This window comes from Antechinus flavipes, chromosome 3, assembly GCF_016432865.1.
Source record: "Antechinus flavipes isolate AdamAnt ecotype Samford, QLD, Australia chromosome 3, AdamAnt_v2, whole genome shotgun sequence".
Classification (NCBI taxonomy): Eukaryota; Metazoa; Chordata; class Mammalia; order Dasyuromorphia; family Dasyuridae; genus Antechinus; species Antechinus flavipes.
Window position 1 is genome coordinate 505,395,125 of NC_067400.1, and position 288,358 is coordinate 505,683,482.

General features: G+C 33.9%; 3 protein-coding genes across 4 annotated transcripts; 2 read left to right on the plus strand and 1 right to left on the minus strand.

The window, feature by feature from the left end:
* Positions 1 to 13,895: 13,895 nt before the first annotated feature.
* ZC3H12C (zinc finger CCCH-type containing 12C) lies at positions 13,896 to 34,654 on the plus strand. Its single transcript, XM_051990700.1, has 6 exons — positions 13,896 to 13,934; positions 14,890 to 15,653; positions 23,368 to 23,507; positions 25,210 to 25,444; positions 26,683 to 26,789; positions 27,431 to 34,654. The coding sequence occupies exons 1-6, from the start codon at positions 13,896 to 13,898 to the stop codon at positions 28,825 to 28,827; spliced, it is 2,682 nt and encodes an 893-aa protein (XP_051846660.1). The 3' UTR covers positions 28,828 to 34,654.
* A 19,631-nt stretch (positions 34,655 to 54,285) lies between these two features.
* Positions 54,286 to 175,680, minus strand: RDX (radixin). 2 transcript variants are annotated; one of them, XM_051986947.1, is made up of 16 exons: positions 175,582 to 175,680; positions 137,954 to 138,018; positions 132,879 to 132,962; positions 130,460 to 130,555; positions 127,536 to 127,810; positions 116,683 to 116,766; positions 116,322 to 116,468; positions 111,196 to 111,292; positions 109,054 to 109,217; positions 104,805 to 104,935; positions 95,827 to 95,987; positions 94,667 to 94,759; positions 94,095 to 94,337; positions 92,921 to 93,081; positions 89,593 to 89,639; positions 54,286 to 54,876 (listed from the first exon to the last, which is right to left on the minus strand). In XM_051986947.1, the coding sequence occupies exons 2-15, from the start codon at positions 137,963 to 137,965 to the stop codon at positions 89,621 to 89,623; spliced, it is 1,767 nt and encodes a 588-aa protein (XP_051842907.1). In that variant the 5' UTR covers positions 137,966 to 138,018; positions 175,582 to 175,680; the 3' UTR covers positions 54,286 to 54,876; positions 89,593 to 89,620. The 2 variants fall into 2 exon arrangements, with proteins under 2 accessions (XP_051842907.1, XP_051842906.1); XM_051986946.1 differs by lacking the exon at positions 89,593 to 89,639.
* On the plus strand, positions 175,496 to 230,599 carry LOC127557353 (uncharacterized). The gene is made up of 2 exons (XM_051990701.1): positions 175,496 to 176,585; positions 230,498 to 230,599. The coding sequence occupies exon 1, from the start codon at positions 175,496 to 175,498 to the stop codon at positions 176,363 to 176,365; it is 870 nt and encodes a 289-aa protein (XP_051846661.1). The 3' UTR covers positions 176,366 to 176,585; positions 230,498 to 230,599.
* Positions 230,600 to 288,358: the final 57,759 nt, after the last annotated feature.

Genomic DNA, 288,358 nt, shown 5'->3' on the forward strand with positions numbered 1-288,358 from the left:
TCCATTCTAGGAGGGGAAGATTTCTGTGGAAAGCTAGGGGTAAAGAATTAAAAATTCTTTCCAAATCTCAGGCCTTGACTCCTGATTACAAAACGCAGTCGGAGCTTCCATTCTTTTGGGCGAGGTAACCTCCATTTGACCCCCCCTGTGGGTTTCAGTTTAATTTGTTTCATTTCTCCAGTTTAATTTTTATGCTGTAGAAACCAAATAAATCAATTTCTCACATCTGATATTACTTATTCTCAAATGAATAAATTTTTATAAAACTTGTATTTTTACAAAAATATAAGGTCATCATATGTCTTAGATTGACTTTATTTTAATGCAATTTTTAAAAAATGGAACTAAACCGACCAAAAAAAAAAAGTTTCTCCATGGTACTTCTTTGAATATGATTGATATTAACCAGTTGTACCTATGGAAATGAGGCATTTTGACCTATAGAATGAAATTTAATATTCCATTTTTTTGCAGCCACTTTTTATTTGCCTTGGAATCCTAGAAGAGGGTAATTCCTGTTTCTATAATGACATCAAATCAAAAACATTGCCTTAATCAGGTGCTCTTAAAGCTTGGGACTCAGTAACTCCATAGCTTTCATTCAAATATGAATTTTATCCTTTAGTTTCCATTTTAATCATTTGATATTTGGTATGTTCACAAAGTGCTTGTTTGATCCCTAAACATTCCATCTATGTGCATGTTTATTCAGATCTATAGACATGAAATAGTCCATCTTGCAGAAAGCTAGAGAAAATATTTGAAGGATAAGGACCTATCTGATGAATATTGTCATGGCTGTGAAATAGAGTAAAGATCTTTCTGTAACTAATGCTTATTTAGGAGGAAAGAAGATATTTTAAATAAAAAATAGAAAGTGTGATTATCTGAGAAAGCAAGTTTTCTTTACAATTTGCCCAACTTTTTTATTTATTCTTTGCTTGACTATTTTGAATTATTTTCTTTCTAAACTATTCTGATTTCTTGATACTAATTCTATATCATTCTAATATATTTATCGTTGTGTCCTATTGAAAATCCTTTTTTTTTTTTTTAAATCTTTTTCTTAGTCTTGTAACGTCTTAGCTCTGTACTTATTAAATTTGAAAGCCAAAAATGATACAGGAAATTTAATAAACAATAAGGCAAAATTTCAAAATCCTCTTAGGGAGAGCAAGAAATGACTTTCTCATGTGTTTCATTTCTCTTCTACATATTTTTATAATCAATATTTTATATCAATATTTTGATTTTTGATATTTGATAAAAATATTTTATTTCTCTTTATATAATTTAGAAACCATTTCCTATATTATAATTATTGTGTTGACTTTTCTGTCTTTTCATTTCAGTATTATATATTATAAGAGAGAGCTGTGCTAGCCATCTTGTTGGATGAAGGTTTTCTAGCAAAAGTTTCTAGAGCTTTGTTCCTGTGCACTACATAATCTGTTCATGCTATTATGGCCTTTCACAAATGTGACAAGGGATCCACATTGTTTCTGACTAAGGTTTTTGTTGCTCTTCTTGTTCCCAATAGGAAATCTAGGGTACTTGTTTACACTTTAATGTGAATACATTTCTCCCCATGTGATCATGATTTAATAAAATGTTAATGACTCGTTTAAAAAAAAAAAAAAACCTCAAGTTCTTAAAGAAGATGTAAGCAAAGTTATTATTAACATAATAGCCATTAAACCCAACTACCATTAATTTATTTACAACAAAGATAACACAGATTTCATTTCTAGTATTTTTGTTCTGAAGGTGATATCTATTTAGGATGGACTTTATGCTGTTGAATCTTCATATCCTCTTAGGCCTTATATATCCACCATAATTGGAAGATGAAAGTACATTGAATGGGGGAGGAGCAAAATAGGCAACGTGTGAATTAAAGGCTAGTACTTTCCTTATGGTGTTTGTCAATTCTGTTTAGTTGGTGAAAGTTCAGGGAAAGACTATTCCCACTCCCTCACCCTCCCCCCCCCACCTCCTCACCCTCCACCTTCTCACCCCCTTCCTCCAAAAATAGTTCCTCCCCTATCCCCTTAGAGCATATCTTATTTATGTGATCTTTTCCTTCTAAGGAAAATCTGATGAACCTTGTATCCTTACCATTGAAAGTAGTTTAAAAGTCTGATAAAATTTTAAAGTAACTTATATCAAGGAGCAGCAGCCACTTATGATAGTTATTTTGATAACCACCTTGTCTTGTTATTAATAATATAGACAGAGATTAGGGATATCACCTTTTGCCTATTGCATTTATATGGTTCCTTGTATAATATATGAATTTTTATTATTGAGCATTAGTTTCGTTGACTTTTCTCTATTCTTCTCCTTCCCATCAAATATACAGATTCTAAATATGTAAACTTTGGGAAGTTTTCTACTTATAAAAATAATGAAAATTTTAATTGTTTACTTAAATCTTTAAAAAATAAGAAGCTTGTGTTATATCTGCAGTTCCTTGGAATGTTGATAAAATTGGATTTCATTCTGACTACATATTATAATATTCTAAAATATATACATCTTTATTATTTCATTTAAAAAGATTGGATCTGTAACAAGGTGATGCTGCTTGCAGTTATCATTCATGTTGCATTGAGGAAAGGTCAAGGACTGTATGACTCAGTAGGACTCAGAAAGAGGGACTGCTGCCCTCTTCCTCCTCCAGATACTTTAATATGCTTAACGTTATCCAATACTAGCAACTGAGGTAGTCTAAATACCACAGCAGGATCTGATTAGCTTTTTCAGATCACTGCCTTTATTTGCTCTTTGCAAAGAAGCTTAATCCACTGCTGAAGATCAGGCTTCCTGCTGGGCTCTTGGGTAGTTTTCTCTCATTCTTTGTATTCACAGTGGCAGGAATTAGTGAGAAGATGCCTCCTCCTTCTGAATTAAAAGTTTTAAAGTAGTAACTATAGTAGCTGCACAAAAAAAGTGAAAAGAAAGCTGAATGAGAAAGTAGAGACAACTAAGAAGTTTCTGTTTTGTGTTTTAAATGAAGCACATATACGCACAAGCACATACATTATCAAATAAATGTATTAATGTAATCAATGTAAAATATTATTTATAACTTGTTTTGTGTTAAAAATAGATGTCATTAAACCAACTACTGTAAATAGATTTATAGTGTTTTCTTCATTTTTAATTCTTTAAATTCTAATTGATATATAAGGATTAGTTCAGCAAATTGAACATCTGCCATATATGTAGTGTGCTATTGTGCCAAACTTCCTTAGACAATAAAATGTTTACATTAGACATAGTCTCTCTCCTCATGGAGCTTACATTTTAGTTTAATTAATTTTGTTAGACCTAAAAATTGTACCTCATTGTTCCTAATCTTTACATTGGAAATGCTAATTATTTTCTTGATTTAAAAAAAAAAAAAAAAAAAACCACCAAAAAGCAAAAAACTAATGTCTTTTTCCTTAACTTCTTTTTTCTTCATAGGCATATGCAAGATATGAAATTGAAAAACTATATTAGCTAAATTGAAAATTAAATAAAATTTAAGAAGCATCCCATGTAAACTTTATGAAGCTTAAATTTCTGTCAAAGTAGACTTGACATTAATTTGATAGTTCCATGACTGTCTCCATTTACAATTGTTCTCATCACCTTTGTTGCTGCTGTTTCAACTTCTTAAAGACTTCTCTATATGAGTTGGAGCAGAAACCTCATATGTGTTGTCTTCATGAGAATGTGCAGAGGTATTTGATTTTACTATCTGTGTACCTAGATCTTAACACAGTGTTCAGTTTTTCAGTCTTGTCCAACTCTTCAAGACCCCATTTGAGGTTTTCTTGGAGTCTGAAGTAGCTTGATATTTTCTTCTCCAGCTCAGTTTCATATAGATGAAGAAACTGAGGCAGAGTTAAGTCACTTGTCCTTGCCCAGGATCACTCAGCTAGTAAATGTCTAAGGCCAGATTCCAACACAGAAAAGATGAGTTGCTGACTCCAGGAAGCCCAGCACTCTTTATCCACTTCACCACCTACCACAGTACAGTGCTTTGCAATTAATGCTTTTTAATTCATTGAATGTTTTGTTGTTTATAGAAATTAGTCAAGGGAGCTTTTATAACTACTTAAAGAGCAATAAAACATTTTTAAAGACTTTTTGGACATTTTAAAACTATGTGTTTGTCACATACTCTTGATGTAGAAGGGATTTGCTCCATGAGTAATTGAGCTATTATATTACATGCTTAAATCTAACTCAGAATGATTTGCTTTTCTCTTTGGAAATAATGATTGGTGTCAGGTATAGTTTAGGAAATGTGAAAAGTCATGAATATATTATTTAGGATCAGATATCTGAAAACTTCGAAACAGTGCAGAAGTTTCTTTTATGAAAGAAGGAAAATTCATTTCATTTATTTCTCTCCTACAACAAAAACACAGTGATGGTTCCCAAACTGGTCGGTGTGGGTTTTTTGGGGGGTATTAGGAAAATCAATTCACTCCTAGGTTCATTTATACTTTTTCAATGAGAGCAATCTTTTTATAAAATTGTTTCTTCAATTTGTAGTGCATTACACATAAAATCTTTAAGATCAGAATGTATAAAATCTTGAACCAGCCCTTGTCAGGAAAATGTTTAAGGACTTCTTGGCCTTCCTGTCTTTAATTCCCATCAGAATAAATAGGGATTGCTTTTTTTCTTTACATTCTTTTTAATTTTGGTATTGGTTCAGTTCCTTCCAAGAAGCATGTTAGGCATGTACTATATGCAAGACGCTGATCTGTATGCTGGGGATACAAAAACAGAAACAAAAAGTAGCACCTGCCTTCAAGGAGCATCCATTCTGCTGACACAGAAGCAAGAGGAATGCGGGATTTTTTTTTCCCTTTAGAGAAAACCTTTTAAGAGAATTTTGTTTTAATGTTTGAATTCTTACTGCATTTTTTTTTTCAAGTACTGTTGCTGATAACTAAAACACTTTTCCTGGAGGAATTAATTTTAGTCAGAATTAGTAGAGATTAGAACTGTTATTAATTTCAGAACATTAAAACAACTTTTTAATGACTTCTTCTTTTGGCACTTCATGGTATTTAAATAACAATTGTTTTTTTACCTTTGATAAAGACAACTTGTGTTTACTGAGTGAAATTCCATTGAATCTGCTTTATGTATCATTAAGGCAATGTGAAAACATTTGCAGACAACACTAATGTAAAACTGTGTTGTGATGCCTCTTAATTCCTTTTTAAAAGCTTATAAATTTTATTACCATAATTTTATGTTGCCATTTGAGATAGAAAAACTATTGGGTAATGCTTATTTTAATTAAACTTTTAACTAGTTTTGTTTTTAACTATTTTTGAAAGGAGATGTTCCAAATTTTAATACTGTTTAAAGAGTTTTCAAAATGTTAAAGGCTTTACTTTAGTTGAGTTTCTAGTTGGCTGGCTAGTTGCATTTTTCCCCCTGAAACTTCCTTTATTTTTTCTTATTTTGTATATTAAATTTATTTAATGTGGTGTTAGATATGAAGCAAGAAAAGATGTTTTAGGTTTCTTAGCATTTTTATTGTGATATGCATCTTTTTATGGTAGCAACCTGTTTTATTGTATCAGTGATTTATTTATCTTTAAAGCACTGAGTGCATCTAATTGTTTTTGTGATACATAATTTTTTGCAATAAATATGAACATTTTTAGTAACAATAAAGCCTAAACTTTTTTTTTGAAACCAGCAACTTTTACTATTATAAAAAATAATTCCTTTTCTTTGTTTCATGAATTAGAAACAATGAGGGAAAGCTGAAGTCTGCCCAAGCCAGGTGTTTCTTGTTGGCAGCCTGCTCCCTAATGACTCTGGCTCTCATACAGCAGCTGCCTGCTAGTCCTCTTTGTATGGCCTATTGTTACTACACACCCCTCGTTAATACACATGCTGCCCGGGGCAGACCCTGAGAATGACATCAACTTGCTTATCTTAGAAACCTACCAACCTGACGCAGGGTGCTGAGGTTGCCTTGCATCTGCCTAGCCAACTAATTGTGAGCTTTCTGGCTTGCGATTGGCTGCTCTTCCACTCAGTAATAGGTTAAGCAAAGACATTGCCATTCCATCTGTTCAACCATTCATTGTTCTTCTTGCCTGCCTGGAAGTCTGCAGCTAAAATTGGGTTAAGGAGTTACTGTTGAAGCTGATACAGAAACCAATGTCTTTGTGTTTTCCTGCTAACGTGAGTATTTGGACTACTGACTGTTTTTTACATTAAACTTAACTAACTCTTCAGAATATTCATTTCGAAGTGTGGAGAGAATGTTAATAATTACTAATGAATCTAAAAAAAAATTTTCATACCACTTTTTCTGTTCTTAGACTGCATGTTATATATGTGTATACAAATGTTGTACATATGTATATACACACACATGCATACATATACACACATATAAATATACATACATATCTCAAAACTGCCCCAAACTGCATGCCTTTAAAATATCAAGTGTCTTATCTTTTGGATTATGTTTTCTAGAGTACTACTACACTTTATGATGATATTTTGCAATGCTTTAGAAATGGTAGATGATCAATAGAAATGAACCAAATTAGAAAACTTTTTAAAAGCTTTGAATTTTTAAATATGATTATCTTGCACAGATTGATAACTTTTAATTATTATATATCATTTCTGGGCGTCATAGAAATTCTGATAAGATTTCTCAGATTATTTTCATAATCTCATAGTTTAGAAGAGCCCAGGCTAGGAACCTGGATTGATTTAGACAAGACTGGCAATTGGTGGTGGTGGTGGTGGTAGTTCAGTGAATGGACTTTAAATAAAGTGGTAATAAACTATCTTCTAGCACTTCATGGTGACTTTAAAAACTACTTCATATTAGTCATTCTAGTGTGTATTCATATGTAATTTTTTTTCTTCAGTAGTATAACTATTAGGTTGAAGAATTTCCAAAATAATTCTCCAAGAACTAGTATCTTCAAGGGACCTTCTCAAGGATGGAGGAGAAAAACTCAAAAGACTTTCATATATCAATTGGGAGGGAGAGGACATAAAGGGTTAAAAGGAGGTTTCCATTTCTACCACATGCCCTATTGTGTGAACATATGCATAAGTCTATTGAAAGTTTTCCGAAGATGGGCAGGCCACCAGTTGCTGGTCTCCTGCAGTTCCAGTAGACATCTGTTGCCCCAGAGCATTAACCAATCTGTTCAATGGGACATCCTCCCTTTGTTAGCTAGAGGGATGCAGACAACAGCACTCAGTGAAATACAATGGTAATTAAATACATAGAAACTACAGCAGTGGGTATTTATTACATATTCATTATTTTTTTTTTGTATTGTCCTCTTACCATTGCCATTTGGGTCACTAACCAGTGCCTACATTCATGGCATAGCTTTATGTTAAAATGTATGGTTTTAATAAGCCTATAGCATTGATTCATTTTTTTGTTTAAAATATAAGAAAAATGTAAAAAAAAAATGACTGTAGTTTTATTTGACATTTTACAGGTTATAGTTTAACGAGCACTTTCTAGAAAATGTGGCTTATTCATTGATAAAGAATTTTAGAACCATAAAAGAAATTTTTGTTAATTTATTGAATGTCAAAAACACTCAGTTTTCAATAGTTTCTTATAAAAGATCAGTTTATAAGGATAAATTTTCTTCCTTTAACTTAACCATTTAGCTAATAATAACAAAAATAACAATAGCTAGCATTTATTTAGCACTTTAATGTTGGCAAACTATTTTACACATATTACTCCATTTGAACTTCATAATAATCTTGGAAGATAGGTACCATTATTAACCCTATTTAGCAGATGAGGAAACTGAGGCAGATAGCAGTTAAATGACCTATCTAGAATTATGCAACTAGTAAATGTCTGCACTACACTCCAAAGAAGGGTGATTTCTAACACTACTTTAGACCAAATCTGAGGAAACTTGATATAATAGAAAAGTAGTATAATATACTGGTACTTACATTTAGGTACCTTATATCCAATTTGATGCTAAGGAATTTGTTTCTTAGAAAATAGTATATCAAAGCAAAAATAAGCCCTAGAAATTAAGATTTTTTAATATTTCTTTTGAGAAGAGTGTATGTATGCATATTGTGTATTCTACATACATTAAAGTGTTTAAGCACAGACGTGTTTTTATATTTGAGAAATGAAAAATGAGTACTTCTTAAAGAAATAGTGATATCTCTACATAACCAAATAGGAGTGACTAAAGGTAGCTAATATTTGCATAGGAATAATTTTGTGTTTGTCTAAAAATATAATCTTTATAGAATTATCTTCAGGTTCAAGATTTTAAGCTTTATCTCCTTCCTACTTCAAGCACTGAAAATCTTTTTTTTTTTCCTTAGTCAGCTTTTTTCATTCTAAATTGATTACTTATTTTCAATTGTTTTAAGTATGAATTATTGTCATACAAACATTTTAAAGTCTCTAATGATTAGTTATTTTTAGAACTACGTTGCTAGTATTAGCAACAGGTTCTTTATGATTATAAAAATATACTTTATTGGTAATCTTAAATGCCTAACAGTTTCTTTTTTTTTTTAACTGAATAATTTTAAAAATGTATTTGCCTCAAAAGCATGTAATTTTTGGAGTAATCTGGCATGGTTTCATTATCTATTACATCTGTAAGCTTTATGGAGTGCTAGAAATGAAAGTTTTAAGACACCAAAAATAGAAGACCCTGGCCATTTATCTTAAGAAGTACTGTGTCCTAAAAAATAGATTAAAATTTTTTTAAGTTTATGTAAAACATACATGTAATGCATTTTCCTGATAATTTGACCTAGTTTCCCATGATGATCTGTTGGTTATAACAAGTCTAAAAACTCATGAGAATTACAAGGTTAGGTTTAATAAATTATGATGCTCTCTTTGTCTTGAGACACCATAAAGCTTAAATAATATAGAAAGGAAAGAAGTGAACAATCCAAATTATAGATTGTTAGCTAAATTTAATTTTTTTGTTACAAAGTTCTGTACATATAATAAAATCATCTATAAAAAGTCAAGAATTGTATTAGAAAAGAGATGTTCATATGAAATTGTTTTTCATTAATAGATTTTGATAAACAACATTGTTAACATTAAAATCCCAAGTCATGTGCAGTATTATACACCATATTACCATATATTGCTACAAATCACCCATTACCATAGTTTTAATTGTATAGTAAATTCTATATTAGAAATATGTTTCACCTAGTTTGAGAGGAAAAAAGAATTTCAAGTTTCTTCATATTTTTAGGATGGAGAAATTAGTCATAGGATCAGATTTTGTTAATTTCATTATCAATATATTTTCCTCAAGAGTTTTGTTTTTAAGATTACTTGTTAATATGGTATTTTATATGTTTGAGCAATTGTGATTAAATGTGCAAATTTAATATGATATCAATTATCTTGCTAAATAATATATTCTCTACAATAGTCTTCTTGGTACTTTTTTCATACTCTGATATAGTTTCTAAGAAAAACACTCCAATATAATATAAGAATGGCATTTCACAGTATAACACATGGATTGGGGCTGTGATCCTTTATCTTGAAGTGTCCTGCTATAGTAGTGCTTGCATCAACCCAAACTTTTCTGGGGAGATCAAAAATGTTGCCTATTAAATATACTTCCTCTAGTCGGAGCAGATTGTGGGGTTTACAGAACAATGATGTCGGAGCTTCCAGATTGGTTTGGCAGCTGCATTGTTCTCAGAGGGTAAACCAGACGCACTTAAGTCCCAGTCTCTTTCATAGGCTTTTGTTCATACCAAATTATACTTTCACTGTGCTAGCATTCATGATGGCATGTTAAAGGAGTGCATCCTAGCAACAAGAGACTGGTTGCTAGGCAGCCTAGCTTCCAATAGATTTTTCTTGTTTAAGATACTTTTGGTGGGAGCTCTGTGAAGGCCACAGGGCAGGTTTTCCTTTTTAACTGTAACCCTTTATGAGGATGCTGTTGTGAATTGTTACTGGCACTATGCTGTCAGTATATTACAGTAGTTAATAAATCACTGAGTATAAAGATTTGCCTTTTGAATTTCTTTGCATTAAATCTAAATTATTTCACCTATGTTCCCATACAAAATTAAGAAAATTAAATGGGTGAATGGTGATAGTGCGGTATATGCATTATATACATATGTGAATATATATGTGTGTATGTATGAATACACACAACACTATAATTTATTTTAGACTTAGAACAAGTGTCAGGAACAGTTTGCAGTATTTCTTTTGAATTGAAGAATGGCAAGTTATCAAATAAAAAAATATTCCACTCCAAAACTATAAAAGCATAGAAAAATTTTTGCTTAAAATTTTTTAATTGGTTTTTTAAAATTAAATTAAGAATTGCATTTTTTCATCTGTACTTGTGTTAGTGTGAACCATTTCATTTATAAAGAAATGCTTACTCATTGAGGAGGCTCACAAAGATAGAGATAATTGGCTTTAAAAAAATTTAACCACTTATGAAGATAATATATAACTTATTTAAACAAGAAATGTTAAAACAAATTTTACATTGTGCTTTTCTTTGAGAGAATATTTGAGTTACTATCCTATGACTAACTCAACTGAAGCATATTTCATTGATTTTTTTTTTTAATCTAAAGTCACTGCCTCACTCATTTAGTAATTCCCTTAATAGCTGAACTAGAACACCTTGCTACAGTGAGATACATGAGAAGGAACTTAAATGTTTGAAAGCAAAAAAAAAAAAAAATCCTTTGGGGAAAAAGTAAGAAAAACAATGAATCCTGACTATTGCACTGCTTAATTTTCTCCAGTGTAATATAGCAGTAATATTTTTCTGCTATAGAATTCATTTATATAAAATACATGCTATTTATCTTGCTCATAGGCTCATTCAGAGAATCATAAGTTCAGAATTAGATGGGACCTCAGAGAACATCTAATCTTAGCAGAGCAGTCTTATTTTATGGTTGAGAACACTGAAGTATAGATGAGGTAAAAGTTATTTGCCCAAGATTTCACAAATAATGAGCTGGGTTTAAATCCAGGCTCTGAACTCCAAAGCCACCCCTCTTTTCTCAGTGTATCAGTGATTTTTCTCCAAAGTGCAGGTCTGACCATGTCATTCCCCTCATCAATAAAGGTTCGTGACCTCCAAGATTATATGTAAAATCCTCTATTTAACATTTAAAGCTCTACACAACCTGGCCCCTTCCCACCTTTCCAGTCTTGAGTTCTTTTCATATACTCTTCAATCTAACTACATAGTCCTACTTGTTCTTTCTCACACGTGAAACTAGTCTTTGCATTGACCTCTTTCTCATTTCCACCCTCCCCTCATAATTCTTACAAAGAAGAAATCACTTATCAAGCATTTGCTTTTCTCCCTATTTCCTGAAAGATACCCCTGTGTTACATAAACACAGCCAAATAAAACAAATTACAATATCAGTCATGTCCAAAACTGTATTTTTTTTCTGCAAATAGTCCATCATCTTTCTTTTATGATTTGGGGATTGTTCTCAGTCCTCTGCAATCAGAGTTGATCATTTAAGTAAAAGGGTTTTTAAATATTTTTATTTTTTTTTCTTTTTCATTATACTAATCTTATTATATAAATTGTTCTGGTTCAATTCACTCTATATCAATTCTAAGAAGTCTTTCCACAGCTCTTTAAAACCATCTTTTCCCTCATATAGCATAATAGTATTCCTTTATATGCCACAGCTGTTCAACAATTCTTCAGTTAAAGGGTATCTCCTTAATTTCTAGGGTTTTTTTAAACCACTACAAATAGCGATTTCTTCTCTTGAAACTATGAATTAGCAAATGTCTCTTATTTTTATAAATTTGTTTCTTCTGTATCTTAGAAATGAGACTTTTATCCAATAAATTTGCTGGATAAAAATTTCCTCATTTAATTTTTTCCTTTCCAGTCTTAGCTATATTGGTTTGCTTGTGCAGAAACTTGTGAATTTTATGTAACTAAATTGTCCCTTTTATCTCCTATGACCCCTTCTGGCACTTTTTTGGTCATAAATTCTTCCCTTATCCATAGAGCCATAAGCATCACCTGCATTTCTGTATTATGTCAGTTCAAAAAAAAAAAAAAAAGCAGGAAGAGAGAATTTAAAATTCCATTTAAAATAATTATGAATTTATAAAATATTTGGAAACCTACTAAAATCCCATACAAGGATTACATAAATTCTCTTCCGGAATACTTTCTATTTTTTAAAATTTTATTAAAGCTTTTTATTTACAAAACATATGCATGGGTAATTTTTCAACATTCACCCTTACAAAACTTTCTGTTCCATATTTTTCCTTTCTCCCCCCACCCACCCACCCACTCCCCTAGATGGCATACATATTAAATATGTTAAAATATATGTTAAATCCAATATACATATACATATTTATACAGTTATCTTACTGCACACACACACACAAAAAATGGATAAAGAAGGGAAAAAAAAAACCTGAGAAAGAAAACAAAATGCAAGCAAACATCAACAGAAAGAGTGAGAATGCTAAGTTGTGGTCTACACTCAGTTCCCACAGGCCTTTCTCTGGGTGCAGATAGCTTTCATCAATACTGAACTGGCCTGAATCATCTCATTGTTGAAGAGAGCCATGTCCATCAGAATCAATCATCGTATAGTCTTGTTGTTGTCATGTACAATGATCTCCTGTTTCTGCTCATTTCACTCAGCATCAGTTCATGTCAGTCTCTCTAGGCCTTTCTGAAATCATCCTGCTGATTGTTTCTTATAGAACCATATTCCATAATATTCATTTACTATAACTTATTCAGCCATTCTGTGACTGATGGGCATCCATTCAGTTTCCAGTTTCAAAGAGGGCTGCCACAAACATTTTTGCACATGTGGGTCCCTTTCCCTTCTTTAGTATCTCTTTTGGGGTATAAGCCCAGTAGAAACACTGCTGGGTCAAAGGGTATGCACAGCTTGATAATCTTTTGAGCATAGTTCCAAATTGCTCTCCAGAATGGCTGGATCCGTTCACAACTCCACCAACAATGTATCAGTGTCCCAGTTTTCCCACATCCCCTTCCACATTTGTTATCTTTTCCTGTCATCTTAGTCAATCTGAGAGATGTATAGTGGTATCTCAGAGTTGTCTTAATTTTCATTTCTCCTTACAGAACACAGATTAGAGGAATGTTTGTAGTCTGTGAATAGACTAAAACCACATAATAAAAATTACAATAATATATGTGTGTATATACAATGTATGTGTGTATATATATGCATTTACTTTTTCAGTGGCAAACAACTGTATTACTTTATAGAATTAGAAAAAAAATCATAAAATTCAAGGTCAGGAATGTTAGGGAAAGTTATAGAAAAAAACAAGTAGAAAGGGGGCCTAGTAGTGCTAAATCTCAACTATACTACAAAGTAATATTTCTCAAAACAATTTGATAACTGATTTTAAAAATTGATCAGTTAGTGACATAGAATTAACATACAGCATAAAAATGCATATAAATAGTACCTACAATTCAGTAAACAAATATTTAGCTACTAGTTAAATGTCATTGCAAAGACTGGACAGTAATGTGGCAGAAATTAGACTAATACCTTATAGTTTATACCAAGATTATTTTCAAAAGCTCTTCTTTCAAGACTTGTCTCAAATCCTGTTTTCTTTAGGAAGTCTTTCCACATCTTCCTGTTTATGGCTTTCCCACCTTGCTATACTGATTAAATATTGCTAATTATATTATGTTGTTTATAGTTGAAAAGTTTTTATAGTTTTGTGTTGTCATAGTCTCTTCATTAAGCCCTATTCTCTTAACCTATCTTGAGGTTCATGGCTTCACTGTGTTTGCCAGTTTTGCCAGGTGCTTAAAAACTTCAATATGTCTTCCAAGCAAAATTTGGAGAGTGTTGGACACAAGGTAATTCTTTATTAAAGTCAAAAGAAACTTAATACCTCTAAGATAAAATATAACCCCACTGGCTTTTAAAACATTTCACAGACTGGGTACAGCTTACCTTTCCAATGTTATTGTATATTATTCTTCTTCATTCACTATACAGTTCAACTAAATGGACTTTTTTGCCATTTCTCTCTCACAGTATTCCCATCTTTGTGTAAATTGTGTGACATACCTGGAATAAGCTCCTCCTTTGTCCCTGCTTCTAAGAACCTAAAGATTCCTTCAATTCTCAGCTGAAATTCTACTTTCTTCATCAAATCTTTCCTGGGTCACCCAAGTGCTGGTGCCACTTCTTCCTCAATTAAAAATTTTACTTTGGTTTTACTTGAATAAGCTCCTCCTTTGCCCCTGCTTCTAAGAACCTAAAGATTCCTTCAATTCTCAGCTGAAATTCTACTTTCTTCATCAAATCTTTCCTGGGTCACCCAAGTGCTGGTGCCACTTCTTCCTCAATTAAAAATTTTACTTTGGTTTTACTTGTATGTTATATATGTTGTTGTCTCTTTATGGAATGTAATCTCTTTGAGAAGGAACTGCATCATTTTTCTCTGATTTCCTAGCATCTTAAGTTCTTAAATATTTCCCCAATTGATAAAGGAATAAAAGTAGTTTATTGGTTGGTTGTTGGTTATCCAGTAATTGAAGCTTTCATGAATTATATTAGAAAAATGGGAGGCATTTTTCACTACTTTGATCCCAAAGTGCAGCTAACATGAAGCTTAAGACTTTTTTCATTGTGGATGAATAACCTGAATGTCACTCCTAAACAGAAGTTTTATTATGTATGTGAATGACCATATATCTCTGAGTTGAACCAGAAGATTTTAAGCTGCATTTTTATGTGAACTTTCAAGTATGTGAAGGTAGTTGCATAATATCTCAATTTGTTTTTGTTTCTTTGTTTTTCTTCTAGGAATACAGGGCAGGTTATTTCCAGGAACACAGAAAAAACAGCAAAGTGGAGTCAAGTACATGCAGCAGCTTCATGGGCTTGAAGGATCACTTGGGGCATGACCTAGGCCACCTTTACGTGGAAAGCACTGACACACACATAAGTGCTATTGTACCTTGGTCGATGGTGGAGAAACCAACAATGGATAAAGTTAACTCAAGGAAGGAAGATCCAGAAAAGGTGATCTCTGAATCTACTGGAAGCTCTAGTTGTGACTCAGAAGAAAGCACAAATTCTGATAATGATTCAGAACACGTGGGTGGCGTTGCAGTAGAGCCATGCTTATTAACCAAGACTCATAGACAACTACATAGGTCCCCCTGTTTAGAGTCTCACATATTCAAATGCAATGAAATCTTGCAAGACCTAAAGATGGAGGAGACACAGACAACACCTAAGGAAGTGAAGAAGCCCCCTGATGTGGTGAAAGAATACCAGGCCAAACTGGAGTTTGCACTTAAGTTAGGTTATTCTGAAGAACAAGTTCAGCTTGTTCTAAATAAACTTGGTACTGATGCTTTAATCAATGATATCTTAGGAGAACTTGTCAAACTTGGAAATAAAAGTGAAACTGATTCAACTGTTAATACAATTAACAGTAGCATAATTAGAGAAACATCTTCCCTAGAATCTCAGAGGTCTGACTCCCCACTTCAGGAGATTGTGACAGACGATGGTGAGAATCTGAGACCAATAGTTATTGATGGCAGCAATGTGGCAATGAGGTACGTAGGAAATCTTACTTGATTAATTATTCCCGAAGTGTTTTTTTTTTTTTTTTTGGTGACTATTTATATAATCATACCAAAATGACTTAAATTCTGTCTCCATTCGTCTTGATTCAGAACAAGATCAGTTATTACTTGTTTGAAAAACTCTTTTTCCTTTCTTTGCTTCTAACATTAGATAACATCCTCAGATTAAGCATTTATTTTTTTCTTATTTTCCTACACTGATACACATACTTTAAAGATACCAGTTTAAATCATCACTGCTATGCTAGAAATGAAAATTTTGTGAGACTGCAACAATATATGGACTCAACTACCTGTTTTTATATGAGAACTATATAACCATTGGGGAAACCCTGTTTCTTGGAAAATAAATTAGATATTTTTTCCTTATGTGAGAAAAAGTTGTAACTATTTTTTGGTTTCCTAATCCATCTTTAAAAACTACAGTTAAGGAACATCATCTTTGGGAACTTGAAAAACTGAATAATTGCTAGGAAAATTAACTGCAAACCACTGGTGAAAATATATATTAATATTTTGATGGTGTAACGTTTATAAATTATTTTTGAATTGTTAATTTTAGATGAGTTTGCTTTGAACAGTGAAGTTATTCAATTGTTCCTAGTTAAATTGAGAGATGTCATGCGAAAGTGAGTGTTTTGTCATTTTGTGTGTATTTTTTGATTTAGATGGCTAAAAAATTTTCTTGACTTAAATGAATAGAAGCTTAGTGACTACCAAGTAGCAATTTGGGGAACTCTGAATTAGTCGATAGAAATGCATTTTCAGATTCAGCTATCATTTAGATACTACTGGCCACCTCAATTCTAAATTAAATTGGTAGTTACTTGAATTATTGAAAATTCACATTAAACTATAGGCTGTGCCTATAACCTTGTAAATGCAAAATGTACAGCAATTTTCTTCTATAGTAACAGATTTGGATAGTTTCACTTAAAAAAATTAGATGCACAATAATAGACATTGAGTGCAATAGCATTTTCTCAAATAACTGCGAAAGAAGAAAGTTTTCTTCATCAGCTAATTGAGGAAACTAGCCTAATTTTTAACATCCAAAGAAAATGGAAAATATGATTTATTGTTCTCTACCACCAGAAAAATACTTTAAAGCTTTAATATCTCAAAATAACTCTGGGTATTGTAGGAACATGGGTATTTCTTTCACTGGCATAGATTTCAATCCTGATGGAGGAGTATATTCCGATCATTATGCAGTTCTGAGATGATCTCTCATCCATTGAAGCCTCAACCAATATGTACGAGGCTTGCCTTACATTTTTTTAGGAAGAGAATTGCATCTGTTTTCCCATGTTCTTGCCACATGACTGGACCACCTCTATATCCAAACATACAATTTTTTTAAAGATGTCTTTTATATTACGTCTTCTGAAAATGTGTCAAAATTTACCTTCACTCACAATGTGTTAGTCATAGCATTGCCTTTTGGTCATTTGCCTTTTGGTTCATTGGAGAAATAGTATTCCAGTATCCAAAACCATGCATTCATTGCCAGAAGGAGATTTGCATTAAAAAAAACAAAAAACAGTTTTGTGCTGGGGAGCAGCTTGAGATTGTTGAATATACTGTGCAGTTTGCTTAATGCAATCTAATCCACTCCTTCCCATTCAGTTCTGGGCCCAACTCATTTATTTATCTGCAGTACTTGTCCCAAATGTATTAAATCAATTGACTGGCCATTGAACCACATTTTTTTTTTTTTGGATAACAATTGTCGTCCATTTTTTCCCCTCTGGATTTTTTGAGGATCTTTTGATTAATCATATATCTTTCTTTTTTTTCCCAATTTTTTTTTATTTACAAAACATATGCATGGATAATTTTTCAACATTGACCCTTGCAAAACTTTCTGTTCCAAATTTTTCCCTCTTTCCCCCTACCCTCTCCCCTAGATGTGGGTCGTACAATACATGTTAAATATGTTAAAATATGTAATTTATCTTTCAAAATAAAGTCTAGTGAGGTTATATGACTTTACATCAACACAATGTAATCCATTAACACATGTATTATGAGGACTTCACCTTACATAAGAAATTTGTCTTCCATTTTTATCTTGTACTTGACATCACTGACAAAAATATCTTAGCAAAAAATATATATCTTAAGGCATTTTAAGGATACTTAATAAATTCTTGAGAGATTGCTTTAAGGTTATATTCTACAGAATTCATCTTTTTTCTGATGGCAGTAGAAACAGGTATCTTGAGTGTCCTTTATCATTCAATTAGTTGTGCACTTAGTTTCAAAGAATCATGGGTGAGTCTGCCTGTTCCCCTATATATTCATTAGAGTACACTCATCTATGTATAAGTAATGCTTATTAAAGATGAGGAAGTAAATAAATGCATCTGTACTTACTAATGACAACTTCCATTGTCTTTTTGTGCAGAGTATTATGTGAGATATTTTCCCAAAATTTTTTGATATTTTGCTTCTCCCTGAGATATTTTGTAAAGATTCCCAAGTGTTTATATTGTTGGTAGTGGGTTTCCTTGCTATGTGCTTGATCTGGTACCAGCAGTCTTCCTTGACTTAATTTTTCACACTGGAGCTAAGGTGTTAGAATCACCTGTACTTTTTGATAAAAAATATACCATTGTGGAGACATGCTCTATTTTCAATTTCTTTTGTGAATGTCATTGGGATGATGTAACCCAACATCAGGATTTCTGCAGATTTGTTTCTGTGTCTACTGATTATTGTTGTTTTGTGTGGCAAAATTGCTTACAATCTTTTACCAGCCTTCTGCATGGAGTTTTGTAAATGAGTTTGTATTGTGAACCAGTATTGTTCTTGGGTGTCTCTTATGTGTGTGTGGGGTGTGTGTGTGTGTGTGTGTGTGTGTGTGTATACACACACACACACACACACACACACACACATTCTCATTAACATATGTCCTTTTAAAATATTTTTGTCTGAGTTTATTGAACTGCTTTTCAGTCAGCTATCTTTTACTACTATAAGAAAATGAATAGGTGATAATTTTGAAATAGAACACCTATAACATTGCATGCCATTTTTTTCTTAGAAGTAGTCAGTGGGAATATGGCTGCTTCAATGTGAAATCAAATGGTCTTGTTATTCTTTTTTTTTTAAATGGTATTGAAACATTAGTTCTCTCTTTGTGTACTGTAAGGTCTAATAGTAAATAAATAAACTAAACAATTTTTATTGTAAAAATAGTTTTATTTTCCATGTGCTAATGCATCTCAGGACATATAGATAGCATCTTAGCATATAGTATAAATTTCTCCTACAATTATCAGAACTGTTATCAAAATTGACTCTCAAAAGTTACTAATAAAACCTAAGTTTAGATTTCATATACAGCTAACATTTCTAACTACAGAGTAGTTATCTTAACTCAGTTTAGATAATTTTATTTACTTAAGTCAAAGTAAATTTTTAGCATAATATAAAGGTGTTGAAAAAGTAGAACTGTATTCATTAGGCTTGATAAGAATGTATTGAATTTTATAATAAAGTTCATTGTGTAAATACTGCAAGTTTCATTACTGTTTCACAGTTGAAGAGACTGAATCTCAAGGTAATTCATTTAAAATTAATGATAATAACAATGATAAAATATCTAAGGAGAATCAGAGGTGGGATTTGAATCCATATCTTTGCTGATTTGAAGTATAATAATATACTTTTTCTTTTTAATTATATGAGGTCAGTCTCTCTACTCTTTCTCCCCTTCCCTTCCCCCCCCCCCAAAATGAGCCAAGTAAGGAATAAAAAACATATTCATAAACATAAGCCTTCATTTTCTAGATGAAATTGTGGCCCAGAAAGCTACACTAACCCATCTGTGTGATGACTCTGGCCATTGGTAGTGAGTAGCAGGGCTGAGAGTCAAATCCCAGTTTCCCCATCTCCTCATAGAATTTGACCTGGGGTTTAGAGCTTTCAGTTTCAGATCACACCATTTGTGGTACTAGTTTGCTTAAATTTTGGTCAAGGACTATGGGTCACTGCTTCCATAAATTATTTCAGATCCCTTCTTGTGACTTGACTGTCACTAGCACCCTTCTCTCCCTTTTCAGTCCATGTAAAAGGAGGACTTTTATTTGCAGTTTACTGAATAATTACATGCTCACCAAATGATGATTTTTATTACTGTCCTGATGACAAAGTAGAATAGAGGAGAAAGTAGTGGTGGGGTAGACAGTAGCAAAATCCATTCATTCATTTACTCCTTGGCAAACAGACAAGGTCTGAAGTTGCCATGGTGTCCAGGAAAGCCTCATTTTAAATTTCTCAACATGCTTAACCTTGGGTATTTTAAAGAAAAGCCTTTGTGGAATGGAGATTTTGATTGGAGAGGGTAGCACCAGGGCATTCGGTATCTGAAAAGATCAGCAAAGTGACCTCATGGAGATGGGGGGGACTTCTGACCCAGTTTCTGCTTTGCAGAAAGGTGTGTGAGGGGCAGTGGATGAGCAATCATCAGGAGTTTAGCTTGAAGCTGACTATGTGACCCTCAGCATTCTAAAGCCATTTATTCATTTTTAAAAGGAAGATTACAAAACCTTTCCTGCTAAAATATTCTTGTTACAGTATATGTGAAAGTACACTAAAGGTGCTAGTGGCATTATTATTAATAATATTTTAAAGAGATTCTTCATGTTGGTAAGACTACACATTCTCCTTGCTTGAAAAGGGCTTTCTTTACAACAACCTATGAGTGTGCTGCAGGGCAGCAAACAGACTCCCAGAAGTCATGACTTGCTTGGTGGCACCCATTTGTGCAGGGGCGGGACAGCAAGGGTTCTCCGAACAGTGTGGTGAGTCAGCATGCCGGGTGGGCTCCCCCTCCAGGGGGTCTCTTGCACTTGAAGTGCTTGGTCATTCTTACTTTGACAGAAGAACAGTAACAAATGGGCCGATGTGGTTCATGGAGAGCCCTGAGCTCCAAGGAGTTCCGTTTTCCCACTAAGTGGCCTTGTTACCTTGGACAGATCACAGAGTTTACTCTGTTTTTCAGTCATGGAGTGATAGTGAACCGTCATGGAGGGTGGCGCTGATGTGACCCTTCAGAGTCATCTGGTCTAAGCCTCCCTGTAAGTTCCAGGCTAGCTCCCTGGAGGCCTCAGAATCAGCCAGTCAGAATAAGCAAAAGTCCTTGGTCTTTAGGGGGAGAAGAGAAGGGGATGGACTAAACTGCCAAAACTCTCCACAACCTCCCTTCTTGTCGTCCTTCTCCAAAGTGACTCTGGCTCGTCTCACTCCTCTAATCCTTCCTACAATTATCTGTATATACCAAAAGATCGAGCCAGCACAGAATAGTGAGAAGGGCCATCTTTCCAAGCTAATATGCTAATAGAGTTATTGTTCAATAGGTAATTAGTCTTAAGTGCTCACTTGTCTGATTCTACTGCACCTTTTCAGAGTTTCAGCCCTTTACATCTCCCCTCCCATTTTGCCAGTGTAGGTATGAGGTGCCAGGATGAGTCATTTATCCAAGGCCACAAGTGGTAAGTGACAGAGCCAGGATTCAGACCTAGTGCCCTCCTCTAGCTGGAGCCCTGTCCACTGCACTATTTGCCTGCTCACCTCCAGCCTCAATGACCTGCTTCTACTGAAGTTTTCTTGAGGATTCTATCAAAACTACCTCTTGCTCTGGATCTTTAGAATGATTCTGGGAAACTTTCAACTCTGTCTTTATACCTATAATCACTGAAAACTCAAGTGATCCCACTTAGCCTGTTAGCTAGAGCCTTTAGTAGATTTGGTTGCCTTTTCACTAGAAAGTTCTAGTGTTTGCTCTTTGAGTACAATTGCAGTTAGAATCTTACTGGAATGATTTCCATAATAGTAATTTGAACTATTAAGATAGTGACTGAATTATTATACACAGAAATGCTTATATGAATGCTTTATCACATTGGCTAGTTGGCCCTATGAGATAAAGATTGAGACAATGATTTAGAAAAAAAGTTGCAAAGTAATTTAGACAATGCAAAGAGAAACTTCCTAATGATTAGTACTATTTTCAAAAGAAGTATGGGCACCTTTGAGAGGTGGGTTTTCTCTGAATAATCATTCTTATTAGAAAGGATTTTTCTTTAAGTACAGGTTGGACTGCATGATCTTTTTGAGGGTGCTTCTGGCTCTGAAATTCTGTAATTTGTGCTGATCATTCTTTGATGGAAACATTTTCTTTTTTGTTATCTAGAAGGTTGATAAAATTCAGGATACTTTGTTAATGATAATCTTTACCCATTGGTGTAATTACATTGCTGAAGAGAAATCAAGTGTATTCATTAAGGGACCGCCAAAAGTGTGTTTCTCTTAAGTAATTTAACTACACAGGAGAAGGAATCTATCTCTTAGTGATTCTATGTAGTTATATTTCCACACTTGTTAATATTCATCATAAATTCAAAATGATGACTTTAAAGTACCTTAAGATTAAAATAAAAATTCTTGGAAATTAAAAATACCACAGCTTTGTATTCTATTCCTTTTTTTTTTTTAACCAAGGGGAAAATCTTATTTAAAGCAAACACAAATACTTTATGTTATAATTTTTAACCTTGTTTTTTTGTGATTACATCTTGAGTGATGATGGATAAGAATTTATTTTCTTTCTTTGGAGATCATCCTTCCTAAAGTTGAAAAACTCTTTTATTAAATTTATCTTTCCATTTTTGTGTACAGTGGACTGTGTAAAAAGTGTTTATTATATTTCCAGCCTTATTTTAGTTTATTATGCTAATTTTAAAATTATTTTTAATTATTGTGCTATTTTAACTTATTATGAAGGTACACTATGTGCCAAGAACTATTTGCTCAGTACTGGGAATACAATATAAGCAAAAAGAAAGCTAGTTCCTAACCTCAAGAAGATAATATTTTAATAGAAGAGAGTAGTATAGGAAGAACAGAATTATAAAGGAGATTGGGGGCTGGGATACATTCACAGAGGAAAAGTTTGGAGATTCTAGAGCAGAGTTGGGAGAGAAGTGAACATGACTTGCTGGATTCCTTCTGTAAATGGCAGTCCTGGCAAAAGCTCACCATTCCAAGAAGCCAGAGAAAGGGGCAGAGCCACCTCCAGGGTGAGAAAGCTATTGGGACAGAGTTAGACAAGGAATGGGAGAGAAGAGAGTCAGGGAGGAGCCAACAAGAAGTCACTTTCCTTCCTGAGCCCCACCTTCTCTCTAATTCGGGCCATTGGCCATTCTAACATACTTTCCTCCTCTGGGCATTTAATACTCTTTGGTGTCAACCCTATCACCACTAATTGAAATTCAGTTCAGCAAGCATTTGTGAAGCACTTTTGTGTGCCAGGTGTTTTATTGGATGGTAGAGATGCCAATGGAAAAAGAGAAAAATAGTTTCCTCTCCTTAAAGAGCTTGTGTTCTTCTGAAAATCATGTTTTTTCCTTGAAGACTAGTCAAATGCTACCTCTTTCCTTGATCTAGAAGTAATCCCTTCTTATGGTGGGTTCCTATAATTTACTTATATACTTTTAATGTATTTTATATTTGTGCATTTATTATCCTTGTCTGTTAAATTCTTGAAGGCAAGGGGCTATTTTATTTATCTCTTTATAGTCCTCATAGCTTGGCAAAGGGACTTAAATTTAGTAGGGACTTCAAATATGTGTGAACTTTAATGTTTCAAGTGTTCTGAAATAATATCTTTCAGCCATGGGAACAAAGAAGTATTTTCCTGTCGTGGAATAAAATTGGCAGTTGATTGGTTTTTGGAAAGAGGCCACAAAGATATTACAGTGTTTGTTCCTGCTTGGAGAAAAGAGCAGTCAAGACCTGATGCTCTCATCACAGGTAAGCTTTGCTACAGGGTGGAATTATTGATCTTATAATGTCATCTGGGTAGGAAACTCCTTCTATTGATGTAGATGCACCATTTGATCCCCTTAGCCACTTGAGCCTGAAAGGTTGAATAATTTGGTGTGATTCGTCAAACACAGCCCACCAAGTGCATTGGCCAGATCAGTAACTCACCAGTTCATGAGGAGGGAAAGATTCATCCTCCTACTCTACTAGAATTTCAGTGAAAATGATGAAATAAAAACTGAAAGAGTCAACAGGGCATAATGTCTAAAAGGTCTGTTTTGGAGATGGGAAGACCTTGGTTCAGGCCTTCCTTCTGTGTTAACTAGAGAAGTAAATATTGCTTCATTGTAGACTAATTCTGTAATATTCCCTTTCAGCCTTTAACCCGTGGGAGGTGGCTAATACATTATGCTAACACCTGAAATCTAGCCCCAGAGTCAGAAAACCTGGCACTTATCCTACCAAGGGATTCGTGGGGTGATCCCAGAGTCCCAGCTGACCATTGTACTTGAGAATATACCCCAACAAACAGCCTGTGAATCATTATGGATTACAGTCCATGTGCATTTATTAAGTGTTAAGCAGTGCACTGAGTGCTGAGGTACAAAAATGGAAAAGGGCAGTTCTTACCCTCCAGGTGCTCACATACTAATGAGGGAGACGAGACACAAATTACTGTGATACAGTAACAGCAGTAATATAATGTGCACCATAAAAATGGAGGGTGGTCTGAGGAGGGAGGGCCCGAGTACTGGTGCAGACCAAGAAAGGCCTTCTGCAGAGAGGGATCTGACCTGGGAAGCTGGGAGGTAGAAGAGAGGGAAGGGAATGCTCCATGTATGCAGGCCAACCGGTGGATGTGATCTTGGGGGGAGTGGAGGACAACAAGAACCCTGCAGAGGTTGGTGGGGCATCAAGGCCAAAACGAGTGATCCAGGGGTCTGGCATTCTCAGGAGCAATGGGCTACAGATAGCATAGGAGTAAGGAGTGTCCTTGTAAGTGCTTCTCGTCCTCTCTCTTTTTTTCTGCCCTTCCCACTCAGTTTTACTTGTTATGATTGTCTCTTGTCCTGCTTTCATTCAGACATTAAAACAAAGCTGAAGATTCTTTAAGGATTAACAAGCCCATTTACTTGAGAACTTGCAACTCTGTTTCTGCCTCTCTCCTTGGGAAACATACTGCTAAGACATGAGGAAGCCCATCGTCTATTGTTTTTTGAGATATTTCTTTCCTGCCACTTTTTTCATTGATTCCCCATTAGTTAGAAAATGGTCATATTCATACAAGAAAAATAATCCTGACTCCTTGTTCTCGTAGGAGGTAGCAGTAGTTTTTCCAAAGAAGTAAGAGTTTTTCTCTTTCAACTTGTAGTTTGTCAGGTCATGTTGTCAAATATCACTTATTTATTCCTAAGTAGTAGTAAAAATGCAAGATTGTTTTTATTTCATTTTACATGCAATTCAAATTACATAACCTCGCAGAAAATAATTTTAAGTATAGCTTGACAACTATTTGTCAATCAGAAAGTATTGTTTAAAAAAGATCCTACTGCTAAAATGTTTATACACATGTGTACATAAATATGTGCGTATATGTGTATGTGTTTGTATACTATGTATACATGTTTGTGTGCATATGTATATTTTCCTGCCTTTTGTTACTGAAATTTTGCTTTCCTTTTGCTTCTAGATCAAGAAATATTGCGTAAGTTGGAAAAGGAAAAAATTCTGGTGTTCACTCCATCCCGACGTGTTCAGGGAAGAAGAGTAGTATGTTATGATGACAGATTCATTGTAAAATTGGCTTTTGAGTCTGATGGTATCATTGTGTCCAATGATAACTACAGGGATCTGGCTAATGAAAAGCCAGAATGGAAGAAGTTTATAGATGAACGATTGTTGATGTATTCCTTTGTGAATGACAAGTAAGTAATTGGATTTTTAATCTTATGAACAAAAAACAAAAAATCACACTAGGATATTATTAGAGATCTGAATTGGTTTTTGAAGTCTTAAAATTAAACTACAAAAAACAAAAAACGTAGTTAAATTCAGAGTCTTAATTTGTCCCGCCTTAGCTCAAGATCTGGGCCAACTTTAAGGATGTCAAATCTCTCTTTAAAAATGTTTCAATTAACATTGTATTTACAAAGTTTTATACTGATTAAATTAAATAAATAAATAAATTTAAAAAACAGTGAGATCTGTTCTTAACAGATTTCCCCAATTTAGAGCTGAGGAAGTTGAGACATTGTTAAATCGTTTACCTTGTTCTAATGTCAAACAGTGACAAAGCCAGAATTAGAATTGAGTCTAATATTCATTTGGTTATGCAGGTTAAAGAGTCACACTACATCTTTCCTGACCCCTTTTTTTAGCTAAGGGAGACATTACAGCATTTTTTCCCTATCTTAGCTTGTTCTTGATAGCAGGGGTATAGGAGCAAGTGAACAAAAACAATCTAATTTTGGGCCCAAGTTTTAGCTATTTCTTGATCAATTTTGACCAAATATTTTGGTATATTCAATCTTTTTTTGATTTTTATACTCAGTTCTCCCAATATTTCCAGGAATTTACTCAAATAAATTCTTCTCCATTCTCTAGTACTAGTACTTAACTGTGATTTAGTAATCCTAAAATATTCTTATGGGTCAGCAACTCATTGTGTTGATCTCTCCATCTTGGTTTTTTTTTTTTTTTTTTTGCTACAAAAAGGGACTTAAACTTGCTAGTTATGTTTCATAATTTTAATATTTGATTTTTTAAAAATGCATGTGATAGTCTTCTGAAGATAGATGGAAGTATAAGTTCACTCACATAGGACTAGAAAACACATTATTCTGAGCCAAGATATTCTTCAGTTGTATGCTTATAAAAAATCAGAGGAGGGAATGAGTAATTGGAAGATCGGATCTCAAATATTATTTGGAGCAAAACAAACTTAACTACATCTTAGTGATTTAAGTTTGTTGTACATATGAAAACTGGGCTTCAGTTACTAAATATTTGCTTTGCAAAATTTTAAGCAAAATCCGTCACATTAAATATTTAATTAAAATACAATGGAATGACTGAGTTATATGAAATAGCTATGTTGGAATTAATATATCCATTTCATTGTTAATTTGAAATTAATTTGAAATCTTCATCCTGTATGTTTTAGGTTTATGCCTCCTGATGATCCTCTTGGCAGGCATGGTCCAAGCTTGGACAACTTTCTAAGGAAAAAGCCTATTGTTCCAGAACATAAGAAACAGCCATGTCCCTATGGTAACTTGCATTATGTAGACTAACTATTGATCATTATTTTTTTATTTTAAAATTATGCAGTGTAATTTAGAATGGTAATTGTGATGAAAATTCAAAATTTTTTGGTATCTTGGTTTCATTGAGTTAATTTCTGGCAGAGAAAGAGATTTATATTTACCAACTATCTATTTATTAACATGGTTAGTTCAGTCATGAATAAATTTGCATGAATTTAAATATGGTTCCAAAAGTCAAGATGTGTTCCACATGAGATTAGTCTTCACCTTTCTTTTTCCCTCTTGTAAAAATTGGCTTTTATGTTTTTTGTCAAAGTACAACTCAAGTAAACATTATCACATTACAAAGTGGTAGTTTCGACCTGATGTAAAACCTTACAGGAAGAAAAACAATTTGGTGTGAGACAGGAGTGTAGTTTCATAGCCAATCCTGTAGAAGTATTTAAATCATCTACTCAAACCAGCCTTCATTACAGAAAAGGATAATGTGTGAATTCAAAGGTAATTTTTCTTCAGAGGAAAGAGGGTATTTCCTAATATGTAACACATTTCCTTTTTCTCTCTCATATTAAAATTGTGAATGTTCATTTGGATTTTAAAGATCCTTTTTATGCTTTCTAGTTCACTTTGTTTTGCTTTTCCTAGGAAAGAAATGTACCTATGGACACAAGTGCAAATACTATCATCCTGAGAGGGGAAGTCAGCCACAGAGATCAGTAGCTGATGAACTTCGTGCTATGTCTAGAAATACAGCAGCCAAAACTGCAAATGAAGGAGGTTTAGTGAAAAGCAACAGTGTTCCTTGTAGCACTAAAACTGACAGTACTTCTGATGTCAAACGTGCTGCTCCAAAGAGGCAATCAGATCCTAGCATAAGAACTCAAGTCTATCAAGACTTAGAGGAAAAGCTTCCCACCAAAAACAAATTGGAAACCAGGTCTGTTCCCTCCTTAGTTAGTATACCATCTTCCTCTGCTGCAAAACCCCAAAGTACCACACCTTTAAGCAATGGCCTTCCGTCTGGAGTTCATTTCCCACCTCAGGATCAAAGACCCCAGGGTCAGTATCCTCCAATGATGATGGCAACCAAAAATCATGGAACGCCAATGCCTTATGAACAGTATCCAAAATGTGATTCACCTGTTGACATTGGGTATTACTCCATGTTGAATGCATATTCAAATCTCAGTGTCTCTGGCCCCAGGAGTCCTGAAAGGCGTTTCTCATTAGACACGGATTACAGAATTAGTTCTGTAGCCTCTGACTGCAGTAGTGAAGGGAGCATGAGTTGTGGGAGCAGTGACTCCTATGTGGGATACAATGACAGGTCATATGTTAGTTCTCCTGACCCACAGCTAGAGGAAAATTTAAAGTGTCAACATATGCACCCACACAGCCGCCTTAATTCCCAGCCCTTCCTACAAAGTTTCCATGATCCCTTAACCAGAGTGCAAAGTTACAGTCACGAAGAACCAAAGCATCATCATAAGCCTCCAGTTCCATACATGGCTGTGCATTTGCAGCATCCAGCTGTGGGAGCTCGGTCCAGTTGCCCTGGCGATTATCCTTCTCCTCAGAATTCGGCACACTCTAAGACCCTACATCTAGGGAGATCTTTAGTGTCCACCAGGATAGACAGCATTTCAGATTCTAGGCTCTATGACAATTCTCCTTCTAGACAAAGAAAACCTTATTCCCGCCAGGAGGGTCTTGGAAGCTGGGAGAGACAGAATTATGGCCTTGATGCGTATGGCTATCGTCAGACTTACTCACTGCCTGATAACGCCACCCAGCCATGCTATGAGCCATTCACTTTCCAGAGCTTACCCGAGCAGCAGGACCCAGCGTGGCGGGTCCCCTTCTGCGGCCTGCCACAAGATGCTTCAAGGTACCAGGACAGCCGAGAAAAGGTGTACATCAACCTCTGCAACATTTTCCCATCTGACCTTGTGAGAGTTGTCATGAAAAGAAACCCCCACATGACCGATGCTCAGCAACTTGCTGCAGCTATTTTAGTGGAGAAATCGCAGCTGGGTTATTGAGCAACGACGCATCTTTGTGGTGTTGGGTCTTTTTTTCAGCTCAGATGCTGAGGGAGGTTTGCTACAGTAGCATTTGTGATCTCCTTCTCAGCAAGGAGGTTCTCTAGTAATCCCTTTATGTGAAATCCTGTATCATGGTATCTGTATGTATAGCCCCATGCGTTGGAAGTATCACGGGATTCTTTTACCTTCAAACTTGACTTTTTTTTTTTAATGTTTCCTTTTTTTAAAACTATAATCACAACTGGAAATTTTTCCAGGTTGGTTTGATAGATGTATCTGTGATCTTTGATAATAATTTTTGGTGCATCAGGGGTTTATATGCAGCACTTTTTAATCCTTGTTTGGTGTTTTATTACCTAGGTATTTGGCTATCATTTGCAAGAAATTACAATACCTTCAGAAAGTTGAGAGCATTTGATTAGATTAGCAAATTTTTGTCAAGCCAAGCTTAATTTGAGTCTTCTACAGCTTTTTAAAATTATTTTTATTTGGGGGGTGGGGATGGGGAGTGGGCATTTTTGTGCTAGAATCATTATTTATAGAAAACAAAGATATAATACAGCACTGACTTTATCTTTTTAAACAAATGTAAGTTACCAGTTTTTATTGAAATGGGTAACAGTATATTAGAGTGATTTACAAATATGGCACTTTTATTGTTTTGTTTTTGTTTTTTATTAGTTAAATAGTTGATTTAATATGATCGATTTAAAGGACAGCAGATGCAATCAATGGAAAATAAATTAGTTTCCATTCCTTATGGATGAGGCCAAAAGCCTGAAAATTTTTGGTTTAGATCTGTGTAATTATCCAGCTCTTTTGTGCTTCTAGACAATAGAAATGGAATTGAAATACTAGATTTCCATTAAGCTGTTTTATGTGTGTCTGTTTCTTTGTACTGACACACAGGAATACTGGATAAAATACCCTTTTACACTATTTACCTATTTTTAAGTGAATCTAATTCTCAGTGCAACTTTTATATTTAATATACTGTTCAGTTTTCTTGCTATTTATCAAGGCTGGCCTGAGATGGTTTTATGCATTGAGGATATGCAACATTTATTGATACTGCACTATAGGGATGGTGGTGGAGGAAATGTAAATGGTAACTTAAGTTTTGTTTGTTTTTTGTAAGATACTGTATATTTTCTTGAAGGTAGTTTTTTGGCCTGTTGTATAACTAGGGCCTAATTCTTGCCACAATAGAATAGTTTTAGAAACAGGCTAAAGTCTGTTCTAGTTATTAGTAAGGGATATTTCTGGTTTCAAAGTCATGGGTTTTGCTACTCCATTTTAATGGGTTAAAAAATAGATTTTGTATTTGGCAGTAGACAGGTGATTGACATGACTTGGACAATTGCCTAGAGTTGTAGAATTCTTCCTAATGTAATGAGATTATTCAAGTTAGTAGACTTGGAGACAGTGCCATAGTTTGTGATTCACTATTGATTATTCTTGCTGCAGTGTGGAGTAAAACCCTGAAAAACCAGAAAGTACCTTTTACTGTTGATACAAATTGTATCTTTTTAACTATAAGAACCATTTTTATTTGTAGATGTAGTTAAAACACAAATGCGTAACTATGATTAGACTTTTGGGCAACATTTTATCCCTTATTTAATTTTTTTTTTAAAGAAAAGTAGAATTGAGATCTAGAATAGGGTAGAAAAATAAAAGTAACAATTTGTTTAGGTAATTTAAAATGTATGTCTCAATTTTATATAATATATAAGAATCTATTAAAATCACTCTTATTGGCATTTTTCTTTCTTCTAAAACTTATCTAGTGTGAACGTAATGAAAAATAAAGGTAAAATGCTGCCTGAAAATAATGCCCAAGCCCCTTTGACTAGGATGACATTTTCCCTACTTATGTGACACTGTGTGTTGCATAGAGTAGGATTTGGGTATACTGTAAATGCTTCTCCAAGGCATTGTGCTTATTGACATAGCCAATAATCTGAACCGTGTTCAGCAAACCTAATTCAGGAACGTGTTCTTCTATACAGCTTTTACTGTTGTTTTTGAAGGTGGGATCTGCATTCATCTGTATTCAATAATAACATAGGTGATGCTACATGAACTCTCCTGAGTGGTGTCTGGGAGACACCTTCTGCACTCATGGAAATATTTATCCTTGAATTTGTCAGTCACTATCTGTAGAACATGTTTTAATGTAGAGGCTGATTCAGTGCCAGTGATAGGGTTATGTATGTAAATGGCTTTTATCTTAATTGTATGTTTGTTTTTTTTAAACGAAACCACACTTTTTAAGTATTACACTTTAGTGTAGGCATGGCTTTAATGTAGCAGTGATTTTATTTTATTTTTCTGTTTTCATTATTCTTTAATTATTAGTCTGTCAGCCAAACTTTCCCAGATTATTTTGAATATCTTATGAAGTGAAAGATATAGATATATATCAATCACATTTTCATTATGGTTTCCTGATATTTTAACAGATTGGTTGCATATTAATAGCTAATTTAGTTTGGCTGAAACTATAAGAAAGCAATAGTATAGCCTACAACAATGTCCTGAAAGGAACAGATCTGGACTACCCATGCTGAATTCTTCAATAATAATTAATTGTGAATAAGTTGCAGTATTCTCCTATCAAATGGAGCATTCCTTTTGTATTGAAGCATCAGAGTTACTTTGCAGGGTGTAAAAAAAAAAGGGTTATTTGACAATATTTAATTATTGTCAGTTCTTAATTATCTAAAATGGAGGGGGGTAGGTAATTCACAAATAAATAAAATTCACACCTAACTTAGATTCCCCTCATCAGATTTTCAAGTGATCTAATTAATTTATAAGTGAGATATTTCATGTTTTCTCACTTTCCCTGTCATAACCCTCTATTGGGTATCCCAGAAGTCTTTGTGCCGTTTCAAGCTTTAATAACTAGGAATTCTGGAACACCCTGCAGTGAGGTGCTAACATGAGTAGTGAAATAGCCCAGAGTGTTCACCATGTGGGAAAAGGAGAAGTCTACACTGGTCAGTCATCCCCTGAATAATTGAGAATTGACTGTAATGTGCAATGATGTGCTAGTTCATAGTTTTTATTTTAGTATGTAGGAAGTGTCCAGACCATATAGATTGGCCCTGAGCATTTCCTCATTTTTAGTGTATGCTGTGTGCAGTATCATTTTTATGATCTTGAAATCCTGATGGAGTTCATTGTAGATCTCAAACATTTGAAGAAGAGACGCACCTGTACAAAATGTTCAGTACTTGTAGAATCTTGAGCTGTGTGTTTTTATGTAAATTCATTAATGAAAAATTATAATATAACTAAAAGAAGTGTGAGTATAGATAATATATATGTGCATATATATATATATAATAAAGAGAGAGATATATTCTAAAATTAAAGGAGAGAAAAATTTACTATTGATTGCCAAAATTTGCTCTCATTGAGCTATGTGGCTTTAAGTAACCAAGTTTGATGAGATTTATGGCCACTGTTGAAAGAAAAACACTTCTGATTTTGTTCCCAGTATTTTTAGAGAATTATTTTGATAATTTTAGCAAAAACTGTAATTTTAAAACAAAGAATGCTTAAAATTTTATCAGTTATAAAATAACTATTTAACATGGTTTGTGAGTATGTATCTATATGTACATATACAGTAATATATAAATATATATATATATAGCTCCAAACTAACAAACACACCTCAGAGTTTTATGATTCTTACTGGTTGTTTTTGTTTTGTTTTGTTTTGTTTTTTTTTAAGACCTCTGACAGTTTTCCTGAATGGAGGAAAACATTACAAGGCTATTTTGTGAAGTTTTTTCTAACACACATTTGACTTTCATCATTTTATATGCTTAATCTTAATTTCATAACTTCTGATCAATTTCCCTGTCCAAGATAAAGATGTTAAATACAAGTAAATTTGTATTTTTCTAGTCATTTCATTCTGTTGCCTTGAGGTCTGATCCTATGGAAATTTCTGAATGAAATGAGCCACAATAGAGTATTCATATTCCAGACAAAGCCAAAATGTCATTTTAAATGAATTGTTCAAGGTAAGTGCCAATAAATAAATTGAAAGAAACAATACATAGAAGGAAGGAAGATATTGGTGAAAATAGAAAACTTTACACCAAGGCTTTTAGATTGGCACCTGTCTCCAATAAGGAAAAAGAAATAATAAGTAAATTGGGCATATAGGACTCTGGATATGCTATTAATAAGAAAGAATTATATTTCCAGTGCCACTAAAAAGTACCCAGACCTGTTGTAATTTATGACTTTAGTTTCAACAAGAAGATTTTAATGCAGTTGAAATCATCTCAATTGATTTACTTTCCTCAGCTGGTCATACTGAGTTATCCAATATATTTCAAGTTTGTTTTAGTGTATTTGTTTTTAACTAGCAGAAGTTTCATCACTAAAAGTGCTCTGTGTAGAGATTTCCTAAAAAATACTAAAAATATTTTGGATATTTAAGACATCTTTATAAGCATGCTAGCTTTAATAATGATGAATAGGAGTAGTTTTTCTTTCTCCTTTGATTTTTAATAGGCCATATGGATCCAACATCCAGCTTTTTTTTTTATCTGTTCAGTTTGTTTTATTATTATAGGAACTATGTTAATAAATCACACTCATGTCCTGTTTTGTGCTTTGCATAAACAGCAGATCTTTATAAAACATTTTTGAGGAAAACAATTCCATTGTTGAAATTGCACATACTCTAGATCTTTAAGATGTGAAAATTGTGACTAGTGTAACTGTAGCTATATTATGAGGTTACATGTGTATTTTTTTCTAAGAAACAAAAGTATAACTAGACTTGTCCCTGTCTAGATCTTTAATATAGACTGTGCTTGTGGTCCTTGGTGAGTGGTGCTCCAATATGGTCATGAGTCATTTTGAGTGCATTAGCACTAAACACATATTAGAAAATGTTCTCATTCACAGTGCTTTATAAATTGTACTATGCTGTATGACATTATTTTCATACAAATATTAAAGTTGCCTATCTATTTAAGTAATAGTTACAAGTGTGTACTGATATAGAACTTTAGCTTTTAAACAGTGCTATTGATTATTTATATAATGACATTTAATTATTTTTCCTCTAATATTGTCTGTTATCCTCAATGTTTGCTACTTGTTAAAAACTAATGTTCTTGCTTGTTTAAAGTGTAAAAGACTTTTTTTCTCCCTAAGCTCTTCATTGTTTGGGATTAGAGAATCTATATATTTTAGTTTAAGTAAACACAATTTTTAAAGTTTTTACTTCTTTCAGACAGTGTACTAAATTTTCCCATAATCTGTCCGGGTATTTCAAATGAATAACCAAATGTTGTTCAGTAAAACCTGTGCCACTTTTCATAAAGCAGAATGTATTTCTTGGGAGAAAGTGGTCTTTGTTTTTACAGTGTCTGTGTTGGATTTAACCCAACTTTGTTAAATGTGCAAATATATGTCAACCACCAAATGTAAAACATTGTGAACAAACACCTACAGAAGGTATAAAATGAAACCTGTTTTGAGTTTGTTGATTTCATTTTATTCCTTCTTCCCCCCTACCCCAGATATAATTGTGTGTTTAAGATAGAATTGGTTTTTCTCATTCAGATTTCTTTTGATGGTAAAATGAGTCAAAGGTATTGAGATGAACTGCCTGATAAGCTGGTGTTGTTAATTATATTGTTTTATTTAAGATGTTCTATACTCTTTCTGTGATGGGATATCTCCAAAAAGCAGTATTTAGATTTAATGAAAATCTTTACCAAACATGTATGTGATTCTGGCATTGACCAAAAAAAAAAAAAAATTAAAAAGGAAAAAACACATACATTTTCTTTATGGTTGATTTGTTTTTGTTTCTTAAAAAGGTTGCCCTTTCCCATAAACGTATTTAATGAAATTATTCTTTATAAAATCAGCATAGTGTGTTTGTATTTAATGTAATTTATGATGTTAAAAAGTTCCTTTTAAAGGATTGTATTCACTTACTGGGCTGTTTCTTGAGATCATCACTACTGCCAGTGAAACATGCTGAGAAGAACCAATGGTATCAGAAGATAGGACAAAATTGTTTCCTTTCTAGTCTATTGTACGTTTTCTCCAATATGTTTTGAGCCTCATCATATTTGATGAACTTCAGCATGAGGCCTCATCCAGGCAGGCTTATATGTGATGACCTAGACATTATTCCTATGTTAACACGTTAAGAGGTGTTGGGCTAGGTTATAGTCCATACTGAGATTTATCTTGGGATAATAGCAGTAAATGTCATTATTTGAAAGAAGTACCCCGCTCAAATTAAACATGGAAAATTATCTGAGCAGACCTTCAGCAACAGAAATAGAAAGCAGCGTTTAACTCGATGATATTTGGGACTGGTTTCAGTTAGAGTTTCCAGCTTCTGAAAGCGACCAGCCACCATAGTAGAGCTAATCTGCAGGTAGCTCTCAGTCCAATCCTGGTCATCTGGTCTCTATTTCTTCTACCCCCTTCTACTCATTTGGGCCATTATCTCTTAGCATGTCCCTCAAATAAGCAACCTTGGATTGTGAATCTCTTCCATTAGAATTTCAAAGTAAAAGGCAATAATTGCCTTTATATCCCTATCTATAATGGAGAAAGGCACCAACTTGATTTTATTAAGGTAGAAATACTCTCCACGTGTGTTTTAGGAAAAGAAGTAGAAGTGAGTAAGTAAAAGAAGAGCCACAAATAAATTTTTATCATGGGATGTAAATGCTGTAGCTACTGTCATTCTCAAGTAAAACAGGAAATTTTATCTTTCTAGCTGCTTTTCCTTGGACTATTTCCCTTGTCTTCTATCTCCATTATTCCTAAGAGTTCTTTTCTGATATTTGATCTAAACACTTTGTCTTTATACTGGTAACCACTAAGTTCTTCCTTATTTCCCACTACTGCATGACCAATACTTTGTTTTTTATTGGAACATGAAAATACAATGGTCAGTTTTCCTAGAGCCTTAGTTTAAAAAAAAAATTATGCCTCTTGAATCTAGCAAACATTGTGACACATTCTCTTACTCCCTCTTTATGATTTTAGAGATTTTAAAATTGTGTGTACATTATAAGATTCATAATAGTTGAGATGTAAGTTGTAAGGTTACTTAACCTTAATTATATTTTGAGATGCCATGTTAATTTAGATTTAGAAGTGTTGTCAGCATTCTACAGAAATATGAGATAGTATGCCTTTACATTCCCAATAAAATTAAGAGTAGGTTAATCTTTAACTCATTCACAAAAAAAATTGCAGATTTTTTTTTAGATAGTCTAGTGTCATTACCAACTGTATATTCTACACAATCATCTCCTTCTGACTGGTACTTCAATTTCCAGTTGCAAGGAGGGAGGGGGAAAAAAAAACACCATAGAAAACATTTATTTTTAACAAACAAATCTCCAATTGTATATGATTACTTTGCCTCCTGTACAATAAAACTTAAAACTTCCAAGAAAAGAAGTTTTAGAATATAATTATAATACAAATTAACTAAATTCTTGGAGACTCATTCAGTCAAATTCTTAGTCATGTACACTTTTTCTCCCTTTGTTTTAGTCACTAGATGAAGTTTTCCAGTTTTCATGTCTTTAAATTTTGAAATTGATTCTCGTAAATATGCTTTATATTTTCACTTGTTTTTGATCTAAACAGTTTTTGTTTTCATTTAAGGATCATTTCATCAATTTTGGGGTAGCATTGTTGACACTACATACTGTCAACAATATAAAATGAAGATTGGATATGGAGTCTTGCTAATAATGGGCATACAGCATATAGGAAACACAAATTGTGATCAGTTACCAAGTAATCACATAACTATTATTCTTTGTAGTTTTTTGTCTTTTTTTTTTTTAATGCTATATTGAGGACGAACTTAACATAGCTATGTAAATTCATATGTTGTATAAGAAAAGCTGAAAGAATATACAATGAAAACTAACCCATTATGACATTTTGTTACAGTTTGAAATAAGCATATAAGTGATTTTTTTTAAACAAAACTTATTTTAAGTATTTAACTAGATTTTGAGGTTCAAGATTGTAGGGGGAAAAAAGTAATTAAGTTTTTCTTAATAGAACCTCCATACCTGATAATAATGGATATTCAGTAGTGGTGTTCTTTTTCTTAGATAGAAATACAATCTCTAGCCCTGGGTGTGTCTTTAAACTGCAATTCCATACTCCAAAGTAGCTGACTTAGATATTGCAATGTAGATCCCTCAAAATTAACTGTCCAAAAAGGAACTCATCTTTTCCCCATAAACACATGCCTTTTCCAGCTTTTCTATCCTGTACTCACTGTCTCACATGTCCAGGATGTTCTCCTTTCCCAATTCTACCTTTTAGAATCCCTGACTTTCCTCAAGAATCAATTTAATTCTGTCTTTCAAAGGAGACTTTTCTTAGTCTGTTCTCACGCCAACTCCTCCCCAGTTGCTAGTGCATTCCTCTCTAAGGTTTCCTGTTATATACTCTGAGTAAATCATATATTTGTATAACTTAGATATATGTCTAATATATAATAATTCAAATGGTCCTATTAGAATGTAAGATTCTTGAGAAAAGGGAATGTTAATCCGTTTTCCTTTGTACTCTCATTGCTTAGCTTTCAGTGCTTAGTAGTAGTAGTAAGAACACTTAATAAGTTAATGTTTCATCCTATTTAAGTTAAAAAAAAAATACAGCCTATGTAGCTCTGCTCCATGATGGAAACTGATTGTTTTTTAGAAATGTTACTCATCCTAACCTAGAAGTTAAACTCTTTAATCATCTCCAGTTTCTTCCTAAATATACTTTTCCTTGGTTATCTGCTTATTACTGGGTTTTGTTTTCCTTGAAGGATGATGATAATTTTTTAAGATAAAATTTTGATACCATTTTCATTTCAGCCAAATTTCCTATTATATAGCTCATCCCAACTTTTCCCAATAGAATATCTCTAATAATAAAAGAAAGAAAAAAATTGCTTAATTACCAATTTATTGACAAAATCTTGACATTACGTGCAATATTCCACCTCTTGCTTTTCAAAAAAAGGGGGGGGAGGGGGATTTATGTTCTCATATCCTTTCTTTAGGCCAGGCCTTGACCTTATAATTGTACAACATTCTATTACAGATGTTTTGTTCTTTCCATTCACATTGTTGTAACCATTGTATATATTATTTTTCTACTTCAGCTTATTTACCTTTGTATCAGTATGTTTAGATCTTGCCATGCCTCCATGAATTTATCATGTTCATCATTTTGCATCTCATTATCTTCAGTTTGTTTTGATGCTCTTTCCTTTTCCCCTCTGTGCCCATTTTCCCACCTATACATTAAAAACAGTAGAAATGTGTTATTTAGAATACCTGTTATATAGATAGATCAGATGTCCTGTGCTTGGCTTTTTACTCCCCTTCTCCATGGCTTCGGAAGTATGGTAGCCTGAAGGGCAGGCATGTGAAAGGGGAGAGACTTGAGTTCTTCTCTAAGAGCAGTTTTGGGGAGGTACAAGTAGCAGGTTTGGATTTATTACAACCAACATAATGCTAATTACAGCAATGGAAAGAATGCTAAACTCTGGAAGCAGAAAACCTGGCTGTTACTTAGGATCCTAGGATCTAAAGCAGAAAATGTTAGAAATTATCTTGTTTAGCTCCTTACCATCTCCTGGCCTTCAGCTTCCATCCTTGTTTTAAATGAAACATGAGTCCTAGAGAGACGTAATAGACTTAGTGTTGCCTATATGATACTGAAGTGAGTAGCAGAATAGAGAGCCCAGGCCAAGTTGGGGGCTTTTTTTTTTTAACTTGTTTTTGTGACTTTAGGCCATCCACTTGAATTTCTCTGGGACTCCATTTTCACATCTTAAAGTGAGCATACTTGCACTAATTTTGCAGAGTCTCTGCAAATATGGGCTGCCATTATTTCATAAAGTAAAGAAGTGGTGACTGAAATTATTCAAAAAAGCCAAAATATGGGTGGTAGATCTGGTTCACTCTGGGCTGAATTAGAATTTAGCTTCAGAATCTAGGAACCCTGGGAACGATACTTTGTTAAGGATGTTGTAAAAGTCTTTTTGGGGGGTGGGGGAAACTTGGATGAAAATTTTTTTGTCCAAACTAGGCTATTTAGTTGGATTAACAGATACTACTCAAGGACAGTGAGCTGCATATAGAATTGACAAGAACAAAATTTATTTGATTATTTTTGAGAAATGCATCATTCTTAATAAATCCTGTCATGTACCCCATCATAAAAACTCACCTTTTAGGACCAATGTTCTGAGATGCCATGAAATTGCAATTTGAGACACTTCATAAACTTTGAAGTTGTAGATGACTAAAAACGCAATAGAGAGACTTATGATACATTAAGGAGACAGACATATCTTCATTAATAAACACTGTGCAAGAAGTAGCCTTAAAACAAAATGGACAGTTTGATAAAGAAGGGAAAATAGATGGACAGACCAAGTACTATACTCATAGTGTAACTGTAACAAGACCTAAAGGAGGACTTACAGCTTCTTGGGTAAATCATCTTTGGGAATTCTTTTGGAGAACACCAATGACACATAAGATGAGAAAGCATAGATAGGATAAAATCACTAATGAACGGAATACACACGAGTTCATGAATTCCATTGATGTATAAATCACAAAGGGAAAATCTTGTATAGTAAGATGGTCTTTATGATCCCTTACAGCTTTGAGATTCTATGATTCAATACCCATTGCAAAGTTAAGATCAATAAAAGCTGACTAAGGAGGAAAAAATAGCCTAGAGTAATAGATTTTTGGTGAATAGTCTTGCCCAGAAATATTTTTATCACTTGAAAGTAGAGCAGTATCAGTGGTATGAGCACACAATCTTTTATCAGAAGCACAGTGCTTGATTATTTTCTCTGATGTTGAATTGACAGTGACTTCCTATATGAGATCTAATTTCCCTTTCCCCTATAAATTAATTTGAATTTACTTTGTATAATATGTACATGATGTTTTCCCCTGATAGTGTATCACAAGGTTATTATTTTTACTTTTTTTTTTCTTGTATCCCCAATGTTGTCAATTAGTGGGTACTTAGCATATGCTTCTGAATTAATTGACTTAACTTTGATTCAGCATATATCCTTAACTTCATTAGAGCTTTTTTCTTAAAGCTCTTTTTTATGTAGGAGATAATATGCATTTCCTTTTTTAAAATAGTATTTTGTTTTTCCAAATACATGCAAAGATAGTTTTCAACATTTATCCTTGTAAAACTTTGATAATATGCCTCTCCAAAAGGCCATGCCATCAAATCACAAGCATTAGCAAAATCTTATGAAGCTATAAGAAGTTTGAGTAGCAACCTAACAGCATCCCTCTTCCAGAACTAACCAACCAACTAGTTGGGCCAGCGGGAAGCTTGGTCTCTGAGGTGATGGAAATCAACCTAACAACCTCTCCTAAGGGATGTGGAGGGTGTTTAAAGGGAAATCCTCAGTGCTTTATGAAGACAACACCATAAATGGACCCTGAAGATGTAAAGACCCTACTATGTTAGTATAAATATTGACCTTTATGGTTCATCTCCTGCCCAAGAGTGAGCAGCTTTTTGTTAGTCTCTAAGCTTCCACAGTAATACATTCAATTCAGTCAACAAGTATTTAAGACTCACTAAAAGCTGGGGACAAATCAAGGCAAAAAACTAGGTCCTTTCCCTAAAGAACATCCCAACAATCATGAACATAAAAGATCAATAGAGAATAGTTTCAGAAGGAGGACACTAGCAGCTGAAGGGCTGCAAGTTCTGGGTATAAGGAACAACCAGTAGAAAATGTGCAGAGATATGGGGTGATAGGTAGAAGGATCAATTCGTAGGTCAGTGTAACTATCAAAGATTGCATGCAGGATAGTGAGGTAGAAGAATACTGGAAAAGTGGGAAGGCCTCAAGTGATGAGCTTTAAATGCCAGAAGATTTTCTGTTTGAGCCTAGAGGTAAGAAATCAGTAGTTTTCAGTGAATTTGTATATAGGCAAGTAGGTGAGGCAATGGGTAGAGCAGTGGACCTAGAGTCAGGAAGACTAATTTTTCTCAGTTCAAATCCAGCCTCAGCTACTAGCTGGGGAAGTCCCTTGTTTGCTTCAGTTTTCTGATCTGTGAAATGACCTGGAGAAGGAAATGGGAAACATCTTCAGCATCTCTGCCAAGAAAATTCCAAATAGTATCAAGAGGAGTTGGGTGTGAGTGAACAATATTGGGGGAGTGGGGAGAGAAGAAAGATGGAGTGTATGGTGTGGCCATATTTGAGTTTCAGGAAAATCACATAGTTGTGTGAAAGATGGATTGGAAATAAGGGAAACTAGGCAAGGGTCCCAACCAGAAGAGGCTATTAAAATATTCTAGGTATGAAGTGATGGTGATAGTTGCAGGAATGGAAAGAAAACCTGTATAAGATTTTGTGAAGGTAGAAACAAGACTGAATATGTGAAAACGAATGACTAAATGGAAGATAACAGATATTTTGAGCTTGGGTTTTTCAGCAGATGATCAGGCCTGGAGAGGGGTGAGAGGGGGTTTCCTGAGAAAATGAGTTATGGTTTGAATATGTTGCAAGGTATTACCTATTTCCTCTTCTACCAGGTTCTGTTCCTATCACACTTGGCTCTCAACTCTGACAAAAAGAAATATTTCAGAATTCTATTTGACTCCCAAGGAATGAAAGGCAAAGGACAATTTTCAGCAATGTATAATCATATATCTTTCTCTGGGGCTGATTTTTTTTTTAATTTTGAAGTTTTTGTTTTGTTTTGTTTTTTGGTATGTTTTTTTTAAGCTCTTCCTAACACCATCTTCCTGGTGTAACTCTGCTGTTTTGAAACCCACTGTATTCACAATGCTTCCTTATTTGCACATACTCAACCTGAGAATAAAAATGGAAAAGTTTAATTAGATCATCAAATATATGCTCAACTCAGTTTTCAGGAAGTTGTATAAGATACATGATAGTGTAATATAATAAGATAGTGCCACCAGAAGTGTGAAAGAATAGGAAATATTCAAAAGTTCCCATTCACTGATTGTTCATTAGCTCTCTACCTTCCCTAAAATGAGTGAATGTTAAATGGAATATGTCACCCAATTTGCCCCCAAGACCATCATACCACCCAAGCTATTGCCTTGGGGTCAGTTCTGTAGGACAAAGGAGTTATAAACAGATGGTGATTTCATCTGGTTTCAGAATCTGAGACTTTCTAAACCTGCGCTCTCCATGAAGTACTGGGATTCATTCATTTGTATATAGTTTCAAATAGATATTTGAAAAGTTTGGGGCAGAAAAAGGGGGTAAGGAATAAACATTTATTCTGTGGGACCTACTATTTGACAAACACTTGTAAGTGCTAATTTTTTTTACAACAGTTATCTCAATTTGATCCTCACAATAACCCTGGAAGGTAGGTCATGTTATCTTCATTTTACAGTTGAGGAACCTGAGGCAGACAGCAGTAAAGTGAGTTGCCCAGTTTGGCCCAGCTAACAAGTGTCTGATACCAGATCTTTCTGACTTCAGGCCCAGCACTTTTTCCAGTGTTCCACCAGCTGGAGGGCAAGAGAGATTGGAACAAGCAATTTAGTAGCTTAACAGTTATTATATAAACTCAGATTCTTGGACTTGTTCTGTTAATCAAATAACTTATTTAATAAGGCAAGGACAAACCAGTATTGTACCTGAGAGCAAAATCATATTACAACAAACAGTACAACTTCTTCGCGTGTTGCTCATTTAGTGAAGATGCCATAAAGGCAGGGGTTGCCTTGCATGTGGACCAAAGGAGATAATTGGGGAAGGTGGGTAAGAGACAGAATGGCCACAGACTCTTGCCACACTCCAGGAAATGCTAACTCTTGTCTCATGCCTTCATCATCAATCCCAATATCATTTCCTGATTTTCAAGAAGTGCAAGGATTCCCTGGGGTTCTCTTACTATTGGCCCATTCATTTCCAGACTGGGACTTCCCAGTCTGTCTGTATTGCGATCATATAATAAATTGGAGCATGTTCCAAGAATGAACCAAAGGAACCTTAGGATTTTTATGGTTTTATTCAATTCACTTTGCAATATTGTGCCTAATAAAGCCCTCCTTAATAGCAGGAAGTGATATTTGGTATATTATGAATTTATTGTCACAGTAGTGATGGAATGAAGTGGTATGGGAAATACATGTACCCACAAGCGTTGATTGTTTCCGAGAAAAATAGTTTACATATATTGGGCAATGCCCTCATTTAAGGGCTCAGGGGAGTGAACAGGAAGAGCAAGGAAAGAGCCAAGGCCTGGCTTTGGCTCTTGAGACTTCTAAAAGAGAAGTGGAGGTGGCCTGATGTACTTTGTAATGTGTTGACTTATATCCTTTGAATTTTTTCCTGGTACATTTGTTAATATAATCAATCTGGAAGATAAACAGTTAGACTAGTTTTCTTGCTTATGAACCTTCTGTAGCTTAAGAAATTTCTTCAGCCTCCTTAATATGGTGCCTCTCTCTCCTTAGCCTATGGTCAGTAATTATATTTTTATTTTATCCCATCCAGAAACCTTTGCCTCTCAGGAGCCCCTAGCAGTCTGCATTTAGCTAGATAAAACTAGAGCAATTTTAGGAGGGGCATTAAATCTTTCTGGCCATAAAACTATCAGATAGGAGCCTAGTCATTGTAAAGCAATAAAAGATGCTTCAAGGGTTAGTACCTTTAGAAAGTGACCTCTTACATCCCAGATGCTCTGTGAGTGGTAATCTATCAGACCACACACCACTGTATTCCCCCAGCTCATTCCAATTGCTGATTTGTGGGGTTTTAAGTAATGGTGATGTTCAGTGTCGGTTTGTTTTAGTTAAATGCTGATGAAGCTATGTATGGAGCAAAGGCTGGAGGAAAAAAAGTCCTTTCAAAAATCAAAATCAAGCAAGAGGCTAGAACACTGAGAGGAATAAAGTTGAGGGAAATATTCTTCTCATAGGGGAGAGTCTCCCCATTCTCATCCTCATTGCAAATATGGGTATATAGCCTAGATAAACTGGATTAAAGGAAAGACTGGGGCAACAGTTTGGAGTTCTCTTCCTGGACCAGAGCCATACAGGGAAAGTCTCATGACTGATTGCTGTGCTTCCATTTTGAAAACCCACAGTCTAAGCCTGGAGGACATTAGCAGCAAAAAAAAAAAAAGAAAAAGAATCAATTGAAGACAGATTCTCATAGGATGAGAAACCTGCTAAGGAGCTATCGACCATAGAGATAAGGGATAATGCCCTGAAGCATTCATTTATGAACGTGTCTAGTGGCCTGAAAGGAGTTCATCAATTTCTTCAAAGTACCTAACTTTCTCTTAATTCTCAAGGAAAGATCTTGCTCAAACTTTATCCAACTTGAGCACCCACTAATTAGTCCTGTTATAGAAGGAGATAAGGAAAAGACACTATAAGCTCTTTGAGGACAGAAACAATCTGATGATCATGACAGGAGAAAAGTGAAAAATACAGGAGAAACACGTTTTGCCAATTTTAGACGGCTCTCAAAGTATATTTTCCTTTTCAGCCTATCCTAAAATCCTGAAGTTGTCTGACTCATTCTTGCAACCACCTGGCCATTAAATCCTATAGCCTTTACATAAACTCCTTTAGGGCAGGGGCTGTCATTTCTTTTGGTTGAATTTGTATTTCTAGCACTTAGCTTTGTGCCTGGTACACAGTAAGTACTTAATAAGTGCTCTATTTATTTCTATACTATCTCTGGGTCACTATCATATATAAATGAATATGAATTTTTTTAAAAAGTAAGCATGAAACCTTTCACCTAAATTGTTTTTTTTAAATATCATTGTAGGCTATACTTTAAATCTGGGGATGAATACAACAGGACACTGAGTGCCAATTTATGTAAGATACATTTTCCGTCTCCCTTTTGGAGAGGGGGAAAAAGAAGCATTACCTAAATCTCATTGTCTAATGTGACATGTCATATAAAGAAATGCAGTCTGGGCTTGATGTTCTTTGTATATTGCTTTATTTTAAAATACATTTCCAATTACATGAAGAAACAATTTGTAGCATTTAAAAAAATTTTTTTGAGTTCCAAATTCTTTCTCCCTCTTGCCGCATTCCCTCATTGAAAAGGCAAGCAATTTGATATGTAATATGCAATCATGCAAAACATTTCCATATTAGTCATGATGTAAAACACAGATTACTCTTCCCAAAAAATATAGTTTAAAAAAAAAAAAAAACCTTTGCTTCAATCAGCATTCAGATTCCATCAGTCCTTTCTCGGGAGATGGATCACATTTTCCATCATAAGTATTTCAGGATTGTCTTGGATCATTGTATTGCTGAAAATAATAAATCATATAGATTTGGTCATCCTACAATATTGCTGATGCTGTGTATGCTATTCTAGTTCTGTTCATTTCACTTTGCATTAGTTCACGTTAGTCTTCCCAGGTTTTTCTGAAATCACCCTGCTCATCATTTTTTATAGCACATTAGTATTGCATTCATAATTTCAATTTGTTTATTTCCCAATTGATGTACAGTCCCTCAATTTCTAATTCTTTGTCACCATAAAAAGAGCTGTTACATTTTTGTAGGTCCTTTTCTTTTTAAAAATATCATTGAGATATAGACTTAGTAGTATTACTGAGTCAAGGGTAAGTAGTTTTATAGTCCTTTAAGGTAATTTCAAATTGGCCTCCCAAATTGTTGGACCAATTCACAATTCCAACGACAATGCTTTAGTATCTCAGTTTTCTCACATCCCCTCCAACATTTGTCATTTTCCTTTTTTGTCACATTGGCAAATCTGAGGTGATTTCCCAGATTTGTTTTAATTTGTATTTTTCTAATCAATAGTGATTTAGAGCATTTTATCATATGATTATATATAGCTTTGATTTCTTCATATGAAAGTTGTCTGTTTCTATCCTTTGAACATTTATCAAATGTTTTGCTTCTGACTACCACGTCCCTCAATCCACCCTCCCTTCAGTGTTCTCTCTCCCCCATCCCCTTCTTTTTCTACTTCCTTTTAGTGTAAGAAAGACTTCCATATCCCAGTGAGTGTATTTGTTACTCTTTGAGCCAATGGAGAGCAAATTTGTGAGCAAACATTGCCTACAAACTCCCCCACCTCATCCTCCTCTCAACTGGCTCTTTCATGCCTTTTTTTTTTTTTTTAAAGTGAAACAATTTATCCTATTTTCTTTTCCCTTTCCTTTTCCCCTTTTCTCAAGTCATTCTTTCTCACTCTTTGATTTTATTTTTTATATATCATCCCATTATAATCAGTGTACACCCATGCTCTCTGTCTATGTATATTCCGAAGTGCCCTAATAATGATGAAGTTAGGGGTTACAAGTATCTTCTGATGTAGATCTTACTGAATCATTTATTTCTCTTTCCTGTTTATCTTTTCATGCTTCTCTTGAGTCTTGAATTCAAAAGTTAAATGTTCTTATCTCTGGTCTTTTCATCAGCAATGTTTAAAAGTCCTATATTTCAAATATACACTTTTGCTCCTGAAGGATTAGAATCAGTTTTGCTGGGTTGGAAATTCTTCATTAAAATCTGAGCTCCTTTGCTTTCTGGAATTTAATTTTCTATACCCTCCAGTTATTTAATGTAGTAGCTAGTAAATCTTATGTTACCTTGATTGGCTCCAGGAAACTATTTCTTTCTAGCTGCTTGCAGTAGTTTCTCCTTGACCTGGAAATTCTGGGATTTGGCTATAATATTACTGGGGGTTTTCATTTTGGTATCTGTTTTAGGAAGTGATGACCATGGATTCTTTTAATTTCTATTTTACTCTGTTTCTAGGATATCAGGACAGTTTTTCTTAATAATTTCTTGAAAAATGATGTCTGGGTCCTTTTTTTGATCATGCCTTTCCAATAATCCAAAATTTTTAAATTACCTCTTTTTCATCTATTTCGCAGGTTTGTGATTTTTCCAATAAGATATTTCACCTTTTCTTCTATTTTTTTCACTTTTTGTTTTATTATTACTTGATGCCTTTCATTATCTTCCACTTTCCCGATTCCAGTTTTTAAGGAATGATTTTCTTCTGAGTTTTTGCACCTCCTTTTCCATTTGCCCAATTCTGTTTTTTAAGTAGTTCTTTTCTTCAAAGAACATTTACACCTCTTTTTTTCTATTTGACCAATTCTGTATGTGTGTATGGTTTTTTTGTTTGTTTGTTTTTAAGAGTTCTCTTCAGTGGATTTTTGTGCCCCTTTTGGTACTTGGCCTATTTCATTTTTAAGGTGTTACATTCATCAGTATTTTTTGTGTCTCCTTTATTGTTAACTCTTTCTTTAAAAAAAAAATTCTTTTCTTATATCATTCTCATTTTCCATTTTTTTCTTTACCACTCATTTTATTTTTAAAACTATTTTTTGAACTCTTCCTGGAATTCTTTTTGGGCCTTTTGAGGCTTTGCATCTAGCATTTTGATATAGTTGTCTTCTGAGTTTGTTTTTGTTTTGACTTTCTCTGTCACCATATTAACTTACTATGGTTAGATTCTTTTTTGTTTGCTTGCTTACTTGCTTGTTTTCCCAACCTATTAATTAGCTTTAACTTTATATAAAAGTTGGGCTCTATTCCCAGGATGCCAGGAAACTATTCCAAGCTTTAGGTATTTTATTCTACTGTTTTCAAAGTGAATTTTGGGAGAAGTGGGAAGAAGGAGGGTCTATAAGTTTTCAATTCTTCAGACAGTGGTATGATCTAAGAAGAGATGTAGTTACTGCTCCCTTGGCCTGTGCTCTAGTCTGTGAAATGCCACAAGAATTATTTTCTGTCCTGAAACTGGGAGCAGGCTCCCCCTGCCTCCATGTGCTTTAGTGTGCTAGTGCTCTTTCTCACTCTGGGACTACAGCCGAAAACTTCCTATGGACAGTGTAACAGAGACTCCTACACCCATTGCCACTTAGAGCTCTCAGAGCCACCACTGCCAATTCAGTCTTGCCCAAGGCTGTCGATCACCTGTTGGGAAACATCTGATGTGGCCTGTGCTGTGCTGTGCACTTCCCTCTCACTATAGTGAGTAGTTGTATTGGGCTGAAAAATTGTTTCATCCTTCCTTTTGTTGGTTCTGCCACTTCAGAATTAATTTTGAGGCATTGTTTTAAAAAATTGGGAGAGCTCAAATAATTCTCTGCTTTTATTCTGCTATTTTAGCTCTACCTTGGATTACACTTTAATCAGTCTTGGAGGAGCTCTCCAAATTTATGACTTTTGACATTAAAAAACCCAAAGTTTTTTGTTGTTGTTGGCTTGTTTTATTTTTAAAAGCATAATCCTAGTCTTGAAGGGAACATATTTGAAAAAAAACTACAAACTCACATACAATCTGTGCCTAATGTATGAGCTATGGAGCTGTAACCATCTGTATCTGGGGGGAAAGAAGGGACTCTGTCACTATTACAAAGAGGATTCTTTTTTATGTATCTACTAGTATGTCTATATCCATCATCTATCATCCCTTATCTCATCTTCCTTTTGTGCCTACTAATTTTGTGCTTACTAAATTCCTTGAGAAGGCCTTCTATGGTGGACATATTAACTTCTTTGCTTCTCACTTTGTTCTGAATGCTCTGCAGTATGGCTTCTGACCATTCAACTGAAACTGCTCCCTTTAAAGTTACCAGATGACTCCTCAGACCTAAAGATCTTTGGTCATCCTCATCCTTCTCGACCTCCCCAGCTTTTTAGACTATCACCTTCTTCTCCATGACATTCTTTTCCTTCCAGGATTTTGTGACGGTTCTTCTAACCATTCCTCTCACCTTTGTTGGACCTTGCTAATTCTAGGTATCCCCACAGACCTTTTCCTCTTTTTTCTTTTCTTCCTTTATATTCTTTTATTGGTGAGCTAATATGCCCCCATGGATTTACCATCTCAGTGATGATTCTGAAATTTGTCCAACTCTAACCTCTCTAATCTCATTGATTTGAATAACCTCTGAATGTCTTAAAGTCTAAGTGTCTAAAACTGAACTCATTATTTTTCCTCCCAAACTTTTCCTTCTTCTTCACTGTGGAGTGATATTACTGTGGAGAATACCACCATCCTCCCAGTCACCCAGGTTCACAATTTAGCTGTCATTTTTGACTACTTACTATGTCATTCCTCATATCTAATGAGTTGCCAAATTTTGTTTTCTTATGTGGGGTTAACTTTTCAAGTTAATAATAAAATTTTATTTATGTATATATATGCACACATATATATGTAAAACCAAAGGTTTTTGTTTACTATTAACGATAATAGGAAATAGGCACCATTATCAAACCCATTATGAGGAAATCCAGGCAGACCAAGGTCAAGTGATTTTCACATAGCTAATAAGGTCTGAAACTGGATTAAACCCTTGTTTTCTGACTCCAGGACCAGAGCCATCCACTGAGTCACTTAGATGCCCCCATCCAAACTGTAGCTACTAATCAAATCAGATTATTCCAATCAGCCCTCCTCTTCCCCACTCCACTCCTAACAAAATTTCAAAGCCCAATCCACAATGCCTTTTGAAATTTGTCCTCCTCCTCCTCCTCCTCCTCATTTCATCTCATTGTTGAAGATGCCACTTCCATCAGAATTAATCATCATATAGTTTTTACTTAACCTGTTTCTTTTGAATAAAATATATTATTCATCTGGAGCCATCCTCCAATTGTTATGAGTAGCATCCCAACAAGTGTCCATGAAATGAGGTCAAATTTGACCATTTGTGTTGGTATCTCTAATTCTTCATTTTTGTCTAAACTTTGGGCATTTGGGGCCATGAATTTTACTACCAGTTCCTCTCTTGGATTTTATCTCCTGGGTATCTCCACTGATAATCTTCTTTCTTAAGGCTACTCTATAGCATCTAACCTGGAGAGTATATAAAGATGCAGAATGATGGGGAAAGTATACTGGACCTGGAAGTCAAAAAGCACTTGGGTTCATATTCTAAGTTTTTAGTATTGCCTAGTTATGTGGCTACAGGTCTCCACTGAAATCTTTTTCCAATGCCTCTTCAGTGAAAAATGGCCCTGGGTCCTTGAGCGCTTTGCAAAGCAGAGTGTAAACTCCTCCTACAAAGTAGAAAAGCCTCGGGTGTAAGTGATAGTGTGGATTGTCTGAGGACCAGTCTAGCAAAGTTCTGAAAGGTTCATAACCTGGTGAAGACATTTTTCAGCCTCAGAAGTTCACTCACAAACACAAATGGATTGAACTAGTGTTGGGAACATTCACGATGACAAAATTGAAAAATATCACAAATCTTTAAAATACTGAAGTGATGTGAGTCATAACTTCCCCCAAAATCAGTTTCCTCATCCATAAAATTGGAATAAAATTTCTTGCAGTTTTCCCTTATGAGAAGTTTTGTGGCATGATAAACAGATTAGTAGTGGAGTTGGAGAATTCACAGTTCAAGACTTATCTCTAAAACTTATTAGGTATGTGGCTATGGGCAAGTCCAGGATACTCTGAGATTACAAATAATAGATGACTTGCTGATTTGCATCAGTTCCTAGGTCTGAACCAAAACAAACCTAAATTATAGGGGTTGTTATGAGATTGAATAATCTAATATTGCTTAACTGATTTTTTAAGAACTATAAATAATTATATAGCCTTGCCTATCATATTGCAAACAATGGTGGGCAGACTATTCTTTGCTTCATTTTAGGTACTTAAAACAGAAACAAGACTGGTAAGTATTATTAATTTAGGCCAAAATACACTTTTTTGCCACCAAAGCTGAAGTGGCAGCTCCTTTGGAGTAAAAGTATTTATCTGCCTTAGTCAAACCTCCATCTCCCAGGGAAATCCATGAATAGTCCCACTACTTGCAGACACAGGTGGTTTGCTCAGAGTGAAATTTTGATTTGACATAACAGCTTTCCTTGTTTCAAAGTTGATAATAATATGGCTCTTTGCTCTAAGCTAATGAAAGCCTCAGGAGAAATCCAGCAGCTGTGAAATGAGATGATAGGCCGCATTTGTAATAAAGGAGGGCAGAAATTAGAAGCTAGTGACAATGAGAGACAAAGGCAGGAATAAGAACAGCAATGACAAATATATAAGAGTTGAAAGGTCAGAAAGTGACAAACATCATCTGACTTCTGGCATTTTCATTGTCTGCCCTCATACCTTGAATGCTCTCCCTTCTGACTGGCTTCCTTCACATCCCATGTAAATCCTACTTTCTACAAGAAGCCTTTCTTCATCTCCCTTGATGTTAGGGTTTTCACTCTGTTGATTATCTCCAATTTATCCAATAAACACTTTGTACATAGCTATTTGTCTGTCTCCTTTCTTTAGGCTGCGAGCTCTTTATGGGCAGGGACTATCCTTTGCCTTTCTTTGTTTCGTGTCACTAGTGCTTAGCATAGTGCCTGGCATATAGAAGATACCTAATAAATGCACAATTAACTTTTTAACCAATAAATAATCAAGAAAGTTTTGTTACTACCATGCTTAATTTAATATACTAAAAACTGTGGGAAAATTCAGTTATTATGTGTATATGACAATGTTCATGTTTGTCTAATTCAAAATAAAATAATATTTCTGTCATTTGTTTTCATTCAAAATAAAGTAGATCTATTAAGGGATTTGATTTTGTTGGCTTTGAATCACCTGGGGTTTATCATTGCTCCCATGTAGGATGCAAACCTGGAAAGGAGCTTAAATGCTTTCTAGCATAACTCCATTTAGTTTACAGTTTCAGGAACCATTTCTCATTTTGTATTTATAACCCCAGCACCCAACCTAGCACTGCGACTCATGTACTGATAAATGATGTTATTGGCTTGACTAAGACAAAGGACCAATAAAGTGCAATGCTTTGCCTAAGGTAGGCACCAAATCAGAGCCCTAGAAGTGATCTAGCTAATGAATGATCTTCTTCCTTTCTCCTCCATCCCATCCCCCAAATATTTCTAATGAAGGAATAAAGTAGCTGTGGTCTAAGAGTTTTGCTTAGAGATTTACTTAGACACTTCCATCTGTTTGACCTTAAGGAAATTAAGGAAGCTCTCTGGGTCTTAGTATCCTTACTTTCAAGAAAAGGAGAGGTCAGACTAGATTATCCTTAAAACACTTTTTGCTCTAAATCCATCATCCCAATGTATACATTATAAATTCTTCTCGAACACACCATCTCTGTATCTTTAAAGAGCATGAGGTAAAAGATCAAATCAATATTAGAGGTGACATCCCCAAGAACAGACTAAATGATCATCTTTCCTGAATAGTTTGAAGATTTATTTTCTGGATATTAGAAGGGATGGCCCAACAGCTTTCTAAATAACCTAACTGCTCATTCTGATTATTTTAATATTTAAGAAATATTTCAAGTATTCTAAGTCCAGCCAATGTAGTATAGTTCAAAAGCAGGGAGAGGGGCATTGGATGTGGAATCAGAAGAACTGGGTTCAAATCTCATGACTATAACCTCTTTGGACTTCAGTTTCCTCATGGGGGAAAAATGTCAGTGGTGCTATTTATACTATCCACATAATAATCCTGTTATTATGAAATACCTTTATAAAACCTTAAAGTGCCACGGCACTATGAGTTTCAATAGTTAACCTTTTAAAGTTCCCAGTGTACTTTACAAAAATTATCTCATTTAATCCTCGCAATAACTTCTGGGAGATAGGTGCAACTATTATCCCTATTTTATAGATGGGTTAACTGAAGCATACAGTAAATGACTGTCCAGGGTCCCACATCTAGTAAGTTTCCGAGTCCAGATATAAACTCAGATCCTCTTGATTTCAGATCCAATACTCTAGCCACTAAGCTGCTATTATTTATTTATTTATTTATTTTAATTTAAAAAAATTTTTTTTTTGCTTTTCATATTTTATTTTATTTTATAATAACTTTATATTGACAGAATCCATGCCAGGGTAATTTTTTTTTACATTATCCCTTGCACTAGCTTCTGTTTCGATTTTTCCCCTCCCTCCTTCCACCCCCTCCCTTAGATGGCAAGCAGTTCTATATATGTTAGATATGTTGAAGTATACCTAGATACAATATATGTTTGTAGAACCGAACAGTTCTCTTGTTGCACAGGGAGAATTGGATTCAGAAGGTAAAAATAACCCGGGAAGAAAAACAAAAATGCAGATAGTTCACATTCGTTTCCCAGTATTCTTTCTTTGGGTGTAGCTGCTTCTGTCCATCATTTATCAATTGAAACTCAGTTAGGTCTCTGTCAAAGAAATACACTTCTATCAGAATACATCCTCATACAATATCGTTGTCGAAGTGTATAATGATCTCCTGGTTCTGCTCATTTCACTTAGCATCAGTTCATGTCTCCAAGCCTCTCTGTATTCATCCTGCTGGTCATTTCTTACAGAACAATAATATTCCATAACATTCATATACCACAATTTATTCAGCCATTCTCCAATTGATGGGCATCCATTCAATTTCCAGTTTCTAACCCCTACAAACAGGGCTGCCACAAACATTTTGGCACATACAGGTCCCTTTCTCTTCTTTAGTATCTCTTTGGGATGAAAGCCCAGAAGTAACACTGCTGGATTAAAGGTTATGCACAGTTTTATAACTTTTTGGGCATAATTCCAGATTGCTCTCCAGAATGGTTGGATTCATTCACAACCCCACCAACAATGCATCAGTGTCCCAGCTTGCTGCTATTATTTATGCAACATGATGCTTCATCATCTTTATGCTGATATTGCCCTCCTTTTAACCATGAATTTCTCATTTTGTATGAATACCTTGTGCAAAAAAGCACAGTATTGATGTTAGAAACTTGAGAAAAGCTTAAATACAAAGCTAGAGCAAGTTACTAAATAACTTTTAAAATGATGAACACAATCCGCTCCTTTATAACAGCATTTTAAAAAATGCTTGATAAAATAAAGACTTCCAAATAATTGATAAGAAAACAAGTTGAGGAACAATTGTTAACTGACATAATCAGCATTATCCTTACCACATGAAAAGACTAATGGCTAATGTCCTCTCTGTAAAAAGAAAGTTATCTTCCTGAAGCTGTTCTTTCCATGTGAAAGGAAGAACGAGCCCCTGAATCTCAGAGTAGCTCATTGAGAGAAAGGAAATACAATGTCCTAGAAGTTGTGGATCTTCTTATTCATGGCAAGTCCTCAAATAGCTTACCTATTACTTGATGTATTTAGCTTCCACCCCAGGTAATTTAAACCAAGTTGGATAAAAGCAACATCTTCATCATCACCTCCTTAATCTATGGATTGCACAAACTACCCAGGAACTACAATGACTGTTTTCTTGACATCAGAAAAAAATGACAACCTTGAGTGGAGCAAGCAAACCCTCTTTCCAGTAAACAGGACAGTTACATCTGCATTTGAGTCACATCTGATAATAAGATGAAGTCAAATAAAAATAATGCTCGGATATAATGTCAGAATATATTTATTGTCTTATTTATTTACACATATACAAACAGCCTGCAGAAAAGAGAATGTTAAGGAGAGCACAGATGTACATACAGAGCCATACACAATTGACTCCTTCTGATTCAGAACTAAATACAAACTATGTACATTTTCTTCAAAACCTGAAAGATCTTTGGAAATCTTATTATATTTTCTTCCCACAAGTTGTTCATGCAGAACTTGGAGGATTGACAATAGTTAACTGACCTCATGCTTGAAAAAGGGAGGCAGTCACTTATCAACTAAGGAATGCTAAAAATTGAGTCTGCAGGATGCCATGCAGGGTTCAGAAGTCACAGCTCACCTTCCTAAAGTTTATCCAGGACAACACAATCAAAGATGACCAAAAGGAAGCAGGGTAGACCAAGAAAGGAAAAATCAGCAGTCAAGAAAGTGCAGAGAGAGCATCAGTGAGAACCTCGGTTGAAAGCCTCGACTCTTCCACAATGCTTTAGCAGTAACTGGTTCCGCTTACGGAAACCATATATTCAAAATATTTGATCATTAGAAAGTGTCTATCCTAAGGCTCGCCAGAGATCAGATTCCAGTGACCTGTGCAAAGACAGAAATTGAGCAGCAACGTTAGGAAATAAGGGGAAAAAAAAAAAACAACAATGACAGCAAAGAAAATTTCAACATTTTCATGGTAGCAAGCAAAACCCAACACTGGAAATCTCTAACCATGCAGATATTTCTTAATATTGATATTAACATGCCTCACAGATACCTGAGACCGAGTTAAGTTCCTAAGGACACACTAAGGGAAATGGAATTGCTAAAGACAAATGATATTGGCAGTTAATGCCATTCTGGGAAACGGAGTTGTAACAGAGAGACTAGACAAAGCTTTTGCTTATTGTACATTCTCTCCAACAGAACTCTAGTGAGAGCCTACTTACCACAATGTCCTATGATTCCATCTTGCCCCAAGCAAGAATAGAATTATAATGATGCCAAAACCATGTGTAAGGGTATCATTTCACATTATCATCCTTAACCAGATGGAAAATGAGGTGGGCTGGCCAAGGGGTAAGGAGGAGGAAAAACAGATGAACAGCCTGAGCAATGAACAAGAGATAATAAAATAACAAGAGGAGGCCTGAAGAATGTTGCGTAAAATCTGTGGTTCCAATAGGGAAATAGGGATCAAGGTTGAGATATTTGTTATTTGCATAGGTGGAGGGAATATTCACAGTGATGAAAGCACAGCTCTTTCAAAGTATCAACACAGGAAATCAGATGAATTAAGAAACATACACATCAGGAACAAGGGAGATAACAGAAGGCCTCAAACCAATGGTTCAATTATTCTCATCATCCCAGTCTAACTACTGAGACCCTGTAGGACTCAAATAGCTCTCAGAAAACAAGACTGAGAGCTCTAGTCACCCTAACATCATCCCTGTATTTTAAGCCAAGAAAACTTAAAAAACCAATGTTGTAAAGTCCAGAATATTACTGATATTAACGACTGAACCTTCACCCCATCACCACTTATTTTCTCCTTCACCATTAGGTCTAACTCGGGCCATTTCTTTATTCAGAGAGCTGAAATTCTATAATATTAAGGCAAGTTGGAAAAGCAGATAACATAAAAGTCCAGGTCATGCCTGACCCAGCTACAATCGGCAGAAAGAAAAGAGGAGAACAAGGGCCTATGGATGATCAAGAAGCCTAAAGCAAGAAGTAAGGAATGATCAGTGGCACAGGAATGCTATTAGTTAGCTCTGCTAGTTATATGGAGAAGATAAAGCCAAGATCATTGGTTGTTCAGTCCCACAGATTCAGTCATGACACTATGCTGTGAGTCATGGCTACATACTACACTCCTCTACTTGGCTAGTCCTTTCTCTAGCTGGTACCCTTAATCACCAAGAGCAGAATACTATATATTCTAGATCAAGGCAAAGTCATCCCTACAGTCCCAATGACAAAGCGAATTCTCTACTGATTCTGGGTGAGAAACATCATACATTACAAAGACCTGCAACTTCTCTGTGGCTGTCACCTGTGACATTTCAAGTTGATAGATGTGCCGATTCTCTTAGTCCCTTAATAGATTCATTCTCAGGTAATTCAATATTTCTTCCTGCCAGTAGAGCTTGACTTTAATAGTGAATCCTGTTATATATTTCTTTCTCTTACTTTGAACAATAAAAGCAATCAACTGAATTATCCACATTTTTCCCTCTAAAGAAAACTTTAAATGAAATTTAATTAAAAATTGAATGAAAATTGAAATTTGGAGAGAGTTTGAGGCAAACAGCAATTACAAAGGATCCAGAAAACTTAAAATTTTACTTTTGGGAGAACCATGTAATGGGATGTATATTGCTGAAATCACCACCATATACTTTAAACTGCAAAGTCAGATGATGTTCTAAAGATATTGGTTTGAGAAAAGGTTCTGAAAAAAAATCTATAAAAAATTACTCAATTTATTATTTGTGACAATATTTGCCATATTGTGTAAGCAGTATACTGAGGAGAAAAGAACAGTAGACTTGGAGCTGAAAGATTTGAATTTGAATCTATTTCATGTACTTAATGAGATTTTGGGCTTATCTCTTCCCTAAATATTTTCATTGGCTACTTCAGAGGGTGGTTTTAAAGAAACTTTATAACTTCCTCATATTCCATATTAAATTTTAAACAAATGGTCATAAAGGTACAAGTCTGTGTCTTTGTCTTTCTCTCTCTCTCATATATATACACACACATATATGTGTGTGTATACACACACACACACACAAGTAATAGGAGAAGTGCACATTTTAGATATGCTTCCCTGTTCTCACGTAGCTTAGAGTTTTGCCCAGCAGATTAATCTAAATTGTATAATAGCTTTCTATAGGTTTTTTTCTGTAGAGTAAGAAAAACTCATGTACTCATTTAGAATTTTAAAAGCTTCTTGGGTACTAATAAGCAAGTAGAAGGAACCAAAGTATGCATCCAGACTATAAAATAAATTTCCCCCAGAAATGGAACTCACAAAATGAAACCAGTTTATAGTCAGCATTGCACCAAGATATTGGACTGAAACACAATGAAGCAAGAACTGTTTGAATTTGTCATTGATCTATAATCCTTAAAAACAGAGTTAACTTAGCAATCAATGCTGACAGTACTTCAATCACTTCTGATAGTCTTGTTTTCTTAGCAAAGATACTGGAGTGGTTTGGCATTTTCTTCTCCAGATCATTTTAAACACAAGAAATTGAGGCAAACAGGATTAAATGACGTATTCAAGTCATACAGCTAGTGTCTTTGGACAGATTTGAACTTGGAAAGATGAGTCTTCCTGATTCTAGTTCTAGCACTTTATCCATTGTGTTAATTTAGTAGCCCATAGAAAAGAGCAAACTGTCTCCTCTTGAAGAAAGACAAAGTTGTCAAAGAAATCTTGAATAACAGGAAATGTTTGCACCTGACTTGTGTCATGTGTGTTTAGTAGACAGGGTTGATGACATTTTCAAATCAATCTCTTCCTAAAGTTTAATTTCCATAATTTTTATCTTTTGACTAGTCTTTAAGATTCCATTAGATGCTGGCTAGAATTAGGAATGACTTTAAATTAGGCTTGCAGATAGACTCAAACCCTTACTAGTTCACCAAAATTATTTGCTAGTTTCTAGCATTTTCAAGAACTCTGCTGGTCACAATTATAATATGCCTGATAGCAATGTGCATCAGTAACTTAGTGTTCAATGTTAATTTATTTTACTAATTGTATAATCCTGAATAAGTCACTGAACTGCTGTTTGCTTTGGTTTCCTCAACTATAAGATGAGGATAATAATAGCTTCTACTACCCAGAATTGTGATGAGAATCAAATGAGATAGTAATTATTAAATGCTTAACACAGTGCTTCACATATAGTAAGTGCTATATAAATTTAAGTCCTTACCATTATTGTCTGTATTCTTCATTTTATTTTTCTTCAAATGCTAGTCATATAAGCCTCATAGTAACTTGCATAATTTCTATATTATTCACTGGTTTTGGGGTTTAGATAGGTTTGGTAAACTGCCATGTTTTGCAAACAAATTCTTTTACCAGGAAGTCAAGCATATATTGAATGTATCCCTACGATACATGCACATAGCACAGTTATTAAGCATAATCATTCTACCTGGTAATGTTAAAAAATAAATACTGTTTAATTTCTCCAGGGAAATGAAAGCTCTTTAAGTGAAAAAAGAGGAAAAAATTGTCCAGAAATTCTATTTCTCCAGGAGAGTTTGAAAATGTTGATGTTGGAGTTAGGTATCTGTGTTCTACCAAGTATAACAGGGCATACAAATTTTTCTGTTCTATAAAGGCCATTCTAACGCTGAAGGCCAAGGAACAAACTGAGGAGAATGAATGAAAAGCTTCTTTAGAAAATGTTTTCCCTGTGGCCATGCTGGCATTAGATGGGGTTAAGTCTCTATTTTAGTGTGGCTTCTTTCAATCTTCCTTTTCCTGCCTCCCCCTCACCAATTATCTACAGTAGGGTCACCAACCCTACTCCCACTTTGCTTCAAAGCTTTAATAGAAATGCTGGAAATTCATGATTATCACTAACATTGTGTGGGAAAAAAAAAAAAAACAGCAAAGCCAAGCCTGTGTTTATATCTAGTGCAAATGAAGTCTATCATAGTTTATAACCAAGAGAAAGATGGATGAATTTATTACTGAGCAATTAGAAACATAGGTTTTTATATACAGACATTATTGCAAAAATTCATTTGCAAGTTGATATTTTTAAATGTAGGAATATATTTTTAGAAAGACAATTTTATACAGGGTAGCTAGGTTCTACAACAATCCATGTAAGTCTTTATGAAATATAGCTGAAATATTATGAATTTAAACTAAAAAGCAGAAAACTTTTTTATACTATTTTAATACTATTTAAAGCTCTCAAACTGAATAAAAACCCATGCTTAAAATTTTTCATAAACACTTATTCTTTGGAATCAGGCAGACATAAGGAAGGATAAAATAATAAATGGAGGGTTTTGAGGAAACTGACAAGGCAATTTCTTGAATTTGTAAGGCCTTTAAAAGTTGATGGTTAAGAGACGTATTGTGTTTAATTTCATTTCAAAATTTAGTTTTCCTTTTCCTTCACAATATATTCCTAGCATTTAAAAATGACAACAATGAGAATTACATAATGCTTTGAGATTCCCAAAACTCTTTACACACTTTCATTTTATCCTACAGAAACCCGGAGTGGCAGCTGAGGAAAGTGAGGCTGAAAGAGTTCAAGATCACACAATTAATAATTATCTAAGACTGGATCCTAACTTCAAGTTCTTGTTGAATTCAGATCTGATACTTTATCCATTTTTTTAAAACCTTTATAAGCCAAGATTGGGGTAAAACTATTTCTGGCTAAATGGAACAAAGAAAAGGAGAAAGAAGGAAGAAACTATTATAAGGAAATAGAACCAGAGTTGGAAGAGAGATGGAAGAAGAGGGTGAAAGAAGAGATATTTAAAATGTGATAAGGGGAATACTTGATGTGGAAGTAAATGAGATGTGACTAATGTCAAACAAGCAAACAAATAAATGGAAAAGGACACATTCATGATTCTTCCTAGAAAGGATGGATGTTGTGGATAATTTAGGTGGGATAGTTGCCCACAGAAGCCACCAGGTGGTGCCATGAGTAACAATTTCAGTGTCTGGAATGAATTTGTAGTTCTCAGAATAGCGGTATATGTGGTGTGAGTTTGAGTGTGAGGGTGAGAGTGTGTGTGTGTAGGTAGGTGTATTTGCAAAGTGCACAACCACCCACTCAAGTATGTAGGATATATACATCTCAGTTGTTCCTATATTTGTCAAACTGTAGGTTAGTAAATAGAGGCTAAAAGTAAATTTGCATTCATAAGTCCCTGAAAAACAATTTTTTGGAGGGAATTTTCCCATTAGAAATGCTATAAAAGGTGTATCTACTGTAAGAGTTATTCTTGGACTATGGATATAAAAGATTTTTAGAGAAAACTTTATTGTGGAAAAATCAATGGCTACAATTTAAAAAAATAGATGAAAGCAAAATACAACTATGTAATATTCCCACACTACTTAACACTAGTGTTCTTTTTAGTCTGCAGGGGAAGGGAAAGGGAAGAGTAAAGAAGCATTTATTAAATACCTTCTATGTATTAGCCTTGTGCTAAGTATTTTATGATTACTAACTCGTTTAATATTATGTACAAATATTATGACTGAAAAGGCACAAAAGTGAGACATAGAACTATAAGTAGGCCAGTATGGCTATAGAATGTGTACAGGGATTTGAACATAAAAGATTAGAAAGGAAGGAAGAGGTCAAGTTACAAAAATTTGAAAAAGAACATTCAATTGAATCATGTAAGTCTTTAAAAAGCCAAAGGAAGGAAGTAGGATGAAAAGGAAGGTGACATAGTCAGATCTATGCCATAAAGTGATTTAGGAAAACCACCATAGCATCTATGTGGAAGATAAGAAGAAACTACAGAAAGACCAATTAGAAATCTATTGCAATACTCCAGATGAGAACTGATGAGGGCCTGACTTAGGGTGATGACTAAGAAATGTACACAAGAGATAATGTAGAGAGACATTATAAAATTTAGCAATTTACTGGATATGTATGTTGAATAAAAGAGAAGTCTGAGTAAGACTGGAAAATATGATGTTGTACCTCTACCTGTAATAAGATTCAAAAGAGTGGGAGGATTTGGGAGAAAAGCATGAGTTTTATTTGGGGCATGTTGAGTTTGAGATCATTATGAGACATTCAGCTCAAAATAGCTTACAAACAACTGGTAATAGGAGACTGGAAGACAGAAAAGAAAACAAACTGGACAAATAGATTTGAGAATCATGTACATAGAAATAACTGAAATCATGAAAGCTGAAAGGATTATTCAGCATAAGATAATATAGGAAGAGAAGAATATAGGAAAAGAATATAGAAAGAAAAAAGGTCCTAAAATTCTGTTAGGGAACTCCCAGTTAGTGGGTGTGACAAATTAAATAGAAAAACTCAAGGCAAACAATCCAAAAAAAAAAAAAATCACCCCAGAAAGAAAAGACTATACAGCAAGAGAAGGTGGTAAATTGTGTCAAATGCTGCAGAGAGGTCATAAGTAATGAGAATAGAAAAAAGGCCACTAGATTTGGCAAGTAAGAGATCATTGGTAACTCTGGGGAAAGCAATGCCATTAGGTTCGTTTTCCTTTTTTTTTTTTCTAATCCTCTTAAAGAATGAGAAAACTAGTAAAATTTAATGAAATACTTAGTTATCTTATCTAATTTTTGAAAGTCAGTTTAATATTCTCTTTGTAGATGCATTTTCTCTATTGGCTAATTATATATTCATATTTCAAGCTTTAGTTCCCAGATCTTAAATGCGAGAATAATACCTAGGGGTAATAGGGGCTAAAATATACAATCTTTAAATTCTCTTCTAGCTCTCAGATTCTCTAACTCCATGACTTCATTCTTGGGATAACATATTAAAGGACACTGAATTCTTCCAAATCAAGAGAAATATAATTCATGCTATCAAAATAGTTGTTTGAGGTAGAAGATTTATTCAACCAAACCCAATCACTACATGATTATATATGTAAACATTGCCATTTGACAAATGACAAGTTTAAATGCCATTGTAAGACATTTATCTTTTGAACCCTGGATGGGTTTTTCCCTTTTAATCTGCTCTTTAAGTTAGATATTTGCTTATTACACAGGATAGAGGTAATGTAAAATATGTCTCTTTTAATATATGATTTAGCATATAGCTTTTAAACAACTCTTCCTTTCCTAAAAAAAAAAAATAGTTGATTGTAGATAAATTAGATGAGCAATTTGTTTTTAATAATAAACACTAGCTTAGGATAGTATTTTTGCTATCAATTTTTAAAAAATAATCTTTATGATCTATTAGATACTTTGTATGCAGACCATGCAAAATTAGACAACAAGGTAAATATGGTGACATTAAGTATATATGTATATAATTTTGTTTCACTTGGTGGAGGGGAAAAGATATAAATCAAAGGAGGATGCTACACAGTCATGTATATTTACTATGGAAAGATACACTTCTTAGGAGTACTTGTAAAGTCCCTGGTAGTATTCAAAATATTGTCAGTCTCTTATGAGGCTAGTTTCTTTGGGATCTTAAATTATCTTCCAGTGTTCATAGTGAGTAACTGAGGGATAGTATTATCTCACTCCAGTTCTTTGATAGCAAGATTTTCAGATATTCAAGAATTCTCCACAGTGAAGAGAAGCTTCATATGTACTTTTGTACCAGTTTGTACCAGTTTTGTACCAGTTGGGCATAAATTGCCTTTCTGTACGCCTACATGGAGTTTTGGACATTTGCTTTCCTATCTTCTCTGGATATTATCTTGTTAGAGAAAGGGGCATAATTAGCCCTAAAAAGATAGGGGTGAGAAACTGCACCTAAGAAACTGGAAAGCCTGATTGAATCTCTATGAAAACATAGTTAAATAGCCCATATAATCTTAGCATGTAATGGAAAAGATGAAGTTCTAATTTCAAAGCCATTTAAACCTCATAATGTCATTCATAATGGAGATGAGTATGTATCCAGAAAGTTAAGGAAAGGCATTTAGTTCAAATACAATTGCTTTGGGTGAGAAACAGCAAAGGTAATGAAAAGGGAGGGGATCATTAATTTCTAAAGACTTTTTTTTCTATTTGATTTTACAATCATACTTGTACCTGCTTGGTTAATTCCTTGACATTAAGGAATTAATGATGCCCATTAAAACAAATGGTATTAAGCAAAAAGGGGTTTGAAATGCTTTTTTTACTGAATTTTTTCCTCTTAGTCTGCATAATACAGATGAATAAAACCTTTCTATATAACCACATTCAGGGAAGTTATGATTTATACAATAAGAGAGATAGGAGGTAGACAATGTAAAGTATTTTTGAAATATATTCCTCAAGATCTTTCCCCTCTTTTCTTTTTTCTAAGGTTGACACTCCCATGGGGAGTTGGTAGGAAGAGTAGAATTTCTCGATTGACAACACCAAACCTGTACTTTTTCATTCAGAAAGCAAGGACCCAAACTACCATTTCTTTCATGGGAACTTGTCTCAGAAAACCTCATTATACTCCGATGATAAGAACCCAGAATGTCAGCATGGCCAATATTGAATCATTAAGCATCATCAGTCAGATCCCAGGAAACAAACTATGAGAGCCTTCTGGGTTTTTCCTATAGTGATTAGCATTCAAGCATTTGTAATCCTTAAAATAAGTGATTAGTAAATGTACCAAAAAAGAAGAAAAATCTTTTTCAAAGAAGGGACAATGATACCCCCCCCCAAACATCACCAGCTGGGATCACTGAGGGGCTATGACCTGATTTGCTTCAATTTATTGGCTCCAAGTTTAAAGGAACAGAAATTTTATTGAATCAAAGAGTTTAGAGGCTTCTAACACTATCTTTGTGATAAACTAGCTGTGGAAAATGGCCCCCAAAAATCACTTTCTATGCCTCAGTTTCATCTCCATAAGCAATTGAGTAGGAAAATGCCACTCATTGTGTCACCTTGAACAAATCCTCTCTCTTTTACCAGCCCATTTCCTCATCTGTAAACTAGGGTTTGGGACCAATCATTCCCTAGATGCAAAATTCTATAGTACTGATAAACATCAGATGGGAATGAAAATACTTCATAAATGTTTGTTGAATTGAAATGAATCAATGCTGGATCTTATTTAAGAAATTATGTCATTTGGGGCAATTCTAGATTCAGTTTCAAGAATTAAAGGTGATTAGATTTGATATGGCTGCTTGGTATAGTATTAAAAAAATTAATACTTCTAGAGTAATAAGATCTGGATTCAAATTCTGCCTCTGATGCTTACTACCTAAATGACTTTAGGCATGCTTCTTAACTTCCTGGTCCATGGTTTCTTCATTTAGAAAATGTGGATCTTGCACTTTATGACCTTGAGGCCCCTTCTAACTCTAGTTCTATGACACTATGAAGATCCTCAAGATCTTTCCTCTTATATATATATGAGTAGAGACTATTATAAATATGAATGCCTCACAGAATTTTAAAGTATGATTAAAAACACAAAGTTTAAAAAAGACCTATAGAATTCATTCTGTATTTGTTACTATTAGTAACATACATTATGACCGATTTCACTAATACAAATGCAAAACTGAGCATTTATCTGTGTCAGAAATAAGGATAAAAGAATAAATGTAGTACATCCACTATATTTAAGTCTTAGTTTCAGGGGGTGGAGAGAAGGAAATTAAAGAACAGAAAATGTTTAAAAGATACCAGAAGCAGAATTGTTTCATTTTCATCTGTAAGACTCTCTGAAGGTAAATAAGGAGGGGGCAGTGACATCTAATATATTTTGTAACAAGAAAAAAGAAATTCCTTGAAGTAGTCTATCAATTCAAATCAGACAAGGAGTATAAAGGTAAAAGAACAGCACTCCAAGCAGTACTATGTAGTACCTGGCTTTACTTTGCTAGCATTATATAAAATCAATAAAAATTATAATTTCTGAGAAGATATTGAAGCTCTCTATCCTTTCAGATAGAGACTCAAGAATTTCTTCCATCAATAAACCAGAAAAACCTAGCCTGTAGAGAAAATCTTATGAAAGATACATGCAAAATGGCTCCATGGAACCACACCACAGTATAGAAGAGACATAGAGAAACTTTCCAAACTCTTTTACAGCCCAGGAAAACAATAATTTACACTAGCCTACTTTCTAAATTAATTAAAGTTCAGGGTACACCATGAAAATAAAGGGTAGGAATAGAGACTGAAAGATAAAGTAAAGATAAAGATAAAGCCAGAACCACAGTTAACTACCAAAATAGGTAATGGGAAAGGTATTGAGGGATTCTATGGGCAATTTAAAAAAAATCAAATTAGTTTGAATCATGCTATTGCTAAGTGGGGGCATAATTGCATGCAGAATCTGCATTGCAAAGCAATAATTCAGTGCCAACTTGAGAAAATATGTTCTTTAAGGGCCAGGTATGGATCTAATGTAAGCAACACAGTGTAGTCATAGTGAAGGAAATGGCCATTCTTGGGATCAGGAAGATGATTCAGGTTGGGTTATATAATCATGAATGAATCACTTAATGTCTCAGTTTCCACTCAACTTTAGAACGGTAGGACTTTCCTCACTGGTAACTCCCCATACTCATGAAATCACAGGGGAAAGAAAAATAACATCTTACCTTTCAAAAACAGAATATAGAACACAATCTTTAAATTTAAAGATTATGTTAAACTAGAAGTTGCTAAGATCTCAGGAAATAAAATAATTCAAAATTATCTTTCATCAGTTAGAGAAATTGTCACTCAAAAACTGACAAGCTTCGGTGGAAACAACTGTAAGGCAAGGTAACAACCAAGAAGAAAAATTACTACTCAGAAGGAAACAAAGATGGAAAATAACTCATTAAGTACAAGATATCAAAGGTCCAGTAATAGACATCACAGTAAAAAGTAAAAGGTAAAGGAAAATCAGTCTTAACAATCAAATTTCTAAATAAGGAAGGACAGAATAAGTCTAGAATATTTTAAAAAGATAAAATTCAAGAACCACACCAGTTTAGGGCACTAGAGGAAATCAATTAATAGAACCCAAGTTGCTAAAATATATGACTTAAGGGGAAAAAAAGACAAGATTTAGGAATATTTTTTAGTCTAATGAAGATTGATCTCCAGTATATAAAGGTCATATGTTGGCTTCCCCAATTCCAATAACAATAAGAAAAAAAAATGAGCCCCATTTGTAGTAATAGAAATTTAGATTGGACATTTCTTTCTAGTAATTCACAGTAGTAAAAATTTTTGGAGGTTAAACTTGTGTAATCATGGAAATTATTAAAGCTCTAAGAGCTATAAAAGAAGAACTTGCTTGGTTCTAGCTTCAGCTCTGCTAACACAAAACTCATGGAAAAGGTTGCCAAGAGAAATTATTGAGTGTTTTCCTCTATCTTTAAGAATGATATTTAAATATCTGGTTCTAGGTGACTTACTTGAAGATTTGTTCTGAACTGACTGAGAAAATAATCTTGATAAAAAAAAAAAATCTTGATATGTCAGAAACTGCTGTAGTTACCTTGAGTAAGGTGGATCATTTACAGCCTAAAGGTTCATTTTCACCACAACCACGAAAGTCTTTAATCTAGAAAACAGAAGTTCCAACACTTCAAGGGCATTTCCTCAGTTTCACAAGGATAATCATAATGTTTAGTTTCTTTTTTAACTAGAGGTATGTATCTACATCTCTTTTCTCTGCAACTGAGACAGTTTTAAGTCTTGTTATTTTAAATGTTCAAAAGAGCAATTAAATTTCTTCTCCCCACTTTAAGCAAGTTTGAAAGTCCACAAAACCCCGAAAAGGAATTGTGCAAAGCATTATTACTGTTAATAGTTGTTTTGATAAAGTACTTCTCCCCACTTTAAGCAAGTTTGAAAGTCCACAAAACCCCAAAAAGGAATTGTGCAAAGCATTATTACTGTTAATAGTTGTTTTGATAAAGTACTTTATAATAGCTAAGTGTTTTTACCAGTTAGATTATAATTATTAATTATATTGTAAAATCAAACATAGAGAAATATAGCATTAGAAATGAAAAGACCAAAATTACAACAAAACCTCCCCACAACAATCCCAATACTGCTATATTCAGAAAATCAACAATGATTTATGTACTTCAGCATAGGGTTTTCATTTAGGTTAGTTCTTTGCTTTTCAAATTAGTGAGTATATTTTTTAATTTTTCAAAGAATGATCATGTAAACTAAAAAGGAATCCTAGAAACGATTCAGTTCAATTTACTCATTTTAACAGTAAAGGACTTGGGACTCAAGAGGTCATGTCTTGTTTAAAGTTGTTAGCTAGCTCTCCTAACTCAAACCAAGATTTCTCCTTTCCTAGTTCAAACCTCTTTCCATTATATGATGTACAATTTTAGCAAGGAAGACACAATTGATACATTAAAAAAAAAAAAAAAAAACCCAGATAATTCAAGGCCCAAACATAGGATCATAAGGATTTAAGCAGGAAGATCTTAAGAGAACATTTAACTAAACTGATTCATTTGAAAGATGAGGATTCTGTGATTCTGAACAGAATTTTACTATAATTCTCTCTATATATTTTAGATAAAAAATTATTGGCCTAAATAATCTAAAAAACTGCTCTAGTCAGTTAGTAAGACTTTATTAAATACTTAGTATGTGCCAAGCACTGTGCTCAGTGCTGAGGGTACAAAGAAAGGCAAAAACAGTATCTACCTTCAAGAAGCTAACATTGTAATGGGAGAAACCATACATATATATAGGTACATATATATATATATATATATATATATATATATATATATATTATATATATATATATATATATATATATATATAAAATAACTAGGTACATATAAACTATCAAGAATTAAGAAAGAAGGAATTTTTAGAAAAAAGACAGCAGCAGCAAAACAGAGGATGTATGGAATATCAGAGAAGGTTCCCTGAAAATAGTAGTTTTTGAGGTTAATCTTCAACACAGGGAAACTGAAGTAGGAGGGAGATGGGACAGGAATACACACGAAGAGCAATAAAGTATAATTAGAGTGGAAAGGTAGGAAGAAGGCAGGTTGTGAAGAGATTAACATACCAGAATTTCATACTTGACCTGGGAGGTGGAAGCCACTGGTCTAATGAGGAAGGTGACAATATCTGATCTGTGCTTTAGGAAAATCACTTTGGCAACAGAGTGAAGAAGGGATTGAAGTGGGGAAGAGACTTGAGCGAGGTAGCAAGAACAATTAGAAATTAATTGCAAGAGAATAACCTAACTAATGATGGTATATAACTGTGATGAAATATTTCTGTGGTGTAAGAAAGGGCCAATATGATGAATACAACGAAGCATGGAAAAGCATGAACTGGTTTACAGTGAAGTATATATAGCCATGAAAACAAGATACAAAATGACAACAGAGATGGAAAAAAACTACCACAGCAAAATAATCCAAAGTAAATGATGCAAAATTTCAAAGAATGAGTATTGATTTATAAGAAGAACTTTAAGAAGGCCCTGCCCCCAGTTTCTTTACTAAGACAGCATTCCATGGATGTGGATATTTTCATATATCTTTAGGTTTTTTTTTTGGGGGGGGGAGCAGAGTAGGAGATATGTTGTGAACTTTTGCTGATTTTCCCTCTTCTTCTCTTTTTCTTTTTGGGAAGTGATAAAAATTTAAGTGATGTAAAAAAAATCAGTAAATTTTTTTAAAAGGTTATTGCAAATGACTAAGCAAGAAGTTGTGAGGACTTGTACTAAGGTGGTGGTTATGTGAGTAGAGAGATGTATAGGTGAGATGTTTGAAGGCACACAAAATGTGGCAAGAGACTAGATATATGCAATGAGTTATAATAAAGACTTGAGATTGACACTGAGTTTGCAAATCTAGGAGACTTTTTTTTGTAGAACTGTTTACTGATCTAAAAGATAATAGGTTTTTGAAAAGTAACTGGTAATACCATAACACTCCCAACAATATCATCATAATTTCTCATATTTCTAAGTCTCTTTAAAGTTTACAAGTACTTTCCTTAAAATAACCCTGTGAAAATAATAGCACAATTATTAATTATCCATTTAACAGAGGAGAAAACAGATTCAGAGAAGTTAAAGAACTTGTTTATGATCACAAATGGCATTAACTGGGATTTTAATTCAGATCTGATTCCAAATGAATCCAAAGATATATTTTCTCTAAAAATATTAAAATAGGAGTGTTTTGGGACTTCCGGCCAAGATGGCGGAGAGGAAATACACTTCTGTGTAATCTCCGTGTTTTTCTCTCACTATTCATTTCATTTCATGCCTCTGAATTAATGCTCGACTGAAAAAAAAACCATACAATTACTTACCAAGAGAAACCATCCTTGAGACTCGTCAAGAAAGGTCTGTTTTTGCGCGAGGGCGGGGACGGTATTTGGAAGCAGTCTGCGGGTAGCAGCAGCTGCAACCAGAGCACAGATAGCAGCTCAGAACCGGGTGGAGCGGAGAGGGGGTAGGACCGCAGCCGTCTCTGCGGTGAGAGCTTTGCTATAGGAGCAAGTCAGCAGCCCAGCAGAGAAGCTAAAAACACCGGGGGTGAAGAATACAATCCCAAACAGCTGGAGTTTCTAGGGACCTGGCCACCCCTCCCCCACAGTGTCTTAGCCCGCTCGGATCTCAGAGCGCTCGGATCTCAGTGCGCAGGCGCCATAGCACAGTAGGACCTGTGCCTCACGAATACCCTGCCCCTCCCCCAAAGAAAGCAGCCTCCATTCAAGGGGTTTTTTTTCCTTCTGTTTCTTTGATAGTTTGTCTTTGATAAATAGACAGAATGAGCAAGAAACTGAAAAAGAATTTAACCCTGGACAGCTTTTATACAGATAAAGAGCAGACTCCAAACCCTGAGGAGACTAAAAACAAACAGTCCCCAGGTGAATCCCCGAAGGAGGAGACCTTATATCCCTCAGCACAGATGAATCTCATGGAGGAAATTAAAAAGGCTCTCACAAGGGAGCTAGAAGAAAAATGGGAAAAGGAGAGGGAGGCTCTGCAAAAGGAGAGGGAGGCTTGGCAAAAGAGCCTGGAGAAGTCAGTTAAAGAGAGAGTGGATAAAGAAACCAAATCCTTGAAAAATAGGATTAGTGAACTGGAAACAGAAAACAGCTCTCTAAAAAACAAAATTGGCGAAATGGAAAAAAATTCCACAGAACAAAAGAACTCAATTGGACAATTAGAAAAAGATCTTAAAAAAGTGAGTGAAGAAAATACCTCACTGAAAATCAGGGTCGAACAATTGGAATTGAATGACTCGAGGAGACAAGAAGAATCAGTCAAGCAAATCCAAAAAAATCAAACAATGGAAAAGGATGTGAAATACCTTCTGGGGAAGACAACAGACCTGGAAAACAGATCCAGGAGAGACAACCTGAGAATCATCGGACTTCCAGAAAAGTATGATGAAAAAAAAAGCCTGAACACTATCTTCCAGGAAATTATCAAAGAGAACTGCCCAGAAGTCATAGAAACAGAAGGTAAAATAGACATTGAAAGAATTCATCGATCCCCTACTGAAAGGGATCCTAAAATCAAAACACCAAGGAATATAGTGGCCAAATGCCAGAACCCTCAGGCAAAGGAAAAAATACTGCAAGCGGCTAGAAAAATCCAATTCAAGTATCAAGGAGCCACAATAAGGATCACCCAGGATCTGGCAGCATCCACATTAAAGGATCGAAGGGCCTGGAATATGATATTCCGAAAGGCTAAGGAACTTGGTATGCAACCAAAAATAACTTACCCAGCGAGATTGAGCATCTTTTTCCAGGGAAGAAGATGGTCATTCAACGAAATAAGCGAATTTCATCTATTTCTGATGAAAAAGCCAGAACTTAACAAAAAATTTGATCTACAAGCACAGAACTCAAGAGAAATCTAAAAAGGTAAAGATTAATCTTGGGAACTATATTTCGGCTGTAAAGATGTATAAAAAATACATGTATACCTTGTTCTAGAAACTAGTTGAGGAAAGGACATTGTACTAGAAAAAAGGGAAAGTGGGGGTACTACATTTCATGAAGAGGCAAAGAAAACCTAGTATATCTGAGAGAAAGAATGGAGAGGAATGAAAATAGTGAGTATTTTACTGCTTTCAGAATTGGCAGTAAGAGAAGAATTTTAGACATATTCAATCTATGGTGAAACTTCTCCCACCTCATTGAAAAGTGAGAAGGGAAAAGTGAAAAAGGAAGGAATAAGCTAAGTGGAAGGGAATACGGGAACTGGGAGGGAAAGGGGTAAGTTGGGGGGGGGGGGAACTCTAAGGGGAGGGGAGGGATACTGAAAAAGGGAGGGCTGTGAGAAGCAAGGGGAGCTCACAAGCTTAATACTGGGAAGGGGGGTAAGGGAGGGGGTAAGGGAGGAAGAAGGGAGAAAAGCATAAACCGGGGTCAACAAGATGGCAAGTAATACAGAATTGGTCATTTTAACCATAAATGTGAACGGGGTAAACTCCTCTATAAAGAGGAAGCGGTTAGCAGAATGGATTAAAAGCCAGAATCCTACAATATGTTGTATACAGGAAACACACCTGAAGCGGGGTGATACATGCAGGTTAAAGGTAAAAGGTTGGAGCAAAATCTACTATGCTTCAGGTGAAGCCAAAAAAGCAGGGGTAGCCATCCTGATCTCAGATCAAGCTAAAGCAAAAATTGATCTAATCAAAAGAGATAAGGAAGGGCACTATATCTTGCTAAAGGGTAGAATGAATAATGAAGAAGTATCTATATTAAATATATATGCACCAAGTAGTGTAGCATCTAAATTCCTAAAAGAGAAATTAAGAGAGCTGCAAGAAGAAATAGACAGTAAAACTATAATAGTGGGAGATCTCAACCTTGCACTCTCAGAATTAGATAAATCAAACCACAAAATAAATAAGAAAGAAGTCAAAGAGATAAATAGAATACTAGAAAACTTAGATATGATAGATCTCTGGAGAAAATGTAATGGGGACAGAAAGGAGTACACCTTCTTTTCAGCAGTTCATGGAACTTATACAAAAATTGATCATATATTAGGACATAAAAACCTCAAACTCAAATGCAGTAAGGCAGAAATAGTGAATGCATCCTTTTCAGACCATGATGCATTGAAAATTACATTCAATAAAAAGCCACAGGAAAGTAGACCAAAAAATAATTGGAAACTAAATAATCTCATACTAAAGAATGATTGGGTGAAACAGCAAATTATAGACATAATTAATAACTTCATCCAAGAAAATGATAATAATGAGACATCATACCAAAATGTATGGGATGCAGCCAAAGCGGTAATAAGGGGAAATCTCATATCTCTAGAGGCCTATTTGTATAAAATAGAGAAAGAGAAGGTCAATGAATTGGGCTTGCAACTAAAAATGCTAGAAAAGGAACAAATTAAAAACCCCCAATCAAACACTAAACTTGAAATTCAAAAAATAAAAGGAGAGATCAATAAAATTGAAAGTAAAAAAACTATTGAATTGATTAATAAAACTAAGAGTTGGTTCTATGAAAAAACCAACAAAATAGACAAACCCTTAGTAAATCTGATTAAAAAAAGGAAAGAGGAAAATCAAATTGTTAGTCTTAAAAATGAAAAGGGAGAACTCACCACTAACGAAGAGGAAATTAGAGCAATAATTAGGAGTTACTTTGCCCAACTTTACGCCAATAAATTCGACAACTTAAATGAAATAGAAGAATACCTCCAAAAATATAGCTTACCTAAACTAACAGAGGAAGAAGTAAATATCCTAAACACTCCTATCTCAGAAAAAGAAATAGAACAAACTATCAATCAACTCCCTAAGAAAAAAACCCCAGGACCAGATGGATTTACATCTGAATTCTATCAAACATTTAAAGATCAATTAACTCCAATGCTAAATAAACTATTTGAAGAAGTAGGGATTGAAGGAGTCCTACCAAACTCCTTTTATGACACAGATATGGTACTGATACCTAAACCAGGTAGGCTGAAAACAGAGAAAGAAAATTATAGACCAATCTCCCTAATGAATATTGATGCTAAAATCTTAAATAAAATATTAGCAAAAAGATTACAGAAAATCATCCCCAGGATAATACACTATGACCAAGTAGGATTTATACCAGGAATGCAGGGCTGGTTCAATATTAGGAAAACTATTAACATAATTGACTATATCAACAACCAACCAAACAAAAACCATATGATCATTTCAATAGATGCAGAAAAAGCATTTGATAAAATCCAACAGCCATTCCTAATAAAAACACTTGAGAGCATAGGAATAAAAGGACTTTTCCTTAAAATAGTTAGGAGCATATATTTTAAACCTTCAGTAAGCATCATATGCAATGGGGAAAAACTGGAACCTTTCCCGGTAAGATCTGGAGTGAAGCAAGGTTGCCCACTATCACCATTATTATTCAATATTGTATTAGAAACACTGGCCTCTGCAATAAGAGTCGAGAAAGAGATTAAAGGAATTAGAGTAGGCAATGAGGAAACCAAACTATCACTCTTTGCAGATGATATGATGGTATACCTAGAAAACCCCAGAGATTCTACTAAAAAGCTATTAGAAATAATGCACAATTTTAGCAAAGTAGCAGGATACAAAATAAATCCCCATAAATCCTCAGCATTCTTATACACCACCAACAAAATCCAAGAGCAAGAGATACAAAGAGAAATTCCATTCAAAATAACTGTTGATAGCATAAAATATTTGGGAATCTACCTACCAAAGGAAAGTCAGGAATTATATGAGCAAAATTACAAAAAAGTTTTCACACAAATAAAGTCAGACTTAAATAATTGGAAAAATATTAAGTGCTCTTGGATAGGCCGAGCAAATATAATAAAGATGACAATACTCCCTAAACTAATCTATTTATTTAGTGCTATACCAATCAGACTTCCAAGAAAATATTTCAATGATTTAGAAAAAATAACAACAAAATTCATATGGAACAATAAAAAGTCGAGAATCTCAAGGGAATTAATGAAAAAAAAATCAAATGAAGGTGGTCTAGCTGTACCTGATCTAAAATTATATTATAAAGCAGCAGTCACCAAAACCATCTGGTATTGGCTTAGAAATAGATTAGTTGATCAGTGGAAAAGGTTAGGTTCACAAGACAGAATAGTCAACTATAGCAATCTAGTGTTTGACAAACCCAAAGATTCTAAATTTTGGGATAAGATTTCATTATTTGATAAAAACTGCTGGGATAACTGGAAATTAGTATGGCAGAAATTAGGCAAGGACCCACACTTAACACCACATACCAAGATAAGATCAAAATGGGTCCATGACCTAGGCATAAAGAACGAGATTATAAATAAATTAGAAGAACATAGGATAGTTTATCTCTCAGACTTGTGGAGGAGAAAGAAATTTGTGACCAAAGATGAACTAGAGACCATTACCAATCACAAAATAGAAAATTTTGATTATATCAAATTAAAAAGCCTTTGTACAAACAGAACGAATGCAAACAAGATTAGTAGGGAAGTAACTAACTGGGAAAACATCTTTACAATTAAAGGTTCTGATAAAGGCCTCATTTCCAAAATATATAGAGAACTGACTCAAATTTATAAAAAATCAAGCCATTCTCCAATTGATAAATGGTCAAAGGATATGAACAGACAATTTTCAGATGAAGAAATTGAAACTATTACCACTCACATGAAAGAGTGTTCCAAATCACTATTGATCAGAGAAATGCAAATTAAGACAACTCTGAGATATCACTACACTCCTGTCAGATTGGCTAAGATGACAGGAAAAAACAATGATGAATGTTGGAGGGGATGCGGGAAAACTGGGACACTAATGCATTGTTGGTGGAGTTGTGAACGAATCCAACCATTCTGGAGAGCAATCTGGAATTATGCCCAAAAAATTATCAAATTGTGCATACCCTTTGATCCAGCAGTATTTCTATTGGGCTTATATCCCAAAGAAATACTAAAGAAGGGAAAGGGACCTGTATGTGCCAAAATGTTTGTAGCAGCCCTGTTTGTAGTGGCTAGAAACTGGAAAATGAATGGATGCCCATCAATTGGAGAATGGCTGGGTAAATTGTGGTATATGAACGTTATGGAATATTATTGCTCTGTAAGGAATGACCAGCAAGATGAATACAGAGAGGCTTGGAGAGACCTACATGGACTGATGCTAAGTGAGATGAGCAGAACCAGGAGATCATTATACACTTCGACAACGATATTGTATGAGGATGTATTCTGATGGAAGTGGATTTCTCTGACAAAGAGACTTAACTGAGTTTCATTGGATAAATGATGGACAGAAACAGCTACACCCAAAGAAGGAATACTGGGAAATGAATGTGAACTATTTGCAATTTTGATTTTCTTCCCGAGTTATTTTTACCTTCTGAATCCAATTCTCCCTGTGCAACAAGAGAACTGTTTGGTTCTGCAAATATGTATTGTATCTAGGATATACTGCAACATGTTTAGCATATATAGGACTGCTTGCCATCCTGGGGGGGGGGGGGGGGGAGGGAGGGAGGGGAAAAAACGAAACATAAGTGATTGCAAGGGATAATGTCGTGTAGAAATTATCCTGGCATGGATTCTGTCAATGCGAAGTTATTATTAAATAAAATAAAATTTATTATAAAAAAAAAAAAAAAAAAAAAAAAAATAAAAATATTAAAATATTTATAAAATGCACACACCTAGTCATTAACACTTTTAGCTGGCATAGGATGGTTTTTATATAAGTAAACCAAAAGGCTGAGATTACCTCAGCTTTCTTTCCCTCTTATCTGCTACGACATGAAGTTATTCTATATACAATCCTACAAAAATAGAACATAGGTAATTAGTCTGACAGAGGAATATGTTATACTCACTTGTGATTGACATTAATATTTTTCTGTTGTAACAAAGTGATTTTTAGCTAGATATGGAAAATGGCTCATTATTAATGACTTTAAATAAATCCACTAGCACTTAATTTAGAAAATAAAAGAAAAAACTCCCAAGTAGCTAATATTAAATTCAGCTTGCTTATGGATTATTATTTATCTTTCTTCCAACATTTATAAATAAAAATTTGGCATAATTGAAAAAGTCTAACACTAGAAATTAAAAAGAACTTTATTAACAGATAATAGTATAACTATTACAAATTATAAAATAGGGCAACTTATAAACAGACCCTGAAGTCTATTTACAGAAGTATAATTAATTCCTCAAGGGTATTAAGAAATAGGGATTGAACCTATGATTTCACTGACTTCTAGAACTCTTAAAGTAAATTCCTTCTTCCAATGCAATTCAGCACCTTCTCTGCAACTTACTCAATGGTAGAGGGTTCCCCATGACACTGGATGGTTCGAGTGACTTGTCACAATGCCAGTAGGTATCAGGAATAAAACTTGAACCTGAGTTTTCTACATTTTGGACAAGATCTATACCTATTACACAATATTACATCTCAATCTTCCAATTAAATACTGTGATACATTATGGCTTCACAAAGAAAATAGGAGTTTTAGAACAGTTTCAAAATATACTCCTAAGGCTATTGGAAGAAAATGAAGCTAAGTATACTCGAAAAAAACAACAATTAAATGCTTACTTTTTGGTAAGTATTTAATGGTCCCTCCCAAAGACTGCTAGATAATGTTCCAAAGAACATGGCAAGCATGCCGATGAATAAGTTAAAAGCACAATAATATCCTTAGCTTCTTAAATTTACAAATTGAAAAAAAAGTTTTTTGGTTGTTTTTGGTATCAGGACAATGGCATGCTAGCTGTTTACTGTCATCTACCAAAATGCCAAATGAGGCAAAAAAAAATTAAGGTTACATGTACTTTAAAAGACTAATTTCCTCCATGTGAGCATTCCCCTCCACAGATAAAAGCAGCAGCCCTCTCCCTTCCAGTTCATACTAAATAGTCGCTACATCTAAAAACTCGCTTGAGGGCACAATTTCTGGGAATGAATTTAAAATAAAATGAGATGATATTTATAAAGTGCTTTAACAAACCTTAAAGCATCACAAATGCTAGCTATTATTTATTTATTGCTGACATAACTGTGCTGATCCCCAGACCCGAGTCATGGGATCAAAGACCTAGACCAAGACAGACCCAGTGATTTCTGTAAGGTTACTTAGGTATACTAAGTTGCAGAAATGGATTCAAATTCAGATCCTGTGATTGCCCAGCTTAGTGTTCTCTTTTGCACAATGCCCCCTTTTTTTAGTCCAGTTAAGTTTTGCTAGGGTGGGAGAATCTCCCAGGACTTGTGTATTACCAATATAGCCTTAGAGAACTCAGAATCACTTCCACATTACATCCATGAGGCATAAAAGTAGGGCTTTAGTGTAGGTGTCCTAAATTGATGTGTCAATTATCATATCAATTATGAAAACAGATGTTTTCATAGAATTATTATTAATAATAACTTATTATTATTAAATCTTTTAAGATTTAAAAGTTTGAAAAGCACAAAGGACCTCCATTTCAAACACCTGTTTTGTGTCATAAGATTCCATAAATAATAGATTTAGAGTGAGAAGGAACCTGAGAGATCATCTAGTCCAATGCCCTCATTTAATGAGGAAACAGACAGTACTTAAGTGACTTGCTCAGGGTCACATAGCTACCTAAGTTTCTGAGGCAGAATTTGAACTCGTCTTCTTGACTTCAAGTCTAACATTCTACTCACATTAATGATGATTCAACTGATTCTCAGAGAAACTGAATGATTTGTTCAAGGTTATACATTTGGAAAGTGCATGGAATGAGAAAGAAAACAAAGGTTTCCTTCTCCTATGTCAGTACTCTTTCCAGCATACAACTTGCCTTTTCTACTGGACAAGAGAGGGGGGAAAAAACCTTACCTAAATAGAAACTACTAATTTAGAAAATCTTTTGAAATTATTTCCAATAATAAACTCTATTTCTCAAAGACAGAAGCTTTTCAATTTTCCTATCTATATCCAAAAAACAGCAGCTCAAGATGGAAAAAAAAAAAAATTGGTTCCTACCTGTAAATATCATATTCACTAAAACAAAAGACAGGTTTATTCCTAGTTTTTTTGGGGAGCATTAATTAATTCTAAGAATTTTAGTACCAAATTAACCTCTTTTTAAAGATGCAAAATTACTTCATCTCTGGAGACTTCCTTCCTAACGATATATACAAGTTCTTCAGGTACCCAAATTCAACAGAATTCTCTTGAAACTTAAAGCCATACTGAAATATAGCCAGGCTTGAATCCCAGCTTATTTAGATGTATTTTCCTCATTTACAAAATGAGGACAATAGTACTGTCCACTTGTGTTACAGTAAGAATGAATTAAAGTTTCTATAACTTTTTTTTTTCCCCAAATGAATGGCAGTGGTTTTGTTCATGTACCAATGCAAATATTTTCTCTGTTCATCACTATTTGCCTTCAAAAAGTTTAGATTTCTTCAAAGATTGCAAAATGTCAGATAATGCTTCTCTAGAACTACAAGAAACTCAAATTGGTTAGAACTAAACACCAATTTTAAAACAAGAAAATAAGCAAACTACTTATTATCTGACTACTTATAGGATAGGAAAATGATATCAAATACTTTTCATAAAGTATTTTTAAAGGCAAAATGTAATAATTTAGAAGTCAATATTTAATCTTTAAATGCAAAAAACCTACACTTTTTTGTTTCAAATTAGGAAGGCTATGTAATCAACCACTTGAAATTTGAAAATGTCTAAAGGACAGCCCTAAGTTATAAAAAAGAGAAGCTCTGTCCCCCGCCCTTTTTTTTTTTGGCTCAAAAATTCATTGGTATAGAGAATTTCCAGGGAAGAAATTCTATCTACTAATGCAGATTATTTAAAAGGTGAAGTGTTTTGTTCTCATTCATATAGCCAATATGTGTCACAGGTAGGACAAGGACTTGGATCTTCCTATTTTAAGGCATCTACTGTCCATTGTACCATGCTGCCCTTCTAGATTTACCTACCACCCTAACTTAATTGTGACTACTTGACAGCTAACATGTTAGATATTTAATTGTGCAAAACTATCTAAATAAAAAAACTACAATGTGATAAAGAAAACCAGGCATATACCTCACCCTTTGAAAAAGTCAAGTCTTAATTACATGTGGCTGTCAACTTCAAAAAAGACCAAAGGAAAACTGGGAAAACTGAATGGCTCAAAGTCAAACAACATGGCCCAAATGAGAGAAGGAGAAAAGAGAAAAAACAGAAAACAAAGCTGAGAGGAAGGGAACCTTTCTTAGGAAATTTTGCTATATATCCAAAATGGCTTCAAAGGAGATATAATTCCTTAATTTCCTACAATATTTTGCTGAAATAGGAAATTATAATGAGAAAACGGCATCTACTAATGCAGGTTAGCACCTTTTCTGCACCTTAAGAACTGCCAGGAATAATAAAAAATTAAATGATTTGCCCAGGGTCACACAGGAAGTGTCAGAGGTAGGACCTAAATCCATGTTTTCTTTAACTTGTATTTTTTGAAAAAATGTTGAGTTCCTTCTCTAATTATATTCAAATGTATCTGTAATCTCCAATGATAGAGATCACAACCCATGTGTGTCTACCCATCTTATATAACTTGCCCCTATCATTCCATAGGTTCACCACAAGAAGTCTACTCAATGAACTTGGAAGCCTTCCTCCTCACTTTGCCATATCATTTTACAAACACAAGTACATAAAATTTGCTTCTACCACTTAGTCCATATTCCATTACACACACATACATATCTTTAATGACATCTTGTATACAATTTACTACTTTTCTTTCATAATTCTCTAACATATTGCTGCCTGCTCATACCCACAATGTATCTTTCCATGGTTCTTTGGTTGATCAATTTTAGTTCTCCAGAAACCTCAATGTTTCATGATTTAGAATCATATGCTACCTGAAGAATTTTATGATAGCATCTTTAATAGGTCAGGGGAGAAAAAAGATGGCAGACCAGAAATCTATCTCTATGACTTCTCAAACCTCTCCAAAATACAAATTGTATACCCAAGATAAAGTAACTTCAACTGTTTCCATAGTTGAGGACATCCAGAATCCAAAAGCTTTAAAATAGACCCTCCAAAATCTAGAAAGTGATGCTCAATGAACTTGAGAACACTCAGTACCTCTCCCCAATCTCTTATGCTAGCAGAAGTGAGACTACAATTAGCAAACCTAAGCTTACATCAAAACTCAACCCTAAAATGATGATCAGGATGATCTCAGAAAAACCTGGAAAGGCCAGTGAAATATAGTATGTACAACGTAATATCAAAGCTGTGGAATGATCAGCTATGGATGATTTTGAAATTCTCAACAATACAATGATCCATGACTACTCTGAAAAACTTGTAATGAAAAACACTAATCATATCCAGAGAAAGAATTGATGGTGTCCAAATATAGATTGAAGTATATTTTAAAAAACAAGCAAACCAAAAAAACCCTTTTTTTCCAGGTGGTAGTTTTTTTTTTTTTTTTTTTTTTTTTTTTTGGGGGGGGGGAGACCTATGTTTTCTTTCACAACATAACTTTTATGGAAATATTTTGCATACCTTCATCACATGTGCCTTCTTAAAAGGCAGGGTGGAGTAAGGAAGAAGGGGGAGAATCTGGAACTCAAAGTGTTAAAAACAAAAGTAAAAAAATTGTTTTACAGGTAATTAGGGGAAATTAAAAAAAAAAAATACCCCTACAAATTATTTCTTTTTCTACTGCTGTGGAGATCCTAGCTCTAGGCTGGGGAAATGAGCTCAAACCTCATGCAACACAAGGCTTAGTCACAGTCCTTCAGAAACAAAAGTTTTCTGGAAGCTTCATGAAGCACCAAAGCTATTAAGCACAAATCACAGGGATAGGACTGGGGAGGGGGTGGGGAGGGGGAATGTGTGTCTGTGTAGGCAATGTAGCTCTACACCAAACCTTAGGGGCAATAGTACAGCATGAGGACCGGTTATGACCATTCCAAAAGTCAGTATAGGCACAGACCTCAGTGAATCATGAGTTTCCCAATGTGGGAAAAAACTCTGAAATCCAACTCCCAAGAAAAGCACAATCCAAAGGAAGGGAGTCAGGAAGTAAGTCAAGAAAATAATATGGAGGCAATGGCAAAATTAAAGTAGCCAAAGATTTCAGGAAGAAGAAACCTCAAACACCTTAAACATAAACAGATAAATCAAGAAAAAAACCAGTATCAACAGAAGGAGATATGGCCTCCAGATCTAGTAAGTGTCCAGATCTATGAATAAATATTGTAAAATAAAGAGAAATGATCCCAGCACTTGATGTCACAGAGGATTCGGTGGAAGTTCAGAACATGGAACCACAATACACTTTCCTGAATGGTTTAAAAGAAAAAAATGAGAATTATGAGAGCATAACATATGTCCTATACAACATAAATAATGTACTGAATAGAAAAAGTTGAATCTACAAAGAGTTTCACTAATGAAAGAAAAGAGAACAGACTGGGAATGCAAATACAGAAAAGTGAAAAACAACTTAGAAGAGAATACTAATAACTAATAATCAATTAAAAGAAGATATGCTTATTTTGCAAGAAAAACCATAGTGAAGATAGAATGTATAAAGACAACCTAAGGATCATAGATCTTCCAGAAGAACATGACAGGACCAAAAAAAAAAAAAAAAATCTTAATACTATAAGGAAAAAAATAACAAAAGAGAACTTCTGAAATCCAGAAAGCCCAGAACTTTGGAATGCAGAACTGAAATTTGAATCTCTATCAGAATAGTTTCAAATGCAAAAGAAAAGGAGTTTTGAGTAACACTAAACTATTCCACACCTACAAGAAAAAGGAGGAGGAAATGGAATGTGTTCTAAAAAGCAATGAAATCAAAAAAGTACTTCCACACTTGACCCAACCCTGTAAATCTGAGCTTAACTAGAGAAGACAAAAAAATGGATATTCAGTAATAATTAAGACATATTTTTAATCAGAAAACTGGAACTGAAGACATCATTTATTTCTCAATTACCTAAGCAACAGAAATGCAAAAGCAATGAATACCTGCAGCAGGCAAGGATAGCAAAACCCAGAGAGTACCAATCAACCAGTGAAGGACTTCCAAGGTACAAAAGGAGACAAAGATGAAATCTATAGACTTTAACTACAAAGAGGAAGATGAGAGGCATTAACAATAGCAAAGCTTTTGCTTTGGGTCACAACCCCACATGGGGTTGTATAATTGAATGTGGAGATTGAAAAATTATGATTATCAGCAAATATTTGATTTATGTATTTTTTGGGTCCTGTAAAAAGTTCTCGAATAAAAAGGGGTCATGAGTGAAAAAAGTTTAAGAAGCCCTGATTTTAGTACATGATAAACATGAAATAAGCAAATTTAGAGATATCTCCACTCCAAATAGGGGCTATTTGTGCCCCACCTATGATGCAGCTTTTTAAGTTTGTATGGATCTGATTGGACTATATCTTGACCCCAATACAGTGATGTCATTTTGTTCCTCTTCAAGAGCAAATGACAATAATCAACCACTTAGTGACACCTTCAGCCTATATATGTTTCTTTTGTGGGATTACATTACAAGAGAGGGTACATGAAAGGGGTCAGGAAATAGAGACAAGGAGGAATGAGTCATGCATTGATATCAAATAAAGGGTAGCAATGGGGCTTAGGAGTCTCAGGTGAATCGAAGTGGAAGTGGGGCAAAGATTGAAAAGAGTGGGAAAGAAGTCTTTACTTTGGATGTGGAAAACATTCACTGACCTCCTATGGTGAAGAGAAATGAAGACTGTACAATGGATAAGGTCTGGGGGATTTTGGTGACTGAAAAGTCTGCTGTCTTAGGAAGAAGGAGTTGGAAATCCTTCCTTGGGAGCAAGTGACCTTTGAAGGAATGGGAAAGCATGAACACAAGGAGATGTCTAGGAAAATGGGGGGAGGGGAGAGAGGGAGATGGAGTGGGGAAGCTCAGCAAAAGAAGATATATAACATCTATATATAATACTGGCACTGAGAGATATAATGGAAAAAAGGAATCCATGATTACATCCTTGCCCTATAAGGCAATGACAGAAAGTCCCTTGAAGGAAGACCCTACCTTGAAAGTTTTGGTTCTATAAAGATTATATTAGAGAAAAGAGAAATAAGAAATAAGACAGAATGAGAATCTAATAAAGATAAAGACATAATGGATAATGAAAGTATAAGAAACCTTTTTTTTTTTTTTTTGGAAAGCAAAAATTAAGTTTTAAAAAATAGTAATGAACAGGACTAGCTGAAGAAGAGGAGAAAAAAGAGGAACTTATTTGACTGAAAAGAAAAAAGAGAAGGAAGAAAAATATTAACCAAATAAAAACTATTAACCAGATAGAATAAACAAATCCCAAAGGGAAAAAAGGTAACAAACAAAAAGAAGAGAAAAGGGAGAAGGGGAAGAAAGCCAGTGGAATAGGGTCACCTTAAAATAAGATTAAATAATGAAAAGAACACAATACTGTGTTTAGAGCATGAAGAGAAAATCATAATTTTTTAAGAGACAGATAGAAAACATGTAAATTTAATTTTTATAACTTCAAATGTGAATGGATTAAACAATCCTATAATACAAAAGAGTGACAGATTGGGTAAGATAACAAAACTTGACAACCTATTACTTACCAAAAAAATAAATTTAAAGAAAAAAATGCTCTAAATCACTATTGATCAGAGAAATACAAATGAAGACATCTCTGAGGTACCAGTATATACTTCTTCACCATAGGAGGTTAGTGAATGACAGGAAAAGATAATAATGAATGCTGGAGGAAATGAGGGAAAACTGGGAATGTCAAATATAATTAGTGGAATTGTGAAATGATCCAACCACTCTGGAGAGTACTATGGAACTATGCCCAAAAGGCTATCAAGCTGTATATAAAATTTGATCCAACAGCACCATTACTGGGTCTGTATCTGAAGGAAATAATAAAAAAGAGAAAAGGACCTATGTGTACAAAAATGTTTGTAGCAGCTCTTTTTGTAGTGGCAAGGAACTGGAAACTGAGTGGAAGCCCATCAGCTGGAGAAGTTATGATATATTAATGTTATGGAATATTATTGTTTTATAAGAAACAATCAGCAGGACGATTTGAGAGAGGCCTGGAGAGACTTACATGAAATGATGTTAAGTGAAATGAGCAGAACCAAGAGATCACTGTGTACAGCAATAAAAAAATTATGTGATAATTCTGATGGGTGTGGCTCTTGTCAGCAATGAGGTGATATTCAGGTTAATGCCAATAGACTTGTGATAGAAAGCCATCTGCATCAAGAGGCATGATTATGGGGATTGAATGTAGATCACAACATAGTAGTTTCACCTTTTTTTGTTGTTGGGTGCTTGCTTTTTGTTTTCTGATTTGTTTTCCTTTTTGACCTGATTTTTCTTGTGCAGTATGATAAAAGTGTAAATATGTATAGAATTGTATATATAGGAGATAACCTAAATAGTTGGAGGAATATTCAGTGCTTGTGATTAGTTGTGACAATATAATAAAAGTGATAATATTACCAAAATTAATGTATTTAATGCTTTACCAATTTACACAACTTAATAAAATAACAAAATTCATTTGGCAAAATAAAAAACCTAGAGTATTAAAGGAAATTAATCAAATGGACAAAGGGGATAATAACACTTTCAGACATCAAACTATATTATAAAGCAGCAGTTATCAAAACCAAAAAAAGCTGGAGAAGAAGAACAAGAGAAAGCAAAGAGAAATGAAGCAGACTAGACAAGGGAGATTCAGAAACAAGAGAACTTAATAATCCAGTGTTTGACAAAGTGGAAAACAAAATATCTAGGGACAAACTCCTCAATTAATTAAAAACTGCTAAGAAAATTTCAAAGCAAAAATTAGACTTAGACCAATATTTATACTCCACTCCACAAAAAATTCCAAATAGATAAGTGATTTTAATATTAAAGATCATATGATTAAAAAATTAAAAGAGAAACAGATCATGTATCTCTGTATATGTGGGTATTGGTAAGAGATGTATCTTTAACCAAACAAAAGACAGGCAAATCACCAAAGAGAAATAGGTAACTTTGCAAAAAAAGTGACTAAAAAGATCATATACTTTTGAACCAGAGACTATATTACTGGATTTATAGTACAAGGAATCCATCAATAAATAAAAAGTACTCATACACTGCTAAATATTTATAGCAATACTTCCTACAACAACTAAAAATTAGAAACATAGTAATGTCCATCAATTGAGGAATAGCTAAACAAATTTGGCATATATGTGTAAAGGAATACTATTATGCTGTAAGAAATGATATGCATAATGAATAGAGAAACATGAAGAGACCTATATGAACTGATGCAGAACAAAAATAACAAGGCCAAAAAAATAATACACAAAGTAACTAAATATAAAGAATGACACACCAAAAAAGTCAAAAGTAAATGTAACAATCAAGTTCAAGTGGAGTTCAAGATATGAGATTACTCTGAACCTATGCCTTTGTGGAAGTGCCACAGGTGTTATATACATTTTTGGACTTTTTCTGATATTTCAATCATTTGTGCTGATACTATTAGTCAAATTGAATGGTTCTCAGGGAGAAGAAAAGAATATATAGATAAGCAATGTAAAAAACAGAAAATATCTACAAAATCTTATTTGAAAAAAAATATATACCTGTTTTAGGGAGAAGCTTGGAGCTCAATAACACAATTTTGTCATTTCCCAGAGGCAATCCATTATCTTCTGTTCAATTCTGGAGCCAACTCATTGGCTAGCTATGATTTCTCCCCAAGATATATAACAAATGGAAGCATGTTTCAGGCTATCATAGTCTGGACAACAGGCATTCTTTATCTAGTTTTTTTCCTATATTGACAGTCCAAATTTTTAAATAATTATGGATCTTACCCTTGTGTGATCAATACCAAAAGCAAAATTTATAGGATATTCCTTTCATTTAGCTAAAAGCTGGCAACAGCTTTTTGTTTTCTGATTTTGAAGAATGAATGAAGATGGCAATAATTTAGGTAAGCATATATTTTCCTGTTTTATACCTCAGCTGATAATAATGATTAGGTTGTTAAACAAAGTTGTCTATTTTTTTTTTAAATTCTATAACATAGACATTTTAATAGAAAACAGTGGACTTTCTCTTTATTAAAAGCGCTTTAAAAATTCAATAAACAATACACATGGTAAGACTATATAATCTTTACATTTTGTAGTTAAATTATGTGAAGGTAATATATACTTGGTCTAGTTCTTTTTCTATCTTTGCTCTCTTCAATGTCATGTCTTCTTTTATAATCATATCTGGGACTGTGACATATCTGAAGTTATGTCTACATGTGGTAGCTACACTGTCCTTGATAGTGAAAGAGTTTATAAAAAAGGATCAAAAATGATGGTTATAATTAAGTGAGAATACTTGGGAAGGTGGGACTAGAGCAGAGAGGCAAGAAATCTCTCAATAGGAAGTTATTAAGCAAACAGGAAGTAAGGGATAAAGTCCTTTTTTGAATTAAATATTTAAGTAACAAGAGGGGAAGTGGCTGGATATGACTGTATAATTAACTGATGCCTAGCACTTAGTACAATGCCTAGCACACAATAAGGTGCTTACTAAATGCTTATTGATTGATTGGATACTAAAAAATATAACGTTGATTCATACAGATAATTTTAATGAGATAAACCATATAAACATAATTAAATATCAAGTAGCTTAACTTCATAGTTCAGTCATTTTTCAGTTATGTCTCATTTCATGATTCCAGTTAGGGATCTTAGCCAAGATATTGGAGTGGTTTGCCATTTCTTCCTCCAGCTCATTTTACAGATAAAGAAAATAAAGCAAACAGTTAAAAATGGTTTACCCAGGGTCATAAAGCTAGTGACTGAGGCCAGAACTGAACTCAGGAAGATGGCGCTTTACTTGCTATGCCATGTCGCCGCCCAGTTTAAGTTGGATGATTCTTAGTCATAATCATCAAATCAATATTGTTATTTCTATCCTATCCCAAAAGATAGTTTTGATTATGTGTATTATCACCTAACACCAGAATGATTCGTGGTGCCTTTCTATTTATTCTATCTATAGTATTTCCTTGCTCATTATTTTGGTTATATCAATCTTTCTTTAAAAACTTGAACTCTAGTGTTTCACTGACCTCTACAATCTCCTGGTCTCATTCATCCCATCTAATGTTCCTAACTAGATGTTCTTAACTACCCATAGTTGATAATCTCCCCTACAACCATTAAGACTTATTTTTCTTTTTCTGCCTATGCATGTTCCTCTAGCGGTTGAATACGCCATTTTCTATGTTTGCAATACCTTACCCCATTTCTCTGCCAGAGTATTTCCTTCCCTTTAAAACATTATGGAAACTCATGTTTTCTGTGATGTTCAGATAATTCCATTAACCTTCATGTCTTTTTATAGATCTTTCCTAATATTCAGTAATTATGTATAGAGAACTCAATATAGTTTTTATTATTTTTATACCTACTGATTTTATCCACCTATAGAGTAAGGATTAATGGTTTTCTTATTTAACCATTTAAATAAAAAGTTCCTTTGAGGGCTATGCATTCCTTTCTACTACTATGCATTCCTTTTCACTTCTCTACAAACTTCCCTAGGCATTAAATTGATTATTCGCTAAGAAGAGCAAGCAATAAGAAAAAAATAAAACTGAGTAATTCAGCAAGAAATAATAACAACTTAGAAACTAATGCTAACAGTTTTTATCTGTCACTGACCACTAGTTTTCTCTATGAAAAAAAGTTACTTTTCATAATTGTACAGCAGTTACTTTCACCTATATCCCTATAAAATTAGACTAAAAGAGTTAAATGAAGGTAGAGAAAATTTAAGTGTTGGAACACATAATTTGGAATATTAAACTAGAATTTTTCAGGATTGGAAAAAAAAAAAGCAATGAAAGCATTGTACATTCAGATAAACATCTCCTCACTCCCATACATATAAATGTTTCCAAACACTAGCAAACAGGAAATGAAAGATTTCTCTAACATTGAAAGATAAAAGACGCCAAGATAAAAGAATGATATGATAAATTTAAAGTAAGGCATTTTGCTCTGCTATCATCATAGTCTCATTAAATATAATCTGAACAATACTATGGTCCATAGAACTGCTACAATAATGCCCTTAAGTATTCATTTAATCACTTATGTAATGTAGTCATTAAGAAAACATTAATATGTGACCTTAATCAAGCTCAAAGGACACTTTGAAAGAAAGTAATAAACATGAAAGATCTCAACCCACGGGTGAAAATGTCTGTTTAGTTATAAAAAGCAATCATCTATTATTAACAAAAGAATGGCATTAGTTAGAATAAAATCATAATTGATGTTTTAAAGATTTATCTTTAAAATACTTCATTTAGGAAATCATGTTTTAAAACAGAAATAACTGGCTATTTCAGCCCAAATCTTGCTTACAAGCAAGTTATACTTCCAAGTGTAATGAACATAATGCTACTCAATAAATATTGTTAAAGACATAAAAGTCATGATGAAAAGAACTAAGATCTTTTGGGATTTGGATAATTCAAGAAATAATACTTAAATTTTATGATGGGAAAATGCTATGGAGAATAACAATAGTATCTCTCTACCTCAAGATCTCCTAATACCTACTGGAAGGCACAAGAATCCTAAATGTTGTTCCCAAATTAGATCATCTCAGTTTGTGAAACAAAGACCTTAAATTCCCCACAAAAAGAGGCAAAAGACAATGCTTCATCACCATTTCAAAGGGCAAGTTAGAGCTTTTCAAAATATATAACAGTTGAAAGGGGATTAGAGATGACCAGTATCAACATATTAATAAGTTAAAATAGGATTTACTAGAAAACACTGAAAACTGAAATTTAATATGAATAACAAATGATCAAGGCATACCAATTCAAAATACATGAATAGCAATTAAAGAACACCAATATTAATGTGCTCTCAGCTATACTGCACTTAGAAATATAGGAAACAAGTGATCTAATGCTTTATATTTCTTAAGTGTATTCAAAGGTTTGTAAAATACACTGAACCTTCTAAAAGTAAAAACACATTCAAACACACATAGACACAAACCCATACACACTTATTAAATATGATATTCTCCATTGAACCTTTACTCTGATGCCTCATTGCAAGGTGGAGGTGACCCTGAAAAGTCAAAGGCTACCCCACTGTGAACAAAAGCTTTTTAAGTCTTACCAAAACTAGAAAGGCTTCAAGATTGGAACCAATGATGAAATGAAATATATTGTCTAAGAGCCTGTCTAGTTAAGTATGGAGAGAGGATCATCAACAAACAGAAAGCTGGGTACCAATGATTAATTTTTCAGCAAAGGGAGTACTCACACCAATGAGGTCATGAATCTTTCAAAGTACCTAAGCATACTTGATGATCACACTCATTTGTCAAGCAGAAGTCAAAAAAGTCGAACAAACTCAAAAATAGGCTCATGCTCTGACCATTTAGAATCATCTTGAAGACCAATGGCTTTGTCTACTAATAAGGACCAGAAAATGCATGCCAAAGGTAAGTAAGCAACAGATCATTTCAATTGCTTACCTGTTGGTCTTTTAAAAATTCTTTAATTTTATCCTGCATATGAAAAGCTTTGGGAATGAAAGAAATTCTATATCAACTTACCTTATTTTTATTTCTAATAAATTTGGAATCAGCAAAGTAATCAAAGTTGGGTAAACAGCAAAGGGGAATTTGTCTTAGACAAAAGTGAAGGATTAAAACTTTTATTTCTTTTGCAGTAGAAAGTATAATATTATTTCTAATAATATGCAGAAGAAAAATTACTATCAAGTCTAATATTTTTGAAAAGTAATTCTAGTTGGTAAATAAGGAAGTCTCCAAAAAGTTGAATACAAAGAAAAATTCTATACAAATTTAAGTGACCTATATCTAAACCCTCCAGAAGAAAAGTGAAACTATATCCAACTATAAATTGAGAGGACATCTAGTTAGTGCAATAATTCTTAGGGTATGCTAAAAATGAGTTTATTAAGAAGAAATAATGTGTCCAAAATTAGTAAGAAAGATGAAAAACATCATTTATCAAGGGTTCAGGATTTAAACCTGACCGATAAATGCAATACTATTTTAAAAAACACATACCTCTATTAAAAAGCAATTAAAACAATTCAGTAAAGAGTATTTTTATACTTTAATAAATGAAATGAATCAATGACAATGAAGCTGACCTTCCATAACAAAGGCCCAAACATTTTACAATAAAGCAGGGGCTGAAATTCAGCCAAATTTAGTTTAGTTGTCAAAAGAGCCTATTCATCTATTGAGAACTAGCAATCAGTCATTGGCCTCACTTCCAAGTCAAAAAAAAAAAAAGAGGTGTGATTTCAGTAATAAATAAAAACAGTGAACCTTGAAGGCGTGAACTTTTAATCTCTTTATTATTAACCAATGAATGTTATCCAAAATAGTAGATGTAATTGTAGTTTAATTGAACAACACAGAATCATGATGCTAAACTCTCACTAAGGGCAAAAAGCATAATGTAAATTTACTTTATCAAATGATTAATAATGTTTTCTTAACATGGCTGCATGAGCATGTGCTCCCATGGTGAGTGAGAATCTATACTGCTTTGATTATGAAAACCCAAATTACAAATGGTTGTTTCTATGTTAGAAAAATTCAGACAGCTTTATAAATGGATTAGATCTATCCATTTTAATTCAAATTTATGTAACATAGATGAACAGCAACTATCACCAGTAATTTTTCAACATTGACATTTAGCTGACATCAATGTTGGTGTATTTATTTCAAGGTGGAGGGAGACCCAGAATCCACTGGAGGCACAGTATTTCACCTGCTATGGCAAAACTTTGGAAAAATTGATAAATGCTTATGCTTCAGTGCACCAAACTTGGGATCTACTCAATGTTCCTTTGAAGTACTCCAAGTCATACTGCAGCAGGGAACACTCTCTTCTACCAAGCAAAATTCTGAAGCATGTGCACCATGCTTGCATATCAGTCATTTCAAAGTTAACCATCTACTTTTAATCCCATAAAGCTAAAATATATTAAATACAACTTTTCCTTATCATGACATCTGCCCAAATTGTTCCTTTTTTGAAGTCAGCATAAATTAAAAAAAAAAAAAAAGCACAAGAGAACTTTTCAGATATAAGCTGAACTTATTGTGCATGGAAAGATGTTTAATAAAATGGCAATATTAATAGATAAATGTAAGTATGAGTGCATAATATCAAACGGAAGGTAGCTGAACCACCCTCAGAAAAAATAAGGCTTTTTTTTCTTCCTTAACTCCAAATATGGGCACTTTACAATGAAGAAAAACAATTTAGACCATGTTAGTTTTTATGATTATTTCAGAAAGACATAACTGAAATTAATATAAACTAAATATAACACACTAAAACATGATTTAACAATTGTTGTTTTCTCATTAATAGATTTAGAAAAACAAGCATAATGATTCAGACTCTAAGTATGCCTAAGTGATCATGAAATAATTGTGCCAAGAAACTGAACTATAAATTTTCTTCATCTAATTCAAGGACAGAACTTCACACACACACACACACTCACTCACACTCACTCACACTCTCTCTCTCCCCCACGCAAGCATCCCTCCAGTAAGAGTAAGAATATACCAGTGAGAGCTTACATGCTTAATACAAATCAAACTTTTACAATTTAACTCAACAAAAAGGCAGTTAAACAATGAGCAAAACAAAATCTCCTGAAGAAAAAGAAAATCTTTTTCTGAAGAAGCCTCTTTTTTGTGAATCATTATGAATTATTAAACTTATGGCTTCCACACTCAATTTTATATGATGTTTGAAAGACTAATCATGTATATAGTGGTGAGGTAGTATACTACTGCCCCCTTCTTTAAGACTGATGTTTTAAAATGCTCCCTTTGCCAGAAAGATCCAAGATTTTGTCAATCCAAATAAATTATGAGTAAATATATGCTCTTCATAGTAAGGTATATATTTGAAGAATATTATTATTATTCAAGCTTTTAAGTAGTGCATTTGCAGATAGTGTTCCATCTGTAAGTTCTCTTTTAGAATTACTGTCTTGCTGTCTAGATCTTTGTGAATCAGAAAGCAAAAAAAAAAAAAAAAGTCATCAAAGGATTACAGGAGATGAAATACCAATTTATATCAGAAAGAAATTAGTAAAAATTTAGCATATCTAATTTCTAATGATGTGAATAAACTGGAATTGTAGAGAAAAAAAAAGCAGCTGCACACCACACCACTCAGATATGATCTTTTATATGATTTGTTTACATTCTCTATACACTGGGCCAAGACTCCCCACCTTGCTTCCTACCCTCATTCATAAAAGATTTAAAGTCAGTGATTTATATAAAGGCAAAACTCTTAGATGTATGGCAGAAGGAACATTAATAGAAAAGTGTGGGTAGATGGGTGACTGGATGAGTAAGGGCATGTTGAAATATAAAAAAGGAATATGAAAGAAAGAAGAGAAAAGGAAGTGTTCTACCTCAACATCCATAAGTTCCACTTATGAATTCTTTTAAATTCTCAAAGTGCTAAGATCAAACATACACATTTGTCAGTCACTGTTAGTGTAAATCTTCAAATGGGAAAATAAAAAATGGAAAATGTGACAATGGAACATGCTTCTTCAGTCCTCAGCCAAAAAGAAAGAGAAAAGAAAACAAATAACAAGCATAATGTCATACTGCCTTAATGTTGAATACATTCCCTTAAATTTGTCTTTATAACCACCACAGTCAAACTGGTATAAGCACTTTGGCAAGGTGGGATGCAATCCATCAAATCTGCAAAGGCCTGCTTTTCTCTGTTGGTGGTTCAGCTTATGAAGAACATATATGCAAAAATAACAGCTCTCACATTGCTTCAAATTCATCAATACGCTGTTTTGTATTGCCTTGTCGAATCTGCCGTAGAGTCTTGTACTTATCACGGCCTGCTTTAACATTTTCAGCATGAAGTACATCATTTTGTGTTTTCTTTGTTTCATCTCTGGCTTGGGCTAATTCTGAACTTAATGCCTATGTTAAAAAAAAAAAAAAGACATTTACTTTTTAAAGATTTATTAACAAAACTAACAACTTCTTGATGTCTTAAAAATATATATAAACATCAAATCTTTGGCTTTTCATCTGAAAAAATTTTTAGTATAAGTATTAAGAAATTAAATCATTTTGTTAATTGTATAATCCCCTTCCACTGTTGAAGTTCTTTTTTTGTGAGGAGGAAGTTATTTTGTAAAAGCTATGTGGCAAAATCATGGCCCTTTCTATATTCTGAGTCTGACCTAATTGACAAATGTTCAACAAAATATGAAAGGTTTTTATGTAGAGGGACCAGATCAATAAGGTTTCTCATCTATTTAGGTTATAATATGATAGAAAACCTTTAAAAAAATTTAACATATACAGCACTATCCATTTTGATCCTAGTTATGTAGCATCTCACTATTAAAAAGGAACTTTCATCTAAACCCTGGGATATCCCTAGCACCTAGCTGACACCTTTTATGGCAGGTACATTTTTTGTTAAATGGAAAGAAAAAAAGAACTTCATTTCTTCTCATTAAAAAAACAAAACAAAACCCTATTCAAAAGGCTTCTTAGGATCATGTAATATTTTTAAAGTAATTATGTTAGAAGATCCTCACAGTAATTTCACTATTATTCTGATACTATCTGAATGGAGACCAAATAATTTTTAGAAAAATCTGGATATTTAGGGATTGTTATATTTTGAAAAGAGAGTAAGCATTACTTGAACATTTCCCTAATGAACAACAGATAAAAAAGTTCCATTAATCTATTACATTAGTGTCCACTATTATTATATACAAAATATACAAAAAAATCTTTATATTAAATTGACCAATACAGAATCAAGCAAGCAGTTAACTACTCACAATGGTAGCCAATATTAAAAGAAAAAAATCTAAAAAGCCTACAAATTTATTTCTGAAAATATTAGTTTTTTTTACAAAATAAATAGCATATATACAAACTTAAGTTCCAATTTTAACATATTAACTTAATACCTGTAACTGCTTCTTCACACGTTCATTTTTCTGTGTTTCTGTAACACGCTCTTCCTCACTTCTATGGTTCGTAACACCATCACTAGACAGTTCAGCACTAGCTTCAGAATTATTCTCATCATGCTCATCATGTTCATTCTCTGTTGGAGGAATGACTGGTGGGGGAGGAGGGGGAGGAGGGGCAGACATTACAGTTTTCAGTTCTTCTTTGGTCTTCTCCAAGTCTTCTTGGGCTGCAAAAGCCTGAAGATCAGAAACAAGTTTAAATATCCCAGAACTATATGAAACATAGTAAAATATATTTAATTTAAAATTTCATCAAACCAAGTGGTATGGCAAATAGTACTAGGAGATTATAGAACAATATTCCGTTAGTAAAATTATATGCATAATTTGATTTTTAAAAATGCTAATGAAATTTAAACCCATTAGAAATAATATTAATGAATACAAAATTGGTTTTGGTATTGTGAATTTACTTTGCCATGGAAGTTAGAGGATTTCCAAATATAGATACATTTTTTATTACTTTTGTCATATTCAAATTGAAACACGTAAAAAGTCATCATTACTTTGTGTTGCCATTCTGAGGCTTCCTCTTCTTTTTTCTTCTTGGCTTCTTCTAGAAGTGCTATCTTGGCAGTGAATTCAGCAAGTTCTGCTGCCTAAAATAAAGTTCATAATTAAACAACACTAAAAAATATACAAAACATCTAACAATATATTCCCACTTTATCAATTGTGAAATCAATGAAATCTTTCATATATTACAGATAAGTTATTTAAGCAGACTTTATCTTGGTAGTCTTCCATTATTCAAAATAAAGGTTGACTATTTTCTGATATGAGATAGTTGAGGAAAATGATTTGTAAATGAAAAAGCACTAGAAAAAATGTGATCTGCTATTATCCTGATACACAGCATCACTTTAAAACACCTCATAAATCTTTAAATGAACTAGTCAACTTAATAGGTTTTACTCATTTTTTTTTTCATTTAAAACAAATGTAAGGGTTTATTCCAAGAAACTTTTGTAAAACAATAAATGAAACATGCTGGTTTTTTAAGGACACAAGTGTTTTGAGTGATAGAGTTTGAGAGAAAGATAAATATTTCCAATAAAGTTTCATTGAATTATCAAAAGCAAATTTTAGGACATATGGTCCAGAAAAGAAATAGTTAAACTGCATAGTGAAGAATACTTACACCACTAGAGAGTTTTTTAACCCTTTTGATAACCAAAAAGATTTGGTAATTAAAGACCTGCCTAGTTTCAAAAGCCCTTAGACTATCAGCATAAAAATTTAGTCACAATTACAATTTTCCTCCTATTTTTTTGGTTTATGTTTGTTTTAAATTCTACCTTTTTCCCCCACGATTTGTTGTTGTTTGACTCTGTGTGACCCCATTTTCTTGGAAAAGATACTAGTTTGCCATTTCCTTTTGTAGGTCATTTTACAGAGAAGAAATTGAAGCAAACAGGGTTAAATGATTGCCCAGAGTCTTACAGCTAGTGAATTAAATCTCCAAATCCACATTTGAAATCAGGAAGACGAGTCTTCCTAATTCCAGAATTGGCATTCTTTCCACTGTGCCATCTAGCTGCCTTTTAACATTTACATAAGGATAACTGATTATGAAGTAGCTAAGTGGTGTGGTGTTTTGTTTTTTTGCTTTCCACTCAGTAATAGTAAAAACTGCTTAAAATAAAATGAATATCAATTTTCTCACTAGCTGCTCTTGATTTTTCATCTGGTCAGCTGCCTGCTTGGCTAGAGCAGCCTTGGCTTCCTCTGCAGCTCGACGTTCCTTCTCTAGCCGTTCTGCTTCCTCTTTTGCTCGCTTTCGTTCCTGGTCCAATTCAAGGGCTCTTCTAGTCTGTTCTTCTAGTTCTATCAAATAAATATTAGCAAAATAAGTAGAGTACAAATCATTCTACTTAAGAGAAAGATCCCAACTTGTAATCTTGATTACAGATCATGAGATTTAAGCATAAAGGTTACCAAAGCAATGTTTTTAATTTAACAAAAGCCAACCATTTTTGATAAGCTCTACTTGCTTAAGAAAAAAAAGTTAAATTAAGATCCTTTTCAATTCAAATCAGAAAATTGAAAATATATACACTCTTAATAATGACCAGAAACATCCTTTCCATTTTAATATTTTAAGTATTATTTCTTCCTTTATCAGAAATATTAACATTATATAGTGTTTTAAAATTCAAAAGCTATATTGCTTGAATAGAAATCAGAATATGTGTGTGTGTGTGTATGTGTGTGTATATATATATATGTGTGTGTGTGTGTGTATATAATATGATATATATATATATATATATATATTTCAGAATATAATCCAAAAATAGTATTTGCTGATTAGATACCACTTCTAACATGAAAAAGATTAAGTGTTGCACTGGATTAATTACTTCTTTTCCTTTAGGAAGTGAGCCAACATATTTTTCTTTAAAAAAAAAAAATCAGATTTTTCACCTTTATGTATTCTGACATATACTTGACTTCTTACTCTGTGTCTTTGCCAATCTGATTAAAAAATTTTAAAAACGCCATTTTCTTTCTGAATTCTGTTCTAATAAGTACTTGGTCTTTTTGTAACATCAATAAATGATACTTATTACAGGGTGTTATGAGATCCTGAGACAGTGACATAGTAAATGGAGTGTTGGATTTGAAATTGGGGTGATCTAGATTTAATTATCTTTTCATACACTTACTAGTTGTGTCATCTTGGCTAGTCATCTGAGATTCAGTTTCCTCATATGTAAAATGCAAAAAATTTGCCTTACAGGGTTTTTTGTAACAAATGAGCTAATAAAAATAAACCACTTTGCAAAACTTAAGTGCTACTCAAATGTTAATTATTGTTGTCATCCTTTCCATTTTGATGAAGACAACTAGGTAGTGCAGTGAGGAGTGTTGGAGCTAGAGTTATGAAGATGAATTGAAATCCAACATGAAATATTTAATGGCTGTGTAATATTACTTAAATCATATAACCTATCTGCCTCAAATAGGGATATAATAGTATCTAGCCTCCCAGGGCCATTAGAAGGATAAAACAAGACAATGTTTCTGAAGCATATTGCAAACTTTTAGCAGCTATTTAGATTTCTTATGTGGAACAGCAACTTTCCTCACTAACAGGCAGTTTTTAGCACTAGATACTACTTACATTGTAGAAGCAGATAGGTAGTTCAAGACATAGAATTGGGCCCAGAGTCAAGAAGACCTATGTTAAAATCCAACTGTAGTTATGTACTTATTAACAGTGTGACTCTGGTCAAGTCACTTAATCTTTCTGTCTCAGTTTCTTCTCAACTGAAAAATAAGGACAATAATAGCACCTACCTACCTCCCAGCAATGTTATGAGCAAATTTTACAAAGCAGCTCTCATGCCTTCCTTTTCCTTCTTTTCTACTTCTAAATAGGAAACAGTTGGAAGGAGAATTTGGTAGTGAAACTAAGAGTGTTAAAGAAGGCTAAACAAAAAAACAAACAAACAAACAAACAAAACCCCCAAACTACAAAATCCATGGATTTCTACAGTTACATCTATTGTTATTTTTTTTTTCAAACTCAAACTAATTTAAACTGTGAGAAGTTTTAGTGGATAAGAAGTTGAATGAGCTAAGAATAAATGACTGTTTTCTGAAAAGTTAAAAATAAATGTTCTGGTGATGATCAACTATGAAACACTTGGTTCTTCTCAGTAGTTCAATAATCCAACGCAATTCCAATAAACTCTGGATAGAAAACGCCACCTGCATCAAAACAGAGAGCTATGGAAACTGCATTCAAATCAACATATACTATGTTCATCCCCCACTTTTTTTTTTCCCCTCATGATTTTTCTCTTTTGTTCCAATTTTTGTCTCCCAACATGATTGACAAAGAAATGTGTATTCAAAAAAAGTACATGTATAACCAGAAAAAAGAAAACAATAAAATAAAAAAGGTTGATTCTTAAATACAGAAATAGAAATTGTTATTAGAAAGTTATATCGCTTATTACCACTAACTAAACTGCAGAATTCTATTATTGATACATGATAACCAAAATGCCCATTTAGAATTTCCATTTTAAAATCTGCCCAGGCAAACTTGCCTATATAAATTTTCCCAAAGAGCATTAACTCTTTGAAAGCTAGGACTCTGCTTTGATCTTTGTATCCTGAGAGCCTAACATAATGACTTGTACATAAGCAGATGTTCTTTCTGTTCCTTTTCAGTCTACTGTATTGTTTCACCTTGCAAGGTATACCCTTTAACTCTTGGTTTACTCCAAGGCTCTGCCCTTTTCCATTCTTTGTATTTACAGACTCCAAAGTCACTTAAGGAGAGCTCCTTTTCATCTCGAAATCCTTTGAGAGCACTATCTCCTTTTCTCTTCTCCTTCCTCCTCATCTCTAACAAAGAGACAGGTCTCCTCACCAGGGTCAATTCTTCCACATGTATACGTGGATCCCTTTCCTTTCCTTTCTTCAGCAGATTGCAACCTCAATCATCCTCCCCTTCTTTAATCTCCCTATCAAGTGATTCCTTCCTTACTGCCTTCAAATTTATCCAAGTCCCACCTTCTTAAAATATCTTTTTTAGATCCTATCCTCTATCTTTCTTCTGTTGGATTCCTCGAAAACAAATAAAAACTGACTGCATTGACTTTTTTCTACTTCTTCTACTTAACCCTTTGGAAACTGGCCTCTAAGTTCATTAACCAAATGAAGTTGCTCTCTCAAAGGTTACCAATTATTTCTTAATTGCTACATTTGACGGTGTTTTCTCAGTCCTGGTCTTTCTTGACCTTGAATACAATTGAAACTGTTAACCATCTTTTTCCTTCTGAATGCTCTCTCTTCTCTAGATTTTCACTCTCCTGGTTTACCTCCTAACTACATGATTATTCACAATTTCTTTTGCTAGTTTATTACCCATATCATACTATCTAATAGGAGATATTTCCCAGTATTTGACTCTTGGGCCTCTGTTTCTCTGACCATAAACTCTTGATAAACTAATTAGCTTCTATGGGTTGAACTATCACTAGTCCTAGGTTCTTCCTTGTACTTCAGTCCTTTATCACCAACTTCCTATGGCACATGAATGTCCCAGAAACAGCTTAAATTCAATATGTTCAAAACCAAATCCCTCTTTCTTACTTCCCTTTATTCTGGCACCACAATCCTCCCAATCTTTCAGGTTTGTAATCTTAGTATTATCCTGGATTCCCACATATCTAAAAGTATCTTTTTCTCCCAAAGTATTTTGTCTTTGACCATTCTGTATATATTTCTATTGAGTAAGAATACTTAAATATGTGTTTATTGTATCCCCCTATTAGAATGTAAGCTTCTTATGAATATTTTTTCCATCCTTTTGTATTTGTATCCAGAGTGCCTTGCACATACTAGGTGCTTAATAATTTCTCCATTGATTGATGATTTCTTCAATTCTAATTATTTTAATTCCACTTCTATTCATACAAATAACACAGACATATTCAGCTCCAATTTCTTCTGAGTTCCAGTCTTACATTTTTAACTACCTATTAAATACTTCATACCAAGAACATGTCAGACTCAACAGGTCTAAAATGGAACTCATTTCTCCAAAATTCATCCTCATATGAGCTACCTTATGTCTATTAAGGGTGATGATGAAGGACAAACAATGGTAACACTATCTTTCCAGTCACTCAGATTTCACATCCATCCTTTTCTCTATTCACATTATCATCACAAGGTGATCAGATCACCATATTCTCCTGCCTAAACTACCATAACAATCTCCTACTTCATTACCCAGCTTCAAATCTCTACCTTATCTAGTTCATCCTCCACAGTTACAAAAGTGATTTCCATATGAAGTCTCTTCCTCCATACTGCCGTCAGAATAATCTCTCTAACACATAGTCACATCATTTCTCTTCCTCTACCTTTTAGCCCCGCTCCCAACCTCCCCAAAATCTAGAAGTCCAGGCTCCCCATGATATAGTACCAATGTATTTTTCAGTCTTATCTCCTATTAGTTCTTTTTTTCTAACACAACTGGATTTCTCTATCTCATGAATATAAACTGTGCTGTCTTGTTCATTTGCCTTTGATGTTGTTTTATGAGCATGAGAAAGCTCTCTTCCTCCTCTTATTCAATCGTCTTTTAAATTCAACTCATATGAAACATTCTATGAAACCTTCCTTAATCAAGTATAGAAGAATTAGCTGATAAACTGCTTGAAACATTTGAAACCATTTTACTACCCCCCCCCATCCTCCTAGATATTCTTTCCTTCCTTGACTTAAAATTCTTCTGATTCTCTAACCATTATTCTTGGATCCTCATCTTTTGGATCCTTAATACAAGGAGGTATTTTTGAAGGCCCGTCTTTTTTCATATTTTTCTTTATGCATAGTTTCCCTTAAAAATCTACTCAGTCCTACTATTTCAAATAATACAACAGATGAGCCTCTATACACCCACATTCCAATCCATACTCCAAACCAAAATCCTCAATAGTTGTGCAGGATATATACTAAATGCTCCATGAGCCTCAAAATAAAATTTAAAATAAATTTTTTAATCTTTCCCTCTTTCTCTGCCTTTAGCATATGTTTTATAGTTAATTTAGTCTTCTTTGTTCACAACCTTAGATATCTTTAATTTTTCTCCTTCATATTATTTCTGATCAATTACCAAGACTTGTGACTCAAGAGACAATATATGCCAAGTCACAACTTATATGTAATTCTTATTATATTATTATCCTTATTACTGTCATTATAAGTAATTTTTATTACTGTTACTTCCACCTATGCAACATTTCATATCTCTATTTTCTTCTCATTGCTACTACCTTATTTAACAACCTCATTATTACTTGCCTGGACAACTGGAATAGTTTCCTAAAAGATTTGTAGTGCAGGTTTGATCATGTTATTCTTCCTATTCAATAAATTCCCATGTTTCTTTATCACCTTCAAATCAAATCAATCAAATACTAGATAATAAGAAGAGTAGTTTTATATATATACACACATACATACACACACACACACACATATACACACAACATACACACACACTATTAGTAAGGGTTGAGGAATCAAAGGTGTTACTGAGATCATTAATGTAGGTGCAGACTGATTCTTTTAATAAACAAATTCTTATTGGCTAATTGACTGAATGAACTTAAGTTAAGAATAACTAAAAGTTTGTTCTTTGTGCCTTTTTTTTAAAAGCTGTATTGGAGTAAAAAGGAAAACTGAATGTAGGGTGCTGCAGGGGATGATGCCACTGCTCAGCATGGATGGGGCAATAATAATTGATAATAGATCACATAAATTTGCTTAATTCTGATTTTGCTTTCAGTTTTTCTACCTAATAAAAATAACTTTTGGATGAGAAAGGTCAGAACAAAAATAACTAATAGGAATTTGATGTTCAATTAAATAAGATGAGTATCCATTTATTCTTAATCTAGTCAGCTAGTCCAAATGAACTATATCCTCACCCTTAATAACTCAATTTAAGTACCACCCTGTAAGAAACTTTCACAGATACTTTCTTCCCTCCCTCCAACAACCTTTAACTTCAGATGTCACATGACACTTTTATAAATCCATTAATGCATTTATCAAGCAATATTACATATTGTCATTTGCAGTAGATGACATCATTCTCTTACTGAGGGTAAACTTCCTGAATCCAGGAATTCAGGCTTATCTAAATATAAAAGTGCTCTGCACCAAGAACTAACCAAGTTAACTAACATTACTATTACTGAGAGTGTAAGTACACATTCAATCCTGTTCCCTCTGTTCAGATGAATGATAGTTAGCATTTAATAACTATATTAATATAGATGATTTTGTTAAATATATTAGTTATTATTCTGTTATAGATGAATTTTATCACTGTATAAGAGAAAGCAAGTTTTACAGAGTAAGTAGTGTTTATAAGATTAGTGAAATAATGGCAAAACATATGTAATTTGAGTTTGAGATTATACAAGATAATTTTTGAGATCTTTCTAGTTTTTTAGTTCATGCAGAAAACTAAGACAGTGAAAAATTAAGGAATTTACCCTAGGTCACTGTTAGGACTAGAAATCAATTTCTAACTCTGTTAGTACTTTATTCCACATTGGCTATATTTGTCTTCTTTGAAGGTGAAAATTTTTCTTGATATTTTTTTGAGAGCTAGATCAAAACTGAAAGAATCCAGATAATATAGGATATTACTTACAGTTTAAAAACTATATAACTAAAGTTTGATGTATAATAAGAAAAGGGTTACATGTTCTATAATATGGTGTGCTGCTCACAAAATATGAGGATTTTTATTTTGAATGACAATTACTCTTAAGTACAAAGAAACTTTTGGAAAACAAAACTATTATTTTTGTTATATGTCCTATATGAATAATAAGATTGAAAGATTTTAGTAACTAATAATCCCCTAGCAAAAATCATATATAAAACAGAACATGTTAACGTTAAATAAAATTTAATCATTTTAAAATGATGTCAGTATTATGCATTTCATTCATATTCACGCTTGTCCAACATAATTATAGTACTTAACGGAAAATTGCATATTCTATTCTCTGAACTGTTATCATTACTCATAATGCACTTAGTTAGTGATTATAGTAAAAAAAGAATGAAAATTTAGAATTTGTTTTCTTCAACTAGAAATGATGTAGTTTATTTTAAAATCGGAACTAAGATATATTGTGATATAATGAACAGAGAATTGGCCTTGGAGCCAGAAAGATCTGGATCCTAAAGCAAGTAATTTAACCTCTCAGACCTCTGGGAAAATCTCTAAAAAGGCCTCTGGGAAAATCTCTAAGACTTCAAGTTGCAGAGAAGGTACTGATCTTCATTGATAGAGCCAGATCTTCATTTGAAAATTTATTATACCATTATAAGCACAAGTCCTAGCTTTATTCTAAATTGGGGCTATATATAATGAATTATGCAATCTGTGAAAACATCAAAAATCTACTTAGTTATTTATCTTTCACTCCACTGTAGGCAATAGTAAACAAGAATCCCCTCCAAAACACATCCAAATGATCACTATTTGAAAGCCTTTACATATTATACTGCTTAATATTCAGCAACTAAGTGGCAGAATGGATAGAATGATGGGATAGCAGTCGTGGAGATTGAGTTCAAATTCTTCCTCAGATACATACTAACTAGTGACCCAGACAAGTCACTTCACCTCTACAATCTTAGTTTTCTCATTTGTAAAATGAGGATAACAGCATTTATTGCACAGATTGTCATCAAATGAAATAATGTCAACCACTGTGCAAACCTTAAAATGCTATGTAAATGTTAAATTCCATCATTATAAATGGATTTACAATCTAATCAATTTGGACTAAAGACAACAATCCATGCATATCTGCCCTTCCTGTGACTCTTGTCCATGTTCTTCCCTAAATGTATAATAAGCATAACCTATCCAATGGGCTGGGACATTTCTTTTCTTCTTCCATTATCCTGATTATATCAGTAGAGTACTGGGATTCTCCTTCCCTCATTCTCCAATATATGATCAACTCCTCTTCCTTTCCCATCATACATTCTCCTAATGACACCCTTTACACTTAGTTTCAATGAAACTCATCATTGATTATATCTTACAATGTAATATACATAACAACTTGTCTCCACTCAGAACTGATTATATAGCTCCTACTCATCAAATAGCAACAACAAAATGAAGCATTCAAAAAACAACAAATAAACATTAAGATATTATTAATATTTTATATTTCAATGAAATACAGCTACAGCAGAGGAAATGTCATATATTGCAAAGAACTAAGAACCAAGAATAAGAGTTCCTGTTCTATCAGTTATTTAGCCATGTAACCTTGAACAAACCATTTAACTTCCATGTTTCTCAGAGACTACTAATGTGGAAAAATGAGGATAATATTTTCTCTAATTCACATTATTGTTGTGAAGAATAAAATAATACACGAGAAATTGCTTTAAAATACTGTTAACTTATAGAAACAAATTATTAAGTTATTTTATCTTTTTAGGCACCATCACTTAGAAATAGCAACACATCCCTTTTTCCAAATTAGATTCTTTTGCCCTCTTCAATACTTTTTGCATACACAACTCATTAAGGTGTGTGATTATGGAATAGTGGTTTTTTTGGAGAGGAATAAGGAGGATATCAAGGAAAAGGTCTGGACTTATGATTTTACTATTGCAGTGAACTCTCACTATGGGAATTTCTCATCCTAAAGTACATCAGAGACTTTTCTGTATTTCAGAATCTCAAAGCAGACAGTGGTTCAAAGCCAATAACTGTGGGACTTGCTAACATTAAGCAACTCCACGGAAATGTATATGTGTTCTTGAGATTTCATTAGTATTTCCTTTATAAAGTACATAGATTTACTTGATGTAAATACATTCATATAAGATAGCATGTCTCCTGCTATATACTGAAGAAATCTGATTTGAATGCAGTGTTGTGATTATGTCCTTTTAACCTTTAATTTAATGGAAAAACAGAATTCCTGGAATAGATTTTAAATGTAAAAAGAAAAAAAAATCACAAAACTGACACCAACAAAACTACTTTTAAAAACCAGTGATAAGATCAGCAGAAATGTTATTAAATCAAACCATTCTATAACCTTTTTCAAAGAAACTTACCTTTCTGAGCTTTCATTGTCTGCTCTTCAATCTGTCTTAGACGTTCCATCAGTTCTTCCTTTTCTCGCTCTATTCTCTCCTTTTCTTTTTCTGCTATTTCCCTTTTCTTTTTTTCATTTTCTAGTTGTGCCCTTAAAAAGAATTGCAATTACATTATTACAAATTAATTATTAGAATTAAAAATATTTAGTAATGGAAAATAAAATCAAGGTGGCTTTATATTTAAAGCTAGGGTGAGGGAATAAAAATGGTTTTTGAATATGGAAAGAAGAGTTACTATAGGGATAATATCAGACTTAAGGCAGTCAGCCTTAAGTTTAAATTTTTAGAAATTTAAAGTTTTGAAGATAAGTCCATGTACACAACTTTCATGTTCATTATAACTTAATTTTCACTTGGAACTACATGAAAAAAGTAGGAGTAAAGGCTTGCAGGAAACACATAGGCAAGGTAGGACTCTATGATCTTGAGTAGACTAGTAGAATATAATCCCAGAACTATATTAAAGTATATAGGACAAAAAACATGAAGGGTGAAACAGAGAAGTTATAAGTAAACAAATTTAATTGTTGTATAAATATATCACAACAGCCTAGGTAAGAAGATATGAGAACTAAAAGTATATCTAGGGGTAAGGATGATCAAAGTAAAAACTGACTTGGAGTTTGCAAAAGCTAATGACCATAAGATGTCGGGACATCAACAGAGGCCTTTTTTTCCCCCTACATTTTTCAGAGCATATAGGGCTTAGAAGGATTCTTAGAGATCATTCTGCATTCAGAGATCTCTGCATAGAAATCATTGTGCACAAGGACACAATAAATAATAGTTCCCAAGATGGGAGCCCAAAGTTTTCTTCTTTTTCATGCTACAAATAAAGAAACTAATAGAGGGCTAGTCCTAGGTTTTAATATGAAAAGAAGGATGGGTAAGTTCAGTTTAGGATATGTTTAATTGAGTCACATTTAATATCACATCTAGGTGAAAATACCCAATGGTAAGGTAGAAATGGTACTATGACTTTACAGAGAGGTTATATTTAAAGATATAAATTTGGGAGTTAACTAGTTACAAGGTGATAATGCCAATACAAATGATACAAATAATGAAGAGACACAGTTAAATTTTTATTTTGCTGATATTCTACATGGAAATAACAATGATAGGACAGAAGAAAAATGAGTAATAGGAAGTTCATATTTCCAAGATAGAAAGAGAATAAGATCATGCCTTGATGAGCCAGATGAACTGCCACATCCTAAAGTACTGCAAACTAGCAGATCATATTGCTAAGCCATTGTTGATAATAATCTGAACAACCATAAAGAATGAAAGATCGACTACAAGATTTGGGAATAGCAAGTATCTCAATTTTCTGAAAGAAAGTAAATGACATCTGCAACTATAACTAAAGAATCTGACTAGTTATCCTGGCATAATTCTAGAATCTATTATTAAATTGATGGTAAATGACCATGTGGGGAAAAAAAAAAGCAGTGATCATAAAGATTTAGCATGGTTTCATTAAAAAAAAATTACATTAGACTGCATTTCTTTCTCTGACAAGAGTTATCAAACTACAGGATCTGGAGAGTTCCATTGGACATTTAGTTGGCAATTCATTACACTCTGACAGACAAGAGATATGAATTGCATATTCTATTCTCTGAACTGTTATCATTACTCATAATGCACTTAGTTAGTGATTATAGTAAAAAAAGAATGAAAATTTAGAATTTGTTTTCTTCCACTAGAAATGATGTAGTTTATTTTAAAATCAGAACTAAGATATATTGTGATATAATGAACAGAGAATTGTCCTTGGAGCCAGAAAGATCTGGATCCTAAAGCAAGTAATTTAACCTCTCAGGCCTCTGGGAAAATCTCTAAAAAGGCCTCTGTCAAGACAGAATATGGGCTGAACACTTATCACTGACATGAATAAAGGCATAGACATAACATTAATCGATTTTAAAGAAGACACAGTATTGGATGGGATAGCTAATATACTGGATGGCAGAGTTAAGATCTTAAAACACTTTGATAGCTTAGGATGTTGACCCAAAGTTGTGTGTTGGGGGTATGAGTAAACTAAAGCAGATGAAAAATGAATATTATTAAAAACAAATTTTAAAATATATAAAAAAAATGAATATCAGTAGAAGTGGCATAAACAATACTGTCAAAGAAATATATGACCACAAGAAAAGCAAGCCAATTATGTGCTAAGAATAAGGCAGAAATTCCACACGCATAGCCATTTTATAGATTCTATCCAGGTACTGCAATAAAGAAAACATTAAACTTGGAGTCTAAAATATCCGAATTCAAGTCTTGCCTCAGGAACTTACTACATAACTCCACGTAAGTCACTTAATGAAGATAATAACAGCACTTATATCATTGGGTTGTTGTGAGGGTCAAATAAGATAACATATTTAAAGTGCCAGATAAATTCTTCTGGTAATTCAGTTGTTCAGTCATACCCAACTCTTCAATGACTTCAAAGATTATACTGTCTATGGGTTTTCTTTGGCAAGGATATTGGAGTAGTTTGCCAATTTTTTCCTCTAGTGGATTAAGGCAAACAGTTCAAGCAACTTGCCTAGGATCACATAACTAGTAAGCATCTAAAGCAGCTTTGAACTCAGGTCTTCCTGACTCTAAGTCTAGCACTCTATCCACTATGCCACCTAACTGCCTCCTATATATAATGCTACTTAGCTGCTGCTACTGCTATTATTTTTTTAATTATAAAGAGAGACTCCTGTCAGTGGAGTAGGAAAACATAAATAAAATTTGAGTTAAAAATTTCTTTGCAAAAGTGGGGAACTGTGTTTAAGCATTATTTTTATCTTAAATAGATATAGAGATTTAGTGGACCACAAATTCAGTATGAGTTATTTTAACACACTAGACAAAAAAGCTAATGTAATCTCAAGAACTGGGTGGCACAGAAAGCAGATAATAAACTGCACTTTTCCTCAGTCACACCATCTTTGAAATCGCATATTGGTTTCTGGAAATCACATTTAAAGGACATGAAGAGGGATCAAAGTATCCAGAGAGGAGCAACCATGATATTGAAAAGCATCACATGAAAAAATAGGGGGTATTATGAGGGAGACCCAAGAAGATACACAGTACTTGTCTTCATTATTTGAAGAACTGTCATGTGAAAGAGGAATTAGAACTGTTCTGCTTGGTCCTAAAGATCAAACTATGAACAATCGAGGGAATTTACAAAGAGGCAAATTAAAAAAAAAAAAAAAAAGGCTTCCTAATAAGAGTCATCCAAAATTGGGAAATGGACTATTTCAAAAGGTATTTGTCTCCCTTCCTCAACCTATGTGGGTTCTCCCAAAAGGTAAAAAGATCCCACAATTTTCAAATATGTTTTAGAAAGAATCCTCATTAAGAAATGCCAGACTTGATAGTCTCTGATTTGCTTTTGATTCTGAGATTATATTATGTCTAATGTACATATTATAACAAAGTAGATACCTTTATAGTACATATGTCAAAGGAGGCCCATGAAATGGATTCATGGTATTACAACTAGTGTAATGAGGATTATGGAGAGAAGTATGTTTCGAAGGGTAAACATGTATTAGAAAAGTAAAAAGTAGAAAAAAAAAAAAAAATCAACCAATGCCCTCTCTTCCAAACTATATTCCAAATGGTCTTTGACCTTATTCTGGGTGAAAGATGGGTAACTTAAAATCAACTAGTACATGGTATAAGTATTAGGACATCATTTTTCTTCATCAAAAGCAACTGTTAGCTGTCAGAATTAACTGATGTCTTTCCTTATGCAAATAGAAAATATTTGGCATTGCAATAAAACTTCTATAATTTGGAAAGGCTACTTAAGTAATCAAAAAGTATAAAGTCATGCAATCTCATTATCACTGAATGTGCTTCCAAAAAGGCATTCAAAAATAAAACAAGAAGGACTGCATAAGAGGGCAGAGGGAAAACAATTCAGTGACATTATGAAATGTTATTTTCACAATCTTCATGTATCGAGCCTTCAAACTTTATAATTATAATCAAACCTTTATCTTAAAAGGAGATCCACCAAAGGGTGGTAATTCTGGAATATTCAAATATCTACATAACTTTTTCAATAACAATGACAATGAAAGGTTCTATAAAATTTAAATCTGGAGTACTTCAAAGAAATTAAACTTGTCTAAAATTTAAGATAACTCTAGTCCTATCAATTAAAAATAAAAAAATTTCATACCTTTCCAGTTGCTTCTGATGTTTCTCCTCTCTAGCCTGAGCCTTCATCTGTTGTACTTCAATTGTATCAGGCTTTCTTCTTCTCATGTAGAGCTCATGGTTTCCCATGCACAAAGCCAAAATTCGTTTATTGATTCTCAGGCGAGGTGCATAAAAAACAAAATCCTAAACATAAAATATTTTAAATTAACAATTTAATTGTTAATTAAATTAACAATGTCCTTGAAATGGTTAGTCTATTACCAGTAGCTGATACTAAATGCCAACATATTAGTATGAGAACTCAATAGTCACATAAGTTAACTTGAAAAGTAGCTGAAATTTCATAAGAACCATAGTAGATACCACATAGTAAATGATTCTTTCTAAATGTTCCAGAGCTACTTATTGGGTCCCATTTGTTTTTTCCCCTCTACTTTTCTAAAAATAACTCTCAATATTTAATCATTATACCTGAGATACACAATTTTTCTACATCCCAATTGTTTGGATTTTTTCCAGCAATGTAAATTCTCAACTATTACTTGTTCATAGAAATATATAATGCATATTAAAAATGTCAAAGAATATTAAATCTTAGATTTTTTCTATGGATATTTATCTCTAAGAATGTTCAGCTGATACTCTACTTCATCAGTAGAATAGGTGCTACCACTTAAATTAAAAAAAAAAAAAATCCAGCTTGTAAATTTAAAAAATTCAAGTTTTCAAGTTACATTAACACCAAAAAAATAAGTACATAACTTACAATTCCAGCAAATTATCATGAAAAATACTATGAATGACCAATACCTGGATTGCATTGTAGCCAACAAAACAAATACAAAAAAATTTTTTAAACTGAATTTCAGTTAAGTGATTTATGATCAATCATTATCCAAATATTACTGTTTCTTTATACAACTTTGATTTTATTCCAACAAATGTTGTTCAATTTAAATTTAAATCTATATAATATGCCTCTTCAAAACATAAAAAGGCACACATTTCACAACTGAGAATATTAAACAATAGAAATAGAATGCTTTTTAATGTCAGCTTGGTAAATGAGAATCTCATCTCTTTAATATCATTTTGGAGGGCACCACATATTTCCACAATTTTGGAACCATCTTTGACTTCTCTTCCTTCTCTCTCTTATCACCTCCTATATCCATTATCAATTTCCAAGTTTCATTTATTCTCCTTTACTATACTTCACATCTATGCATTAACAAAGCTTCAACCATAATTCAGATTTTCATCACCTTTCTTCTGGATTATAGCAACAGTCTCCTTCCATTTTTCAATTCACTTTTTTTTTCATAGCTGCCAAAATGATATGACTAAAACAAAGATTTGACCACATTCCTGTTTAACATTTTAAGTTCTTTATACTCTGACTCTCATTAACCTCTCCAGCTTTATTATATATTCTCCTCTTCAAGCACTATAGTTAAACTGGCCATCTTGCCATTTCTTACACATAACTTCCTGGTGGTGTCCATCCTTTACACTGGCCATATCCCATGTTTATTTTTCAGAATCATTTGCTTTTCAGAATCCCCAATTTACTTCACATTTTAGATCATCTTACCTTTCCTGATCCTTACAGCTGCCAATAATTGATGACTAAGGTTGCTGTCCACATACCTCATACCTAGAACAATTCTCTGAAGTATATAGTAGACAATGTAGCTTATCTCATATTATTCCACTGTCCCCCTATTTCTGTTCCAAAAACAAATGGCCTCTATTCCCTGTATATATTTCATCTTCCACATCCAGAGATGGTCCCTCAAATTCTCCCTTACACAAGTAGTCCCTCAAGTCAAAACTGTACATCCTATTCCTTTCCCTTGATTTAGATATAGAGATGTCATTTCTTCCACTAAGCCTTTTGTTGATGGATCTAGGGATGGTGTTCTCTCCATTACACCATGGAGAAATTTTGTATTACTTTGGTTATACCGTCTATTTCCTCATTTATGTACGTAATGGATGCTCAAAGAAGAATGGAAGCCCCTTAAGAGCTAGCTCTGCTACATTTTTGTCTATTTATACACACACTCTCGCTCCCCTAGTACCTTACACATAGTAGGCACAAACCATTATGTTAAATTGAAATGTTTAAAAAAAAAATAAGGACAAAATTTCTACTTACAGGTGCCTTTTTGTCAATTGGCTTTATGACAAATTTTTTGTCATTAAATGAAATATTTCTGATTTCACTCCAAGGAAAACCAATTTTAGGAGTCAACCTTTAAAATGAAAAGTAGACTTTTAATCAAGGGGGCATATACAAAAACTAACAATTATATAGCATATTAAAGTTTACAATACTTTACATACATTATAATATTTCATGCTTACACTAGGCCACTAAGTAGACAATACAAGTATCATTAAATTTCCTCACGTTTAAGAATGGAGAGTAATCTCTGAGATCAATTGACTTGCTCAAGCTGTCAAAGGTTATAAGTAGTAGAAAAGGAATTCGAACTTGATACCATATGAAGTGTTCTTTCTACCATCATAGGTGCACTGGTTATTATATCCTGAATGTATAAATATAGCTCCAGACTTTTAGAATATTTTAAGTGGCATGAACACATGTTAACATACTATTCACATATCTTGAATTTTTATGTTTATATAAGTAATTTCTATAGTTGCAAAAAACTAAAATTCACACACACACACACACACACACACACACACACACACCATTGATTAGAGAATAGCCAAGCAAATTTTGGCACATAAATATAACAATTTTGCTGGACTACCAAAAATAATAATTATGAAGAGTACAGAGCAATATAAGATGCAAAGAAAAGCAAGCAGAGATATAAAAACAAAGTGACAATTTAAATGGAAAGAACAAAAAATGAAGACATTGAATGGCATTATAATAGGCCAAAACAAAAACAAAAAAACATGTAGTCCTAAAGAAATTCACTTCCTTCCATTCAATGGTGAAGAAAAACACTCCATACACTATCAGACTCAGTTGATGGACTAATTAGTTTCTTTTAATATTCACTGTTATAAGTAATAGCTCTCTGTGGTAGAGAAGACAGGGATATATGTGGAAATGAAGACATAACAAAATGCAGAAATAAAGAATTGAATTATTAAAACAATCAATTGAATTCCCCGTTTTGGTCTCCCTCTTAATTCTTTCATTAATTCTCTTGAAGCACAAGCATAATCATATTAGTCTTCAACTCAGAAAATGTCTTTTTTACTACTTTGTCCTCATACACTACTTCACAAAGTAATATCAACAGCTTTCATGAATTCAATAATCATTTCTATTCTAATTATTCTCAAGATCCTAAGTCCAGCCCTAATCTTTCTGCTGACCCCAAAATTCCTATCTCTAGTTGCCTATTGGACAAGATAATTTAAATTCAACCTAAACAAAACTAAATAACAACGCTCCTCCCTTCCAAATTTCTCTATTATTAACAAAGATACCACCACCCTCCCAGTCCCCTAGATTTGAAACATAGATGTCATTCTTAACTCTTCTCTCCCACTTGTCACCTTGCCAAGAAACTGGCAACATCTCAACTATATCTCCTCATTTCTGATGCTGCTACAACACTGGCACAGACCCTCATCACTTTGTTCCTGGACTTCTGAAACATGGAGCTGGTTGGTCCACAAATTTCAGCCCTTTCCAGTTCATTTTCCCCTAAGCTGCCAAAGGGATTTTCCAAAGCCCAGGTGCAACTGAGAGTGTGATAACGTCATATTCCCCATCTCCATCAACATACTCTTGTGTTTCCTTATTACCTCCAGGACTAAATATAGAATCATATTTGATGAAGATCTTCAAAACCTAGCATGCCCCTCCTGCCCTTTCAGTCTTATGCTTACACCTCTCCCTACCCTCTCCTCCAAGGATATTGCTCTTATTGTTATTTACTGAACATAACAATTTATCTCCCAACTCCGAGTATTTTCACTGGCTATTCTTCATGCATGGAATGCTCTTCTTCATCTCTAACTGCTGGCTTCCTTTAAGTCCCAGCTAAAGCCAGACCCTCTATAGGAAGTTTTTCCCAATCACTCTTAATTCTAATGACTTCCCTCTGTTGGTTATTTATGTAGCACATTTATACTCACTTATTCACATAGTCTCTCTAATAATAGAGATGGGAACTTGTTTTTAGCCTTTTTTTGACTTCTCAGTGACTAGCACCATGTTTGACATATATTAGATATTGAATAAATGTTGACTGACTGCCTCTCAAATAAAGCCTGGCATCAGATTGCTTTTCCAGTTTAATCTCTCACATACACACCCACCCATACACACTATTTTCCAAAATTATGACACTGAACCATCCCAAACTTTATACTACTCTCTTCTGTCTAGAGGAAAAAACACCTTCTCTAGCTCCCTTTACTGAAATCTTACTTTTTTCGTTTGAAATTCTATTGCCTTTATGTGACTTTATGTGAAACCTATTGACATTAAAGAAGATGCAGTAAACTTGTTCTCTTCCCCAGTCTCCTCCTTTCATCTAGGCTTTACTCGACTTGGGTTCAACTCCTTATTTTTAAAAATCTTAATCATTTAAATACTTCAAAAATGTAACTTGGAAAGAGAATATAAATGTCAACACAATCTATTCCTACTAATAGAGATAAAACCTAGACACTGTACTGCCATATAATATCCATTGTGAAGATTACTACATTCATAGTTAAAAGCCTGATTCTGTGAAATCTTGAAAAAACATAGTCCACATTAATAGTAATGACTCTAATGAATCTATGAACCAAAGACTAAAATAACAAGCTCTGATTTGCTAAAACCTGTTATCAAGTGACAAGAGAACAACTGTCAAAAAAAGGAAATGAGATCAGTGTGGTGTGACCTGTTGTATACCAGGTATACTGGGTTTTTTATAATCATTACTCCATGAAGATAGTTTCTTCATTTAATAATACATTAAAGAATTTTACCAGGAATGGAAATCAAGCTCATTATATAGTTGTTAAACAACACTTATCCTTTTTTTGAAAATGATATTTGTTGTTCTCTAAACCTATGATATCTTTCTTGTTTCCTATGATCTTTCAAAGATGACTGCACTGTGACTTAGAAGTCCCATAATCCAGGTTTTTCCCCCCATAATAATAGATTTTTGTTAAGATTCTATTAATTGTTGTCATTCAGTCATGTCTGATTCTTTATGACCCTGTGTACCATACAGTCCATAGGATTTCCTTGGCAAAGATACTGGAGTGAATTTGCCATTTCCTTCTCCAATTGATTAAGGCAAACAGAGGTTAAGTGTCTTGCCCAAGTTCACACAGCTAGTAAGCATTTCAGGCCAAATTTGATCTCAGGTTTTCCTAATTCCTGACCTAATACTCTACCCACTAAGCCACCTAGATGTCACAATTCTATTGGCATAACTGGACATATAATAATTAAAATGTTTTCAATACCTTCTGTTAAAAAGATAGGGATACAGACTAGACCTATAATATAAGCTCTCAGAAAAGGAAAATCCTTCTCATCAATGCAGGTTTGCACTTTGTGCAGAGTAAAGAATCTTAACTTGAATTGACCAACATCCATAGGATCTGTTGATAAGATTTCATGAACTTGAATGGGGAAATAATTAACTTCTTTATTTAAATATAACTGGTTTCCTTTGTAATCCAATGTATTATATTTTAGTCATTTAAAAGCATTATTCTAAGAAGGGACTTTACCAAATTGGCAAAGCAGGTCATGATACACAAAAAAGTTATCCTAAAATATTGAAAGGTTAAGTGACTTGTAGAAGATCAGAAAGTTAGTATGTGTCAAGAGGTAAAACTTAAATTCAGGACTTCATAACTTTAATTATAATGGTCAAACGTGCCCCCCATTCTTTCAGAGGTGAGGAACTCTGGGTGTAAAACATTATATATAACATCAGGTATAAAAAAAAGACATCAATAAAATTTAAAATTATATATGTGTATATTTAAAAACAAAACACTGGAATTAAAATTTTAGCTTCTAGTTTAAGGTATGCCACTTGTGATCTTGTATAAATCTATCTTTCTATCCCCGTTTTCTCTTAAGTAAAATGAGAAACTTATAGTAGATTACTACCAGACCTTTATCTCTATACTAAAAGTCCCCTAAAGAAACCCTGACTGATTTGATATCCTAAAGAGCTACCAAGGTTAAGATAAACTTGGCCAGCCAATGATTAATGGCTCTTTAATTGCACTAAGGAAAGATACTTAATAAAAAGATAAAAGTGAAAATACCTCTTCTTTATTCTAAGCCTAATTCTCAATCTACTCTACTACCTAGCAGCATGTATTTTCACATAGATGAGAAAAGAGCTTTAAATGATGTTATGAGTTCAAATGTTGGAGTTCCTGTTCTTCTCAAGGCAAAGCCGGTTTAGAGGCTTGGAGCCCTTCGGATGTCTCCAAATCCAAAGGTTCTGTCCTTCAGCCTCTGCCTCTGCTTTCTTCTGCCTCCAACCAAGACAGAGATGGAAGGTCTCTCTTATCTCCTTCTGGGGAGCCCAGCCACCAACTTGCCGTGGAGAGAGGGCTTCTGGCGTAGCTCCACTGAAATCCGTCAAAGTGTTCTCTGCACCAGAGTCGTTCCTCTCGAGTCCAGCGCGATCAGCCAGCCAAGAGGAAAAAATGTATTCTGCCATAGATCCCTCATCACTGGCCTTTTATCTGCCTCTTCTGAGAGAATAGGATTATGGGTTTTCTCCCATAGTGCTCTCTGGCCCAATGAGCTTTAAGGGAGGTGTGGACTCCCTTGAAGTTAGAAAGTCTACTTTGTGAAGCTAGCATACTTGTGGACTCCAATAAGTAAAGGTGGGAACACAAGCCTTGTCTTGATTAGTTCTACTTAGTACCTTGTTTCAGGTTCTGGCCAAAACATCTTCTTGTAAGATTAGATCAACTCTAATTAGTTAGCAGTTAGTAAGGATTCCAACAAAATGATTTACCCAAATTAATTCAAAAAACATTTACTGGGTGTGTACTATACTCAATTCTACCCTAAAGTAATAATGATGAATGAACATAAGAAATGCTCACAGTAAATTGAACAATCATATTTCATAAATACTCTAAAAAGTTGAATCTAAAACTTAAGGGACAAACATAGTAGAAATGCAATGAAAATTTAGTGACCCATCAACTAAAGTTTAATTGAATTAAAGCAGATAGCTTTAATAAATGAAAAAGAAACCCATCACAACTCATGACAAACATTAGTTTAGCATACAATTTACTTACTTGTCATCATGCTCATAAATGTTCAGACCCAAAGCATCAACACCTAGCCATAATTCGGTTCCTTTTTTATTCTTTATTTCAAAATAGTTGACACCATACATTTCCAGATCTTGTGCAATCTTCAGATATTCCATCATTGAATCTTCCCTGTTGAAATAATGCTAAATTATAACAGATTTACTCATGGCAAATTGAATACAGAGTACCAAAATAAAAATCCAAAATTTCTTTTGTTGTTAAAATATAGTGCTATTCTTTTTAAAAATTTAAATTATACTTTCTGAAAATCTAATGCAATGACAAATTTCACAAAACTTAAATACTTTAAATTAGGGAAAACAAATTTTCAAAATTGAAGTACCTTAACATCCCTCTGTGTTCTTCATGCCAGTTTTGTATTCTTTCTTCCCACTGTTCTTTTGTCAGTTTGTGCTGTTCCAACACTCTATTAAGAAGAAAATTCTATGAAAGCTTATATAAATTCACATATCTAAAAGAATTCAAACACTATGAATTTATATTCATATATGCTTCCAAAATATTATCAAAGTGATAATTTACTCTGTCCTCCTCCCACCCTCTATCATTTTCTATATTAACAATTTTTACAACCAAAAAGTAACACATATTCTTGTCCATCAGTATATATATACATTTTTTGGGGGGGGGGTGGCGAGGCAATTGGGGTTAAGTGACTTGCCCAGGTCACACAGCTAGTTGGTATTAAGTGAGGCCAGATTTGAACTCGGGTCTTCCTGACTTCAGGGCCGGTGCTCTATCCACTGCATCACTTAGCTGCCCTACATATATATATTAAAAGATTAAATAGTACATACTCATTCACAACTCCTGAGTCCTAGTTCTTTCCTTAGCTTACCAAACCACATATACTTCCTAAACTTCTAATATTAAATTAACATAGTTAATGAATTTCTAGATAAAATATTTATGTATAAATACCATAATTTATGTCTATTTGGAAAGAGAGGGTAAATGACAGTAATTTCTCAAAAAAAAAAAAAGTTTGATCTGGTATCTCCTACTTTCTACACCATTGTTAGCAAATGCAGTAAAATTTTAAATTACAAGGTAGAAAAAACACTTTAGGAAAATGTTAAGTCTTCTGGAAAATATATATGAACTTAGAGAAAAGATTTTTTACTCTCAAGCAAAGTAGTCATTAACCCAGGGGCTACCTTTTAAAAAAAAAAAAAATTAAAGGAACTTCACTTAAAACTAAAATATTGCTGGCTCCTCTTTTCCTATAGATTCAGAATAGATTCATTCCTTCCTTTCAATTACATCTCTTATGCTGATCCATCAACCCCTATTTTTTCTCCTTTATTGTTTACTTTGGGGGCTTATATGGGTTACATAATATCACCATGACCTTCCAAAGTATGATTTTTATGCCTCTAGCTTCTTCCTAAAGCTCCTTAACTAAATCTGAACAAAGATTAAATAAAATTACTGTTGTTTCAGTCATGTCTGATATAATATGACCTCATCTGGTTTTTCTTGGCAAAGATACTGGAGTGGTTTGCCATTTCCTTTTTCAGTTCATTTTACAGATAAGGAAACTGAAGCAAACAAGGTTAAGTTACTTGCCCAGGGTAACAGAGCCAGTAAAAGTGTCTGGGCCAGATTTGAACTCAGGTTCTCTAGACACCAAGGCCTATGCTCTGTCCTCTGCATCATCTAAATACTCTTGAATAAAACAGATTCTCATAAATATATGCAGTTTAATTTATGTTTTAAGATTTGTGTTTTTAGTTTACTATACAATACAATATTACTAAATTCAATCTTGTTACATATAAAACCAACAGAATAACTTCTCAAAAATGCTGACTTTGAAAATGATTTACAAAGTGCTTAATATTTATGATCTCATTTAAACCTCCAAAACATTGAAAAGTTAATATTAAAGATCACATTATTCCCATTTTACAGAAAAACTAATATTCATAAACACTGAATGATTTGCCTCATTTTCAAGAAAACTAAGGTTTAAATAAGGCAGTAGATAAAATACCGGATGATCTGGAGTCTAGAAGACTTGAAACCAGTTCTTTCAACTCCAAATACAATGCACTGCCAACTATAACACTAGCTTGTACTTCAAATAAAACTAGAAAAGAAACAGTTAATTGGAAGTTATTTGGGAATGTTCTGCTTTCCAAAGTTATTTTCAACTTAAAAGAAATGAATGACTGGTTCTCCCTGTTAACAATGAATTACTTAAAAGTCTACAACTTTTAGACTGAATATACCATTGAAAGATTAATGGATTTATAAAACAAAAATTTCTAATCCAGTTACCCATCTGCTGTAAGGCCTTAATTCCTAACAGTATTTAACAATTTTTTTCCTTCCACGAAAAAAATTGTGATCAGATTCATACTGAGGGATAAAGTGAAAATGCTACCTCATCTCAATTGTGCCAATTTTTGAAAGGATAATACTACTATACATAGCCCTAGTACTTCTATGATTAGTTGATACAACACAGCATTTATTTATGCAGTTTCTGTATTGTTTTTCTTCCACTTGTTCATTACAGCAAAGCAAAGAAGTTCAGAAATACTCAAAGAAATGCTCAAATACTGTTCCTGATACTATGGTGAATCATAACCTCAAGAGCCTAGATTTTGTTATCTGTAATGGTGAAAGCATCATATTCCCAGGCATCATGATTTATACCCTCCTCCATGTCATCCTTGGTTCTTCTCAATTGCCCACTTCATAGTCAATCAGTTGTCAAATCATAATTTCTCTACAACATCTATTGTACATATTCCCATCTTTCCAATACCCTAATTCAAACCCTTATCATTTCTCACTTGGACTACTACATTAGTCTTCTAATTAATTTTTTTGTCCCAAGTCTCTTCTTCAATTAATCAATCTTCCAATTAGCTGGCAAAAATGATTTTCCTAAAGCGTATATATGATTATGTCACCACCTTCCATTTCAACAAATTTCAATGGCTCCCATTACCCTCCAAAGTCCTTTGGCATTTAAAACTCTTTTACAACCTGATCATTTCTCACCAGTCTGCTAATCTCCACATAGATTCTATAGTCCAGTTATACTAGCAAACTTACTGGACATCCAACACTCCCTTTTCTTGATTTCTTGACGTCTCACTGGATTTTTCTCATGCTTCTAATATAAATGCTTTTCCGTTGGAGCTCAGACTCTTAGAACTGCTGACTTCTTTTAAGATGGAAATCAAGCACCAAGGAGCTTTTTCTGGGTCCCCAGAGTTACTAGTGCCATACCTTTAAGTTTATCTTCCAACTATTTTCTATTTTTCAACTTCTGATTTATGTGTTGCCCACCTCAATGGAATGTAAGCTCCTGATGGAGAACTAGATACTTTCTTTAATCCTGATAAGCTCTCAAACGTCTCCAAAATAAGAATTATGTAGAAAAGATAAAGCAATTTCAAAATCCTCCAAAGTTTAAGATGCCCAGAACTCTGAAATTAATAGAAATGAAATCTAACTGGGGCCCCAGTTCTACCTCCTCAGAAGTCAATGTATGGACTGAGGCAGTAAAAAGTAAACTCTCCAGCCTAGGAGAAGGATCAGACAGTTTTGGAGAATAGCCCTTGAGGAATCTTGCTTTCAAAAGGGCAAGGTCTCAGAAAATAGGCAATAGGAGGATATAAAAAATAAAATACTGAAATTACCAAAGATTTCAGGAAAAAGAAAACTTCATTAAAAGCTTTGAGCAGAAGCAGATAAATCAAAAGGGAAGACATTAATAGCTGAAAGGAATATGGCCTCCAGATCATCTAAACAAGCTCAGACATCTAATAAATATTGCAAGACAAAGAAAAGTAATGAATATCCAATAAAGCAAAGGATATCCTGTGAATTTTCAAAAAAAGCATAGAATCACTTCAAGATGGTTTTGAATGGTATAAAAGAGAAATAAGAATTGTAAAAGCAGAGTTTATGGCTTTTACTATAGGAATAACTGGCAGAATGGAAAAACTATCCAGGATGGCAAAATTCACCCCCTCCTCCAAAACAAACAAACCCAAAAAGAGAATAATGGATTGGGAATACATAGAAGTGAAAGACAATCTGGGAAGGGAAGCAACAACATGAAGGAGGGGGAAAAAAAAAAAAAAAAACAAGCCAAAGTATGGATTTTGAGGACTGGTATAGAGACAATTTAAGAATTGTTAAATCTCCTCCCTCAGAATAGAAAGTCAAAAAATCTCAACATCATAACTCAAAAAAACTGTCCTCATTTTTGAATACAGAATACAAAATACCAATTTAAAGAATCTGTAGATCCATTCCAAAATGAAGAATGAACTTTTTGAAGCCAGGGGCTGTTTTTTTCCCCCTCCCTCTTTGTTTCATTCCCCACTTAACAAATGTTTATTAATTAAAATACTCTCCCTTCATTCTCACTTTTAGTCATATCCAAATCCTGAGCATCTATCAAAAACTAATTTAATATTCTACCTCCTTTAGGAATCAGGAGATCTGCTGTGTCACACTAAAACGACATTCTGATCTTGCTGAATCAGGAGATTTGCTGTGTCACACTAAATCGTCATTCTGATCTTGCTGAACTCCATTAACTTCTCTGAGCCTCAGCTTCCTAATCCAACAAAGAGAACCTGTCTCATAAGGATCAATAGCAAAGCACTATGAAACATAAAACAATTACTGCACTTTGCAAATTTAAGATGGTTTTATTCTTATCTAGCCTTCATTTACTTCATTTGTCTCTGAACTTTTAATATTGTTTATTCCACATAATTTACTAGTTTTTATATCATGGACATTATCTCCCAAACTAGATATGATACCTTTAAAACCAAAAACTCTGTCTTAAATTGATTTTAATTTTCCTCTGATGAAATTTCATAAGGTATCCTCAAACAAGAACCTCTACTATCCCTCTGGATTTCAGATCCTGAACTCGTGATCAAGGCTCAGTTCTATTACAATTTGTCTTCATCTCTAACCCTTCCATTATGAAAATCAGAAAACAAGTAAGTGAAATATCGCTGTTTAGATTATTTACAAGCTAGCCCAATGCTCTTTTTATTATTCTAGAATTCTACATACTGAAAGAGAGCATGACATAGTAAAATGGCATTAAATTTAAGAGTGAAAGGACATGACTTCAAAATCTAACTCTGTCACTTACTATCTAAGGCTTTGGGAAAAGCTTCTTACAAAGCACTTTATAAATTTACAAATAAAATTATTATTTCAATTTATCTTCATGACAACCCATGGAAGCAAGTATTAATAGTATTATTTTACAAATGAGGAAATCAAAGCAGAAAGGTTAAGTGACTTGTCTCTAATTAGTGACTAAGGCTGGATTTGAATTTAGGTCTTCCTAATTACAGATAAAATGCTTTATCCATTGCCTTCTTTAAATGCTAGTTTTCTTGAAAATAATGGTGGTGGGGCAGTGAGGTGGCACAATGGATAGTGCACCAGCCCTGAAGTTAGGAGGACCTTGTAATGTTCTTCTCTAAAATATAATATTCTTTGGGTATAGATTTCTTGGGGAGCTTCTGGGGCAGCCTTAGTCTCAGTTCAGAGTAACAATCACCTCAAATTCAGCCAGGAGTTAAAGTCCAAATCCTTTATTGTTTCCTTTTAAGTCTTGTCTCCTTCCTTGGGCCTGGTTAGCTTTCTTAGAGGCCTATCTCTCTCCTTGGTTCCTGCTGCTAAGTCCTTTGCCTCTGCCAGCTTCCGCCTCTAGCTCCCTCTGAGTCTCCAGCCAGCACAAAGGTGGAATATGGAATGAATCTGACTCTGCCTCCAAGAGTGGGCTCCTCCTCTAGTGGGCTTGTCCTTTAGTGGGCTCCTCCTTATACATGCTCTCTTAAAAGTATGAAGCTTGTGGAACTCTAATAAGTACTAAGTACATCTAGAGAACTGTTAAGCACCCTGCTAAACAACCATTGTCTCTAACAATTCTACTGACTTAGCACCTTTTAAGAATTCTAACAGGACCAGAGTTCAAATCTGACCTCAAACACTTAACAATTCATAGCTGTGTAAGCTGAGGCAAGTCACTTAACCCCAATTGTCTTAGGGGAAAAAAAAAAAGAAAAGAAAATAATGGTGATTATGACAAGCTGTAAAGTTCCTCTTCAGTTCTACTTACTATGCACCCATGTAGCTAATAGAAATCAAAGAAATTAAAGAGTTTGTCTGGCCTTAAGATAATACTTTACTTGAACAAGCAACACATATATTTATTTTGAATGGATCTGCAATTTCATTTGCATAAGTATCTGCAGAGGAATTTCCTCCACCAATTCACATTTTATTCCATTTATCAGCTGAGAATAGTCCAAGAGCATCTAGTTACTAAGTGACTTGCCCAGAGTCAACCAGCCAATATGTGTCAGTGGTAGGATTTACACTCAAGTCACCCATCTTAAAAAAGAAAAGCATAAAAACATTTTTTTAAAGTAATTCTGCAAAGAGCTCTTGAAACAAGAGGAAACCTTCTTACTAAAGACTTTATTTGTTTCTATCTCTGGGTGATTGTTCATATCCTCTAGAAATTTCTTTTACTCAGAATATTAAAATGTTTTAAATAAACTCGTTGATCTTTTTAAAATTTTCATCTTCTTACTGATTCATAACTAAATTATGTATCTATACTTGCACAAGAGGGAAGAGAACTCAAGAGATGGAATAGTTTTTAATAATAATCCAAATCAGAGGTGAGAAGAGTCTGAACTAAGATGGTAGTCACTTGTGAGTGGAGAAGAAAGTTAAAATGTAAGGGCAGTTAATAATTGGCACAGTCAGGTTTTGATCTCGATTTTTCTACTTCTCCCAATTCAGTGTTTTTTCATTATACCACAGCTACCCTTTGTAGCTTGGCATACTTTCTCAGTTTGGTACTTATTTTTCAGTTTCACCTTGTTCTTTCCCTAAGTTGTTCCTTTAACCAAATTCCAATTTACACAGTATTTTTCTAAATGAAGGATTCCATTTAGAAGTATTTCCATTAATGGAGTACTTCTATGTCAAAACTGGCTCTTGAAAAAACCTACATGCAGATCATAATCAGAATAAATCTAAATATTTTCTAGTCAAAGCCATCTCATTGTGGGTGTGGCCTATATTTAGACCACAGTTGTTACAGCAAAACACTGCACTTATATTAAGAATGCTTCCCCCCACATACACAAAAGTCTAAGGTCTTTTTTTTTTTTTTTTCAATATCTTGGCACAGGGATATGTCATTACAATTACTTAATTTGATCATATTGTTCTCGGTCTGTCTTAAATATCATTTCTCATTTATAACCTCAAATTTCATCTTTTTCTCAAACTATCTACAATGCTATTTTTTTAAATATTCTTTATTCATTTCCATAGAAACAATAATCTGTTCTCTATATCAAGCTATCACTTTCTGCAATCTTCCATCAAAATCTAATTATTGTTATGTAAATCCACTATATGAGGCAGAAAGTCAAAAAGAATTATATTACAAGACATGCAGAAAAGCAATATTTTTATATTTGTCTATAGTAGTCCAAGGAGAGAAGAGGTTATCTTTTTCTATATATTCTCAATATCAGATACTCAAAAAAAAAAAATTCAACTTCAAGGTAAGGTTTATGTATTTCTTAAAATAGTGGGCAATTAATAAAATCAGTCTTCAGAAGTTATTTTTATTATCTGTAATATCATACAATGCAAATAGAACACCTAAGGTATTTTGATCATAGTATTACTGTTGGAATGCCAAGCACATCTAAGTGAATATGAAAAGATTACTATATTATATCGCATATGTATGTTTCTCTTTACAGTATAAAAGTTACGTATGCTAGCTAATTTATTCCCTGACATCATCATTACTATAAAAAAAGAACATGGTCTGAGTTAACAACATTATTAACCTCTAAGGCTTGATTGTTTGAATAAGTGTCCACCCAGCCTCTCTGTGAAGATATCTGGAAGAGAAAATCTTCCTTCATCCAGGACTGGCTGATGCAACCACTCTACTTTTGTACAATTATAATTAAAAGGACATTTTCCTCACATTAAGCCCAAGTATTCCTTATTGTCACTACCAACTTTAGCACCTGGCACTGCCCTTAGAGGTCAAGTCTAATCCTTATTTCATATAACAGATCTTTAAAACATTTGAAACGCATAATCACATCCCCATAAGTAGCCTCTTCTATAAAGTTCTCAGCTCTGTTTCATATGATCTGTTGGTTCTTGGTTCTTTAGAATACACAATTGGTAATGGTAAATTATAATTATGATTAAACTTTAGAAATTACATTCCTGAAGTAACAATGGCAAAGTATCCTAAAAAAGAGAATAACTGTTGTCATTCTAAATATAAATCTTTATTCCTACTATCAAAATGACACACTACTAATGAAAGCATCAAACAAAAGCCACGTTAACACCTTACTATATGTGAAACTAGAAAATATAAAGAAGTTGTGGATAAAGGCAGGATGATTCACAGATTATTCCTTATAAAGGTGAATGAAACAGTTAATCAAAACTAGTTTTTTCATGTGCCAAAAAGGCAAAAAGAATTATTTCCTGGAACATTTGCCAATTTTACCTTGTAGTTCTAAATCAAGAACACTGACATTATTATAAAGAAAACCACAGTTTATATGCTAACAACTATTGCAGAGGATAAATAGAAAATCCTATGATAAATCTGATGAAATTCTCCAAATTAGTCACTGTTTTAACTTGCTGCTTAGTGCTATCAATGTAGATGTGAGGTCATAAAAAACTAAACTGTTAAATATGGGTTAAACTTCAAGAAATGAAAGAAAGTTGTATTATTACTTTGTCTATCATGAACACTTTAACAACAAAAAAAACTAGTAGACACTGAATGCTTGCAAGTACCTAAAAATATTTGAGAAACTAAAATTAATCTAACTTTAGCAAATAGGAAACTATGTTTCCATTTCAGAGTTAGGGATCTGTATTTATCATCCAGTGATTAGAGTAAAAGTCAAATTACCAAATTTTAACCAAAAACAACCAAATTGTAAAGATCAAGACAAGGAAATATTATGAATTTATATTACCTCTAAACTGTTTGTCATGCCAGAAAACAAAACAAAAACAAATGAAGTGCATAAAAGGCAATATTCTTTCAAAAGCTTAACCAATACAAAACATTTGTCATAAAGAACATATAAAGAATCCAGAAACCACCTCAATTAACTAACACTAGATCTCTTTACCAAGCTATGAGACTTGGGTGGTTAAAAGCAGCACTAGTTAAGAATACAAGCTCATATGCAAAAATGTCAAACCTAATGAAAGACCACAAGAATATAAGAGTAAATGAACCTGCAGAGAGAGATTGACATAAAAACTAGTTGGGCCAGATCATTTCTGGAACATTAACAAATGAAACTATATGTGCAACAAACGTGCAGTGATTGTTCTTTTCTTATTTTGTTTCCTACCTTTTATTTATTGAATGAAGCTTTAGCCAATATAAGATAATAGGTAAGCAATGAATAAGGAACAAATGCACTGCAAGGAGAATGATAAACATTTTTAAAAGGAAAATGTAAATGAATTAACAGAGAACAATCAGTTTGTTGGTATATGGAGAACAATCTATTCTTAGTAACAACAACAATGAAAACTATGTTTGTATCCTATGGTCTTTATACCTGATCTGACAATTAAAAAGATGAAGTAGGAAAGAGTCAGATTTAACCAGATACAAAAACATTCAACACTTCAACAACTTATTAGCCAATTCAACTATTTCCTCATCTCTATAAAATACTTAGGAGAATGTCCTATGGTCACTTCAAAAAGGTTCTTGATAAAAACATGAGAAGAGAATAAGCAGATTTTTGCAGACAATTTTCTACAGGACAGTTTTGATTAAGATTTAGCAACTATAAAAGATCTTGCAGCTGTATCAATTTTTTTTTAAAAATTGAGTAGAACAAAAATACAGAATGTGTCTCCAATACATGTAAAAAGCAACGCCAAATATCTTTAACGATTATCTGTAATATCTTCATTCAATGATCCATTTTATACTATTAAGCATGAAACAAATGTTTCACTTAGGGATTTTTTGGTATCAAAAGCTATCCTGTCAAAGTAATGCTCAACAAATGTGATAACAAATGGAAGAAAGCATTGTGATTCTATTAAACACTGGAATACTATAAGGATATCTGCAATTAGCCAAAAAAGCTAAATTCGCTATAGGGAAAAAGCAAAGTTAATTGAAAAACTTATACCATCTTTGTCATGACATATAGCCAGACAAGTTCCCACTGTTTTAATCTACAGAGACATATATCCCTGAACAGGCAGTGCAGGTGAATAATGAAGCAGAACACCAAATTGAAGAAGAAAATCAAAGTATTAGAAATACAGAGTTCAGAGACCTCAGAGACCAACTAACTACAGGGGTCATTCACTAGGATCATATCTCCTGTGTGCCTGACACCTGGGTGAACTTAGAATGGATTTTATATTGTTAAATAAAATGTTACTGTATTTAAAAATATAAAAACTATTTTTAGCTCACTGGCTGAACCTACAAACACATGTGGGTAGCCATACAAAAATTGGGCCAAATATGGTCCTTGGGCCACAGTTAACCAATGTGTGTTGTTTCACAACTGGATTTTATAGATAATAATCTGGTATCACTAGGTGGAAAATTTTGGCACTTAAATGGAGGACGTGGAAATGCTATTGTTTAGTATAGAACTGAGCAATGCAGAGAAGTGCTTAGTTAAGTACTTTTCATAATAATAATTATTAATCTTTGCATCTTCTTTGGGAATCAGTTAATTTCTATTTTAAAGAGAAAATTTATAATTTGGTTATCTAAGAAGAGAGACATTAAATAATTATGGTATAGACGGTCTTACTCTGCAAAACAATGTGGTTATGATTTTTAAAGAAATACTCACCAATACTTAAGGTTTAAAATATGAAAAGTTTTATTTACTAACTCAGGAAGGCTTTTGCAGATAACAGTATAAAGACACCATCAACAATGTACAAAATATCCATAACAATACAAAAAGAAAATAAAATCAATGAAACAAAATGCTACATAATTATGCTGAATCATGGTCATTAAATATACTTGGAAATGAAGTTAAAAAACAAGTCACTAATAACAATTAAAAATAAAATAAAATATCATTTTTCACTTACCGTTGAGGTAAGAGTCTATCATTAGCCAGGTAGCCTGGTTTATGAATTTCCTTATTATGATCTCCATATTTAGATTGGACAGCATAGGAAGCCAAAAGAACAGCAGTTTCAGGAGGGCAATATATTTCATCATTTAAGATTGCTTCTTTAACTTGTAGGAAGAAAAGTCTCTGTGTTATTTCTTGAATTAGTTCTTCAGACACATCTTCAGGAAAGAATTTAGCTCGAAATTTGAACTGCAGAGGATTCTCTTTTCTTACATCTTGCTGTGTTACCTTAAATAACAGTTTTGAATATTATCAAAATCAGCGATCTTACTCTATGATCTAAATCCCAATTCAAGTATTTTAAGGGAAAGAATTCTGAAAGTTCAAAGAAGATCTTTAAAGTAGTCTTAAACTGTTTTATTTACAACTTGATTTCATATTCTTTTGTTCAGCTAATTTAAAAATGCATTTACTTATGATCAAAATCTTTAATTCTACTCACCCTAAAAACCTAACTTAAAATCTATTTTAAAAGATCCTACTTTGGCATATAGTTTTTAGTAATTTGGCTATATAACTTTTAGTAATTCCCCTTCGTCTAGTATGCAATGTTGGTGTCTAAATCAAATTAACATAAAAAATGGAATATCTCATTAAAACAAAGTTTACTTTAAAAAAACTTCAAGACATTGATTTTAAAGCAACTACTTTTAACAATTTTCTCCAAATATTAAGTACCAATCCCTAAATTAATCCCTTTACATGGAGAAAATATGAATTACCATATGAAAAATATGCATTTAGATATTCTGATTATACTCCTTATTAAAGACAAAAAACAAAAAAAACTCCCCAAACCTGTACTAGTTCCATTCTGGTCCTGAATTTCCAACTGACTCTTAGACACAACCATTTTGCTGTACCACTCATATCCAAAACTGAACTCATCATCTCATTACTACTATGCCCAACATGCCTATTGTCCCAACTTGGCTATTTCTATTTATGGCTCCTTCTAATTACTCAGGCAAGATATATTGAAGTCCTGTTGAAGTCCCTTCCTTTTCATGACCTGTCTAATCAGTTAATGAATTATATGGATTAACTATCAGTAATTAACATTTTACATTTCCACTCATATTCCCACAATGCCTAACAGTGACAATTATATTTCTTCCATGTCCCTGAATGAATTCTCTCCCTTCAAGAAGGCTCAGAAAGCTAAAAAATTCTGTTATGAAGGTAACATATTGCTTAACAATTAAATCAAGCTAAAAACAAGTTCTTCAAATTTTATTAGGAACACTGTTCAGAACTCTTCCTTATGTCTTATCACATTATATTTGAATCAAACTTTTGCACATATCTTATTTTTTCTATTAGCTAGCAAGCTACAGGAAGATCAAATATATACATATAATATTTTACATACTGGCAATTCCAGCAGCAAAAGTAGTACCATTGCACATGAACTAAATTAAATGGTAAAATGCAGTTATGTCAGTTAATTTATTACACAAGAGAGAATGGAAATGAAACAGAGAAATGACTGGCACTAAAAAAATGTAAACAAAAGGCTTTAAATAAATTTAAGATACACTTGCAAACATAACCAACCCTAGTTAAACATATGACATGCAGATAATTACTCTTTTAAAAAAACAAAACAAAAAGAAAGCATTCTAGAAAAAAAAATTTAAATCAACATATCAGTGATTTGACTGCCCAGATCATAAATTCCTAATCACTTTTCTCATATTATTGATGGTCTTACTGTTTATTGGACAAGCAAAGACTGAATGCTTCTCCTAAGTAAATGAATAAGACTTTCCTTTAAAATAAAATAACTAACTAAACAATGAATGTTAAGAGATTTTAGGAAGAAGCAGGGAACTGTGCTTGCAGTCTAAAGATGACTTACTCAGAGATAAAAGGAGCTCCCTGAAGATCAAACCTGCCTCAAACATTTACTGTAAAATTCTGGGCAAGTCACTTAATCTCTATTTCTGTTTTCTCAACTGTAAAATGGGGATAATAAGAGCACCCATGCCCTTTTTATTTGTTCTTGTTGTCCTCCTTGTCTAATATGATCATGGCATCAGGGAGATACCATAATATGCAAGTGAATTATATATGAGGGAAGGAAAACTGTCACTTTCTTCTCTGAAACAATGTGAGTCCAGTGGCCAAATATATATTAGAAGATGACTGGAGATGGCCCTAAGCAAAATGAGAGATTTAGCCTTTTTTAACTAAAGTCTTTAACAAATCTCATTTTGATTGAGGCAACTGATCATTCAGTGATTAAGGATAGGTAAGACAGAAATTTTTACCTAGTCAAAAAAAAAAAAAAAAAAAAAAAAAGAATCAGCAGGCAAGATCCTCAAGGTTTCTGGCCAAACCCCCAACAACTGCTATTTACATTCACTCTGTGGCAATCAGGGCCAAAACAAAGATCAAATGGGCTTGGACCCATCCTCTAAGGTTGTTGTAAAGAGCAAATGAGATGCTATTTATAACTTAGTATAGTGCCAGTCACTTATATAGTTACTATATAAATACTTTTTCTTCCCCCAGAACACAATTATAAATAATATTTAGGTTTCAGACAAATTTGGGAGGGATAAACATACAGCTTATATTCAGACTATAAATTAGTACCCTGCACAGATGTTATAAGTCTAAAATACAGACAATAAATATATAAGAATTAGTATTTGTATGGCCCCTTAAAATCTGCCATGCATTTAATTTGAACACTATGATAATTCTGTGAAGTAGGTATTATTATTATACTCATTTTATATTTGAAGAAAATAAGGATGATAGAGGTGATACGTGATCTGCCTAAGGTAACACAGACAGAAAGGTTGAAACAGAATTCAAATCATGGCAGCCAAATATGTCACATGATTATAATCACTAGGTATAATTTACCTTTTTATTTAGTTTTAGCCATGTTGAATAGCCTTTACTATCGACATATTGTAGCCCAAAAAACCAGACTTCACGCAGGCCAACTGTTTTCACCACCTTGAAAAAAGAGAGAAACAGATCAGTATTAGCTCATTATTCACAATGGATCTGGATAAATTTTACTTTGAGGGTTCAATGCAATAAACTTGTACTTTCAACTTGTATCCTGTGTCTTTAAAAATTTGCGTTACAGTACTAAAAATAGCAGTGAATATCACTGCTAAGGAAATTTTGATTTGTTATCAAATTTTGTACTGCTTCCTACAATTCCATGCTATGAAAAAACCTTTTCCAGCATCCTCCTTTTCTCAAGCCTCTGAGAAAAGTTTCAGGAAGTCCAAATGGATATATACATGTGCTTGAATTTAAGAATACTTGACATACAACAAACTTGCTAAGAGATAAAGAAAGTAGTAAAGGCATTAGTCACAGTAAAAAATACCTTGTGCTTTTACAACATTCTTGTTAAGACTGAATTTTCAGGACATATTTAAAAGGCAAGCTTCAAAATACAACATATCTCCAAGCCCACAAATCATATATGATGCACATTTTATGATCATATCTATTACTAATGAGCATCCCAATGTAAGTGATTTCAGGAATTCAGTTCCTCCTCATTTTATTTTGTATTTAATGAACTGTTTACACATGATTGATAAACAGAATATAAGCTCCCTGAGGGCACAAATTGCTTTTCACTTTGGTCTCTGTATCTCCACAGCCTTGCATTTAGTAAACACTTAGGCTTTTTTTGCTAGATTGAATAGAACAAAGTTTTACAAATCAATCATCCAACAAGTATTTCTTAAGCTCCTATCATATGTCAGGCACTATTCCATGTACAAAAAAATTAATCCTATCAGAAGCAAACACAAAATCATTCTTAAATATATATCATATAAATAAATATATGTCAAATAAAAATAATTTTTTTATTTTCAATTTATATTCAAATTAAAAAAAAAATTAAAAAGCCAAATATAAATAAACAAAAAGTTCTAAAATAAAATGTAGTTTGAGAAAAAAAGGCCATAATATCTGAGGTGATGAGGAAAGGTTTCAAAGAGACAGTAGATGCTACATCTTGAAGGAAGAAAAGTTTTCTAGAAAGCCAAATGAGGAAGATGTGCATTCCAAGCAGTACAAAAGCACACAAACAGGAGATAGGATGTTGTAGGTGAGAAATGGAAAGAAAAGCTATATCAAATAGTGCAGAAAAGAAAGATGTTCAACGAACTTTGAAAGATAGACTGGGGCTAAATTTGCAAAACATACTTGAGTTTAACTAGGCAGAAGTCAGATTGAAATCATGCAAATATGTAGAGGCAGAATGAAGAGTCCATTAGGCCAAAGATTGCAAACTGTTATACTGTTAGAATAATGGTGCCATCAACAGAAATAGGCAGGTTTTGCATAGGAATGGGTTTAGGGGAAACAAGAAATTGTGATTTGGACATGTTAAATTTAAGATTGCTCCAGAACTTAATAGTTTGAAATGTCCAAAAATTTGATGATGTGAGATGTTATATAAAGTTCGGGAAAAGACTGTGACTGGACACTGTGGATTTGGAGGTAAAAAGTTTAAAAATAATTATTAATCAAGAGGAAGTGATAAATTCACTGGAGAGTAAATATAAAGAGAAGTAGAGGGCCTAAAATAGGATCTTGGGGATCATATACAATTAGGTAGAATGACATGGATGATAAACCCACAAAGAATAGGATTAGGAATAGTTAGGCAGAAAGGAGTAGAACCAAGAATCAGCAGGGTTACAAAAACCCAAAGATGATAAAAGTATTCAGGAGTTAAGGGGTGGAAACAATGTTTAATATATCAGAGAGGCCAAGAAGGATGAGGTTTAAAAAACAAAACAAAACAAAACAAAACAACACACTATCAGATTTGGTTATAAAAAATCATTAGTAACACTGAAGAAAGCAGTGTTAGTTCAATACTTGCCCAGGGTCACAAAATTACTAAGTGTCTGAAATTCGAGTTGAATTCAGATCTTCCTGACTAGGTGTTTCAAAGTAGAGGCATTGTACATGTAATAATATAAAGACTTAAGCATTAAAAAAAAGCAGAAAATCACATTTACATACAGATAATTTAACATTTCATTTTTGTGGTATCCAATCCACATAAGGAACTCAATAAACATTCTTTGAATTTCATTTCATGAATGTATGCTGCCCTACATAATTAAGATTAAAAAAAAAATAAAAGGCCAAGTGGTCAATAAAGATGTTAATGTTAACAAGAAAAAACACATACTATTATCAGTGATGGGTATAAAATGAGAAGATGAAAAATAGTACACGATACATTTCATTAAAAATCATATGGTAAAAATAAATTAATAGGTAATAAATTTACCTGGTCAAATAGTTGTTTGCCAGTTGTATTGGGCTGGATAGCAAATTCCAGCTCTGCATCCATAGTAGTTACTCTTACATTGATCTGTAATAACAAAAAGAAAAGTGAGCAAAATGAAAAGGCATTTCTATTAAATACTTAGATAAATCAATACATTTATAAAGCTATTTTATATAACAAAATTTCATTAGAAAGAAAGAGCTGTTAAAAAAAATTCTACTACATTATAAGCCTCTCTGTCATAATGTAGGATCCCTGATTAAAAGAAAAAAAAAGTTTATTTCTCCAAAGGCTTAATAGAGAACACTGCATATAGTTGGCATTTGATAATCGCTTTAGAATTAGTTTTAATTCTTTACTGTCTCAGAGATAGTGTCCCAAAAGTTTTAATGCAGTTTTAATATCTAATAACTTCAGAAATATAAATTACTGCAAACTTATAAATATTATTTAAACGTTTAATACTCATTTTATTTTGCCTGCTTCAAACTCTCCACACTCCAATGCCCTCCATTCAGACACTAAAATGACTTTTCTAACATAGATCTAACTCTTCTACCCAATGAATTCTAAGCTCCCTATCAATTCCCAGGATCAAATACTAAATTTTTTGTTTGGTGTTCAAAAGTCCCTTCTAGCCTGGACTCCCTATCCCCCACCTCCAACCCTTTTCAGTCTTTTTACACTTTATTTCCCAACATTTTTAAATCTAGTGTTTAAATCTAGTGACCCTAGTCTCCTGACTAAGTAGTACTTAGTCTAAAACAAAAGACACTCCCATCTCTATGCAACAGACATTTTCTGGCTGCCCCTGTGTCAGGACTGTTCTCCCTCCTTATCTCTGCTCTCTCTTCCCTGGATTTCTTTAAAGACCCTGGTGAAAATTCTACTTTCTGCAGGAAGGCTTTTCCACCTCCTCTTAATTCTAATAATTTTCTCTGGGTTATTTATTTCCTGTTTACTTGTTTGCTTATTCTTCCCTCTCAGCTTCCCTCAATCCTCAGTAATGTGAGCTGATTGAGGGAAGGGATTATCTTTTTATGTCTTTTTGCATCCCAAGTGCTTGGCACATAGCAGGTCCTTAATGTTTACTGACTGACTATACTAGGAGAGGGGTTAAAAAAATAAAAAAGGTATGAAGTAGTACTTAGTCTCAAGGCCCTCATAATTCTCCAAGGACATGGAAAGCACATACAGAGTTACGTAAATACAAGATAATTTGAGGAAAAAGAGAACATTGATCAACTGAAGAATTCAGAAAAGTCTGTGTGGAATAGAAATTCAATCTTGAAGGAAATTAACTGTAAGAGGGAGAAAACGTACTCCAAAATGGCAATAGCTTTTGTGCACAAAGGTTCAGAACATCCATTTTAGGAACAAATTGTAGGTTGTTTACAGACTGCATTAAAGAGACTACCAACAAAGTAATTCTAAAAAGTTAGTTAGAAGCCAGCCAGATGCTATAGAGATATGATCAACAAGACTTGACAATTAAGTAGTTATAGGCGATGAGGAAGAATGAAAAGTCAAAAATACTTTCAGCGATCCTGGAAGAATATATTGCCCTTAAAAGAAATAGGAAATCCTGGAGATGATAATGAACTTCATTTTGAGTATACTGAGAGTAAGATGTCCAAAGGTATAAATGAACAGGCAACTGATGAAGTTGGATTAGAATTCAGAAGAGATAAGAGAGATAAGTTTGGATATACAAATCCCAATATACAAAAAGACTCATTAAATGACAATATGTACTACAAAATAATTCTTTATAAGGACACTATTGTATAATGTATAATGTAAAGATTGCTGGAATCTTTGCTACAAAGACCTGGAATCACAAGATTTAGGTTAAATCCTACCATATAATATGACCATAACAAATCAATCTCTCCAGGATAAAGATTAAAAGCTTCAGTTTCTCCACATACAAATTACCTAACACTCATATACTTCTCATTATTGGTCTGAGGATCAAATGCTTGTACAACTATGGAGCAGGGAGGGGAGGAAAGAAAGGAGGGAGGGAGGAAGGGAAAGAAAGGAGAGAAGTATTAATATGGCATTTACTATGTGCCAAACATTGACAGATAGAGAAGATCTGTACTCCTAAATTGTATTTATATTTAAAAGTTTCATATTTCACATTTGATCTGATCCTCACAACTATGAGGTAAGAGAAAGAGGAAAAGTCTCAGTTTATGACTAAGGAAACTGAGGCTCAGAAAGTAAATGACTAAGGTTGTAAAGTAGTAGTGAGTATAGCTGGGGCTAGAATTCAAGTTTTCAAACCCAGTCAGATCTTTCTTTTATACCCATTATCTTCCCTTTCATTACACAGACCTTTGGCATTATTACAAAAGACTAAGCTATATTTCTGTTCACTATAATCTTTTTTAAATGAATAAATTAATCCAGGTCTGAAGGAGACAGATTCTGAAGAGGCAAAGTCAAAATAACAAAGCAGTAAAACGTAGTACAGCGAATACCTAACCCCTTCCAATTTTTGCAAATGAATCTAGGGGGAAAAAAATATCACTGGACCAAATCCTGATAGAGAAATTCAACAAAAGATCAGAAAGAATAATTTTTCTAGTCCCCTTAGGGAAACAGAGATTTGTAGATACTGGGGACATGATCTGATAAGGAATATGTTGTGTAAGGAAACACTCCAACACAGAAAGACTGTACACAAGATCAAGAAAGAGCAAGTCCCAGATCCATACCAAAATATTCCCAAACCCCTATTAGGACATTTGGACAGGAAAAGATACCAAAGATCAAGTTTGTGACCAGATACAATTACTTACAGGTCACAGTGGGGGTAGGGACTTGTACCTGGAACTTGAAGTCCAAGGTAAGGAATTTGTGGGCCCTAATATACTAAGAGATCAGAGAATTTAGAAGCAAGCTAAACAGTCAGGTGACCTGCCTCATTCAAGTGAATTATCCTCAAAACAAGGTTCTGTCATTTTCTTTTAATTCCTCTTTTTTTGTTATCAAAATCAGTTCTGTAAATCACTCAGTCTTTGGTCTCTAAAGTCAGGTGACCTAATTTGATATTCAAATATTAGCTTTGCAAATTAAAGCATAGATTGCTCAGTAACTTTATCTTCACTTTCCTTTTTATTTTAGATAATTGATTTTAATACAACTGACCTGGAAAACAAATCAAGGAAGAAAAAATATTAAGAATCACCAAAATATCACATTTTTTTAAAACAACAACAAAAAATTCCTAGACATCCTATTTTAAGAAATCTGTCCAGATCTAATAAGAAAAACAAAGTAGTGATACAGTGAGAATCCACTAGTTTCCTATTGAAAGAAACCTTCAAATGACAATTCTAAGAAACATTATAACTCAAATCCAGAGCAAACAAGAAATAGTGCAGACAGAAAAAAAAAAAATCAAGAATCAAGGAACCTCAATCAGGATCACACACAATTTAGAATACTCCATTATAAGAAGTAGAGAGCTTGGAATGATACTACAGATGGTAAAGGTATAATATAAGCTTACAGTCAAAAATAATTTATAACAAAAAACTGATTATGATCCTAACCAAGGAAAAATGGACCTTTATTGAAATAAAGGACTTTTACCTCACTTTGGTAGCATAAATCTATTCTTTAACAGGGAATTAGAAAGGAAAGGTGAAAAGGGAAAGGAGGATATTAGAGGAAAGGAGGATTAAGAAGATACAAATCTAGGCAAAACAAACTCTAAGAAAGTACAAAAATATTTATATTTCTTTTTGAGATGACATGGAATGGGAATCTTAAAGGGTGCCCATCAATTGGGGAAGGGTTGAGCAAATAATGGTCTATAAATGTAATAAATTACGTTTTAAAAAATGATAAAGAATATGGCTTCTGAGTAAACAGAACCAGGAATATAATTTATATAATAGCAACAATATAGTAAAACAAACAACTTTGTTTCCCAAAGAAGTGGGAACTCTGATCAATATAAAGATCAACTATACTCTAGATGATCAATGATTAAACATGTTACCCAACTGCCTGATATATGGGGACACAGTGCAGAATAGCATGTCTTTTTGAACATGGCCAGTGCAGAAATGCCTGATAATATATGTTTGTAACAGAGATTTTGTTTTTCTTTTATGTTCAATTGAGAATGGAAGATGGCATTGAAGTGAAAAGAAGATCAGGCAGATTTTTGTTGTTTAAAAAAAAAAAAAACAGGTGATACATCATAAAAAAGGAAAGATAACATGGAGTCTTCTATCACCTCTCTCACTAAATTGTCACATTACATTACACAACATTAAATTGTCTTCTCTGAGGACAGGGGATGTTTTCCATTTTTATCCTTTTTATCATGACAGCCTAACACTTTTAAAATGCCTACTAACTGATGACTGAATAGAATTCATATACTATAGTTTCACATAAAAATATCATCGATGCCTCAGGAAAATCTGAGTTCAAATTTGGTCTCAAATACTTACTAATGGAGCAAGTCACTTAACTTGTCTGCCTCAGTTCCCTCATTTGTAAAAGAGGGATAACAGCAGCACCTACTTCCCACAGTTGTTATAGAGATAAAATTAGATATTTGTCGAGGGCTTTTCTAATCATAAGCACTACATAAATATTATCTATTATCATCATCCTTGTTATTATTGAGCTGGATAAGACTTCAAACACCATTTAGGATTAGAGAGGATAAATGACTTTAAAACAGGTAGCAAAACTGAAATGCAAACCAAGGACTTAATTCAACACTCTTTTAAGAACAGTTTCTTCTTATAAGGTTTTTATAAAAATAATTCTGGGAGAAAAAAGCCTATATATTAAGATAAGTATTTTTTCTTTAAAAGTAAAATAATCTAAATACTCAATTAAACTGATGATTCATAATAGATTTCTTTCAAAGATCTCCCATTTATATTTCAATTGATTGTGAAACTACAATCAAATTTCCTAAGTTCACAATTATTTGATAAGACCTTGAGCAATAATGAAAATAGAATATTTACTTTCCTCGGAGCAAATCTACTAAATAAAGTAGGTTTAAGTCAAAAGAAATAAATTGATGCACTTACTGGCTTTGGCATTTTGATTTCTCTTTGAATCTTCTGTCTTTAGCAGTTTTCCAAGTTCAACTGATCTGTTAAGTAAACATAGAAAGATATTAGCAATAACTTCATAAACAACATCCTTGTATGTAAGGCAACTAATTTCTATAGGAAATAACATAAAAAACTATAATTGTAGGGGTGTGTGTGTGTGTGTGTGTGTGTGTGTATTTTTGGTGAGGCACTTGGGGTTAAGTGACTTGCCCAGGGTCACACAGCTAGGACGTATTAAGTTTCTGAGGTCACATTTGAACCCAAGCCCTCCTGACTTCAGGGCTGGTGCTCTGTCCACTGTATCACCTAGCTGAGTCTGAATTATTATTATTTTTTAAAGTCAACAGATTAGTGGTTTATTATTATAGAAATACTATTCTAGGACTGGTATTAGTCATCAATGAAACTCTCACTAAAAACAGCTACAAAAACTTAGGTCAGGTACATACCTGACATACTAGTGCTCTAGTACAGAAGGAAAAACAAGTACATATTGAAACTATCTTTTTACCACTTAAGCCAAGAACAAAGTACATTTCTATTAATTAAAAAAAAAAAAACTAACTACTTTTGTGGCATCATTGTTTCTATGTAAGGAAAAAAAACAACGTACACTGAATTATTCAGGAAAGGATGCAATGAAAAATACAGAAGAGCAAAAATAAACTACTAATTTGCTATTATTTGAGAGTAGGAAGCACCGTCAGTCACTTAGTATATCACAGACCCAAAAGGAATCCTTAATATAACACATCTAACAAGTATTCATTACATTCACTTAATGTGAATTGTAGTCATGTTTTGGTTCTCATTCACGTTAATTTAGGGCATGTTTTTCTACTAATGGTGTTCATTTCTTTAAAATTTATTCTAGCTCCTATGATTTTAACATTAAAAGATTATTATAAAGAAAATTCTTCTAAGTTTAAGAAGTGACAGCAAAGATAGATGTATATCTTTCCTCTTATTTCCTATAATCCTAACAAAAAATTTCAAATACACAATACCTCAGTACTTGTTATTTGGTTCCAGAAAGCACTAATGAGTGGTGAAAACAAAAGTACAGAACAAATTATTTCCCATAGGGAGTATATCTCAAGGCAATGGCCTATCCCTCCCTCCCCAGCCAATTGCCCAAGTGAGCAAGTAGGGGTTCTAGCTGGAGAGAAACAAGCTAACGGAGCCTGTGTTCTTCCTTCTTGATCCAACTCGATTTGTGAGAGGAACCCCAACTTTTATACTTTCTCCCCAATCCAACTTTCCTTAGGATAGAGGAAAAGGGGGAGGCCTGAATAGGAGACAGAAGTAATAGTTTCACCCCTTCTTCTTTGAGGGCTCTGGTCACCAGTCTAGTAGTTCTGGGTCCTCCAAAGCTATCCCACAATTTGGGCCACTGCCATTGCTCCCACTGCTTCTCCTCGTGCAGAGCACGCTGGTTGCTCCCACCCCCTTCTAGTACTTCTATTTTGGGAGCCAGGAGATCATGTTGCAGGACCTACACCATCCAGCAGGAACTACACCGCTACCTGTGCACAACTTCAGCATCATGACTCCAATCTTTTAATCCTCTGTACTGAAATGTTCATTGGGGAAGAGGTACCTATGACCATAGCAATAGCAGCAAGAATTGGGCAATATACATGGTCAACTTCATATTCCAATTCCTCATCCAAATAAGCATCAAGTGTTGAAGTATATTTTTTCCTTATCAAAATGTGTCGAAAATAAATTTGAGAGTTGTGAAGCAGATGGATATGAAGTACCATTATTTATCTAAACATAAGCTACATTTAATCAAAGCTTATATGATGCTGCATGTTATATATTATATGCATATTATATAGCAAACTGTATTTATACATTAAATATAATGGGACTTCTTTCTCACATGAATCCATCTCATTTCTATAATATCATTGCTCTCCCCATACCCCAAAAAAGATAATGCTATTCCAAGTTGTACTGAAAGACACAGCAATCAAAACAAGAGAGATGATAATTTTATTATATTACATCTTGGATTGTATCTGGAGTATTCTACTTTGTTCTGGATACCACAATGTACATTCAGAAGAGAGTATTCAATGATAAAAGTAAAAATATATGTTAGGATTTGTTGAAAAGGGTAGGAATGTTTAGGCGAGGGAAGAGAAGAATGAGGGGTGGAAAGAAATATGTTCAAATACATAAAGTTTGTCATGTAGAAGAAGAATTAAACTTGTTCTGCTTGCACCCAGAGGGCAAAAATAGAACAGAAGCTATTTTAGGCTCAGTGGTACAGCAGTAATAATAATGGAGTTAAGAGTCAAGCAATTGAATTTAAATCTACTTAGTTATGAGATTTTGGAAAATTAGTCTCTCTGGACCCAAATTTCCTCTCTGTGAAATGGGATTACTGGACTAAATAATGTCCAAGATCTCCTTCAGCTCCAAATTTATGGTTTTATGTTATTTGTCAAAAAGTGAGCTGTGCTGCTTCAGAAGGTAGTGAGTTGAGGTTGCTCCCTGGGTAAGAGGCACACATAACCCTTAAGAACCAATTGAGAAGCTAAGTATGAGGAGTCAACACTATGATGGAGAAGTACCCTAAAACAGTTCAGGGTAGTGAACTGACCATTGTGAATCAGATACTCAGAGCAAGTTTGAACTGATAAAGTGTTCTGAAGAAAAATATCACTAACCTTATGATCCAAAGCAGGGGTGAAAAAATAAGAGAAGGAAACAAGATACTTACTAAACATAAGAAGGTTGGTAAAGAATGTTAATCATTTACAGCAAATTTTGGGAAATGTTTCTTACAAGCCAAGAAGGGAACAGCTTTTCTCAACCAACTAACATGCACAACTATTACTGTGTTATGAAGTTTGTATTCCTAGAATATGAAGTTTAGATTTCAAGATGACATATTTCTTAATTTCTCATACATAGTATCTTCAACTATGATATAAAACATGTAAAAATTAGTTAATAAAACACTGAAATTCTGTTCATCATAGCTTAGATTTCAAGATGATTTGTTTTTTTAATTTCTTATGTATTATTTTCAATTATATGATGTAAAATTTGTAAACATTAGTTAATAATCATTGAAATTGATTACTCAATTAAAATTTTCAAAATGTTTTGTGGTTTTTTGGTGGTCATTACTTTGCCATTCTTTCTATAATAAGTTATTTCAGCTTAACAAATTGTTGGGCTTTTTAAGAAATACATTGATCTTTTCAACTATTACGACTCTTTTTGCGAAGTAAAGCACTTGGAGTCTACAATTTGTAACTCTCAGAACAAAATTATTGTTGTACTAATACCAAATAAATGGCATCTTGGACATATTTTTAAAGAAGGCCAAAAAAAAAAAAGGGGGGGGGGAGCATTTTGTATTCAAAGATGTCTGTCACTGCTATGTTTCTATGACTGAGAACTATACTGAAGAATTAACTGTAAAACCCTAAAAAAAGGAGGTGAAATTGAAAAACTACCGCCACTTTTGAATATAGTAGAAGAGGGTTTGGATAGTGACAATAATATGCCAATTCCCCTCAAATACTAAGGACAGAAAATGACATATAGATACATTCACTGGTTAGAATTTTGGGTGGCTTTCAGTGGCTAGTTAAAAAATGTAAAATGTTCATAGAAAGAATCTGAAAAGGTTTTAAAATTTTTTTGTCATTATTTCATTCAATTTCATTCAAATTTCATAATTTCATTAAAATTATTTCATGTTTACCTGTGCTGATTTTAAAACTATTCACTAATTAACTAAAAGGGAAAAAAAAAGGGGGGGGGGAGCAATATAAATTCTTGTTCACTGATTTCTTAAAAAAGAGGAATGTTCTTTATTGTTATGTTTATATTAAATTCCTTTGTATTTCCTAAGTGCTTACAAAAGTAACACTTTTATAATAGTCTATAATGGTAAATAACATTCATCACATTCTCTTTACCTTTTAATAAGAGGTGGAGGACAAAGATTAGACATTTAAATAACTGACATTATTTAAATTAAAAAAAAAAGTCGACATAAAGTTGAATGATGATAAAAAAAAGTTGAGAACCATTTTTTCATGGAGAGGAACTTTTAAGTGAATATTATGTAACTGTAGAAGTTTTCTATACCAACAATTTATTGTAACATTATAAATATAGAAGGAAACTATGAAATAATTCCCTTATTGGAAATCTTTAAGCAAAGACCAGATGGACTCATTTCTTGGGGACAATATAGAGAAGATTCATAGTCAGATATGGATTGGACTATATGACCTATAATGTTGCTGTTATTCCTATTTCACATCTATTACCCTCTTTCAGGTCCTTATACCTTTTATCTGGACTACTGTGATAGTTTCCCACTTAACTTCCCAGTTTCTAGTCTCTCTTTGATCCAAAATATTGTATGCATTACAGTCAGGTGAATTTCTTAAAAGTGTCAGAACCAAACACTGCACAATTTTATCAGGATTAGAACACTATACAATTCAAAGCAGTTATCATCATTGATCATGCCCCTCCCATGCTTTAAACAAAAAATAACTGCCTCCTTCCCAAAATTGTGGAGTAGGATCTTTTCTTTTTTAGTATACAAATTCAGTGCTCTTCATAATGGTATCAACCTACACTCTCACAATTATTAACTATGTGACACTGGCAAGTTACTTAGCTTTTGTTTCTCAATTTCCTCATCTGTAAAAATGGGTTTAATAGTTAAAACTAAAATTTAGATAGCACTTTAAGGTTTGCAAAATACTTCACATACATCACCTTTTATCCTCACAGCCCTATTATTCCCATTTTATAGATGAAGAAACTGAGGCTAGGAGAAACTAAGTGACAGAAACAACATTCAAACTCAAATCTTATCTCAAAGGTGCTCTATCCATAAGCATCATCTGCCTTCAAGTTCATAAGATTGCTATAAAAATCTATATAAATGTAAACAATTATTCTTATTATTATCAACTTACTTTGGAATTGACATTCCTTCAAGACACCTACTGGTGTTATTTTGTTGCTATTCAGTCATTTTTCACTCATGTCCAACTAAACCAAACCAAACCAAACAACTAAACCAAACCAAACTAAATGATCCCATCTGAGGTTTTCCTGGCAAAGACACTGGGTAGTTTCCATTTCCTTCTTCAACTTATTTTTACAGATGATAAAAGGCAAACAAGGTTAAGTGACTTGCCCAGGATTACATAACTACTAGGTATCTGAGTCAGATTTGAATTCAGAAAGATGAGTCTTTTTGATTCCAGGATTAGTACTCTATCTACCATGATACTTTAATACATGTCTAGAGTGTATTTTCTTGTTTCCCCATCAAAATCCTACCTCCTACATCCTGGGGGGACCAAGAACACTACCTCTTCCATGAGATCTACCCTGATCACTTTAATCAGAAACTGGCAATTTTTTTTAAAAATAAAGTAGTCTAAAAATTAATATAAATTTCTCTCCTCCCACACTATTATCCCATTTTTTAAAAAAGAAATTGCTAACAAATCTGCATAATCAAAGCAAAACATTATCTCACTGACTATATGATAGTTATTGCATTTATATAAAGAGTTCTTACAACTCTTACAAGACTGGGATAGGGCCTTGTTTCTTCTAGCTTCTTTTTTAGGGCTCTTTCCATTATACCATATCTCTTCAGAAATAATTTCTTTAGTGCTCAGTAGCCTGACAACAGCCTTCAGTAATGATTTCATAGGTAAGGAATTCCAAATATGAATTTTTCCTTAACTGATAGTAAACAGGAAGACCAGAGTTCAAATACAATCTCACATTCTAACTGTATACTCTGGGCAAGTCACTCAATCTGTTTCCCTCAATTTGCTCAACTGTAAAACAATACTTACTTGGAAGGATTATTCTAAGAAATGTAATAATATTTGTAAAAGTGATTAGCACAGTGCTGGCTCATTGCAGGGATTACAAACTTATTCCCTTCACATTTTCCTATTTCCCTCCAAAACTGATAAGTTAAAAACCATGCCCATAGTTATAGATAAAGCATGAATATCAAGGGAAGAACCTAATCCAGGTATTCTAGCTTCCAAGGTGAAGTCCTTCCACTATACCAAATAGAAACAGATCTCTGCAGCATAAGAAAAACAAATCAGTATTGTCTGGGTTATAATGTGTTTTTATAGATTTTGTTAACACATTCCCCAATTACAGTTTTGTACCTATACAGTTTGTACTTAAGAGAGCACCATTCTAAGGGGCAGAGCCAACTTACAAGAGTTCTCCCCCAGATGCCTTTAAATACCTTTAAATAATGACTCTAAACAAATTTTAGAGTATCAGAACACACAAAAAGACAAAGTGAATCAATTTTCCAGCTAAAGACAACTTAAAAGATCATCAATATCTTCTTGATCTTCAAGATCTCCCACACACCAGGGTGGGAGTCCAATGTGCAGCCCTAGTCCAAGCTCCAGCAAAGAAGGAGCAGACTTTGTAGTCTGTGTGTCTCAGTCTGTGTCTCTGTGTGTGTCTGTGTGTGTGTGTCTGCACAGGCAGCAGCACAGGCAGTTTCCAGATCTCTCAGCATAGAAACCATCAAAGACAACTTGGAAGATCAACAAGAAATGGTAGTCTCACTACGGTGAGGAGTCTTGAAATACCACTCACACTGTTAGCAGCGTAGCAGCGGTGGCAGCTTCCAGAAATCTCAGCCCAGAAAATGTAAAGGCATCAAGCAGGTGGTCAGAAAGAACTCTGTTACTTCAGTACATGAACTTACAGCTGCAGTGGAGCAGGGTCCCCTCCTCACAGTGCCAGGGCAGAAAAGAGTGCTTTTGATTATTTACACATACTTCTCCTTGGAAGAACTAATAACTTTCAGGTCTCCAGAAGAATCTCTGAAAATAGCTGCACAAAACCCTTGATGCTTGGGATATTGTACCCTCCACCCTGGAAGCAGAGCCCTATTTTAACAAAGAATTAAAAGCCAAGTAATAAGCTGAGAAAATGAGCAAACAGAAAAAAATTCTGACCATAGAAAGTTACTATGGTGATAAAGAAGATCAAAACACAGAGTCAGAAAAAAGTAACTAACACTCAAAACCTCCAAAAAAAGAATTGGTCTCAGGTCATGGAAGAATTCAAAAGGGCAGGTGGAACCAAAAAAAAAAAAAAAAAAGAAGAAAGAAAGAAAGAAAGAAAAGAAAAGAAAAAAAAGTTAATGAGAACAATACCTTAAAAAGCAAAGTTGACTAAATGGGAAAGGAAGTACAAAAGCTCACTGAGGAAAATAATTCCTCAAAAATTAGAATTGAGCAAATAGAAACTAATGACTTTATGAGAACTCAAGATATAATAAAGCAAAACCAAAAATGAGAAAAAACATGTAAAAAACAAAAAAGGTAAAATATCTCATTGGAAAAACAACTGACCTGGAAAAATAGATCCAGGAGATATAATTTAAAAATTACTGTTCTACCTGAAAGCCATGAGCCTAGATATCATTTTTCAATAAATTTTCAAAGAAAACTTCCCTAATATTCTAGAATCAGAGGGTAAAATAGAAACGGAAAGACATATATCACTTATTGAAAGAGATCTCAAGATGAAAATTCTCGGGAATATTATAGCCAAATTCTGAAACTCCCAGGTCAAAGAGAAAATACTGCAAGCATTCAGAAGGAAATGATTCAAGCATAGTGGAGCTACATTTAAAGTAACAAGATTTAGCAGCTTCTATATTAAAAGACCAGAGGGCTAGGAATATAATATTCCAGATAGGAAAGGAGCTAGAATTATACACCAAAATCACTTACCCAGTAAAACTGAGTATAATTCTTCAGGGGAATAGGTGTTCATTCAATGAAATAGAGGACTTTCAAGCATTCTTAATAAAAAGCCTAGAGTTGAATAGAAAATCTGACTTTCAAGTACAGACTCAGGAGAAGCAAAAAGGGTAAATATAATAATAAAATAGATTAATCTGTTTACATTCCTACTTGGGAGGATGGTAATTGTAAACTCATTAAGAACTTTCTCACTGTTGTGGCAGTTAAGAGGAGGGAGGGAAGGAGGAAGAGAGAGAGAGAGAGAGAGAGAGAGAGAGAGAGAGACACAGACAAGAGACAGAGACACACAGACACAGAGCCAGAAAGACACAGAGAGAGCTACACAAAGAGAAAGAAAAACACACAGAGACACACACACAAAGACAAACACAGACACACAGAGAGACAGAGAGAGACACACAGACAGACACACAGACTGAGACACACAGACGGGCAGAGACAGAGGCACCACAGACAGACAGAGATGCCACAGACAGACAGAGACGCCACAGACACACAGAGACACCACAGACAGACAGAGACACCACAGACAGACAGACACACCATAGGCAGAGACATCAGACAGACAGAGGCATGGGCATGTGGGCAGAAATCATGCATGAGCTAAATATAAAGGGATAATAATTAAAAATAAAATTAAAGGGCAAAAGGAATGTACTGGGAGAAAGGGAAAAGGAGAAGTGGAATGGTACAAATTATCTGCCACAAAAGAAGAAAAAGCTTTGACAATGGAGGGGGAAAGTAAGAGTAGTAAGTAAAGCTTGCTCTCATCAGAACTAGCTCAGAGAAAGTAACATATACACTCAAAACGGGTATAGAAATCTGTCCTATCCTGCAGGAAAATAGAAGGGGAAAGGGATCCAAAAAGTACAAGAGAATGAGAGAAAAAAGGGCACCATTAGTGAAAGGGGTGATCAGAAGCAACATACTTTTGAGGTGGCACAGGGCAAAAGGAGAAAATAGAATAAACAGGCAGGAAAAAACAATAATAGTAACTGTGCAATGAATTTTGAAGCATTTCTCTGATGTATAGAGAACTGAGTCAAATTTATTTAAAAAAAAAAAAAGCCACTGCCCAATAGATAAATTATCAAAAGATATGATCTATACTCAAAGAATTTTAAAATCGTGAGTATGCCTTGAAATAAAATTTTCTTTTGAGATATATGCCTAGTAGTGATATTTTTGTTTTTAAAGAAAAAGGACCTATATGTACAAAAATATTTATAGTAGCTCTTTTCTCCAAGCAAATAATTGGAAACTGAGGGTATGCCAATCAATTGGAAAATGGCTGAATAAATTATGGCATGTTACTACGATGGAATATTATTGTTCTCTAAGAAATGATGAGCAGGATGTTCTCAGAAAAACCTGGAAAGTTCTCCATGAACTCAAGCAAAGTGAAAGATACTGTGTACAAAGTAATATCAATAATGTGAGATGAAACAGCTGTGAATGACTTTGCTATTCTCAGCAATCAAATAATCCAAAACTACTATGAAGAATGAGAAAGAACCAATTATGCCTAAATGCAGATTGAAGCATTTTTTTTACATTTTATTTTTCTTTATTTACATTTTTGGGGAGAGAAGTTTTCTTCTACAACATGACATTTATGGAATGTTTTGCACAACTTTACATGTGCTTTTTCAATAGAGGAAGGGTGGGGAGGAAGGGAGGAAGGGAGGAAGGGAGAGAATCTAAACTCAAATTTTTGAAACAATTGTAAAAAATTGTCTTTACTTAAGAGAAATAAAAATATTCAATAAAGAGAAAAAAGAGGGCAATATTCTGGGAGAATTAGGCTCCTACTCTTTAGGATAGTTAAGACCCATTTTGAATTTTCCTCTAGCTACTTTTCTACTTCTCTCTGTAAAACAAAACAATAACAAAAGATGAGGAATATTACTAAAAGATTCATATAGGAAATAGTTCTGAAAAGATTTTACTCTCTGAAAGCATTTAAATATGTTTGAGTTGACACTAGGGAGAATTATCACGATTTGAAAAGCAAAGTGGAATAAGGACTTGAGTGTCAGAAAGATTCAAATCTTCTTCTGATGCTCTTTGTTACCCTAGATAAAATACAATTTCAAAAAGCCTCAGGAAGTTCCATAGGACCTTTATAAAGAAAGTTGAGACTTGATTGGAGGGAGTTTTTATATGCTACATTGTCTAATTTCTTGGATATGGGTCTCATTTTTAAAATATTTATAAGAAACTAACCCAAATTTATGAGAAGAGCCGTTCCTCAACTATTAAGTGATCAGAGGATGTGAAAAGATTATCTTCAAAGGAAGAAATGAAAACAAACTATCAATAATCACATTAAAGCTCTAAATCACTAAAAATTACACATATTAAATTGGAAAAATGTATACCAACACCCCACACTATATATATATATATATATATATATATAAAATATCAAGATAAATTCTAAATGGAGTTTATAATCTGCCTTCCTCTCCAGAAAAATGAAAAAAGTATCTCTCATTTGGCTCACATACTTCACCTTTCTCTTGCTCCTTTTCCTTTGGAGACAGAAGCAGTTATAAGGAACAATGAAAAGTAAGAGTCAAGACAGCCGTATAAAGGCAAGGACATCCTCCAAATAACTTCGAAATAACACTTCAAAATGAGTTGGCAGAACCAATAAAATGATGGAATAGAACAATTTTCCAGTCCAAGATATCTCAGAAGGTTGGTAGGAAAGGTCGGCTCCCTGGGGTAAGAATGCACCCAGAAAGCCAACAAAAGGCCTTGGGGATGAATGAATAAATAGGAGTGACTTCTAAACTTCTCAGCCCACCAGAGGTAAAGGGTTTGAATAAACTTGTCAGAAGAAACACAAGTAAAACTTTATTGGCAGCAGGACTTTGTGGTACTGCCCATATAGTCACTATGCCCCAGCCACCATTATAAGCTTAGGAAGAACACTAGAATACAACAATCTATGGTCCGTGGTCACAATTTGAGGGTGGAAAAAAGTGTGGTCCCTCATAGGGCAAAACACAGTCCAGGAAAGCACTGACCATACTTTTCATTATATCACACCACCATGGTGGGTAGGAAGATCACATATTATGTATAAGTAGGATTGATACCAGGAATGCAGGACTGATCCAATATTAAGAAAAACCATCAGCATTACTGACTATATTAATAACAAAATCAACAGAAATCATATGATTATCTCAACAGGTGCAGATAATAGATAATAACAACAGATAATAATCTCAATAGATTGACAAAATATAACATTTATTCCTACTAGGAAGCATAGCAATGAAGTGTTTTTCCTTAAATGCTACGTAGTACCTATCTAACACCAAAAACAATCACTTGTAATGCGAGTAAGCTAGAAGTCTTTCCAGTAAGATCAAAGGTGAAGCAAAATACCCATTATCACCACTATTATTCACAATTGTACTAGAAGTGCTAACTTTGGCAATAAGAGAAGAAAAAGAACTTGAAGGAATTAGAATAGGTAACAAACAAACAAAACTTTGCAGATGGTATGAAGGTACACTTGGAGAATCCTATAAAATCAACAAAACTAGATGAAATAATTAACAACTTCAACAAAGTTTCAGGATATAAAAGGAACCCACATAAGTGATCAGCATTTCAAAAACGTCACCAACAAAGTCCAGCAAATCAGAAAAAGAAATTCCATTTAAAATCGTAGACTAATAGTCAAAGGACATGAAGAGACAATTTTCAGACGAAATTAAAACTATTTATAGTCATATGAAAAAATGCTCTAAATCACTGCTGACTAGAGAAATACAACTTAAGACAACTCTGAGGTACCATTACACACCTTTCAGATTGGCTAGGATGACAGGAAAAAGATAACGATAAATGTTGGAGGGGATGTGGGAAAACTGAGACACTAATACATTGTTGGTGAATTTTGCCCAAAAGGCTATCAAAATGTGCATGATTCGGCAGTGTCTCTACTAGGCTTATATCCCAAAGAGATCATAAAAAAAAAAAAAAAAAGAAAGAAAAAGAAAAAGGACCACATATGCAAAAATGTTTATAGTAGCTCTTTTTATAATGGCAAGGAACTGGAAACTGAGAGGATGTCCATCAGTTGGGGAATGGCTGAATAAGTTATAGTTATGTGAATGTTATAGAATATAATATTATTCTATAAGAAATGATCAGCAACATGATTTCAGAAAGGCCTAGAAAGACTTGCATGAATTGATGCTAAGTGAAATGAGCAGAACCAGGACATCACTAGTCACAGCAACAGCAAGATTATATGATGATCAAGTCTGATGGATGTGGCTCTTTTCAACAATGAGGTGATTCAGGCCAATTCCAATAGAGTTGTGATAGAGAAAGCCATCTGCATTCAGAAGAAGGACAGCAGAGATTGAATGTGCATCATATAGTATTTTCACCTTTTTTGTTGCTGTTTGCTTGCTTGCTTTTTGTTTTCTTTCTCATTTTTTCCCTTTTTGTTCTTAACTTTCTTGTGCAACATGATAGTTGTGGGAATATTTATAGAAGAATTGCACACATTTTAAGATATATTCAACTATTTGATGTTTAAGGGAGGAGGAAGAGGGAGAGGAAGAAAAATTTGGAACACAAGGTTTTGCAAGAGTGAATGTTGAAAACTATCTGCATATATTTTAAAAATAAAAAGCTATTATTTAAATATAAAATAAAATAACTATAGATAATATATTTGGGTATCTACTTGATAAGAGGAACTATATGAACACAAAATAGATCAGAACAATTAGAAAAATATTAATTGTATATGGGTAGGCTGAGCAAACAATAAAAATAACAATTCTATATAAATTAATTTACTTATTCAGTGCCTTACCAATCAAAATTCCAAAATATTACTTTAGAGAGCAAGAAAAAATAGTAACAAAATTCATCTAGAACAGGGGTGGAAAACCTACCCCCCTCCCCTCCCCACCAAGGGCTACCTGAATATTTATAACATTATTTGAGGACCATACAAAAAAATATTAACTCAACTCAAATAGTGGGAGATAATGTGCCTGCAGTTGGCTTGGCAAGGGCCAAATGAAATGATTTCATGAGTCTTATATGTGCCATAGGCTGGACATATTCCACCTTTGATCTTGAAAAACAAAAGGTCAAGAATATTAAGAGAATCAAAGAAAAAGTGGAAAATAAATCAAGGAGAAAACATAAGAATAATTGGACTACCTGAAAAATATGACCAAATATAATAGCTTTAATATAATAATACAAGAATCAAAGAAAATTGTCCCGAAGTGACAAGATAAGAAGATAGAAATAGGCGGGGAAAGGAGATTCTACAAGGAAAACATATTGTAACATCATTGCTAAATTTTGAAAATCACAGAACAGAAAATTTTTAAAACACCAACAATAAAAACAAAACAACAACAAAAAACCCCAATTTAAATATGCTGGAGTTACAAGTAGAAGTCGCGTAAGACCTATCAAAAGCTACAATAAAAGACTGCAGATCCTGTAATGTTATATATTAAAAATCAAAATAATTAGGGTTGCAGCCAAAAATAGCATCCAGCAAAATTAACTATAATATTAAAATGGAAAAAAAATGAATATTCAACAAACTGTCATATTTTCAGGGTTTCACTGCAAATTAACCTGAACTTAAGAGAGTATTTAATATATAAGAGCCAACATCAAAGACTAATTTTAAGGGACTCAATAAAGACAAATTGTTTATGTTTATACATATACATGTAAATTATATCTCCAAGACTGTCATTAATAAAAGATTGGGGTAGAGGGTAGTATGTGATTATAAAAAGTTAAATGGTGTAGGAAAAAGTAGAGATAGTAATTATGCTATAGGAATGAAGTGCAAAAAAAGTGTCAAGAAGTGACATAGATAAATTAGATAGATGGGGAGGAGGGCTAGTAATTTTGGAACCCTACAATACACATATAGGGTTATTTATATCCCATATCCTTTAAGTATATACGAAAGGTATAGCCCCCTCCAAAATCTATAAAGAAATACGAAGGGAGAGAATAATTGATAAGGTGAGTTAAAGAAGGGTATATAGATTAATGGGAAAGGGATAAAAAGGGAGAGAAAGGGTGAGAGAAGAATATGGGAAGGATTCATGGGGAATGAAGTTAAGAGCAAGGCAAGTCAGGGGATTGAAGTAATGTATTTGATTGCTTGCCATCTGGGGGCGGGGTTGAGGAAGGGGGGAGAAAATTGGAACAAAAGGTTTTACAGGGCTTAATGTTGAAAAATAGTCATGCATATGTTCTGAAAATTAAAAAAAAATGTAGAAAAGTTAGCAGGAATAGGAAACAAGAGGTAATGCAAATAAATATATGAATATAAATGTATACATGGGTTTAAGCTTGTGTATGTATGGGTAAATTTGTGTGACAAATATCTGTGCTTAATTCTAACCTGCTTGGGGGAAATGAGGAAGGGGGAAAGAAATTAAAAGTACTCAGGAGAGAACAGAAGAAAACCTACAAGGAAGCAAAGAAATGGACGGTTTTGAATACAATGTATGTAAATCTATGGAATGGATTAGGTACATAATATATGGTACTAAACATCAGAGTAATCTAGAGCTTGATAAATGCAAACATTCAGGGTTTGGGGGCAAAAACTTACTATCTGACAAAAACTGCTGAGAAAAAAAAATAAAAAGCAATTTGAAAAAAACTAGTTATAGAATAACATCTCATAGTATATATTGAAACTGGTTCAAAATGAGTATTTGATTTGGACATAAAGGATGCTACCTTAAGCAAATTAGGGGAGAATGGAGTATTTTATCTGTCAGATTTGTAAGAGAACAATTTCTGACCCCCCCCCAAAAAAAAAAGATACACTGCATTTTGAGATTTGAAATGGATAATTTGATAACATTAAGTTAAAATGTTTGTTCACAGACAAAACCAATATTGCCTTAGGGGAGGAAAAAGAAGAAAATTGTGGGGAGCCTCATTTCTCAAATACAAAGAGAACCAAGTCAAATTTGTAAGTATACAAACTGAAAAAAGATCAAAAATATGAACAGGTAGTTTTCAGACAAAGAAATCAAAGCTATTTATGGGAAAAGAACTTAAGAGAAATCCAAATTAAAAAAAAAAATGAGGTCCTATTTCAAATCTATCAGATTAGCAACAACAGAAAAGGAAAATGAAGGGATTTGGAAATATTGGAAAACAAATGCATTGGAGTGGTGAACTGGTCCAAACATTCTGAAGAACAATTTAGAACTATTTCCAAAGGGCGATAAAACTACATCTACATTGCAGAGGGATCAAAATAATGTACAAATATTTGTACAAAAATATTTATAGCAGCTCTTTTTGGGTTGGGCAAGAATTGAAAATTGAGAGGATGAATATCAATTGATGAATGACTGAAGAAGTTGTATTATAATTGTAATGAAATATTATTGTACTATAAGAAATGATGAGCAAGATGTTTTTGGAAAGACTTGCACAAACTAATGCAAAGTCAACATACATAGCAACACAATATTGTAAAATAATTAACTATGAATGATTTGGCTATTCTTTCAGCAATTTATGCATTTAAAACAATTCTGAAGTTCTTGTAATGGAAAAAATGCTAACCACCTCCAGAGAATAAATGAGTTTATTTATTCATGATGTACATTAAAGCATATTTTTAACAACTTTTTTCAGTCTTTCATAACATAAGGAGATCTATTTTGCATGACTATACATGTATAATCTATCTCAAATTGCTTGCCTTATTAATAAGGCAATTAAAATTTAAACGAATTCTAAGAATTTTTTTTATATAAACCTGGTTAAAAAAAATATTTTAATTAAAAAGAAATCATGAAAAGGGATAGATTTAGAGAAACTCAGGAAGATATGTATAAACTAGACTCAATGACAATTAGTCAGTAATTATAACTGAACAAACTACATCTCTGGTTGTACTCTCCAGGACTGAGAAAGTAGTCATATTGGAGGGAAGCAGATAAGAAGGAAAAGCATTTATAACACCCCTACTATGTGCCAGGTACTCTACAAATATGTCATTTGCCTTGCTTATAACTTTCCTGACACAATGAAGAACGGGTGGATGAATAGGAATTTTTTTTTACTTCCTAAATTTTACTGTGTTGGTTTTATTTGTGGAAAAACCTTTTTAATTTCAAGATTATCCTGTGATCTCTCATTTTGTCAAACTTTTCTCTTATCCATTTATCTGACAGGTTAAATTTTCTATGCTCCGCTAATTTGCTTACATCACCCCATTTTGATCTTATTTTAGTATATGGTATGAGATGTTGGTTTATATCTACTCTCTGCAAAACTGCTCTCTAGTTTTCCCAGCAATTTTGTCAAATAGTGAGATTCTTGTCCCGAAAGCTTTAATCTTTTGGTTCAGCACATAGAGATCACCATAGTCACTTACTACTGTGCATTGTTCCTAATCTATTCCACTGAAGTAGCACCAGATTTTTGATAATCTTTTTGTAATATTATTTAAAATCTGGTATTATTAGGCCACTTTTCTCCACCTTTTTTTTCATTGATACCTTTGATATTCTAGACATTTTTTTTCTTCCAGATGAATTTTGTTATTCTTTCTAGATCTATAAAACCCTTTTAGTAACTTAATTGATATGGTACCGATAAAATAATTTAGGAAGAATTATTATTTTTATCATATTGTCTTATTACCCATGAGCAATAAATATTTCTCTTTATGTTTAGATCTAACTTTATTATATGAAAAATGTTGCAAATGTTATTCCTAGATTTATTTTCCTCTCTTCTCAATCATTCTTCAATCCATTACAATAATTTCTGACCTCACCAAGAATTGCCAAATGTGATGGTTTTATCTAATCTCAGTCTTAATCCTTTTTAAAAATTATCTGCTACATTTGAAATGGTAGTCCACTATCTCCTCCTAGATACTCTAACCCCTACAGTTTTTTGAAACACCACTAGCTGGACTCTTATCTGATCATTTGACTAATCCTTTTTAATTCTCTTGGTGGCACATCAAATATAATGCCTCCCCGCCCCAGCTATAAGTATTCCCTAAAGTTCTGGCCTGAGCTTTCTTCTCTTCTCCCTTTATTATATGAGGAGTTTTTAACCTTTTTTGTGTTATAGATCGCTTTGGAAGTCTTGTGAGCCCTAAGGACTTATCAAAATAATGTTTTTTTTAATTTTTTTTGCATACCTTAATTTAAAAAAATACAACAGCCTTTTATTTCAAAACACATGCAAAGATAGTTTTCAATATTCATGCTTGCAAAACCTTGTATTTAAATTTTTTCTCCCTCTCTTAGATAGCAAGTAATCTAATAAATGTTAAATATGTACAATTCATCTTTACATATTTCCACATTTACCATGCTACACAAGAAAAAATCAGATCAAAAAGGAAAAAAAAAAAAAAGAAAGCAAACAACAACAAAAAGTTGAAAATATTATGTTGTGGATCCATACTCAGTCCCCACAGTCCTCTCTCTGGGTACACATGGCTCTCTCCAGCACAAGTCTATTGGAATTGGCCTGAATCACAGTTGATCATTACATAATCTTCTTGTGGCTGTATACTATGTTCCTTAGTTCTACTCACTTCATTTAGTATCAGTTCATGGAAATCTCTTCAGACCTTTCTGCTGATTGTGAATAATAATATTCCTTAACATTCATATACTATAACCTGTTGAACCATTCTCCAAATATAAGTATCCACTCAGTTTTCAGTTTCTAGCCACTACAAAAAGGGCTGTTACAAATGTCTTTGCACATGTGGGTCCTTTTCTCTCTTTTATAATCTCTTTGGGATACAGGCCCAGTAGAGACACTCGTAGATCAAATGGCATATACAGTTTGATACCCCTTTGGGCATAGTTCCAGATTGCTCTCCAGGATAGCTAGATCACACCACCACCAACAATGTTCAGGTGTTCCAGTTTTTCCACATCCCTTCCAACATTTATCATTATTTTTTCTTGTCATCTTACTCAATCTGAGGAATGTAGTGGTACTTCAGAGTTATCTTAATTTGCATTTCTTCAATCAATAGTGACTTAGAACATTTCAAAATAATGTTTTTAATGCATAAGATATATAACAAAGGAAAATAAATATACTGAAATAAATTTTTTAATTCAAAGAACTCAGGATCAGTACCCCTATCTACATTCCATCTCTCCAGTTAGATGAATATTCAACCTGTCTGTCTCTCTCTCTCTCATTTTAGTACTGGATCATATTGCCTACTGTACATTTCCTTTTGTGTATGGGGGGGGGGGGGGGAGGAGAAGGGAGCGGAGGAGAGGCAGGAAACAAATCCATACCACACAACATACATAGATACTGTATGTGTGTGGGCATGCATGTGTATAGGTGCATGCTCAGATCTTTTTACAAATTAATACTATATATCTGTAAACAAAAAAATCAAACTATTATTGGCCTTAATACTGTTGATGAATTGCAATCTTGGTGAACTTTAAGAGGGTATATTCATGATAACATTTCAGTAAATATTTAGAATAACTCAGAATCTGAATTTAAAGCATTAAATAAAAATTTAAATTTAAATGTCCAATTCAAATCACTGGAGTAGTTAGCTGTAACAGCTACTTAAAATTGAATTAACCAAATGTAAAAAAAAAAAAAAAAAAAAGTCTGATTTAGTTCATAAATGTTATGATATCTCTTCCCCTCCCTACCCTACCTCCAGCCCAAGTAAAGTATAACCTGCTCAGGGGTAGAAACTATTTCACTTTTGGATTTGTATCCTGATCAAAGTAGGTGTTTAATAAATTCTTGTTGATTATGAAATGTTATTAAGTTGCTACCAACTATTAAAAGATTTTTTGCTCACAAAGTTAGTAAGAGAGGTATGATTTAAAAAGAAGATTTATTCCTTTTGGGAGTGAGAGGAAGAAACTGTGATGAATAAAGATATCAATAATAAATTATTTTTAAAAAATTTTGGAAAGAAATGGAAATGAAGAGTAGTGCAACAAAACTACCCAATACTCATAGTGTTAGCAACTCTTCAATGAATAGAGTAAGGAGCATTTTCTCAGTTCTTCTCAAGTTCAAGTTTGGTTATTATAATCATATGGCGTTCGTTTTCATTTTTTTGTTATTTTCGTTTTTTACTGTTTTGGTCACTGTACATATTGCTTTACTGGATCTGCTTACTTCATTTTATATCAGATCATAAACTCTTGATGTTTAATAGTCATTTGCTGCAGTAATATTTATGCACCACAATTTACTTTGTTTCCAATTCTTTGCTACTACAAAAGTAGCTAGAGTGATATAATTTCCATTTCTGGACTGGGCTCTTTCTTTCTTGTCTTTATACATAGCCAGAAAAGAAATAATGGCAAGGATTATTATTAATGATATGTATGATCTTACTAACAAAATCCAGCAACCAAAACTTCATCATTTCTCTCAATAAAGTTCAGCAGCCAACACTATAAACAAAGACAAAACTATATAGATATAGATTAATATATACACATATGCACATGTGTGTAGCTTTACACATATACAAATGAGAGAGAACAAAAATGCAAGCACACTATTTTTAATTAAGCCATACACATACAGATTGCAAAATTGAGCTATTTGGTTTCTACAATAATTTTGTCCACCAAGACAATTCTCATTGCATGTGATGTTCCTCCTAATGGCTTGGTCATCAAAGCAGCGCCTAAATTGGTTTTCTTGTGCTTTTTAATCACACTTCTTTTGCAGTTGTAGAGTTTTCTAACTGTACAAAAACCATGAGCACTTACCCATGTTGCTGGTATTTGACAGAAAGTATAGAACTGAGGAAAGTACAACAGAGAGGAAGGGCTACAAAGATAAGATAAAAGGAACATACTGTTGATAGAGTTGTAAATTTATCAAATCACCCTAAAAAGTAAAGATCCTACTGCTAGGCATATACTTTAAAAGCTTCAAAGACAGAAAGAAACATTATATATATATATAAAATTACTTGTGTGTGTACACACACACACATACACACAAAAGTAATTATAACATTTTTTTCTAATGGAAACAGTTAATTTAGAGCAATTAGAGAATATCTACACATAGAAAACAATAATGGTAAGTTAATAATGGAATATTACTCCACCACAAATATTAATTTTTCAGAGAAAGATGGAAATATATATGAACTTTTATAGAGCAAAATAGAATATAAACAATGACAAACAATGAATCTGAACATTAAGCTTGTCTCAACAAAATAGAAAAGTCTCCCTCCCATTTCTGCAAAAGATGATGGGTGTATGATGTGTGTGCATGCGTGTGTATGTGTATGTGTGTATATGTATGTATATGTATATGTATACGTATACACACACACCCCTAAAAAGTGGAACCAAAAAGACTCTTGAAATGGCAAATAATACTAAGAAATGATCAATAAAAAAGACAAATAATTTGAATCAACTAATTTGAAAAAAAAGAAGTGTAAACCAAATTACTAGAAGCAAAAATACAAAGGAGGAATCAATAACCAAAAACAACAAAAAGGGAAATTATAAAAAAAAATTATAAAATCTGATTATGTCAGCAAAACTGAAAAAAAAATACAATTAAAGAGAATTTAAATTATCCGATCTCAGAAACTGGACTAACTACAAATAAACTTCAATTAAAAAAAAAGATAGAGTGACTTTAGAAGTGAATTCTATAAAACATTTAAACAATAATTTAAACATTGTAATATAACATTAAAATGTTTGCAAAAATAAGTTAAATCATTTCACAAATTCTACATGGCCTCTAAAGTGCTTCCAAATCTAAAGCTACAATCCTTTAGTCCAATGAAAAAATTCACTAACGTGAAGTTAAAGCAATGGTTTATAAAATACACTCACAAATGTCAAACTAACTACATATTACTAATGAAGACATCAAGAGGAGAAATTTAAAATATATATATCATTAAAAGTAACTATTAAGTGCAGAGACAGGTGAAAAGGAAATTTTCCGGTATTGGAAAAGGCTAAGATAGCTTTGAGTACTAGTCCTTGTAGGATTATGCCTTCAAAAGGAAAGGGATCGGAAAGTGAACAAATAGGGAAATATAAGGAAAAAAGAAACTGACAAAGATCTCTAGAAAAAGAAAACTCAGTGAAAGACCTTGAAGCACAAGTGGAGAAATCAACAAAGAAGATATTAATAACAGAAAGGAATATGGCTTCCAGATCTTCCAAATAAGTCAGAATATCCATGGATAAATACAGATGAAGCAGAGGACCTTATGGATTTCCAAGAGAGCATGAAACCACAGTAGGGTATTTCATAAAAGTAGAATTTGGGAGCTGCACCACAGATATAATTAGCAAAATAGAAAAACAAATTCACAGTGGGAAGTGTCTTCAAATAAATTAAAGAGAACAACAAATAAGGAACACAAAAACACTGATGAAAACAATCTAGAAGAAAAGCAGCAAAAAACAGCATTATAGAAGAAAACATCTCCACACAAACAAAACATTCATCTTGAAGACAGGATAGATATATAGAGACAACTTATGTATTAAAATCTCTTAGAAGAACATGACAAATCAAAAACCTTAACTCTTCTATTATTTGTTGCAATATAAACTCAGAACTTCAGACCACAGAAAACAAAAAGCCAATAGAAAGAATCCACAAATTGTTTCTAGGAAAAAACCAAAACCAAAACCAAACCTATGCTGCAAACTAAAGTTTAAATTTAACAACTTAAATGACAACAAATTTTGCAAGCGACCAGAGAAAGACCTTCAATTTAAAATAAAAGGAAACTGAAATACTACAAGATTATTCTAAATGGCTCAATGGAAAAAGTACTAGACCTTAAATCAGGATGACCAGAATTCAAACCCAGCCAGAAACATTTAAAAGCTGTCTGATCCCAAGCAAATCATTTTAGCTGTCTCGATCTCATTATTTGTATAATAGGGATAATAACCTCCAGGGTAACTGTAAGAATGAAATTAGTTATTATTTTATAAAGCACTTAGTAAAATGTCGACATATGACAAGCACTAATTAAACTGAAGAGGGGAAGGGGAATTTTGCTTGACTGAGAAAACAAATGCAAGGACTAGAAAACTAGACAGAAGGAAAGAATAAAAAAGTAATCAATGAAGCAAAACTCCAAAGCAAAAGAAAAAGATGATAAATGAAGGAGGGAGGAGGGGTTGAAAGTGAGGGGATAAGGGAAGGTAGAAATAAGATTATCTTAAAGTAAATTAAGCAAAAACAACTGAAGAGATGATGTTTTTATAGAAGAAAAGTGGGGGGAATCCTCAATTTCCAAAAAATTTTCTGAGAAAAATGGAAGAAAGGATAAACTTAACATCTAACTTTAAATATTAATGGATTAGTAATTCAATGATATGAAAAATATTGATAAAAGCTAACATTTATTTATATAGCCTTTACTGTGTGCCATGCACTATGCTAAGTGCTTTACAATTATTATCTAATTTGAGTAAACTGATTGGATGAGAAAAATTACAAAAAATGAAGAATTCAAGGAATAATTTATTCATGCAAAGCAAAGCAAAAACAGAAGAACAATTAACACGAATGACAACAATAAGGAAGAAATACAGTAATTAAAAGACAGTAGACCTCAGATCAATACAGTGACTTCAGAAGACTATCAGTGATATAGCAAACTATAGGTACAGAATAAGCATGGGTAATAGGATGATCTTTTTTGCTTCATTCAAATTCTTTACTACAAAGAAAGTTCTACTCAAAAGCAGAAAGACTGAGAAGTGACACAAGTATTGCAGAAAAAAAAAAGATAATGAAAGAATTTTCAAAAATTTTAACCTATAATGTTTTTATATCATATTTCTATCTAAATATATCTTCAGACTCTACCCAACAAAAGAATTTTTAAATAATAGCCTTTTATTTTCAAAATAGATGTAAAGAATTTAACATTCATCCTGCAAAATCTTGTATTCCAAATTTTTCTCCTTCCCTTCCCTCCTTCCCAACAGCAATTAACCCAATATAGGTTAAACATGTACAATAAAGAATTTTTTTTTTAAAAAAGAAAAAGAACATGATTAATCAATATATCTACTAGACTGAAAGTAATGCAAATTTCCCACATATACTTCTCTAGCTCTGCAAAGAATAGATGGATGTATTTTCTTATCTCTTCTTAGAACTTAAGAACATGGCATTTCATTTCATAAAACAAATTTTAAAAGCATATATAAAATAAAAATTTGATGTGGCTATGGGTGAAAAGATACATATACACAGCACTTTAAATTGGTGAGTAATACTTGTATAACTTGTATAATAGCAGCTAACAAGACTTTCCATTTCTGACAATATAACACCATCACCCCCCCCCCAAAAAAAAAAATATGTGCAAAAATATTCCTGGAAGCACTGTTTATGACAGATTTTATAACCAGATATAATCCCAATTTCCAACCAAGGGAGAAGGAAAAAAGAAATGGTTAAATACAGTGGAATATTATATTTCTACTTTAAAAGTGATTAGGAAGTCTATCTGCAAGTCAATATACTGATATGGAATAACATTGAGAAAAATAGAATAGGTAAGACATACTGATTACAATCTTATAAAAATTAATATAATTATATTAAATACTGCTCACCTTCTTTACTGGAAAAAAAATCTATCTATTTTCCTTTTTTAAAGAATCATTACTTGCTACTGGTTCTGAAGCTAGGCACCTTTTTTTTCCTTTTTTGATTTTTTAGAGTTTAGACGGCAGCTCAGCAATCACAAAGTACTAGGGTTCTATGGTTAGCCCAAAACTGGTGGCCTGAATTCAGTTAGCATATCTAAGTGCTCAAATGCCATTTCTTCAATTATCTTGGGTGTGAATGAGCATTTAAAACATCTTTAGAGATGCTGTCTGAACAGATAATATCAAGTAAGGGGATCTTCCAATAGCTTTGAGAAGCTCTACTAGTTGTCTGGACTTAGTAAAGTTTTAATGTCCAGTTTATTCAGTGCTTTCAATATTTATGAATAATCACAATTTTAAAATGTTTCAGCTTACATTTGATTATACATACCATTTCCTTAAACTATTTTACTAATGCCTCTATCCTCAAAAGAAGACACTGATAGAAGAATTTCAATAAAATATTTTATCTGGAAAAGCTCCAAAGGAACAATAAAACAGAAAAGTCATAAATGTGCTCAGAAATGGCGAAGGATGCTTAATTTCAGAAGTAAAAAGAAACTCTCATATATATTTGGGAATGAACAAAATCTTGATAACAAAACTGGATAGTGTGGCATCCATTATTGATAACTCAATATAGGACTTGTATGGACAAAACATAATACCACCTCTTTCTTTTCCTCACAGGTGGAAAGGGAACTGATACTGAAAGAAGTGCAAAGTATTTTTGCATAATGAATCTGCTTCTCCCAACTCTCCCCCTTCTTCCGTGAACAAGATCTGAGGTAAATCCATATGGGTTTTTTTACATATTGAGAAAATATTTTTTCTTTTTATACTTTTAGATTATAATTCTTTATTACTCTGAAAATGGGATGTGATTGTGGACAATTCCAGCAGCCTATACATATACAAATATGTATAATTTGTGATTATACAAATGTCATCTCTGAATTCCCTATTTGATGTTTTCCTCCTCTATTTTTACAGTAATATAGGAAAACTGTTTTATAGTAGCTGAAGACACCATTGGTTCTTTATAATTATTTTTCTTATTCAGAAAAGCAATCAACATAATTGGAGTGAATCATTCTTTCTTAGTGAATAAATAAACCAAATTTGAGAGTTTTTCTCTTCTTATTTGCATGGTACATCCTCAGTAGAAAATTAAGGTGGGAAAAAAATTTTAATGGTGGAATTGGGATTTTTATCTAGTTCCCCTGATTATATAAATATTTTTATTCATTAAAAAGGCTTAACTATTTATTCTAAGTAAAAATTCTTATGTCTATATAGCTCTCTTTTTTCCTTTAAAATTCAGAATCAATGACCTAGAGGAACTGGGATACAGTGGGTAAAGTTGTATGGAGTTGGAGTCAGGAAATGCCTACCTAATCCCACATCCAATATTTATTTACTCAGAGGTGGTGGACAAGTCATTTTGCTTCTCAGAGCTTTGCTTTACTCAACCATAAAAGGGAGTTATAGTAACTGAAGTATTTAATTCACAAGATAATAGAGGGCTTTTCAAATGTTAAAATGTTATATAAAGTCAATTATTAATAACCTTGAGCTTTTTAAATATTCTGCAGTCACATATAGATTATTATTGTGAAATTATATAATGATAGAAAATCATTTTAAATTTCCCCAAAATGATTTTTGTTAGGAATTTAAGCAATTTTTCAAAAATAATAACCTATCTCTAAATCACTATTGATCGGAGAAATTCAAATTAAGATAACTCTGCGATACCACTACACACCTCTCAGATTGGCTAACTTGACAGGAAAAGATAATGACGAATGTTGGAGGGGATGTGGGAAAACTGGGACACTAATACTTTGTTAGTGGAACTGTGAACGGATCCAACCATTCTGGAGAGCAATTTCGAACTATGCTCAAAACATTATCAAACCGTGCATACCCTTTGATCTAGTAATGTTTCTACTGGGATTATATTCCAAAAGAGATCTTAAAAGAGGGAAAGGGACCCACATGTGAAAAAAATGTTTGTGGCAGCCTTTTTTGTTGCATCAAGAAATTGGTGACTGAATGGATGCCCATTGATTGGAGAATGGCTGAATTATGGTATATGAATGTCATGGAATATTATTGTTCTGTAAGAAACGACCAGCAGGATGATTTCAGAGAGGCCTGGAGAAAGTTATATTAACTGATGCTAAGTGAAATGTGCAGAACCAGGAGACCACTGTACACAGCAACAAGATTATGTGATGATCAATTCTGATGGACTCTCTCTTCAACAATGAGATGATTCATTACCAGTTCCAATTGTTCAAAGATAGAGAGCCATCTACACCCAAAGAGAGGACAGTGGGAACTTAAATGTGTTTCACAACATAGCATTCTTACTCTTTTTGTTGTTGTTTGCACTTTATTTTGCTTCATTTTTTTTTTTTTACTGATTTGATTTGATTTTTCTTGTGCAACATGATAATTGTATAAATGTATATGCATATATTGGATTTAACATATATTTCTACCATGTTTAACATATATTGAACTAACTACTTGTCATCTAGAGGAGGGCATGGAGGGAAATTGGAACACAAAGTTTTGCAAGAATTGCTGAAGAATTATCCATGTATATGTTTTGAAAAATAAAAAGCTTTAATTAAAAAAATAATAATAATAACCTAAGGAATATGAAGCAAAATAATCTAATTGGGGTAAAATTCTTGAGTGTTAATATTTAAAAGACAGTGAAGAATATCCACTAAGAAATTTTCACAGCTGCATCCAGTCTACTCTAAGAAGAAAGAATCTTTAGAAGTCGCCTGATCTAACCCTTTCATTTTTACAAATGAGAACTGAGGCCCTAAAAGGTTCAAGAAAGAATTAAACGAGAAAGAATTTGAACCCAGGTCTCCTTGTTCCAAAGTCAATTCCTTTTTTACCATATATTGATGGTTTCAGTCTAGTACCACCAAGGTACCACTGCCTTCTGGACTTCTTTACCTATGTATCTTTTAATCATTTCCAACTTAACAGATTTTTTTTTAACTAAAGAAAAAAAAAAATACTTCAAAGCTTATACATCAGTAATGGTCCCAATTTTCAGTTCACTGACTTTCATAAAGTACTTGTTCCCCTGAAACTGCCTGAATTCATCATTGAATTACAGTTACTACAATCTCATCCACTTACTTGTATTTTCTCCCATCCCAATGATACTCAATCCTGAGCTAACTGAAAAGATCCTGTTTTTCTCATAAATAATTTGTTAATTCCTCATGTCTACCTACTTCAACTCTCCTCCCTCATTGTCCCACTCCAAATCTGCCTACTCCACCCACTGTGCCCTCTAGAGTACCTTGTACCATAATTAGCAAACTTTAAAATTATCTTTCTTCCATCATTTGGTACTCAAGCAAGATATGGCTCCCTCTCACCATTACTTTCCTCAACTTTTTAAATTATAGCTACTTTTTTTCCTCATTAACCTTACTGGTCATAATAAAGGATTCAAAATATTCTTTACTTCCCACCGCCACTCTAGATTTTTCACTGAGTATTTAAACTAAGCAATCTCTTCTCATTTAAAGTTTATCCAGGGGTCCTCAAACTACAGCCCGCGGGCCAGATGTGGCAGCTGAGAATGTTTATCCCCCTCACCCAGGGCTATGAAATTTCTTTATTTAAAAGCCCACAAAGTTTTTGTTTTTACTATAGTCCGACCCTCCAAAAGTCTGAGAGACAGTGAACTGGCCCCCTATTTTAAAAGTTTGAGGACCCCCGGTTTATACAATTCTAATTTATCACCCAATTCAGATCCTGGTAGCTAATAGTTATTGTCACCCAGTATACTTTCTTGCTTTCCTGATAAACTTTAATACTTAGGTCACATTTTTTTCTCTCCTCCCCATCTCCGGGCTTCCTACTAGAGGATTTTAATATACACACTGTTGCCCCCAAATACCCTAAGTTCCTGGTTCCTCAATCTACTCAATTCCTATGATTTACTATCCACCTCAGCTACCTACAGAAAAGAGAATACTTGATTTTGTCATTACTGCCAAGTGTTCCAAGAACATGGAAGACATGTTTGTGATCTGGAAAATTTCTTTATTTGATTATCCATATTTACCTGTGAATTATAAACCCTAACACTATTCTTTGTCCTCAGTGACTTTCATGCCATCTAACCCTCAGTTATGTTCCCCCAGGCCATCATCCTTACATTAACTATACTCTTCTTTCCCTATCTTGACTCCTTGGTAAACAAACTTGACTCTATACTGTCTTCTACACCCAATTCATTAGTGTTATTCTCAACTTTTCCCTCTTATCACACATATCCTCTCCATGATAAGGTCATGTTGTTTCTATCTACTTTTACATCTTTCTCAAGTGTGTCTCTTTCCCTCCAACCAAATACCCCCAACCCTATTCTAGGTTCTCATTATCTTAAGCCTTGAATTAGGAAAACAGCTTTCTAACTGAAAACCATGAAACCATGGCTCTTCCAATGGGGTGGGAGAAAGGAGGAAGGAGAAGGGGAGGAAGAGGAGTTTTCTTTTAAAATAGCTTTGTAGAGGCAATATAACCCTTAAATGGCAAGATATGAGCTAGATATTTAGTATCATTAAAAAAAAATTATAACTGATTTAATGACTTTTAATGAAAAGTAATAAATCAAAGTTACTCTCTAAGGAAATCTCTACTGGATTGCCTCAGGCATCTATTTTTGCTCAACATTTTTATTAATACCTCCTCTTCAATCTCCCCATCATGCTTTCTCCATTTATATTATTACCTCCATATCCTCTCTACTAGAATCTGGCACTCTGCTCTTAAGAATTAATCACCTGAGGTTCAGAATTTACATTATGTTGTTTAGATCCAGGTTTCCACCTCACTTGGCATTTCCAAGCCATACCACCAAGCCATTGCAACCCCATATCATCCCTCTCTTACCCTACTTCAAAATTCTCCTTCTTGGTCCTTGTACAAGGACCCTATCTGTCTCCTATGCCTTGAATGCTGTCCTCATCTAAGCATGTTGGCTTCAGTCTCAGATAAAAATTCTCTTCTATAAGACTTTCTCAATTTGCCCCCCATCCATCTCCATCTTGCTATTGCTTACTCTCTAAAATTATCTCTAAATTATACCCTCTATATCTTGTTTGTATTGTCTCCACCATTTGATTATATACTACTTGAACACAAAGACTATCTTTGCCCTTCTTTATATCCCCAATGCTTATAAGAATGCCAAGCTCACTTGACTAGGAAAGATGACTTTTTTTGAAAGCTAAGGATTCTAAGAAATATAAGGAAGGAAAATGAATTTTCCAGATGTGAGGCATAGCCTGTGAAAAAGAAAAAAAATTTGGTAAATTCCAAGTTGATGAGTTTGGCAGGAACACACAATTTTGAAATGGATTAATAGGAAATGAAGGTGTGAAAACAGAGGCAAAAAGTAGATTGTGAAGTATGTTAAATGCCAAACTGAGGTGTTTGAATTTTATCCAAAAGAAATTGAAAATTGAAAAGATTTTCAAGCATGGAGGTAATATGGCTACACTTGTGTTTTAGGAAAATTCTTTTGCCAGTTGTATGAAGGATAAGATGGCAAAGGAAGAAACTGGAAGCAAGGAAGCCAATTAGGAATTTCAAAAAATGAGTAAGAATGGTGATTGTGTGAATAAAGAGAAAGATGAATGCAAGAGACTTTGTTGAGGAGGTAAAATCAACAAGACTTGACCTTTGAATGAATATAAGGATTGAGGAAGGTAAACAATCAAGATTAATCTAGTTGCTTTGGAAGGTGGGAGATGCCCTTCCATATTGGTCGTGTTAAATTTGAAGCAAAGACAAAGCAAATTTGAAACAGGTGAAAAAAGGAAAGAGGGGGAAAGAGAAGGGAGGTAGGAAGGGGGAAAGGAGTGGGGAGAGAGGGAAAAGAAGGGAAGGTAGAAAAGGAAAGGAGAGGGAAAGAGGATAGGAAGGAGGGAAGAGGAGGTTATTGATCATTTCAGTGCTCACTATGTGAGAGGCACAGTGATAAATAACAGGAATTCAAAAACAAAGCCAATTCCTTCTCTCATAGTATGTGCACACAAGATACAGAGTAAATTGGGAGAGTTGAGGGAAAGAGACCAATAGGAAAGCTTTTTCAATAGTTTAAGCATCAAATAATAACAAAATAATAAAGACATGAAACAGGGGGATCAAAATGTCAGACGAAAGGGGTTATGTGGTGAAATGTTACAATTGCAGAATTGACAGGACTGATTGGATATTGGAGATTATGTATATAAGAGATATTGATTAGGGCTAGGTATATAGATTTGAGAATCCTCTGCAAAACTGTCAGTTGACCTTCAAGAAACTAAAGAAGAGAACATATCCAGGACAGAACTTTGAGGATTAAAGGGTGAAACAAAGATAATTGTAAAGAACTGAAACTATTGAGTCAATGCACTGAGGTCAGGACTGCCAAGAGCTTGAGGCTAACTATGGATTGGACAGTACTCTATGGGCATATGCTTGGAAAATGGTCCTTTCCACTATCTGTGCTGGCTCAATGATTGGTGCATACAGAGGATTGTAGGAGGGACTAGGGGGTGGAGTAAGACAAGCCAGGATCACTCTGGGCGGTAGACGAGGAAGAAAGCGGTCCTGGAGATTCTGCTTCCATTCTGTTCAATTCTGTATCTAAGGACCAAGAATAAAGACTGAGGACTTTTGCTTATCCTGACTCCGGCTCATTCTGAGGTATCCTGGGTGCTAGCATGGTCGTCACAGATAATGATTCAACAAAAGAGACACAGAAGGAACAGTCAAGTAAGAAGACAACCAGAAAAATTAAATAGATGTCTAATATTTGGGGAATGGCTGAATAAGTTATGGTATATGAATGTAATGGAATATTATTGTTCTATAAGAAATGATGAGCAGGATTACTTCAGAAAGGCCTGGAGAGACTTACATGAAGTGATGCTGAGTGAAGTAAAGAGAATCAAGAGAATAATGTACATAGCAACAAAAAGATTATACAATGATTAATTCTGATGGTTACGGCTCTTTTCAATAATGAGGTGATTCAGGTAAATTCCAATAGATTTGTGACAAAGAGCCATCTACAACCAGAAAAGACGTCTGTGGATCATAACATAGTATTTCCCCTTTTTTTTTTCTTCCCATTTCTTTTTAATCTGATTTTCTTATGCAACATGATGGATGTGTTAATATGTATAGAAGAATTGCACACATTTAGGATATATTGAATTATTTGCTGTAACGGGGAGGAACACAAGGTTTTGTAAGGGTGAATGTTGAAAACTATCTGCATACATTCTGAAAATAAAAGGCTATCATTTAAAACAATTCAAGAAAAAATTTTTAAAAAAAGACAACCAAGAGACAATGGAAGATATAAAGAAATAAAGGATGATCAGTATCAAAACCTGCAAAGAGATTAAAAAAAAAAAAAAAAGATGAAAACTGAGAAAAGCCATCACGTTTAGCAATTAAGAGGACTTTAGAGATTAGATTCAGTCATGTGGTAAATTCAGAAGCCAAACTGCAAGGGTCTGGGAAGTGAGGAAATAGAAATAAGGAGGGGAGAATGACTGAAGAGAGACAGAAAAATATGGGCACAAATGGACAGTTGGCTGACTTTAGCAAAAAGCAACTCTTCATCCTGAGACAAAAGAAGATACCAAGAGTTCAGTCCTGAAATTCAGAATTCCCGAATAGCAACTTGAAATAGATAACCAATGGAAATGATTGAAGATTGACCTCCTTCAAGAGACATTTCTGGATATTCGTGCCCCCCCTCCAAAACATTTATTTGTATATATTCTATATTTACTTACCTGAGAAAATCGATCCCCTCATAGAATACCAGCTCCTTGAGATCAGGAACTGTTTTACTTTTTATTTGGTACCCTAGTGCCTGACACTTAATGGATGTTTTTTGAATAAAAGAATGAAAGCAAGTTCTCCAAACATCTCAGGTCTTCAAGTAAAAGCTGAAAGATATTTCTCAGTGATCCTGCATATAACTTGTAGTAACTTTAAACTCTCATACTCTATGATAGTATGACTCCCACTATGAATTTCTGATAAGAGTACTATGTAACAAGAAATAAACTTGCCCCTCACTTTGAAGAAAAGCTATGTCTGGCCTTCCCAGCTTTTTGCAAGACAATGGAAGGGGGGAGGGGGGGGAGATAGGGAGGAGAAGGGGAGATATCTATTCAGCCAGAAATATTAGTACATCTTTATTTTCACTAACCTCTAAATTAAATTGACTATATCCTTCAACTATGATTGTAAACTATAAAACATTATTTTGAGAAGGAGTGCACAGGTTTCAGCAGATTGCTGTAACAGACACACATAAAAAGTTGGCCTAGAGCCAACTGATCTAAAGCAAACTTAACTGCCTTTGTTTTTTCTCTTAGAAAAAAAAAAACAAAACTAGGGAGCCAAGGTCCCTGTCAGTCCTAATTTTACAACTATGGAATTTTTAAGGAATATCATTCCCCATTTCAATGCTATAAAAACATTATCTTAAATATCAAATAGTATCATAGTATCAAAGTCCATGAATCTCTTGAAAAGTTAATATAATATTGTAGCACTTACTGTTTAGATACAATATCTACTAAAGTCTTCCAATATTTCCTTGTCCTCCCAATTTTGGACAGTATTAAAGAACTTGGCTTTCTTAAATCAACAAAATAACTTTAAGATCACAAAACTTTACATATCTTAAATTTTAATTATACTGTTTCATACTTGTAAATAATTCATAAAATCCCAGATTTTTGAAATTGGAAAAAGCCTTAGAGGCAATTTAATCCAATCCCATCAACTCCAAATGAGGAAACTGAAACCTAAGGAAGCCAAATGACTTGTTCAAGGTTAAATGGCTGATTATAGAAGTCGGGATTAAGAATCTAATCTTCAAGACTCAATTCTGCACAGTTTTCCACTATGTTAAAATGTCTCCTATGAAAGGACTAATATCAATCAATGCTTCTCCCCCTCATCAACATGATTAAGGAAAAGTTACCAAAACCCAGGATTTGAACGGACCCACAGATAAGGTAGGCTACACTGCCTTAAAGCACTTGGGGGAAGGGGGTAAAGAAGGGTGAGGACTGGTCAAAAGTAAAAAAGTTACTACTTATGTGGGCTCCAAGTTGTTCCAATTTCGTGAATGTCTAACAAACTACAGGAGTCACCATAGCCTACTAACCAGACATATTTACACAGAAATGAAGTACCAATGTATATTCATTACACATCTTTACTATGTCAGGACTGAGTGTACTTTTGTTAATTGTTCAATGACTTGTGAGTACCTCATTTCATCCCAATATCAAATCTGAATTGGTTCAAGTTGGAGTGGGGGAGTAAGGTCAGATCCATTCCTGATCCTCCAATGATAATATTTTTGGTATTATTAAATGCCCATTAATATTTCCCCAGAAAGACAGTGTTTCCTTAACATTTTATTTGAATAAGACTAGAACTATGCTTTCTTATAAATGTTAACTGTACATTAAAAAAAACCAATACATATAACCTAATTTTGAAACAATATGATAATTAGACCCAAAGTTCATTATTAAACAGAGTAATGAAATGAAATGGTGTTTTACATATACCACATTTTCTTTCCAAGAAATTATTTTTAATTACCAAAAATGCTGACAATTTAAGTCATAAAATAATCCCTTAATGTAATTATAAATAAATAGCATATAATTAATTAGGCATAGTAGAGAGGTATGATGGCATAGTGTTCCTGCTTTGGTCATGTGGAGAACTGGTTCAGTCTCTCCCTGACACATACTAGCTCTATGGCTATCTATAAGTCATTTAACTTCTCAATGCTCCTGGCAAAAATTCTAAGCCTACAAATTGGAAGAATTGCTAATCTCTTCACAAGTGAAAGGAGTTAGTTTACACTATGATTTTAAAGATCCCAACGAAGAGAAGGAGTGGAAGTAGAAGAGGGACAGAGGAAAGGAGAAGAGAGAGAAGAGAAAGGAGGCAAAAAGAGAAAAAGAAGAGAGGGGATAAAAGGAAAGGGGCAGAGGAGGGGAGAGAGGGGAAAAGAGGCAGGGGAGAAAGAGGAAAGGGAATCGAGGTAAAAAAAGGAAAATGAGGAAGAAATGGAAGTAGTAATAGGATTGCTAAATAGAAGTAGGAGCAGCAGCAGCTGGTATTTATATAAAGATTTACATGTTACCTCATTTAATTTTTGACAACTCTGAGGTAAGTGCTATTATTGTCCTCCTTTTACAAATGAGAAACTAAGGCTCAGAGTGATTTTGTTTAGTGTCTGAGGCAGAATTTGATCTCAGAGCATGAGACTTGGAGTTAGGAAGATCTATCTATCTATAACACCACTTAGCTGCCATTAGAAATATGAGCTCCTTTAAAGCAGGGATTTGGGGTTTTTTGCAGAGTATTTGGCACATAAATGCTTAATAAATACTTGTTAATTTATTGTTGATAAAAAACAAAATTATAATCAAAGTATGTGATACATAGTTATTATTAATACTTGAAAACACTTTCTTACTAAGGGTCTATTCTAATGAAATATGTCCATACTAACATTCAAAATGCAATTATCTTAATTTTAAATTTATTTTCTCACCAGCTAAAATAATCCACATTATATTATCCTAATCCAGTCTTGTATAAGGATATTCCTTAAATTAAAAAATAAAAATAAAACTGAAGACATATGATTATTTAAAATATACACTTTCCATTTTAAGACAGAAAAAAATCTATGTACTAAATGCTCAGAATGCTCTCCCCTTCATAAGATGTAACAGCTACTAGCATTGCTAGAGTGAATTAAGTGAATTTATAATATAGTAAGAGTTGCTTAAAATAACATTCTTTGGTGTACTAATATAACAGCAGTAATACAATAAAACAATGTTCTTACAGCTCTTGATAGTCAATTTAAGAGGCAAGGTTTTCACTTAACAAGGTCCTAGGGCAGACTTGCCGTGTGAGGCTGAAAGTGGCCAAAAATACAGAAAAATGATCCAGAACCTAGACAAAGATTCCAAGAAAGGGAGAACAGGGCTGGGATAGCACCAATGATACGATCTAACACTGGCTTGGAAGAGTGCCAGGATTTGGAGAGGCTCCCAGCATAGTTCTCAATTTCTTGGGGAGGCCATAAGGTTCAAACTAGTCATAAGAAAGGCTAGAAGACAGTCTTTGGTCTCTTTTTTGCATAACAAATGCCTTCTAATTAATATGATTAATGCAGCTATAGTTCCAGAAGAAACCTGAATCTCAGAAAAGTTGGTTCATATGGTCATATCCCACAATACAACACAATAAAAGTCATACTATCTCGAGGATGCATGTCTTTCTACCTTTCAAAATTCACAAAGCAAAAACAGAATTATCTCCACCATACACCACTCCATAAGAAAAAACCTGTCAGCACAAACCAGTTCTTCCAGCCTTAGACCTAATTTGCTTATTTTGAGTACTAATAAAGATTTGTTTACATTTTTAAATGACAACAAAGTGAAAAATAAGCCCTCACAATTCCATAATTAAATTAAATCTTCTAGTTAAAAGAAGAACTTTTACTTGTAAAACTAAAATCAATATTAAAGTAACAGTTCAAGAACAATGAAGACCAGAAAATAATAGGTGTGAAGCCATGATAAAGGATATTCACAATGCCAGCCAAAGACTAATTAAAATATCTGATTAGGTCCAAAACTTTTTTGGGAAAGCAAAAGAATCAAAAACCAATCCTCTTTTCTTTTTTCTAATTTCCTTGAGAGTCAGAGGTTAGATCTCCATCTATAGTAAGAATAACCATCTTTAAAATTTATTTCACCTTACCATCTAAAACACCTTAAACTGAGAACCAGTCCGTTTTAAGTTATTTTCAAAATAAATTCCCCATGGACATTTTCTCCCACACTTTTAAAAAATCTTCTAAATTAAACTTAATTTTGTTCTTTTAAAATGGTATATTTAAATCTATATATCTTAATCTTAAAAACTCTGTTTTTCTTGTATGCTATTTTTCATTAACTAGTAAAGACATCATCAGCTGCAAAAAGCCCCATCCCAGCAACTACAGAAAACCAAACTCAAGAATTGCAATTAAGATCTCACCCACCACCATCTCAATCACAGTTTCATGAAATATCAAAGTGCTAATAAAAAAATCAACAAGTGTCTACTATCTAATTCAGCACTGTCTTAAGCACTGATAATGAGAAACTTTTGGAATTGGAAGAGATCTTAACTCAAAACACACAGCACACTTAAGAAAATCATATATAATTGCAATCTTTCAAAAAGTATATTTCAAGTTAACAAAACAAACTCTTCTTTACATCATAAATATTCCATGACTAAAACATGCTAATGGAAAATAAAAGAATTCTGAAAAAAAATTTTTTTAAAGTACTTTCAACATTTTTCTTTTCCCCAAATCTTACTGTTTGGGTTTTGTCTTTTTTTTTTTTAACCCAAATGGCTGAACCGCATTATTTAACCAGAGTTTCACACAAAACAATTGTTCATTCAGAGTTCTGTCCATTGTGCAAACCAATATTTAGTGTTTCTAAAATGTAGACTCTAAACAATAGAAGGCAATGACTATTTCAAGGGACTCTTATCAAAAAGTACTTTTTTATGCCATCACCTTTATATCATGCCAGTTTTGAAGTCAGGGGATTGTCACAATGCCGTTCATTAAGATGTATTTTGCAAAATTTATATTTCAGAAATTTCTGGAAGAGGTCATTTAACAAACTTTAAAACAAATTAAATGTTTAGTAAGTTTAAATAAAAGTCTCTGTGTGAGGTTGTAATTACAATTAATTCTAAAGAAACATAATAAACGTTTGGTTCGCCTTCAAAACTGATTTTGCAAAGTTTGGAACTTACAAAAGATAAAAGAGATTCGCATAACTAATTACAACAGATGACAGATATAAACTAACTAATATGACGCTTACAAGTAACTCAGCTCTAAAGCCATTTGATGCAGCAGCAGGTAAGGAAGGCATAACAAGGAGGAGAGTGCAGCTAGAATGGCCTCTGGGCCAAGGAACCTCCTCCGCTTACCACAATATGCTGCAGCCTGCAATCTCCAAGTGGCAGCAGCGGCGCTACTGCAGTTATGGGGGAGGTGGCGACAGGAGAAGGGCGGGGGCGAGGGGAGTGAAGGGAGAGGTGGAGCTGGAACTTAGAATAATTGTGCCGCGACCAAGGGAAAAAAAAAAAGGAATAGTAAAAACAACATACTTTGCGCAACCAGGACCTTAATTAAGCACACCTAACAACAGGCATCTCTTTCCCAATCCTGGAAGCTGAGAGATAAAAATTCTACGTAATTCCTATTCTATTTTTAAGAATTCAATCCATGTTACTTTTATTAGTATTTTAAAGTGCTTTACAGATGGAAAAAGTACTAAGCCAATAAATATAAAGCTCAATTATTGCTTGTGTGAGTGCGCGCGCGTATGTGTCTATGTGTAGGGAAGGAAGCAAGAAAATTGATGGAAAGAAGTGAGGGTTTGTAAAGAGAAAAAAAATGTACAGGCAAGCAAAGAAGGGATAAGTGAAACAATTTAGAATAATGAAAAATACATTCGTAACTTAGAATGACGTCGGTGTTTTTTGTTTTTTTTTACTAACAACTCAAATGTATGCGTATACACGTACATATCTAATGCGTGCCCCACACGTTTGCATGCCATGTATTATATGTGGGGGTAGGGGAACAGAGAGGACAGAGGAGCTTAGTACTAGTCCCTTATCTGCAGCCACAGGCTAACTTCACCTCCTTTCTGCCCCCCTACCTCCCCGTCAGCAGGGTCCCGAGTCCCGAAGCCCCCACTCCTCTCACAATATTCCCAGACTTTGCTTCCAGCTGGACCGTTACTTAGGTCGAGGCCCGTCTCCCGCAGGTCCCCTCCCCCGACCGTAGCATGCAAAGAGTAGTGGGCCGGGGCCACCCTCGAAAGCCCGCGGCGCGGGCGCTGCCCCTCCCCCACGGGCTGGCGGCCCCGCTCACCTGGAGCGCGCGGCGGCGCCGGAGGCGCGAGGGGAGCGAGAGGCGCGAGGCGAGCAAGGGCCAGCGGAGCGCTGCTCGGACTTCTGCGACAAAGCTCGGGGCGAAGCTTCGTTGGCGAGGCACGGACACCCTCCGTTCGGGTCCAGGGGTCCGGCGGGGCTCGGGAAGGGATTGTCACCAACTTCGTTTTCCCCTCCCCCTTCGCAGCTTTATGGGGGAAAAGGGGGGCGGTAGCCCCGGAAAAGTCGAAGCTGGTCGAGGAAATTGCTGGTTTCGTTTCCTTCCCGCCAAGGAGGGACTGAGCCAACAGAGCCCGCAGGGGGCGGCGGTCTTGCGCTGGAAAAGAGTGCTAGACTGCGGGAGAGAAGAGGCTCCGCCACCGCCGCCACCGCAGACAGCTCCGCAATATGGCCGCCCGGCGGCTCCTCCGGGGGAAAAGGCGGGGCTGTCCCGCGCCGCCCCCTCCCCCTGCCGGCCGGCGGCCGCGCGCTACGGTCTGTGCACCGCGGCCGCAGCCTCTGCTGCCTCCTCTGCCTCCGCTTCGGGTGCCGCCCCCACTCCTCCCCCTCCGCGCGACGGCGTCCTATCACTCCTCCGACCTCATTGCCCCCTCCCTCCCCTTCCCCCCCCACTCCTCGGTCCAGTCCGAAAATTCTATCTTCTTCCCCGTCCGCTCTCCCTTCTCCCGGATATTACCCCTTTCCCTGTGTGGGGATATGTGTGGAATCATTCTCTTGGGAAGGGAAACAGGAGGGAGACTAACCAAGATGTCCCCAAGAGTTAAGAGCCCTCACAGCTGATTTTCTTGTCCTCCTTCGAAGAGAGGAGATGAGTCCCCCCAGAAATGCCTGGAATCAGCTCCCCTGGGCCGACCTGAGCTTGCGCTGGGAGGCTCTCCTCCTTAAGAAGAGAAAAGTTTAAACTCCCTTTGACCTTTTCCAAGAGGAAACTTCTTTGCCAGCTAATAACTGATTTTTTCTTCCCGGGAAGAGACGCAAACTACAGTAAGAGTTTTGTTTTTGTTTTGTTTTGTTTTTTACTTTTGGGGTTTGTTGTCCAACCAAGGGACGGATATTTCAATGGTAGTGAGGCTTTTGAAATAAAACTAAGTTGAAAAGTTATAGAGGCAGGCCCAGTGCAACTAGTAAATTTTAACATGCACGACATTTTTTTTTTAATCAAGATAACACTAGTCGTTTACTGAGCACTTAGAATGTACAATGTACACTGAAGAATGGTAGATCTATTCAAGGCATCGTCTGGCCTGTTACATTCAATAAACGTTTATTAAAAGCCTACTATGGACAAGACACAAGTAGTGTACAGTAGAGACAATGATGATTCAAATTCTAAACAGAATTGGGATTGTGTGGGATTTGTGCTCCCTAGGAAACGTTTGAAAATTGCTTCTCTTGAGTGTTGATGTCCACTAGAGGCACATGTGATTATTACCCAGTGTATACCTATGAACCAAGGAATTTTCTGCAATTAAAAAATACGTGCCTTTCAAAAAAAATTTGAAGTATATTCATCCCCATCTGTAGCATCTTTGCCTTTCCCTACTCCTATAGCTCTAGAAAAGAATATTGTAAAACAGTAGGAATTGAAGGAATGTATAAGTATACGATGCAGCAAGTCCAATAGATGAATAAGACCTCACAGGTCATTTGATTCAAGCTTTCATTTTGTAGATGATGAAATCAAGGCCCTGAGAGATTTATATTTTGCCACTATCTCTAGTGATTAGAGTCAGAACTAGAACCTTAGGCTTTACCGATTCCCTATCCAGGATTCTTTTTATTGTATTATCCTTCTTGATACTTTCAAATCTGAATATGTAAGATCAGGTATTTATAATAATTGTAGAATATAAGATTGGCCAAGTTCTCTATATACATGTTCTAAATTAGGAATTCTTTTATGAGATTTAAATAATTATATCTCAAGATCATGACCAATTCTTTTATTAATCATTAATTCCCATCTTTTGTGTTTGTGTTATGATAGAAATGGCACTAAACTTGGAATTGGAAAACATGCTTGAATCTAAATTCTGCAATTTATTAACTGTGATTGTAGCCAGTGACTAGTTCATATTTGGAGCAAAAATGCATTCTTCTTTGACTGCTTTCTGAAGATAGTATACTTCTATGAGGTTTCTATGACCTCTGGTTATTAGCCTTTGTCTCACAAGAGGAATAGTTGCCCAGTGTTATGTTTTTTTAATCAAGCTTTCCATGGATTCTCTCCTTGGATGCAAGTGATGGGATGGTCTGTTATCTTTTATAACCCATACAGAGGAAGACGTTTCCTAAAACATACTTGTAAGTTCTCTCCCTTTAAAAACGGATTTTTTTTCCTCAGTCATATTGAATCTAGTACTACTTCATGCTTGGAACTGCACCTGCCCAGTGTTTACTTGGAATATAGATGGATGGCATCATCCATCTGGCTTCATTGCTCCCTTCAAAAACATATCTCAACATGCAGCATGAGTTTGGAAGAATTCTGTCATTTATGCTGGTGAATATTCAGGAATTGAACATAAGCTTGCTGTCAATTCTTTGCAAAGCCAAATCATTTCTTTTGCATTTGCAAAATTTCTGTTACTCTGACATTAGATTGCTGTTTTCAGACCTCATATGAAACTGAATACTTTTCTTTTGAAACAATTCATTAGTTTTCTTCATTGCTCAAATTTAACACCCAACCTCTTATCATAATGTCTCAATTGCAGCATGTCCTATTTAAGATTCAAATGGCTCCTCACAAGATGAATAAGTTGCCTTATCCTTAGAAGTACCCTAATTTGCAACAGAGAAAGTACTTGCTCTGATTTGTATACAGCTTACTCTCTCAACTTCCAGAAACCAACTTTCTCTTTTGCATGCATTTCACAGTATCTTCAGACAATCCCTTTTTAGGGGAATCTTAAATATCATCTCTTTATATTTGATCTTTATAAGGCATGGTCTAGTGACCAGTTTCCAGGTATTCTTCATCATCATTATCCCTCTAGAGATTCTAAAATGAAGCACTGAATCCAGATATCTGCCTCTCCAAGCCTTCACCCAAGTCATTCATTAATAACTTAGCTTTAAGGCCATTAAAGGTTTTGTCTTTGGTGTAAGTAGGTATACTTGATTTCAAAAATCCTTTAAAGGGGATTAAATGCAATATGTTTCACATAAACTCCTTCAACATTTAATACTGTTACTTCTTAGTTTAAATCTCATTCTCAAAGTGCACAGTAATGGAACAGGTAGCGCTGTTTAAGTAAACAACTATGCTAATTTGTAGCCCTGGCATAAATTTAGAATATTAATTAGCACAATTAAGGGTTCAATTAAGCAGTATGAATTAATAGCAGACAGTATAGTGTTTACATCAAATTGGAAGATTTGCATAAATTAAAAGTAGAATGAAACAGTGCTTCCTTTCAGGAGGGAATTACCATTAAGAAAACAAGCCAAGAAAAAGGGGAGAGGGGCTAGGAACTTTTCTTAAAATAATCACAAAAGTTTCTTTAAAATAAAAATTTAGAGACAATACATAGAATCCCACGTATATCCATATGTATCTCTTAGATTTAGGAGAAAACACGCGCGTGCACACACACATGCGCGCGCACACACGGCAATAATTACAGATTAGCCCCCATATTTAACTACCAAGGGCCACTAGTAATCTGTTACCTGATGCTATTCATTGAAAACCAAGGAGTTGATAGTCATACCTTTGTTGCTATACTCAGCCCTTATTGAGTGCTTAATTCTGGAAAGAATTCTGGAAAAACCCTAAACTCGGTATGATTCTTTCAAAGCAGGTTACACCTCCATTTTGTAGTTCCATTCCTTTGGTGCGTGATACTATTCATCTAATTAAGTCTAGGATTGAGGTTTATGCTTATTTATCTAATTAGCTGTTTGTCTCAGCTCCACCCTCTAGTAGATTTCACCTTTTTCCTGCTATATTTTAATCAGGTGAGTATAGCACAATGAAAAACACATGAGCATATTACTTTAATCAATATTGAAGTAACAAGAATATAATCCAATATATAAAAAGTTCAATTGAGATGCCCCATGGCATAGTAGATATGGAGATGAGTTCAAATTCTGCTTTAGCCATTCACTTGCTCTGTAACTCTAACTAAGTTACATAACTCCTTTATACTTCAATTTTCTCATCAGCAAAATGAAAGCATTGGTCTCTAAGGTCCCTTCAAGTTATAAATCTATCTTCCTGTGAAAACAGCCTACCCTGTGGGTTATGTATCAGATCTAGGCTTTGACCAAACTCAGAGTATCCTTTAGCTAGTCTGTAGTCATTTCCCCACACGCAAAAGTTCTGAGAAGAGAGTTCAGGTACTGTGACTCAGCCACTAAGAGGTAAATTGGGGAACTTCACAAGTGTTTGCATTTGAAGATACTTCAAATATTGTAATATAGGTTGCAGAAAGATGATGGTGCTCTCAACAACAACAAAAAGCGATCTTTCTGTAGAGTCACAAGATGTCTAGGAATGTTTAGAACTAGAGTTTAGGAGATATTAGGAGATAGATAATGGGTTGAATGGACAGATCTAAACATCTGTCTCAAGAAGGCTGCTGGAACCAAACAAATCAAAGAAGTCACCAAGAAAGAAAGTCTAAGAAAAGATAAAAAGTGTAGGACAGTGCTAAGGAATACCCTCTACTTGGGGCATAGGACATAGATGTTCTAGCAAAAAAAAAAAAAAAAAAGGCATTAGACATATAGGAGCATAACAAAGTCAGATGAGTGTCTTGAAAACCCAGGGAGGATACTGACTCATAGAGAAAAAAGTGGTAAAAAAAAAAACACTAAATGCTGTAGGGAACACAAGAAAAATGAAAACTCAGAAAAGATCATCAGGTTAACTAACGAATAGATTTCTAATAACCTTGGAAACCATAAGATTTGAGGTCGGAAGCCAGATTAGAAGATAAAAAAATGAATGGCTTGAGAGGCAATAATTGTAGACATATTTGTCTACAATCCCATTTGTGAAAGGGAGCTGAAAAATATACTTTTAGAAAATGTTAGGATAAAGAATCTTTTTTTTTTTTTAATGGATGGGGAGACTTGTGAATATTTGCAAACAGGGAGTCAATGCATAAAGATTAAAGGTTAGATGTAGAAGAGATAATCAAAAGTACTCTTTGACACAATAACCTCCTTCCCCCCTCCTTCCCCCCCCCCCCCCCCACATACACACACACTCTTAGGTACATATCAGTTATAAGGCTATCAAAGACATCGAGGTGGTTAAGTGGATAGAGTGCTGGGCTTGGAGTCAGGGATATTCAACTTTGTCAGTTCAAATCAGTATTAGACATATATTAGCCATATGAACCTGGGAAAGTCACTTAACCCTTTTTACCTCAGTTTCTCATTTGTCAAATAAGTGCAGAAAGAAATGGCAAACTATGGCAGTATTTTTGCCAAGGAAATCCCAAGTGGGGTCACAAAAAGTCAGACATGACTGGATAATAGCAAAAAAGACAGAAAAAAGTTTCATATTATATACATAATGTGCCAAGCAACACCTTTTGTACCTTGGAAAGAAAGGGGGAATAGGCATATATCAAATGGGTAAAGGCTGAACAAAGAAAAAAGATGAAAAATCCAGTCAAAAAAAAATATATATATATATCTCACTTTCTGCCAGGGACTATGTATTCATGTAGTAATGAAAGAAGAAACTAGAGAAAAAATGTCAAAGTAATGTAAATGAAAATAACCTTTGAAGGCAACTGATTGTAGATTAAATACAAGGACCAACTTTGATTTCAGAGGATAGATAATGAAACACGATGCTTTTAATGAAACACTTGATGCTTTATAAAAATGTAGAAACTAGTAGATCAGAATGTTTCACAAAATGCTTGCCCACTTAACTGTTTTTCTTTGTTACAATGGAAGCTTCTATAGGGGTAGATGTGAACTGTAGTCAGAAAATGATTACAATGTAAAACATAAAGGCACCAATATAACTTTGGAAAGGGGGAAAGAAAAATATTCCAGTAGATAGATACTTCGATTTTTATAGCCCAAAGAGTCAATACTATTACTCAAACAATATAGATACAACTCTCAAACAGTTGAAATTCCCCTTTTCTAAGTACTTCTTTTGAAAATGCAGCTTAATGATGACCGCATCATTTTTTTTTACTATCAGATTTTAAAAGGAATCTCAGCTACCATAATACATTAAAAACTTTTTCTTCTAAAATTTTACCCATTACTATTTTTTAAATGCTCATCTAAAAAGTATATGGGAAATGAATACAAAATATTTTTCTAATGGAAATAAAGTCCTGGTTTAATACTGATTTGATCTACTTCCTAAACTTCCTAATCTACTTGTATTTAAATTTCCTACTTGTATTGAATCTACTTTCTAAACGTAGCATTAAAATTATTTGCATTATTTAGCACAAAATAAAAGGAATGACAGCATACAGGTTATTTCAATTTTAGTCAATAGAATAGGGGCAGAAAATATTCCATTAACAAATAGCATTTTTTTGCCACATACCCTTCACATTATCTTATCACTTTACCAAGGTACATAATTCATAACATGTAATCTCTTTTGTGTGCATAGTAAAGCAAATTTAATTGGTGATATGAGGCTATAAATTTTCATTGAAGTAAACAGAAATGTAAAGTAGTAGATGAGGTAAGAACATCTCAGTTCTGTTTCTGTATTATTCCCTAGCTATCAAAGAACTAATTATTTAAGTGTATAATTAAGTGTATAATTCTTCACATGTTCATAGATAAGGAATAAATTCATCTTCAACATCATTACTTAGTACATTACATAGAGTAAGTAATATAGCTCATAACTTAGAGCAATAAAATTTCAGTAGAGTCAATATCCCTGGCAGAAGAGGACTAAATGGGAAGTCCAAAGGGCTAGCTACTAAGTGACATTATACAGTTTATTTATACTCCATGATTCATTCTCAATAACAATCTGATGGTGAAGAATATTGCAGCATCTGTATCTATCTCAGACTGATACCAAGGGGATTAATTGTTTAAAAATGCATAAAGCCCATTGCCTCAGTTTAAAATGGTCAGAGAATTAATAAGTGCATTGTTTTGCTATTGATTTTATCACAAACTTTTTTTATAACATTTTCCTATATTTTTCAATATTAAAATAACTAGCATTAGCATATAATGAAATTTAGATTATCTTTCCCTTTAAAAAAAAATCCCAGATGATGATAAGCAAAAATAATTAAAGAGAATATGTGTGTTTTAGCCATTTAGATTTGGGAAATGTTCTAATGTTCTTGTTCAGTAATTTTAGGAATAAAATGGAGTTTGTGATTGAAGGTAGTTTGTTGGATTTTTAAAATACAATACAATAAAACTTTGAATAATTTCACAAATTAGTACCTTTTTCTCTGGCTTTTAAAGTTCAGTTTATTATAAAATTCCTCATTTAAATGGTCTTACAAATACTCATTCCAGGGTAGATAAAGATATTGTTAGGATTCGTTTTATTTTATTATCTTTGTGCCTCATTGGGAAAGAATGATTCATCAAATATTTGCAAAGTTTTTGTTTCTATATGACTAGTATAACATTAAAAATTAAATGAAACTCTTCATTTCTACTCAATAATATTCAATTATCCTATTATGTTACCGTGCATAGTCACTGGGCATATAAGTCCCTGCCCTCAAGGAACATTCATTCTTTAAATAGTTTTCACATTAAACAGCTGGCTCCACAGACATATGGAAAGTTAATATGGCACAGAGTATAATATGTGTGGAGTCAGAAGTCCTGGGTTCTGATCCTGGGTTTGCCATTTATTCCCTATGTAAACCTTGGGAAAGGAATTTAAATTCTCAACCTAATTTTCATCTGCAAAATGAGGTGATTGGATTAGATAATTTTAAAATTCTAATTATATTATCCCTTCCTGTACCCTCACTCCAAAAATTAATTTGTATTTATTTTGTATGTACATGTTGTTTCCCTGTAAAAGAATGCAAACTACTTGAGAGAAGGGACTGTTTCATTTTGGTTTTGTATCCCTACCACTCAGAACAATTTTTGACAATTAGTATTTTAAAATTCTTTTTAAATTTAATGTCCTTGAGGGCAACTACAATTCTAGCTTTATTCTAATCAATAAGGAATAATTGGTGAATGAAATAGAAATGATGGAAGTAATCCCTCTGTTAAGAATTTGTAATAAATAAGGAGAAGAAATCCAAGTGTAGTCTGATGTAAATCTAAGTCATGGAAGAACATATTTCAGTGACTTCAAAGAAAAACAAAAAAAGTAATATTTCATGGCCTACAAGTTTATAAAAGAAATGAATCTAAGGAAGTTAGGAAGCCCTCCGAAACTATGTACTAACAAGTACAAACAATTTCATTGAGGGAGAAAAGGAGTTGTATAAAGCAGTGGATATGTACACACAATTTAAAATTTTAAGACATATATAAGAGATAGGAGCAAGGGCAGGTAATTGTGGAATATAAAAAAGAAGAACTAATAGTATAAGAATCTAAAGTGAGAATGAACAAAGGCTGTCAATAACAAAAACTGGATTTTTATTTATACTAGAAATAATATTAAAGAAGAGAAAATTATATTACTTGATAAATGGAATGGATGTCAGGGAGAAGCCAATACTACATAAATCTTCCTTGAACTTTTTATAACCAACAAGAATAATTTTTAGACTGAAAATTTCCTTCATAGGCAGTAAATGAGCATGCAATCACTGATACAAATACAGAGACAATTCCTGTCCTCAAGAAGCTTACATTCTAATAGGGTAGTGATGGTTTAACACATAAAAAAGTAGGGCAGAGTACCAGGCAAGGACAAGAGTGTTAAAATCCAGAGAGTAAGAAGCACTTCTGGGACAAGAATGTGGAATGGCCATGTTGGGTCCATCCCCAAAATGGAGGTACCAAAAGGAACCTACCAATGGAAGCAGGACAGAGCAATATTGTAAATAATAAATTCCTAGGTGCCAAGGAAGTTCCAGAGTAAGGAAGCAATCATTATGATGGCAAAATCCTTAGGGTCTGAATCATAGCTGGAGGGAAAACATAAAGTAAAAATGGTTGATGAACTGAAATACAAGATAAATAAAGAGATAATCAGATGGAACCTAACTGTTCTCAAGGAATTAAATCACTATATTTAATTATATTTAACTATATTTAAAGGTATTGAAGAAATTAGTGGATACAATTGCCAAGTCAATAATCCTGGCTCTGATATATACGGCCTTGGACAAATCACAACCTGTTTGGGCTTCAGTTTCCTATAAAGTCTTGGAATTAGCTCATATGGTATCTAAGGTCTCTTCCAGCCTCAGATTTATGATATGATATTTGTATTTTGTGGAACACCTCCAGATAGAAAACTTGATGGACTCAGAGTGCACAGTGAAGCATGGCTTCTGTCCCCTACATATATACACACTTTACTAATGAGGAAATCGTACACAGATCATCACATACATATAATAAAGAAAGACAGATATAATAAAGGCTAGGGTAGTTCATACTGAATAAAAAGTTATCAATTTTTAATCTCACATCCATATTCCAAAACCATATTATTAAATACCTTGTCTAGAATTTGGAATACATTTTCTGATAGTAACAATACAATAACTGGTTGTTTATTTCTTAAGCCTATCTCCAAAGGCTAACTAAACCCATATATAGCTGAGATATAGACTGTAGTTGTTAGAAAGTAAGCCAAGGGATTGAGGTTGGATTTGTACCTCAAATATGGAATATAAAAGTACTTGGGGGTCAGTGAGAAGGCTAGGGTTAGGTTAAATGGAATGGAATCAGTAATTGCAGCAGAATTGCATAAGATAGTAGAATGCAGATTACTATTTAGTTAGGTGAAAGAGTGGATAAATAGTGGACAGAGAGTAAGTTAGATTTGAATTTAAATGCTACTGACTATTTGACACTGATTATTGCCTGCTTGAGTTTCCTTAATTATAAAATGGGGGAAATAATAATAGCATTATTTTACAGAGTTGTTTTGAGGATCAAATGAGATAATATTTTAAAAGGGGTCTATAAAACTTATAACACTATATAATTGCTACCAATACTACAGTAGGCACACTAAATCTGTACCTAAAGGTGTTCATTTGTTTTTTGAGACCTATTTTTTCTTTTTCTCCCTCCTCCAATTCCAATCCAATCCTAATCAATTTGGGCATCAGAAGTGATGTGGAAAGAAAATGAAAATTTAAGGTTTACAAATGAGCAAAGAGTTGATCATTCAGATCATATGGTTATATATACACATATATTTTTCATATGTATATGTACTTATATGATAAATCATTTCCAAATTGACTTTATCCAAAAGCTGCAATAAGTGCTTATTTTACTTCAATGTTATTCATTCAGTTCAACAGTTCAGTTCAAAAAACATTAAGCACTTGCTCTGTGTAAAGCACAATACTGGGAAATTGTTTTTCAAGACAAACTATGATGGTGATACCAAAGAAATGAAAGGCAATTACATTTAAATGAACAAATGCGTTAAGTGGGCTGAAATATGGGAGCTATGATTTATCACAAATATTTTCATTCATAGTCACATTTTTTTTTAAAACTTTGGAAATCCATATTGGCTAATTTGTAATTTTTTTCTTTCATGCTACCTTCTCTGCATTTTTTGGGGGGAAGGGAGCTGTGCTTTTTTAGGTCTATAATTTTGATCCATGACCAAGCCTTTATACAATCCAGTAGGGAACTATTCAATAAAAGCACCTATGGAATTAGTGGTTTCTTAATGAATACTGTTTAATATTGATTGTTTAGGTTAACCCTAGGAGGCAACCTGGTATAATGGAATGTGCACTTGATTTGAGGTCAGAATACCTGGGAATTTGAAATAAGGATACCAGGTTTGCTTCTAAAACAGAGACCAAAAGATCTTTGGTAACTCTCTAAATTTTACTTTCTTCAGCCATAAAAAATTGAAATAATAATATGTACATTGCCTATAGTATGGGATTTATTATGAGGGGAATGCTTTGTGCATTAAGTTATTGTACAAATATGAGATGTTTATATTAAGTTAGAACTATTAGTATGTTTGGAGTATGTTAATTAACATATTAATTTTGTCAAATAAAGGCATAAATACACACACACACACACACACACACACACACACACACACACACACACACATCTTCTGATCTGCTCCTCTCTATCAGAACTTGTAATTTCAATATCTTAGAATACTTAGAATTGCACTTCCATATTCAGGTCTTCCTAAATCCATATTTTCTAGAGAAGTTCATCACTTATGGTTGGATCTCTTTCTCTAGGGAAATTGATTGGTGACAAAGTTTATACTAATAGGCTGGCTCTAGACATCACATTATATTTCACCTTCACACCAATCCAATTATCTATCCAGACCTTCCCACCCCCTCCTCTGAACTTTCTACCCTGTAAGAACAAAATTTCCTTTACCTCTTTCCCATATGTTATATTCTTTTAATAAAATAGAGCAGGGACTTTCTCTTTTTAAAATCTTTGTTACACTTGTGCTTAGCATAGTGCCTAGCACACGGTAACTATTTAATAAATGCGTTTTCATTCATCTATCCATTCATTTATTGTTAATTAAAATAGATTATATTTGGTGGAATCGATGACAATAATAACAACAATGAATGAGAACCTAGGACTACCCTGAGCACTGTGAGAAGTACAGAAGCACAAAACAATTTGGGATTCAAAAAGTTGTTATGAATTGACTTGAAACATAAAATACTACTGTGGGTTGAACTGAAACATAAAATACTACTCTAGGTCTCTATTCTAGGTGCGTAAACAAGACCAATTTGCTCAATGAAAAAGCAAGTGTAAAGCTGTGTAGTATTCACTACATAATAATAGTATAGTAAAGGCAAAAGCCAGTATAGCTTGTCATGGTATGATTGGTGAAGGTTTTGTGGAGAAGGTCGAATTTGCATGGAGCTTTGAAGGATGAATAGCAAAAGGGAGGCATTCTAGATGAGACAAACAGAAAAAAAGGACAAAGAAAGAGGCAGTGAGGAAACTGACCTTGCTAGAATTTTAATACTCAGCAATGTGCACTCTTTGCCGTAGTAAGACCAGTTTCCTTACTGCTTATTGCTTTCTCTTGTTTTTGCTTCCTGAGTTAGAATGCATTCACTTGTCTGCCTACCTCTCCAAATCCTATCTTTTAAGAAAGAATAGAACCTTGGAAAGAGTTACTGTTTAACTGTCATTAAAGATCATTAACTCTCATGGCCGAAGGGAGAATGTGAATCCCCTAGAGAAATTAACATGAGAACTTGGGGACTGAACTTTTCTTAGATTCTGTACAAGTTACCTATTATCTTTTTAAAAAGCCTGAAGAGAAATTTCCTGTGAGAACTTAGTTTAACTTTTATGCTACAGAAAAAAAAAGTATTCTAAAGGAAATTCTCCAGGGACTTTGATTGCCATCCTGAGAGAGTTAAATAGTGGAACTCTGTTTCCAGAGTTGAGATGAAATAAACAGTTGTAGTTGATAGAAGTGACTATGACTGTAATCTTTCTCATTGTGATACATTGTTGAAACATTTTAAAAGAGTTGATAAGTTATATAACCAATACATTTATTTAAATCTATGAGACTAGGGAGGTTGAGAGAGAGAGAGAGGTTATTTATGGAAATTTTTCAGGTTTATTTTGTAATTGGCACAAGGGCTTATGAGCTTTTTGCTTAATTAATTAGTTTTTGTATCTTTGTTGATTTATCAACCTAGGATGATATCAGTAACTTGATTGTCTTAGAACTTGAGATGATACATAATTTGTGATCTAGTTGCTTAAGTGGTAAACGGTACCTGAACTAAGTAAAGCATGATAGTTACCGTAATATAAATATGGTCTTCTGAGTAAAAATGCTATATGATTAAAATGGTTACAGATCCAAGCTACAAATGCCAGCACATATGCCCAAGAGGCTATCAAACTGTGCATATCCTTCGATCCAGCAATGTCTTTACTGGGTCTGTATCCCAGAGTGTAATGGAATATTGTTGTTTTATAAGAAACAATCAGCAGGATGATTCAGAAAGGTCTGGAGAGACTTACATGAGCTGATGCTAAATGAAGTGAGTAGAACCAGCCCTTTTTGGAGTGGCTAGAAACTGGAAATTGAATGGATGCTTATCAATTGGAGAATGGCTGAATAAATTGTGGTATATGAATGTTATGGAATATTATTGTTCTGTAAGAAATGACCAGCAGAATGATTTCAGAATAGCCTGGAGAGACTTACACGAACTGATACTGAGTGAAATGAGCAGAACCAGGAGATTATACAATTCAACAACAATACTATATGATGATCAGTTCTGATGGACATGGCTTTCTTCAACAATTAGATGAACCAAATCAGTTCTAGTTGTTTAGTAATGAAGAGAACCAGCTATACCCAGCGAAAGAACTATGGGAAATGAGTGTGGACCACAACATAGCATTTCCATTCCTGTTTTTGTTCGCTTGCATTTTTGTTTCCTTCTCAGGTTATTTTTACCTTATTTCTAAGTCCAATTTTTCTTGTGCAGCAAAACAACTGTATGGATATGTATACATATATTGTGTTTAACACATACTTTAACATATTTAACATATATTGGTCTACCTGCCATCTAGGGGAAGGGATGGGGGGAAGGAGAGAAAAAGTTGGAAGAGAAGGTTTTGCAAGGTCAATGCTGGAAAATTATCCATGCATATATCTTGTAAATAAAAAGCTATAAAAATTAGAATCAAAAAAAGAAAATGAAATATGCTTAGAAGAAATGCACATGTTTAACCTATATTGTATTACTTGCTGTCTAGAGGTAAGAGAAGGGAAAGGAAGGAGAAAAATATGAAACACAAGATTTTGCAAGGTTGAATGTTGAAAACTGTTTTTATATGTATTTTGAAAAATAAAAAGCTATTATTAAAAAAAAAAAATCCAGTACAAACATATGAAGAGACTATTAAAGAAAGCAAGTACAAGGAATTTATGGATTTTGCCTTCATTGATCTTCCCAACTATACTGACACTATTAAGACTTCCTTTTTTGATAATATATTTGCTAATGAAAATATGGGGATTTACCCTTAGGGAATGGAAAGGTCCTGCCTATGTCCTTTAACTTACTAACTAGGACTCAAAATGAATTCCATTTTTGATTTCCATATACTTTGTAATACATATACTTTTGTGAAGGCAGGTGCTTATTACTTAAAGAAAAATTAGCCAAAATCAGATATTCTCAGATTTCTAGATAATGGTAAGCATAATCTTGATATTAAAGATTGGAGAGAATCTTAAGATTGAATTCAAGTCCAAAAGAGTCCAGAATTGCATTCTGGACTAATAGGGTATATAGGTTATAGCATAGAGGTTAAGTTCAAAAGATTATAAATCTAGAGCTCTTAGGGACCTCACAACTAATCCAAGCCTTTCATTTATCAATGAAGCTCATGAGATTAAGCGATTTGCCCATATTCACACAAGTAGTATATGCCACAGATGGTAGTTGAACCCAACTCTTCTGATTCCAAAGACAGTGCATGTCCTATTACACTATGTTGCCTCTCTTGGACAGCAAAAATCTACTTTAAGCCTAGTTTACAGAATTCTGGGTTGCCCTTAAGCAATACTCTACCCAAAGTCAGAGAGGTCAAATGGCAGAAATGATTTAGAACTGGAAATTGGCATTAATAAACTCAGTTTAGACTGGGGATTGAAGGTGATAGATAAAACACTGGATCTAGAGTTAGAAGGATCTCTGTTCAAATCTGGCCCCAAACATCTATTAGTTAGGTGACTTTGGGCAAGGCACTTGGTTCTGAATTTCTTCATCTGTAAAATGGTAATAATATTTCCTAGGGTGGTTGTGAGCATCCAATGAAGTGATGTCTGTAAAGCTCATGGCACAGAGCCTGGCACACAGTAGGTGCTTAATAAATATTTGTTTTTATTCCTTCACAAGATCAAGTAAGTGAAGTAAATAAAGACAAAGAGTAGATTTTTGTCTTCCTTACTCTACTTACAGTTTGCAGAAAAAAGCTATTTTTCCAAGTCCTTACTTTTCACTTGAACACTTATAAAATAACATATTAAAGAAATAAAATAAAATTTTGAATATTTCATAAAATAATTAAACAGAAGCTAAAAGTCCATAGGTTCTTTATTTTTAATTATAAAAGTAATTAAGTAAAAATGAGGACTTTTGAATTTTTACTATGTAATTCATTATTTTGTTACCTAATTTTATTGTTAACATTTGATTTAAAATGTGATCTTTTATGGTTTCTTTCTCCCAGTTAGATTGTGAGCACCTTGAAAGCAGAGTCTACTTTACTTTTTTCTCTTAGCACCATGCTTGGCACATAGTAAACTTTTACTAAATGGTTTTTCATTTATTAATTAGGTACAGATGCTACAATAAGTTTTAAAGAATAACAACATCTTACCAGTACTCAAGGAATCATTATACCACTCTGAAAAAATAAGTTACAAAGTTAAAAAGATGTGCCCTCTGGTTGGTCATGATAAAATTTGTATAGTTACTTTCTGTGGAGGAGTATAATGTGCTTCACATATTAAATCTATTTTTTCTAATAGCATTACTCTCCTATATAGATGGGCATTTCTATTCATTGCCACCTAATATATTATATATAATGGATAACTTATTTTAAAAAATATTTTCAAATTAATCTTTCAAGTAAGAACTTAAAATTTATGACCTTCCATTCATATTTTCTTCTTTAATTTTTTTTTTCTTTTTAAACTCAGGGTTCTTGATCCTATGGAGGATTATCACTATTTACAAAATCAGCATTCATTTCTATTTATCTATTATGTTACTTGTAATGGGAAAATAATTAGGAAGTTATTTCTTGACCCTTTTAATAATAGAATCTCAATGTTGAAAGAGATCCCAGTGGTCATTTAGTCCAAATGATAGCCAAACAAGAATCTGTTCTACAACATCCCTGGTAAGTAAATATTCACTCAGTCTCTGCTTGAAAACAGCTTATATGAAGATAACTACATGAGATAATTTACTCCACTTTTAGACAAATCTAATTGTTAAGAAGTTTTTCCTTATATTAAGTTAAAATCTGCATCTCTCAATTTCAACTCATTGTTCCTGCTATAATTCTGTTCCCTGGGGCCAAATTGAATAAATCTAATTTCTATTCCATTTAGCCTCTTAAAACCTAATTCCTTCATCTGATTCATGTATGTCATGGTTTCTACTCCTCTCTCCATTCTGGTTCCTTTTGTATGGAATTACCCAGCTTACCAATGTCCTGCCTAAAATGTAGCATTCAGAAATGAATACAATACTCCAGATGTATTACTGTGGGACTATAATCTCCCTTGTTTTGAACACAATGCTTCTGTTGTTAATTTTTCAACTGCTGTCACATTGTAAATTTATCTTGAGCTTGAAATCCATGAATATGCCAATATATGTATACATGTCAGTCTATACATATGTAAATGTGTATACACAAATGTGTATATACTTGTGTATAAAATATATAAATATATATGTATACAGAATAAACTGATTTCAGATGATCTTAATAGCAATCTAGTCCAAGCTGTAGCTGAAAAATAATTTTCCTCCAGAACAGATTAATGATAGCTAACATTTATATAGCACTTTAAAGTTTGCAGAGTGATAAATACATACACACACACATAAAAAAAAACTCATTTGATCTTTACAAAACAACATTGTAAAGTAGATGCTACTGTTATCCTCATTTTATAGATAAGGAAAACATAACAGATAAAATGACTTATCTAGAGATATGATTCAAAATCAGATCTTCCTGACTGAGATAGGCACTCTTATCTCATATGTCACCTACTTACTTCTACCTGAAATCAATCATTAAGCCTTTGTTCAAAAGCCTTCAGTGAAGAGAAACTTACTACCTCTGGAAGCAGTGTTCCAGCCCTAATTGTTAGAAATTTTTTCTTAGGTGAAGCTTAATTTTTTCCTTTTTTGCATCTTCTACTTGTTGCTCCTCTAGTAGGATCCTGCCCTGATCCTGGAACTGGAAATCTTCCTGGAAATATGGCTCAGCTTTTGCTATAACACTCTATTCTGAGCGTGTAGTTGATTCATTAGCATTTTTATTGTGTTTTTTTATTAGTATCACTTTTATAAACTTATAATTACTAATCCTTCCTCTCTCCAATAGAACTCTTCTCTTCTAACAAAGACCCTTAGTTAAAAGCAAAATAAACCAACATGCTATTAAACACCAGTTAAAGTGTGAAGTCACAGATTAAGAACATGAAGATATTTGGAAGAATCTAAGAGCAGGGAGTAACTGGGTTTATATGACCATGCGCTGTGATTTCCTAAGCTTCTGCTATGCCAGGTATGTCCCTTTAGACTGACTGTCTGGGAGATTGCCATGTTTAACTAGTGCTCTCCCTTTCTTTTTCCCTATACCCCTCAGACCTGGATGGAGGAAAGATGATCATCCATGTAATTGCAGATGCATAGAGCTTCCTAGGTAATTCACTTTGATCTTGTATCATACCTGTCATGACCTCAGGACCTTTATAAAAAGAAGAATTTGGATTAGAAGATATCTAAAGTCAGATTTCCTGAAACTCCTAGCTACAAAACATTCATTGCTCTATCCATTGCTATTGATACTACTTCTGCTTCTTGCTTGGAGACATGTCAAAAATTTATTGAAAGGAAACAACCCAGGTTAACTATTTCAAAACTAGTCAACATATATCCATCTCTGTTGTTAAGGAGACTTCATAGTTCTAATTAGCTATTATACAAAACGGCCCAACTATCAAGCCTGCTTTATTCACTCTTTTCAAAGGAATATCCAGCCATTACTCCTAACTTTGCTGAGTTAAGCCAATTGAATTCCATTCAACTTTTCCCTTCTTTGGGGTATAGGAAGGACACTTCAATATGGCACTTTGTGATGAGTATTTTTGAGACTAAAGATAACTACTTGAATCTTTTCATTTGTTTTTCTTACCATCTTCATTTTTTTTACTCTCCAGCTGAACTCTAACACTTGGCTATGTGAATTGCCTTGAGAGTTAAATAAGCTCAAAAAAAATGGGAAGGTGAAGAGTAATGTTAATATTAATATGAATGCATAATATGGTGTTCTTATTGTACAGAGAGCTAAGGATCATAGATTTACAGTATGAATGAACTTTGGAATCCATCTAAAACCCTTTTGTTTTAGAGCAAGGGAAACTGATATCCACTAATGTTAAATGACTTATCTAAAGTCATAAGGTGGAATCAGCTTATGATAAATCATTTGTTAGTACTTTACCCCCCCCCCTCTCTCTCTCTCTCTCTCACACACACACACACACACACACACACACACACACACACATACACACACATATAGACACACACTCAGTCCCAGGAATTGGGAAAAGTTCTGATGAGTGATTTGCCTATCTTTCTGTCAGTTCCTCTATCTTCAGTGAGTTATCAAGATGAACGCAAAAGGAAAGAGAAAAGGGACTTGATAGCTGTTTTCTAGGGACTTTTGAAAATATAGGGTTCTCCATTTGGCTATGTTTATGTAAATATACAAGAAAGGTGATGTTGTAGATATCCAAGAGTATGGGTACAGTTTGGGAGGAAATGTGTATGTGTGTGTATGTGTGTGTCTATCTGTGTAGGCAAGAATGAGTGAGTCTATAATATTGCTAAACATGCTGTACTTATAAACAACATATTAAAGGCAAAATTCTATCCTAGAGAATTAATTCATATCAAGAATATTAAGCACTCTGAGCAGAGGTAATTTCTTGAAGTGTGTGAAAGAATGTTTAGAAGAAAGAAGCCAAAGAAAGTACTTGGGTTCAATTGAAGTGGCAGCCTGTTTCATTCAGAGAAGCACTTTATAAAAACCAATGATAAGGACCCCAAGCTGTAATCCCTCATGAATTTATGCCATAAATGACAATTTTTTTAAAAATAAAGATTTTTTTTTTTGCATTGAAGGGAGAAAGGAAGTATAAACTGGCAATGATATATAAGGTAAATCAGGGAAGGGGGAGTCTAGAGCTAGGGATAAACAGAACTATCTTGCAGAATTGTGGTGAGAATCAAATTAGCTAAATCAAAACTTTAAGCACTCTGTAAAATGTTAGCTGATATTATTTTATTGTATCCTCTCAGTAGAATACAAACATCTTGAGAAAAGGGACGACTTTGTTTCTACTTCTGCATGTCCAATGGCTAACTTTTCATCTTGCACATAATAAACATTATACAAACTAGGTGATACAGTGACTGGAGTCCTGGGGCCTGTTTCAGTCTGGCCTCAGACACATATTAGCTGTGTGACTTATCCAGGGATAAGAAGTGCACCCTGAAGTTCAAAACCTTCCTCTGACATTTACTATGTGAACCCTGGGCAAGTTACTTAACCTCTGCTCAGTTTTCTCATCTGTAAAATGGGAATAGCAACAGTATCTACTTGCAGGGATGTTATGAGGATCAACTGAGATATTTGCAAAGTGCTTAGTCTGGCACACAGTAGATACTTTACAAATGCTTATTCTCTTCCTCAATAAATTTTAATTGTTAAAGTGAATTAATGACAGAGTTGGATAATAGCTACAGTTGCCCAACAACCCTTAAAGGCAGGGACTATAACCAAAGGAAGATATACTAGACAAAATGTGACACTTTGAAGAAATAAGATTTAAAAGATTTTGAATGTTGGTCATATGCTTCAGCCTTTTAACAAAATTTCCAAATATCATAGCTAGACTGAAAATAACAAAAGAAATTTGAAATAATAATTATATGTCTTATCTATTCAGCCTACCAAATCACATTAGTTATATGTAGTAAAATAAAATGCAAATCCTTTTCAGGTGACAGTCTATTAACTGACCAAACCAGTAATTAAACATTAAACTGAAAAGGAAAGTCAACTTCTAAATAGCAAACTGTTTCAAATAGAAAATCACACACTGTTTCTACTCATTCATATTTCATAGCTCAGAGTCCACTTTTGTCAGTAAGCTAGGTTACTGTTAAAACATTTGGATGGGGCAGCAAGGTTGTGCAATGGATAGAGCACCAGCCCTGGAGTCAGGAGGACCTGAGTTCAAATTTGGTCTCAGACCCTTACTAGGTATGTGACCATATGCAAGATCCCAATTGCTGAAACAAAAACAAAACAACTCCCAAAACTCAAGCATTTAAATAATCATTCACTAAATAAAGAAAAAGCGTTGACGTTTTGGTGAAGCTAATGAAATAAGATTGGTTATCCACATTAAAAATAATACAATATGATATTAATTCCTGCCACTATCAATGGCACAAAAACAATGCTTGGGTTTCTATTTTTTCTATAGTGCTGACTCAGCTTCTATATAGCAAGTTATATGGTATCATAACAATTGACACTAAGAATCCCAGAATAAAGTTCAGTAAGGATCTTGGAATAAGAGGATCTGGGTTCAGATTCTATCTCTGCTACTTTCTACTTGTGTTACCTTGTTCTAGTTATGTGTCTCTGGACCTCAATTCCCTCAAGTCTAAAACAAGGGAGTTGAATGAGGTGATATTTCAAAGTCTTACTACCTTTAAATTTGTGATACTTCTAGAAACAATGAGGAAGTATATTAACATTTAAAGATTCCAAATTTTGAAATAGGGAAGTTTAACAATTATGTCACAGGATGAGGGATGGGGCTAGACTATAATTTTTAAGTTGGAAAAAGCTTTAGTGTCCATCTAATCCCACTGAAGAAGGATGCTTTCTTCAAAGCTGTACTTGTAAACAACATGTTAAAGGCAAAATTCTCTCCTAGAGAATTAATTCATATCAAGCTAACATTTTACAGAGTGCTTAAAGGTGACCTGACCTTTGTGATAGAATCTACTATCTTCCAAGGTAATCTATTTTAATTTTGCATAACTCCAATTTTTAGGAAATTTGATATTAAGCTCAAAGTTTCCTCTTGGTAATTTCTATTCATTGTTCCTAATTTTTCCCTCTTAGATTAAACAGAACAAATTCAATCTCTCTTCCCCTTGAAAATCATCTGTATGTGAAAAGTTAGCTATCATATTTTTTCCAAGTCTTTTTCTCCAGGTAATGTATTTATGTATATATGTGTACATATATATAATATATATATATATATATATTATATATATATATATATATTACATATATATATATAATCCATTCTGCTGATCTGCAGTGAATGCATGCTTTTCAGCTTCAGCTAAGTAAATTCTTTATAAATTCTTTATAAAATGTAGCACTAGAACAGACTAGTAAAAGTTCTAGTAAAAGTTGGTTAGTAAAATGTAGCACTAAGAATTCACCATAATACTATGGATGTGCAATTCATAATTTTCCTCCCAGAAAGAGAATTAATGTCAGCCACACCAAATAAAACATTATTCAATTTTAATTTTGAGCCAATGTAATAAAAATAAGTGCATATGAATAGATGTGCTTTTTGTTTATATAACAAAGTTTTTGAAGCTTGAAAAAGTAAAAAAATGGTCAAGATAAAAGATTTACAAGACTCTTTTTTTATTTTTTATTAAAGCTTTATTTTCAAAACATATGCATGGATAATTTGTCAACATAGACTCTTGTAAAACCTTGTGTTCCAAATTTTCTCCTCCTTCCCCCAACCCTTTCCCCTAGATGGAAAGTAATTCAATGTATGTTAAATCCAATATATGCATATATATATTTATATAATTATCTTGCTGAACACAAAAAAATCAGGTCAAAAAGAAAAAAAAATGAGAAAGAAAACAAAATGCAAGCAAACAACATAAAGAGTGAAAATGTGACGATGTGGTCCACACTTTATTCCCACAGTCTTCCTCTGGGCATAGACGGCTCTCTTCATCACAAGGTCATTAGAATTGGCCTCAATCATCTCTATGTTGGAAAGAATCATGTCCATCAGAATTGATTATTGTATAGTCTTGTTGTTGCCATGTATAATGATCTCCTGGTTCTGCTCATTTCACATAGCATCAGTTCATATAACTCTCTTCAGGCCTCTCTGAAATTATCCTGCTGATCATTTCTTATAGAACAAGAATATTCCATAATATTCATATACCATAACTTTTAGCCATTCTCCAACTGAAGGGCATTCACTCGGTTTCTGGTTTCTTGCCACTACAAAAAGGGCTACCACAGACATTTTTGCATATGTGGGTCCCTTTCCCTCCTTTAAGATATAATGTGATATAAGTCCTATAGAAACACTGCTGGATCAAAGAGTATGCACAGTTTGATAACTTTTTGAACATAGTTCCAAACTGCTCTCCAGAATGGTTGGATTCATTCACAATTCCACCAACAATGTATCAGTGCCCCAGTTTTACCACAACTTCTCCAACATTTGTCATTATCTTTTCCTGTCATCTTAGCCAATCTGAGAGAAAAGTAGTGATATCTCAAAGTTGTCTTGATTTGCATTTCTCTGGTCAATAGTGATTTAGAGCACCTTTTTATATGACTAGAAATGGTTTTAATTTCTTCATCTGAAAATTGTCTGTTCATAATATTTGACCATTTATCAATTGGATTTATCTTATAAATTTTAGTCAATTCTCTATATATTTTAGAAATGTGATCTTTATCAGAACTTTTAAATGTAAAAATGTTTTCCCAACTTATTGCTTCCCTTCTAATCTTGTCTGCAATAGTTTTGTTTGTACAAAATCTTTTTAACTTAAAATAATCAAAATTATGTATTGGTATTCAGTAATGAGTTCCAGTTCTTCTTTGGTCACAAGTTCCTTCCTTCTCCACAAATCTGAGAGGTAAACTATCCTATGTTTTTCTAATTTTCTTATAATATCGCTTTTTTATGTCTGAATCATAAACTCATTTTGACCTTATTTTGGTATACAGTGTTAGATGTGGGTCAATGCCTAGTTTCTGCCATACTAATTTCCAATTTTCCCAGCAGTTTTTGTCAAATAATGAGTTCTTATCCCAAAAGCTGAGGTCTTTGGAACATTAAATGGCTATAGTTATTGACTATTTTGTCCTGTGAACCTAACCTATTCCACTGATCAACTACTCTTTTTCTTAGCTAGTACCAAATGATTTTGATAATTGCTGTTTTATAATATAGTTTTAGGTCTGGCACAGCTAGGCCAACTTCATTGGCTTTTTTTTTTTATTCCCTTGAAATTCTTGACTTTTTGTTCTTCCAGATGAACTTTGTTATTTTTTCTAGCTCTGTAAAATAATTTATTGGGAGTTTGATTGGTATAGTACTAAATACTAAATAAGTAGATTAATTTAGGTAGTGTCGTCATTTTTATTATATTTCCTAGGCTTACCCTGTGAAAAGCACTAGATATTGTTCTGATTAGATCTGACTTTGTGTGGAAAGTGTTTACAAGATTCATTTTAACAAAATAAGTATTATATATCATCTATAAAGCACTGTATCAAAACTAAAATTAATAATTGATCTTTCATAACAGGGGTGTTTAACTTTTTCTCTGTTATTGACCTCTCTAAGAGTTTTTTAAAGCCTATGGATGCCTTATTAAAATGTTTAAATGTATGATGGGATCTTATTTGGAGAAGGTCCACATCTTCTAACCTGGAGACATTCTGCTTGTTTTCCTGACAAGTAGGTGAAAGAAGCCGATTTCAATTGGCTACATAAAATTGGCTGTCATCTTTAAAGCCTCCAAAATGGGACAGTACCATCCTCTAGGTCTTTCAAACCACCATAATAGAACCTTCTCACTCTCTGTATGAGATGATGCAATTCACCTTTAGTGTCAGTGCCATAAACTAAACATGGAAGGAGACAGGGAATGCCTTTCCCCATATCTCTCCTTTTATCCCATGGTTCCAAGAAAGTCTGGGATATCTCTCTCTCTATTCCATTCCTTTTATCTTCTTAGTTTCAGATGTATGAGGTAATCCCCACTGGACCCCAGAAATTTGAGCATGAACAATACCTTGAATTCAGGGTTCTAGTCAAGATGTTAAGAAAATAATGCATAATAAGGCATTTATTTTGCTGGCACAATATATTGTTTATTATGTATGTATTATATATTGCATATGTTCTGTATGTGTTATATATGTTCCTGAGGATGAACAGTGATGAGTCTACCTTTAAATAGGAGAAAAAGAATGGGCTCCATTGTTATCTTGTGTCCTTTTTATTTGATTGATTTTTCAACAGAGGAAGTTAAAATTCAAACTTAGGTCTTCTTGAGTCCAAATCCAGTGTTCTGTCTACCACAGCAAACATTACCACTTTGTTTTTGCATAACAAATGAAATCCAACAGATCCTTGCTGTTTTGTAGCTGAAATTTATGTCCCAGTACTGGTGACTGCCTGAAATTTTATCCCAAGTTTCTGAGACTACACCACAATAGATATATCTGTACATAAAAAAATATAGCTGCTACATTTCTTTCCCAATTTTCCTTGTGAGACAGCATACTGTGGAATAAATAGCATTGAGGACAATACCTCCAACCCTTAGCACAATGCCTGGAACATACTAGACACTTAATAAATGTTTATTGATTGATTGATAAACACTGGATGTATAGTTTGTGCACCTGCATTTAGATACCTGCTCTGCACTTACTATCTTTGTGACCTTGGACAAATCACAACCTTCCTATTCCTCATTTTCTTAATTTGTTAAATAAAAGGCTTGGACTAGATGATCTTCACAGACTTATTATAGTCCCCTCTTCCTTGCGTTCTATAATTCAGACAAACTTTTACATACACAATATTCTACCTCCTATTGTCATGCCTTTGCACTGTCTATCAACTGATTCACGGTGACAAATTCAGTAGTGAGACTTCAGTACCTCAAAGACAATTTTTAGGTATGTATTAGAAATAGAGAATTATCTATTACTATATTTCTGTCCATTCATTTATTTACATGCCTGATCTGTATATATTGTCATATGGGGAGAGGGGAACTGCAGGAAACAAGAAAATTAATGAATATCACCCAGTGCGAGACTTTCACAGCTATTCCATAGTCTACATTTATCCTGCCTCTGTTCTTTATTACTCTTTGTCAAATTCACCAGCATTTTCTGACTTCTTAGGTGGACAACTGCCAAATCTGGCCACTATGTATTCACTAACACCTTTCCTACTCAGATTGAGATATTAGAAAATGCCTGTTCTTCCCCTGAACCCCATTTGAAGTGACTGTGAGAGAATCAGTGAGTAAGTTTAGTCTTTCTAGTCTGACAGAGTGGTAAAACTAGGCAAGCTGTACCAGACTCTCCAGCACTGTTGCTGAGTTGGAAATGATGTTAGCTTTGGAACCAGAGAACATTTAGACAAATTACAGCTCTGTCACTTAATTTTTGAGTGACCCTGCTCAAATCACTTAAATTCTCTGAGTCATTATTTTTCCGTATGTAAAATGAGGGAATTTTGATGAAATGGCCTCTAAGGCCCCTTCCATCTCTAATCCTATGTTCCTATATTTCAGAGCTTTTTAAATTTATTCTTCATACCTAAGAATCAGCTAGTATGCTAAAGACCTGAGTTCAGATTTGCCCATAGATACCTAATGTTTCACCATGAGTAAGTCACTTGACCTCTCTGGGCCTCAGTTTCTTTATTTGTAAAATAGAAATGATAATAACACCCACCTCATAGGGTTGTTGTGAAACTCAGATGAGATAACACACTCAAAGTGCTTTGCAAACCTTAATGCCATATATAAATGCTAGCTATTATTAGTCTTATGATTTAATTTTTGAAACAATTCTCAGTGTAAGTGGTTTAATTTCATTGTCGCAACTATATGAAAGGCAAGAGTGAGAAGGAATAGTGTTATCAGAGATAGAGCTTCAGACTCATTTACTACATATACTGGCTGAGAGACGTTGGGCAAGCTATTTAACCTAGGCAACTCTATAAATATAAAAGTTGTATAACAGTCATAGGCCTGCCCTCTTACAGGAGTTTCCTCATCAGTAGTTTCCCTTTTCCAAAAAAATCACAAAACTAAACAGCAAAAATACAGAATAATTTAATGGAAAAAATGGAGTTCTTGAATTCAAACCTAGCCTCTTACACCTATTAGCAAACCATATTTGCCATTTCCTTCACTATACCACATTGCCTTTAAATTGCAATATAGAAGGAAGTTGAAAAAATCAGAAACAGATTCTGTTCTTATAAGTTACTAATTTAAGTTCAGAGTTGAGGCAGTGTTGAATACAACTAGCTGGACCTGCAATCTTATTTTCTAATCAACATTTACTCATTGTATGTATATAGGCAAATTTGAGCAATACTGTGGAAATGAGCACAGATGTATTTTTGCCAAGACATACAAGCTTGAGACTTATATTTGAAATTAATAAATACTTAAATTCTTCTGCTCTATCTATGACATCATAGATGTCATTGGATGATGACAGACTTTTGGTAGATAAAACTATTGGAAGAGAGAGATACTAACTAATATCTATGCTTCTCAACAAAAATGTGAAAATGGAGTTAAGTAGATTTTCTGGTATAGTGGTGTTTCTGGAGTTAGAAAGATGCATCTTTCTGATTTCAAACCTGACCTTATATTGCTAAGGCAATATAACAGTTGTGTAGCAAAGGGCAAGTCATTTAACTTTGCCTCAGTTTCCTCATTTATAAAATGAGCTGAAGAAGGAAGTGGCAAATTGCTCCAGTAGCCAAGAAAATCCCAAATGGAGTCATGAAAAATTGGACATTACTGAAAAATCTACTTAAGAACAAGATTTCTGAAAAGAGGAGATAAATGCAAAGTAATATCACTATCTTAAAGCATGAAGCAACTTAGCTTTGTTTAGATGAAGAGCAAGGTTGTTAGAATTCTCCATAGACATGCATGAAGATAAGAAAGCAATGATTTAGCTCTGTCAAGGATAGCATAGAGCAGAGGTATCGTCTCTAATGCCTACAGAACCAAGTTACAATCTAACTTGGAAATATCTCATAAAATAAAAAATGCAATAAAATTATGTTAATATGTGGCTTTTGAAATCAATATGTGCTCCCAGGGATCCTTATGTATGGTTTAGAGGCTCTCATTTCTTTTTGAGTTTGACACCACTGGTGTAAAGGATAGGTAGTTAGGATGAAAGACAGAGGCAATGGGAAGGAAATCCTTTCCCCCTTAAAAAAAAGTCTCAAACTACATTTTAGTACTTTTGCTTTTCCTTTTTCTTCAAAATTTCAACCACTCACTCCCAGTCATAGATTTGTAGCATCGTAGCATCATAGATTTAGAACAAGAAGGGGTTTCAGAAATCATCAGGTGCAACCTCATTTTACAGAAAAGAAACTGAGACTAGGGAAGTCGAATGATTTGCCTAGAGTCACACAACTAATGTGTCTGAGATAAAATTTTTCTTTTTTCTTTTTTTTTTCACTTCTAACAAGTGTCTTTATTTTGGATGCACTTAATACAGGAGGTCCCCAAAGGCTTAGTTTTGAGCCTAATACATGTAAATATTGCTTTCCTCCTAGAATACAAACTCCCAAGGGTCTGTTGCTTTCTCTCTGCATCCTTGGCATGTAGCACAGCCCCTGGATCATAAGAGGTGTTTAATAAATGCTCATGATGAGTTGGTTCTTCCTCCTTCCCTTCCACATCATCTAAGGGCAGACACTAGCCCCAGGCTCTGAGTTAGAATTTCAATCTAGAGCTTCTTAACCCAAAGTCCAGTGTTCTATTCACCACATAGCACTAATAATCTTTTTCTGGCAGAATGAAATTCAACTTTTTAATTCATATAATTTTATCTTTAGTAGATATAATAGAGACAGAATGGTTTCGAGATGAGCCTCAGAGCCAGGAAGATTTGATTCAAGTCCTACACTTACACATACTAACTCTTTAAGACTATATCTTAAATAAACTGCCTCCTCATCTGCAGCAGTAGAGGAAGTTTTCACACTGAGATTCTCTGTACTGTTTAAATAATATGTCTAGAGGCCAAAAATATTTCCCTCCAAGACATTTTGATTGTGTTGACTTAATAAAAAATACTTGAAAAGCAACATACCTGATCATAGTAAATTACCTAAGACTAGAAGTGCATACTCTATTAAAACCAGTCCATGAAGTTTTTTGTAAATTGCCCTTTTGAATACATTTGTACATTTTTAATGTGAAAATTTTTATATTTTATTTTTTTAACTTATATGTAAAAACAAAATTTCATTTTCATTTAAACAAATTTGAGTGCCACATTTCTCCTTCCCTTCTCTTTGTGTGAGATGGCAATCAATTAGATTGAGATTATATATGTGCAGTCTGTAAGTCACATTTTCATACTAGCCAAGTTGCAAAAGAAAACACAGACCAAAACCCACAAGAAAAACAAAAAAAAGTTTTTTAAAAAAATGTGCTTCAATCTGCATTCTGATTCCAGTTCTTTTTCTGGATGTGGATATCATTACAACTCCTACAGAACTGCCTTGGATCATTGCATTGATGAGAATAGCTAACTTATTCACACTGGATCATGATACAATATTGCTGTTACTGTGTGCACTGTTCTCCTCCTACTGCTCACTTCACTTTGCATCATCAATCATATGTTTTTCCAGGTTTTTTCTGAAAGCATCCTAATTATCATTTTTTATAGCACAGTATTATTTCATCACAATCATATGCCAAAATTTGTTCAACCATTTTCCAATTAAAGGGCATTCCCCTTAATGTCTAATTCTTTGTCATTACAAAGAGAATTGTTATAAATATTTTTGTAGATATAAGTTCTTTTCCCTTTTGTTTTTGATCTCTTTGGGATACAAAACTAATAGGAATATTGTTGGGTCAAAGGATATGCAATTTTATAGCCCTTTGGGCATGGTTCCAATTGCTCTTAAGAATGGTTGGATCAGTTTACAATTTTGCCAATAGTGCATTGGTTTTCTAATTTTCCTCCATTCCTTCCAACATTTATCATTTTCCTTTTCTGTCATATTAGCCAATCTGACAGGGATGAGATGGTACCTCAAAGTTGTTTTGTTAAAATTTGTATTTCTCCAATCATTATTTAGACCATTTTTCATATCCCTACAGATAGCTTTGATATTTTCATTTGAAAACTACCTTTACATATTTTTTGACAATTTATCAATTGGGGAATGACTATTGTTATAAATTTGACTCAATTCCCTATATAGTTAAGAAAATTCATCAGAGAAACTTGTTATAAACTTTTTTCAGTTTTCTCTTTTCCTTCTAATCTTGGCTGCAATGATTTTGTGTAGTGTTTTTCTTCTTTAAAATAATAATGATTCTCTCTGGGAGCAAGCAGGTTTCTCCGGGAGGTTTTCTGGAGGCAGTCTTAGTATCAGTTAAAAATAAATAATCACCCAAAATGCAGCCAGCTGGTAAAAATGCAAACGTTTATTTTATCCTTCCAAAATAGCCCTGTTAGGCCTATCTCTCTGCTTGGTTCCAAGAGCTCTTGCAGATTGTCCTTTGCTTCTGCCTCTGCTTTTTTCAGCCTCCAGCCAGCCAAGTGGAAAATGGAATGAATCTCTCTTGCCTCGGAGAGAGGGCTTGTGGGCTTCCTCACAGAGTGCTCCTCTCCCACCCCAGTCAATGTTCCAAAGTAACTCTCTCTAACCCGAAGTAACTAACTCACCCTTTTGGAGGCACACCTAAGGGAGGTGTGAATTCACAAAGTTACAAAGTTTACTTGTGAACTCCAATGAGTACTGGTGTGAACACAAGCATTGTAGCAATTAATTCTACTTAGTACTTTGTTTCAAGTTCTGGCCCAAAACATCTTGTAAGATCAGATCAGTGATACTGAATCATGCTAAAGTAGATAATTATTGTCTCTACCAACTCCAATGACTTAACAGTTTGTAAAGATTCCAACAATTTTGCTTGTGCAAAATCCCTTTAATGAAATCAAAATTATTTATTTTATATCCCATAATACTCTCTGTCTTTTGTTTGGTCATAAATCCTTCCCTTATCCATATATTTGACAGTTAAACTATTCTATATTCCTTTAATTTGTTTAGGGCATAATTCTTTCTTTTTTTCCCCCAACAGCATTTTTTTTTATTTTTCAAAATATGTGTATAGTTTTCAACATTTGTTTTTGCAAGACTTTGTATTCTAAATTTTTCTCCCCTACTTCTCCCCACTTTAAGACAGCAAGAAATCTAATATAGGTTATATATGTGCAAAAAAAAAAAAAATCAGACCAAGAAGGGGGAAAGAAACCATGGGAAAGAAAACAAACAAAAAAGTGAAAATAATATACTTCAATCTGCATTCAGTCTCCACAGTTCCCTCTCTCTGAATGCAATTGGTATTTTCCATCCCAATTCCATTGGAATGGGAATCATTATGTCTAAATCATGTACTCATTTTGATCTTATCTTAGTATTCAGTGTTGGTCTATATCTAATTTCTGCTAAACTGATTTCCAATTTTCCCAGAAATTTTTGTTCCAAAAGTTCAGGTCTTTGCATTTGTCAAATTCCAGATTACTATGGTCATTTACTAATGTATTCTTAATCTATTCCACTGATTTATTAGTCAATACTAGACTGTTTAGATGATTACCACTTTGTAATATAATTTGAAATCTGATAGGGCTAGCCCACCTTTCACATTTTTTCTTTGATTTTCTTAATTTATTTTATTTTTTGTTCCTCCAGATTAATTTTGTTACTATTTTTCCTAGCTATATAAAATAATTTTTGGTAATTTGACAAGGTACTGAATAAACAAATGAATTTAGATAGAATTATCATTTAATTGCATTGTCTCAGCCTTCCAATGAGCTATTAATATTGTTCCAGCTCAGATCTGACTTGGTTTGTGTGCAAAGTGTTTTGTAATTGTGTTCACATATTTCCTGAGTTTGTCTTGGCAGATAGATTCCCAAGTATTACATATTGTTTGCATTTATTTTAAAGGCAATTTCTCTTTATCACTTGCTCCTGGATTTTATTGGTAACATATAGAAATACAGATAATTTATGTGTGTTTATTTTATATCCTGAAACTCTAATAAAGTTGTTAATTATTTTAAGTAGTTTTTAAGTTCATTTTCTAGGATTCTCCAAGTACCTCATCATATCATCTGCAAAAAGTAATTGTATTGTTTGTTCTAATTCCTTCAATTTTTTTCCTTCCCTTATTGCTATAATTAATTTTTCTAGTACAATATTGAATAATAGTGGGAACTCCCAATCTTATTGGGAAGACTTGTAGCTTATCCCAATTACCCATAATGCTTGCTAATGATTTTAGAGAGGTACTACTTATCATTTAAAGAAAGGTCCATTTATTCTTATGCTTGCTAGTATTTTATTTTTTTAAATTGGAATTGATGCTGTATTTTGTCAAAAGGTTTTTCCTGAATCTATTGGGATAATCATATGACGTTATCAATATGTTTAATTATGTTTTCCTAATATTGAACCAGCCCTGCGTTATCTGATGTAAATCCTATCTAGTCATCGTGTATGATCATTGTGATATGTTGCTGTAATCCCTTCACTAGTGTTCTATTTTAAAATTGCAAGATTATTTATTAGGGAAATTGGTTTATATTTTTCCTTTTTCTAATTTTGCTCTTTCTGGTTTAGGTTTCAGCACCATATTTGTGTTGTAAAAGGATTTTGGCCAGATTCCATCTTTGCCTTTTTTTCCAAATAGATTTGTGGCATTGGGATTATTTTTTATTTAAAAATTTGGAAGAATTTACTTCTGAATTCATCTGGAACTGGTGACGTTTTCATAGGGAACCCACTTAAGTTGTCTTGTTCAATTTCTTTTATTAAAATTACTTAAGATTCCTAAGATAACAAGTATTTTATTTACTCTTCTGTTAATATGGGCAACTTACATTTTTGTAAACACTTATTCTTTTCACTTATATTGTCAGATTTATTGGTATATGATTGGGCAAAATAGCTTCTAATAATTAATTTAATTTCCTCTTCTTTGGTGGTGAGTTTATCTTTTTATTTTTGATATCAGCAATTTGATTTTCCTCTTTCTTTTAAAAAAATCAAATTAGCCACTGCTTTCTATGTTCTCTTTATTTCCCCCATAAAGCAAGCTTCTAGTTTGATTTAAGAGTTCAATGGTTTTCTTATTTTCAATTTTATTAATCTTTCCTTTGATTTTTAGGATTTTCAATTTGTGCTTAATTGGGGATTTAAAATTTCTCCTTTTTCTAGTTTTCTTTAGTTACATGTCTAATTTAGTTATTTCTTACTTCTCTATTTTGTTGTTATAAATATTTAGAGATGTAAATCCTCTCTAAGTACTACTTTGGCTGCGTCCTATAAATTTTGTTATGTTGTCTCATTGTTGTCATTTTCTTTAATAAAATGATTGTTTCTATGACTTATTTGACCTACACATTCCTTAGAATTAGATTATTTAGTTTCCAATTAATTTTTAATCTATGTCTTCATGACTCTTTATTGAATATAATTTTGATTTCATTAATATCTGAAAAGAATGTATTTATTATATCTTCTTTTCTGCATTTGATTGTGAGGTGTTATATTCTAAAACATGATTAGGCTTTGTGTAGGTGCTATATGCTGTTGAGAAAAAAGTATATTCATTTCTATTACCATTCACTTTTTTCCAGATATTTATCATATCTAACTTTTCTAAAACTCTATTCATCTCTTTAGCTTCTTTCTTGTTTATGTTTTGGTTAGATTTATCTAGTTCTGAGAGGGAAAAATTGATGTCCCCCACTAGTATAGTTTTACTATATATTTTTAAGAATTTGGATGCTAAAGGTGAATAGTGAAAACTATCTTTGCATGTATTTGGGGAAAAGGCTATTAAAAAAGAATTTAGATGCTATAATCTTTGGTACATATAAGTTTAGTATTGATATCACTTCATGATAAGGTACCTTTTATTGAAATGTTTACATCTTTTAATTATCTCTATTGTCTGCGATTATGATTGCTACCCTTGCATTTTTCTAAACTTCATCAAAGCTAAGACATTTTTTCTCTGTGATGTCTCTGCTTCAACTATGTTCTTGTAAAAAAAAAATATTGTCCAATTCTGTTTTTCCATGAAAAATATTTTGAAAGATGTTTCAGGAAGGGTGGCTAGATGGTGCAGTGGATGAAGTACTGCCCTTCACATAAGGAGAACCTGAGTTCAAAACCAGCCCCAGACACTTAACACTTGCTAGCTGTGTGATCCTAGTCAAGTCAATTGACCTCAAATGCCTCACCAAAAAAGAAAAAGAAAGATGTTTCAGCAATCACTTCAAATCTCTAAAATATGAAACCTTTTCTCATAGCAACTAACAAAGAACCAAAGTGATTGCTTTAGGTTTTTTATCTCTTTTTTCTTCATCCTCTTCTTTAACCCTTTATTTTGGAGAACTTATGAGCATGGTAGAATAAAAAATATAAAAGGAACAAAATAGTCTATTATCCAGACAATAAAACTGTTATTATTTAAGAATTGTCTATGTATCTTTGGCAAGAATAATTTATTGGCAGAAATTTAGTACCTCAAGTGAGACTAATTCAAAATGATCTTATAAGCAAGAATATTAGGATCAACCTAGTGAAATGAAATTATAAAGGAAAAAATTTGGGGGCTTAAAACCTGACTTCATAAATATATATATGGGGAGAAGTATGACTAGACAGCAGTTTTTCTGAAAAAGAACTAGAGATAGTAGTATCATAAGACTATTGAGTTTTCATTGTGCTATGGCAGTCCAAAGAAAAGTGCTGCACTGCAGTAAAAGAGATCTAACTTCCAGGAGTAAGAAGGTATAGTCTCACTTTGCTCTGCCCTGGTCAGATATATCTAGATTTTTGCCCTCTGTAGCATCATTGTTTTTAAAGGAGATTTATAAGGTAGAGGCAGCTGAAAGTAGGGTAACCAAAACAATGAAATCCGTTCCACATGAAAAAAAAATGAAGATATTTAACCTAGAGAAGTGAAGATTTGTGATAGCTATTTTCAAGTATTTGGAGGATCATCACATGGAAGCAGGACTAGATTTTTTTTTTCTTCTTGATGCCAGAAGGTAGAATCAGGAAAAATAAGTAGAATTTTCATAGAGAAAGTTTTAGGCTTGAGGTAAAGAAAAACTTTCTAATAAATAGATTTGTCCACAAGTAGAATGGGGCTCCTTTAAAAAAATTATTTATTTAAATTTTAATTTATGGAATAAAAAAATCACATTTTTACAATATAGTATTAAAAATGGTTGTACACAAAACAGCAAATCTGTGATATACGACTTGTTATTCCTTTTAAATATATATAATATATAATAAATAATATTTGTATAATATAATATATAAAAATAAATACAATAATAATAAATAATATATAATAAATTTATTATGCAAATCTCTTTTTCTTTTTTTTCACTGCCCCTGTCCTAGAAATGGCTGTTAGACACAAATATGTATGTAAAGATATATTTATAGATTTGCATATAAGTTCGAAATCATATATACTTTTATTTACCAGTTCTTTCTCTGGATACAGATAACATCTCTCATATGTCCTTTGTAGTTAATTTTGGTATTTATATTAGTCAAAATGATTTATTTGCTCAAAGAAATACTTTTTTTTATTAAAGCTTTTTATTTTCAAAACATATACCTAAGTCGCAGTTAGATAGTGCAGTGAATAGAGTATCAGTCCTGAAGTCAAGAGAACCTGAATTTAAATCTGCCTCAAGACACTTAACACTTACTAGTTGTGTGACCTTAAGCAAGTCACTTAACCCTGTCTCAATAAAAACAAAATGAAACAAAACATATGCATAAGCAGTTTTCAACATTCATCCTTGCAAAATCTTGTGGTCCAATTTTTCTTTCTCCCTCCCTTTCAACATCTCCCCCAGATGACAAGTAATCCAATACATGTTAAACATGTGCAGGTCTTCCTGAATTCAGGAGGACCTGAGTTCAAATCTGGTCTCAGACACTTAACACTTACTAGCTGTGTGACTCCAGGCAAGTCACTTAACCCCAATTGCCTCAGCCAAAAACATGTGCAGGTCTTCATACATATTTCTACATCTATCATGCTGCACAAGAAAAATCAGATTAAAAAAAAAGAAAACAAAAAACAAGCAAGCAACAACAAAGGTGAAAATACTATGTTGTGATCCATATTCAGTCCCCACAGTCCTTTCTCTGGGTGTAAATGGCTCTCTTCATCACATCAGGCCATTGGAATTGGCCTGAATCATCTTGCTGTTGAAAAGAGCCATGAAGGCAGAAATAGTTAATGCTTTCTTTTTAGATCACAATGCAATAAAAACTACATTCAACAAAAAGTTAGGTGTAAATAGACCAAAAAGTAATTGGAAACTAATCTCATCTTAAAGAATGATTGGGTGAAACAACAAATTATAGACACAATTAATAATTTCATTCAAGATAATGACAACGATGAGACATCATACCAAAATTTATTGGTTGCAGCCAAATAAATTCCCCCTTATAATAATAAGGGGAAATTTTATATCCTTAGAGGCTTACTTGAATAAAATAGAGAAAGAGAAGATCAATGAATTGGGCCTGCAACTTAAAAAGCTAGAAAAAGACCAAATTAAAAACCCTCAATCAATTACTAAACTTGAAATTCTAAAATTAAAAGGAGAAAATAATATAGAAAATAAAAAAAAAAACTATTGAACTAATAAATAAAACTAAGAGTTGGTTTTATGAAAAAAACAATAAAATTGACAAACCTTTGGTAAATCTGATTAGAAAAAGGAGAGAGGGAAATCAAATTAGTAATCTTAAAAATGAAAAGGGAGAACTTTCCACCGATGAAGAGGAAATTAAAGAAATAATAAGGGGTTACTTTGCCCAACTTTATGCCAATAAATTTGATAACCTAAGTGAAATGGATGACTACCTCCAAAAATATAGGCTTCCCAGATTATCAGAGGAGGAAGTAAATTGCTTAAATAGTCCCATTTCAGAAAAAGAAATAGAACAAGCTATTAATCAACTCCCTAAAAAAAAATCCCTGGGACCAGATGGATTTACATGTGAATTCTACCAAACATTCAAAGAACAATTAGCCCCAATCTTTATAAACTATTTGAAAAAATAGGGAATGAAGGAGTCCTACCAAATTGCTTTTATGACACAGACATGGTACTGATACCTAAACCAGGTAAGTTGAAAACAGAGAAAGAAAATTATAGATCAATCTCCCTAATGAATATTGATGCTAAAATCTTAAATAAGATATTAGCAAAAAGACTCCAGAAAATCATCCCCAGGATAATACACCATGATCAAGTAGGATTTATACCAGGAATGCAGGGCTGGTTCAATATTAGGAAAACTATCAGTATAATTGGCCATATTAATAATCAAATTAACAAAAACCATATGATCATCTCAATAGATGCAGAAAAAGCATTTGATAAAATCCAACATCCATTCCTATTAAAAACTCTTGAGAGTATAGGAATAAATGGACTTTTCCTTAAAATAATCAGTAGCATCTATTTAAAACTAGCAGTCAGCATCATATGTAATGGGGACAAAGTGCAACCATTCTCAATAAGATCAGGAGTGAAACAAGGTTGCCCACTCTCACCATTACTATTTAATATTGTATTAGAAATGCTAGCTTTGGCAATAAGAGTTGAGAAAGAGATTAAAGAATAAGAATAGGCAATGAGGAATTATCACTCTTTGCTGATGATATGGTATACTTAGGGAACCCTAGAGATTCTACTAAAAAGCTATTAGAAACAATCCACACCTTTAGCAAAGTTGCAGGATACAAAATAAACCCACATAAGTCATCAGCATTTTTATATATCACTAACAAAACCCAACAGTTAGGTTACAAAGAAAAATTCCATTTAAAGTAACTACTGATTGTATAAAATATTTAGGAATCTATCTGCCAAAGGAAAATCAGAAACTTTATGAGCAAAACTATAAAACACTTTCCACACAAATTAAGTCTGATCTAACCAATTGGAAAAATATTAAATGCTCTTGGATAGGGCGAGCAAATATAATAAAGATGACAATACTACCTAAACTAATCTATTTATTTAGCGCTATACCAGACTCCCAAAAAACTACTTTGATGACCTAGAAAAAATAACAACAAAGTTCATAAGGAAAAACAAAAGGTCAAGAATTTAAAGGGAATTAATAAAAAAAGTCAAATAAAGGTGGCCTAGCTGTACCAGATCTAAAATTATATTATAAAGCAGCAGTTACTAAAACCATCTGGTATTGGCTAAGAAATAGACTAGTTGATCAATGGAATAGGTTAGGTTCAAAGGACAAAACAGCCAATAACTTTAATAATATAGTGTTTGACAAACCCAAAGATCCCAGTTTTTGGGATAAGAATGCATTATTAGACAAAAATTGCTGGGAAAATTGGAAATTAGTATGGCAGAAACTAGGCATTGACCCACACTTAACACCGTACACCAAGATAAGGTCAAAATGGGTTCATGACCTAGGCATAAAGAATGAAATTATAAATAATTTAGAAGAGTGTAGGATAGTTTACCTCATAGATCTGTGGAAAAGGGAGGAATTTATGACCAAAGAAGAACTAGAGATCACTATTGACCACAAAATAGAAAATTTTGATTATATCAAATTGAAAAGTTTTTATACAAACAAAACAAATGCAGACAAGATTAGAAGGGAAACAATACACTGGGAAACATTTTTATAGTCAAAGGTTCTGATAAAGGTCTCATTTCCAAAATATAGAGAGAATTGACTCTAATTTATAAGAAATCAAGCCATTCTCCAATTGATAAATGGTCAAAGGATATGAACAGACAATTCTCAGATGAAGAAATTGAAACTATTTATAGACATATGAAAATATGCTCCAAATCATTATTAATCAGAGAAATGCAAATTAAGACAACTCTGAGATACCACTACACACCTGTCAGATTGGCTAGAATGACAGGGAAAGATAATGCAGAATGTTGGAGGGGATGTGGGAAAACAGGGACACTGATACATTGTTGGTGGAATTGTGAACACATCCAGCCATTCTGGAGAGCAATTTGGAATTATGCTCAAAAAGTTATCAAACTGTGCATACCCTTTGATCCAGCAGTGTTTCTACGGGGCTTATACCCCAAAGAGATACTGAAGAAGGGAAAGGGACCTGTATGTGCCAAAATGTTTGTGGCAGCCCTGTTTGTAGTGGCTAGAAGCTGGAAAATGAATGGATGCCCATCAATTGGAGAATGGTTGAGTAAATTGTGGTATATGAACGTTATGGAATATTATTGTTCTGTAAGAAATGATCAGCAGGATGAACATAGAGAGGACTGGTGAGACTTACATGAACTGCTGCTAAGTGAAATGAGCAGAACCAGGAGATCATTATATACCTCAACAACGATACTGTTTGAGGATGTATTCTGATGAAAGTGGATCTCCTTGATAAAGAGAGCTAATTCAGTTTCAATTGATCAAGGATGGACAGAAGCAGCTACACCCAAAGAAAGAACACTGAGAAATGAATATAAACTGCTTGCATTTTTGTTTTTCTTCCCGGGTTATTTATACCTTCTGAATCCAATTCTTCCTGTGCAACAAGAAAACTGTTCGGTTCTGCACACATATATTGTATCTAGGATATACTGTAACCTATTTAACATGTAAAGGACTGCTTGCCATCTGGGGGAGGGGGTGGAGGGAGGGCAAAAATCGGAACAGAAGTGAGTGCAAGGGATAGTGCTGTAAAAAAATTACCCTGGCATGAGTTCTGTCAATAAAAATTTATTTTAAAAAAAAAAAAAACGAAAAGAAAAGAGCCATGTCCATCAGAATTGATCATTGTATAATCTTGCTCTTTCATGTGTACAATGTTCTCCTGATTCTATTCACTTCATTTGCATCAGTTTATGTAAGTTTCTCCAGGCTTCTCTGAAATCATCCTGTTGATTATTTCTTACAGAACAATAATATTTCATAACATTCATCTAACATAACTTGTTCAGCCATTCTTCAACTGATGAGCATTGACTCAGTTTGAAGTTTTCTGCCACTACAAAAAGGGCTGTTACAAGCATTTTGTTTAAAATTTTCTTAAAACAATAGTGCTGTTGCTGTATACAACAATCTCTTGTTTCTGTTAATTTTACTCTTCATTATTTTGTGCAAATTTATTCATGTTTTTCTAAGATCATTTAGTTTAAGAAGTTCAAAGGATAATGTTGTAAAAAATTACCCATGCATATGTTCTGTCCATAAAAAGTTATAATAATAATAATAAAAAAATAAAAAACAAAGCAAAACAAAAAAAAGATCATTTAGTTCATCATTTCTTGTAGCACAGTAGTACTCCATCACAATCATATATCACAACTTGTTCAGCCATTCCCCAATTTCAAGTTCTTTGCCAATACAAAGAGAGCTGCTAATAAATATTTTATAACATATATGTTCTTTTTTTCCCCCAGTTGTCTTTGGAAATAGATCTAATAGTGAGTATTGTTAGATCAAAGGACATGGATATTTTAATAACTCTTTGGGCATAATGACAAATTAATCTTCAAAATGGTTGAAAGAGTTCAAAATTCTACCAACAATGAATTAGCAATCCCGATTTTTCCATATCCTTCCCAATATTTGTCATTTTCCCCTTCTTCATTTCCCCTTCTGTCATTTTTAACCAATCTGATAGATTTAAAATGACATCTTAAGATTATTTTAATTTACATTTCTCTAATCAATAATATTTCAGAGTATTTTTATATTACTATAAATTGTTTTGATTTCTTTATTTGAAAATTGCCTGTTCATATCCTTTAACTATTTATCAATTGAAGAACTATTTGTATTCTTATACTTGCAAAGAACTTTGATAAAGTTCTTTATATATTTGAGATATAACACCTTATTTGAGAAACTAAAATTTCCCCCAATTTTCTGCTTTTCCTCTGATCTTGGCTACATTAGCCTTATTTGTACAAAACTTTTTAAAATTTAATATAATGAAAATTATACATTTTATATCTCATTCTATTCTCTTGTTTGTTTTTCATAAATTCTTCACTTAGCCACAAGTCTGATAAATAATGTTTCATGTTCTTCAATTTTTAATATAATCTCTTTCTTTATATCTAGATCATGTATATATTGACCTTATCTTGGTAAATGATGTAAGATATTAGTTTATGACCAATTTCTGCCATACTTCTTTCTATTTTTCCCCAAAATTTTTTTACCAAATAATGTATTCTTATCCCCAGATCTTAAGTCTTTAAAGTTAATAAATACAAGGTTATTATACTTATTTACTGCTATAAATTGTATGTCTACTCTGTTTAATTGATCTATTTCTTAGCCAATATAAGTTTAAAATTTGCTATTGCTAAACCTCTTTCATTTAACTTTTTTCATTAATTCTTAGATATTATTGACTTTTTTCTTTTTCCAAATACATTTTTTATTCTAACTCAGTAAAATAATTTTTATAATTTAATTGGGTCATCACTGAATATATAAATTAGTTTAGGTATTATACATATAATTTATATATTTAATATATAAATTTGTTTAGAATGGGCTGCTTTTAGAAGCAGTGAATTTTTCTTATTACAAGTCTTTAATCAAAGCATAGAAGAAAACTTTCTAAGTGTGCTGTAGTGTATATTTGTTGGAAATAATTCATTTGGGTCCCTACTCTATTTTAATCAGTACTTATCAGTTTGATATAATTCCACAGGAGTAGTGATTATAAATTCTGTATATTAGATCTCAGAGCCATGAATTACAGATTGTAATTGGTTAATCATAGGAGGCTAACTAGAGCCCCTCCACCCTTGTTTTCACTTGTTATAATGACCAAGACCAATGTGATGGAAAATCATCTAACTTATTTCAGTGGCTCTGGACTCTTTCTCTTGCCAACTTGCTCATGTTGTTCCATCTTATGACCAATTAGTAGAGCTGTCCACTGTTTTACTGGACTCCAAACCACCCTGCTCATATATCGTCTTAGGTCCTCAAAAGCAAGATCTATTAATCCATGAGATTCTGTATTTTATCCATGCCTCTTTTGCATATGTAGGTTTCAATCTTATAAAAATGAGGTCCTAGAAGAAGGGAGAATTTTATCCCCCACACATTCTTGTTTAGACGTGGGATAAACTTAGTGACTACTGAGGTCTATTTCAATTCTAAAATTTTATGGTTCTCTGTAATACTGTGATGTTATTCAGTTGTAGACTAAGATATCTTAGGAGATATTTAGATGGAAATCTAAAACTGCTCCCATCTCTTCTGCTCCTCCTCATCCTGGCTACCACTGGGGTTATCACAATAAACCAAATGGAAAGAAGAGTGAGACTATACAATCAGCATGAAGCTTCAGGGCTCCCTTCAATAATTGTTTTCTTCGAAATTATAAATAAATTAGAGGAACATAGAATAGTTTATCTCTCAGACTTGTGGAGGAGAAAGAAATTTGTGACCAAAGATGAGCTAGAGACCATTACTGATCACAAAATAGAAATTTTTGATTACATCAAATTAAAAAGCCTTTGTACAAACAAAACTAATGCAAACAAGATTAGAAGGGAAGCAACAAACTGGGAAAACATCTTCACAGTTAAAGGTTCTGATAAAGGCCTCATTTCCAAAATATATAGAGAACTGACTCAAATTTATAAGAAATCAAGCCATTCTCCAATTGATAAATGGTCAAAGGATATGAACAGACAATTTTCAGAGGATGAAATTGAAACTATTACCACTCATATGAAAGAGTGTTCCAAATCATTATTGGTCAGAGAAATGCAAATTAAGACAACTCTGAGATACCACTACACACCTATCAGATTGGCTAAGATGACAGGAAAAAATAATGATGAATGTGGAGGGGATGCGGGAAAACTGAGACACTAATGCATTGTTGGTGGAGTTGTGAACGAATCCAACCATTCTGGAGAGCAATCTGGAATTATGCCCAAAAAATTATCAAATTGTGCATACCCTTTGATCCAGCAGTGTTTCTATTGGGCTTATATCCCAAAGAAATACTAAAGAAGGGAAAGGGACCTGTATGTGCCAAAATGTTTGTAGCAGCCCTATTTGTAGTGGCTAGAAACTGGAAAATGAATGGATGCCCATCAATTGGAGAATGGCTGGGTAAATTGTGGTATATGAATGTTATGGAATATTATTGTTCTGTAAGAAATGACCAGCAGGATGAATACAGAGAGAACTGGCGAGACTTACATGAACTGATGCTAAGTGAAATGAGCAGAACCAGGAGATCATTATACACTTCGACAACGATATTGTATGAGGACATATTTTGATGGAAGTGGATTTCTTTGACAAAGAGACCTAACTGAGTTTCAGTTGATAAATGATGGACAAAAGCAGCTACACCCAAAGAAAGAACACTGGGAAACGAATGTGAACTATCTGCATTTTTGTTTTTCTTCCTGGGTTATTTATACTTTCTGAATCCAATTCTCCCTATGCAACAAGAGAACTGTTCGGTTCTGCAAACATATATTGTATCTAGGATATACTGCAACATATCAAACATATAAAGGACTGCTTGCCATCTAGGGGAGGGGGTGGAGGGAGGGAGAGGAAAAAAATTGGAACAAAAACGAGTACAAAGGATAATGTTGTAAAAAAAAAAAATTACCCTGGCATGGATTCTGTCAATATAAACTAATTATTAAATAAAAATTTAAAAAAAATTTAAAAAAAATAATTGTTTTCTTGGCATTTGAGGCACTCTACAATAGAAGTCAAACCAAACTTTCCAATTTTCTCATTTTTTCTCTTTCCTATATTCTATATTATGGCCAAACTAGATTATTTTCTACGTGCTAGTCATCCTGACTATTCCATTTTTACTAGCATTTTAATTTATGCCTAATATAGACTCTTTCTTCTTACTACCTTAGGCCCTAAACATATGTCAAAATCCCTTTCTACTCTTAAAACCCAACTCAGGTGATGTCTCCTCCATGCAGTCTTTCTTATCTTTCCCCCCTCCAAATAAAAGCAATCTCTTTCTCCTCAGTCACACTTTCTTTTGTATCACAGCTACTTACTTACAATTGTTAACAGAAACATTAGACAAAATGTCAGGAAATCCTTTGTTTTTCTAAGACACAGCCTCGAATAATTGGTCCTTGCTTGGATAACCTATATAGCTTTATATGATAAATGTTTAAAAAAAAAAAACACACAAACTAACCACCAAAAACCCAAACAACAACAATCTACTATAAGTCTGGCTAAGTGCCAGGTTATTCTTTTTTGAACCTTAAGTTATCTGGAGGAGGGGTACATCATGTTTCAGTCATATGTGAATTCTAATTAACCAAATCATCAATTATGAACAGGAGTTTTCTATCATTTGTCCTTCAAAAGTCTCATGTTTAAGTGCAAAACAACAGAATCCTCTGTATCAGAAAGAATTTAAACTGCAGTAAACCATAGTCATAAAAATTTTAAGTAATACTTCCCACTTCTCTGAAAGACTAAAAACTAAATAAAACTGAACTGCTTACAAAGATAATGATTTTTTTTTTTCCTTCTTTGAAGGTCTTCAGGCAGTCATGAAGACTATTTGGTCAGGTATGTTACATAAAGGATTCCTTTCATATAGAGGTTGGGCAAGATGGCTGTTGACATCCCTTCCAATCCCTGAGCTCTGTAATTTTGTGAGTTACCTTGCTCAGGAGGAAGGATTGCAAGGTTCAAACAATATAATGGTATAAAGCATTGTAAACCTTAAAATCCTAGTTATTAATATTATTAGCCTATGTCAGCAGATCTCTAGTCTGGTGATGACTTCATTACCTGAGTCTTCTGCTGCTTTTTTGTTGGGGTCAAGCCATGTTTTTAGAACAATACAAGAGTGTGCTGGTAAATGTTTAACAACCAGGCCAGGAAGGAGGTGGAATGCATGTGCACATATGTTCTTAAATTGTTAATGCTTTTTAGAGACCTACAATTTTAAACCCTACAATAAAAAAAAAAATTCTGATTTGTAGTGATTGCTGATTTCTGAGATGTAAAAAAAGGTTCACAATGAAAATTTAATAATAACATGTTGGTTTACCTGGCATATTTATTTTAACAGCTAGTTTATGCTAAGTTAAAAGAATGAGATTTTGAGAAAGGAATTTATTTAAACCAAAGAAGACTTTTTGGGGATGGGAACAGAAAGAGTAAGTAATAAAGTATGAGAATGAGCTTTTGACTTTCCCCTGAAATCCTATCACAGAGGCAGTCATTTATATAGTCTTTGCAAAATAAAATAATAAAACCCTGTATGCTTACTTCATTGGAATTGTTGGTCTAGTCTTTTAAATTTAGTTTTTGTTTTTCAAATATAACACTGACTATCCTGGCCCTTACTGCCTAAAAAGACCAAGTATGTTATACTTCTCCTGTTGTCCAGGGTTTTTTGATACCCTTAAGGGAGTTTGGGGGAAGGAATGTCTAGACTTTCTGACAATACCTGTAACCTGTATAGATGGTTTCCCCCCAAGTAAAAGGGATGTTCTCTTATACCCCCATTCCATTTAAACACTAATAAATTAGTTTTTACAAGGAAAATTTACTTCAAAAAGTATAGTAACTATTTGTTACAATTGTAACAATTGTATACAATTGTCTTAGCTCAATTCTTATGGAATATTAATCTTAGGTTTCCCAGAGTTCCATTTCACAGTACTGGAGTGTGTCTTGGTATATCTGTGTTTATGTACACAATAGAGTTCAAAAAGTTCTACCTCTAAACTTACAGGGCATTCCTCTTCTTCCATGGTTCATCCCTCTAATTCTTTTATTATTCTAAAAATGTGTGTTGCTAAGCTCTACCTGCTTAGGCTCATTATGTACAGTTCAAGAGCTCACCTAGTGCTCACTGTGGTGGGGGTCCCTTTATCTAATCAGTTCCTTTTGAACAGGACATATTATTTCTTTTCCTGAGTTCTGAGCTGTGTCCTCTAAGTGGGGTGAGTCTTTTATTTTGAATGGCTCTGGGTTTTTTGAAATATCAAGTTGTTGATGTATTGCTAAGCGCCACTGCAAATTTCTTTGTAAATTCATATAATCAGATTATTTTAATTATGATAATTGACAAAGCAATCCATCATGGTTAATCTCAGATATGCTAATTCACTGAAAAAATGCACAATACCTCCTGGTTAGTTCACAGAACAATTTTAAAAGCACTCTATAGAATTTGGCACTGTTTGATCAATTGCTAGAATCCTGAAAAAATAGTTTTTATAGGTGGGAATTAGGAATATCAAGGAAAATTCTAGCAAAGCTGACTTTGAAAGGGGGAAAATAGAAAAAAGTAAAAAAGTTGACCATAATTATTACTTTTTATTAGATTCTTAGAGTCATAAAACAAAACATTGAAAAGACTCTCTAGAGGTCAACTAAACTGGCCTTTTGCCTTCTTGTAAGACTAGACTCGAACTTTCCTAGATAAGGAATTCTTATCTGATCCTTGAAATTTCCAGGAATTGCGATTCTGTGGTATCTCTTGACATCCTGTTCCACTATTTAATTTCCTCACAATTGTCAGGAAGATCTTTTTTGCCAGCTGGGTCTAAACCTCTCTTCCTCCAATTGAAGCTCACATCCTCTGGTTCTGTGGTCTGTGGAGATGAAAAATATCTTGTCAAAAATTTTTTAAAACCAAGTGGCTCACATTTTTTAAGAAAGTGTTTCTAAGAGTAAGTTGGCAAAAATGATAGGTAACATTAAAGATGATACTATCATATTTAGACAGATAATATGATTGTTTGGATTAGCTCAAGGACATAAAGACTGGAAAAGCTTTGAAGCTTGAATTTAACTCCTAAAGTCATTTTGAAAAGCTGTTTTGAAAAATGAGAGCTTTATGGGCTGAAGGAGGGAAAGGTGAACTGACAAATATTTACAGATTAGGAACAACAAATTGTCATGATTTTTCAGGCTTCCTTTTTAAAATTGTCTCATAAATTCTACAGAAAAGGTTAACAAAAGACAATGGACATAACTTTAATGCAGAAAAGAAAGAACTTGATTTCACAGGAACAGGCTAATAAATAATTATCCTTCTTCAAACCCAGGGCTAGTAAAATTCTTACATGAGTGGCTTGATAGGCTGAAAAAACAGCCCTCAAGGCCAGAGTGAACAATTGTAGTCTCGGGAAGAATTTACAGAGCATTATTATAAGGTTATAAAAAATAATACACCATCAGGATGAGTAACTGTAAGGGAACAGAGTTAGATTGATCCCCTCTGGTGTGAGATGAAGCTCTTGAACTCACTTACACTAAGAGGAACGTTAAGGAAACAGCCAAGGAGCTAGATATATATAAATAGACTGTGACATTCTCAATTGATGGATGTAGAATGATGCAAAAGAAAGAGCCTAGATTTTAAGTCTGAAGATCTGGATTCAAATTCTAGCTCTAACAAGGGTCAGCAGGATAACTGACAGGTTACTTAATTTAAGTTTCAATTTTCTAATAGGTAAAAATGGAGGCAAAGAAGACATACTATTTGTTAGGGTTGTTATGAAGAAAGCACCTACTCCCTTACTTAAAAGCATTTTTTTCCAATTACATGTAAAGGTAATTTTCAATATTCACTTATACGATATTTTGAGTTCCAAATTTTTCTCCTTTCCTCCCTCACCTCTCCACCCTCTAAAACAGCAAGCAGTCTGATAAAGGTTATACATGAACAATCATATTAATCACTTTTCCACATTAGTTATGTTGTGAAAGATCAATCAGAACAAAAGGGAAAAACCATAGGAAAGAAAAAAAACTGAAAAAAATTGAAAATAGTGTCCTTTAATGTACATTCAGACTCCATAGTTCTTCCTCTGGCTGTGGATAGCATTTCTTCATCATGACTCTTTTGGAATTGTCTTGGTTCATTGTATTACTGAGAAGAACTAAGTGTATCATAGTTGATCATCATTCATAATATTGCTGTTACTACATACAATATTCTCCTGGTTCTTTTCACTTGACTCAGCATCAGTTCATGTAAGTGTTTTCAGGTTTTTCTGAAATCCACTTGCTCATTTCTTATATAATAATAGTTTCATTATATTAATATACCATATTTGTTTTTCCATTCCCTGATAAATGAGTATCCCCTCAATTTCTAAATCTCTGCTATTACAAAAAGAACTGCTATGAATATTTTTGCACATATGGGTTTTCTTCTCTTTTTATGATCTCTTTGGAATATAGACCTAATAGTGGTATTGCTGTATCAAAGTTTTATAGCCATTTGGACATAGTTCCAAATTCCTCTCCATAATGGTTGACTCAGTTCCAAACTCTATCAACAATACATTAGGGTTCCAATTTTCCCATATTCCATCCAACATTTATCATTTTCTTTTTCTGTAAAGTATTACAGAATATTACAAAATTATTATATTCTGTAGTATTCTGTATATTCTGCATGTCATATTAACCAATCTGATAGGTGTGAGGTGATTCCTCAGAATTGTTTTAATTTCCGTTTCTTTAATCAATAGTGATTGAGAGTATTTTTCATAAGATTATAGATTGCTTTATTTGAAGAAAGCACTTTGTTAAGCTTAAATATGAGCTCTTATTATCCTTCAGGATGAAATTGCAAAAATCAATGTTGATCAATGGAGTCAGGCTCTGACTCCAGAGCTATCACCATTCCCTACTGCATCATAACTCTGTTAGCTGAGTTCACCTTTAGCTACTACCCAAGTGTGAATGAACACAGAGAGATCATTTGTCCTTTCCATTTTTAAAATTTATTCACCTGTAATATATGTGATGAGTACTGCATGTTATCATAAAGCTTTAGAAATTAAAGAGTTCTCAGAAACCCTTTGTACCATATTACTCTACTAAAACTATTCTCTCTATTTTAAATTGCCAAATTTATTGACCTTTTTTCAGTCCTTATTCTCCTTGATATTTCTGAAGCATATGATACTATTAATCATTATGTCCTTCTATTTCCGTTTCCATAACAATCCACATTTATCATAGCACTTCAAAGTTTCAAAACAATACACTCATCATACTAGAACATTTCTTTCTCTGGATTCTCTTCTGAATTGTCTGCCTGCCTTTTCTTGTGTTCCTAAACTGGTTTATTTTCTTCTTTTTATGCAATTGAAATTCTGGTCTGGATTCCTCTTTCTTTTCCTATTTCTTCCCTTTTTTGCCTCTTTTGCCTCTTTTTCTTTCTCTTCCCTTTCAGTAATCTTATTATCTCCCACAAAGCTTCAATTACCATCTCCATGTAGATGATTCCCAAGCCCAAATATTCAGCTTTGAACTCTTCTCAACTTCAGTCCCACATTATAAGTAGTTTTCTGGATAATGATATTCCACTTATATCTCAAATTAGGCAAATTCTACATGCCTAAAAAAGAACTCATCACCTATTCCTTAAACTTGCCCTTTTTCCTAACTTCCTTATTTCTGTTAATGGTATGCATCCTCCCAAATACCAAAGCTTAAAAACTCAGTTATCTTTGAATTTCTTATAACTATTGACACCCATATCTAATTCATTGCAAACGTCTATCAATTTTTCTCTTAAAACATCTCTCAACTCTTCCTGGTCATCTCTACTTTTATGGACACTCTCCTGTTTTAAGCTTTTATTACTAATCACTTGGACTATTATAATATTTTTCTGACTAACCATTCTTCTTCTAGTATGTTAGAAGAAGGTGAGCATGGGCAACCTTCATACAACTGCCAAAATAATTGGCTTCATGTTCAAACCTAAACATATTAACATGAAGAAAACATTTCAGTGCCTCCAAATTGCCTTTAGGATAACATAAAAAGTCCTTGACCTATGAAGAGTTTAAAATGCCAAACAGAACTTACATGATAATAATGACCCACTAGAACATTTTGTGTATGTATATGTGTGTGTGTGTGTGAGAGGGGAGGGTGCAGAAAGAGAAGGAGAAAGAGAGAGAAGGAGAGAGAGGGGGAGAGATGGAGAGAGAGGAATAGGGAGGGAAGAGAGAAAGAAAGAGAAAGGGAGAGAGAGAGAGAGAAGGAGAAAAAGAGAGAGGGGGAGAGAGAGAGAGAAAGGGAGAGAGAGAAGGAGAAAAAGAGAAAGGGATAGAAAAAAGGAGAGGGAGAGGGAGAGGGAAAGAAAGAGGGGGGAGGAAAAGGATCAGAGCTATTCTTTGGGGAAATACTTTGATAGCTTTGTGGGCAGGGGGTGCATTTCAATGGAAAAAAAATGAGGTGGAGAGATCAAAAAGAAAAAAAAAACTGCAATAATTTAGGTGAGGAGCAATGAGGATCCATATGACTGGTATGATGGTGGTACCTTCCTCAGGCCTGGATAGTTTAAGAATATAGATGATTTTAGGGGATAAAATATTGAATATGTTTTAGACATGCTGAGTTTGAGATGTCTATGAGTCATCCAATTTGAAATGTCCATTAGACAGTTGATGATGTAGGACTGAAACTCAGGATAAAGACTAGGTATAGATAGTTTATCTGGGATTTATTTACATAGTCATGGTAATTGGACTTCATTGTAGCTGATGAAGTCATAAAATGAGAGAGTAGAGAGAGAAAAGAGAAGAGAACACAAGATAGAGCTAATTGCATATGCCCAGGATATTGTAAGTCTCAAATAATAGAATAAAGCACTTTGCAAATTGTAAAGTACCATATAAATGTTATTATTGTTACCATCATCACTACCACCATCAGTGACCCTTGTTTTCTTTCCTTAAAGTACTTTTGTTGGATTTCTTTCCCTTTCTTTTGTATCACAGTGATGTAATCTTCCATCATTGTAAATTGAAGTTCCTATTTCATTCTTGTGTTTGTTACTCTTGTGCCTAGAACAGTGCCTGGCACACTAAAGACATTAAATAAATGTTTGTTGGGTTCATCATGATTTACCAGTTTTCCAATTTATCAAGATTTACTGTCTTCCTCTGTGCTGTCCAAGTTTACTGGCTGATGAAAATTGGATAAATACATTCTATTTTATTAATTTGGACAGTAGTTAAAATGTCATAAAGAACAAATGGGATCACTTACTATTTTGAAAAATTCATAAAACTCCAGTATAGAGAAATATGCCAACCAATTCTTTCTCCCAATATATAAAAATTGTCTCTTGTCAGAGAACACTATGCTTAGTCAACAAATCATTAGTGAAACACCCAAAAGAAGAGATTTTTGCCTAGTAATGTCAGCAATCCTAATTCTCAATTATAATCATGGTGGTACCTTAAAAAAAACTGTCTACCACAAACACAGCAACCAAAATGTAGTGAAAGTCAATCTCTCTAGTGTTGAAATTGGAATTTTCTCAAATAGGCATGCCAAATATGCAAACTCCAAAGTGTGTGCAGGCTACCACATAGTGAATAACTAAAAACAAGGACAGCTGTTCTGTTAGGTTGTGTGAGAAGGAAAAGATGAGCCTTTTTCCTGTTAAATTCTAAAAACTTTGAGGTGCCTAGAAGGGAAAAGGATTAGTTCTGGCACATGGTATGCTTGCTGTTCTCCAGAACCATATTTCTAATCCATTCACAAATTTTTTTAGAAGTATCACCTTTTTCTTGGAGATTTATCTGGGCCACTAAATAGATGACTAGATTTTTCTATGTTTTAATCAATCAGCGTATATTTATTGTCTACTCATTATGTGCCAAAATTACTGAAAAGTACTTAGGCCTGCTAATGAAAGGATCTGCAATATATCTGATTCTAGCTTGAGTTGGAATCAGCTTAACAGTAAAAAGAATATTGAGCTTGGAGGTCAGAGAGTCAGAATTATAACTTAAATTTCATTAAAATTCATTCAAATACCACTTAATGGTTTAATTTGACTTTCCACATCTGTAATACTAATAAAAAAATAAAAACAATAGTACCTACAGAAAAAGTTTTGGTTGGGATCAAATGAAATAATATATCTAAAGAACTTTAAAATCTTAATGTGCTCTATAAATGCAAGTTGCTATTATTATTATTAGAGTGATTTATCTAAGGTCACACAAATAAGTCCAAATGTGAACCCAGTCTTTTGCTTTCTAAATTCAATGCTCTTTCCTTCAATTTTGGTAATTAAATGTTAGTCTTAAAGGACTGTTAAATGCTCTCATCTGAAGGATGAATCATAACAATAATAATTATAATTGTGTAGGATTACTTAAAAATGTCCAGGTTGATAAAAATGTGTGTTGCTTAAGTTTATTTACAACTATGATATACTTCTACTTTAATTTGAATGACTAGGATATAGAGGAGATACAGCAGGAGTCTGTATGTATTTGGTATTGTTAACACTTCCTTGTATCTTCTAGGTTTGAGGTTTCAAGAAAAACACTAAACTTGCATGTGGAGTTCTTTTTTTCCCCTTGAAAAATTGACTTGAAAGAAAGACTTTTTAGACTACAAACATATCTAAAACAACAATATTTTGATGAGCCAAGTCTAAAGGAATAAGAAACACAGAGCTTACATTTCTCTTAAAATATTCAAAGGATTTAGAATAGAAGAGGAAAGCACTTGGGAAAATGTGGTTTGAATTTTGCCAGACCACAAGCATTTAATGATTTATGATTTTTATCTTCCCAAAAGGGAAAGAATACTTTTCCTTTGCAGAAAATCCAGAAATCTCAAAGACTTCTTCCTAAATTTAATTAAACTTTATAATTCCTAGGTAAATAGGCAAACATTGGGTTTTATTAAATCTCTCTTGGGAGAACTCAATTTATTTTGGACTTCAATCTATATCAAATTATATTGAGAAGAGAGGATATTGAGATTTAAAGGATCATAATTAAACTATGCAGGAAAACTCTGCATGTGGCTTTGGGTCTGCTCCCAATTTGGAAATTTAAGAAGTAGTAAGGTCTTCCATATTGTCCTTCATGATTTTGATCTTAAAGGAAAGGTCTCAATGCAATCTTGCAACTGATGATGGAAATATAAGCCTTAGCTCTTGATGAATTTAGTTTGTGTTTTTCCCTAGTCAAATCATCAGATTGTTGTGAATTTATGACCTTCCATGTAACTTAGTCAAGTGGAAAGACGACTGGGCAGAGAGTCAAAATATATGGATTCTATTCCCTGATGTTTCCATATCATGCTATCTTTATGGAACTTTTAATAAGACACTTAAGACTTTTTGTATCAAAGAATTCCCATTGCCATGATAGGGATATTACCTATTATTCCCAATTCCCCATGGATATGTTGAAAATCAAATGAGACAATAGATATTTAAAGTATTTTAGAAGGAAAGTACTGTTGTCTTTAAATGTGATTATTCTTATATGAACTGGCTGCATAGATGATCTAGAATATGTTGGATAAATCTACTACACTTTGGCTCTACATAAATAGCCATAAATCTTATCCTCCCTGAAATTGTTTTGAGAAAGAATCAGTTACCTTTTTAAAAATTATTAATTTTTTTAACATGGAAAATTTTCTTAACCAAAGAAAAATTTACTATTGTAGAGGCCCATGGGATTTTTATCCTATACACAGCTTCGTGGAAATTATCAACATCTTAGACAAGTAACTCTTTTGAAATTCAGTTCTTATATTTTAAGAACTAACTTTTTACCTAAAAATTTCATTAGATAAATAACTATTTGTCTGAGCCTGGATGATTTGCTATCAGCCACAGTTGCATGTAAAAGGCATGGATATAGAAGTAAAAATTAAATAATCGGGCTCTATTTAGTTTTTAATTTTATTTTCCTTTATATATTTTTTTTGCATTACAGACCAGGGAGGATCTTGGGGATGGAAGTGATGCAAATTGTGTCCCCTTTGACTTTTGGAGAGAAATGATGGGGGTGCCTGAAAAACTCTCCTCTGGGAGAGACCCATCCTCAGGGAATCAAGAAAAATCATCTCATTGAGTTGGAAATTTTGGTCAGGGACTGGTTGCACCCTCTATTGAGTTGAAAATTAGTCCAGAACCACTCCCAGTAGCTTTTTCAATTGGAGATCTTGGCCTGCTAGTCAGTTCAACTGCTCCCCAGTCCCCAGCCCAAGATTTACGCATATAATCAGAGGTTGGTTAAACTATCTTCACAGAAGTCCAAAACAGGATTATGCCCTGCCAGGACTTTTGCACATTGTTGAAGATATTGTCTTCTCAGTGCCAATAAATCCCTTTTGCCACACAGATTTTAAGTTTGTGAATTCTTTTCCATTGGACCTGTAGCTCTGACCCAGAGGAGCTTTCCCATCCCAATTCTTGCACCTCTTCACTACCACTAAACTCCTCATTTGCACCTCATGAGAGGGAAGTCACAGAAACTCACATCCATAAAGCCAGTTGCAATTTGTTGTGCTGTGACTCCCGAAAATAGCTTGAAGCGGAAGAGAGGATGAGTGTCAGGAATTGACTGAAAATAAAGAGAACTTTCTAATTTTAAATCAGATAGAGACTTGGGAGCAAAGATATGTATTCATTCCAAGACAAACTAAATGTATATAGTGGTTGTTGGTTGGTCTGTGTTTTGAAAGAGCTTAGCCTCAAGCTAAGGTACACAGCTGAGGGGATTTTTTGTTTTTGTTTTTTACCCATGCCTAATGACTGAGTAGTCTTATGACTGCATTTTTCACTAAAATAGCTAAAGCTTTGCCTTTGGGCTATAAGTTAAATAAAAGAGATGGGGGAGGAGAGGTACCTCAACTGAAAACTAGAACTGAGGACCAGCAGTTGGCAATAATAACAGCCCAGCATAAAGAACTAGGGAGCAGTGGAGATGTGACATCTAGTGGAGAGTTATAGAGATTTAAGTTAATGCTCATCAGGACTTAAGAGTAGAAAATAATGATATCACCAGAAGACATCAATAATCTTGAAGTTGAAAGACTGAATGAGTGAAAAGCACTTGCTATGAGCAAAGGGTTATGCTAAGTCTTGGGGTTACAAATAGAAAAACAAGACAGTTCCTGCACTCAAAGAGTTCATATTCTAATAAGAGAAGAAAATGCATATAAGATTTCAGTAACAAGTCAGATAGAAAGTCCTGTTGTCTTTAGAGTACAGAGGCAAAGCAATTTGGAAGCATACATGATGCTGAATATGTGCTGTGTACTGCATATATACATGCAAGTTCCCTACATGTGTGTCCTTATATGTGTAGGTTGACTACTTATTCTCCCTATATGTGTGATCTACATGTGTTCCCTTTGCATATTATCTCTTTCTGGTAATAGTATATGTATCTTTGTGAGAGTATACCATAGGTTTATAGGGAGAATATTCTATTGCTACTTTTCTAACTATACAATTTTTTTAAATTTAAACTTCATTATCCCCCAAATATTAATGAATAGTGAGGGGAATAGAGATAAGGTGAATAACTTACAGGAATGTATGAATTCTTTTTCTGTATTTTATTATTTCTGTGTCTCCCCTATGACCTGTATAATATGTGCAGGCTCATATCTACTTGAGCCTTGGCCAGCTAGAAACATATTTACTTAACCTGAGCTGATGACATTTATTGGTATTTGACATTTATCGATATTTAGTCTATTAGCTAGACCACTGTCTGCTTGATTAAGCCTGAAGGCCTGACTTTCTGTTTCCTAGAAATCAGGAGATTTCAGGGAAACAGAAACCTTCCATTCCAATCTCCCCAAATAATAACAACCAATTAGATGCCTCCCCCTCCCCTTCTCAATGCTCTCTTACTTGTGATGTAATTTCTTGTATAAAAGCTATGTATCTTTATTATTTCTTTAGCGAGCTTTCTCTTTCTTACCTCGTGATGGGACGGCTCATCCTCCGGAAGTTTTCAATAAACAACTTTTCTGCCTTCTACTGAGTGATCTCTGAGTAGTCATTTTGGGTAAGGATCTTCTACATCCCTCACAATAGTCTGAATTAGTTTAACTTCATAGGGAAATATGAATAGTGGTGACTGGAATCTTTAATGAGCAATCAGAAGTGAGGTGATTTGATTTAAACTAGGACTTTGAACAGACTGTATGAATAAGACACAAATGGAATCTCAAAATTAGAAGGGACTAGGATGGCTAGGAGGTGCAGTGGATAGGCCACCAGCCCTGAAGTCAGGAGGACCTGAATTCAAATCTGGTCTCAGACATTTAACACTTCCTAGCTGTGTGACTCTGGGCAAGTCACTTCAACCCCAATTGCCTCAGCAAAAGAAAAAAAAAATTTGGAAGGGACCTCAGTGTCTTGTACCCACAAAAGAATCCCAATGCAACATAACTGGCACGTAGTCATTTAACCTTAGATTGTCTAATCCCCCTTTTCATGACTCCTGATATTAGGAAGTTGTTTCTTTAAATAAGGTCCAAATCTGACTGTAACTTCCACCCACCGCTTTAGATTCTGGTCCTTGGACACAATAACAAAAGAATTTTTTTCTTCTGCTGGCTAAACATTTCCAGGTTCTACAACTTACCCTAATATGCTATGAACTTAAGGCCATTCACAATTCTGTTGCCTCCCCCTAGGTATTCTTTAGCTTATAATCATAATTCTAACATTATTATTACCATAACTAGCATTTATACAGTGCCTATTGTGTGCCAGACACTTTACAAATATTATTTTCACTTGACCCTCACAACAAGTCTGGGAGGTAGATGCTATTATTATCATCACTTTACAGTTGAGGAGACTGAGGGAGACAGAGGTTAAGTGACTTACTCAGAGTCACTTAAGTATCTGAGGTGAGCTTTGAAAGATTCAGGTCTTGTGAGGTCCTCCTTCCACTCCAGGCTCATTGCGCCACCTAGCTGTTTAGCTTAACAATATCCTTCTTGAATCTATCTCTCCCTCTCTTCTTCCCTTCTTTTCTCTCTCTCTCTCCCTCCCTCCTTTCCTCCGCCTCTCTCCCATCCTTCCTTCCTCCCTCCTTCCCTTTTTCTTTCTCCCTTTTCCCCCCTCTCCTTTCCTCTCTCTCTTATTCTCCCCTTCTCTTCTTCTCCCTTTCCCTCCTTCTTTCCCTTTCTTCCTTCCTTTCTCCCTCTCTCCTCCCTCTCCCTCTCCTTTATTTTCTTGAGGGTTTTTGAGGTCATTTGAGATAAAATGTTTTGTGTAACTTCACATGTGCTTTCTTAATGGGGCTGATGGTGGGAATAAGAGGAAGAATTTAGAACTCAAAGTTTTAAAAACAAATGTAAAAATGTTTTAAATGTAACTTGGGAAAAATAAAAATACTAAATAAAATAATATTATTTGTCTTAAGATATGATGATACAGAGCACAATGCTTCATATATTGTCTGATCAAAGCAAAATATAATGGGTTTATCAACTCCTTATTTCTGGAATTTATACCTTTTAATGCAGTCCAAGATCATATTGACTTTTTGGGCTACTATATTATAACTGAGTTCACAATCTAGTAACTTATCTAGATCTTTTTAAATCAATTTGCTGTCTATTCCTGTTTCTTCCATCTTATGCCTATGCAATCAAATTTTCAAATACAGGTATGACTTTACATTTCTTCCCATTAAGTTTCTTATTAGATTTGGTCTTAGTACTGATTAATATCATCTTGGCTTCCAATTATCATATGGTTTACTTACTTTATTTCCATTTCATCTTTAAAAATAATGCAATCTATATATTTATTCAGCCTTTGATGAAAATATTAAATAGCACAGTGGCAAACACAGACTCTTGGGGACATTTCCATGGAAAGCCTTCCAAGTTGATATCGAATAATTGTCTGCTTAAAAATTTTTCCATTTTACCAGATTTAAATTTATTTAGTTATATTATTTGCCCCATCCTCTTTCTTACCTCCTTTTTCCTTTCACTCTTTTTCCCTTACTACTACAAGAATTGCATGAGAGAATATCAACTGTTTTTCATTATCAGATATTGTTAACTATAGAGGACAGGTGATCCAGAATATTTATATACATAACATGGAAGAGGTGGAACCATACTCTAATATTTGTACATATAGGCAGTGTGAGGTAACGAACAGAGTGCTAGACTAGCCATAGAATCAGGAACATCTGAATCTTACCACAGTCAACACTTGTTATGTAGTCTTGGCTAAGTCACTCAGCATTCATGAGCGTCACTTATTTATAAAATATGGATAATAACAATACATCATAGGGTTACTATAAGGCATAAATTAAGAAATATATGTAAAAGCAAATTGAAAAATGTGAAGTGATATATATTGAAGGGGATATGGGAAAACTGGGACACTGATTCACTGTTTGTTGAATTGTGAACTGATCAACCATTCCGGAGTAGCAGCAATTTGGAACCATGTCCACAAGGGTATAAAACTGTATATCCTTTAACCCAGCAATACCACTATTAGCTCTGTATTCCAAGGAAATTTTTTTAAAACTGGGGGAAAACCTACTTATGTAAAAATATTTATAGCAACTCTTTTTATGGTAGTAAATAATTGGAAAGTGAGAATATTCATCAATTAGAGGATGGCTAAATAAATTATGGTCTATGAATGTGTTAGAATATTTTTGCATAAATGATAAAATGCGTATTTTCAGAGGGAGACTTCTATGAAATGATATAGAAGTAACAGAACCATGAGAACAATGATAACATTATAAGGAAAATAAACATCAAAGGATCTTTGAAAATATAATCAAAACAAAGATAAACTACAAGTTGAAAAGAATGTCATGTAGCCTCAAAACCTAGCACTCTTCACTTTCACTTCCTAAGCTCCTTCTGCATTTAATCAGTTTCAATTTTTCTCAATGTGTCTCCCCTCTCCATACCCTACAACCATTCTAGTTTAGGATTTTATCATCTTTCAACTAGACTGTTGCAACAGTCTCTTAAATGGATTCCTTGCAGTCAGTTTCTCCCCCCTTCCAACAGACCTCACAAAACAGCTGTTAACTTTGACCATGTCACTTTCCTGCTTAAGAAGCTTCAGCATCTCCTTATTGACTTTATAATAAAATACAAACTCCTCAGCTTGTCATTTAGTCCTTCACAGTCTATCTTCCACAATCTACTTCCTGTCTATCTCTTCAGGTTTATAGTACATTGTTCCCTCACACATTTAAGTCAAACTTATTATTATGTTTGTATTCCATGTATAAAAATTTTCAATCCCTATACCTTTGCAAAGTTTATTCCCCCTGCCTAGAATAATAATAGCTAGCAATTATATAATTCTTTAAGGTTTACAAAGTTTCATATATACTTATATATTTATACACACACACACACACACACACACACACACACACATACCCACACTCATTTGATGCTCATAATAACTCTATTAGCCCACACTGTTATCCTTGTTTTGTAGATGAGGAAATTATGACTGAGAGAAGTTAGATGACTTGGTCACAGTCATACCATTAGTAAGGATCTAAGGCAGGATTCAAACTCAGTTCTTCCTAACACCAAGTCCAATACTTAATATTCTATACCACCTAACTCCTTCCCTAGTTCCACATTTTGGAATCTCTAGCTTCATTTGAGACTCAGTTCTAGTGCCATCTTTTAAAAGTCTCTCCTGATTCCCCTAGTTGTTAATGTGCTCTGCAAATCACTTTGAAATTGTTTCATATATTTCCTTCCTGAGTTTAATAAAAACAATAAAAATAATAATAGTTAACATTTATATAACCCCTACTCTATGTCAGGCACTATGCTAAGTGCTTCACAAATATGAGCATCAACCCTGAAAGGTAAGTCCTATTATTATTCCTACTTTTCAGATAAGGAAAATGAGGCAAATAGCAGTAAAATGAATTGCCCAGAGTCACCCAACTATTAAGCATCTGAGGTTAGTTATGAACTCAGATCTTCCTAACTCTTATGAATTTATCCACTGTGCTACCTAATTGCCCTAGTATATCATCTAGTATATAATGAATATAATATAAAATATAAACCACTTGAGACCTATAAGTATCTTACTTTTATAATTGTGTCCTCACTGACTGGCATAATGCTTGATGTATGGTAGGTACTTATTAAGTACTTGTTGACTGATTATCTGACTGATATAAATTGAGAATCTCAACAACAACACTAAAAAAGTATCCATCGATATATACAAATATTATTCCATTGTAGATAAGATCATAAAAGAGTCATTTGTTCTCTTTCCATGATGTCTGTTACCCAACAAACCATTCTGTTTAAGTCTGCTTACTTAGAACAATGCGAGAAACATCAGTTCTTAAACAGAGGCATGGAAGTACTCCCTGAGAAGTATTAGAAAATCTTTCTACTGTCACCTAAATTATCAATTCAAAAACCCCATGTCATAGAAATCTAGTACATTATGTCCTGTTCAGACTGTTTAACAAGACAGAAGCATTAAAAAAAAAAAAAAAAATTGGGGCCAGGGAGATTCCAGCATTAGAAATTCTGCAACTGAAGATTTCTTACCCATCTTGTTAAACAGTCTTAATTTGCATACACACCAGATCTGTTTTATATATGGTTGATATATATATATATATATATATATATATATATATCTTGTAAATATAGTACCAAATGCTTGTAAATAAGTACCAAATGAAGTCTCTATCATTACGGCAATAAATGTGAATCTTTTCATTCAGTAAACAGTAGTAATAACTAAACATAGCACAGAAAATTATATTTTGATCTTTAAATAAATATCAGTAAACAAAATAATAAAGAAGATCTCAAAAAAAGCTATAATAGCAACATGATAATTGGACTACATAGTTTATATTTATGGGAAAGATACACTTCCATAGCAATCCTTAGGCCCAGAAAAGCATTATCTTAAGTGATGTAATAGTTTTTCCAGAAGGTATGAGGGGAAACATTTAATTTTTCTTCAATTCATTTGCAAAGGAAATTACTGATCCAGAACTATCTGATGTTCCAATAATGCCTTTTAGCCTCTTCCCATCTAAGTGTGGTGCATTATGTCTACCAATGCCAGGATGTGGGAACTCACAGAGAGAGTAGGAAAAGAGCTTCTCTTTCGCCCACTCTATTCCCTTCTCCCTGCCAAAAAAAAAAAAAAAATTAAAAAAACAAGAAACAAAAACAAAACCTCAACAGTACTGATAAAGCTTCTAGTTTAGAGCCCATGTGTCTATGTGTACTAGATAGTTTTGTTGTAATACTAAGCCCCTGAATCCAGTATATTAAACAAGTCAAGTCTATGCATAAGAAAGAATTTTAAAAGATATTAAAAAACACAAAATGATTTTGCTTCAGGGATCCTTCAGGATGCTGATTCTTACTGAATCCAATAAAGCAATATTGCATAAAGAGATTTAAAAGGCTAGTATATACGGTGATCAAGTCTGATGCAAGTGGCTGTCTTCAACAATGAGATGATCCAAATCAGTTTCAATTATTAAGTAATGAAGAGAACTAGTTACACCCAGCAAAAGAACTATGGGAAATGAGTGTGGACCACAACATAGCATTTCTACTCTTTCTGTTATTGTTTGCTTGCATTTTTGTTTTCCTTTTCAGGTTTTTATCTTTCTTTCTAAGTCCAATTTTTCTTGTGCAACAAGATAAATATATAAATACGTATACATATATTGGATTTAACATATACTTTAGGGTGGAGCCAACATGGCAGAGAGGACACACGCATCTATGTAAGCTCTTCCTTGCTCTCAGACTATTTCTTTTATGAAAGGGCTCAGAATTAGTGCTTGACTAAAAAAAAAAAAAAAAGAATATTGGGAGTATAACACATTACCAACAGAAGATATCCTCAAAATTCACCAGAAAAGGTCTGTTTTTGCTCGTAAGCGGGGACGACTAGACCAGGCGCAACATCAGGCAAGTTGGCAGTGAAGCAGGGAAGGCAGCTTACACTGAGCAGACCTGAGTGGGGCAGGGTATGGTTTCAACTGGTGGAAAATTTATGGAGAGAAATTTACCACAGTGTTAGCTGCTCTGCCCTGGCAGCAAGCTAGTAGATCAGCAGAGAAGCTATAAACATAGGGGGTAAAGACTATAACTCCAAAATGCTAGAGTTTCTAGGGACCTGGCCACACCTCCCCAGCACCCAGGAGTGACTCAGCACTATCTCAGTGGGCAACCACTGAGCACAGGGCAGACTCTGATCCCAGCGCAGCCATTGCTGTCCCATTGCTGCTTCACTGCTACTTCCTGTTGTCTGTAGAGAAAGCTTGGTAACACCACACTGCCCCTAAAGCAGACTGCATTTGCTTTTTTGTTTTCTTTGTTTCTTTTTTGTCAAAATGAGTAAAAAGTTAAAGCAGGTTCTAACTATAGATAGCTTCTATATGGATAGAGAGCAGACATCAAACCCTAAGGAGACTAAAAACAGATTATCTATAGATGAATCCTCAAAGGGGGATATGATCTGGTCCCCATCATACAAGGCTCTGATAGAAGAAATTTGAAAGATTCTTACAAGAGAGCTAGAAGAAAAATGGAGAAAGGAAAGAGAAGCTTGGCAAGAGAGTCTGGATAAGTCATCCCACTCATTTAAAGATAGAGTGGATAAAGAAATCAATTCCCTGGAAAACAGAATTAGTGGGGCAGAGCCAAGGTGGCGGAGAAAGCACACATGACTTTCTAAGCTTTCTCATAACCCTCATGACCAGTTATTAAATTCAGCCTCAAAAATAGCACTTGACTGGTAAAACCCACGAAGATTGAAAGTACAACAACTTACCAGCCGAAGAAAATCTGGAAGTTTGTCAGAAAAGGTTTGTCCTGAGGAGCAAGAAAAGACCAGCACAAACAGGGAAGTAGGAGAGGCTAGCAAAAGGAGCTGATGGGGGAGGGAGTGGCCTCTGTGGCTAGAAAAATTACAGAGACAATTCTGGCATAAGCTGATTGTTCTGCTCTGTTTGCATAACAGCAGATCAGCATAGAAATCAAGCCAAAGACAAAGGGTACTCTAAAAAATGCCAGAACCTAACAGGATCTGGCTATACCCACCCAAAACAAGAAGTGACTCAGCACACACTGTAACACAGCTCTGCAGCCCCATTCCACAGTAGAGGGCTTTTCCTTGGGGCAGTTACAAACCTGCATAGCAGGGGGACACAGCCCGGGACAGCTGCTAATCTGCACAATGGGGGGCTCGGCCTGGGGCAATAGAACTTTCACAGCATGTCTGCGCTTCCTCGGGCAGAGACACTTCTAGTCTGTGTGGGGCCATTTGCTGGTCAACTGCTAATATTCACAGCCCCACAGTGGGCTTTGGCCTAGAGTAGTGACACTTTTCACTGCTCACTCTCTAGCCTCATGGCAGTCACTAATCCGCATGGTGAGGTTCTTCACTGGGCACTTCCATAGCTTGGCCCATGCTAAACAGGTCTGAATCATTTCCGGTGGTGGTGGGGGGAACTTTTTCCCGAGCACACCTGTACCTCTCTGTCTTTGCATTCAAAAGACAGCTGCCTTCCATGTGCCTATCCCTGCTTTGCAGAGGAAGCTGGTAACCTCCTTGCACTGAAGGCAGATCCTAGGCTTTTAAAAATGAGTAAAAAAATCAAAAGGATGATCGATAGCTTCTACACAGAAAGAGAGCAGGTTTGCTCCAGGAGACAAATAGCAAACAGTCTCCAGACAATACCCCAAAGGAGAATATTACCTGGACCTCATCACATAACTCTATCCTAGAAGAGACTATTAAAAATCTTAAAAGAGAGAAGAAAAATGAGGAAAGGAAAGAGAAGCTTTGCAAGAGAGTAACAACTTCCTGAAATGTGAATTGAAAAAGGTAAAGAATTCACAGGAAGTGCAGGGAAACAGAATTTGTGAATTGGAAAAGATGAAGAATTCCCAAGAAAGTAGGATTTGTGAATTGGGAAAAGAAAACAATTCACTAAAAAAGAAAAATTGTGAAATGGAAAAAAATTCTATAGAGCAAAACAACTCATTTAAAAGCTCAATTGGACATATACAAAAAGAAGTAAAAAAAAAGCTAATGAAGAGAATAATTCATTTAAAATCAGAACTGAACAAATACAAATGAATGATTCATTGAGAAATCAAGAATCAGTCAAGCAAAAACCAAAAGAAATGAAAAATTAGGGGAAAAAATGTCAAATATCTACTTGGAAAAACAACAGACCTGGAAAATAGATCTAGGAAAGATGATCTGAGGATTATTGGACTTCCCGAAAATTATGATTAAAAAAAAAAAGCCTAGATACTATTTTACAGGAAATCATCAAAGAGAATTGTCCTGATGTAATAGAATCAGAAGGTAAAATAGGCATTGAAAGAATTCATTGAACACCTTCTGAAAAAGACCCTAAAATAAAAACTCTAAGGAATATTGTGGCCAAATTTCAGAACTATCACATTAAGGAAAAGATATTACCAGCAGCCAGAAAAAAGCAATTCAAATACCAAGGTGCCACAATAAGGATCACTCAAGATCTGGCTGCCTCCACATTAAAGGATCAAAGGGCCTGGAATCTGATATTCTGAAAGGCAAGAGAATTTGGAATACAGGCAAGAATAAACTACCCAGCTAAGCATTTTTTCCCATGGAAGAAGATAGATATTTAATGAAACAGATGAATTACAATTGTTTCTAAGGAAAAAAAAATTAGATCTAAACAAAAAATTTGATCTCCAACCATAGGACTCAAAAGAAGCAGAAAAAGATAAAAGGAACTCTTGAGAACTGTATTTCTGTTGTGGATATACATAAAGACTATGTGTATAATTTGATTTTACTGATATAACATAAAAAGGGAAGTAGAAATGGAAAGGGGGTAGTGTCAGAAGAGGAGGAAAGGGGGGATAAAAAGAGGGAATCTACATCCTACAAAGAGGCAAAGGAAACCTACCATATCTGAGGGAATTTAGAAGGGGGAGGAACATTGTGTGAATCTTACTCTCATCAGAGGTGGCTCAAAGAGAAAATAATTAAAATATTTGTTTTGCAGAGAATTTTCTCTCACCTCATTAAAAAGGGGTAGAGGAAAAGGGAAAAGGAAAAAAGTAATAAGGGAAGGGTACAAGAAAGAGGAAGAGATTCAAAGGGGGGGAGGGAGGGATCCTAAAGAGGGCAAGTGGCATGACATAAGTGGGGCCCATAAGTTTAATAATGGGAAAGAGGGTGGGGTGGGGAGACAAGAAAAAGAAAAATATAATCTGGGGATAATAAGATGACAGGAAATAGAGAATTAGTCATTTTAACCATAAATGTGAATGGGATGAACTCTCCCATTAAGTGGAGGCAGATAGGGACTGGATCAAAAGTCAGAACCCTACAATATGTTGTTTATAGGAAACACATTTAAAGCGGGGAGATACATACAGAGCAAAGGTAAAAGGCTGAAGCAGAATCTGTTATGCTTCAGGTGAAATAAAAAAAAGCAGGGGTAGCCATCCTTATCTCAGATCAAGCAAAAGCAAAAATTGATCTAATTAAAAGGGATAAGGAAGGAAACTATATCTTGCTAAAGGGTAGCATACACAATGAAGCAATATCAATACTAAACATATATGCACCAAGTGCTATAGCATCTAACTTCCTAAAAGAGAAGTTAAGAGAGTTGCAAGAAGAAATAGACAGCAAAACTATAATAGTGGGAGATCTCAGCCGTGCACTCTCAGAATTAGATAAATCAAACCACAAAAAAAAATATTATATCAAATTAAAAAGCCTTTGTACAAACAAAACTAATGCAAACAAGATTAGAAGGGAAGCAACAAACTGGGAAAACATCTTTACAGTTAAAGGTTCTGATAAAGGCCTCATTTCCAAAATATATAGAGAACTGACCCTAATTTATAAGAAATCAAGCCATTCTCCAGTTGATAAATGGTCAAAGGATATGAACAGACAATTTTCAGATGATGAAATTGAAACTATTACCACTCATATGAAAGAGTGTTCCAAATCACTATTGATCAGAGAAATGCAAATTAAGACATCTCTGAGATACCACTACACACCTATCAGATTGGCTAAGATGACAGGAAAAAATAATGATGAATTTTGGAGGGGATGTGGGAAAACTGGGACACTGATGCATTGTTGGTGGAGTTGTGAATGAATCCAACCATTCTGGAGAGCAATCTGGAATTATGCCCAAAAAGCTATCAAACTGTGCATACCCTTTGATCCAGCAGTGCTACTACTGGGCTTATACCCCAAAGAGATACTAAAGAAGGGAAAGGGACCTGTATGTGCCAAAATGTTTGTGGCAGCCCTGTTTGTAGTGGCTAGAAACTGGAAAATGAATGGATGCCCATCAATTGGAGAATGGCTGGGTAAATTGTGGTATATGAATGTTATGGAATATTATTGTTCTTTAAGGAATGACCAGCAGGATGAATACAGAGAGGCTTGGAGAGACTTACATGAACTAATGCTAAGTGAAACGAGCAGAATCAGGAGATCATTATACACTTCGACAACGATATTGTATGAGGATGTATTCTGATGGAAGTGGATTTCTTTGACAAAGAGACCTAACTGAGTTTCAATTGATAAAGGATGGACAGAAGCAGCTACACCCAAAGAAAGAACACTGGGAACCAAATATGAACTGTTTGCATTTTTGATTTTCTTCCCGGGTTATTTTTACCTTCTGAATCCAATTCTCCCTGCTCAACAAGAGAACTGTTTGGTTCTGCAAACATATATTGTATCTAGGATATACTGCAACATATCTAACATATATATAGGACTGCTTGCCATCTAGAGGAGGGGGGTAGAGGGAGGGAGGGGAAAAATCGGAACAGAAGCGGGTGCAAGGGATAATGTTGTAAAAAAATTACCCTGGCATGGATTCTGTCAATATAAAGTTATTATTAAATAAAATTAAATTTAAAAAAAAAGAAATAAAAAAAGCAGGGGTAGCCAATCTTATCTCAGATCAAGCAAAAGCAAAAATTGATCTAATTAAAAGGGATAAGGAAGGAAACTATATCTTGCTAAAGGGTAGCATATACAATGAAGCAATATCAATACTAAACATATATGCACCAAGTGGTGTAGCATCTAACTTCCTAAAAGAGAAGTTAAGAGAGTTGCAAGAAGAAATAGACAGCAAAACTATAATAGTGGGAGATCTCAACCGTGCACTCTCAGAATTAGATAAATCAAACCAAAAAAAGAAAAAAGAAAGAAAGAAATTAAAGAGGTAAATAGAATATTAGAAAAATTAGTTATGATAGAACTTTGGAGAAAACTGAATGGTGATAGAAAGGAATATACTTTCTTCTCAGCAGTTCATGGAACCTATACAAAAATTGACCATATATTAGGACATAAAAACCTCAAACTCAAATGCAGTAAGGCAGAAATAGTAAATGCATCCTTTTCAGACCACGATGCAATGAAAATTACATTCAACAAAAAGCCAGGGGAAAGTAGACCAAAAAAAAATTGGAAACTAAATAATCTCATACTAAAGAATGATTGGGTGAAACAACAAATCATAGACATAATTAATAACTTCACCCAAGAAAACGATAATAATGAGACATCATGCCAAAATGTATGGGAAGCAGCCAAAGCGGTAATAAGGGGAAATTTCATATCTCTAGAGGCCTATTTGTATAAAATAGAAAAGAGAAGGTCAATGAATTGGGCTTGCAACTAAAAATGCTAGCAAAGGAATAAATTAAAAACCCCCAGTCAAACACTAAACTTGAAATTCTAAAAATAAAAGGAGAGATCAATAAAATTGAAAGTAAAAAAATTATTGAATTAATTAATAAAACTAAGAGTTGGTTCTATGAAAAAACCAACAAAATAGACAAACCCTTAGTAAATCTGATTAAAAAAAGGAAAGAGGAAAATCAAATTGTTAGTCTTAAAAATAAAAAGGGAGAACTCGCCACTAGCGAAGAGGAAATTAGAGCAATAATTAGGAGTTACTTTGCCCAACTTTAGGCCAATAAATTCGACAACTTAAATGAAATAGAAGAATACCTCCAAAAATATAGCTTGCCCAAACTAACAGAGGAAGAAGTTAATATCCTAAACAGTCCCATCTCAGAAAAAGAAATAGAACAAACTATCAACCAACTCCCTAAGAAAAAATCCCCAGGACCAGATGGATTTACATGTGAATTCTACTAAACATTTAAAGGACAATTAACTCCAATGCTATATAAACTATTTGAAAAAATAGGGATTGAAGAAGTCCTACCAAATTCCTTTTATGACACAGACATGGTACTGATACCTAAACCAGGTAGGTTGAAAACAGAAAAAATTATAGACCAATCTCCCTAATGAACACTGATGCAAAAATCTTAAATAAAACATTAGCAAAAAGATTACAGAAAATCATCACCAGGATAATACACCATGACCAAGTAGGATTTATACCAGGAATGCAGGGCTGGTTCAATATTAGGAAAACTATTAGCATAATTGACTATATCAATAATCAACTTAACAAAAACCATATGATCGTCTCAATGGATGCAGAAAAAGCATTTGATAAAATCCAACATCTATTTCTATTAAAAACACTTGAGAGAACAGGGATAAATGAACTTTTCCTTATAATAGTTAGTAGCATCTATTTAAAACCATATGTAAGCATCATATATAAACTGGACCCATTCCCAATATCAGGAGTGAAACAAGGTTGCCCACTATTACCATTACTATTCAATGTTGTATTAGAAATGCTAGCTTTGACAATGAATTGAGAAAGAGATTAAAGGAATTAGAGTATGTAATGAGAAAACCAAATTATTATTCTTTGCAGATGATATGGTATACTTAGAGAACCCCAGAGATTCTACTAAAAATCTATTAGAAATAATTCATAACTTAAGCAAAGTTGCAAGATACAAAATAAATCCCCATAAATCCTCAGCATTTTTATACATCACCAACAAAATCCAACAGCAAGAGATACAAAGAGAAATTCCATTTAAAATAACTGTCGATAGTATAAAATATTTGGGAATCTATCTGCCAAAGGAAAGTCAGGAACTATATGAGCAAAACTACAAAACTTTCCACACAAAGTCAGATCTAAACAACTGGAAAAATATCAAGTGATCTTGGATAGGCTGAACAAATATAATAAAGATAACAATACTACCTATACTAATCTATTTATTTAGTGCTGTACCAATCAGACTCCCAAGAAACTATTTTAATGACCTAGAAAAAAATAACAAAATTCATATGTGTGAAGCCCGAGTTAGCACCCTGAATACTTTAGAATCAGCTGGAGTCAAGATAAGCAAAAGTCCTTGGTTTATTCTTGGTCAAAGCGAGAGGAATGGACACAGGAATCTCTACACCTCTCTTTGTCTCCCAGCCAGAAGTCACTCTGGCTTGTCTTACTCCACCCTCTAATCCCTCCTCCAATTCTCTGTATATACCAACAGATCGAGCCAGCACAGAATAGTGGAGCGAGCCATTTTCCAAGAATATGCTGATAGAGTATTGTCCAATTGGTAGTTAGCCTTAAGTGCTCGGTTGTTCGACCTCAGTGCATGAACTCAAGAGTTTTAGCTCTTTACCCATATGGAAGAAGAAAAGGTCAAGAATTTCAAGGGAACTAATGAAAAAAAAATTAAATGAAGGCAGCCTATCTGTACCTGATCTAAAACTATATTACAAAGTAGCAATCACCAAAACCATTTGGAATTGGCTAAGAAATAGACTAATTGATCAATGGAATACATTAGGTTCACAGGACAAAATAGTCAATAACTATAGCAATCTAGTGTTTGATAAACCCAAAGATCCCAATTTTGGGGATAAGAATTCATTATTTGACAAAAACTGCTGGGAAAATTGGAAATTGGCAGAAACTAGGAACAGACCCACACTTAACACTGTACACCAAGATAAGATCAAAATGGGTTCATGGTTTAGGCATAAAGAACAAGATTATAAATAAAGTAGAAGAATATAGGGTAGTTTACCTCTCAGACTTGTGAAGGAGGAAGGAATTATGACCAAAGAACTAGAAATCATTATTGATCACAAAATAGAAAATTTTGATTACATCAACTTTAAAAGCTTTTGTACAAACAAAACTAATGCAGACAAGATTAGAAGGGAAGAAATAAACTAGGAAAACATTTTTACAGTTAAAGGTTCTGATAAAGGCCTCATTTCTAAAATATATAGAGAATTGACTCTATAAGAAATCAAGCCATTCTCCAGTTGATAAATGGTCAAAGGATATGAACAGACAATTTTCAGATGATGAAATTAAAACTTTCTACTCATATGAAAGAGTGTTCCAAATAACTATTGATCAGAGAAATGCAAATTAAGACAACTCTGAGATACCACTCACAGCTGTCAGATTGGCTAAGATGATAGGAAAAGATAATGACAAATGTTGGAGAGGATGCAGGAAAATTGGGACACTGATGCATTGTTGGTGGAGTTATACACAGATCCAACTATTCTAGATAGCAGTTCGGAACTATACTTAAAAATTTACCAAACTGTGCATACCCTTTGATCCAGCAGTGTTACTACTGGGCTTATATCCCAAAGAAATATTAAAGAAGGGAAATGGATCTGTATGTGCAAAAATGTTTGTGGCAGCCCTTTTTGTAGTGGCTAGAAATTGGAAATTGAATGGATGCCCATCAATTGGAGAATGGCTGGGTAAGTTGTGGCATATGAATGTTATGGAATATTATTGTTCTGTAAGAAATGACCAGCAGTATGAATACAGAGAAGCTTGGAGAGACATACATGAACTGATGATGAGTGAAATGATTAGAACCAAGAGATGCACTTCAACAACAATACTATATGAGGATAAATTCTGATGGAAGTGGATATCTTCAACAATGAGAAGATCCAATTCAGTTCCAATTGATCAATGATGAACAGATTCAGCTACACCTAGAGAAAGAACACTGGGAAATGAATGTGGACTACTTGCATTTTTGTTTTTCTTCACAGTCTTACCTTTCTGAATCCGATTTTTCTTGTGTAACAAGAGAACTGTACAAATATGTACACATATATTGTATTTAAGATATGCTTTAACATGTTTAACATGTATGACACTGCCTGCCATCTAGGGGAGGAGATGGAGGGAAGGAAGGGAAAAATTGGAACAGAAATGATTGCAAGAGACAATGTTGAAAAATTACCCATGCATATGTTCTGTCAATAAAAACTATAATAAATAAATAAATAAATATATATATATATATATATATATATATATATTTTAAAATATTTAACATGTATTGGACTGCTGGCCATCTAGGGAAGGGGGTGGGGAGAAAGGGAAAAAATTGGAACAAAAGATTTCACAAGAGTCAATCATGAAAAATTACCCATGCATATGTTTTGTCAATTAAAAAGCTATAATAAAAATTTTTTTTTAAAAAAGGCTAGTATAAAGTAGGGAATATTAAGGTCAGTAAACAATTTAGCAACAACAGGCTGATTTGAACCAATCTTTAAGGTTTGGATTATTCTAGTATGTAAGGCAAAGCAAATCTGTAGCAATGACTTTTACTTCTTTGAAATAGTCTTTTCTTGTTGCTAGGAAACAAATAACTATAATGAATGAACAATATCCAGCTAAAGAATTAAGGGAAGTTGGAAGGGGTTTGGGGAGTGGGAGGTAAGGCATAATAGCCTTCTAGTTCTTTTCTTGGTGACTCAATTCTACTCCTACACTTTTGCTAATCACTGGGATGAACTCATTCTTACTCTTCCCCCTTCATGCTCTTCCTAGCACTGGCACAAGCACATGCATACACATGCATAGACATACAAATACCCTTTTTCTTCTTTTCCTCTTAATTCTTCTCTTTTTACTCCCATCTTTAAAGCCCCAAATTAAAGCCAATGAAGAAGTTGTAATCAGAGCAGAGGGAGAATGTAGAGGAGGAAGGGAAAGAGAAGATAAGACTACTTGGACAATAAGCATATGTAGAATGGCAGTGGGAAAAAATCATTTATTCATTGAGATTTGAAGTTCCTATAAATTACAAGGCACTCTCCTGGGTCTGCAGAGATTACCAAGATAAAGAGAATCTCTCCCTGCCTCAAAGTTGCCTCTGGCTTTCAGGGGAGCTAGGACATGGATACAAATTACTACAATCAAAAGGTAATATATGGAATTGTAGTTAAAAGGAGGACTGAATAATATACTTCCTACTGAGGTGCTTCTTGAAGAATCATAAAATAATAAAGTGGAAAGGACATCAGAAGCTAATCCATATGGAATTGGAATTGCCTTAAAAAAAAAAAAAAAAAACTCATGGCTATCCAATCTATGCTTCCCCAGTACAGAGGACTCATTACTTCACTCCCATTTCACTTTGGTGTAACTTTTATCTCTTTATATAGTACTTTCCTTCTCCTTCTCCTCCTCCACCTCATGATTAGAAAAGCTATTTCAATTTGGGTCAATACCCACTTAGATCCATAACATTGGTGTCCTTACCAAAGCATTCACTTTTTATCAGGTGACTGGTGAAGCAAAAAATATTTACTCAAACTACACAACAATTTTTTTTTCCCTGAAGCTCCCTGTTTTACCCAAGAGGGAAGTACATTAGCTACTCACAGGTTAGTCCTGATACTAATTGGCATAGATCCTTAACCTTTTCTGTTTTTTCAGTCTGAACTGGTTCACCCTTTCTTAAACAGCCCAGTGTCTCTACACTCTTCAGGTCATACTGATGCCAGACTTAGGTGTGGGAACTCAATTTGTTTTATACCTCCTGTAGCTTAGAATTCCCAAATTTAAGCAATTCACTAATCTTGATTAGCAGCAGGGACTATAAATGTGTACCCCTGTCCAAGCCATGGCAAATAATTTTTTAAAAAATATTGCTTTTTTATTATTGTTTTCTATCTCTCTATGGTTTTTTAAAATAATCATTGTTTCTTCTGTTTTATAATTCCATCATTTTCATGCACTACAGTTTAGCTATTCCTTAATCAGTGAGCATTTTTGTTTCTAGTTCGTTATAACATAGCAACTTAAGTGGAAAAAAAGATCCATCTCCCTAGGCACACTTCAGGGTATAGTCTGAGAACTTATCCTATGCCACACACATAGAGAGCATGTGTAACTAGGAAGTACACATGGAAAGTTGACATAGGGAGAATATAAGAGTACATAGCTCAGATTCATGTATATTTAGGACATGCATCAGGAGAGAATATATACCAGAGATACATGAAGATAAGGCTTGTGTGTGGCTAGAACAATTCACATCAACACTACATGTGATGACTGCATCAGCACCCTGGATACTTTAGAATCAGCCGGAGGCAGGATAAGGGAAAGTCCTTGATCTTTATTCTTTGTGAAGGTGAACAGAATAGCCATATGAAGTGAGAAGAATCTGCTAGGAGTGACTCTGGTTTTCTCACTCCACCCACCAAATCCTCCACCCAATCTCCTATACAACAGATCAAGCCTGCAGTTTAGTGGGCAGGGCCATTCTTTCTCCAAGCATATACTGATTGTCCAATTGGTAATTATCCTTAAGCACTCTGATCGCAGTGCATCAACTCAGTTTCAGCCCATTACAACTACAGAGCTACCAGTTTCATCTGGTGTCACTTAAGTATTCTTCATAGCCAATATAATTAAACAAAACAAGATGCTGAGATCATAAAGATAAACACTACACATTTCTGATCTAATATCCCTATTATAATAGGGGAGGCTTACACCGGTTCTTCCTCCTTACCATAATGCTGCCAAGGAAGAGAAAAGTCATGTTCCTCCACTGGAGAAGTCTTTTCTATTTCAGATTCCAATAAAAATATTTTTCATCACCATGCAGCAAACCAGTAAGAAATAGTCAGAATATGTATATATCCTCTGTATTGTAGACAAGGCTGCTCCATTACTGTCATTACAAATTTTCAAAAGCAGGCTCCCCAAACCTTCACATGGATTGGAAACAGAAGAGCAAATTATATCTATCTGAACACTAGGGTCCAACTGGGTGGTCCTCTATTACATTAGAGTGCTATAGTTTAAGCAGTCACTGACTCTTTTATTAGAAATAGTCATTGAAGATGAGTTTGCTTAGCTTTATTCAAATTAGGAAATGACTCCTCTAATTTCCCTTCATAACTGTATTAAATGTTGTTCATCCTTCCTTTTCAAAGAGAACCAATAACATCATAAGTGTTTCGACTTAACTTGCATGTGAATTGGATTTAAGTGAGACAGAAATGAATAGTCATCATCCTCTCTTGCTCTTCCAGGGTCATAAGAACCCAGTGGCAAGACAATGGTTAAGATGATTAGGAATAAACCCAGGATGACCCTAAATGTTGGGACTTGATAGCAGACCTCAGGAAATCTAATGTTAATGATTTATAGAGCAGTCCATAAGAATTATCTTAGTACTCTTTTTAGATAAAGAATAGCATTGACACTTTTGGTTATTAATTTTGAATTTATCACAAAGCTTTAATGTAGAAAAAAGCACAACATGTCTTGTTTTGTAAGGAATATTGTTTAAGTATTAACAAAGGAAATAAAATACTGGAAAATATCTGTAGCAGGACTTTTTTTCTCTCTCTAAACTATAATAGATTTTGTATCTTGTAGTCCAGAGTCAGGACAACTCATCAGAAAATACTTTGGGATTTCTTTTATGAGTTTATTTCAGGGGGAAGATATTTTTTAACCAACATTTGATATAAAGAGTCAAGATTAGCTTTTGGTAGAAAAATTCCAAAGATAAATTATACCAAGAAAAAGGAAGCCTTTTTAGAAGAGTGTCCTAAAAAGTACAAAACACTACAGTGTGGCTTTCAGCTCTCTGGCTTTGTACCATTGTCAGCATATATTGTTCTTGCACACATATACCACACACACACTCAAGCAATAATATCTAATTAGGAAAGGAAAGATTCAAGATTACCAAATTATCCTTATTAACCACATACTCCATTTGTCTAACTTGCTAAAAATAAATGAAGTCAATAAGAATCCCTAAGTAACTCTTTTAGGGTAGTAAGGAATTGTTTGGTAAATTGCACAAAATAGTCCCTAGTGTTTTGAAAGAGTTAAAGCAATTTCCCAATAGCAATTCATTTATTCTGCATTTTGGCCCTGTGAATCTGGTTCAGTGAGATACGGACTATGGGACTGGATGGGGTTGTGTGCCCAGGAGGATCATAATCTAAATTAGACAAACATGAAACAAACACAGTGAGAGAACATGAAAACATTAAAGAGAAAATGATTGGCAAATTGGAGAGGTCTTGAGTGTCTTGTAGCATTAATTACATTTCTGTTACCTACAGAGATTCAGAACAAGCTTTTCCTTGAAGATACTCCTTCCAGAAAAGAAGAGAAATGAAAAATTTTTCCAAACGCATTTTCATATGTTGGTGTAACACTTGTGGCACAACCCAACTTGTGGAGCAAGTCCTCTAGTGAGAGCTACCCAGGTATAAAGGTTCTGTTTGGTCTGTAACTCACAAATCTCAGTAAAATCCAATACTATGCCCTTTTCCCACTCAGTGCTGGAGGGGCACAATTAGTTTAAAGTAAAAGTAATTATAAACAAGTAGGTGATGCAGATAAGTAGAACAGATAGATACTAATCCATCTCAATTTGGGATCCTAAAAAACTTGCTCCTCCTCCCTTTGGGTGTCTAAGACTTTCAGATTAAAACACTTTCTTCTGGCATGTGGTTTTCCTTGCCTAGCAACTCACTCCCCCTCCTTTCCTGGAGAAATGGCTTTCTTTTCTAGGAAGGAGAGAAGGAGGGAAAGAGGGAAGGAAGGAAGGAAAGAAGAAAAGAAGAAAGGAAGGAAGGAAGGAAGGAAGGAAGGAAGGAAGGAAGGAAGGAAGGAAGGAAGGAAGGAAAAAAGGAAGGAAGGAAGGAAGGAAGGAAGGAAGGAAGGGAGGGAGGGAGGGAGGAAGCTTTTAAGTTTTCACTGTGAAGGGCTTTCTTCCCTGCTCATTCTGTTTTCAGGCAATTGAGATAAAAGCAAGGGATAGATGAAGATAAAGATGAGAAAGAAGGAGTCATATGTAATAGCAAGTAGCTCTTCCATGAAGTATTCATCAGTCAAGCAATGACCATCTGTCTAGGGGACCTAATAAAAGTCAAAAGAAGTCCAAAAAGTCAGCTTGTGAAGTACTAGCATTTTTCAGAAAGAAAGGAAACAAAATTTCCAGCTTTAATGATTTTGTATCTTTTAACCTCTAACATAGTGAATAAGCCTGAGATTCAAAGAGTTAATGTCATTTAATTATGGTTTAACAGATCACATTCAATTACACAGAAAAAAGCATCACATAACTAAATTGCACATAATAGACAAACAGAATTTAAATTTAAATGCAACATATAATATCACATTAATGTTACATATAAAATAAATATCACATATATTGCACTAGTGAAAATTATGTGTCAATGTGCAACTCATTATGCTTGAGGCATCATACATCAGCCTAGTTACAGACTAGATCTTTGATGGTAACCAACTGTCAGTCCTGCATGCTCATTATCTTTAGATCCATTGTTCAGTGGTCCCATTCCCTGACTTGTCAGTGATTTAGGCTAATGCTTCTGTTTCTAGTCCTTAATGAGTCAGGAATTATAAATGACGTCCATTCCCTGGGGTCTTCTATAGCTGGAATATCTGAAATTAGGCATAAACCCTTGAGAAGAAAACAAAAGATTTTTTGAATAAATTTAATTAAATGAAATACAGTTAGATACTGGGGACATAAGAATAATAAGATGCTGTTTCTGACCTAAAATTTCTGATATATTCAAAAAGATCAAATATAATAATAATGAGAGATCAAAAAAAGTGCTTTGTGAAATCTGAGGAGGAAGATATCACTCTTAATTGGTGAAAAGAAAGGAAGAATTTAAAAAGAAATTTGGGGCAGGAAATCCATTTCTATCAAGAGTGTGTTATGAGCAAAGGCACATGAGATAAGGGAGAAAAATATTATAATGTAGTACAAAGAACATTGTATGTGAAGTCAGAAAAAGCGGGTTTGCATCAGTGCTGTGATTTATCTTTATGACCTTGGACAAGTCAACACTGGGCCTTAGTTTCCTCATATCTGTGGTTACTGTTCAGTCATTTAGTCATATCCTACTCTTTGTAACTCCATGGATCACAGCACACCAAATCCTTTCATCCTTACTGTCTCTCAAAGTGTGGCTAAGCTCATCTTTGCTATTTCCCTATCTGTACAATAAGGAATTTGAGTAGAAGATCTCTAAAATATATTTTGAATCTTATAAGTGTTTTCTTAGTTGTGAGCAGGGATAAGGAAGAGAACCTATAACTCAAAAATTTTATAAACAAATGTAAAAAAATTGGTTTTAAATATAACTGGAGAATAATATTAAATAAAATAAAAACTAAAATATATTCTGATTCTAAGTCGTATAAAAACATGTAAGTTGAAATAATGGATCGTGTGCTGGACTTGCATCTCAGAAAACCTAGGGTCAAATCCTATCTCAGATACTGACCAGCTGTGTGAACCTAGGCAAGAGACTTATCCTGACTTAACCTCAGTTTCCTTATTTATAAAATAAGGATAATAATAGTACCTACTTCATGACATTGTTATGAAGCTCAAATGTGATAAAGTACGTAAATTGCTTTGCAAATCTTAATGCTACATAGATATGAGCTCTTAAAAATTAATATGAGAATACCTAATGAGGATGAGAAAGGAAAATAGCAAGTCTTCTAGTGGGACAGGAACTTGCATTGCATTAACAGTAATAAAAGTAAATAGGTAAAACTGGACATATAAAAGTATCTAGTTTTACAAAGTTTTAAAACCTTATCCTAATAAAATAGAAGAACTATATTGTAAAAGAATGAAATAAAAAATAAATTATTTTCAAACCTTTTGCTCATAGTACATGCCAACATATTTAAAAAATAAACTGCCTCATTTATGCCTATATACATAATAGACAAATTCCAGAAAACATCTATATGAGTTTTACTTTTTAATTAGATTCTTATTTTGACCCAAATAGTAGCTAGCTGTGTGAGATTAGGCAAGTTAATATCCTTGGTAGGCTTCAATTTTCTTATTTTTCAAATATGTATGCTAGGATATGCTATCCTAGACCCTTTTTAATTTTACAATTCTATAATTTAAATAATAATTTGCATTCACATAGTACTTAGCATTTTCCTCAAAGCCTTTCAGCTATCTAGTGGGATTCCCATAACAATATTGTGAGGTCATAATATAGGATAAGGTAATAATATATCCATTTTATAGACAAAGAAACTTAGCTATAGAGTTGTGAATCTACTTGCCTATGACCACACTGCTATTTAGTGTAATAAATTGAAATCAGAAATCTCATGAACACCACTTGTGAGCACCACTTGCCTCATGGAAATTAGAAATCAAAGCAGATTCTCAGAGCAATCTTTCTTCCCCTGTATCTTAATTTTTTCCCAAATGGTCTAACTCATCCGATGCTTTTTCTTCCATTACTAAATGCAAATCTTGTCAGAACTATTAGGATGTATCTCTGAAAGGGGGTGAATGGGTTGGAGAGAGGAAAGTTCTCACTCCTTCCTTTATACTGGTATCATGGCAACAATTCTCACATGATAGATAGAGGAGGGGTTCTCAACCAGCAGAGCTTTTTCATGTAGTAAATGCTTAATGAATCCTAATATAAATGAATGAATAAATGAATAAATAAATGAATCCTCATTTATTTATTCAGTACATGAATATTCAGTAGACGTTAAAAGATAATGAAGGCTGCTTAATTTTCTTTCTAATTTGGTTAGTAAATAATCTTTGATGATGAATCCACTTTTTTTCCAGAAATTATTTAAAATTTTTTTATTAAAGCTGTTTATTTTCAAAACATATGCATAATTTGCAAAATTCACCTTTGCAAAATTCCAATTTTTTCCCCTTCCCTTTCCCTCTCCCCCTCCCCTAGATGGCAAATAATCCAATATGTGAAACACGTGCAACTTTTTCTATATCTCCAGAATTATCATGGTGCGCAAGAAAAGTCAGATCCAAAAAGAAAAAAATGACAAAGAAAACAAAATGCAAGTAAACAACAATAAAAAGGTGATAATACTATGTTGTGATGCACAATCAGTTCCCACAATTCCTCTTAGTAAATACAGATGGCTTTCTTCATCACAAGACCATTGGAATTGGCCTAAATCACCTTGCTGTTGAAAAGAATTATGTTTGTCAGAACTGACCATTGTATAATCTTGCTGTTGCTTGCATTCTCTTGCAGTTACAAGTATTCTCTTGGTTTGCTGTTGCAGTATTCTCTTGGTTCTACTCACTTCACTTAGCATCAGTTAATGCAAGTCTCTCCAAGCCTCTCTGAAATCATCCTGCTGTTCATTTCTTACAGAACTATAATATTCCATAACATTCATGTACCATAACTTATTCAGAAATTTTCCAATTGATGGGCAGCCACTCACTTTCCAGTTTATTGGCACCACAAAAAAGTTTGCTACAAATATTTTTGCACGTGTAGGTCTTTCCCACTTTTTTATGATCCCTTTGAGATATAGATCCAATAGGTACACTGCTAGATCAAAGGGTATATATAGTTTGATAGCCTTTTGGGTATAGATGAATTCACTTTTTGAAAAGTTCAGTCTCAAAGTTCAGCAGTTTTTCAGTCACTCAAATATTTTAAAAATACTTTACTTTCTTGAAAACTTTTAAATTTAGCATATACAGAAGTAAAAAAAAAAAAAACAAACCTATAAACCTTACTCATGAACTCTGCTTTCTCCTAGCACACACACACACACACACACACACACACACACACACACACACACACACGTTTAATTTTTTTTCCTGATAAAATTAAAAAGGAAAAACAAACAAATGGACAAGGAAAGTGTTTCATTTGAATGATTCAACAGCCTGTCTTTGATTTTCATGTTTTCATCATAACAACTATTGACAATCTCAAGTACTTGGAATTGACAAATGCTATATTTATTAAATGAAGTTCTATTAGATTCAGGACTTCCTGGGATAATGATAGTTCAAATTTATATGGATTTATATAGTTTAAAAACTCATGAGATAGATAAGGCAAATAATATCATCCCAATTTTATAAATAACAAAGCTGAGTCAGAAAGTTTAAACTTTGACTAAGGTAATTTGTTAATACCAGGATTTGAACCGTTCTTCTCATTCTGATGTAATTTTGCACTCTAGTTTTGCTACTCTATTACAAAAGGGTTTTAAGATCTGATTTTCTACCTTCAAAGAACACAAAAGTGTTCCAAAGTGGAACCAAAATCATTTTTGGTAGTAGGCATCCAGATTTGTGATTTTATTTGTGTACATACTACTCCTCCTAAGCATTTTCTCTATTGATGCAGATAAGTAAGTTGTAGGACTGGAGGCCAAATCTGTTTGATTTAAAGGCTGTCCTTCTAGACATTGCTTTCAAAAAGAGAAAGATCTTGAACCTATATGACCAAATAGACAGCAAAGGGCATGAAGAACTGTTGTATTTTTAAACAGTGGATAGGGCACTGGACTTTGAGCCAGAAAACATCTAGCCTCGTATGGATACCTGTACTTATTATCTTTCTTTCTAGCCTCGTATGGATACCTGTACTTATTATCTTTCTTTCCAAAACCTCTCTTCTTCAAAGGTTTCTTTTTTAAAATAGTATTTTATTTTTTCCAATTGTACATAAAGATAATATTAACATTCATTTTTACAAAATTTTGAGTTCCAAATTTTTCTCCTTTTCTTCCCTCCCTTCTTTCTAAAATGACAAGCAATTTGATAGAGGTTAAGTATGTGCAATCATGTAAAATATATTTCCATATTAATTATATTGTGAAAAAAGAAATAAACTAAAAGGGGGGGAAGGAAAAAGAAGAAATGAAGAATAGTGTACTTTGATCTATATTGAGAATCTATCCATTCTGACCAGCAGGATGAATACAGAGAGGACTGGTGAGACTTACATAAACTGATGCTAAGTGAAATGAGCAGAACCAGGAGATCATTATATACCTCAACAACGATACTGTTTGAGGATGTATTCTGATGGAAGTGGATCTCTTTGATAAAGAGAGCTAATTCAGTTTCAATTGATCAAGGATGGATAGAAGCAGCTACACCCTAAGAAAGAATACTGGGAAATGAATATAAACTGCTTGCATTTTTGTTTTTCTTCCCGGGTTATTTATACCTTCTGAATCCAATTCTCCCTGTGCAACAAGAAAACTGTTCGGTTCTGCACACATATATAGTATCTAGGATATACTGTAACCTATTCAACATGTAAAGGACTGCTTGCCATCCGGGGGAAGGGGTTGGAGCGAGGGAGGGGAAAAATCGGAACAGAAGTGAGTACAAGGGATAATGCTGTAAAAAATTACCCTGGCATGGGTTCTATCAATAAAAAGTTATTTAAAAAAAAAAAAACATAATGCAGATTCACAAAAAAAAAAAAAAGAGAGAGAGAGAATCTATCCAATCTTCTGTTGGATGTAGATAGTATTTTCCATCATGAATCTTTTGTAATTGTCTTAGTATCTTTTGAAGTTTCCTATTGCTATTTGAGAGCACCACCATCCTCTCAGATACCAAGATCTGAAGCCTTCATATATCCAATAAATACATCACCAAATCTTATAGTTTCTGCCTTTCCAACATCTCTCAGATATTATCTCCTCTTCTTTACTTATACAGACATGATCCTGGTTCAGGCCTCCCTCTGTTGTGATACAGGAGCCATCTCCCAGTGGCTGCTAGAGGTCTTACTCAGACCTGTAGAATGGATCTCTTCATATGAGAGGATGATGATGATCTTACAAAGAGACTGAGAAGCAGTTGCTGTTCTCTGATTTCTCCATTAAGAGGCAGTTGCAATTATCTGACCTCTCTCCTCTTCCCTCTGCCTCCAATTTATTTTCCCAGTCCACAAGCAACACCTGTGTTAATAAAAGCCACTTTATAACTCCTTCAGATGTTCACAGCTGTGGAGGCTCCCAGAGAATTGACCTGCCCCTTCACCTAGGCATGGTCCTTAACATCCCTCACTTTTCAGCTAGACTAATGCAATAACTTTCTGTTTTCCTTGTCTAAAATTTCCTCTCTTAAATCTCATCTTCTACTTAGCTACCAAGGGGATTTCTAAAACATGAATCTAATCCTGTAAACCCACCCCACTCACACTAATTCCCTGTTCTTAGAGCTCTGGTGATTTCTTATTACTACCAAGATCAAAATTAAATTTCTTTAATTGGTATTTAAAGCTCTTATTTTTCTAGTGTTTTTGTTTTTTACTTTAGTCCACATATTCTATGACCCAGCTACATTGGTCTCCTTGAAGTTCCTAAAAAGTTCATCTTCTGTCTCCAAACATTATATTGCTTTCAAACCCATACTTGCCTACCTTCCCTCCCAGCCCTGTCTCCTGTCCATCCCTGGAACACTCTATCCCTTTACTTTGAACCTTTTGGTTTTTCAAGACTCAGCCCAAATCTCATTTTTTTTTTTTGCAGGAAGTCTTTCCCCAATGGTCATTCAGATTACATTCATGTACTCTGTTTAGAGTTTGTGTATATCTAGTTATTTATATGTCTCCCTAATTGGAATGTATGCTCCTTTTGGGCAGAGATGAGTTTTTTTTTCTTTTTTTGTATCCCAGGAACTAAGCACAACTCCTGGTATATAAATGCTTAATAGAGGCTTGTTGACTGACTATTTAATAACTGTGTGACCCTTTGGTGAGATATTTCACTTTTGAGTCTGTTTTCTCATCTGTAAAATGGTGATAACAATATTTGTCCTCTCTATCTCAAAGGTCTGTAATGAGGATAAAATTCATTTAGCATTCAACAACATGTACTTAACATATGCCAGACACCATTCTAGAGAATTCAAATACAAAACCAAAGCAATTTCTGTCCTGAATAGCCTTATATTCTATTAGGGGAAAGTATGCACTTAAAAAATTAATGATAAATCAGCAAAGTAGATACAGCAATATTTGGAAAAGGAGAGAAGTAATCACTAAGAAAGTCGATATCAGCCAGAAATAGGAAATAGCACTCCATCTGAACTTTATAGGAAGCATGGGGCACTCCACAGTGAGTCAGAGGTGAGAAAGAAGTATACGCCAGGCAAGAAAGACAGCCTGCAAAAAATCAGAGTCGAGAGATCATTCTCTATGGGAAAAGCAAATAGCCCAATCTGGGCACTGTTGACTGAATGAATATTAATATGTAATGAGTCTAGAAAGATAGATTAAAGCCTAGATTATGAAGAACTTTAAAAGTCAGAAAAGTTTGTGTTTTATCTAGGAGGTAAAAATGATGCACTGGAGTCTCTTGAGCAAAGAAGGTATGTGATTAGATAAAATAAGGCAGATGATAATAATTTATTTTAAAAATACTATAATGCTTTAATAATAGGCTAGTGAAATTTAGTGCTTTATTTTTTCAAAACCTTTTCTAAAATATAATATTATGATGTAGGTAGTATAAGGTTGATTACTTTAGAGACAAGAAAACAGAGGCTGTGAGTCAGGAGACTCACCAGGATTAACTAGGCAGCAAGCATTAAGCTGAGAATTAAGCTTGTCTTTTGATCCTCAAGACCAGCACTTTTTCCACCACACTGTCTCTGCATTGACTTGAAAACTGAGGTTCATGGTTCCAGTAATTATAAGCATCCTTCACATTTATCTAGTACCCTGAGTGGTTGTAAAGTGATTTACCTACAGAATCTTATTTGATCCTCATAATAACTTGATGAGCAGAGGTTAGAGATAGGGCTAGGAGTGTCTTCTAGAAGCCATTTGGTCCAACCTCCTTATTTTATAACTGAGGTCACTGAGACTCAGAGAGGAAGGGACTTGTCCAAGGTTTCACAGCTGCTATATCAAAGATGAGATTCAAACCCAGTTCTTCTTAAATCTTTGATTATAGTTTTACCACCACATATATGGTCTCTCAGAAAAATACAAAGAATGTACAGGGAAGTGGGGTAACAGGAGGTAGCATGGTATAGAATAGTGGGCTTAAAGTGAAATAAAACAGTGGCTACTTATCGCTACATAGGCAGCCTTGTGGGCTCTACCTTAACACTTTCAAAATATGTTATCTACATCTTATTGTATATTTGTTTATTTTATTATTTATTTATTTTTCATTATCTATTATTTTGGGTTTTTTCTTTTTTTTTATTTACAAAACTTATGCATGGGTAATTTTTGAACTTTGACCTTTGCAAAACTTTCTGTTCCAAATTTTTCCCTCCTCCCCACCATCTCCTCCCCTAGATGGCAGGTAGTCTAATACGTGTTAAATATGTTAAAATATATGTTAAATCCTACACACACACACACACACACACACACACACACACACATATATATATTTATACAATTACCTTGCTGCATAAGAAAAATCAGATCTAGAAAGAAAAAAAAACCTGAGGAGGAAAACAAAATTCAAACAAACATCAACAGAAAATGTGAAAATGCTATGTTGTGGTCCACACTCAGTTCCCACAGGCCTCTCTGGGTTTATATGGCTTTCTTCATCACTGAACAATTGAAACTGGTTTGAATCATCTCATTGTTGAAGAGAGTGATGTCCATCAAAATTGATCATTGTATAGTTTTGTTGTTGCTATGAGTAATGATCTCCTGGTTCTGCTCTTTTCACTTAGCATCAGTTCATGTAAGTCTCTTCAGCCTTCTCTGAAATCATGCTGCTGATTGTTTCTTACAGAACAATAATATTCTATAACATTCATATACCATAATTTATTCAGCAATTCTCCAATTGATAGGCATCCATTCAATTTCCAGTTTCTAACCACTACAAAAAGGGCTGACATTTTTGAACATGTAGGTCCCTTTCCCTCATTTAAGATCTCTTTGGGATATAAGCTCAGTAGAAATACTGCTGGATCAAATTGTTTGCACAGTTTGATAACTTTTTGAGTATATTTCAAAATTGCACCTCCCGGTGGGCTTGTCTACAGAGTTTATCCAGGAATGTCCAGAAGATTGGCATGTAAGACCCTGGCAGCCTAGAATAGTGTGCCCAGATAGTCTGACACAAGTGACAGCCCAAGTGTGGGGTTCAGGATAGAGAACAGGGACCTTGTGAGTCAGCTGGACTGATCACGGGGAGGGAGACGAGACCCCAAGACTGAAAGTTGGTCAGGGAAGGAAGATGGGACAGGTTTTTGTTAGTCTTGTATCAGGAAGTGATGGGGAAAGAAGTTTATAGAATAGTAAAGCAAACAGGATTTGGATTTGATTTTAAAACAGTCCAAGCTTTTGTGGACACTACACAACTTTGCTGTCCAACAGTGCAAACAGTCTATCTTTATTCAGTCATCCTCTCAGTGGGGGTAGCAGGAAGCAAGAGAGCTAGTTCTGCTCAAAGCTGTCTATTTATGCTTCCTCTCTTCCAGGATTACTTTGTGCCCATCCACTCAGCCCTGCCGTAAGTGAAGCCAGAAGAAGGAGGTGTGTAGAGTTGAGTTACACCCAGGAGGAGATCTAGCAAGAGGATACACCCCTCTCCATCTCAAGGAACCTATTAGCAGTTCCTTTAACTCCTGTAAGAAACAACCTCCTGTCTCAGAGGCTCAGCCCCTTTTGATCTCCTGGGCCCATCCTGCCAAGCTGACATGGCATGCAGCTATGTGGCATATCTCAGAGAGGAATTCCCCTAGTCCCTAACAGTGTAGCACTAAATAAGTAGATTAGTTTAGGTAGTATTGACATCTTTATTATGTTTGCTTGACCTATCCAAGAGCACTTGATATTTTTCCAATTGTTTAGATCTGACTTTATTTGTGTAGAAAGTGTTTTGTAGTTTTGCTCATATAGTTCCTGACTTTCCCTTGGCAGATAGATTCCCAAATATTTGATAATAATGACAGTTAATTTAAATGGAATTTCTCCTTATATCTCTTGCTGTTGGATTTTGTTAGTGATGTATAAGAAAGCTGATGATTTATATAGATTTATTTTATGTCCTGCAACTTTGCAAAAGTTGTGGATTGTTTATAATAGTTTTTTTAGTTGGTTCTCTAGGGTTGTACCATTATATCATCTGCAAAGAGTAATCATTTAGTTTCCTCATTACCTACTCTAATTCCTTCATTCTCTTTTTCTTCTCTTATTGTCAAAGCTAGATTTCTAATACAATATTGAATAGTAATGGTGATAGTGGGCAACCTTATTTTGCTCCTGATCTTATTGGGAATGGTTCCAGTTTATCCAGATTAATATGATGTTATGGAATTGCTTGCTGATCTTTTTAATTTTTAAATTTTTTTTTAAAAAAGCTGATGCTTGTTTTTTATTTTATTTTTTTTAATTAAAGCTTTTTATTTTCAAAACATATGCATGTGTAATTTTTTAATATTGACCCTTGCAAAACCTTATGTTCCAGTTTCCCCCTTCTCTCTCTCACCTCCCCTAGACAGTAAGTAATCCAATATGTTAAACATGACGAAAATATATGTTAAGTCCAATATATGCATACTGGCATGCATTTATATAATTATCTTGCTGCACAAAAAAAATCAAATCAAAAAAGGAAAAAATGAGAAAGAAAATAAAATGCAAGCAAACACCAATAAAAAGAGTAAGAATACTATGTTGTGATCTACACTCAATTCCCACAGTCTTTTCTCTGGGAATAGATTACTCTCTTCATCACAAGAAGTGGCCTGGATGAATCATTTCATTGTTGAAAAGTGCCACATTCATCAGAATTGATCATTATATAATCTTGCTGTTGCCATGTTGATTCCCTGACTCTGCTCATTTCACTCAGCATCAGTTTATGTAAGTCTTTCCAGGCCTCTGTGAAATCATCCTGCTGATTGTTTCTTACAGAATAATAATATTTCATAACATTCATATACCATAACTTATTCAACCATTCTCCAATTGATGGGCATCTATTCAGTTTCTATATTCTTGCCACTACAAAAAGAGGTGCCACAAACATTCAAAGAGTATGCATATTTTGATAGCTCTTTGGGTATAGTTCCAAATTGCTCTCCAGAATGGTTGGATCAATACACAACTCTACCAAAAATATATTAGCATACCAGTTTTCCCACATCCTCTCCAATATTCGTCATTATCTTTTCCTGTCATCTTAGCCAATCTGAGAGGTGTATGGTGGTACTTCAGTTGTCTTAATTTTCATTTCTCTGATCAATAGCGATTTAGAACAACTTTTCGTATGACTAGAAATGGTTTTAATTTCATCTGAAAAATTCTCCCTGTGCAACAAGAGAACTGTTTGGTTCTGCAAACATATATTGTATCTAGGATATACTGCAACATATCTAACATATATAGGACTGCTTGCCATATAGGGGAGGGGGTGGAGGGAGGGAGGGGAAAAATCGGAACAGAAGTGAATGCAAGGGATAATGTTGTAAAAAAAAATTACCCTGGCATGGATTCTATCAATATAAAATTATTATAAAATAAAATAAAATATATAAAAAAAATTTCATCTGAAAATTGCCTGTTCATAAGACCATTTATCATTTGGAGAATGGCTTGAATTCTTATAAATTTGAGTCAATTCTCTATTTATTTTAGAAATGAGGCTCTTATCAAAATCTTTGAATGTAAAAATCTTTTCCCAGTTTATTGCTTCCCTTCTAATCTTGTCTGCATTCGTTTTGTTTGTATAAAAACTTTTTAACATAATGTAATCAAAATTATCTATTTTGTGATCAGTAATGAACTTCAGTTCTTCTTTGGCCACAAATTCTTTCCTTCACAAATCTGAGAGGTAGAGTATCTTTTGTTCTTCTAATTTGCTTATAATATCACTTTTTATGTCTAAATCATGAATCCATTTTGATCTTATTTTGGCATATGGTGTTAGATGTGGGTCAGTGCCTAGTTTCTGGCATACTACTTTCTAATTTTCTCAGCAGTTTTTGTCAAATAGTGACTTTTTACCCCAAAAGCTGGGATCTTTGGGTTTGTCAAACATTAGATTACTATAGTCATTGACTATTTTGTCCTGTGAACAGAACTCTTTTTCCTGTTATGGGCCAGAACTCTGAACTTGAAACAAGGATTCTTATAAGGTGTTAAATCAGTGGAATTGATAAAGACAATGGTTATCTAGTTTCTCGTGGTGTTTAATAGTTCTCTAGTTAAGTACATGTACTTAGTACTTAATATAGTTCTACAAGATTCACATCCATGATAATGTAATTATGAGAGAGCATATAAGCTCAGACTCAGCCTGTGAGAGAGCCAGAGAAGACAAGAGGACTGGAGGTGGGAGCTCAAGCTCTTGGAGCCAAGGCCGAGACAGATTCATTCCATCTTCTGTCAGGCTCCTGGTGGCTGGCCTCCTGCACTTCCCCCACTAAGACCAAGGCCTGTGTGAAAGCCTCTCCAGAAAGCTGCCCAGCCCCAGGCAAAGAAAATAAATTGTGAAGGAGTTAGATAATAAAGGATTTGGACTTTAGCACCTAGCTATTTTCTTGGTGATTACTCTGCTAAAAAGAAGGCTGCCCCAAAGACCTCCAGAAAAACCAATAAAGATCATTATACTAATCTATTCCTCTGATTGACTACTCTATTTCTTAGCCAGTAACAAATAGTTTTGATGACCACTGCTTTGTAATATAGTAGATGTGCCACCCTTTCTCTACTCACATCTGACCAAGAGATTAAAAGATGGAAATGCTTTTGATATCATCTTAAGCACAGTGATTTCCTTTCCTCTCTTTTATTTAGATTTATGGAAGTCTCGGACTTGCCATAATGGCCCACTAACTTGAGAGACCTTTGGTGTCAACAATAATGCATTCCTCTGTGATGATCTGAAAATAAGATCTATTCTGTTCTTAACAATGAATCTTAATTTTAAAAAAATTTTTTTGAGTGGACATGAAGAAAAAGGAATTGCTACCACCTAGTGGAAGTATATAGGAGATGACTTTCAAGTCCAGCATTTTAAGATAATATACAATGAGGTATATTATGAGTCATGATATCTAAAGAACCTATTCAATGTGGATATACACTCCAATGACGTATATCATCACCTTTCCCATCCTGGGCCATTCTTGTCCAAATCTTCCATAAATTTACCACAAGGATTCAACACAACATTGTGGAGAAGAATTCCTCACTTTTTCTTTCTATCCCAAGGATAATAACAGAGCCCAAAGATTCTTTGTTAGTTATTCCACAATCTGTCTTCACACATAAATTACCCATTTCTAATCTTCTGGTTTTTTCGTATCATCTTTCACTTAATTTCTCATTCATAATTCCTGTTTTGTAATGTTTTATAGCCTTCCCATTCCTACCACGTGCATCTCTGTCACTCTCTGGGGGATTCATGTTGTCAGAAACAATCTTGTACCATGTCTCACAGCCATACAACAACATGAGAAGAATGTGGGTGTTTAAAAAGATGGATCTTAATTTCAGGAAGAAGTTTGGGGTTATTAAAAGAATTTTCCATGCCTCAGATGCAATCTTATGTGCTTCTTCTTATTGTTCATCTTTGGTCCTAGCTCACTGTTCATTTGTGGTACCTATCCATGACATATATCCTGATGATAAGTTTTGTAAATTATACATTCAGCTGCCATTGTAGTTTGAATCACAGGTTAAATAAAAGTAATAAACAATGGTAAAAAAGTAGATAACAAGAATAAGAAAAATGAGAGGAAATAGGAAGTTGGAAATTTCTTTTTAAAAATGCTTATTTTTATTCAAAACTTAAAAAATCAAATAAAATGGACATTTAAAATAAAATGTAGAATAGAAGAAAGATTATACATAATATAATGTATATTACATATACATCATATATTATATATATATAAGAATCTTCATTATATATATCTTGTTTTTCTTTGAAAATAAATAATAAATTCAACCTAAAGCTTTCAAAGCTGTTCTGCTTGTTTGTAATTTTCTCTAATCCATTTCTATTCTCTTCTATGCATTTTGGAGACTTTAAAAAACACTGATTATTTGGTAAGGGCTCTTCTCTTTCTGGACCTCCTTTTTCCATAAGATTTTTGTTGAATCCCTTGGATATAACATACAAATAATACCAAATTCTGAAGAAGAATTGAAGGGAATGACAGCAGCAAAGAGTTATATGACAGAAAGAAGGTGGGCTGGTCTCATGGCAAGAACAAGAGATAATAAGTGGACAGCCAGAGTATTGGTAAATGGACAGCCAGAGTATTGGTATTTTTGAGAAGGCTTCCAATATATTAGGTGAAATATATTGGGCGAACTGTGGGGACATGGATAAAAGTTGCATTTGAAAGGCAGGTAGGAATGAGTGACCAATTGCATTATTGGAAGGAACTCCCAAATTAATGAGAGCACAAATCAATTTGAGCATTCAAGAAAGATGACAAGATATGGTAAATATCAATTCCATTCCTGCTTAGACACATACCAACTTCGTGACAATGAATGAGCCATGTAATTTCTCAGGCAATTCTCTAAGAGAAGGAGGTTTCCGTTGTTGGGGTTTCCTATGTCAATGAAATCACAGATACAGTCCCTCTCCAAAATCCCCTACAATTCATGAAATGCTTTTATTTTTAGAAGGAATTTTATTTAGATTATAGCAGCCCATGAGACAAGTCATACAGATGTCTTTACTCCTAATTTATAGAAACTCAGACCCTAAGTTGAAGTGACTTACTCTTCCTGATTCTAGATTCAGCAATCTAGTTATTGTTCCATGCTGGCACTAAACAGTGGTGTGCTGGCAAATGTTTAACAACTGGATTTTTTGGGGGGGAAAGCAAGACATACTTTTAAAATAAATCTACATTATTATCATTTTCTCCATTACTTTCTTAAGTCTAAACAATTAGCAAAACAATAATTGAGTTGTGGTGTATAGTATTTGTGGATTTCTAAGGTATAAATGAAACTTAACAAGACAACTTTTTCTTTTATTCTGATAGAACCTAAACTTCTTGAGGAAATTAACTCCTCCTTCCTTCTTTCTTTCCCTCCCTCCTTCCTTTCCTCCTTCCTTCCTTCCTTCCTTCCTTCCCTCTTTTTCCTTCCTTCCTTCCTTCCCTCTTTTTCCTTCCTTCCTTCCTTCCCTCCTTTTCCTTCCTTCCTTCCTTTCTTCCTTCCTTCCTTCCTTCCTTCCTTCCTTCCTTCCTTCCTTCCTTCCTTCCTTCCTTCCCTCCTTTTCCTTCCTTCCTTCTTCCTTCCTTCCTTCCTTCCTTCCTTCCTTCCTTCCTTCTTTCCTACCTTCCTTCCTTCCTTCCTTCTTTCCTTCCTTTTTTCCTTCCTTCCTTCCTTCCTTCCTTCCTTCTTTCCTTCCTTTTTTCCTTCCTTCCTTCCTTCCTTCCTTCTTTCCTTCTTTTTTTCCTTCCTTCCTTCCTTCCTTCCTTCCTTCCTTCCTTCCTTCCTTCCTTCCTTCCTTCCTTCCTTCCTTTCAATACTAGTATTATGAATTTCAACACTTCTTTTTGACTATGAATCTATAATTTCAAACCTCCTATTGAGAGCAAGAGCTGTCTTATTTTTGCAGCATCTTTTCTAGTCTCATTCTCTCAATTTCCACTGCTAATTTATTGACTACTTACCTCAGGCTTGCTGGAGTAATACTGGGGATTGGAGTTTCTGATACTGTTACTCAAGAGAGCACCTGTTTTGTTTTGTTTTTTACTTCCCACTGATTATCAATCTTACTTAATTACTTTTATTTTTTTTTAATTTTCCCCAGTTACATGTAAAACAATTTTTTACATTTGCTTTTAAACTTTTGAGTTTCAGATTCTCCCCCTTCCTCCTCACAACCTGCTTTGCCACCCCCCCCCATGAGAGAGCTTACATGAAATTATGCAAAATATCTCTGTAAAAGTCACCTTACAAAAGAAAGTGTTCTTTCTCTGTGTATCTATAGTTTTTCTTTCATCCAAGTCCTTCAGAGTAGTTTTGGATCATTATATTGCTCAAAATAACAAAGTCATTCATCCCATAACTTTGTTATTACTATGTACACAATCAGTACATTTCATTCTGTTTTTTATTTCACTTACTAAATAATTTCATCAACTTGAGGAAATCTCTTCTACCAACAACAATTCATCTGTCATTTAACAATTGTGAGAGTGAAAAGGATGGAGTTCTGAGACATTTAGCAATTTCTCCACTGTTCCACAACCAATAGGTGTCAGAGTCCATTTCCTACATTGTTTCTACCATCTAATATTAGATTGTTTGGGGATATCACCTAGCCTTCAGGTTCTGGACTGTCATGTTACATAATCTTAGTAATATACTCTCCACATCTCCTCCCATCCCAATGAATCATAAAAGGACTGCCTATGAACTATATATATATATATGTGTGTGTGTGTGTGTGTGTGTGTTTATGTCCCAGTTCTCTTCTGTTGTCTTCTGAGCCTCAAGAACCATCTCCCCACACTCCTGATTCTCCAAGATAATATCAAGTCTTTTTACAGTATTGTAATGCCTCAGTTTCCCTGAATTATTATGCTATTCAGGTATTCTATACCTGAATTATTATGGCCTCCTCCCCCCCCCCCCCCTTTTTCCTTACCTCATTAAGCTCTGGTCACTCTCACATTCCAGTGAGAGTCATACAACTCCAGATAGCTTATCTCAAATGTCTGGGTATTGCTTACTTTCTTTTGTCCCAGACTCCTATCTCCTGCTCCTGACCTTCTTGATCCCTATCCTGTCAGGCCTGGAATTATGGCTTGTCCACTCAGTGTTCTCTCCTCTCTTGCCCCTTTAAAAGTCTCTGGAATTAATTGCTTGGGGATGGATACTTTGAGACAAGAGTCCCATTCTGTCAGCTAGTTTCAGCTAGCTGAATTTTTCACTATTAAAATATAAAAACCTAATCTCTGTCTTGCCTCAGTTTCTCCAGCATTACATTTCTGGAGCCCCCCATGAGATGAGATCTGAGAACAAAATTAGAGATTAGAGAGCAGCAAGTCTCCGCAAGGAGCCTTGAGCCATCTGGTCCTGGACTCTTTTAAGGAAGCCAGCATCTGATTTCTTCCAGAATCCCATGGACAGAGCAGTTCCAGCCACAGCAAGAACTCATTATCAACACCTCTATTTAAGCTACAGTGGAGAACCTGGTTTGAAACCCCTGCAGGGTAAATTTTCTGTTTGGTCTGATTGCTAGCAAATCTGGGTGCCCAGAAAAAGTTGGGCTGATGAGCTATGCATACAACTCTGTGAAACGCTAATGGGACACCATGTGTCCCTATCTGTGCCCAAAGGCACAAATCTGGATGAAGCACAACTTGGTCTGGGTGCCTTTGGGCACAAATCTGAGTGCCATTAAGGACAATTTGGTTAGGGGTATTTTTTTTTACATCTGGTTACTCTCTATGAAGGGAGAAAATGCACCAGACTGGAGTTTGGAAGCCTATTTAAAAGGTTCAATTTGGGTTTCTGAGAAAGAGAGATTGTTGACCTAAAAACTTCCCTCACAGCACTCCTGAGGTATCAAGAATTTGCCCCTAACTTGTATGTGCTAAATGCTGTATTTGTGTGGTCTGTGTTTGTAACTTGTCTGTCTGATGTGTTAATTTAAGGAGTCCTGTTAAGTTTTAAGAATAATGATTAAGAAATTTGGCAAGTGGTCATTTCAATATTGCAAAGGTGCTTAGCATAAAAAGCATAAAACAAAATGCTTATGAGTATTAACTTCTTATTGGACTTAATTGTAACCTGTCTGCACTAATTCAGGAAAAAAAAAAAAAGCATAGAAAGCTAGGCTGATTTTGAAATCTGGCAGAAGAGTAGTCTTTTCGAAAATCTGTTAGAAGAGAAAAAGGAGGGGGCACCAATAAAACTTTATCTGATTCAAGTTGCAGTTCTGCATGGGGAAGAGGTAAGAGAGAACAAAAGAAACTGATATCAATTGCTTTAGAGAGGAAAAAACTCTGATGAAAAAATAGCCTCCTTATAGTCAAACTTCTGAGAGCCAATTTAAAAAACATATGTTTGTGTGTGTATGAGTATGTGTTTATATACATAATAATGTTAATTTAGGTGCATAATGGTCTCCTTGTTTAAGGAGTATGATAACAAATATAATTTATAATTTGATAAGGTTGTTTCCAAAAGTTTAATTAATATTTTTTAAGAATGAAGAAATTATTAATGTTTATTCTGAAAGGTTATTTTATGTGGAATTAGGATATTCTGTGTGAGTTTTAATTGATTATATTGGGTCATCTTAAAGTCAATATTTAAAGGGAATCTGAGAATAATAGTTTTTACCTTTGTCCCCTTGAACATGTTTCTGTTATGGAAAATATGCAATTTAGAATTTTTCCATGTATTGGGTATTTTAAAAGCAAAATGATTTGTGCAATGTTGATCTTATAAACCATCTACTTAGATAAGAAAGATAAGCTGTGAACTTTCTGGGACTAATCTCTTACTGGTATCAATATTAGGTCATGGTAATTACCTGTTTAACATTCATCTAGAGCTTTGGTTAATGGAATTTGTTATTGGAAGTAAAATTTCTTGGGCCTGTAGCTAATATTATTTAGGAATTTTAAAGCTCTACCATCTGAAAGTTACTGGGACTATTACCTAAAGTAAAACTGAGTTAAGGCTATTTTATCCTGTGTCCTGTATGAGCTGAAGAATCAGTTTTGACTGATTATATTATGTTTTAGTCATATCCCTGCTTTTACCTCCTATAGCTGATTTCTATAATCAAAACAATAGAAACCATTAATACAATTCAATTATATAATACCTTGCTGTTTCCAATCTGACTATATGTGGTCATTATATTCTAAATACATAGGCAAATGAGTATTTGACCAAGTCCTAGATATTTTTGTCTGTAGGTATTTAGGTCTTTGAAGGTTTCTAAAATAATGAAAAAACAATTGACACAATTGTCTGTGAGAACTGCTGTTTTGTTTATTAGAACTACAGCTGACACAGCTTTATCATTTATCTGTCCTGTGAGACAAACATGTCTCCTTATGTGGGAAATTGCTGGCCAATCTATATTAGCTTCTCCACATTTTGTAGCAGTCCTTGTGAACCAGTCTTTCTATCTTAGATTATTCTAACCTTTATTTGTTAGATTTGTTTTCTGTTCTAGATTTTGGTCATGTTATAGTTGTATTGATCTGCTTCTGGGACCTGGATCAGTTCACTGGATGATTCCAGACCTCTGAAAGTTCATGGTTTGCCTGCCTTAATGGTGGTCTAAGTGTGCATACTCCCATACTCGGCTCAGTAATCTGGATACTTTATGCATGCTAGTAGCAGTATTCCTTAGCCTGCCTATTCTTCTGGGCAGGGACAGGTAAAGCAATTTCAGATCCCATCTTTCCCCCTTGGAATCCCTTGGACAGCCATGCAGTGCCCCTCCAAGGGCTAGCACAACTGCTTTGGGCACTGCTGCTCCCTCTACAAGCAGATGCTGAATTACGCGTACAAATGACTGCAGACTTAACTCACATTGAATTGTCCATCTCAAACTGGATTCACTGGCTAAGGTGGTGCTCTAGAACTGCAGAGGACCTGTCATGCTTGCAACAGGGAGGTCTCTGTGCTGCCCTAAACAAGAAATGCTGTTAACAACTCGGGTTATCAGAGAGAGACTTGCCCTCGCCATAGGTCCTTGCACCTTTTCTAATTTTATTTTGACTTATCTGCTCCAGGTAGGGTCAATCAACATCATGGTGCTAAGACCCTCCAAGATAATTCACTGATTTGAATACCCACTAGAGAGAGTGTGGAATGTAATGCCTCAGTTTCCCTGAATTATAATACCTCAGTTTCCCTGAATTATTATGCTATATCCTGCATAAAATTATTACGGCCACCACCCCCCTTATTTCCTTACCCCATTAAGCTCTGGTCACTCTCACATTCCAGTGAGAGTCATAAAACTTCAGATGGCTTATCCCAAATGCCTGGGTATTGCTCACTATCTCTTGCCCCAGTCTCCTGTCTTCTATTCCTGACCTTCTTGACTCCCATCCTGTCAGGCCTAGAATTATGGCTCACCCAGTGTTCTACCCCCTCCCTTGCCTTTGTTTCCCTGATAGCTGGAGTGTTATAAAAGTGTCTGCAATTAATTGTTCAGGGCTGGATGCTTTGAGCAAGAGTCCCATTTAGCTGGCTAGTTTTGGGTAGCCCAAATTCTCCACTATTAAAATATTTAAAAACCTAATCTCTGTTTTACTTTAGTTTCTCTGGCATTACCTTTCAAAGAAAAATACTACAATAAATAAAGTTGCATTTATAAAGAGTCTAATAATGCACTTTCTATACATTTTATAGCATAAATCATTTTGTCTCTCTGGGACTTAATTTCCACAAATGTTAAACAAAATATTTTTATAAATGGTCATTAAAGTTTCTTCTTGCTCTACATTTATGAAAACATAATTTATTTTGAGATTGTGGGTAATAAAAAGGGAGAGAAGGAATGAATTTGAATCCTCAAGTCTTTCTGCTCACAAAATCATGGTCATCCTCATGGATAGTTTACTTCCATCTTGAATGGTAATACTCTGTCTATCATTGATTCTAATTCATCAGTGGACATTAAATAGGCCCTTGATAATATGTCAGTTACTATATTAACCTCTGGGAATTGAAATATAAACATTAAAATATAAGCTCCTTTAAGGAGCTTATATTTTAGGGGAGGAAATCATGTACAGACATATAAATAACCCCACGTATAATCCTATAGAATTTTCCTTTATAACAAAGAAATACAACAGAGCAAAACAAAGTTATTTATATTTGACAATATATGTGTCATTTCAAATATATAGGTTTGGCAGGTGGATGCCACAGTGGATAGAGTGCTAAGCATGCAGTCTGAAAGATTTACCTTCCTGAGTTCAAATATAGTTCAAAAGGCCTCAGATACTCACTAGCTGTTTGACCCTAGGCAGTTCATTTAATCTCTAGTTGCCTTAATCCTCTGGAGAAGGAAATGGCAAGCCACTCAAGTATCTTTGCCAAGAAAATGCCAAATGGGTTCTCAAAGAGCTGGACAAGACTGGACAACAAAAATGTTTCTAAAGAGGTCTGATCCAGGGGCAAGTCTTCTTGCTTCTCTCCTTATCTCAGTTCTGCAAATTTCTGACTTGAGTTTGGTTGTCAGCTATAGACTTGTGGGCCTGCCTTCCTTCAAGTTTCAGTAGACTGCTGTTGGAATCAACCATTATTAGTCAGAGAGTTCTTCTGGTTTAGAGCGACAGAACTGTAGCTTCCTTTTCATTTGGAATTCCTATCCTATCTACTCTTCTGCAGGTTTCTATCTGGTCTAGAAGTTGAAACTGAGACCCCACTCTGCTCCTGGACTCTAAACTGCATAGCTGCTGCTTGGTTTTAAATTTGTTCTATTGTATATTCAGTGTTTAGTCTAGGACCTATTATCACTCATTGCATCAGTATGACATCCCTGGGCTCAGATTCTTTCCTCAAATAATACTGGATTCGTTACTTGGTACTGAGTTATGTTCAATAAAATTTTCAGTTGATTCCTGTGCCTGCGTCCTGATGTACGAGGTTGCAGTGTCAGGTATAGCTTTAGAATCTCATTTTGCCTAGGTGCACAGCTTCTTTCCTTATTTAGTCCCTGGGAAGGAATGTTCTGTATGTCAAATTCCCAGTCAGACTTAATCCCCAGAAAGAGACTTCTGTTTGTCTTCTCAAGCTAACTTTGCTTAAGCTAACTAAGCTGGAGAAATGACTTGCCATGATTTTTTTTTAGATTTCTCTGTCAGGATTTGATCTGTTATATTTTCAAAAAACATTTGGAAGAGTTTCTGTGGAAGATAAGCTTTCTATACTTCTATTACTCCACTATTTTATCTCTATCCTTATCCAGCTCCTCAGTTTCTGAAAACATCCCTACCCAGTGGACTATCTTTTGTAACAAAATATAAAACAAACTCTTTTCTCATCTTTAAAATGGTAATGTTAATATGTGTTTTTCATAGAACATGCTGAGGAAAAATGATCTTTATACTACAAAACTATGAGATATTATTTAAAAGCTGCTTCAAGCTCTGTTGTCCTATGCAGAATACTAACCTAGATCTTTTATTTTAATTCTTTTGTCAGTTTCAATCCCAGGCCTCACAATTAATTCACATAAAGAAATATCGACATTTATATAATTTTATTCACTCTGAAGTACAAATGATTTTCAATTTTGCACTCTCATGGAGTGAGACACATTTTATTTCATTCTTTGTATTCATTTTTAAACATAGTTTCCTTCTTCTTTGCTGCTAATTGAGTCTCAGTATTAAAGATTTTTTTAAACTTCTTAGTTTTCTCCCAGGCCATGCTAAGGCATTACAATCAAACAACATTCATTTAATACTTTGTGTTCTTCCATTTACAATGTTGCCGTCATATTTATAGTTTCCCTGGATCAATTTACTTTGCTTTGCATCTGTGTATCAATGTCTTTCCATATTCCTCAGAATTGTTCATATTTGCCATTCTAAGATGATGGAGTAGATCAGTAAAGTTCAAGCTCTCCTGATTTCCTCTACAAATAGAACAGATTTTTGCCTTAGGGCTAACAAAAACTGATGAAAAATCAAGAAAATTTGAGCAGAACAGGTCCTACTGGGATAATCTGAGAAGACCCAAAGAAAGACCCCCACACTAGGGATTAACCAGTGTGAAGTGCAAACATCTTCAGACCAGCTACACAGAAACACCACTGGATAGGAACCCCTGGAGCTAGTTGGGTTTGACTGGAGCTTTGGCAGGCTCCAGAAACTTTTATCCCCCATACTATTGGGTGGGGGGAAGAAAGGGAGGAGGACAGTCTGAGTTCGAGAAGACTGGGGGAACCTCTGCTTATCAGGAACACAAGTTCCAGCTGTGATGCAGAGATGTAGCCCTGAGCAAGAAGGAACCATCAACCTGCTGGTTGCAGAAGTACTGGGGCAGAGATGTTGCTGGCACTTGTAGGAGGAGGGAAGCTCTTGGCTTGGGGTCCCAGGTTATAGGGAAGAGCTGAAGTGAAGCTACAGGCATCATCCCCCTATCCCACAAATAGAGGTGTTTACACTAATACTTCTCATTTCAAAAAAAAGAAAAAACCTGCCAATAAATGAATCCAACCATAGAAACTTACTATGGGCATATGGAAGATCAGGATTCATCTTCAGAGTAAGATAATGAAATAAAAAAAGCTTTTGTCTACTCCAAAGAGTAACATTAAATGACTCCCTGCTCAGAGATAATTTATAGAAATCAAAAAAGAACTTAAATCAAATGAGAGACATTGATGAAAAACTAAAAATTAAAATTAAAAATAAAAACCACCCTGGAAAACAAGAAGATTATGAAAAAAGTTATTCCACTAAAAAGGGAGATACAGTCTTAAAAATGAAAATAACTCTAAGAATTAGAATTTGGCAAGGCGGGAAACAGTGAAGCTACAAGACATTAAAAAATAACAAAACAGAATAAAAAAATAGAATGGAATGTGAAACATCTTATAAGAAAAATAACAGATAAAGAAGAGAAAATACAAGAATAATTGGACTATCTGAAATCTGTGATCAAAAAAAGAATCTTACCACAATAATGCAAGAAATAATCCAAGAAAATTATTCTGGAGTGATAAAACATTAAGACAAAGTAGAAATAGAAAAAATCTTATCTATCACACCTCAACAAGATTCTTTGTGAAAAACATATAGGAATATTATTGCCAAATTTTTAAAAACCCTGATCAAAGAGAAAATTTTGCAGGAAACAAGAAGAAAACAATTCAAATGTGTTGGAGCTACAATTAGAATTGTACAGAACTTATTAGCAGTCACAATAAAAGACCACATGTTCTGGAATCATATATGACAGCAACCAAAAGAAGTAGGCCCGTGGCCAAAAATATCATATCCAACAAAATTATCCATAATACTGAATGAAGAAATAGACATTCAATCAACTTTTTTTCAATGAAGATTTTCAGGACTTACAACCAAGCCTGAACTCAATAGAAAATTTAATATATAAGAGTCAATATCCAAGATTAATTTCAAGGAACTTAACCTGGACAAATTGTATGTTTCTAACATGGAAATGTATACCATATGTTCAAGATTGACATTAGAAATTGGGTAGCTCAAAGGAAAGATTGGGGCAAAGTTGTGTATGATCTGATTCTAAAAAAAAAAAATTGTCTAGGAAAAGGTAAAATTAAAAATGAGGTGCAGACTATTGATCAGAGAAATGCAAATTAAGACAACTCTGAGATATCACTACACACCTGTCAGATTGGCTAAGATGACAGGAAAAAATAATGATGAATGTTGGAGGGGATGCGGGAAAACGGGGACACTGATGCATTGTTGGTGGAATTGTGAACGAATCCAGCCATTCTGGAGAGCAATCTGGAATTATGCCCAAAAAGTTATCAAACTGTGCATACCCTTTGATCCAGCAGTGTTTCTATTGGGCTTATACCCCAAAGAGATACTAAAAAAGGGAAAGGGACCGGTATGTGCCAAAATGTTTGTAGCAGCCCTGTTTGTAGTGGCTAGAAACTGGAAAATGAATGGATGCCCATCAATTGGAGAATGGCTGGGTAAATTGTGGTATATGAATGTTATGGAATATTATTGCTCTGTAAGGAATGACCAGCAGGATGAATACAGAGAGGCTTGGAGAGACCTACATGGACTGATGCTAAGTGAGATGAGCAGAACCAGGAGATCATTATACACTTCGACAACGATATTGTATGAGGATGTATTCTGATGGAAGTGGATTTCTCTGACAAAGAGACTTAACTGAGTTTCATTGGATAAATGATGGACAGAAACAGCTACACCCAAAGAAGGAATACTGGGAAATGAATGTGAACTATTTGATTTTTGATTTTCTTCCTGAGTTATTTTTACCTTCTGAATTCAACTCTCCCTGTGCAGTGGGAGAACTGTTCGGTTCTGCAAATATGTATTGTATCTAGGATATACTGCTACATATTTAACATATATAGGACTGCTTGCCATCTTGGGGGGGGGGAGGAGAGAGGGAGGGGAAAAAACGAAACATAAGTGATTGCAAGGTATAATGCTGTGTAAAAATTATCCTGGCATGGATTCTGTCAATACAAAGTTATTATTAAATTAAAAAAAAAATGAGGTGTAGAGGGAACATAGACATAGAGGTATTAGAGGAGGAGGTGGGGGGAGGTTAAGTAATAGCAAGGCAAGATAAGTGTAGAGGGCTGAAACTCTGAATCAGACAAGAGAGCACTTAAAGCTACCTATTCAATGTGATGTAATGGCTCTATTAGCATATATTTGGATGATGGCTCTCCTCACCATTGGTGCTTGTTGAATGTTTGGTAGTAAGATAATCATAGGCAAGGATTGGAGGCAGAGGGAGAGAAGTGAGAATCACTTGGTGGCAGGAAGAGGAGGAGAGAGGCTGGAGACTCTGGACTCCAGAATCCAGAATACATCTTTGGCAAGCCACATGGCAGCTTGCCTAACTCCTTCACTTCTCCCCCTAAAGACTGAAGACTTTGATTTATCCTGACTCTGGCTGATGCTGAGGCCCTTCAGGGAGATAGCTTGTACTCTACAAATAAGGAATAGAATTAAAGTAGAAGGCTTAGCAGGGATATGAAAGAAGAGATGAATATAAACACTACAACAAGAATCAGGAGTAAAATTTATTAGGAAAAAAAATATGGCTACCAGTCATTATCTTAGGCAAAGTCAAACTTAAAGATTTAATCAAGAGAGAAATCTATATTATATGTTAGCCCTACTAATATTGTTTTAAATGCATGTTTATGTATGGGTAAATGTGTGTATGTGTGTATATATATATATATATATATATATATATATATATACTGTATGTATGTATGCATGTATATTATATATATATACATGTATATATATATATATATATATATATATATAGTCTGAGTATATGTAGCTATATATGCATGTTGCTCTATGTGTGTGTGTGTGTGTATGTGAGTGTGTGTGTGTGTATACATACAGAGAGAGAGAGAGAGGTATATATATGTGGGTCTGGGGATGGTTGTGAAGGTAAATGTGTGTATATGTAATTATGTATATAAATACATATAGCTATATATGTATATATAAATATATTGATGCTTAACTATAGCCTGTTTAGATGTGGTGGGGGGGAGGGGGAGATGAAAGGGAGAAAAAGAATAAAGTTTAAAAGTGAACAGTAGAGAACAAAAGAATAACCTAAAGGAAGCAAAGAAAAGATAGACACTCATGGATATAATTTCTTGAAAGGGAAATATATTATATATTTTGAATCCTCCCTGATATTCTGCTAGACACATGTTCTATTGTGTTTTGTTTTTATTTTTATTTTCTGTCTTTCTTTTTTCTATTTTGTTGTTTTCTTATTTAATGAAATAAAGAGCATTTTTAAAAAAGGAAAATTATGACAATAGAACTTATGGCCCTCATAGCATAAATAATTGACAAAATAAAGAAAATGAATCCATGGTAGCAAGTCTCAGTAAAGAAACAAAAGAGAAGATGTGTAATGTACAATTGAAATGCCAGAAATCAGACCAGCTGCTCTGGCTGTCACAGAGATCAAGAAAAGGGAGAGAAAGAAATACAAAAAGACACTGGTGTTCTTCCAAAGTGAAAAATAGTAAAAAGTGAGAATGGAGATCTTTATTATCATTATCTCTATCCTTAAATGCTTTCTAGCCACAGTGTTGCTAAGGAAACATAAATGAAAACAAAAGTAGATAAATCAATTAATGTATGAAGGGACTATGTAAAAGTTGGGTTCAAGGAGAAATTTTAACATTCTCAGACAAACTGTTTCTCCTCCTATCCAGGCAAGTTGTTTATCACTCCTGCCCATCCGTTCCCATCCTTCTCAAACATTTCTACTTCCATGATTCCAGGCCTCCAGCAGGCAATGAGCAAACCAAAGTGGGTGTTTGTGCCAAGTCAGAATGACATGAATTACTACAGACTGAGTTCAGATTAAACAGGCAACAATGCCTGAAAAAGTACAGCAGGGATATAGCAAGCTATGCACAGACTAGGCAAGTGGAGATCATAAGGAGGACAGCTGATTGGACATGTAAACATGTGGAAGAAAAGGACAATCTGGAAGAAGGGAAACAAAAAGCAATAATATTCAAAGAAAACAAACATATTAATCTTATACAAAACATATTGATCTCAAAAATAGAATATATAGAGACAGCTTAAGGATTATAGGCCTTCCAAAAGAACATACTAATATTCTAATCAAAAAAATCCATAGATAGTTCGGGGAGGGGGGGGAATAAACACAAGGCTGAAAACTCTAAGGCATGTATAGTGGTTAAATTTAATAATGTGATTCAGAAACAACAAAGGAAGGAGGAAGACCTGCAAATACAAAGAAAGGTATATTCAAATAACACAAGAGTATTCTATACTCACCAAAAAAGTCAGAAAGGAATATAAATTAAAAATTCAATGATACTAACTTTAAAAATAAAAAGATAATTTTTTTTCCTATCCATGTTCCCAGGTCCTCTGAAATCTATTGTGCAGGTTAAGACTAAAATTGCTATAGTTTCTAGATATAACAACTTAGAATTGGAAGAGATGTGACAGATATTGAAATGTAATAAATTCTGAAAAGAAAGCTCTTCTATGATATCCCTGGCAAGTGTTTGTTCATCCTTCTGTTTGTAAGTCCTTTTATGGGGACAAGATTGTCCTGTACTAACAGAAGGAATGATGTCCAGATGGGGTCTTTTGGAAATGTTTCTAAAATGTGATGCCCAGAACTATATTCTGGATTGGAGACAAGATATCGAGTTCCAATAGAATTGACATTGATCTTTTAAAAATCTAGTTATATGGAGATAGTATGTTTGTCACATACCTGCCCACTTTAGCTCCTGGTGTACTAAATTAGGATCATTCACTGTAACAATTAGTACATTCTTTGTATGAGTTTGAAGAGCTTTAACAAATGAAGACTTGATTAGTTTCTCCTACCTGTTTCAATTATTATATTTGGTGGCAAATGTATCTCCAGTTTATTGATTATGTAGTAGCTTAGTAACTGAACTAGTTTCCTTGGGGAAAGAACACAGACTATGTAAGTCCAAAACATATTTATTAGAGGATATATCTGTCTAGAGACAGAATAGGATGCTATAGTCTTCCATATTTGCATATATTTTGGGGTAATGGCATGATAATTTCCCAAGGTAGTTTCCTAGCATTCTCTTTTGAATAGGAAGGTCTAGCTCTGATATGTTAGAAATGCTTCATATTTTCAGGAGTTTCAAGATAGTGGGAACCCAGAGGTGTGTTAGATCCTATTGATTTACAAGAATCATTTGTTAAAATTCATTGTGAGCAATTATTCTTAGAAATTCCTAGTGCTACAAATCATGCTTTGAATTATTATTTTGTTAATTGTCTGGACTTAAGAAAGTGATGGGGAAAATGTTAATAAAGAAGAGTTAACTTAAAAATGTTATCCTTGGGGCAGCTAGGTGGCACAGTAGATATAGTACTGGCCATGGAATCAGGAGGACTTGAGTTAAAAACTAACCTTAGGCATGACATTTATTAGCTGTGTGACCCTGGTGGGCAAGTCATTTAACCTTGATTACCTTGAAAAAGAAGTGTGTTGTGCTTTGGGGAATCCAGTTGTCAATTATTTACTAGCATAATCCTGATAAGCAGTAAGTTGTTAACTGTTATCTCTACTTTCTAATTGATGCTTTGGTATTTTTTAATGCAATAACAGGTTGAGTGAGATAAGTGTAAGAGATTGGAATCTTTTCTTATTTACTCAAAATTAACTAATAAGTAGATGTTTGGGTCCAGGTGTCCACTTATCACAGAAGTTAAAATGAAAGATTGGGAGACTTCCTTGACTGGTTTCAGGGATGGAAGTAAAATAAAGCAATGATTAATTAAAGCAGCATAAATATATAGGATAACAGGTAATTCTAAATTGCCTGATGATAGCCAGGAAGATAACCTTGGGTTGTTTTGTCCAGATCTTCTCATTGTCAGAAGATCAAAGAACTTCTGAACAGAGATGCTCATGATTTTTTTCCTTTTTTATTCTATATATGAATACTAACTCAGGTTCTTTAGGGAAGGAAGAGAGAAATTTTCAATACATAAAGATCGTAACAAATAAAGAAAGGTCTTAATTATTTACATACCTGTGTATAAATGTATTTATCTATTCTCTTATAAGCAATATCAGTTCATCTATATTCTTTAGAGAAAGGACAACACTTGTAATTGCAAAATTCTAAGAAGCAAACATCGAACTTTGTGAACATCATAAGAAAGGTCATAGAAATCACAAATCAGATGCTATGAATCCTGGTAGTCATAGTTCCTATAATATACAGCCATTAACTCTAACACTATTATTCTCTGACACTTCTCTCCTCTCTGTTACTGCTAGATTTGCCTTTATGGAAAAATTCTAAATTCAACTTTAGCACATAATAAAGAATGATATTTTTATATAAATGAATCAAACTTTAGGAAATAAAATATCATGTACAATGAAAGATACATGTGGATAGGTTAAAAAAATCCTTGGGGAAAAATACCATTTTCTGAAGAGGAAGGTAAGGGAAGAGGAAAAGGAAAAAGAGAATCTTGCCTTTATAATAAATTGGGGGTAAGACCCCCTATGGCTCACTCTTTACTCACTATTTATTGGTGTCACCTCAGCCTGCTTTGGGCATCTGACATTCTGTATTCTATCTTTGCCATCCCTCAGTGCCTTCAAATTTTCAGTGGTTGCAAGAGGTCATGCTTCTTCCTGTTTCCAAACTATACATAAATGTGACTAATAATTTTTTCTCCCTAGGAAATTATTTCATAAATTTCTGGAACCTTTTTTATTTCTCTACCTTTTTATTTATTTCTCTACCACAAAAGAAATATTTCAAACACAAATAATTCATAAAGTTGGTTTTAAGGTACTACTTTCTCCCATATTCTTTGTTAAAAGGATGTTGTACTAGATAGGGAATAGAAGAGGGACAGATTGTGAAATGATGATGATATTAAAAACAAAAGATATGAATATATTTTTAAAAATAAAATGTATGTTTTCCATTTGCTACAACAAACCATAACTCTAAGTTTTTAACTTGTTTTTAATTTCTTCTTGAGAGTTTGTAAGAATTATTTTAGGTTATTGAGCAGATCTGGATATATTTCTTTTTGGTCCTGGAACCCCAAGTAGTTCTTTAAAAACAATGGGTTTCTTACAGTAAAATGAACATCAAAATCTTTAATTTTTTTTGTCTGGTCAAGACAAAAGGATCCACCTGACCCTCAAAAATATCAGCCTTAAAAGCATTATTTTCTTATGGTCAGTGAATATTTAAATACTTACTATGCTCATTGAATGATATGTCTTGGGTACTAAGTATGATAGATTGATACAACATCCAAGAACTAGTGTAATATGATACATTTAAAAAATCATTATTGAAGTTGTCAGATTTTTACAGAGATTTCACTTCTTTCCTATGCATTATGATAATAGAACAAGGACCTAAATCATTGGTGCCAGTCGGGAAACCTGAATATAGAGTATGTCAGTCTAGACATCCATTTGAATTGTGTATGAATTCTTCTTGAATTCAGAAGGGTCCACAACAAGCTATCGTTCTACTCTTAGTATTGGAATATTCGGTAGGAGTGTGTGTGTGTGTGTGTGTGTGTGTGTGTGTGTGCGCGCGCGCGCGCGTATTGTGTTGAAAAAGTAGGGCTAGTTATGGGTTAGATTGACTCTATACAGAAAATTAGGACAAAGGCCAATTCACTTAAAAAGGGAACTAAGAAAGGTAGAGCTCCTTGTAGCAGCACCAAGAATAACTGATAAGATCTCAATAACTGGAGAATATACTAAGAAAGCAACAGACAGTATTAGAAGATCTTGATTTGAGTCTTGGTCCTGTCCCCTGCTTATTCTATGACTTTGGATGAATCATTTAATTTTTCAGTCTTAGTTGCTTAAATGGAAGACTGAGGTCAGTTTCTTTACTAGCCACCAGATGGCATTCCAAATTCAAGCAACTAGACCAAGGAAACCTCTCATGTGCCCAGTTCCAAAATTCTGATGCTAAGCAGTAGCTCACTTCCTATTAACTTACTATTGACCCAATGCCCTCTAATTTTATTCAATCTGGAATTTTAAATTAATTTCCACAAAAATAGTAGCATTAAATGATTCTAGACCCCAGTACTACTGGATAATTTTCTTAATTTTACATGATTCTAAAGAGACCCTTGATTATATGTAGATTAATGCTAATTAGTTTATATAATTTAATTAGTTTTATATGTTTTGTATTGATTAAAAATTAAATATATGGACTGAATTGAAATTATGAAAATAAACTACAATGTATAGGTTATAATGTATCACACTGACTAAGCCAGAGCCACTTGTACTGTTATTTTTTTATTTTAAATTTTAATTTAAAAAAATTAGAGAGAGCATTTATTAAGCACTATATGTCAAGTATATAAATACAAGCAAGAAAGTGTCTGCCCCCAAGAAGCTTGCATTTTTCCTTCATTTTTTTAAAATGAAGAAAATTTTTTGGTTCAAATTTAATTAATTTTTATTTTCAATTCTTTCTCCTCCCCTGTCATCATTGAGATTGTTGCCATTGTTTGCCCTTATTTTCTAAGAGAATCTATGACATTAGAAAAATGATCACTTGACTTGCAAGTGAATTGAATATAAGTGAGGCAGGGCTGTGCAAAGTCACTAGCCTCACTTTCTCTTCCACAATCATCTGGATCCAATGGCAAGACATAGATAGAAATGGCTGGAGATGGCCCTGGATACAATGGAAGAAATTGGCCTTTTCAAGGTGATGTTTTTAACAAGTCTATTTTTCTGAGGCAATACCTATTCAATGATTAAGGCTAAGTAAGAAATGAGGCAAAAAAAAAAAATGGCCTCTTTTACCTTCTTAAAAAAAAAAAAAAAAAAGGAATCTGGGAGGAGAAGACAGAACAGACACATTTGCTATTTAGGCTCCCGTAGAGCCATCAAAACCCAAATGACGAAGTGAGACTTGGATTGGAATCTATTTATTGTTGGTCAATCAATGAGAGCCAGAGTGATTTGGGTTTGAGGCATGGTCAAGTAGTTCCCTTTGAATCACATTGATATAGATTAAAGTCTGGTTTTCCAGTGCTATATTTCAAGAAATCATAAATAAAACTACATCAAGCAAAAGAATTGATAATTCCAATTATTTTTTTAAATGATAGAAAAGAAGTTGGGAAGAGAAAAGAAATCTAGCCCATAAACCTCAACATATCTTGTGAAGGTTCAGTTATCAAAATTTTTATTCCTTTGGGCAGAGCACTCACAAGTAAGGATATGATTGGATGGAGTAGAAGGAGAGAGGGAGGGAGAGAGGGAAGGAAGAAAGAAAAGAAAAGCAGCATTTGAATTGTGTATGGAACTGATCAGTTGGAGCTCCAGTGGGGCCACTACTATGCTACCACTACTCACAAATTGAGAAGGCAAGAAATAAAATACCCATCATACGGATGAAGCTATGCAAAACATATTTATATGTTGGCCATGATAATGTAAGAAAAATAAAAGAAGTGAAAAGGTCTGCTTCAACCCACACTCAAGAAATCAGCAATTTTCTCTTTGGAGAGTATATTTGGAATTTTGGAATTGCTATAGATGTATTGATCAAAATGGCTATCTTCCTTAGTTGGTTATCATTAAAGTATTGTTGTTATTGTGTACAATGTTCTCTTCTGCTTATTACTATTCTGCAATAGTTTATATTGTCTTCTTAGGCTTTTCTGAAACCATCACGTTTGTCATTTCTAAAAATCAGTAACAATACTATTCCATCACAATCATATACCGCAACTTGTTTGGCCATTCTTCCATTGATGGACATATCTCAGTTTCTAATTCTTTAACACCACAAAAAATAGCTCCTATAAATATATTTGTATATATGGGCCATTTTTCTTTGATCTTTTTCATGTAGAGACCCATATATATATGGCCCATTTTTCTTTGATCTCTTTCATATAGAGACTTAGTAGAGATATTTCTGTGAAAGATCATGTACTGTTTTATAATCCTTTGGGCATAATTCCAAATTGTCCTTCCAAATGGGTCACAGTTCACAGCTCCACCAAAAGTATATTAGTGTACTGATTTCCTTACATCCCTTCCAACATTTTCTCTGTTAGTTATTTGGAGCATTTTGTATGTCTATTGATAATATTTATTTCTTCTACAAATTTCTTGTTCATATTCTTTGAGCATTGATCAGTGGGAGAATGTCTTATTTTTACAAATTTGGCTCAGTTCCCTATAGGTTATAGAAACAAGACTTTTATCAGAGAAACTTGCTTTAAATTTTTTTCTCCAGTTTTGTTTTCCCCATTAAGAATATTTCATTAAATATTTCCCAATTACATGTAAAAATTTTTAACAATAATCTTTTAAGAATTTTAAGCTTCAAATTCTTCCCCTCCATTCCTTCTCTCTTTCCTCCTTCTTCAGAGAGCAAGCAATTTGATATTTTTTATACATGTGAAATCATACAAAGAATACTTCTTTGTATGTAATCTTGGTACTGTTATAAAATTACCATAAAATGGTAATGTTATAAAAAACCACAAATAAAATAAAACAATAAAAATAAAGTAAAAAATTAATGTTTCAACATGCTTTGAGAGTTCATTAGTTCTCTTTCTCTCAGTCTCTGTCTCTCTTTGTCTCTCTGTCTCTGTCTCTATGTCTGTCTCTCTCTCTCATGATTTTTCATCATGGATACTTTGAAATTGTTTTGGATCACTGTATTGATCGTAGTTACACAGTCTTTCATACAATATTGTAGTTATTGTGTGCAATATTCTTTTGCTTATTATCTTCACTATGAATGAGTTTGCATATGTATTCTGAATTATGTACAATGTTCTCCTAGTTTTGCTTATTATACTTTGCATTAATTCATACTAAGTCATCCTAGGCTTTTCTGAAACCATTCTACTTGTCAAATCACATACCACAACTTCATTGTCATTACAAAAAAAGAGCTGCTAGAAATTTTTTTTGGTTACAAACACATACTTTGCCCTTTTATTTGATCTCTTTGCAATGTAGATCTATAGTGACATTATTAACTCAAAAGCTACAGTTACACAATCCTTTAGACATAGTTCTAAATTGTTCTTAAAAAGGTTTGACTACTCACAACTCTACCTGGCATATATTGGTGTTCCATTTTTCCCCAATTACTGATTTTTTATATTCCCCTCCAGTATTTATCATTTTTCTTTTCTGTAAGAGCTGTTTCAATTAGTATTTCTCTAATCAACAGTAATTTAGAGTATTTTTTCAAATGACTCTTTTAATTTTGATTTTTTTCATAAAAAACTGCTTGCTTATATTTTTGATATATGAAAATATGATATTTATAATTTCTAAAAACTTTCTTATTATTATAGTAGTTAAAAGGAATATGCATAAGAAGAGTAGGGATGTAAATTAAATATTATGGGATAATTATCTTTAAAAAATAAAATTAGGGGGTAAAAAGAGGAATGCATTGGGAGAAGGAGAAAGGGAGAAGTAGAATGGGGTAAATTATCTGACAAGAGGCATAAAAAAGATTTTACAATGTATCGAACAACAGAAGGTGTGTAGGAGCACATGAAGTTTATTCTCTCTTTTTGTAATAATAGTTTTAATTTTCAAAACACATGCAAAAACAGTCTTCAACATTCATCCTTTCAAAACCCTGCTCTCCAAATTTTCTACCCTTTCTCACTTACATCCTCCTCCCCTATTCAGTAATCAATCCAGTATAGGCCAAACTTGTGCAATTCCTCTAAACATATTTCCATGTTTCTCATGCAGCAGAAGAAAAATCAGATAAAAAAGAAAAAAAAATAAGAAAGAAAAAACCAAGCAAGCAAATAACAACAAAAAATGTGAAAAAACTATATTGTGATCCCCATTTAGTTCCACAGTCCTCTCCCTACACACAAATGGCTCTTTCCATCACAAGTCTATTGGAATTGTCCTGATAATCATCTCATTGTTGAAAAGAGCCAAGTCCATCACAATTGACCATCACATAATCTTGTTGCTGTGTACAATGTTCTTCTGGTTCCATTAACTTCACTCAGCATCAGTACATGTAAGTCTCTCCAGGTCTCTCTGAAATCATTATTCAGCCATTCTCCAATTGAAGAGGATCCACTTAGTTTCCAGTTCCTTGCCACTACAAAAAAAGGCTGCTATAAACAGTTTTGCACATGTGGGTCATTTTCCCTTTTTTATGATATCTTTGGGATACAGATACAATAGAGACACTGCTGGGGGGAAAAAGGGTATGCACAATTTGATAGCCAATTTGGGCATAGTTCCAAATTGCTTTCCAGAATGGTTGGTTCAGATGAATCTTATTCTTTTTGAAGTTGGCTCAAAAAAGGAATAAAATACATACTTAATTGGATTTATAAATCAATCTTACCATAGAGAAAAGTAAGAGGAAAAGTGAATAAGAGAAGAGGGCAGAACTGATAGAGGGGAGGCTGTGTGGGAGAAACAAGTCAGAAGCAAAGTATTTGAGAATGAACAAGGTAAAAGAAGAGAGTAGGATAAACAGGAGAGAAATGAGATGGAGAAAAATACATAGTTAATAATCACAAATCTGAAAACAAATATTTACAGCAAGTTTCTCTGATAAACATCTCATTTCTCAAATATAGAAAACAGAATCAAATTTACAGAAATAAGAGCCATTCCTCAATTGATAAATGGTCAAATCATATGAACAGGTAGTTTTCAGATGAAGTAATAAAAGCTAAATATATCCATATAAAATGCTCAAAATCATCATTAATTAGAAAAATGAAAATTAAAACAACTTTGAGCTATTGTATTATGCCTATAGGATTGGCTAACATAACAGAAAATGAAAATAACAAATGTTGGAGAGAATATAGAAGAATTGAGATACCAAATGCATTGTTTATGAAGTGTACACTGCTTCATCCATTTTGTAGAGCAATTTGGAACTATGCTCAATGGACTATAAAATCATGCATATCCTTTGACTAAGCAATACTACTACTAGTGCTATTATATAAAGGAGTCAAAGAAAAGTACAAAGGATCTATCGCAATTATTTTAAAGGAGTAAAAAATTGGAAATGTAGAGGATTTCCATTAATCAGGGAATGGCTGAACAAGTTGTTGTATATGATTGTGATGGAATACTATTTTGTTATAAAAAATAACAATCAGCATTCTCTCAAGAAAAAAAAATAAAACTAGCTAAAAAGACTTACACAAACTGATGCAAAGTGAAATGAGCAGAACCAGGAACAGCATGTGTACATGTATATAGTGTATATATAGTAACAGCTTCTTTTATTTAAGATTTTTGCATCTACATTTATTAATAAACTTGATCTACGGTTTTCTTTCTCTGCTTTGTTCTTCCTGCTCTAGTTGTCAGTACCAGATCTGTTTTATAAACAGATTTTTATTATTTTTGGAACATATATTTGGAATAATGTTTATTATTCCAAAGAATTTATTTAATATTGGAATTAGTTGATCTTTCAATGTTTACTAGAATTCATTTGTAAATTCATCTGGTCCTGCTACTTCTCTCTTAGGTAACTCATTCATGGCCTGTTCATTTTTTTTTTTTTCTTAAAAAAAGATTTATTTAGATATTCTATTTCTTTTTCTGTTCATTTAGGAAGTTTATGTTTTTGTAAATATTCTTCAATTTTATTTAAATTGTCAAATATATTGGCATATAATTGGCAAAAATATCTCTTAATCATTGCTTTAATTTCATTTCATTAGCGAGATATTCACCCTTTTCATTTTTAATACCAATGATTTATTTTTTTCTCATTTTAAAAGTCATATTAACTAATAATTTATCTATCTTGTTTTTTCCTTCATAGAACCAACTCCTAGTTTTATTTATTAATTCAATAGTTTTCTTACACTCAACTTTATTAATCTCATCTTTAATTTTTAAGATTTCCAGTTTGGTGTTTGAGGATTTTTCATTTATTCTTTTTCTAGTTTTCAAAAATTGTATAACTAATTCATTGGCCTGCTTTTCCTTTATTTTAGGAAATGTGCAGTTTCTTTAAACATATTTCCACATTTGTCATATTGTACAAGAAAAATCAGACCAAAAAGGGGAAAAAAAACCCCATGAAAAATAAAAAAGCAAACAAATAAGCCAAAAAGTGAAAATACTATGTTTTGATCCACATTCAATCTTCATAGTTTTCTCTCTGGATAGAGATGGCATTTTCTATCCCAACACTATTGGAATTGTCTTGAATTATTGCATTGCCAAAAACAGTTAAGTGTATCAGGGTTGATCATCACATAATCTTGCTGTTGCTGTTGAACAATGTTCTCTTGGTTCTGCTCACTTCACTCAGCATCAATTCATGTAAATCTTTCTAAGCTTTTCTTTTTCAAGGTCTGATATTGCTAAGCTTTCTTCATTCCCCATCCCTTCCCACCCCACCCCCACCCCCGCATTGATTCCCTTAGCTACTTG

Excerpts from the sequence above, each read along its gene's own strand:
- ZC3H12C (XM_051990700.1), top strand. The coding sequence starts at position 13,896 with ATGTCTTCCAAGCAAAATTTGGAGAGTGTTGGACACAAG. Across the intron at positions 23,508-25,209 it reads ACCTGATGCTCTCATCACAG|ATCAAGAAATATTGCGTAAG; the intron begins GTAAGCTTTGCT and ends TTTTGCTTCTAG. Across the intron at positions 25,445-26,682 it reads TATTCCTTTGTGAATGACAA|GTTTATGCCTCCTGATGATC; the intron begins GTAAGTAATTGG and ends TGTATGTTTTAG.
- RDX (XM_051986946.1), bottom strand. Across the intron at positions 109,218-111,195 it reads CAATTGACAAAAAGGCACCT|GATTTTGTTTTTTATGCACC; the intron begins GTAAGTAGAAAT and ends TTTTATGTTTAG. Across the intron at positions 94,760-95,826 it reads TGAAAAATCAAGAGCAGCTA|GCAGCAGAACTTGCTGAATT; the intron begins GTGAGAAAATTG and ends ACTTTATTTTAG.
- LOC127557353 (XM_051990701.1), top strand. The coding sequence starts at position 175,496 with ATGCAAAGAGTAGTGGGCCGGGGCCACCCTCGAAAGCCCGCGGCGCGG.